The 288,358-nt window shown below is 43.1% G+C and overlaps 1 protein-coding gene and 1 long non-coding RNA gene across 3 annotated transcripts; both read right to left on the bottom strand.

Annotated features, from left to right (window-relative positions):
* Positions 1 to 23,554: 23,554 nt before the first annotated feature.
* LOC146822211 (uncharacterized) lies at positions 23,555 to 177,798 on the bottom strand. Of its 2 annotated transcripts, XM_085613362.1 has the most exons (6): positions 177,679 to 177,798; positions 159,546 to 159,707; positions 157,066 to 157,212; positions 150,707 to 150,856; positions 134,486 to 134,635; positions 23,555 to 23,879 (listed from the first exon to the last, which is right to left on the bottom strand). In XM_085613362.1, exons 1-6 carry the CDS (start codon positions 177,767 to 177,769, stop codon positions 23,785 to 23,787), a joined length of 795 nt encoding a protein of 264 aa, XP_085469488.1. In that variant the 5' UTR covers positions 177,770 to 177,798; the 3' UTR covers positions 23,555 to 23,784. The 2 variants fall into 2 exon arrangements, with proteins under 2 accessions (XP_085469488.1, XP_085469486.1); XM_085613360.1 differs by lacking the exons at positions 23,555 to 23,879; positions 134,486 to 134,635 and adding an exon at positions 139,245 to 140,087.
* LOC146822212 (uncharacterized) lies at positions 86,152 to 88,695 on the bottom strand. The gene is made up of 4 exons (XR_014962820.1): positions 87,234 to 88,695; positions 86,972 to 87,101; positions 86,776 to 86,881; positions 86,152 to 86,516 (listed from the first exon to the last, which is right to left on the bottom strand). It is a non-coding gene; the product is annotated as an uncharacterized LOC146822212 (long non-coding RNA).
* Positions 177,799 to 288,358: the final 110,560 nt, after the last annotated feature.

Consider the following 288,358-nt stretch of genomic DNA (forward strand, 5'->3'; position numbering starts at 1 on the left):
AAGTCCGTACATACCAAACTCGCACCTGCACTCTCCACGCATCAGGAACTACCAGGGACACATACATTCCCCCATACATTCCTATGGGAGGGCAGGTCAGTCTCACTCAATATAACCCAGAGCGCACGCGCTTTCCACTGGGACACAGTGTGAAAGCGCCTAGAGGCCTAAAACCACTAGTACCACACAGGAAAAAGGCTAGGATACTGCAAACAAAAAGTTCTAGGGGTGAACTTGCCAGAAGGGCCAAGTATTTCTCAGGAGCATTGGGTCTCCAACCACGTGTCTTAATTCTGGAGAAATGGTTAGCTAATGCTTATTAGAAGGGTAAGGTAGAGGGATGTGCTACTTTATCAACGGAAGTAACGATTCCGTAGTAGGGCAGAGGTAAGCGCTGCTCTCGGGAAAGACGGAATTCTCGTGAGAAAGGTCTATTGCTATTCCTTGGTTAGCGAAGCGGACAATGGTGGTGTTTTTGTGTTGTTACTAACAGATTTGTAAATTGGAAACAAAACTTACTGAATTTTGTAAAGGAGGGGTAGACTGGAGCAGGAGTTGTGGCAGCGGCTGCTGACGTCAGGACGACCGCGCTGGGATTGGCCAGTCAATTTGAAACATAGAACGCTCCTGATTGGTGCGTTAGTGTACGCCGCGCTAGGAGTGGAGAATCACAGGGTGACGTAGACGCTCCGAATTGGTGCGTTAGTGTGAGTCACGCTGAGTTTGGAGAGTTGCAGAGTGATGTAGACGCTCCGGATTAGTGCGTTAGTGTGAGTCGCGCTGAGATTGGAGAATTGCAGAGTGACGTAGACATTCCGGATTGGTGCGTTAGTGTGAGTTGCGCTACAATTGGTCAGAAAAGCGGTACGGTCGAGAGGAGAGACTAGTGATTCACGAAAAGACAGAAAAGATGTATTACGATCCACCAGAAAAGGAGAAGAAGTCCTGGTTCGGTAGAATTAAAAAGTGGTTTAAGAAGGACAAACCGATTGTAACTAGGGAAGGACAATTACTTCCTTCACCGAAAACCCCCGCATCCTTTATGGTTGCGAAATATGGATATCACACTTGTATTTGGTTAGACAATTGGGTTAAGTACACTAAGAATGATGGAGTTTTGGCTTTTCCAGAACATGGTTCATTTAATTTGGCAGTTTTTAGAAATTTAAGAGAGAAAATGATGAATCTCGAACCGAGACCTAGACCGACACAGTTTGAAGCATTGACTGAATGGGAAGATGAGATGCATGACCGAGAAAGACAGAGAAGTGGCGGAAGGTATAGGTACATGTTTGGTAGATCATACGGACATGAGAATCATGATGATCGAATGAGAAGGTGGCGGAATGCAAGTATGACCGAGGGTTTGTTTCCCGTGAGAACTGCAGGAGAGAATGAAGGAAGAAAATGCGCAGAAAAAAGACATAATGTGGAATCGAGAGGGTATGAAGTGAATGAATCAGAGGATGATGTTCTTGATGACATGTTCTATAAAAATCCACCCCCATTTTGCAAAAACAATTTTTATTGCTTTACACAGTCACAATTACCGTCATCAATTATCTTCATGCCAACAGTCATATCCAGCTGCTATGAACCAATGCATAACCTAAGCTAAACCACAACGAACTACCAATTCGTTGTCCGTCAGCACTCCCATATGCATATACACCCTCCCCCCTCACCCATGTCAGTGTGCCGAAATACCAGGTATAAGGATAATTCTCTCTTTTTAAGTTGCCGTGTTATTGGTTGCGGGCCACTCCCCACCCCCACAGTCAGGCTCAGAGCTGTAGGGAGAAGTGAGGTACTCTTGCCATCGCGCGCGTGCCACCAAGTACCTCTCTATGACTGCGCTTCTGCAGGTTGCTCCAGCGTTTCATCATCCTCAACCACATCCATCCCCCACCCTTGGAGCTCAACCACTAGTGCCTCCCATGCACGCGCCATGTCCAGCACCTTTTCGTCATTCCCCCTTAACGCTAACTGTAGCCTGTATGTGCCCTCACTACCCGCCCATTTGGTGAAGGTCGCCTTCCAACTCTTAAAGCTAGGACCAGCTCTCGCTTTCCAGTGCAGGGTGATTTCTCTTTTGGCCACGACTAGCCCTAAATCGCAAAACTTGCTCGTGATTTTATAAAAATCCACCCCCAAATCGGCCAGAACCAGAAATATTAACACCAAGTGCCCCAATGAAAGAAACTTTGCGAATCATAAAATCGGAACCAGAGTTCCAAGATGTAGGAAAAAACAATTCCATTAGAGAAGTAGAGAGGAAACCAGAAAGTAGAATAAATGGTGAAAATTCAGCAGAACTAGCAAAGACAACCCAAGAATTAATAGGGAAAAAAAAAGAGAATTGACTACAAATCTGGAAGCTGTAACAGTACCGGTAATGATAGGTCCAGTAATGCCTATTTTTGATAAACAGAAAGATAGCGAACATTGTTTAACGGTCCCTTATAAAAGCAATAAACCAGTTGAGCAGCCAAAACTGAGTCAAAATGAAAATCCATGGAGACAGACAATAAGTATGATTGAACCAAATGTTTCAAATAATCCGTTTGTAGGCCAGAATTTTGCAGAAAGACGTATAACAACAATGGAGTCAATTTCAGAAACAAAAAAGGATTCAGAACAAGGTAATGTAGAGAAGTCAGTAGGACCATCTACAGAGGAATTAAGTGAATGGTTGAGAAACTTGCAAAGAAAAGATAAAGAATCTCAGTCAATAGATGTGGCCAAATTACGAATGGTACTGGAAGAGTTAATAGTAGGAACTATCCCTATGGAGAAGTCAAAAACTTACCAGGATGAGGAGTTGCTTTTTCTGTGTAAAAGCGTAACTTGGAGAGCAAAAAGTCTCCATGAAAGATTAGAAGAAGTAGCAAATGAAATGGGTATAGACATTGAAAAGGTAAAAGCCTTACATAAACCATATCGAATAGATTTCACTGAAAAGGACATTGAAAATATGAATACCACAGGACGAATAAGTCAGATTAAGGAAATAATTATCTTGTTGAGAAAATGGGGAGATGTGGACACATGGAGAAGCAGATGGTATCGAAAACGAGATGATGCCTCAGATAAAAAAATTTCTGCTTTCCCTGTTAGAGAAAAGGAGAAGGTAGTAACAGAATGCCCTATGAGAGAAATTCCAGGAGGAGAATATGTACATGTCCCATGGACTAGGCAAGATATTTTGTCATTTACAAATGACTTCCCTCGACTACGAGAAAAACCCGTCGAGTGGTATAGACAGGTAGACAGGTTTGTGAAATTGTCCAAAGTATTATGGATTGATCTAAACAGCCTGTTTGACATAATAGTACCAGCAGATCTATGGACAGAGTGCAAAATAATGATAGATTGGCCAACACAAGAATACCCAAGAGATTCAAAAACAGGGGCTCAAGACCCCAAGGTAATGAAGAAATACGAACAGGTTATTGCCTTTCTGAAGAATAAGGTTCCACCTAAAGAGACAGACTGGGTAAAAATTGACAGAACGCATCAGGAAAGCAAAGAGTCAGTACATGCATATTTTGAGAGGCTGATCTGGGGAACAACCTTTACAACGCAACTTTTACAACGCACTACACTTACAACGCATTTTTTACAACGCACAATCCATTACAACGCATGACATTACAACGCATGACACTACAGCGCATTTTTAAAAACTACCTTTACAACGCATTCCATTACAACGCATACTACCATTACAACGCATACCATTACAACGCATAATATTACACTACACTATCCAACACTTACCCTACTGTTGCACCCCCTGGAGTTAGAATAGTAATTTTTACCCCTATACTATCCAACACTTACCCTACTGTTGTACCCCCTGGAGTTAGAATAGTAATTTTTACCCCTATACTATCCAACACTTACTCTACTGTTGCACCCCCTGGAGTTAGAATAGTAATTTTTACCCCTGTACTATCCAACACTTACCCTACTGTTGCACCCCCTGGAGTTAGAATAGTAATTTTTACCCCTATACTATCCAACACTTACCCTACTGTTGCACCCCCTGGAGTTAGAATAGTAATTTTTACCCCTATACTATCCAACACTTACCCTACTGTTGCACCCCCTGGAGTTAGAATAGTAATTTTTACCCCTATACTATACAACACTTACCCTACTGTTGCACCCCCTGGAATTAGAATAGTAATTTTTACCCCTATACTATCCAACACTTTCCCTACTGTTGCACCCCCTGGAGTTAGAATAGTAATTTTTACCCCTATACTATCCAACACTTACCCTACTGTTGCACCCCCTGGAGTTAGAATAGTAATTTTTACCCCTATACTATCCAACACTTACCCTACTGTTGCACCCCCTGGAGTTAGAATAGTAATTTTTACCCCTATACTATCCAACACTTACCCTACTGTTGCACCCCCTGGAGTTAGAATAGTAATTTTTACCCCTATACTATCCAACACTTACCCTACTGTTGCACCCCCTGGAGTTAGAATAGTAATTTTAACCCCTATACTATCCAACACTTACCCTACTGTTGCACCCCCTGGAGTTAGAATAGTAATTTTAACCCCTATACTATCCAACACTTTCCCTACTGTTGCACCCCCTGGAGTTAGAATAGTAATTTGTACCCCTATACTATCCAACACTTACCCTACTGTTGCACCCCCTGGAGTTAGAAAAGTAATTTTTACCCCTATACTATCTAATACTTACCTTAAATGCAATTTAATATTATGCGTTGTAATGGTATGCGTTGTAATGGTAGTATGCGTTGTAATGGAATGCGTTGTAAAGGTAGTTTTTAAAAATGCGTTGTAGTGTCATGCGTTGTAATGTCATGCGTTGTAATGGATTGTGCGTTGTAAAAAATGCGTTGTAAGTGCATGCGTTGTAAAAGTGTGCGTTGTAACGACATACTTCCGGCTGATCTTGGCCTTTAAACAGTTTAGTGGAGATGAAAATCTGAGTGAAAAGGATCTAAGTCATTTTGTATACAGGTTTGTATATGGTCTTCGTCCTGAAATTAGTGAGATGATAAAACAACATACTGTGGATTGGCAGAATAAGAAAATAGATGAAGTATTGAGACATGCTAAATATTTCAGTGATGAGATTGAAGCTAAACAGTGAAAATTGAAAGAAAAGGCTATGTGGGCACAAGTGAAGGTAGCAGAGAGACAGGAAGCTCAATTAGACGAACAAGCGAATAATACAGGATCAAGACAAAAATTCAGTCCTTGGAAAGGTAAAGGAAATATAGAGGAAGCTAAGAAGAAATTCCCATGTCATAATTGCGGTAGAATAGGGCATTGGAAATCTGAGTGTAAATTTCCCCCAAGTTCTAACGATGAAAATGCATCATTGAATCCACAGGTGCAGAATGAGGTGAGTGGTCAACTGCAGCGACAGCAGCAGGTTGTTACCCAACAGAATCAGGTGCCAAAACTGCCTTTTCCACAGAGCAAAAACTCCCAGAGGTATAATAGTGAAACGGGATTCTACAACGAAGAACAGGTAAATAAGCTGCCACGCCCTAGCTCTGTTTCGCAGTATTGTCTGCAACACGATGAGAGTGATTCAGAAGAAAGTTATTGACGGTGCCGAAGGAAGGAAGAAGAGTGCGTACTTGGCGCAACTCTAGAAGTAGACCAGTCAGACCCATTTGTAGAAGGAAAGATTAATGATGAAAGCATTACTTTCCTAGTTGATGCTACTCGATCAACTGTCAGATCAGCTGATGTTAAGAATCTTCCTCTCTCGGATGAAATGATCCAAGTAGTTGGTGTATCTAACAGGCAGATTAAAACTTACCTTACAGAGCCGGTGAAAGTTAGCATAGGGAAATTTTCTGAAATGCACCGCTTTGTCGTGTGCGACACCAGTCCTGTGAATCTGTTAGGTAGAGACGTATTGTGCAAAATGAACTGCACTATATTTTGTACCCCGGATGGGATAGCATTTGAAACCCCGGCTGAAGATGTGCTATATAAAATGACAATGACAAACAGGGAAAACAAGGGTATTGGAACCTATGCTGTATTTAACCCTGATGAATTACCTAAAGAATTAAAACAATCTGTAAAAGCAGAAGTATGGGATTTCAAAGGAGAAGACGTGGGGTTAATGAGAAATGTAGATCCAGTAAAAATAACAGTGAAAGAAGGAGCGAGTTATCCAAATGTCCCTCAATATAAATTGACACCTGAAATAATTGAAAGAGTGACTCCTGTGATTGTAAAAATGATAAAACAAGGTATTCTGAGGGAAACCATGAGTAGTCCATGTAATTCACCAATAATGGGACTGAAAAAGCCTAGTGGGAAGTTCAGGATAGTACAAGATCTGAGAAAGATAAACAAAATTGTTGTGTCATGCTGTCCCATTGTACCAAATCCATCTGTGATTTTATATCAGATTCCCCATGACGCAGAATGGTATACAGTAATTGATCTATGCCATGCTTTCTTTTCCATCCCATTGCACCATGACAGTCAGCAAATTTTTGCATTTCGTTTCAGCGAGCGTATTTTGGCTTGGTGCTAAATTCCACACGGTTATACAGAAAGCCCCTTGATATTTAATCAGCTATTGAAGAAGTCTTTGGAAAGTCTAGAAATGCCCAAAAATTCAGTATTAGTTCAGTACATCAACGACCTTCTTGTGGCGTCGAAAACCCGTGAGGCTTGTGAACTAGACACTATAGCCTTGCTGAACCATTTGGCAGATGGAGGGCTTAAAGTGTCACCATCAAAATTACAATTTTGCAAGAAAGAAGTACAATATTTAGGACATCACATTGAAAAAGAACTGAGAAAAATAACGAAAGATAGAATCAGGATCATAAAAAGAATGAGTGCACCCATGACCCAAAGAGAGGTGAGAATGTTTCTGGGAATGGTTGGATATTGTCGTCAATGGATTAGCAATTTTTCATTGATTGCAAAACCTTTGGTACGACTGATAAGAAGCGATGTGAAAGATCCCATTGATTTGAAGAAAGAAGTCCAATCAGGACTTTCTAAAACTGATTTTTGTTACATTTTGACATTACATTTATTATAAAAGATGGTAGAATAGAGAGGGACTGGCTATGCTAAGCTATGCTATGCGATGAAAGGCGCCTTAAGGCTGGGAATGCTGATGCTGACGAAGAGGACGGTGACACTGCTGGACAGCTGTTTATCCTGAACCTTTGACAGACTGAATTGCTGCCTGACTTTGATGAATTCTTTCCTACGATTTGATTGACTTAGAGGACAACTAATAGCCAGATTAGGTAAATATGATGATCGGTGATTTGGTTTATGACTTATTAAAATTGCAATTGATTAGATAAACAAAATTATTATTCTAACAAACAAATGTGTTGGGTGATTTATTTAGAAAAATTAGAATAAGATTAAATGTAGATTTAAGAATTGAGTCACCAAATATCCAATATCAACTAACTGATCCATCGACTAAATGAAGGGAAAATCTCGAGGATCTGAGTTTAATAAAGGTACTTAATGTATGTTCAAGTAAATTAAGTTCTTTAGTTGCAAGGGTATTCCTTTCATGACAGCGTCTGGACAATTTATCTCTCCCGTGAGAACGGATCAATGAAGTGTGAGTGTTGGTGTTATGGGCCCCTACCAATGAATGTATTAAGTGAATATGCTAGTGTAATATTTGATCTGTGACGAAGGGAGGATTTAAAATTCCACACTGCAACACACCCACCCACAAAACATAGACCTCTTGTCCCTTCAATCACTGCAATATACAGACAATACAATCATTTTAGACCATGCAGGCACTGCCCTGATAAAACCGTTGAATAAGCTGAATAGACCCGATGTTGCCAATAACCTACAAATTAACACAACTAAATCAGTAGTTTTGGCCTGCAGTAACAAGCACTGAAAGATGAAGAGATGGCAAGTGAGGGGAAGCATGGTTGAGAAGCAAAGTACATAAAGTCATCTCGGAGTGTTCTTCGAGGACTAAGACTCACCCAAAGAACAGCTGGCACAGTTAAAGAGCAGGGCTGTATCAGCAGCTGTGCTGTTTGCCATCTCCATAACAATCTGGAAACAGCAAGTATCATTACATCTTAAACTTCACCTCTCAGCCACCTTCAACACGAGGTAGAACACTAAACTTCACCTCTCAGCCACCTTCAACATGAGGAAGAACACTAAACATCACTCCTCCGCCACCTTCAACATATCATCGGACCCTGTAGTTGCTTACCAATCAATAGAATTTTTCCAGACCTGCTCATAACTCTGGGAGTTCCAGGCTATGTCCAACTGACTTATTAAGTTAATGTTTTTGAGAAGATCTTTTAAAAAGCGGTGAGTTTGATGCTTTCCAGAGCCTGTATATCTCTCTTCTCACCAACAATATCACGTAAAAGACAAGCCTCAACTCGGTAGAGTTAGACCCAAAATACAGGTCAGAACTGATCCCAAAGAATACAAGTTGGGGGCTTACCCCTTTATGATGTCCATCATATCATTGATGAACTTGCTTACAGCATCCCAATAATGCATTTTAATTAAAAAACATTCAGATGCTGGCCACAAGATCAATCTTCAGTTGGTGGATCATATGACACAATACTTAGTGGATTGGGGAGAGTAATTCCTGTATAAATATTTTTTTAAAGTTAGGCTGAAAGTTTTAAAGGTAGCGTTATGAAGGGTTTATTTCAGAAAGAGTTTTAGTATCCCATACCATACGTCTTCAGCCCCAATCTGGGATTCTCCGAGTACACCAGAATGTCTGGAGGAGCAGTTAAGCCGCCCCCCTAAAGCATGCTGGTCTGAATTATTGGGCAGATCTGGACGTAGGTTCTAGATTAGTGTAATGGCAAGATTTACTATCATGTACTAATGGCCAGTTTACAAGATTTAAAAATTGCAAGCTACAATTATGGTGGACAACCCAGGAGTGGTTAGAGGAAGAGGAGGAGGAATGGGTTAAACAGGTGATGAAGATCAGTCCATTAAAGAAGGTGGTGACAATATGGTATTGGTATTTCCTCAAGGCTGAAGACATGAAATACTCTAATCTATCTTCAATATGGGAAGATGGAACTATAGAGGAGGTTATGAGACAGTTATGGCAAGTATCTTTTACTACATTATATTTAGTGGTGAAAACAGCCCCACTTAAGAGAAATCATTTTTTTACAACCCACAGGGCCTACTGGACCCTGAGTAAGTTGTCAAGAATGGCTGGGCAAGATATGAGATGTCCAAAATACAAAGCTATAATGGTGGACGAGACTGTCAGTGCAGAGCTTGAAAGGAGCGAGCTTGTGGAGCGGAAGAGAGTTTAAGCACAGAGCGGTGGGGGGGAGTTGGTGCCAGGAGGCCATGTATTCATTTATTTTTTCATTTTGGACAGGAAGGAGTGGCCATGTTATATATGACTCCCCATTAGAGCAAGACCACTGACCTGGTCAGTGTGACTGCTCTCCCCCGAGCAGCTCTACCACTAAATGCTGCCCCCTAAGCTCTCTGTTTGAAGGGTTGTTTGAAGGGTGTTCGAGCCCCTCCTCCACCCACAGGCTCCTGCCTGCGCCTCATTTCTAGTGGTCCAGTGGAAGAGCACTCTTCTCTTCTGCTGTTCTGCCTCACTTTTCTTCATTTCTTTTGTGCCCTCTTTTTCTCTTTCCTTCGATTTGCCCTTCTGTCACTTTTCACTTTTTAAATTCTAACTCTTTGCAATCTTTCCTTCATTTTCCCTCTGCCGCTACTGCCCCCTCAGCCCCTCCAGTATGTCCTTCCTGCTCCTGCCTCCCAGCTATCCCGCCCTCCCCCGATCCCTATTTAAGGGAGTCTGTGCACAGCGAGCATGCCACTGGCACTCTGAAAGCAAAAGACACACAATTGATGGACAGAATGCAGAATAAATCACAAAATTCACCCTCAGTTAAGAGATCTGGGTTAAATACATCATTCTTTTGCTCACCATGCCACCTCAGTTTAGACCTGTCCATATGCAAATCAGTCTTGACTCTATGCCTCATGGGAACAGTCCAGCCAGAACTGCCAAGCCAGGTCCTCCCTGGATCAGAAACAAATATCCTAGGACTGGTTTCGGGGTTTCACCCCTCATCAGCCAGGATAACTTGAATCCAGTGGCACAGTGAGCCCGGGACCCACATCTGGGCATACCTGGCACACTTAGGGCGAGAAAGCAAAAGACACACAATCCAACAATTGTGTGCCGTTTGCTGGCACTCCAAAGGCATGCCAAAGGCAAGCACGGCTGCGCCTGTCCAAGACCCAAACAGGACCAGTGACAGGGACCCTGGTACTCTGACCAGCCACTGCTACAACTCCAGCACCCTCTGTGGTCTCAACCCCAGACGCAACAACTGCCCTCTCTCCTGTCTACACTGCCACCACACCTTTACCCACCTCCGTACCCCAGCAGCATCTCCCAATCTACCAGACATCACCGCTCACAAACCACTCAACTGCATGCTCCTCAACATACATTCCCTGCACAAGCATGCCATAGAAACCCAGGACCTTCCCAACACCGGGTCTGGTGGCTCAGTGGACTAATGCATCCACTTCAGGGGCCTGTGTTTGACCTCATGGTCACAGGTTCAAATCCCAGCTGTTCTACTCAGCCTTTCATCCATCTGAGGTTGATACAATGAGTACCATTGAGTTGGGTAACAATAAAAATCTGTTATTCAGCGCCAAGAGACCTATGGGAGAACAGGCGCTTTACAAATACACATATAATGTTATGTTATGTAACACCTACTCATCCGACGTCGCCTTCCTCTGGGAAACCTGGGCCGATGCCAACTCTACACCTGATATTGTCACCTCCATTTCCGATGTAAACAAGATCTTGCACAAGCACCACCCCATTCATCCAGTATGAGGCATCGCCATCGTTCACAAAAGCACGCTCCACATGACCACCCTCCCAGGTGACACAACAACCCTCATGGAGCACCTCCACATCCACATCCAGATCCAGACCAACCCCAAAACGACTCTCCAAGGAATCCTAATCTACAGGCCTCCCAGCCCCTGTGTGCCCTTTACCAACACCATCAGCAACCTCATTGCACCCCACGCCCTCTCATCCACCGACTACATCCTACTCAGAGCTCTAAACTTCCACCTGGATGATCACGATGACTCAAACACTGCCTTCCTGCTATAGAATCTCACCAACATGGGACTGACACAACTAGTCACCGACCCAAGCACACAGCGGGACACACACTCAATCCCGACTTTACCGGAGGAATCAGCGTCTCCTACAGCCACACCACAGAACTCCTCAGAACAGATCACCACTGCATCCAATTCTCGGTAAAAAAAGCACCATACACAATCACGCCCACCGCTTCCCCCTCAAAAGCTGGAACAAAGTCACCGAAGACCAGCTCATCTCCGCCCTCGTCATCACCCCACCATCAACACACTTGCCCCCTCAAGAAAGGCACCGGAAGACACATCAAGAAAGCAAGCTGGTTTACCCCTGCACTCCAAGAATCCAGACGCTCCTGCCTGCAGATTACTCGAAAAGACATGGAAGAACAACAATTTCTCTAAGACAGAATCCTCACCAACGCCCACAACACCAAAGAGCTCTTTTCCATCATCAAGAAATTCACCAAACCCTGCAGCAAAACAGACGTCTCACCCTCCCAAGACCTCTGCAACAGACTCAGCACCTTCTTCCACCACAATATGAATATGCTCTACGATAGCTTTGACAACATAGGCCACCTCATTGCTCCAGCTCCCCCCTCATGCAACACAACCCAACAGACCCTGCTGAAATCGATCCCGCTCATGACAGAAAACAACATGAATACCATGAAAAGCATCCACTCCAGAGCACCTCAGACCCCTGCCTACACCACATCTTCCACAGAGCCATCTCTGTCATCGCACCAGAACTACATCATACGATCAACTACTCCTTCGAGACCTCTGCCTTTCCTGATGACTGGAAACATGCTGAAGTCAATCCTTCATGGACCCAACGGACCTTAAGAAGTTCAGATCCATCTCCCTGCGTCTCTTCACAGCCAAGGTCATTGAAAAGGCCGTCAACACCCAGCAAACTTCATTGAAGCTAAGAAGGTCCTGGACATCTCTCAATCCAGATTCCAAATCAGCCACAGCACTGAGACTGCCCCACTCGCTGCCACTGACGAGATCCATTCACTCCTCAACCAGGGCAAAATGGCAGCCCTCATCCTCCTGGACCTCTCGGCTGCATTTGATACTTTCTACCACCGCACCCTAGCCACTAGACTCCATGATGCCTGCACCCGGGGCAAGTGCTATGCAAATCTGGGTCAAGGCCCTTGAGTGGATCTGGTCCTTCATCAAGGGCAGAACTCAGCAGGTCAGACTCCCTCCCTACCTCTCGGAACTGACAGAGACCAACTGTGGAGTACACTCTTCAGCATCTACATGACCCCTTGCAACTATCGTCAGGGACCACAGGCTCAACATCATCTCTTATGCTAATGACACCCAGCTAATTCTCTCCCTCACCAATGAACTGCTGTCTGAAACTCAGAAAAGACAAAAGTCCTCCTCCTTGGCTCCACCCCTCCACACAGAACAATTCCTGGTGGCCCTCTGCCCTCGGAAATCTCCCACCCTGACAGACCATGCACAAAATCTTGGCATTATACTAGGCAATGTACCGCTAGATCAATGCTGTCTCCTCAACCTGCTTAAACACCCTACACATGCTTCAAAAGATTTTAAAATGGATCCCATTCGAATACAGAAAAACTGTCACGCACGCACTCATCATCAGCAGACTGTACTACAGCCACCATGTCCATGCCGGAATCAACAAGAAACTCCTTCACAAACTCCAGACTGTCCAGAACACCGCAGCCAGACTGATTCTTGACATCCCCCATCGCCGTCACATCACCCAACACCTCGGCGACCTCCAATGGCTTCCAGTCAAAAGAAGAATATCCTTCAAACTCCTCAGCCACGCGTACAAGGCCCTTCACAACACCAGACCTGCATACCTGAACAGCCACCTCTCCTTCCACACACCCAAAAGACACCTCCAATCAGCCTAGCTCTCACTGGCCACTGTCCCACATATCAGCAAGTCTAGAACAGGAGAAAAGTCCTACTCCTACCTCGCAGCCAAAGCCTGGAACACCCTCTCCTTTCACCTCTGGAAATCTCCCACATTGCACCAGTTCAGGAAGGACCTTAAGACAGGTAAGGACTCAACTTCACCGGTGCCTAGACTACAGCAAGGGCTTTTCTTTCAATGGCCCTTCACCTCTATTCCTTGTGGAGGTAACCTCCTACTAATGAAAGCTACCATTTATTCTATGCCCTCCTCATTCAGCTGTGCTGAGACTACCCCTATGCCATGCTTTGAAGCGTCCATCTGCACGATGAACTCCTTGGAGAAGTTAGGGGCCCTGAGCACAGGTGCTGTGCACATGACAACCTCTGTCCAGGTCACCAATCTGGGATGCTTAGTAGAAGTCAACTCAGTAAAATGGGCAACAATGGTGCCATGGCCCTCAACAAATCTTCTGTAATAGCCAGTGAGGTCTAGCGAGGCTTTCACATCTGATTGGGTTTAAGTGACTGCCTGGCTATGATAGTTTCAGTCTTTTCCTGAAGGGGTTGCACCTTGCCTCCACCTATCAGGTATCCCAAACACACCAAAGAGCACTGCCCAATCTGCCCCTTACTGGCCTAGATGGTGAGGTCTGCCTGTTGCGGGGCCTGAAGTGCCTTGTGGAGGTGATGCAGGTGTTCCTCCCATCCGGAACTGTAAACAGAAATGTAGTCTAAGTAGGCAACACAGAAAGCCTCCTTACCAGCCAGCCAGGATCCTGTTAACAAACTGTTAGAAGTTAGCAAGGGCATTTGTCAATCCAAAGGGCATCACCCGAGACTAGAAGTGGCCCTCGGTGTTGAAAATGCTGATCTCTCTTTGGACCCCCTCAGTCAGAGCGATCTGCCAGTACTCTGATACTAAATAAAAGGTACTGAGGAATTGGCACCCAGTCTGTGGGTGAGTTCCTCAGTTCAGGATATGGGATGTGCACCAGTCCTGGTGACTGAGTTGAGTCTTCTGTAGTCTATGCAGAACTGGAGTCCTGCTGTAGTGCTCAGTGGGGCAGCCTTTGTTGCCAACACCACACCACAGGGCTCGAACAGGACTATTAGAAGTTCAATCATCCTTAATGCTAACATCTTGGAGACTTCCTCCTTGATGCTGGCTCTCACCCGGTCTGACAATCTGTAAATTGTGTTCTTTGTAGGGGGGCTGTCCCCAGTGTCTACATAATAGACACAAATATATATGAGTCCTGGGGTGAGTGAGAACAGTGAGGCACTCTGTACCAGCAACTGGTAATAGCCCCTCTGTTATTCTCAGGGTCGGGGTAGAAGAGAGTTTGACACCTTCCACTGACCCATCATGTTTCTGTGCAGAGAGGAGGTAGGATAGGGGTTCACTTTCCTCTGCCACTCTCTCATCTGTCAAAAGGAGCATGCTCACTCAGACCTCTCAACATGAGGCTTTAGTCTGTTTACATGGAGCACCCTTTGGGGGTTTCTAGGGGTCTGGAGGTCCACTAAGTAGGTGGTCTGCCCCTTACGCTCCTTGTCTTTATATGGGCCAGTCCAGCTGTCATGGCGAGCCCTGGGCTCTACTGACTCCATGACCCACACTTTATGGCCAGGTTGAAGCTCTACCAGTATGGCATTCTGGTTGTACCAGAGATTCATAAACTCTTGTGTGGCCTCTAAATTGCTTTTAGCCTTCTTCTAGAAGTGATGCATCTGGTTGCTGAGGGCCAGAATGTAGCTGACCAAATCCTGGGGAGTGTTCTTGAGGACTTTCTCCACACCTCCTTTACAAGTCTCTTAAAGCTCCCCTAATACGGTGTTCACAGAGGAGTTCGAAGGGGCTGACTCCTTTCTGTTACATCTCCTGTAGGGGAAGTGAAGGCGACCCACTTGCACCTCATGGGCTCAGGTAGGACCATAATAATGCCCTTCAAAGTCTTGTTTAATCTCTACAGAAGACCATTAGTTTGGGATTCAAAGGGTGTGGTGAACGTGTAATTTACACTACACTCACCCACATGGACTTCATTTACGCAGACATGAAGTTAGTGTCTCTGTGAGACACTACCTCCTTTGAGAACCCAATATGCCTAAAAATCTCCATCCAAGCTTCATCCACTACAGATGCATTTATTGACCTCAGAGGGATGGCCTCTGGGTAGCTGGTGGTATGAGCCACCAGGACCATGACAAGCATGTTACTTAGAGCTGTCTTGGGGTCCGAGGGTCCAATGACGTTGATGCCAACTGTTTCAAAGGAGGTGCCAATGATGGGTAATCGGATCAGGGGAGCTTCATACTTTTTCCCTGATTTCCCAATGGCCTGGAAGGTGGACAGGACCTGCAGAATGCACCTGGGGCTGTCCTCATTCAGCTGTCTGACCACTGTTCAAGGCTCCAGACATCCTTGACTCCCTTTCCGGGCAGCCTTGGCTCTTAGCAATCCAATCATCTCCAAGTGAAACCTGAGCTCTACCTCCCTGTGCTCCAGGTCATTGCCTAATAAACAACCAACAGACATGGCAGGGCTCACAGTAACTTTCAGGGAACCTGTGACCCCTCCCCCACTTCAAGGGAACTACAGTAATTGGTAGATGACTCTTGCGTTTGACAGTGACTATGACTTGGGGGAATGAGTTCGGTAGGACCTGCATTGCAGACACCAACTGACACTTGACAGTTGTCATGCATGCTCCAGTATCTCCCTGAGCTTCCATCTATTGCCCATTAATGATGAACTACTACCTGTACATTGAATCATTTGAAGCCACGTGGACTTTTGGCACCATTTCTCTATCCTCCATGGAAATTAGGGTCACCTCTATCTGTCCCCCAAAACTAACTGGGACTACCTCCTTCCTGAGCGCTACACTTGCCAACCCTGATGTCTACCCACCAGTGGGGGGCTGTGCACTCTTGGGACATTTTGAGTCACCCTTGTTGTGTTCATATTTGTAGCAATGTGTGCATTGGGGTATAAACCCCTCTGTCTTATGATCAAAGCACCCCTTTTTCTTAGGATCACACTGGGGCTGGTTATCACTACTGCTTTGGGAATTCACTACAGCCTTGGGAATTATTTTGGGGCCTTTTGATAACTCCTTGCTTTTAAGTTTTTCTCCCCCCCCTCTTTCTTCTGGAAAGTCTCGCGCTATTTCACGGTCGAAGCCCTCAAACTCATTGTCCTGGCAATGATCCTATCCCGCCTAGATTATGGCAACGCCCTGTATGTGGGCATCCCCGCCTACGAGTGCCGTCGCCTGCAGCTTATCCAAAATCAAGCGGCTCGCCTCATCTATAGGCTCCCTAAATCTAGTCACACCACCCCCCTGCTTAAGACTCTCCACTGGCTCCCCATTAGGGAGCACTCGCTCTTCAAGATGGGCTGTCTGACCTTTATGTCTCTAGCTGGTACTGCCCCTGCATTCATTAGATCTAAGATCAATGCATATGTTCCTGCCAGAAATCTTCGCTCCTCCTCCCAGTTTCTTCTCCTTGTCCCCCGTTTCCGCAAGCAGAAATCGGGTGGCTCCAGGTTTTCAACACTCGCCCCCCATTTCTGGAACACACTCCCTCTGGCAATTAGGTCTACTCCCTCCTATTTGGACTTTCGGGCCGCTCTGAAAACCCATCTTTTCTCTTCTGCCTATTCCTCTTAAACCCTCACCCCCCTCCTTTCCTCAGTTTCAGTTTCCTTCTGCAGAAACCGCTTGGTAATAGAGCGCTATACAAACCCTTTCAACTTCAACTTCAACTTCTGTTGGGAACCCTGATCATCTTTGTGGGTGTCCTCATGATACCTTTTGCTGGTGCTGGTGCAACTCTGGGAAACCGACCCTGAGCATGTGCTTTCTGATAATCAAATGGTATAACCCATTAAAATAACTAACGTTGCTTCCTCTCACCCAGCCATTCAGCTCCTTACTAGAGTAATCAATCAAATCTACCCAGGAATGGCTGGGGAGTGTCTTACTGCCCCTGAATCTTTGGCAGTACTTTTCTTGAGGCAGCCCAAATTTGGCAATTAATATTATCTTCATGGCAGTATACTTTGTTTGATCCCCAACCTCTAATGTTAGAAGTAAGTACCTTACAAGTGTTGTCATGTGTTTCCACAGATCAAACCCCCCAGGTCTCATCAGGAACTCAGTGTACCTTCAGTGCAACCTCATAAGAGGAAAACACTTATCAATGTCATCTTCAACTACATGACTGGGCACCAAATCATTGGATATACAAACCCTCTTGTCTCCACCAGGCATTGCATGTCTACTGCCACCATCACTTCTGGTCTCAGGCTGTATGGCCTTGATGCCCAGTTCGTTTAGACTCAGTTCATGAGTCAATAGCAGTTTCCTCTCTGCTAAGGCTCCATCAGCCTTTTTCTCCTCAGTCTCCATCTTTAACTCAGCCATCTGTAGATTGAATTGTAATTCCTCCCTCCTCTGCCTCAGCACCTCTAGGGATAGGCCATGGCAAGATGCACTGCTTCCTTCTCTCACATGGAGGTCAAATCCAGAGGTGTCCCACTAAACTGCTGCAGGTGGTTTCTCAGAAAAGCCGTTATCAGGCTTCCCTATTCCATCACTCTCCTCCGAGCTGGATTTTGTCAGGCCCTAAGTGCCTTTTGAAGTTCCACCTTATTGGTGGCACGCTTGGCAGGAACTCCAATCTTCTTGCAAAAAGTCTTTAAGCTGGGACTCTCTCTGTAGTTGTCCAAATTTGGCAGATCAAATACTATGGCTCCACACGAGAACCTGCAAGCCTCTGATGATGTAGAGGACATGAGGTAGAGGTAAAATAAAAAAACGCAAACCAGGGAGAAATGAAAAAAACTGAATTTGGCTTGGATGTGGATGGGTAATGTATACTAAGTTACTGCATGGCTCTACACAAACACAAGTGCTGATCAACAGAGTTAGGAATTGGGTTTCTGGTTGGCAGAGTTCTGCACCCTGTCCAAGCAGGGAGCAAAATCCTAGCCAGGGTAAGTCACAACACACCCTAAATTATCCTGTGCTCACCCTCTGGTAGCTTGGCACAGAGCAATCAGGTTTACGTTAAGAGGCAATGCGTAAAGTATTTGCACAGCACTTAAAACAGTAACACAGTGAAAACACAACTAAACCACATGCCAAATTAGAAACATAGAACTTAATTTTATGAATAAAAAAGTCCAAAATAACAAAATTCAAACATGTAGAATTCGAAATATGAATGTTTAAAGAATAAAAGTAAGATAGCGCTTCGAAGCAGTAAGCGCTTAAGGGGTTTTTCTGGTTGCCCTAGACTACGTCAGAGTCAAAAGTTCAGGCTTTCTGCAATGGATGAAGGACAGCAGACTGAAGCTGAATTCATACAAAACGGAGGTTCTCATCCTCGGACCCACCCCATCAGCCTGGGAGGACTCCTGGTGGCCCACAGCGTTAGGCACACCCCCGGAAACCACCGACTATGCATGCAACCTGGGGGTCATCCTCGACTCCTCCCTCTCCATGACGAAGCAAGTCAACGCCGTCTCCGCGTCCTGCTTCAACACCCTCCGAATGCTCCGCAGGATATTCAAGTGGATCCCCCGACACGAGAAAAACCGTCACCCAGGCCCTCATCACCAACAGACTCGACTACGGAAACGCCCTCTACTCGGGAACAACAGCCAAGCTCCAGAGACGACTACAACGAATCCAGAACGCCTCAGCACGACTGATCCTCGACGTCCCCCGACGCAGCCACATCGCACCCCACCTGAGAGGCCTGCACTGGCTCCCAGTCAACAAGAAGATCACCTTCAAACGCCTCGTTCACGCACACAAGGCGCTACACAACACCGGACCAACATACCTCAACAACCGACTCAGCTTCCACACCCCCACCCGCAACCTCCGCTCTGCCACCCTCGCCCTCGCCACAGTTCCTCACTTCTGGAAAACCACCGCTGGAGGCAGATCCTTCTCCTACCTCGCCGCCAAGACCTGGAACGATCTCCCTGCCAACCTACGACAGACCCAGGACCTGCTGGCCTTCAGAAGACTTCTCAAGACCTGGCTCTTCGATCAGTAGCAGCCCCCCCCAGCGCCTTGAGATCCTCTCGGGTATGTAGCGCGCTTGACAAATGCATGATTGATTGATTGATTGATTGATTGACGAAGCACGGACCGGATACAGGGACACACTTGGGGCCGCTGAACTAAAATACCTTGATCTGGGTGTGCGTCGACGTCGAAGATGCAAGGTGCAGCCAAAGCAATGCATGAATATTGATGCGTCAAGATTCTCCACTCTATGGTGGTGATGAGTCGGTTGCGAGTGCGAGGCACCCGTTTCAAAGGCGATGTGTGGCTACTTATCCTGCAGCAGGGGTTGTGTTGATTCCAAAGGCAATGCACTGCTTCTGAGTGGGATGCACTAGGTCTGTTCCATGCTGCGCAAAAGATGTGCAGGATCCGAACCATGCAAAGGTGAACAAGATGCACCGGCTCTGACCACGCAAATGTGAAGATGCACTGGTTCTGATGAGAATGCGTAGGTTCTGGTTGCAGAGGCACCTTGGGCGTCACTTCAAAGGGTCCAGGACTGGGTAGCCCCACTTGACAAGGCATATTCACAGGGCCCGATTCACAGAACTAACTTAAGACAAAATCCTAAACTTACTACCATTTTGGTATTCACAGAATGCACTTACTGCTTTTGGTATTCACAGAATGCACTTACTACTTTTGGTATTCACAGAATGGATTTACGACTACTAACTTTACGTCCGCACTCGGGCCGGAAATTCCGGCCCGGAGGCGAAGCTTCCGGCCCGGAGGTGAAGCTTCCGGCCCGGAGGAGGGGCTTCCGGGCCGGAGGCGGGGCTTCCGGGCCAGAGGCGGAGCTTCCGGCCCAGAGGTGGAGATTTTGGCCATGGCTAAATCTCCGCCACTGGCCGGAATCCCCACCTCCGGCCCAGAAGCCCCGCCTCTGGGCCGGAAGCTCTGCCTCCGGGCCGGAAGCTCCGCCTCCGGGCCAGAATTTCCAGCCCGAGTGCGGACGTAAAGTTAGTAGTCGTAAATCCATTCTGTGAATACCAAAAGTAGTAAGTGCATTCTGTGAATACCAAAATTAGTAAGTGCATTCTGTGAATACCAAAAGTAGTAAGTTTAGGATTTTGTCTTAAGTTAATTCTGTGAAGCGGGCCCACAGTTTCTAGAGCCCAGATGCGGATAAATGAAGTCTTTGATATCCCTAAGACTAGAACAGGAGGTAAGCCCAGCAATCCGTGGGTTCAAGTGAGGCAGGTCCAGTCATTTTCACCGTGCAGGAGAAGAGCTGAACACTCACTCTTGTGTGCCCCAATGTATAAACAAAAATGCCTTGCTAGTAATATAAAAATATCTCCTTATTGAAAGATGTTTTAACAAAAATATTTTGTTTTACACACCAAAAAAAATACAATACAATTACAATTTCATTTAAAACATGCTATTTCATGAGTGGAAGGAGCAAGCTTTGATATCTTTGTCTCATTCACCTATATATGACTTCAGTTTATGTGGGACAAGATACATCGCATTTCTTCGTATACCAAGCCATTACTAATGCTCAATCACAATTCAAGAACATGTATGGACTGAAATCTGTGATGCACAGAGTTCTTCCCTTCCTGTCCTGAATCCTGACTAATTACAGGGGGTGTACAGCCCTTTGTGTGTGGCCAGGACACAGCCTACTCAGATGTAAGTGTGAGGCTCTGCCAAGCTCCTCCCTTCTATCTACCAGGAAGGCCCATCAAGACACACTCAGTTCCCTTTTTGTGTGGCTGTCTACAGAGAAAGCACAAAGGCCATCTGTCATCTCACGCACGCTGAATAGAGACAGGCAACAGGCACTGAATGGCTAAAGTAAGTAAATGCCAAGTTGCCATTCGTTAAACTGTAACTTAAAATCCAAATTTCCAATAAGTTGTTATTTTAAATTGTGTGTCCAGTGACACCAAGCATAAAAAGTCTATTACTTCACAATTGTGAATTACACTTTAAAGAGGTAATTAGGTAATCCCAATGATGACCTAGGTGAGAGATAGGCCTAGCATTAGTCAAAAATTAAGTTGGGAGTTTTTCACTACCAAGACATGTAAAACTAAAAAGTACATGTCCTGCCTTTTAAATAGATTCCACCTTGCCCAGTGGGTCATAGAGGACCTACCTTAGGGGTGATATGGATGTATAAAAAGGGACGGTTTAGGCCTGACATGCGGTTTACTAGGTTTGCTAGGTTGAAGTGGCAGTGTAAACTGCACATACAGGCTCGGCAATGGCAGAACTGAGCCATGGTTAGACATCTACTTAGGTGGGTAGCACAATGAATGCTGCTGGCCCACCCGTGGCATTCAAATTACAGGCCCTGGGCATATGCAGTGCACATTAGTAGGGAGTTATAAGTACATTAAATATGCCAATGGGGGTTAAGCCAATGGTACCATGTTTAGGGGAGAGAGACTTTAGCACCGATTAGAAGTGGTAAAGTGCAATGAGTCCTAGAGCCAGCAACAACAAGGCCAGAAAAATGGAGGAGGGAAGGCAAAAAGTTGTGAAAGACCACCCCAAGGCTGACTGGTCTAACACGGAGTTTTGCTGCGGTGCAGATATAGTTATATGTGACTGTGTCCTCTAATTGGTTATGACATTGTGAGGACCATAACAGGAGTGTCACCCTGACCTTATATGCTTGTTACTTTATGTATTCTTCCTTTTCATTCATGTGGGGTGATGTTTTGTGTTACTTTGCTGTTAGAATTCAGTAAAGGAGATTCAAGTTGAAGCTGCAATGGAGCCTCTGATCAGTCAGTTGTTGCTCAGAGCATTTTTGTTCATTGGTCTTCAAACCTTTCTGTATCCAGCCCCTCTACAGTTCAAACTGATTTGGTCATGCCCCACCAATTTAGTGAGAATTGAACACTGATTGTTGCTAGAATGCTAGCCGTACGGCAGTGGAAGTAGGAAATTTACAATATGAATAAAATTAACAATGTTGTGTTGGTGAGTAGGTCTTCCCCTCTAAAAAAAAAATTTTTTAAAGGAGCAATGGGACCAAGGCCCAATATGGTCTTCACGTAAGTGGCGCAAGGGACAGTCCACTCTTTCTTTAGGGTGGTATTTCAGGTGTGGACTAGAGCCTGATCAGCGAGATATCTGCCTTTGACTTCTCTTGAGAATCCTGTGGGAAGATGTTGGGGCATATCTCTGCATGGGAGAGACTATACTTCTGCTGCTGCCCCGTGCTTTGCTCATGTGTAGGGGGCGCATTTACACTTTTGTTTCTTCTCTTGTATCGGTTCTGAGTATAAAGGAAGTTTACATTACTGTTTGTATGATATGGTGTGAATGTGTGTGTGCCTGTGCATGTGTGAGAGACAATGGAGAGTGAAGGAAGTTTACAGTGCAGGTGCTTCAATGCTGCACTTGTTTTTTGTGTGATGGATTTAACACTCCTGCTGCCTGGGTTATACTTGTGCTACATTTGAGGGAAGCTTTAACTGCAGCTGTTCAAGTTGTACTTGTTATATGTGTGAAGGAACCCTTCTCTCCTGCTGCCCCTGTTAAGTGATTGAAGCTTGCAGTGCTGCTGCCCAAATATGAGTGCATACTGACCACTATCTTTGTGTGCATCAAGCCTGTTTTGGTATGTGCACTGTCAGTTGGGCTGGCATGCCTGCCGCAGCTGAAAATAGCGTGTCAATTGTTGGACTCACCTTCCCTCCTTCCCTATCTGTCCCCCTCTGCACAGAGGCAGGTTCCACAATTTGAAATCCTCTGTTTTAAATGAAACTGAAATATGAAAGCTTTTCACATAAGCATCAATATAATAACCTGCATCATCTTTCATTGATCATGTAAATGTAAAAGCATCAGCTCTCTGGGACTATTCTTTCAACATGTCCCCAGGTGTTTGGGCTAAGGAACTCATGTTTTTTTTATCGTTTCTTTGGAATCCTAGTATTGTGTTAATTCATGTTAATTTAAAGCAAGATTTACAATTTGCATGGCCTTGGCTTTGTGTATCACTTGTTATAATGATTTGGATATGCTCTATGTATTTCAGGAGGTGTCATATTTGTAGAGCTGTAATTTTGATATGGAATGAGAGAGAGAAAGAGAGAGAGAGAGAGAGAGAAAGAGAGAGAGAGAGAGAGAGAAAATAATAATCTATTTGTTTTTTTAGTATATTCATTTATGCATGTGCTATTCAGGGATGAGCTGTTCTTGTGTAAACATTTGATTTCCAAAGTAATTAGAAAACATAATCAGTCCCATGTGGTTAAACTACATTTAAGGTGACCTTGTATTGGCATTCTTTCTTGCAACTGGTTTCTATGTAGCATTTTATTAAAAAGGTTACATATTCAAACAAGTTGAGTTTGTTTTTTCAAGAAATGGAATAAAACAGAGACAGGATGGAGCAGGGAGCAAGTTTAATTTGAAACATGTTTTCCATTGTGAGGCTGAAGTGAAAACAGTTGCTTACTTATGATTGGACAAGGGCTGTGTGGGGTTTTAGAGTAAAATGAAAAATAAACAAGGAATTATTTCTAACTGGCCCATTTCCACAGTCTTGACAAACCCGTCCAGGTGTACCCCTTGACTTCCAGTTACTTTGTGGTAATAGTCAATGTATGTTGATCTTATCATGGCATCTTTATGTCAGTGTCAGCACAAACTGTCTCTTGCTGATAGTTATCAGACATCCTTTCACTGAGGTCATCATCAGGGATTCGAAGTCCTACAAACAGAAACAGAAAGACTGAGTCAAAGAGAGCAGATGTGAAATAAGTACTGCGATCATCATTTCTGAGGTGCACAAGAATAGAAAAGTACAATATTTTATCCAAGACCTCCCAACTTCATCATACATCATAGAGCAACGGAGAGGAGCTTTACGGTGAAAGCAACATATTGTACTGTAAACAGGAAAGGTCTACTTCAGGGTGTAAAAAAAGAGTTGTGTCCTGCTGCACACAACATAGGTGTGCTTTTCAATGGCGACTCCATAGATCAGGTTAGAGTATAGAGAACATAAAACAGCTTTACGGTGTGAGATTTACAGTGTAAATGTTAGAGATCAGCTTTAGAGTGTAAAGAACATTGAGCAACTGTAAAGTGTATACATCAAATGCAAGCTTTACAGTGTAAATTCAAAAGATTATCATTGGAGTGTAAAGGGAGCAGCCTTATAATATATGCAGAGGCAAGCTTTGCAGTGTAAACTCAATAGATTATCTTTAGAGTGAAAAAGAGAGTAGATGTACAGTTTATGCAGCAAAGGCAAGCTTTACAGTGTAAACTCAATAGATGATCACTGTAAAGATGACCGCCGGATGGGAGAGTCTGTAAGAGGCTCCCGGACTAGGCATCACGATTTGAAAATATCACTGTTTAGCCGTACTCTGTTTGCCCCATGATGAAGGTGATGCTTTTGCCTACGTTACCTCTAGTATGGATCGCAGCCTGGTCCTCTAATAGCACCGGTTTCCTTGCTCCCAGAACGGGACTCTGCTGCCTCTCCCGACACTGCTCTGGAGCCAAGGTGGGATCCTGAGGACTACAGGCTACCTATCTGATTCATTTGCGCCCTCTGTGAGCCTCCGACTATTGGGTCGAGCAACTGGATAGGTGATGGTAGGAGTGTTGCATTCTCCTTGCTCACTCAAGATCTAGGGCTGTGAGGCTTGGGTGAAGGAGCCCGCCATTTTTTGCATTGTTGGGGGATGAAAAGGTCTGACCGCCCCTCCACATCCTTCAACCAATGCCCTACATCATACATCACCCCACTGCACCATGAGGATCCTGCTCAAAGGCATCCGGAGCAGAGGTGCCAAGGTGGGCCGACAACGCGGTTGATGCCAGCTGAAAATTGATCACGCCTAGCCCACGTTTACCATTAATTAACAACAGGCCAGTGGGCAGTGGCGGCTCCCCCACTGGGGCATGGGGGCGTCGCCCCACTGCTTTCTCGCGGTGCAAGAAGGCAGAAACATAAACGGTAAAAACTACCATTTATGTTTCTGCCTACTCGCATTGCGAGAAAGCAGAAGTGCCTCTGTGCCTAGTTGGGGGGGGGGCGGGTGGGCGGTCCTGCTCGAGGGCAGGGGGGAGTGGCTTGCCCACTGTTGTGGGTACTGACTGTTAGGTCGGCTCCAGGGCCGACCACACAGTCAGTACCCACAACAGTGGGTAAGCCACTCCCCCCGCCCTCACGCAACCCCGCCCACTCGCCCTTTTTCTCTATGCAGAGGAAATTTCCCTGCTGGGCCGCTCTCCCGCTGCGCCTACCAATCACAACGCTGCCATTGCATCAATGCGATTGGCTTGCGTAGGGGAGGGAAGCTGCCTGCTGGCTACTTCCTTCACCAGTACAGCGTGACCGGCCAGGAGCTGAGGCAATGCGGTACCCGGCACTCAGGTAAGTTTTATTTTAATTGTTTTATTCCCCACCCGCGACCTCTCTCCCTCCCTCCAGCATGCCGGCCGCCACTGATTGTTTTATTCCCCACCTGCGACCCCCCCCTCCCTCAAGCATTCCGACCACCGCTGGTTCTAAGCATGATAGATATACTGCTTTTCACAGTAGGATCAATTTGCTGCAACAACTCACAAAATGCTAAAAATGTTTCATGTCCTTCATTGACAGCCATTTACATTTGACTTGTCATCGCACCAGATGTCCCGGACACACACATAAGCTAAATGCCACACAACAAAGCACTGAACACCCAGGAAGTTTTTATTTGTTTAACACCCACAGAAGCATTTATTTGAGTCTGTTTACAGTCACACCCAAAACTCTTGGCTCTGTTTGTTGTATGTGACAAATAATTTAGGCACCGACTTAAAGCCAGTACGAGCCAGTAGGAGCCCTTACTGTAATAAGGATCTGACAGCACTATTTGCGCACATCATTCTTGATGAAGACGACCGATGATGTTACATCTGGTTCCTCAGTTGTCTTCGACTGATTCAGTTATTAAGAAAACAGATGCACAACAGTGCACGAATGTTTGCCACAATACTGCTGTATTAATCATTAGAATCCTCGTATTGGATATATATATATATATTCAGTGAAAAAACCATAGGTTTCACACATGCTATAGTTAGCTGGAGATTTTACTCATAAAAAACCAATGAAATTCCCCCGTTATAGTTAGTGCAGGCAACTATAACTCACGCGACCGCAATCCTCTGCTGATGCTAATACTGTATTTAGACACTTATTTGCCCATGTCTTCTTCCATTAAATTTTAGCTATACATATATTACAAATATTTTTTTTTCATAAAGACACATATGTCATCAGCAGAGGATTGCGGTCGCGTGAGTTATAGTTGCCTGCACTAACTATAACGGGGGAATTTCATTGGTTTTTTATGAGTAAAATCTCCAGCTAACTATAGCATGTGTGAAACCTATGGTTTTTTCACTGAATTTGCAAGGTTTTTTAAATGCTAATTCCTAACTATAACGTGTGTGAAACCTATGGTTTTTTCAGTGAATTTGTACGGTTTTTTAAATGCTAAGTTACTTTACGCCGTTCGCGGCGTGCGCGCCCACTTAACGCAGTTCGTTCCGTGCGCGCACCGCGTGCCCACTTTACGCTGGATGGGCAATGTACGCACGATGCGCTTCGCGCACCGTCCGCTCACGGAGGACATATTATGCGCTTCGTTATGAAAGGTAATCAATTAAAAGTTCTTTACACAATATATGCCAAGCACTAAAGGTGCCCTGCGGGCACCTTTTGCACATGGGGGTGGGAAAGTGTGGATACTGTTTTTTTTATTATTAATTTTTAAGCGTAAACGGCGTTTTTTCGAAAAAAAAATAAATTAAATTTTTTGCCTTGGGGGTTCTTTAGGGACACCATAATCAAGGCTAGGTGGTTGGGAGCTGTCAAACCTGCGTCTTTATATGTTTTCACCCTTTGTTTTTCCTCCCCCCTCACAGTGTGAGAGAGAAAATGGCGGTCGCCGCTTCCTGGTTTCGACCGATTTGAATGTTTACTAAGATCTAACAGCCAATCAGAATCGCACTCGCGCACGGCACCGTACGCGTACGGTAAGCTTACCGTAAGCGCACGGTAAGCGCACCATAAGCTGCCACAGATATATATATTGATTTAAATGATATTTTCTCAGGAACTACTGAACAGATTTACACCAGACTTACAAAAGCCACTTCCTTGACCTGTAGACTCTCTGCCAAATTTCAAGTAACTCTGTTCAGCCGTTCGGGCTGTAGCTGTGTCAAGCGGGGGGCCGAGAAAAAAGGGGGGTCCCAAAACGCGTTTTCCCCATGCATTTTTCCATAGGACCTTTAGTCGAAGGTACAGCCCGAACAGCTGAACAGAATTACGTGAAATTTGGCAGAGAGGTAGCCATACGGTCAAGGAAGTGCCTTTTGAAGGTCTCGTGTAAATCTGTTCAGTATTTCCTGAGAAAATAGCATTTAAAACCATATCAATATCTATATGCGCGCACCCTGCCGTGCGTGAGCGCAATTCTGATCGGTTGTTAGATGTCAGTAAACATTCGAATCGGTCGAAATCAGGAAGTGGCGGCCGCCATTTTGTCTCTCGCAGTCTGAGGCAGTGAAAAACAAAGGTGGAGAACGTGAAAAGGGGGCAGGGTGGACAGTTCCTGACCCCCTAGCCTTTGTCAGGGGGTCACTGAAGGACCCACAAGGGTGAAAAAAACATTTATTTTTTTGTCTAAAATGCGCGGGGTGCGCGCACGGAGCGCGCACGGTGCGCGCACGTCACGCACAACGGTTCGTGGGCGCTCGGTGCGTGAAGCGCACCGAGTGCCCACAGCACGCGCATGGTGCGGGAAGCGCACGGTGCACGCACGGTGCGCGCACGGTGAAAAACCTGAAAAAAATAAAATATTAATAAACACATAACTTAGCATTTAAAAAAACGTAGAAATTCACTTAAAAAACTATAGGTTTCACACACGTTATAGTTAGGAATTAGCATTTAAAAAACCTTGCAAATTCACTTAAAAAACCATAGGTTTTACACGTTATAGTTAGCTGGACATTTCCCTCGTAAAAAACCAATGAAATTCCCCCGTTATAGTTAGTGCAGGCAACTATAACTCACGCGACCGCAATCCTCTGCTGATGACGTCCGATATTATATCACTGATTACGTATGTGTCTTTCTGAAAAATAAATATTTGTAATATATGTATAGCTAAAGATTAATGGAAGAAGACATGGGTAAATAGGTGTCTAAATACAGTGATGTAATATGTGACGTCATCAGCAGAGGATTGCGGTCGCGTGAGTTATAGTTGCCTGCACTAACTATAACGGGGGAATTTCATTGGTTTTTTACGAGGGAAATGTCCAGCTAACTATAACATGTGTGAAACCTATGGTTTTTTAAGTGAATATATATATATATATATATATATATATATATTCCGACAACGCTGTAATTCCTCCTTTCCTGAATCCCCAGCAACCACGGACACCAATTGAGCTTCAATCCGGTCTTTTTAATGAGAGCAAATAGGCAAACAATACTCTACGCGTTTCGGGATCACACTCCCTTGATCACGAGTAAGGCAAAGTAAACCAGGAAGTGCAATAAATAGTCATGTGATTCTTTTGATAAACAAAGAAAACAGACTCTTAGGCTACTCGTTACTTCACGAGGCCATTTTTTTCTTGAAAGCAACTTTAACAAAGTTCCGACAAAATTGCATTTCGTGGGACTGAGTAACACGTTTGATGTGATCTGAACATTCATTGCATTATATACTAATAAGTGACTATTCCCATTCATTTAAATCATGAATATATGCATTTCATCAAATTCCGATTCACTCGTAATTATTTCAAACCATTGTCCACTCCAGCCCAAGTGGGCATTGTATACAATGTCCAAATTAATTATTTGAACGAAAATTATTTTAACTTGACATTTAAATCGCATATATGCATCTTCAGTCAACACTTCTTGCCCCAGTGGGCTTATCAGAGATACTCAATCTTCCATATGTCACCAGAATAGATCAAATTTTGCATCTACAAGAAAAAACAAATAAATCAATAAACAATTGATCAAAACAAATGAAGTAAGACTATACTTCCTGAAACTTTGCAATTTAAAATTCATAAAAACATTTTTTGCAATAGCATTTATACACGAGTTGCTGACTCTCGTTTCAAAAATGCTGGCCTGTGAAGATTCAACATAAACATGTTCAAATTCATCCTAAGTGTACCGCTAACTCTTCGTCACAGTTATGACCTATCGGGGCCAAAGTACCATACTGGATTATTAGTTTTGACTCCAATCGTCTGAGGTCCTGTACTCTATTTCCTCCTCTCTCATTCATCTTTATTGTGTCAAGGACACAAAAACTCAGTAAATCACTGTTTTGATTATGATGACTCAGGAAGTGTCGTGCAACAGGGTATTGTTTATCGCCATGCTTGATGGCGCGAAGGTGTTCTAAAATTCTAATTTTAGCCTTATGTATGGTGCTGCCGATATAGGCTTTTTTACAAGGACAAAACAGGGCATAGACGGCATAATCTGTGTTGCATGATGTATGTTTTAAAATCTTGTGGGGCTTGTTGTTTGGAGAAAGGATGCATTCCTTGCAGTTTTTGCTATGTTTGCACGCCTTACACTTTCTGCATGTGTAAAAGCCTTGTACTCCTAGGATGTTGATCTGTGTAGGTTCAATAGTTCTGCACAGTGTGTCCTTTAATGATTTCGCCTTTCTATATGTGACTTGTGGAAACAATTCCACACTTTTTGAAAGGTCACTGTCAGTGTGTAACACTGGCCAAAAAGTGTTGAGGCTCTTGCGCAAATCACTGGCTTGATTATTAAAGGAGGTAATGAACCTTATTTTCTCTGTCTCATCATCTTTTATTTCTTTTTCAGTTAGTAATGTTACCCTTGATCTTTTAGCTACTTCTATCTTTGCTCTGTTCACAACAGTCTTTGAATAACCTCTTTCCAGAAATCTCAGAGTCATCACTCCTTCTTCCTTTTCGTAATCCTCCGGGGAGCTGCAATTGCGCTTGGCTCGCAAGAGTTCTCCCAAAGGGATACTGTCTAGCAGAGGTTTTGGGTGACAGCTGCGTGCGTGCAAAAGGCTGTTTCCAGCAGTTTTCTTCCTAAAAAGGCAGCTTTTTAATTTGTCATTTTGGATAGTAAGGGAAAGATCAAGAAACTCAATGGTACTCTGTGACCATTGGCTTGTGAACTGAAGATTGTAGATGTTGTCATTAAGGCTTTCTACAAACAGATTTGCTTCGGTCTCACTGCCATTCCAGATACACAGGATGTCGTCGATGTACCTCACCCACTTAACTATCTTATTTTTAGAAACATCATGTTCTTTAACAACCTTTTCCTCCCAGTACCCCAAATAGAGACAAGCAAAGCAAGGAGCAAAGCAAGTCCCCATTGAAGTACCGAGAGATTGTTTGTAAATTTTGCCATCAAAAGTGAAGAAGTTTTGTGTTAGACAGGAAGTCATCATTTCAATAAGCATCTGAGTGTGCCTGAGGTATGAGATGGATCTCTCACTAAGATAATGTTTACATGCTGCAAGTCCCAACTCATGTGGTATACAAGTGTAGAGACTTGCAACATCTAAAGATAGGAGCGAAAATTCTCTCTTCCACTCCAAATTCTCTATTACTTTCAAAAAATGACCTGTGTCCTTTATGTACGATGGGAGCTTAGTGACAAAGGGTTGCAAAAAAAAGTCGACATATTTGGAAGTGTTTTCCATACAGCTACCTCTGGAAGAAACAATCGGTCTACCTGGGGGGTCTGTTGGGTTCTTATGGATCTTTGGTAAAAGGTTTAGAGCTGGTAATTTGGGATATCTGCATGTCAAAAAATCATACTCATTTTTCTCTAGTACCCCATCTTTCTTCCATTTGTCTAAGCTTGTTTGAAACAGTCTTATGGAATGTTCGTACTCCATCCTATTACTCCTTTGATATTTCTCACTGTCAGCTAGTTGTTGCAAGCCCTCATTAATATATTTCCTTCGTGATTGAACAACCACGTTGCCCCCTTTGTCTGATTTTTTGATAACTATAGAGTTATCATTTTTCAAATTATTGATAGCCTCTCTTTGTGCTGATGTAACATTCATCCATCCATGCCATTTTCTCTTTGAAAGTTTCATTAACTCCTGAGTTACTCCTTTCTCAAATACTTCAATTGCATCGTTCTTAATTTGTGGCAAAAAGATGGACTTAGGTTTAAATGGATTTTTTGCATTTAAATTAAGGATGACATTTTCATTCTCAAAATCAATAAAAGGATTATCATTGTTTGTTGCTAAGCCTGCCAATACATTGGCTGTATGAAGTAACTCGGCATCATTAATACTTACAGCGCTTGGTTCAACATTCATGCTTTCTACTTGAGTTTCCACCTTAGTTGCAAACCATTTTTTAATGCGTAATTTCCTAGTGAAATGGAAAAGATCTATTCGGCTTTGCGTGTAATTAAAGTCATTTGATGGACAAAAAGTAAGTCCAAGGGCAAGTAGTTCTATCTCAAAATCACTAAGCACTCTGTCAGATAAATTGATTACCGTTTTCTTATCCATTACTTCATCTTGCTTTGGCCCCTTGTACGACTTCCCACTGGGCTCATATTGTCTTTGCGTGTTGACTTGTTTCCTCTTCTTGCGCCTCTGCCTCCTCTTCCACGACCTCGTGTACTTCCTTGTTTGTTGTTGGTTTGTCTCCCCTTGGCCATCATGTTGAATTCTGTTAAAATGCTTGTTTTTACCCCATCGAAGTTAGAGATGTTCGAAACTTCACTGCTGCTGGCAATACTTCCGTCAGTCTGGGGTTCAGTGTCTGTAGGTTCTTCTTGTGGAATAGTATCTCTGGTAGTATTGTCCGTTGTTGGCATTTCAACAGGGGGATTTTTTCGAAGTTGGTCGTACTTTTTTGCAAAGGTTAGGATTTGCCCTTTTTGATAATCCACCAAATCTCTTTGAAACTTTCTCTGTTTTTTCACTTTGATGTCACTCTCAATTCTTTCTAGATTTCTTTCCATTTTGTCCATTTCTTTCTTGAATTCTTCTTGCTCACAGAGCGCTTTGATCTGTTCCGTTAAGTTATCAATGACGTCTCCCAGTCTCTCACAATCCTTCTTGGCATATTTCACCAATAATGTTAACATGTTTGTTGAGCAGTTGTGGTTATTAATTGCCCAGTCATTCACTAGTTCAGGGTCCGGATCACTGAAAGTAGGTGTGATAAAGATCCGTAACCCTCTGGGTACTCTACCTACATCAATATATTTTTGTAGGGTGGTGGCTTCCCACCATTTATTCTGCTCCGTTTTTAATGCCTTCCACAGTTGGTCCCATAATTGTCGTTTATTGGATATTGGTCTGTCTTTGTTAGTTGATGATCCATTTTCAGCTGTCTCCACAGTTACAGCATTCTCGAACATCCTGTCCGCAGCTTCTGCGCGTTTATTGTTCCTTATTGTTGCCATTGCTTGCTCTTCCAATTAGAACGCTACTTAGCGTGACCGTTTATCGCTCCAAAAGTCTGTTGGCTTTCACCTTGACTTTTTGACCCATCGGCGCATTAGTGACAACACCGCTCCGGTATGACAAAGGCTAGAAGGGAACCATCCTGAACTGTGATTAAACGTTCAATCCCGCTTCTGCTTAGATCATCCTCAGTGAAAGAAAATGCGCGGGTAGGGGGTTTAATAATATCAAAAACCGCAATGGTAGCAAACCGCTACCGTTAGCCCTCCCCCTACTCACTTGTGATGGTGGTCCGCAGCGAGGTGGCAAACCTCTACGTATTCCGACAACGCTGTAATTCCTCCTTTCCTGAATCCCCAGCAACCACGGACACCAATTGAGCTTCAATCCAGTCTTTTTAATGAGAGCAAATAGGCAAACAATACTCTACGCGTTTCGGGATCACACTCCCTTGATCACGAGTAAGGCAAAGTAAACCAGGAAGTGCAATAAATAGTCATGTGATTCTTTTGATAAACAAAGAAAACAGACTCTTAGGCTACTCGTTACTTCACGAGGCCATTTTTTTCTTGAAAGCAACTTTAACAAAGTTCCGACAAAATTGCATTTCGTGGGACTGAGTAACACGTTTGATGTGATCTGAACATTCATTGCATTATATACTAATAAGTGACTATTCCCATTCATTTAAATCATGAATATATGCATTTCATCAAATTCCGATTCACTCACTGGGGCAAGAAGTGTTGACTGAAGATGCATATATGCGATTTAAATGTCAAGTTAAAATAATTTTCGTTCAAATAATTAATTTGGACATTGTATACAATGCCCACTTGGGCTGGAGTGGACAATGGTTTGAAATAATTACGAGTGAATCGGAATTTGATGAAATGCATATATTCATGATTTAAATGAATGGGAATAGTCACTTATTAGTATATAATGCAATGAATGTTCAGATCACATCAAACGTGTTACTCAGTCCCACGAAATGCAATTTTGTCGGAACTTTGTTAAAGTTGCTTTCAAGAAAAAAATGGCCTCGTGAAGTAACGAGTAGCCTAAGAGTCTGTTTTCTTTGTTTATCAAAAGAATCACATGACTATTTATTGCACTTCCTGGTTTACTTTGCCTTACTCGTGATCAAGGGAGTGTGATCCCGAAACGCGTAGAGTATTGTTTGCCTATTTGCTCTCATTAAAAAGACCGGATTGAAGCTCAATTGGTGTCCGTGGTTGCTGGGGATTCAGGAAAGGAGGAATTACAGCGTTGTCGGAATACGTAGAGGTTTGCCACCTCGCTGCGGACCACCATCACAAGTGAGTAGGGGGAGGGCTAACGGTAGCGGTTTGCTACCATTGCGGTTTTTGATATATATATATATATATATATATATAATCGACTGAGTGTGTGACTGATGGATGAAGTAATACATTATTTACCACGTGAAGTAGTCTCGACAGAAACCTCTAAACACCGCGCGTCAGTGAAATCTTTTGCTTCTTGCAGTGCAGGAGCTAATCCAATTACAACCTGATCTGCACCATTGAATGGCCCACTATGAATTTTTCTGGGCATCTGATGGCAGGAAAGCTTTAGGAGCGCTGGCCGACATTTACCCGTGATAAGACTGTAACATGCGAAAATCATTGCATTTTATCGGGTGCTTCTCTGCAGGTATATGTTTTGATGTGTCTCTGCTATTAAGATCTCGCTGTCCCTGTCCATTTATCTATGTGGATGCCCTGAGCAGGTGACCAAGAGAACATGTACAAATAATTCACTGATGCACAATTTCTCTAATTGTGTAGGGTTTGATAGTGTGAGCGTGGGGGCTGCTAAATTAATGGGGTGAGGCTAAGGCTGACTAATCAAGGCCAAAGTATGTTTGTCCATAGATCTGAGCTGCAACCCATGCGACTCAGTGAACTGACACCCTCAAGAGGTCTTGTCTCGAGGAGGTTGTATTTGTTAACGCTGTGCTGTGATGATGCACTTCTCGTTTTAAATGGTGTGCATTTTAAAATGCGATTTGATGTGTATAGTGTGGTTCATAACCTGCTTTTATTTTCTGTGGTTTGCAGCACTAAGCACTCTCCTATTTATCTTTGGTGCGCCGATGTTACAGGCACATTCAAGGGTAGGAAGGCACTATAAAAGAAATGTAATGGTTTCATATGATACACGTTGGTTACGTATGCGTATGTAGCGTAGGGGTTGTAACCACTTTTCCTCAAAGAAGCTTGTTCACAAACAAAAACACAAAAATAAAAGTCTGACTTCGCAACAAATTAATCAAAAACATAGGGGTCCGACCTCATTTGTCACCCTGAGAGCCAGTCCAGTCTATGCTACTGTGAAAAGAGACCCCCCCACCCCACTCTATTCTCCCTCCCCCAGTGCCCTCCAGCTTCAGAGTGTGGTGAGCAGATTAGTCAGGGCAGGAACAGACCATCAGGTGTTGTTTAACCCTTTGCTGCTGTGTGTGCATGATGCTAAGCTCCAGCATGACACCTTGAAGTCCTCTGTAAACTAGTAAAGCGCCTTGCAGCATGTCCTCAGACCTGGTTTAACCCATTGTGGGTCCCTGGTGCCCGCTGCTGTCCACCAATCCAGGGACCTGAAGGCCATTTTACAGTCCTGGGAGCACATTATATCTGCTTTAAGCCACCGTTGCTCCTTGGTACACGCTGCTGTGCATGCTGATGTGTGCAGCCTAGCACCCTGAAACCCTCTTAAAGAGTCCTCACAGCACATTAGGTCTAATAATTTAACTCATCCCTGCCTGTTCTAGGAAGTGTGCTGTGCATGATGATGTCTAGAACCGGCCTTGCTGACTGAACCCATCACCTCCCCTCAAGTCTTGCTTGGCATGAGGTCTGGTTTAACCCATTATTGCTCCATGCTGTTGTAAATGATGCTGAAAGTCACTCTAGTGACCAGAAGTCTGTCTTATATATCCTCTCGGTGTATGAGGTTTGGTGTAACGTATTACTGATCACTGTTTTTTTCTGCTGCAAATGTGCATGATGTTAAGAGCCTGGTCATCGCCGCGCATGAGATCTGTCGTATTTAATGGCTTCTTGCTGGTGCCCACTGCAGTAGGTGTATATAATGCAAGAACCAGCCTAGTGGCTTGATGTCCATCCCAAGGCAGATCCACGGAGTCCATTAGTGCAGGTGAATCCATTGCATGAACACCCTGGCAGCCACTTCCGTTTATCAGGGTTGGTTAATCTGTTCATACCTGATAACTTGGGAGCCTCTGTTGATGACATGGGATGGCTTTTCTACCGAGAATTTTGGGAAACAATAACATGGGAAGCCTTTGCCGTTGCATGCAGGCATTTATGACACAGAGTAACACTTCAAATGCATTCATATTTTCTGCCCTTTTTTTTAAAATAACGTTTCTTGCATGAAAACAGAAAATTAATTTAAGGAAATAGTGTCATCATATTGATGTACAGCACTGCACAGTCAATTAATGTATTTATTGTATAGTTAAAACCAATACAAGTGCATCAGTGTGTTCAAAAGTTAATATGGGTAAGTGAAAACATCAATATACGCAAAGATTGTCCTCTATAGCTCATAAAAATTGGCAATTTCTTAAATGATAAATATTTAGATTCTATTGCTTTATTAACCTTCCTGCTTCCTCAAATTTGCTTAAAAATGCACCATTTGTCCACTCTTTTTTCAAAATATTCTCGGGGGGGAGAAGCCTCTCGAAACCCCCCCGAATCCTCCGTAGATTGATGCACATACAGATAGTGGAAGTGGATATGGGCACGTACACTCGACTCCTTTTTATTACCATGGTGAGATATCCAGTGACGTCTGTGCTGGATGTGTGGCCGGTAAGTATAAACCAGCCTTCAGGCAATGGTTGCTGCTAGCATCAACTACAACAGTAATCATTGGATCACACACACAGATTCAATGTTAAAAGAATCAATAATGTATGCTGCAGTAAGGTAGGGACAGTAGATGTGAAATAATATAGAAATAATTCCATCGTAAAAGAACAACAGCTTGTGGTATACTGACACACAATCAATAGATCTGAAATAATACACAAAAAGATTATATCATAAACGCTCCATCAGTTCCAGTGCTCTCACATAACCACATCAAAAGCATTCAGCATGTGCCCAGCCACCGACAATGCGTGCTGTAGACAGGCCGTACTAGGAGCAATATCTGTTGCCATCAACACTGCATCATCTGCAATACCGACTCAATCTGAATTATGAACACTGCTGTCTGCAGTGTAGGCCATAGAGAGCGGTCACAAAGGACCCACAGATATGTAAAGTGACTTCACCTACCCAGTTTGTCATCAGCTAAGCAACAAAAGAGAGTGTGCAAAGCCTGCAATGATACATATGCATGGGGCAGACAGTACACACTGGAGCAATGTCTTTTCCTACAGGACAACCTCCTCTACAATAGCGACTCAATCTCAATTGTGAACACTGCTGTCTGCAGTGTAGGCCACATTGAGCGGTCACACGGGGCCCACAGCCACATGGCATTCACTTAAGATCTACAGTTTGCAATACACAAACTAAAAATAAATGTGTGCAGAGCTTGCAATGATGCATATGAGTGGTGCAGACAGAGCGCACTGGAGCAATATCTTTTCCTACAGGACTGCATCATCTATAATACCGACTCAATGTCAAATGTGGACACAGAAGTCTGCAGTATAGGCCAGAGAGAGCGTTCAGCAAGGGCCCACACCCACGTGGCATTGACTTGACCTCTACAGTTTGCAATATACGAAGCAAAAAAAACATGTACAGAGCCTACAATGATGCGTATGAGTGCTGCAGACAGAGCACACTGGAGCAATGTCTTGTCCTACAGAATTACCTAATCTACAATAGCGACTCCATCTGAATTGTGAACACTGCTGTCTGCAGTGTAGGCCAGAGAGAGCAGTCAGCAAGAGCCCACAGCCACCTGGCATTCACTTGAGCTCTACAGTTTGCAATACACAAAGTAAAAAACGTGTGCAGATCCTGCAATGATGCATATCACTGGTGCAGACAGAGCGCACTGGAGCAATGTCTTTTCCTACAGGACTGCATCATCTACAATACCGACTCAATGTCAAATGTGGACACTGAAGTCTGCAGTATAGGCCAGAGAGAGCGTTCAGCAAGGGCCCACAGCCACGTGGCATTGACTTGACTTCTACAGTTTGCAATACACGAAGCAAAAAAAACGTGTACAGAGCCTACAATGATGTGTATGAGTGCTGCAGACAGAGCACACTGGAGCAATGTCTTTTCCTACAGAACTACCTAATCTACAATAGCGACTCCATCTGAATTGTGAACACTGCTGTCTGCAGTGTAGGCCAGAGAGAGCAGTCAGCAAGAGCCCACAGCCACGTGGCATTGACTTGAGCTCTACGGTTTGCAATACAAGAAGCAAAAAAAACTTGTGCAGAGCCCGCAATGATGCGTATGAGTAGTGCAGACAGAGCACACTGGAGCAATGTCTTTTCCTACAGGACTGCATCATCTACAGTACTGACTCAATGTCAAATGTGAACACTGAAGTCTGCAGCATAGGCCACAGAGAGCGTTCAGCAAGGGCCCACAGTTACATAGCATTGACTTGAGCTATACAGTTTGCAATACACGAAGCAAAGAAAACTTGTGCAGAGCCTGCAATGATGCGTATGAGTGGTGCAGAAAGAGCACACTACAGCAATCTCTTCTCTTACAGGACTGCATCATCTACAATAGCAACTCGATCTGAATTGTGAACACTGTCTGCATTGTTAATTAAAAGCAGTACTCTCACACACACAACCATCAATATTTATTCTCACTCCCTCTTTAGAAAATAAAACATAAATTACAGAGAACTCTACAATGAATAAATCAAAACAATTCGAATTGGGATTTCATCTCTCCACAGTCTACACTATTCACTGTTCCTTTGGACTTCCAAGATAAATTTGGTCATTTTACTGAACCTATAACTGATATAAAAAACGTCTTGAAGCAAGTATACTAAAACAATATTGTGTATGTTTCAATAGACGATCCAGTTACTTAACTACTGGATTCTGTAATTAAACAATCACCACGCAATCTAAATTGTGAACCCTGCGAACTGCAGTCTACACCAAATCCAGTGGTCATTCACAACTCACAGCCACATACCGTTGGATTCGGAAGCACGGAGTTGAATGCACCTGATCAGAGGGGGTAAACAAAAATCATCACAGACTTTAACTTATGACATCCTCAATCATAGAATCAAGACCCCATTTCACTGTTTGCACCTGCTGTACCACAGTATACTCCACCGACTACTGTCAACCAAGCCCAATATTCATGTGCAGCAGTTAGCTATGGAATCACAGACTGTGATGCACCTCAACACACAAACATCTGAAAAAAGCAAGCAGCAGGTAATATCGGACATCATCCATTGTGGAATCAAGACACCATTCCACAGTTGGGACCTAAAGTTGCATGAACCTGATCGAAGAGAGTACCTTCATCTCCACTCTCAAATGCAGTTCTAATATTGTCCATTGCGGAGTCAACACACCGTTCTACTTTTGGAACCTAGAGTTGGTTGCGGCTGGTAGAAGGGAATACCTCCATCTCCACTCTCAGATACAGTTCTAACATCATCCATTGTGGGATCAACACACCATTCCACTGTTGGGACCTAGTGTTGCTTGCACCTCATCGGAGGGGCTACACAGAAATCATCACAAACTGTAACATCTAACATCCTCAATCATATAATTAACACCCCATTTCACTGTTTGGACCTGCTCTACCGCGGTGTATTGCAGCAATACCAGTCAACTAAGCCCAATAACCATGTGCAGCACCTAACTACAGAAGCATAGAATCTGATGCACCTCAACATCGTCCATTGTGTGATCAAGACACCATTCCACTGTGGGTACCTAGAGTTGGTTGCGCCTCATCAGAAGCTATACACAAAAATCATCACACACTTTAACTTCTGACATCCTCAATCATAGAATTAGGACCTCGTTTCACCTTTCGAATATGCTGTTTCGCTGTGTACTCCAGCAACTGCAATACACCATGCCTAATAATCATGTGCAGCAGTTAACCACAGAAGCACAGAGTCTAATGCACCTCAACGGAAGGAGTTCTGTAAAAATTAGGCAGAATGTAATATCGGACATCTTACATTGTGGAATCAAGACAACGTTGCAATCTAGAGTTGGTTCCACCTGGTCAAAGGAAGTACCTTCATCTCCACTCTAAGATACAGTTCTAACATTATCCATTATGGCATCAAGACACCGTTCGACTGTTGGGAGTAAGAGTTGGATGCAGCTGGTCAAAGGGAGTACCTCCATCTCCACACGCAGATGCAGTTCTAACATCATCCATTGTGGGATCAAGACTAGGGGTGGGCGGAATTTGCGAAATCCACTTTCGCAAATTATCGCGAAAATGTTTAAAATTATCGCAAACAAGCGGAAATATCGCGAAGATGCAGAATTTTTTTTCCCGAATGTTTGCGAGATTTTCTGCATGGTTGCGGGTCGCCAACTTACCCATGTGCGGGCGCGGCCATCTTGTTTTGAGTTGTCTCGCGGTGCATGATCGCGAGAAGAAAGACGTGATCGCGCGACGCATGACGTCACTGCGGGCGCGAACTGTCGCAATGGCTAAAAACAATCCAACATCTCATGGAGAACGCAACCGGATCAAGAAAACTTGTCGGCGAACGCAGGGATTCAGGTAAGGCGATCGCGCGCGCGTGAGAATGTATTAATTTACAGCGCGAGCAAGAAACAAATTATCGCCAAGCTGCGGAAAGCGAAAATTTTGACATTTTCGCGCTCTCCGTGGAACGCGAAAATGTCAAATTATCGCAATTTCCGCGAACGGAACGAAATTTTCGCCCAGGCCTAATCAAGACACCGTTCCACTGTTCGGACCTAGAGTTGGTTGTACCGCGGTGGGCTCCACCGAGTGCAGTAAGCCAACCCAAATAATCATGTGCAGCAGTTAGCTACGGAAGCACAGAGTCTGATGCACCTCAACGGAGAGAGTTCCCTGAAAACTCAGTAGCAGGTAATATCGGACATCGTCCATTCTGGGATCAAGACACCGTTCCACTGTTGGGACCCAGAGTTGATTGCACCTGGTTGGAGGGGGTACACAGAAATCATCACAGACTTTTTCTTCTGACATCCTCAATCATAGAATCAAGACCCTGTTTCATTGTTCGGACCTGCTGTACCACGCTATAGTCCAGCAACTACAGTCAACAAAGCCCAATAATCCTGTACAGCAGTTAGCTACAGAAGCACAGAGTGTGATGCACATCAACGGAGGGAATTCTCTGAAAACTCAGCAGCAGGTAATATCGGACATCGTCCATTATGGGATCAAGACACCGTTCCACTGTTGGGACCCAGAGTTGATTGCAGCTGGTCGAAGGGAGTACCTTCATCTCCACTCTCAGATACAGTTCTAACATCGTCCACTATGGTATCAAATCATGGTTCCACTGTTGGTACCTGTCGGACTACTGTGTTACTATTATACAGAGCACTCCACGCTCCTGGGTCTCAGGCTGGGCTCTGTGTGCCTGGGTCGCAGTAGCCAGCGTTAATCTCAGGAGCCTTCTGTGCTCGCAGACCTCGGATCAGGACCTTCTGCCGGCACGTGGTCAGCCCTCTTTCACATACAGCTGTGTCGAAAGGTGAACTGTGGGGCATATATGCGTCACAGCGGCCATGACGGTTTCTGGGTACCAGCAGGCTGAGAGCATTATTCCCGCAGCCACCTTCACTCACGGCGTCAGCCTTGTGGCGGTGTAAGCTGCGCAGACCTGACAGACACATTTGCCAATCCGGAAGAGAACCACACCCAAAGAAACATGCCTTTTATTCATACCCCTATGCTAGCCTTGCGTACAACGAGCCAGCCCACTTCCCTAAACATTTGGGGGGGCGAGGCACGTACGCGCTACCATTCCGTAATCTTCCCTGCTGACTGTACTATCATGGTTGCGTCCACTGTCCACTTCGCTCAATAGACCATCAGTGTATGTTGACATGTATATGTCTGTGCTCTGCATACTCAAGTCTGTCTGGTACATCCCCTCAAGACTTTGCATTTGTATACTTTTATAATCGAGAATTACTTGCCATCTTCGCACATACTTCGCTCTCATCTCTCCCCGCATCCTGCATTATGCCATGTTTAGTTTGTATACATGGCTAGCCACGGTTCCCACAGTATGTAGTGTCATTGAGTCTGCTACGTGTACATGTTGTTTGTCATGTTGAATGTTATTATATGAGGTAGCGCGTTTATTCACGAGCAGTGGCTTACTCCATTTACATATTGCTTTCTTAAAGAGCATACAAAAGTTTTTCTCACAGGTGAATAGTGCGCCCACAAAGGCAGTCATTCATTACTATCCAAGAATGTCCAACTACACGGCGCTTCTAAGCTTACAGCCACCAATCTTGCGTCCTTTCTTAAAAGGACGCCAACTCCCACAATCACACCAACATTCACACAGCTTTCTAACAACAGTTATCTGCTTCTCAATAACATACACTCCTACGGAATATGAGCTGGCATACCGCATGTCCTTACTGTTTCAAACGCAGTAACTTCCTGTGGCAATATCTATTCCCACCCACACAAACTAACTCCCAAACTTCAACTTGGCCTTTAATTCCTAGTTTGAAAACACATGTCAAGAAACAAACCAAACTAAAAGCATCTTTGTTCAGAACAGAAGTCTCTCTCACTTCTGCAAAAGAAATTTATCGACTGCAGATACCACGAACTTCAAATAAAATACACTCCCTTTTAAATAAGAACCGCCAATTACACTTTGTGAATTGTTACACAATTTTCAACACATGTCACACTCAAGGTCTGGCACACTTTTTTAACACGGTCTCCTACAGCCTTCTAACATGCTTTCAAACTGTTCTTTTAATACCAGACTACTTTCAGACATTCTTTCGATCATCTCTGGAATAAAAGGAACAGTGCCCATAATTCTCACCCTCTTTGCGGCCATCCTACTACTAATTCTACTTCTAGAAATGGCTACGCTCTCTATGGTAACAACTATGTCCGACAGAATACGCCTCTACGCCAAGCTACATCAATACTGTAAAAAAACGGAAAAACTTTTCGGCTCCCTGCCTCTATCAATTATCGGAGCTAGCTACACCATAACATTTATCTACACTTATGCAATATGCGTATTGATTGCAAAACGTGCCCATTCGACTGGCGAATGGATGTATGCCTTGCCAACATCTCAACAATCAGTCCAAATATCCAGCAGGTAATGGAGTAGCTTGAAAACCATGAACGTGATTGTTTTGGCAGCGGAGCAATGGCGAATGCAATGCAAAAAGGAAATGCAGCACAATGGGATTTCTGCACAGCCGCGAAAGATCTCCTGCAACGTGCGACCTTTCACAACTTCGCAGATTGCCTGCCTATTCAATTTACCGCTCCAACATTCAAGGAACATTACTATCCCTTCAAGGATATGAATTGGACCGCTTTGCTTTACTCACACGATGGCAACAATAGCCTCTTGGAACATTATGCATCTCAAGCAGCTGAAGAACTTCTAGACTGGAAGCTCCAAGACTTGTAAGAAACTCATATTATTCTTGAATGGATTTTTTTCCATCTTTTTTTTACTTTTTCCTTTAAATTTTTTATAATACACTTCAATCCTACTACTTTGATATAATAACTTTCTAAGTATACTCAGACATTTGAACTCTATCGTCATTATTCCCCCTTACGTCTCCAGTCTCACCAGGAATCGGTGATGTATTGTCTATGCAAATACACTATTTACTTCCAAAATTAACCTAAACCCGACACCCATTTAGAAACCACGTCTATTCTTTGTGCACACACCTCTCTTCCTGCCTGTTATTCACAAAGCCCTTTCACACAATTTTACTCAAAGTCAGCCTCTGCTCAGAACCTCACGATAAAAATGTAAAAAGACGACTTTGTTTAGGAACTGGTTGGCACAGTGTGGTAATCGTAAACTACCTTTATTTTCATTTTACAATGTATTTATTCATGTCTGATAGCTATTCTGTAGGTCACATAGAACTGTAACATATAATGTGCAATTCACTGATGCAGGAGCTTCGATTTGACTACAGCAAAAGCAATTGAAGTTTGTCTAAGCTTGATGCCTTAGCTCTCTACACAAAAATGTTTTAATGAAACCGCTGAAGATAATAATGTACGGTTTGACTACAAAGGTACTGAATGTGCTTCTCAGAAGTGAAATGTTTGTATTCATCCTCAAAGTTCCAATGTGGGTAGAACTAGTACCAATTCTGACACACACCACACTGAATCTACTGTACAACAGATTGCTAACTATTCTACTGTTGTTAATTTTCTGTTACAAAAAAGCACTGCCAAGGGATATAAAAAGTTTGATGATTACATTTTACAATTTCTTTTTTATTTCTTTCTTGTCTTAAATGATACATGTGGTAATCGTATCCTACCTTTATTTTCTTTATAGAATGTAGAGTCATTCAAGTGTAATAGCTATTGTTTATTTCACATGCAACTGTAACATGCAATATACAATTCACCTATGCCGGAGCATACGTTTGAATACAGCAGAAGTGGTTCAACTTTGCATCAGCTGGATACCCTAGCTCTTGCACCAGTGGGTCCAATTATGGCACTTAAATAAAGACACTTTCTGTATAATTTTCAAACTCCATCCCTTTATTACACACAACCGCTTTCTTAGACACAACTCATTTTACCATTTTCCTTCTCTGGCATTGCAACATTCTGCATTATATTCTTCACGATTATTCCTTTATTCCTGCTTCCTAAAACACTACATTCAACTCTTCAGACCAATAGGGATGAGTAGTTCGTTTCACACTCCCTGTATAGAATAAACGCACACTAACACTACTTACATTGGTATGCTACAGCGGCCAGTAGCCTATAGCGCCCACAGCACATCACTTCACAGCAATAAACTCACAACTTACACTCACAGTTTCATCCCTGAGTCTTCATACCGATACCACTAAGTACTTTGCTTCCCACTCCCGCTATACTCTAAACGCATACTAATACCACCTGCACAGATATACTACAGCGCCCACTATGCTACAGCGCCCAGAGCACATCACTTTACAGCACTCAGCTCACAGTTTAGACGCACGGTTTCATCCCAGAGTTTACCGGCACCTCACCTCAGCACCATCTTATAATGGGCAAAACAGCACTTTCACACCAGTAGGGATAAATAATTTGCTTCACACTCCCTCTATAGCACACCCTACCCACCCTACATACCTCACAGCGCTCCTACCCTCCTCTTTCCCACTTTTTTCTACCTTTTTCCCCCTTACTCACTTCAACTGTATCACAAAATGGCGGCAAACACTTCCTAGTTGAAACCACTCGCACCGCTCGCAGTCAATCACCAGCAAGCTTGTGCTCGTAATGCCTCGGACAATCAGATGGCAGAATTCCCAAATATCGATATCTGTAAATTTGGATATTTCTCGAAAACTACTGCACGGATTTTCACCAAATAAACAAAAGCGTGCTTTCTAGACCCAGACCCTTCTCCCTTCCAAATTTGGGGTAATTCTGTTCACCCGTTCGACCTGTAGCCTTGTCTAAAGTTTCCTATGGAAATTAACATTGAAAAAACACGTTTTGGGACCAAATTTTTTCTCCACTCCCCCTTCATGAATCAACCCCAAACTTTCAACATAGGAGCTGATCCCAACAAAGAATTAGTTTTGAAAATTTCTCGAAGATTCGTCCATCGGCGCCAATGTTATTGGGAATAGAATGTTGCCATTTTCCTATGGTAACTAGGTCCTTACTATAACTACCTACTGGCGACTGCCAGTAGTTAATATATATATATATTACCTACTGGCGGTCGCCAGTAGGTAGTCATAGTTAGGACCTATTTTCCATAGGAAATCGGCAACATTCTATTCCCAATAAGTGTGGCGCCGGTTGACGAGTCATCGCGAAATTTTCCAAACTTTTGGCCAGCTCCGCTCCGCTCCTACCCTGAAAGTTTTGTGGTGATTCATCAAGCGGGGGCCGAGAAAAAAGGGGGGTCCCAAAATGCGTTTTCCCCATGCAATTTCCCGTAGGATCTGTTGTCGCAGCTACAGCCCGAACCGCTGAACGGAATGACACCAAATTTGGCAAAGAGGTAGTCCTCAGTTCGGACTCATGCCTTTTGCATATATGGTGTGAATCTGTTCAGTAGTTCCTGAGAAAATTAGGGTAAAAAAGTTAGTGATATCTATGGCCGGGGAGGATCCGCGGACCCTACCCGCACCGTAAGCGCACCCTCTCCAAACCGAGCGCGCACCCTCCCGATCGCGCGCTGAATGCTAAGCGAGTGTCTCTCTACATTCGAAACCAGGAACTGTTGGCGGCCATTTTCTGCCTCGGTAGAAGTGAGGCTGAAGAAGCATGGGGAATAAGTGTGTAAAACATATAAAGGGGGCAGAGTGGAAATACTCTGACCCTCTAGAGGTGGTTAGGGGGTCCCAGAAGGACCCCCTGGGGCCCCCTTTTAAAAAAAACAAACGGGGAAATGCGCGCACGGTGCGCGCATCCTAACGCGTTGGATGCATGGATTCTCTCGCGGTGGGTTCGCGGATTCACAGAATTTTTTTTTTGAAAAAAGACAAGAAATCATTGGTTGTATGACTACTTTCTACACTGAAAGGTAGGGTGTATATTACTGTTTTTTAAAGGTATGATTCTTATTGGTTGACAAATCAGATTGTAAGGAACATTATATATGAAAAGCTGATATGTTGCAAAGTCAAGCACACTTCCTGTCTTGTTTAGCAACATTGTGTGCTCAGTGCAGTGTTCCATGACCTGTTTCTATGGTAATAGGCAGAAGGCAGATGGGGGGAAGGGTTGAAATGTATTTCAGTTGGAAAGGGTTGAACTGCTTAACCAATAGAAATGTGTGTTTGCTTTTGAGTTTATGTGTGAAGGATTGTGATTTGATGTTTACATGTATATGTGTGGAAAATGAAAGGGAAACTTTTCCATTCTTTGTTTGTGCTGAGAGGTGCACAGTGCAGAGATTCTGTAAAAGAAAATATGGTGAGTGACTGATATACTTCTTAATCTACAAAATAACTTGAAAGATGAGTTATTTAATTGTGAGGGGATGTATGTAGACTATTTTGATTTTAATCAGAGTAATGTATTTCTCCTGCTAAAGTGTAGGGAGTACTTTTTTTCTCTACAATCTTATTGACAGTGTGTGTGCATGTAGAAACCATTCTGTGATAAGCATTTGTGTTTTTCATGTGTTTGCAGACAGATAACTGTGCTGATTTTATATTTTGGTAGAATTAGAAACCAGTCATTGTTTATGAATTTGTGAAATGAGTTATGTTATGTTTCTATACTAAAATGTAGTACTCCTTGTAGATGAAGAAATGTGTTTTGGTATAGTGCAAGGGATAGTGTTGTTTGTCTGGAATCACACACTGAGTCTGTGTGCATTTGGGAGTCACTGTGAGAGGAGCATTTGGTAACATTGTGTATTTGCTGACAGATAACTGTTTTAAAACCGGTCATTTTGTCAAGTTTTAGTAGCATTAGAAGCCAGTCTTTGCTTATGCTTTGATTAAATGAGTCAGGCTTTGACATAAAAGTGTAGTCATGAAATATGAAGATTGTGTGCAGTTGCTTTACCACTTGCACTGTAGTGAATGAGTTTTGGTAAACTCCTAGGGATAGTGGTGCTTGTCTAGAATCATACTGTGAGTCTGTGTGCATTTGGGAACCACTGTGAGAGAAGCATTTGGTAACATAGGGTATTTGCTGACAGATAACTATTTTAAAACCTGTCATGTTGTCAAGTTTTAGTAGCATTAGAAGCCAGTCATTGCTTATGCGTTGATTAAATGAGTCAGGCATTGAGACTAAAGTGCTGTCGTGAAATATGTAGATTGTGTGCAGTTCCCTTACCACTTCCACTGTAGTGAATAAGTTTTGGTAAGCTGCTAGGGATAGTGTTGTTTGTCTAGAATCACACTGTGAGTCTGTGTGCATTTGGGAAACACTGTGAGAGAAGTGTTTGGTAACATTATGTATTTGCTGACGGATAACTGTTTTAAAACATGTCATGTTGTCAAGTTTTAGTAGCATTAGAAGATAGTTATGGCTTATGCTTTCATTAAATGAGTCAGGCATTGACAGTAAATTGCAGTCGTGAAATATGTAGATTGTGTGCAGTTCCCTTACCACTTGCACTGTAGTAAATACGTTTTGGTAACCTCCTAGGGATAGTGGTGCTTGTCTAGAATCACACTGTGAGTTAGTGTGCATTTGGGTAAGGATTGTGAGAGAAGCATTTGGTAACATCGTGTATTTGCTGACAGATAACTGTTTTGAAACTGGTCATGTTGTCAAGTTTTAGTCGCATTAGAAGCCAGTCTTTGCTTATGGTTTGATTAAATGAGTCAGGCTTTGACCCAAAAGTGCAGTCCTGAAATATGAAGATTGTGTGCAGTTCCCTTACCACTTCCACAGTAGTGAATGATCTTTGGTAAACTCCTAGGTAAAGTGGTTGTTGTCTAGAATCACACTGTGAGTCTGTGTGCATTTGGGAAGCACTGTGAGAGAAGCATTTGGTAACATTGTGTATTTTTCAGCAGATAACTCTTTTAAAATCTGTCATGCTGTCAAGTTTTAGTAGCATTAGAAGCTAGTCTTTGCTTATGCATTGATAAAATGAGTCAGGGTTTGACACTAAGGTGTAGTACCATGTACTATTCTGTTCACTGTGGCAGAACTGAACATTTAAAAGTGTTACCTAAGCACTGTCCTAGAAGTAGTCTGATTCTTTAGTTAGTTTCTAAGTACCAAATAGATTGCTTCAAATGTCTATGGAGTATGCATGTAGTGTTCTAAAATACTATACACTTGTCTTTTACATCTTCAATTCCCTAGTCAGTATCCATACACTTCCAGGAAACACACTGTCACTTCCTTTGCAGTCCTCTAGAGACCCATTCAACAGCATGTACTAATCCATTCACTGTGCCAAAACCCAAACACTTATAAATTCACCAAGACACTCTCTTTCCAGTACTGTAATGATTCAGTTACTGCCTAAGTATTCATGCACTGAGCCAGGCCTTAGCACATGGAGTTCTTCAAACCCCTATCCACTATGCATGCAGTCCTCTAACCACCTACACACTTGTCTTTCACACCTTCAATTCCCCAGTCAGTATCCATTCACTTCCAGAAAACACCCTGTCACTCCCGTTGCACTCTTCAAGTGATCCATTCAGCATCATGTACTAATCCATTCACTGCGCCAAACCCTAATAAATTCACCTAGGCACTCTCCTTGCAGTGCTCTAATCATTCAGTCAGTACCCAAATACTCATCGAGTGACCCAGGCCTTATTATATGGACTGCTTCAAACCCCTATCCACTATGCATGCAGTCCTTTAACCACCTACACAATTGTCTTTCACACCTTCAATTGCCTAGTCAGTATCCATACACTTCCAGGAAACACCCTGTCACTCCCTTTGCAGTCTTCTAGTGACCTATTCAGCATCATGTACTAATCCATTCACTGTGCCAAAACCCAAACACTCATAAATTTACCAAGACACTCTCTTTGCAGTACTCTAATCATTCAGTCAGTGCTTAAGTATTTATGCACTGAGCCAGGCCTTAGCACATGGACTGCTTCAAACCCCAATCCACTATGTATGCAGTCTTCTAACCACCTAGACACTTGTCTTTCACACTTTCAATTTCCTAGTCAGTATGCATACAGTCCAGCAAACATCTTGTCACTGCCTTTGCACTCCTCTAGTGACCCATTTAGTACCAAGTCCTAATCCATTCCCTGTGCGAAAAGCCTAGCACTTATAAATTCATCTAGGCACTCTCTTTGCAGTACTCTATTCATTCAGTCAGTGCCTAAGTAGTCATGCAGTGAGCCAGGTCTTAGCACATGGACTGCTTTAAATGCCTATGCAGTATGGATGCAGTCCTCTAATCACCTACACAGTTGTGTTTCACACCTTCAATTTCCTAGTTAGTATTCATACTCTTGTAGCAAACACCCTGTCACTCACCCAGTGTGTCTCCTTATAGTACTGTAATCATTTAGTCAGTTAGCATGTTGAGTTTCAGTGAGGTAGGCTTTAGGGCATGAACTGCTTCAAAGTAGCATGCATTATGCATGTAGTGTTTTAACCATTGTCATACTTGTGGTTCAGGGACATAGTCTCTTAGTCAGTATTTATATAAAATGTGTTTGTACAGTAATGGAATAGTATAATTTTGAAAGTTATTAATATACATGTATTTGTGATTCTTTTTTATAGATACAGAATAGGAGTGTTTCTCATCTGATTGCACTCTTCTCGTGCATGATTGTTCGGATGAAGGGTCCTTGGGTGTTTCATCATACTTGCCGTGCCGTACAAGTATATTTTGTTAGGATCCCGTCTTGACAGAACTCTTTTGCAAATCTTGCACGTGATCAAGGTGGCATTGGTCTTTGTTTGCTCCATTGGGAACAAAAAAAAAATCCTCACCACTGATGAAAAACGTTGTGGGCGTGGTGCCTTCTGCAAAAAAATTTCCTCACATTCGGTAAATATTTTAAAGCGGCAACATTTACAGTTTTTGTAAGTTAAACTTATAAAATTTTGTTAGCTGTATGCATTTTATATATCTGTGATTTGTTTGTTGTGGTATTTTGTTGAGAATAGCATGTTGTTTTTTTTTTTAACAATCTTTCTAATTTTCCAGGTCTGTCGTCGACATCCATGGTATCCACAGGAGTGTTCTGCCTTGTTGTTCTGTATTATTGTTGTCACATTTTGTTTATTAGTTTATCGTTTATATATTTGTTATTATAAAAAATAAAGTTTGAATAAAAAATTAATAAAGTTTTTGGTTGTTCTCTTAACTGCTTTGTGACTCTTTCTTGTGCTTATTGCTGTTATTTGATGGAGTCCACCATGGTGTTAAATTTTGGGGCACTTATCGCTGGAATACTGCTGATATCTGCAGTTTGCACCAATTTCTGAATAGTGTGTTAGATTTATCTCAACTTTACTTCCGTTAAAGTGCTGATAATGAAATGGAGACTAGCCGTTCCCGTGCAAAAAGACACGAGGTGCACCTTTCCGATTTATTCTAAATACTAAAATCTTGTATTGAATTGCACTGAGGTATTGGCTGCACTTACAGTGTACTCACAAAATCTATTACGAAATCTCATTGTATTTATATTGATTGGTAATAGTGCATCAGGTGCTGGATCTTGACGAGATACACTGCTCAGTTCGTATATTGATCAGCACACGAAAAAAATCACATCACAACTTTCACACTAATTGCTATGTGAAACAAATTCCGGCAATAAGACACGTTAGCACCAGGGATTTTACACCTGGTTTCTGCTGGTGTTAAGCAGGACAACTACCTGCACCATGAAAGTGAACACAGCCAAGAGCCACACTAGAACACCCACAGGTAACATAGAGTCAATGAGCATGATACAGGGATACCCATGAGGGCCAGAAGACTCATCTCAACAACTCCAGGACCGCCAATGCCCCCCAAACCCACATCTTAGTAAGTGTGACTCTGTGGTCATTGTCTTAGCATGATAGGCACGAGCCCTGCAACATCACAGTGTGCTGTCACCTCAGCGTTGGCAGTGAGCCTGAATGTGTAGCTACGCACGCATCCTCCTGCATGCACAACTGGCGTGTGGTGGTCTGGGGTTCACAGGTCAGTGCAGGGGTATGCCTATCCGGTAAGGGGACCGGGGTGTCTTGGACATGTCCGTGTACAGGAAGTGCGGTAAGTGTGTCTCTGTGTTCTGGTGAGGCGTGCTACAAGAGCCGCAGCAGTTGATGTTGTAAAGTGGCATGCACCACCTCCAAACAGCACTGTGATGTTGTAGGTGGAATGTAGCAGGACATGCGCAAATAGGCATTACAATGGTGTGCCGTACGAGTGCACGAGATACAACAGCGCACCGTACAAAAGTGTGTGGTCTCGTGGGAGTGAGGAGCAGCCGTTTGGCAACATAACACACAGTGAACTTGACCATGTGCCACATGCTGGGCATCTCATCCATGATGACCATGGTTGCAGACATCTCACAACACCAATGACTGGCCTTTGTACACATCCTGTATGAATGCAGCATGGTTTTCACTTCTATGCTTGTTCAGTGGTATGATGTAAATACAACCTCATCATGCAGACCACTTTGCGTTGAAAGGGTGTTCTATAAGTGTTGTTGTGCATGATTGCACTTAATACTCATAGAACAAGACACATGTCTAGATTCATCAGAAATCATAAATCTCGATATGTGTGTGAATGGTGCACCATTCTAAAATTGGTGTAGGAAAGCACAAGAAGGAGAATTGTTTTCATTTCTACACATTTTTATATCTTCAATGCATGCTGAAATGTTCAGCATCCATTGAAGGTGAAAAATGTATTTTCTCTTTGTTTTTGTGCAGGAAAGTGTGTCTTCCTGCAGAAAAACAAAGAGTACATGATACATTCATTCATTCATTATCAACTTTATTTCGGCCACTAGGGCCATAAAGGAATAAAACAGTACAGAAATACAATAAGAAACACAATGCTCACAGCATGTTAAAATACAGCGGTTAAGAGTTACTATTTAGCAGTAGGGAACCTATTCAAGCTCGGTGTTTGATTTTATACAGCGATTACGACTAATCCACATAGCTGTTAGGAATTTCGCAACTGCAAACACTGTAGGTGCTGATAAGTTAGTTTTTAAAATTCTATTAGCTGGAATGTAGTGCTTAAAACCCAGATTTTTTAAAAGTGGAAGGAGCCAGTATTTTCTTGATCTAGCGTATGCTTGACAAAAGAATATTATGTGCAAGTCAGACTCAGAAGGATGGCCACATGCTGGACAATGTGTTACTAACTGTGAATGTGACCATCTGGCAGTGTAAGCTCCTAGAGGCAAAGTGCCATAGCGCCATTGCAAATAGAGTTTCCTAGTTAGCATTGGTTCAATGGCATCTAGGACTACTTCTCGATTGTACATGTCTTTAAATCCCAGGAATTGCTCCGTTAAAGACCCAGGCCTAGCCTTCATAGATAAAATGCGTAAATTGTGCTCATAGTAGGCCAATGAGATGGTTTTACGAGAGGACCTACAACATGCATTGGCAGGATCGGACCACAGATCGGGTCTACCTATTGACTCGCAAGAGTGTTTGACGTACAGTAGCCATGGTACTCGGTCTGTTCTTACAAGACGCAAGATCTCTTGCAACTCCGTTCTGTAATTCTCGAGCTCTGGGGTACACCATAATTTGCGCCAAAAAATTAATGGTTTAAGGCCAAGTTCGACCGCAATGGGTCTTAGACCCATATCTAATCTTAGAGGTAGTAGTGGTGTGCTAGTCGGAAGAGCTGTCAACTGCCTCAAGAAGTTGTTCTCAATGGTCTGTAATTTTCTGATTTGATGTATGTCCCCAGATTTCGCCCCCATATAACCCAGCCGCCCTAGCCTGAGTTTTATAAATATGGAGACGTGGGCCTAGTGGTTTGTAATTCAGCCCACTCATCATCATGGAGATGGCGCCTGTCATCTGTGTCAACTTCAGAAGTACTTTTGTCTGATGAGAGTCCCACTTCATAGATTGATTAAAAATGACCCACAGGTATTCAAATGAATATACCCTCTCAAGGCTGGAAGTCCCTATCCGCGGGTTCAATCGGGTTGAGGCGGGCGGGTTGAAGATCATATATTTAGTTTTTGTGGTATTGATCTCCAAACCATGAGACTTACAAAAGTCGACAAATCCATCGAGGACCCTTTGTATGCCCATACATGATACAGATATCCTTGCACTATGGTGCAAGGGTGCCTGTGTCACCACATGGCTGCAGTTTAAGCAGCCGTGCAGAGAGAAGCATGGATTTGCAACATATTTATGTACAAATGTTGCACCCCTGTGCTTCGGAAGTACTACAGCACACTGCACTTAAAGAGGTTACTGTGTGATGCTGCAGCACTTCCTCATAGTTCTGCACTTATACATTCACCATACGCTACTAATGCATTCATTCAGTTAATTACGTACTACACATACATTCATTTAAAGTTTCACACAGTAACAAAGAAATTTAGCACTTTTTTTAAACCAGGAAGGTTAGTTCTTACAAGAACTTTTTTTTTCTTCTTTCTTTCTTCTTTTATAATTTTTTTGTGGTTTTCGGAACAATTTTGTGATTTTTTTGGTTTTTCTGAAAAAACAAAAAAAAAAAACAAAACAGGAGAAACCAAACAATGAACTTCAGGGAACAGTAAAAAAAAAAAAAAAAATTTGCAAATATGGCTTTCTTGCCGGCGGCAGATCAGATCGATCGACTGCTCACCATAGCACAAAGTCACAAAGTCTTATTGCACTTAGTGCAGAGCACTTTTAAAATTTTGAATTGAGGACGGATGTCCAAGGTTTGGTCTGATGGATGCACTCTTGATGTGCTCGGCTGCGATGAGGTGGATGGCGCAGGAGCAGGATTGTCTCTCATCCGTCGGCACTCTTCTTTTGCAAGATTGTTTGGATGAAGGGTACTCATGTGCTTCATCATACTTGCTGTGCCGCAAGAGTATTTCTTGTTAGGATCCCCTCTCGATAAGACTCTTTTGCAAATCTTACATGTGACCAAGGTGGCATTGGTCTTATTCTGTCCTTCGGGAAAAGTAAAACATTTCCACACCACTGAAGAAAAACGTTTTTTTGTGTGGTTCCTCCGGCAAAAATTCATCCTCAGAGGTTTGAAGTGATGCAGGTGATGCAGGTGATGCCTGCTGCCCTGAAGTCATCAGTGATGTCATTTGAGATGTCATCAGTGATGTCATCAGTGATGTCACTGACCATGTCATGAGTGATGTAATATGTGACATCATCAGCAGTGCATTGCGGGGGCGCGAGTTATAGTTAGCTGAACTAAGTATAACAGGGGAATTTCTAGGGTTTTATACGAGGGAAATGTCCAGCTAACTATAACACCACTGAAACCTATGGTTTTTTCAGTGAACTTCTAAGGTTTTTTAAATGCCAATTCCTAACTATAACATGCATGAAACCTATGGTTTTTTCAGTGAATTTCAAAGGTTTTTTAAATGCCAATTCCTAACTATAACGCCCCTGAAACCTTTGTTTTTTTCAGTGACTATATATATATATATATATATATATATATATATATATATATATATATAAATTCACTGAAAAAACCATAGGTTTCACACATGTTATAGTTAGCGGAAATTTTACTGATAAAAAACCAGTGAAATTCCCCCGTTATAGTTAGTGCAGGCAACTATAACTCACGCGACCGCAATCCTCTGCTGATGCTAATACTGTATTTAGACACTTATTTGCCCATGTCTTCTTCCATACATTTTTAGCTATACATATATTACAAATATTTTTTTTTCATAAAGACACATATGTCATCAGCAGAAGATTGCGGTCGCGTGAGTTATAGTTGCCTGCACTAACTATAACGGGGGAATTTCACTGGTTTTTTATCAGTAAAATTTCCGCTAACTATAACATGTGTGAAACCTATGGTTTTTTCAGTGAATTTGCAAGGTTTTTTAAATGCTAATTCCTAACTATAACGTGTGTGAAACCTATGGTTTTTTCAGTGAATTTGTACGCCATTCGTGGCGTGCGCGCCCACTTAACGCAGTTCGTTCCGTGCGCGCACGGTGCGCTTCGCGCACCGTGCGCGCACAGTAAGCACGCGGTGCTTACTGTGCTTACGGTGCTTATAAGCCATGCTTATCAGAGAGTGTGGCTAATTTTTTCTTTGATTATTTTTGTTAAAAATATTGTGGTTTTTCACACTACTGATAAGCCTTGCACATTTGGTGGCCTGCGGTCACCAAAAGCACAGGGGGTGGGGAGAGTGTGGATAGTGTTTTTTTTTTAACAGTTTTTACCGTACGCGTACGGTAAGCGTAATCGGCGAAATTAGCGAAAAAATAAAAATGGCTTTTTTGGCCTTGGGGGGTCTTGGGGGACTCCCTCATCATGGCTATGTGTGTGTGAGCTGTCAAAACAGCTCCTTTACATGTGTATTGGTTTTATTTAACAACCTAACTCTCAGTGCGAGAGAGAAAATGGCGGCCGCCGCTTCCTGGTTTCGGCCGATTCGAATGTTTACTAAGATCTAAGAGCCAATCAGAATCGCGCTCGTGCACGCCACCGTACGCGTACGGTAAGCTTACGGTAAGCGTACCGTAAGCTGGCTCAGATATATATATTGATTTAAAGGCTATTTTCTCAGAATCTACTGAACAGATTTACACCAAACCTACAAAAGGCACTTCCTTGACCTGAGGACTACCTCTCTGCCAAATTTCAAGTAATTCTGTTCAGCCGTTCGGGCTGTAGCCCTGTCTAAAGGTCCTATGGAAAAATGCATGGGAAAAACGCGTTTTGGGACCCCCCTTTTATCTCAGCCCCCGCTTGACGAATCCTCCCGAGACTTTCAGGGTAGGAGCGGAGCGTAGCGCCCCACCTATTTTGAGAAATTTGCGAGGATTCGTCGACCGGCGCCAAAGTTATTCAAAATAGAATGTTGCGGATTTCCTATGGAAAAGGGGTCCTAACTATAACTACCTACTGGCGACCGCCAGTAGGTAATATATATATATATATATATATATATATATATATATTACCTACTGGCGGTCGCTGCTATTAGTACCTGTTTATTTTAAACAATGGTAATTTAAAAGGAACACAAAAAAACAAAAAAAGTTTCTTTTTTGCAACCCTGTAGGTAAAATAGCGTGAACGTATGGGTAATGTGGAGGACAGAAGAAATCGCCAAGTAAATGCATCCCCCTCAGCCTCGGATTTGAGTTCAGCCGTGGAAAACGGCTCTGAGTCAGATAATTTAGGAACAAGATCAGAGGCAAGTAATATTAAATTAACGTTGGGGAAGAGCTGGAGATTTTAAAACGCAGTCGGAGAGAGACATTAAGGCCACGCATCCAGGTGCCCGGCAAAACAGGGCAACCCAAAGGAGAAGGGGGCGTAGGCAAGCAAGGAGAAGGCACCAGGAAGTGCGGGAGAGGCAGAGCTTGACGGTAGGAGTAACAACAGGGGAAACAGCAATGGGAGATGAAATTGTTGACCCCGTTGCCTCAGACAATAGCAACACCATTGTTAACCTTGCGAGAATTGATCTCTCTGCTGCGGAAAAGCATCTTTTATCGTTGGGACTTTCTTATTGTCCGGAATCGAATTTTAACTATACCGAGACCCGGGCAGACATTTATAGGTTCATACGAAAACTAAAATTGAAAAAGTCTCATTACCAGCGCAGTGCCAGGGGTGGATTGGAGGAAGCTGAAAGGGCAACTCAAACCTCGGGGATGCAAGGATTGCTGGGATGAGATTATGAACTATTAAATGACCTGCGGATCTTGGAAAGAGGGGATACAATGGTAACTGGTATCCCTAATCAGTTCCAAGGGACAATAGAGTCAATGGACACTCAGGTATCCCAAATCCAAGGGACAAATGTCAAGCCATGGACTCCATTTAAACAAAAATCTAAATGTGTTCCTATCATGGCAAGAGACTCCATAGATGTTTTAATGAGCAGATTGTGGCACAAATAAAGAGACTCAACATTGCTATTAATAGTGCCAACAACAAGAAATTTACTAATCATGAGAGGAGATATTGGCAACTCATCAAGAAGTTGAAAGAAAATCATCAGATTATTATACGCAATTCGGACAAAGAAGGAAATCTGGTATTATGGCCCCTAAAGGAATATCTGGAAGAGGCATATAGTCAACTTAATAACATGGAGTGCTATAGAAGGGTCTCACCTACTAAATTCAAGGACATCCAGGAGGCATTGTTTTCTCAACTTGTAGCTTGGAGGAGTATGGGGTTGTGTGGTGATGTGATGTTGATACTAGCAGAGACATGTGAGAACATCATGATGTCATATGGAATGCTTAAATTGGTTCTGCTCTGAGGTTCTCTAGAGAGCAGTTGGGACTCTGTGCTGTAGCTATGCCGGTTGGGATGGCTCTCTGTACCTCTTAATAAATACTTTACATGAAAAGCATCTTGGTGCCATCGCCTCATCTTTACAGTGGCGACAGAGGATGGGTTACTGAGTTGCCACTTCTTGACTTCCGGAATCCTAGCCATTCAACTGTGAGTAATGTTTTTTTTATCTCACGTTAATCGTTCATTCGTGCAGAGAGCCGTGCCCATTTCATATCTCCTTCATATGCCTGGAGCTACGCCTACTTAAAAGGTTTGAGGGAGATTTCGAAATTAAGACTTCACGCGAGTAGGAATCATTGCGCTTCAATTTTGTTTGAAACCTACTAATTTTTTTTAAAAAAAGAGAAAAAATACCTCGTTGGAAGGTTTTACCTCGTTCCGCTCTCCCCTGTCGTCTCTCTCGATCGTTATTGCAGGGAGCCGGAGGTGTTCACCCTTCTGCTGTCTCTCCTGTTTGATGACGTCGTAGAACCCTCATCGGAGGTTAGCGAAGGAGGCCAACGCGGATTCTATAGTCTACATTGTGCAGGAAGCATCTTCAACGGAGACGCTTCGAGTTTATCGTCAGCGCGCAACGTCGCGTTCACAGCGGCCATTTTGGATTGGTCATTTCTTTATTATCTGTACCCTTCAACACAACGTAGTGTTCAGCTGGGAGTACCAAGATTTAACGTTTAAACCAATCATCTTGTGCGCACAGCTAATTATCACACTTTCTGATGTGCACTGTTTTTTTTATCAATTTCTACACTATTGCTCGCATGTGTGTTTTTTTTAAGAACAATAATAACTCATAAACTTCTGCAATTATAAAGTTAATGTGTTTTGGAATATGCATTTTGTCACCAAGTTCATCACTCCAACACGGCGCAACGTTACCATCTAGTGGCTAAAATTGGATAATTTTTATTTCTCACTGCTAATTGTGAGAAGTGTTAGCTTTGTGTTTCTTCTCAGTATAGCAAAGCTTAACTTTCTCATTTTCTGCTTTCTTGCAGAAGTAGTGAATTTTCCGAATTTTTTTTTTTAACTTTTCTTCCTCTTCTTTTCTCATATCTATTTCTTCTTATTAATCAATTTCGTCCTACAGTTTATTTTGCTTTCATTGACAACATGCAGAGTGTTATTGCACCAGCGCCTTTTCTACAAGAACCTGGAGATCCTCCTTTGGAATGGAAGTTATGGTTTAGATCGTTTAAGGCATATCTAGGTGCGATTGATGGTCAGAGATACAGGCCTGAAAGGAAAAAGAACCTAATGTATTACCATCTAGGGGTTGAAGGACAAAATGTATTTGATCATCTACCTCCCTACGATCCACCTGAAGGTGAAGACCCTGACGAATTTCAAACAGCAGTAGCACAATTGGACAAATATTTTACTAAAACAAAGAATAGTGTAGTGCATAGATATACGTTTTTTACGAGAACACAGAAATCTGATGAAAGCATAGATACTTTTATTACAGCTCTAAAAGTTTTGGCTTCTAAATGTGAATTTGAGAACTTTGCTTCCCAATTAGTGAGAGACCAACTGGTCGCACGTTGTTATTGTAAAAAGATACAAGAAAGACTACTAACATGTAAAGATCCTACCCTAGACAAAGCAGTAGACATTGTTATAAGTATTGAAAGTTCGATGGATGACGCAAAACAGCTTGAAACTGCTCTAGCTAACTCCTCCATTTCAGGTGCTGTTTCAACCAAGCATCCCGGTGCTAGTTCTATCAAACCTCCTATTCCCATGCATGACAATGCTTTTAGGGGTAATGTTTTTCGTGGCAATATTAGAAAACCGGGCATTCTTAGGGGTGGAAGATCTTTCATGCAAGATAGGCAATATAGTTCTAGAATATATTGCTATAGATGTGGTTCTTCTTTACATGTTTCTTCTTTTAAAAATTGTCCAGCCATCAATCAACAGTGTGGGCAGTGTGGAAAAATGGGTCATTTTGCAAAAGTCTGCATGAGTAGCAGGAGAAGAAATGTTAGATGTGTAATTAACGAAGAAGACAATGTTTATGATGAAGATGTTATCAATCAAGAATATGTTGTAGTGGTTAAGAATCGTAATGAAGCGAGGCAACTAGACATTCCTGATCCTGAAGTTTTGGTTACGATTGAAAGGAGTCAAATTCGGCTTCTAGATGACACAGGGGCTCGTATCACTATTGAGGCGCAATAAAAGTATCAAAAGTTCTGGTATCAGAAAAGTTTATTGCCACCGGATGTTTTCACAGTAGCCTTTGAGGGTAGTAAAATTGAGTTGTTGGGATACTTCTGGGCCACTATCGGGGGTTTAGGTGAAACCATCAATGGGAAGGTATATGTTGCTAAGAGAGGGATCAATGTTCTTGGTCTCGTCCATCAAGCAGAGTTCGGATTAACCATCAAGCCTGGTTTGGAGAACCCTGTTTTTCTTGACAAGCAGCTTGATCAGAGTCATATTCATCCCACTAAACATACCTACTCACAGTCACTCATTACTAATTTTCAACAGTTTATAAAGCTTAAAGAGAATATCACCCCTGTCAAACACAGGTTACGCAATGTTCCATTGAGTATCAGAGAGGATCTTTATAAACACCTGCAAAATTTGTGTGAGCAAGGCATAATTGAAAAAGTTGGAGACATCCTTTGGCTTTCTCCTATTGTTTTAGCAAAGAAAAGGTCTGGGGACTTGTGTCGACTTGAGAAGTCTTAATGAGGCCATCTGGGTTGACGGTTTTCCCCTTCCACGCATTGAGGATCTGATTGCGAAAGTTCGGTCGTCTTCATGGTTTACCAAATTGGACCTGAAAGCTGCATATCATCAAGTCGAACTTCATCCTCAGCCTCGACACCTCACTGCTTTTGTCACTCCTGATGGTGTTTTCCAGTTCTGCCGACTTCCTTTTGGGCTAGCCTCTGCGGCTGCGGTCTTTCAGAGACTAATGACTGAGATGTTTAGACATAATCCCAATGTTGTAGTATTCCAAGATGACATTCTTATCTTCTCTAAAAGTGTAGCCGAACATGATGTGGTTCTCAATCAAGTTTTTAGTGTATTAGAAAGGCGAGGGGTGACCTTACAGAAAAGTAAGTGTTCCTTTACAGTGAAAGAGATTGAATACCTAGGTCATATAATATCAGAACGAGGTATAAAACCCAGACCTGGTTTAATCAAAAGCATTGTAGAGGCTCCAGCCCCTCAAAACAAGGAACAACTTATGTCTTTTTTTGGACTCTGTGAGTTTTATGCAAAATTCATGAAAGATTTTGCTAAAACTACAGAGTATTTTAGAACTCTACTTAAAAAAGGAGCGACATTTGTATGGTCAGTAGAATGCGAAAAAGGTTTTCAATTCATTAAGAGTCACATCATTAGTGCACCTGCCTTGCAAGCTTTTGTGAAAGGTAGGCAAACTATCATTACAGTTGATGCATGCGAGTATGGTCTGGGTGCTGTGCTGTTGCAATTAGCTGAAGGGAAAGAGTACACAGTGGGATTTGCATCCAGGACTCTTCGTCCTGTTGAACGAAAGTATTCGGTCATCGAAAAAGAACTGTTAGCTTGTGCTTGGAGTGTTGAGAAGTTCAAGTCGTATTTGTGGGGCAGATCTTTTGTCCTTAGAACTGATCATCGACCATTAGATGACATCTTCTCTGGAAAGAATATCAAACGCACCAACGCTAGATTGGCCAGGTTGTCGACCAAATTACTAGAATATACATTTATGGTAGAGTATATTCCTGGAGGGAGAAATAACAGAGCGGATTGTTTATCTAGGCTTCCTATTCATGATACAGATGAGCAAGATTGGGAAACTGATGTAGAGGAATGTTTCGTAGCATGGGTCAATCAGGACATCCTAATGGAATTACTGCACTTTACGTTATATCAAAGCTACTTCACTTGGAAAGACCAATGGTTCTTACAAACAACAGGCACATCCATGGGAAATTGCGCCGCCCCGGCGTACGCGAACCTCTTCATGGATAAATTCGAACAAGACCACATTCTTAACAAGGACCCATGGCAAAAAAACTGCAGACTGTATTTGAGGTTTATCGATGATATCTTTGTATTATGGAGTGGCACTGAAATCACCTTAATGCAAGCACTAAACAACTTAAACTCCATAGACAACAGAATACAATTTACACACGAAGTGCAAAAACAACAAATCACATTTTTGGATGTTTCAATAAACTTGACCAACAACGTCTTCACCACAGACATTTACAGGAAACCAACTGACCGAAACAATACCTTACACTATGCAAGCTTCCACCAGGAATCTTTAAAAAGGCATTTACCCTACTCACAAATGTTGCGAGCAAAAAGAATCGTATCTGACCCACAAACATCAATCACCAGAATAGATGAAGTAAAACAACGCTTTCAACAACGAGGTTACCCCAAACAAGTACTTGACGAAGCAGAAAAAAGATGTTCACAGAGAACCAGACAACAACTACTATCAAAAACTACAACGATCAAAGAAAATCGCATCACGATGGTGTCCAAATTTTCTACGGCCAGCTCCAGAGTTAAACGAATCATTCAACGTCACTGGTCAATGCTAATGATCGAACCAGATTTTAAAGATCTCTTCAAAAATCCACCAATCTTTGCATACACCAGGAGTAAGAACTTGGGCGAAATGCTAAAACAAAAGACCATTGAAGACATACAAACATACAAAGGAACAATTGAATGCAAAAACTGTAATAATTGCCACAACATCATTCCCGGAACAAACATCACACACCCAAGAAAGGGTTATAACATCAAACTCAAGGTCACAGCTACATGTGACACTACGAACGTTGTTTACCTACTAAAATGCCCATGTGGCACAGTCTACGTGGGAAAAACTGAAAGAAAAATTAAGACTAGAATCAATGAACACAAATCAAACATCCGTACCAAAAACATCAGATCAACCGTGGCTAACCATTTCACCGCAAATAACCACCATATCAGTCAACTTAAATTCTTAATCCTCGAAGTGGTTACACCAAAAGAAGGCCTTGATCACAAGAAACATTTACTTCAACGTGAGAATTACTGGAGATTGGACAGTACTGACCCCCACGGGATGAATGAACGTATCGAATTATCTTGTTATTTATAAACCTAGTTTATAATTTTCTTTACAGGTTTACTAACACGGTTTATCTATACATCCTTACACACACGCTCCATTACAAAATGGCCACCCTAGTCTACACCTCCTTCCTAATCCCCACAGAGTCCTATGTTTATCTTCACCAACACTGGGTGAAACACTTACAAAGTTATTAATCATTGGTTAAGTGATACAACAAATGACTGCAACAAAGAAGCACAAGTGTTCAACTTCGTGCGCACTGCTAATATGTGAAATCGTGATCTAGCGGCATATCGGATAATCGAAAAGGTATGAGCATTTAATAATACCGGTCGATGTTTATCTACTAACATGAGCAAATTAATTTTAACCGTCGCCTGTTTTTTACCGTGTTTGTTTTATACGCAACGTTCACTTGAGCACAAATTGACTTTTTATCGCACCGTTGAACATTCAGTCCAGCCGCGCTCACAACCACTCCTCACGCCCGTTGATTTAAAACTCTTTTAACCGATTCACGTGCACAACCTAAACACTTTAAGTGTACCGTTTATCCCGCACGCATGTATATTAGTTTCTCACACTTCAAACCCGAAAACTCTCCTTTCTAACACCGGCCATTTGAAAGCCTCACTTTAATATTCACACCGAGCATTGTGAAAAATGTCTACATGCGTCTGTGATTTGTATCAACGAAGTTTTCCTGGGTTATCTCTCAACATGCAAGTATGATGTTAAATACCTCGCGTTTGTTAATGATTAGTACTCATGATGTTATATTAATCCTAGGACTAATCCCTGATGAAGGGTATTTATGAACACACCCGAAATGCATTGGATAATTATAGTCCTTTTTTCATGAATTGAAAACTAATGAAAAAATGTATGAAGAATAAATACATACAACTGCATTTAAAAGCTTGTTTATTTAAAGAAGGTAAAAACGACAAACTGCTCCACCGTAGTGCCCAAGGGGGACACAACCCATATGGGAAGTGCTACTCATCACTTGTATTCTGACGCCTGAATGAAGACGCCACCCCTGGAGCACACACAAAAATTAACCAACTAAAAGCAACCCTCGTTCAAAAAGGTTGTAGCGCGTATCTCAACCTCAATCAGGACATCCTCTCATTTGCAGAAGAAGACTGGTTCACTGAAGTCGATAAAGATGTTGTACTCAGTGAGGTTGTTTCATTGATCAAAAGAGGTTGGCCAAGAGAGAAACTTCTTTCTCCAGATCTTCAAATGTTCGGGAAAGTCAACAGTGAACTTTCTCTCGAAGGTGGAAAAGTTGTTAGAAGTGACAAACTTGTACCTCCCTCGTGCTACCGAGATAAAATCATTTTGGCTGCTCATGCGGGTCATCTGGGTACAACTATTACTAAAAGAAAGGTGAGGTCTGATTTTTGGTGGCCAAGGATGGACTCTCAAATTGATGAGTTGGTTAAACAGTGTGTACGGTGCAATACTAGTGACAAAGTTCTAATATTAGAGGGCACTGTTGATTCTCCTGTATCTCCTCCCGGGAGAGCCTGGAAGAAAATAGGCATGGATTTTCTTGGGCCTTTCCATGTTCTCCCTGCCAACTCTAAATATTTTTTGGTGCTTGTTGATCATTTATCCAGATGGGTTGAGGTTGAACCCATTAGTGTTCCCAATTCCAAAAGTGTTATCACTTGTCTCAATAAGATTTTCCTTAGGGAAGGTTTTCCGGAGGAAATTCTTACAGACAACGGTGTACAATTTATCTCACAAGAGATGGTTTGTTTTTTATGCTCTTGTGGTATTAAACACACTAGAACTCCTCTTTATCATCCACAAAGCAATGGAAAAACCGAGAGATTCAATAGAGTTATTGTAGAGTGTGTCCAAGCAGCCTTTAGGTCATAGACTTGCATTTTCCAAGCAGTGAATGATCTTGTCTGGTCATATCGCACGTCGCCCCATGTGGCCACCAATTTTAGTCCATTCGAACTCATGAGAGGGAGGAAAGCTCCTTCGCAAGTTTATCCTTTTTGGATGGTGAAATCTTTCCACCGTGTTAGTGACATGGGGAGCATTTGGGATTCTGCTAATAAAAAATCATCCGAAGTTTGTAAAAGAATTGAACCTGTTATTGAGAAAGATGTCCACAGTATTTGCATTGGAGATTGGGTTAGAGTAAAAAATCCAGTGTCAGTCAGAAAAGGTCTTACAAAGTTTCTAGATTCTCAGCAGGTTGTGGACATTAGGAAAAATGCTGTTATGTTGGCCAACGGAAATTGGGGGAATACCTCTCGAGTAGCTAAGGATCCGTGTTATTTTAACAAGAATGGAGAAAAAGAAAAAGATACTTTAAGAAACGATAGTTGTATTAGAAGGAGCACCAGAATTCATACAAAATCAAGCAGGCTACGAGATTACGTATAAATTATATTGTGCTATGTTTATCTTTCTCTCTTTCCTTCTTTATACATTTTATTGTATTATTATATCGTTATAAGTTTTTTTTATGAAAAAGGGGGGAGGTGTGGTGATGTGATGTTGATACTGGCAGAGACTTGTGAGAACATCATGATGTCATATGGAATGCTTAAGTTGGTTCTGCTCTGAGGTTCTCTAGAGAGCAGTTGGGACTCTGTGCTGTAGCTATTCCGGTTGGGACGGCTCTCTGTACCTCTTAATAAATACTTTACATGAAAAGCATCTTGGTGCCATCGCCTCGTCTTTACAGGTTGCTAAGTTGGGATGAATTTAAATACCTTAAGAAGGAGCATGCCATTATTCCGGTGATTTATTTCATACCCAAATTGCATAAAAATATGAACAAGCCACCGGGACGCCCTATTATTGCTGCTTGTGATGGCCTGCTTGAGAACCTTTCTAGATATATTGACTTTTTCCTGCAGGAATTTGTAAGGAATTTGAAGTCATATGTGCAGGATACAAGTGATTTCCTGAGAAAGGTGCAGAACATAACATGGAAGTCCACTATACACTTGTATTAGGAATAATGATGGCATGAGGGCGGTCGAATACTTCTTGATGAATAGACCGATTGATCTCTTTCAGTATAACAACATGCTCCTTAAAATGTTATCATTCTGCCTGGAAAATAATCTGTTTCTGTTCAATGGGAAGATGTATCAACAGATACAGGGAGTTGCTATGGGGGCCAGCTTCTCTCCCAGCTACGCCTGTTTATTTATGGGGTGGTGGGAGGAGCTGGTCCTCATGCAGCAACATGAGCAGATTTTTCATAGGAGAGTTGTAACTTGGCACCGCTATATTGATGATTTGTTTATAGTGTGGGATGGCGATGCTGAAAGTGCCACAACTTTTATTGAGGTATTAAATGATAATTCGCTCAATCTTCATTTCACATTTGATATAAGCAGGGAAATGGTCACATTTCTGGACGTACGAATCCAGATATTGAATAACAGGTTATCTACTACCCTCTACAGAAAACCTATGGCAGGCAATACATTGCTTCATGCCTCTAGTGCACATGCTCCTCACCTCATTAAGAGCATCCCTTATGGGGAGATGCTCCGAATTAGACGGATATGTAGTGAGGAAGAGGAATGCAATAGAAAACAGAAGGAAAGCCAAATTAGGTTTCTGGATAGGGGATATAGCTCAGATGTGATTGAATCTGCAATCACCAAGTCTAAGTCTTTGGCCAGGCAAGATCTGTTAAATTACAAGAATACACAAGCTGGCCATGATGGAGGAGAAGAACCCATAAGGTTGATCCTAGGATTCTCACGCCAAGAAAAACAAATAAGGGCAATAGTGATAAAAAATTGGCCCATTGTGAAGGATGACCCAGTAATTGGTGGATTATTACCTAATAATCCTTCAGTCACCTTCAGGAAAACGAACAGCATGGGCATGGCATTAGTAAGAAGCAACCTTGGGATGAAGGGAAAGGGTTCATGGCTTATGACAAGGAAGGGGTTCTTTAAATGCTCTTCGTGCAAGGCATGCCAATATGGAATTAATACTAAGACCTATATAACAGCATTTGGGTCTAAAACATGTTAAATCGGACATTTTCTTACATGTAAGTCTGATTTTGAAGTATATGTGCTAACCTACAGCTGTAATTTGAAGTATGTAGGAAGCACGAAGCTGCCTGTGCACAAAAGAATCCTTCAACACATCCGGGCTATCTGCAACAATTATGACAATTGTCCTGTTGCAAGACATTTTAAGACTAACCACAATAGTGACCCGAAATATCTGAAGTATTGTGTTATAGACACTGCTACCCCTCAAAGAAGAGGAGGAGATAGGGAATCAAAATTAAGAAGGCTGGAAACAACTTATATTCTGCAATTTGATTCCAAACATCCGAGGGGTTTGAATAACAGTGAAGATTTATACACATTCCTATCACATTTGTGAATTCTATAAGTAACATTGATGGGGCCTCTTGCATAACATGTAGGACAAATGATCTTTTCCTCTATTTAGTCCTTTTTTTGAGATGTGCGTTAAACAATTTCCACTAGATAAGAATTTTTTAAGGCAAATGGTATTTATATATTTATGCTGTTTTAGGATTGATTTTAGGAATCAGTAATGGAAAGCGTATTGTATGCTTCCATATATATGGAATGATTTATAGCTGGATCTACCTATTATATTTATAATATTTATTGTTGTCCTGAAAACTGTTTGCACTTTAGAAAATTCTTGATATTTGCACAACCTCTCGACTCCCAGTGCAGATGGATGATTTTTTTTTTTTTTTGTTTGAAACCGTTTATTGCAATCTCAAATATATACAAGTATGGGCCTACAACCTTCCTGCCGGCTGCTAGAGTGACAGGAGCATATGACATACATACAAAAAAGGCTCTTGGCGTTGCAGAGAGGTAAATCAGGAGGTATCAACGACGTGGGCCACATGACTCCGAGCCCGCAATACGGTTTCATTTTATAAGAACACAGCAACACAAAAAAACCACACCCGCAAGGCAACCCGCAATCCGAAGTGACAGCACGTGCTCCTTAAGTGGGGGACCCCAACCATCCACAAGAGTCTAAAGAGGGGAACGGGAAGAGAGCAGGGACTGGGGGACCCTGTGCCCGGGGCCGGGGGAGGGGGTCAACTAGGGGGACGGTGCTGGCGAGGCAGCCGGCAGCAGTGGTGGCTCACAAATACCCCCGCGGTAGGCGTTCCAGGGGCCCCAAACTTTCACCCACGCCCCAGGCTTACCTCTCGCCACGTACACCACCTTTTCTCGGAACATGCACCAATCCATGTGTTCTTTCCAGGCCGACACCGCCGGGGGCCTCTGGGATCCCCACAGCTGCGCGATGTCACGCTTAGCTATCATATATCCCAGAGTCACCCATCGTGTCTGCGGAACCGAGTAGTCAGTTGGTTCCCACACATTCAGCAAGCATCTCCTCGCTTCAGGCAACAGCGCGACACGCGTAACCACTCGCAGGACCTCATGCACACCACGCCAGAATCGCTCCACCTTCGGGCATTCCCACAGAATATGCAAAAAAGTCGCCAAAGCACCACACCCACGCTTACACAGCCCATCCTCGGCATAGCCCATACGCAGAAGCCTTGGCCCCGTCACGTAAACCCGGTGGAGGATCTTTAGCTGGACGAAGCGAAGGCGAGCCGGTATGGCCACCTCCTTCGGAGAGGCCACCGCGGAAATCCAGTCCTCGTCGTCCAACTCCAGCCCATCGGCAACCCAGGCCTCGCGGAGGCCAGTCAGCAAGCCCGAGCGATCATTAATCAGTTTTTTGTATATGAGGGAGATCGTGCTGTCCGGAACATGGCCATCCAGCACTCTATCCTCCAGGGGGGATGACTCCGGAATGGAGGCGACGTCTGGGAAGACGGAGCCCAGTGCGTGGCGGACCTGCAAGTACCGAAAGTATTCACTGCCCTGCAGCTGAAACTCCGTCTGCAGCATCTCGAATGTTTTAAATCCCCCCCTCGTCCAGAGGTCCCCCACTGTACTGATGCCGATCGTGTCCCACTTCTCGAAGCCCTTCGAGGTCCACAGGGAGCCCAACCTCTCAGACGCATATAGCGGTGACGCCCGGGTCAAACGGTCCTTCCACCCCATAGCTGCATTAGCCGCGTGCCATACTCGCACCATGACACGCGTAGGTCCCGTCAGGCGGGGGTCGGGCGCGCCAGAGTAGAGCGCTCGATTGTAGTCGCCACCAGGCAGGAGCATCTTGTCCATCAGATGGATGATTTAATATGTGAGTCTGAGTAGGAATGGAGACCACGATTGGTCACCTTGCTGTAACCCGAAACTGTTTAGTGTTTATACATTTCTTTTTTCTTTAAGTTTTATTATAAACAGCACTTTATTAAATTTTGGTAAGCACTCTTATGGTTTCATGGTAAGGGCATAGTGAAATATAGAATTAATGTATGCATTTATGCTGCTATTACTACCTGTTTATTTTAAACAATGGTAATTTAAAAGGAATACAAAAAAACAAAAAACAAAAAAAAAAGTTTCTTTTTTGCAACCCTGTAGGAAATGCTCCGTTTAAAGCGGGTATGTAGTAATATCACTGGCCTTTCGATAGCCCAAGAATCCAGTAAAATCAGATTTCTTGAAAGAGGATACCAACTGAAAATCATTGAATTAGCTATATCCAAAACGACAGTCATGGGTAGAAATACTCTTCTCCAAGACAAACGTATAGCTACAAACCCTGAGGTCATAGACACCACCAACAGCACGAAGCTCAAGGAAGAATTCCGCCTTATTATGGGCTTTAGTAAACAACACAGGGCCATTCACAAGATCATCCAAACATGCTGGCGTTTAGTTTTGTGTGATCCGGTAATTGGACCCCTGCTACCGCAGAGGGTGTCCATTACTTATAGCAAGGCTCCATCCATGAGGGATTGTTTGGTGTCAACTGACCCAGAAATCATGGAAAAAACCTCGTGGCTTCAAACACACAAAGGTTTTTTCAAATGTAGAACATGCAAAGCATGTATACATGGGATCAACACGTTAACTTACACCACTCCCTTTTGTCAAACTAAATTCAAAATTACCAAACTTCTGACATGCAAAACTGAATTTGCCATTTATGTCTTGATATGCCCTTGCGGACTCCAATACATTGGGAGTACCAAACTCCAGGTCCATAAGCGCATTCTTCAACATCTACGTGCAATTTCGAATGAAGATAATACATATCCCGTGGCAAGACATTTTAAAAAATTCCATCAATCTAACAACAAAGGTCTCAACTATTTTGTAATCAATGCTGTACCTCCTAGCAGAAGAGGTGGAGACCGCGAATACAAACTTAGAAAACTTGAGACAAGATATATATTACAACTTGACACTAAGCACCCTAACGTCTTGAATGTGACAGAAGATCTGTACACTTGCTTATAGAGCATTTGGTTAACGTCGTTCCTTTATTAGTCAGTAACTATATAACTTTGTACTTTAGCCACAGAAAGACTTACACATATTAATTTTGGATATTTTATCCTGATTTATCATAGGTTACAGACACTGAAATTTTACCGATTTTAACGGTAGAAAATTAAACCTGTATAATTATTAGAAGTTAACTTTTACAATTGAGATTTTAATATATATATTTACATATTTATATATTTATGTGGCTATATTTATATATTTATTTGTGCACTTTTGCACATTTCTCATATCTTCCACTCTATATAAGAGAGGTTATGTAATAAGGTACTTTACAGGTTTTATTTTTGCTATGACATTTACATAACAAATATTTCCAGTTTCTCTATTTCTACGGGCTTTTAATGTATTTTTTTTGACAGGACATTAGTTACTTATGTGTATATCTGATTTTATGTGTATGTGTCTAACAATAGCTCAAGATCTGTGACAGAAACACATTGACGGGACGCTATGTCATTCACTATTCTTGTCTTAGTCTGTGGTACTTACCTTCACATGATTAAGGTGTGATTTATACCAACATTTAGAAGTAGCATCTGATCTTAATTTATGTCGGTTTTATCTTGTCCTCGTCTTAAGATGTATGATGTCTGATGGGATTCAATTCCAACACGGGCCTGCCAATCTGTATTTTACAATGATTCTGTGGCAGAGATTTAGTGCACTGACCCATGCGGATATATTTGATATCTTTCATTTATCATGAACTCTGTCTAACTAGTGCTCGCTAATCTTCAAGTTGATTTATAGCTTGTGTTTCTTTTACCAAGATGAACGAGTTGAATTTAATCACATGGTTTATGTTTTAATTCAGCACTGTTATTTGCACATGTCATATATATTTACCCCAAGCTTATTTTTAATGATTTTTTTGACATTTGGCGTAATATTTCTAGCGGGAGTATAATAATATGTAAATTATCAGTACATCACAGTAGGATGTTTGTATAATATATTTTGCAAATTGCTGACTGCTCTGCAAAATTGTACTTTTTACATGTGAGCATACGCTAGTATTTTGTCCATGTCTATTTAATTCTAGACCACGTGGGGTAATACGTTTTTCTGCACGGTCACTTTAAATTTATGCACTTTACGAATCCATGTTGAGTGAACAAGGCTCGTCCGAGCCGAAACGCGTATCGACGACATATGGATTAATAAATACTGCAAGCACTTACTTCTGGTCTGTGTCCATCCTTTGGTTCTCTTGCAATTGGAGCCTTGCTGGAAAAAAGTGATATATATATATATTCACTGAAAAAACCATAGGTTTCAGGGGTGTTATAGTTAGCTGGACTTTTCACTTGTACAAAACCATTCAAATTCCCCCGTTATAGTTAGTTCAGCTAACTATAACTCGCGCGCCCGCAATGCACTGCTGATGACGTCACATATTACATCACTCATGACATGGTCAGTGACATCACTCATGACATCACTGATGACATCTCAAATGACATCACTGATGACATCATCCAGTGAATGTGTGTTTTTCTGAAAATTAAATATGTTTTATATATGTATATCTCAAGGTCGATGGAAGAATAAATGGGTATATAAGTGTCTAAATGGATGATTTGTTTTTGAAAAATTGATTGTGTAACTGACTGATTAAGTGTATCATAGTGAATACATGGCTTAGTGAGTAATGTTTAAATATGTAAATATCGGTATCAGTCTCTCACTTTGTGTATAAGTGGCTGCATGGGTTGGTGAGTAGCTACATAGGTGTCTATATAGGTTATTAGTTGGTTTTTTGAGTATCAGTCTGAATGTCTGCATGGTTCGGTGGGGGGTATTACATAGTGCATAGGTGCATGAATGAGTGACTCACTCTTTGTATGTGTTGAAGACAGCATGTGTGCAGGACTGTATGGGTGGATGAGTGTGTGTATGGGTGTGTTAGTGAGTGAATGACTGTCTCAATAGTGTCTTTATGAGTAACTACATATGTTTTAAACTAGTATATGAGACTATTGGTGTATATAAGTGAGTATATGTGAGAGTGAGAGATTGAAAGAGTTCCTGTATGAATAAGTATGTGTTTCTATAAGTGATTGTTTAAAAGACTAAGTATGTGTAAGTTTCCGTAGAAGTAAGTGTGGTGGTGTGTGTATAACTGTATATGCAAATAAATGTATGTTTGATTCTTTATTAGCATGAGTGACTATGTGTGTGAGTAACTCTATGGATGAGTGGCATTGTGTAACAGGATGTATAGGTGTATGAGTACATATGATGAGTGAATACATGTATGAGTGACTGTATAGGACTGTTGGTGAATGAGTGGATGTGTATGTGGATCTTAGAATTACTGAAGAGGTTGTTGTAACTGGTATTGGTATGTCCATTGTTTTGAAAAGTTTAGTCTCTATTTTTGAATGTGTGTATCAAAGGTTATATTAGGGTAAGAGGAGGTCTGCCACTCTATCACAAGGATGATGTCATGAGTGATGTCATTTGAGATGTCATCAGTGATGTCATGAGTGATGTCACTGACCATGTCATGAGTGATGTAATATGTGACGTCATCAGCAGTGCATTGCGGGCGCGCGAGTTATAGTTAGCTGAACTAACTATAACGGGGGAATTTGAATGGTTTTGTACAAGTGAAAAGTCCAGCTAACTATAACACCCCTGGAACCTATGGTTTTTTCAGTGAATTTCTGAGGTTTTTTAAATGCTAATTCCTAACTATAACGTGCCTGAAACCTATGGTTTTTTCTGTGAAATTCAAAGGTTTTTTAAATGCTAATTTCTAACTATGCCTACAGAGATAGGACATGTGAAGAAAGAAGAAAAAATGCACAGAAAGAAAAAAAAGAAGTGCAGAAAGAAGCAACAGAAGTCCTCAAAGACGAAGAAAAGTGCAGGAAGAAGGATAACGTGCAGAAAGAACAAAAAGAAGAGCAGAAAGAAGCCTTGTTGCAAAATCATCCTGTACCCTCAACTTTTTCAGACGGATACTGGTGGTAACTGAGTCTGACTAACCAGTCCTAGAGCCAGTGCTATGTTAAAAGACACTTAGAATACAGTGAAAACACCTACATACACTAGGGAACATTATGCGTTGGGGTCCCCCTGTGATTAGCATGACCTCCTCTGTAAGCCCCTAGTATATAATAGGGCAGGGGGATTAAAACTACCTCTTAAAACAGGCCACAGGGCGTTTTTGCACACGTTAACTCAGGCCCCGTCCCCTCCCTTCACCACTGTGTAAACACGCCCTGTGTCCGTTTTTAGTTGGGAGATTAAGTTCATTTGAATCCTGAGGGTCCCTAGGGTCCAACTAGCCCACTAGGTACCTCCAGTAAGTGCCACAGAGCTGCGTTGCAGAGAGGTGTAAAAAGTGGCACGGCCTGGACCACCTCTCTGCAATGCAGCTCAGTGGGGCGCTTACTGGAAGCACTTGGTGGGCTAGTTAGCCCCCAGGGGCCCTCAGTATTGAAGGAAAATTATATCCCCAATTTAAAACGTGCCATAGTGCGTGTTTGCACACGTCACCTCAGGCCCCGTCCCCTCCCTTCACCACTGTGTAAACACGCCCTGTGGCTGTTCTAAGTTGAGAGATTAAGTCCCCTTGAATCTTAAGGGTCCCTAGGGTCAAACTAGACCACTAGGTACCTCCAGTAAGCGCCACAGACCTGCGTTGCAGAGAGGTGTAAAAAGGGGCTTGGCCTCAGAACACCTGTCTGCAGCGCAGCTCCCTGGTGCATACTGGAGATGCCTGTTGGGCTAGTTGGCCCTCAGGGACCCTCAGTATTGAAGAGGAATTAATTCCCCAACTTACAACTCGCCAGGGGGCACGTTTGCAGAGTGCTGCAAGGAGGGGGCGTGGTCTCCGGCACGATGCCAGTCTTTTATTTATTTTAATTTGTTAAGAAGGGGGGCTATGTGGTTCCCCTTCTTATTCTAATTTATTGGCCCTGATGACCCCATCCCCCAGGGCCTGTCTCCTAATTATATTTTTTTGACCCCAATCCCCAGGGCCAGCCACTGTTTTTTATTATTTTTAAAAAGTATATATTTATAGACACACCTAGGACATGCTGGACAAATCGTACGTACCTATCACCATGACGATTTGCGTGATATTCATTAAAAGGCGACTATGCATACAATGAATCCACATGGAATGTATTTACACCACTAGTGAAGCTCTGACATGTCTGATGCCCTACCGTGCCTAATCCCGGTAGACACCCTTGTCGTTTATTTACACAAACATGGGTAGCTATTGACGTGCACATTTAATACACATGCACACCAAGCCATTCAAAGGGGATTCGACAAAAATTCGACCAAAACTATGCAAGAAACCCCCCTCACGGTTAATAAAACACACATCCACTGCCGGATGTGTAATACTTTTTATTTTACTCTCTGGAAAGGGGACGAACATCACTTGAGAGTCACAGCGCGCTCCTGGCAGAGCCCAATGCTGTGTTACACCCACCATTGCCTGCTGAGTGCCACACACCTCTGTGTTGTATTCCACTAGCTAGTGCATATGCTATGACACTCTCTAGCCCATGTGCACTGTAACACCACCCCGTGAATATGTCATGCCACACTTGTCTTCGCACGGGTTATATTGCCCCATCTAACGTGCCTTCCTCGATGCCTATGTTATAACGCACAGTGCTATGCCATACATGTTACAATCTGGGATCCATATCTTTGTCACAGTGCATATGCAACATTACACTCCCCAGCACATATTTTATATTACAACTTTAGAGACTAGTTAGGTTACACAACACTGCCCTGTGAATATTACACTCCAAGGCGCATATCGCATAGCACGCGCTAGTGCCTGTGCTATCTCGCGCTCTCCAATGAATCTGTCATTGCGCACAATGTATTGCATATTATATTTCACGCCCGGTTCATCTTATATCACACTTTTTGGTGCATAGTTTATACCATGGCATACACTATATCTAGTTTTCATTTTCAATCGTGCTCTCAGGACTGTGTTCTATATAACACTGTGTTCACCTACCCTTATCACGGGCATTACATTTTGCGATAGGGGGTGGAGTGTCAGGGGGTGTTTCTGCCAAGTGAGCCCGGAGTCACAGTCACAAACGTCCTCTTCTTCCTGAATAAAAGTGAGATTATGCTGCATACTTGTTCATATTTTAAGTAGTTCGCACAGACACACGTTTTAAAAACAATAAAGTTCCTAATACCCGCCTTCTCTGAACAGTTAGCTTGCTGCCCCATCCCCCTCCTCCCTATCCTCTGTTGTGTGAATCCATGGACTAGCCTCCTCCCTCCTGCCATGCATGGTCTGATGTGCTGCCACTGCTGTCAATTTAGTATGATGTACCAGTCCACTCCTCCTGCCCTCCATTGCCCAATTCTATGCCCCATCATTGACCTCCTGCTTAAACTCTGTGCTTAGCTTGCTGCCCCTATTCTCCTTCCCCTTGCCCTCCGATGTCTTTGTGCATGCCCCTGCTCCATCCTTTTTGCCCACCATGTTCCATGGACCTGCCACTCCTATCTACTCTGAGTGTTCTGTTGAGCTGCCACTCCCCTCCCACCTGCCTAGCATTGTCAGATGACTGTAACCTGTCCCTGCCACCTCCACCCTGCCTGTCCACATGCCAAGCCCCTATCCTCTTCCTCCTGTCCTACATGGTCCATTGTACTGCCACACCCTTCTGCCCTCCCTGGTCTGTTGTGCAGCAACTGCTCCTCCTGCCTGCCCCGTGCGGTCTGTTGTGAGGCCCCTTCCCCTGAACTTTCTTGTCTGTGCACAGGTCCTGACCCTCCCTTCTATCCTCCATCGTCCTTTGTGCATGCCCCTGCATCCTCCTTCTTGCCCATCATAGCCATTGTGCTACCACTAACCCTCCCACTTGCCATGCATGGTCTTCTGTGCTGCCATGGCCCCTCCCACCTTCCCTGTGTGGTCACTTAGCTGCCCCTGAACCCCTCCCACCTTCCCTCCATGGTCTGTGTGTATGCCATCACAGTCTCACTGTTGCTCTTCATGGTGTGTCTTGCTTCTAGTGCCCATCCTGCCTGACTTCCATGGCTATCTTGCTGCTCCTGCCCTGCCCCCTTGCCCCCAGCCCTCTGTTTACATGTGCACACCCCTACTCCCTCCCTCCTGGCTTGTCTGTTCCATTGTAATGCCCCTGATCCATCCCTCCTGCCCTTTATGGTCTGTTATGCTGCAGCTTTCTCTCCATTTTGGTCCTGCCTCTTGCCCCTCTGTTCTCTGTTGTCCATGTGCATGGTCCTGTCCCCTCCCTCTTGCTTTCTATGGATTGTTGTGCTGCACTCCCATCCCGCATGCCCTGTGTGGTGTATTGTGCTGCTGCAAACCCTGATGCCTGCCCTGCAGGGTCAGTTTGGTGCACCTCTCCATGTCCCTCCTGTCCTCTGTTATCCAAGTCCATGTCCCTACCCCATTTCCTTCCATGATCCAATGTACCATACTTGCGAACATTTTGAACTTGGTAAGAGGGAGATTTTGAAAAAAAACTGGGGTATTGATTTTCCCCTTTGAGTTACATTGAAAAAGAGGAGATTGTAGACAGGAGACAGATAAAATAAAGCCCATTTGAGCTTAAAAACATTGGACGTTTCCTGGCTGAATCGGGTCTGTTGGCATGTATGGTTGTACTACCATTGCCTCTTCCTTCTGCCCACAATGGTCTATTACATTGCCACAGCCTCTCTTGCAAGTCCTGTATTGTTGGTTTGTTGCCCCTGTCCCCCTTTCCACTGCCCTCCATAGTCTGTTGTGCTGCCTCGGCCCTTCCTGCCTGCTCAGTGTGGTTAAATTGTTGCCTTTGCACCCTCCTACCTGCCTTCAATTTTCAGAGTCCGTGCCCCTGGCCTCTGCCTCTCAACAGTATCCTAATGAACAACTAGATTGCTAACATTCTATATTTATTACAAAAGTGTGGAACGCCTGACGTCATCTTGATGTAATCAAAACTGTAATACCTAGAGCATTTCCTTTAGAAATTACATATATGAGAGGGTCTTATTGGCATCAAAATTATGGTTAGTGCTTTAAAAGACTAAAATAAGGACATATTTTCTGAGTTTTCAAATAGCGAGAAAGCACTTTTAAATTATTTGTTACCTTTATGTTTTTTTATCCAGTTGATACTTGATTAAATGTTGCACTTAGGGGAGAGGATGTGGTGTTACTTCCAGAACTGCAGACTTTGCAACTGGGGAACCAGGTTGGAGTTTCTGCTTCAGCTCGACATTCTGTGATTCTGGTCAAATCACTTAGTCTCTCCATGTCTACAACCAAAATGAATTTGTTCTTGTGTGATGTAACCAATGCTCATGTAAAGCACTCCAATACCTGACAAGTCTGCACTATATAACACTGCAAAAACACAAAATAATAAGTGTTTTGCACACTTCTGTCATTGGGCTATATTTGGGCTACATCTGGGTGATTTTGGGCTACATTTGGGCTCTTTTGTCTACGGTGGCCATCTTGGGAGATTTATTTGTTATGAAGTTTCCTAATTTCCTCATGTACTGCAGTCTCCTCAGTAGGAAATGCTTTCAGTTTTTTACTTTGATTCCATCATGAATGTATTCAGATATGTCACACATTTGCCATAAATTCTGAATGTTAGCACTCTAGTTGCTCATTAGATCACTGTAGTAAAACTGCTGTTCACCATGGAAGTCTGCTCCTGGTATTAAAAGTGCATGTTTCAGTCTGCATGTCAGAATTTTTTATCGAAATAGAAGAGGATTTGAGAAGTCACTCAAAATGTGCCCTCATTTTCTTTCTTCAGCATTAATCATAATTTCTATGGCAAAATGAGCCCCCTCCTTGTGTTCCTTTTTAAATTAAATGTTTTAAGTGTTACCAGTTTATTCCAATCAAGATGGCTTCAGGTGTGCCATACTTTTGTCATAATGAAGACAGTAAGCGCTCTAGTTGTTTTTAAGAACACTCTGGGACATTCTGTCATTGGGCTATACTTGGGCTACATCTGGGTGATATTTGGGCTACATTTGGGCTCTTTTGTCTCTGGTGGCCATCTTGGCAGACTTATTTGTTATGAAGTTTCCTAATTTCCTCATTTACTGCAGTCTCCTCAGTAGGAAATACTTTCAGTTTTTTACTTTGATTCCAAAGGCATTCAGATATGTCACACATTTGCCATAAATTCAGAATGTTAGCACTCTTTTTGCTCATTAGATCACTGTAGTAAAGCTACTGCTCACCAGGGAAAACTGCTGCTGGTATTGAAAGTGCATGTTTCAGTCTGCATGTCAGAATTTTTTAATGAAATAGAAGAGGATTTGAGAAGTCACTCAAAATGTGCCCTAATTTTTCTTTCTGCAGCACTAATCAAACTTTTTATGGAAAAATGAACCCCCTCATTTTGTTCCTTTTTAAATTAAATGTTTTAAGAGTTACCACTTTAATCCAAGCAAGATGGCTTCAGGTGTGCCATACGTTTATCATAAGTAGGACTGTTAGCGCTCTAGTTGTTCTTTGGAACACTCTGGGAAGCTGCAGTAGAACACAAAGGAATCAACTGACAGTCTCTGCCCTTGTTGGATGTACATGTTTTACTGAGAATGTCAGACTTCATTCTCACATGACTGAGAAAGATAATGTGAATTTACAGAAAATAAGCTCTCAGTTTAGCTTATAGATCACCTTCCAAACCTCTGTGGGAAAAGCATGAGAAAATATTTTTCTCTCAATCATGATATCCCAGTAGAAGGCTTTTTCACATGGTGAAATCACCTTAGAACATACCACAATTCCTAAAATCAGTATGGTACCATCAACAAATGATTTAAAATGTAACTAATGTCTTAAAACCTTCTATTAACTGCAATGCTTTTTAATGAGGTGCTATCATGTATATTGGTCCCAAGATGGCTGCCAACACTTCTTGGATGAAGTGCTGACAGCCAATCAGATCTCAGGATTAGATGTGTGGTTAGGCTCCGCCCACATATATATATGATTTTACTTTTGATTTTCTCAGGAACTACTGAACAGATTGACACCAGACCTGCAAAAGGCACATCCCTGACCTGAGGACTACCTCTCTGCCAAATTTCAAGTAATTCTGTTCAGCCGTTCGGGCTGTACCTTGGACTAAAGGTCCCTATGGAAAATTGCATGGGGAAAACGCGTTTTTGGACCCCCCTTTTTTCTCAGCCCCCGCTTGACGAATACCCCCGAGACTTTGAGGGTAGGAGCGGAGCGGAACGCCCCACCTATTTTGAAAATTTCGCGAGGATTCGTCAACCGGCGCCAAAGTTATTCCAAATAGAATGTTGCGGATTTCCAATGGAAACACGGTCCTCACTATAACTATCTACTGGCGACCGCCAGTAGATAATATATATATATATATATATATAAAGTCCAAATCTCACTCCACACGAAGAATGAGGCTGACATATGCTGGGGTGCACAAAGAGGATTTATTCCAAGATTTGAAGAAAAGCACAAAAAACTGCAAATGTTCAGAAACGCTTGGCAGACGCGTTTCAGCCGGTAAGCTTTCATCAGTGCCGGTTTCCAAACAGAGCGTCTCACCTGGTGGTCATTTAATGTCCTGTGACGCCTCTCATTGGCTAGATGTTCAGCCCCGCCTCTGTTGAAAAAAGGGGTATTGCATCTCGTGCTTCCCTGAATCCAGGTGCATGCTGGTATACGTAGTCTAATGCGGGAGTCCGTAAGAGTGAGGGACTTCCAAACACCCAGTGGTGTCCCAACATTGTTGGCTTTCAGGTCACGTTTACCCTCAGCATCCCGGAACCAAATTGAAGATGTTAAAAAGGAACCTGATTTTGTGTCCCCTGCAGCCAATGCTGCATCCTCTCTCCCAATGCGGAACACAGTGCTGATGTATCCGCATAGGGGGGCGACGCGCTGTACTTGAATACACAGTCCACTTTTTTTTTTGCTGGCGTGCGCGTAGCTCCAGACCGAGAGGGCATGCCGGTAACCAGTGCCTGCTCCTGGTTTAAACATAAAGTCCAAATCTCACTCCACACGAAGAATGAGGCCGACATATGCTGGGGTGCACAAAGAGGATTTATTCCAAGATTTGAAGAAAAGCACAAAAAACTGCAAATGTTCAGAAACGCTTGGCAGACGCGTTTCAGCCGGTAACCTTTCATCAGTGCCGGTTTCCAAACAGAGAGTCTCACCTGGTGGTCATTTAATGTCCTGTGACGCCTCTCATTGGCTAGATGTTCAGCCCCGCCTCTGTTGAAAAAAGGGGTATTGCATCTCGTGCTTCCCTGAACCCAGGTGCATGCTGGTCCACGTAGTCTAATGCGGGAGTCCGTAAGAGTGAGGGACTTCCAAACACCCAGTGGTGTCCCAACATTGTTGGCCTTCAGGTCACGTTTACCCTCAGCATCCCGGAACCAAATTGAAGATGTTAAAAAGGAACCTGATTTTGTGTCCCCTGCAGCCAATGCTGCATCCTCCCTCCCAATGCGGAACACAGTGCTGATGTATCCGCATAGGGGGGCGACGCGCTGCACTTGAATACACAGTCCACTTTTTTTGCTGGCGTGCATATATATATGGTATATATAGATAGATAGATAGATAGATAGATAGATAGATAGATAGATAGATAGATAGATAGATAGATAGATAGATAGATAGATAGATAGATAGATAGATAGATAGATAGATAGATAGATAGATAGATAGATAGATAGATAGATAGATAGATATAGAGATCTATAGATAGATATATATATGCACATGAAATTAGGACAGAGCAGCCATAGCCACACTGTACTTATAGTTAGGTTTACCAAAAGATAGGAATTCCTCAGATTTTTCTCCATTTATAACTGTGTGCCCATTTGACAAATATCCACAAAAGTTTCCAGACATTGGCAGAGTATGGAAAATTTTACAATGATTAGTCTAGGGGGGCAAAGATATAAGGGGTGTTCAAAAAGGTGTTTGTACGCCAACGCATTTTTCCATTGACGGGCTAAACACCCAATTGGATTTCAGTGAAAAATTACCTTAGTGATATTGGTTGTTGTGCTTCTATCATGACATTTCAAGGGATTTCACGGTATTCCACAAAAGTATTGCAGTACATGGCAAAGACTAGTAAATGTGTAGTTAGCTAATGACTGCCTTTGAAAAAGTTAAAGGAAGATTTTTTGTTTTAGGTACACTTAGGCTGTGTATGTTTCGGCATTAGCTATATGTATGTATTTGGTTTGATGTTTTCCCTTGCCTATTACCACTTCATTAAAGTAGTAATAGGTAAAGAAAAATATTCATAGGTTTGTATATCTTCCAAAAACAATGTGTGGAGTACTGCAGTACTGCCTTGGGAGTACCACAGTCCTGAAAAAATGCACAATATACTTTATTACACTACATTTTACAAATATAGTCTTCTACAGTATTTTTTAAAATTTTTAATGTATTTTATATTTAACGTATTTAAATCTTCACAAAAATGTCTATGATGTACAGCGGTGATACCTAAAAATTACTGTGCTACTAATTCTTTTTTCTTTAAAAGCGCAGTGCTACCTAAATTACTGGATAGGATATATAAACAATTGTAAATACATATCTCTAACTATTACCACCTTTATAAAGTGGTAATAGGTTGGGAACAAATATAAAACCTAATACTTATCTATATAAAAGGCCCTAAACCAGAACAAAGCGAAGGTGTGCTGAAAAGGACAAGACTGCCTCTTATATTTTGTAAAGACAGCTATTAGCCAATTAGGTACTACCTTCTTATCGGTATGTACCACAGTATACGGCTAAGTTACCATAGTATGCAATGGCACAATGGAATACTCCGCCCGCCACCCTAGCGGTGCAGGGACCGCTCGCCAGTGGTGCGGCGGTCCCACACCTGCAATTAGGATGCCACCATAGGGGTGGCATCCTTCATTCCCAGCATTGTGGCGAGCGGTGCTTACAGCACCGCCCGCCACAATGCTGGGAATGCACTGTGTGCATTTCCATGCACAAGGTGACAGGCACCATGACAATGTGTGCACCCCCACCCCCCTAACACCCTGGGGGCCCGCAACGGGACCCCAAAGTCACAATCCGCATGCCTTTCCATGGCGGCAACGAAGGCCACTTTTCTGCCCAGTCACCTGTGTGACCGGCGGAAAACCGGCGGACAGTCTTTCCGTCCGCTGGGGTACTCCCCCACCATATTAGTAAATGGGTCGCAGGCAGAGGGAAATGTAGGGCAGATCGCCACCGCCATGCGGGCAGTGGTGATCCACCCTACATCGTAACAGGGGTTATCGCTACTTTTCTTGCCGCTATGCTTCATAGCATGGGGCTTGATGATAGGAGAAATGTCGCTTAGCGACATTTCTCCAGTCATGTCAGGGCAGGAATGCCCACTTTGCATCTCATTAGAGATGCAAAGCTGGGCGTTAAGAATTCGGGCACTAATGCGAGGTTTCACACAATAGAGTGACCTTGCTGATTAGGCGATAAAATTATCGCCGCTTTTCGCCCGAATACGGACGCAAAAGCGGCGATAAGTTTTTTATCGCCTCATTGCTGATATGCCCCTGAGTTATTTATCCCTGTTGATGAGTGCGGAGTTAAATGGAACTCACATACTTTTTTTCCTAAGTTCACTCTCCCAGTTCCCAATATTCACAACTGCCTACTGCAGGCATTCTTTTAGCACTCCCATGAAGCTCTCCAGAACGCTGTTACTTTTGGGATGATAGAGTTTAGCTTTTCCCATGTAGTACACCCCTTGCCTTAAAAAACTCTTAATTCACACTTGTGCGAACTGCACTCAATTGTCCAAAAGAAGAGTTGCAAGGAAACCTTTTTTCTCAAACATTCCTCTAAAAAGTGGATAATTACACTAGACCCAACCAAATTCACTATTTTGATCTCTGACCAATGAGACAACAACATTTCTGTCACATGTCTTGATCTTTACAGGGCCCAAAGTGTCAAATGCTATGTCTACCCGAGGGCCGTTAGCTTGCTCTCTCACAACCATGGGTTGTGTTATGCATTTCAACACCCTATCGCTGCATGCACAATTTACACAATTTCTTACTTCCCCTTCAATCATCACATTTATTGCTGGCCACCTGTTACCTGTTCTAACTCTTTCCTTGGATTTAGCTATCCTCATATGACTGGCATGAGCATTCTGAACCAACTTTCTTCTTAATTCATTAGGGGGGCGCCAGTTTGCTTCCCCTCATTAACAAGCCACTAACCATGGACATTTCTTCTTTAACCTGACAATACCCTTTAATATTCACATTGCACTTGCTCTTATCACACTAACCATCTCTAATCATCGTCATAACTGTCTGAAGAACAGAATCATCCTCCAATTCCTTTCTCCTCTAATCTTCCTATATGATACTGTCTGCAATGAGACACAAATGTATTTCCTCATCAACTTCTTCACCACCAAAGATATCATTACATTCCAAGATGTCTTCTGGGTCATTGGAAGTTAGATCTGCATTGTCACCTAACCTAGAAAGACAATCTGCTTCAAAAGGTTGCTGGCTCCTGGGATGCATGTCATGTCAAATTCAAACTCCTGGAGAGATACAACCCATTTATGTATTCTATGAGAAATTAAATCCACACCTTTTTTAAAAATGCTTCCTTGAGGGGTTTGTGATCAGTTTTGATTATAAACTTTTTCCCCCTTAGAAACTTCCTCAACTTCCTTACAACTCAGAAAATGGCCAACGCCTCTTTCTCAATAACTGAGTAATTGAGTTTAGTTCCTCTCAAACCTCTAGAGATGAACAATATTGTCCCAAGTTCCCCTTTTGATATCTGCATTGAAACAGCACCAAGATTTTAGAACTCACATCAGTCATCACATGTTTCATCACTAGGTTGAAAACTGCTCAAACACATAGCGTTATCCAGATTTGCTTTAAAACATTCAAACTCTTTTTTCACAGATGTCACACCATCTAAACTTCTTTTCTTTTTTTAGGAGGCTGCACATTCCTGCTGTCTGTTTAGCAAATTGCGGGACAAATTTGTTTTAAAACCCAGCCATGCTGAGAAACTTCACCAGCTCTTCCTTGTTCTTTGGTGAGTGCAGATTCTTGATTGTCTCCCCTAAACATTTCTTTGGTTTAATGCCATTACCAGTTGCAATGTAGCCCAAGTATTCAATTTCACAAACAGTGTATTTACACTTTTCTAATTTCAGCATGAGGCCACTCTTTTGTAGTCTAATCAATACCTCACGCAACCTGATGTCATGTTCATCCAGATTAGACCCATGAATGAAAACATGTTCCTTGTATATTTTTATTTCATCAATACCCTCCAAAACCTTCTCCATTGCATTTTGGAAAACCACATCAGCAGAGATTTATCCAAAAGGCATCCTTAAAAATGTAAAGATGCCAAAGGGCGTAATGAAAGTTATAAGCTCTTGGTATGAGGGATGGGGTTTTACTTGATGATAGGCTGACATAAGGTCAAGAGAAGAAAAATGTTTCGCTCCATTGAGAGAATACAACATCTCACTAATGTTGGATAGGGGATAGTGATCAACAGCCACCACTTTGTTGATCACTCAAGTCAATGCAAAACCTGGCTTAACCATTGGCCATCCGGGCCATAACAACCAGAGCAACCCACTCTGTGGCTTCCACCACCTCTATTATGCCTAATGTATCCAATTCAGCTTTCATATTATCTCGTTCCTTACTTTGACCACTTTTGGTTGTGCATCTGATTTCAAATTATTAAATGTAAATTAGTTTTAAGAAACCCCAATTTGTCTGAAAATTCTTCTGGAAATTCCTTCACCCACTCACATCCACCCCAGATACACTCCGATGGAAGGCATATCCTTAACACACACAAAGGGATTCTCATTGGGATCCACATAGAGGTACAAGTCACGCTGGTGAACCCAACATGGAGACCCACATTTTCCCTGGTATGATTCTGTCCTTGAACCCAACAGTGCCCCAAAAATAACCAAGTAATTCCATGGGTTCACCACCATAGCCCTTGGGTTTAATGTCAGGCCTTCACAATTTTACCTTTCCTTTCAAATGCTGATCATAAAAGATCTTGGGAATAAGTGTTACCTCGGTACCTGAGTCAAATGTGATTTTTACTGGCTCGCCATGAACCAAAACCACCTCTAAGGGGCCATCTGAGGAACGTTCTTTTACTTGAAGAATACTTACTTCTTCAATATCCTCATCCTCATACTCTCAGTCTAGTTCCCTTATATTTTTTCCATCTTTGTTCAACTTGCAAACACTTGGAAAAGTGACCCTTATGACCACACTTTAATTTGGTTTGTTAGCCATGTCACCCATATAACATACAGTAGCAACTACAGAGAAACGTTTTCAATTTACTAGACTTTTTTTTTACTTCACTGGAACCTTCTCACTGAAGGATTTCTCTTGGACTAGTTTAACCACTGAAGATTCACCTTTGTCTTATTTAAAGGTCTCTTTATGAATGACCTCCACACAAGCCCTCGAATGTTCATGTGTTTTGTTATTTGTCAACACCTCTTGCAAATAAGGGTTGTCTTATTGCCACATACTTTCTCTGGCATTGTCTACTGTACACTCTAAAAATATTAATATTAAAGAAAGGCTCTTTCAGGACCTATGTTATTTTATTTGAGACTACAAAGAGTTCTCACCTGCCAACAACAGAAAAATTTTAAACAAAGAAATCCATATATTTATTAACCATTTTTATTTATGTTTTTTTAAATTTTATAAACACTCATTGAGAAATTTTCTCCATTATTTTCTTAACTTATCACATATATGTTCAATTGATAGTATCCAAAACCCTAACACATGATCCCGTGGCTAATCATATAAAAAAAACAATTCATACTCTCACACATACATCAGTCATACTCATATTAAAATATAGCATTAAACATTTGGTTGTTTGGCATAGTCTCCAGGACAAAGAAGTAACAGCAAATACAGTTGTTTCAGATAGTATTGAGTCTCTGGGGACCTCTCCTCTGGATGGAAAGGGGCCTACGCGCGTTTCGGTGACAAAACACCTTCTTCAGGGCCACCAACAGGAGGGGCAACAAGCCATAAATGATGTGAAGGAATCTGTAAAGGGTTAATTATAATAATTATAAATAAGGCAGGTAATGTATTTTAACAAAATTTATAGACTTCATACTATAATTGTGGATCTGGGATCACTCAGATATTTTACAAAGAACCAGCATGATATAATTCTGTATGTATATAGCTTACATCTTTAGAGTGACTAAAAGGATAGCCCCTACACCAGAAAGGTAAGTGAGATTCAATAGTAAGAATTAAAAAAGGAAAAAATGAAAAAGGTTTATAAACAACAAAGTACCTTGATAACTAGATGCCTCAGTAGTGTATTAATCGAAAAAAGTATATATATTTTTGACAAATAACACCAATCTTGTTCGGTCACTGCTTTTCAGGAACTTCTGCGTCTGTGCAGAGAAAGTATTTATAGTTGGTATTCTGACTGACTCTGGGCGAGTATCATGTTACACATGCTCTACGCAAAGGGAAATACCTACCTTTGCATAAATACGATACTCTTAGTTTCGCTATTACAAAGGACATGTAGAGGTGCGGATAATTTGCTACCACTTCTGCCATGGGGTAATGTCCCAATGAGTCCGAGATATGGGTGTAGCTTGTTTGATTCTATGAAAAATGTCAGAAAATAAGAGAAAAAGAGAGAGAAAAAGTCGGTTGCACTATATAGATTGTCAGCCTGGTATTTTACTTAACTACGCAACAGCTAGGCAGATAGTTCAGCTGTGCCTGGTGGCTTACCTTTATATGGGCTTCATACGTCCCAGATACAAGTTTCTAGTGGGTCCTTAGGACGTTTGTCACTGCGGGACACTGTTTCCGTTCAATCGGTTAGCTCTTGCTAATATTCTTGATGTCTCTAGGGAAGAAACGCGTATGTTTGTTACTGCCTATTAATCCTTACGTTTCTAATTGTTGGTAATCTATTCTATAGATGATAGGTCATCATGGGAAAAATAGCTCTTTTATTTGATTTACACTACTAAAGGCTAATCTTTAACGTATATTCCGAAAGACATAGCCGTTATAGACGCAGAACTTTATATACAAAAAATACGTTCAATAGTACATGAGATAGACTTCTTTATAGCGCTGATAATTATGGCAAAAATGTGATGCTAAGTGTTTGATATATCTTATTTACGAAATAAGAACTTATACTTGGCATCAAGTGTCCGACACTGGAAGCATTATTCAACGCTTGCCCGATAGTTACGGAATAGCGACCTCGCTAATGTATCTACATAATATCGCATCTTATTAACAAAATGCGTCTTTAAAGTGTATGAGATAAGGAAATACACTTAACTCTAAATGTGGAGCAGTAAGGACATTTCACAAAGCTTACCCGATAACCGCAGAGTACGGACCTCGCTGGTGCATCCACTTCCGAGAAACAATCAAGGTGTATGATGTTTGCGCGAGTTTTGAATGGGATGGCGATAGGTCAAAGGGTGAGTCACGTGATCCTAAAGACTAAAGCTGTTAGTGATTGGTCTAACGAGAGATCACATGGTATGTTACGCGATCGCAACACAGGTACTGTACACTCTAACATGAACTGATCTCTCTGTTGTTCCTTATTAGCTGTATCAAACTTACACGTAGCAGCTAACCTGCAGAATTCAGTGATGTATTGCTCTGCAAATTCCAATTGACATTGCATTCTCCTCTCAAAATGATAATGTTCTAAAACAGGCTCAGCTTGGGAAGATGGTGCAAATCAAGTTTTTTTAAGCGGGTCTTGTATTCATTTAAGTTAGCAGTGTCACTGTCAAATAAACTGTGGAGATACTCAAATACCTTTTTGATCTTGAGGTCCAAGGCGGTGCATCAGCAGAGGCACCTTTTGTTCTGCACAGATGTGTCACATACCCTTGCATAGTGACTAAAAGATTACACCATTTTTGCCATTGTATAGGAGGTTCACCAGGTGACATAAGGAAAAAAGGAGGTGCTGTCATATTTTGCACATTGAAGGTAAATGTTATTATTCAAACAAGCGCAAAATGATAGTAGAAAGTGGGATGCCCCTAATAACTTAGTATCAAAGAACCTTGGAACAAGCACTGGTGTCTGGCTTGATACAGAAAAAAGGAAAACCTGCAAGAAAATATAGTTGAAAAAAGTTCCAAACTTATGCAGTTAAGCAATCCTCAAGGAACAAGAACTACACATACAAGAATCAATAGAACATCTTTACACAAAGAAGCTGCACCTGATGAATGAGTCCAGCAGATGAAATATTAAGTAGACTGCAATGTTGAACCAGCCTCTTTTCTTATTATATATATAACCTACTGGCGGTCGCCAGTAGGTAGTTATAGTTAGGACCTAGTTTCCATTTGTAAAGCCCCAGGGAGGTGGTGGTCCCTGGGGCAGTGTGGGGGGGCTCGAGCCCTCCCACACTAATTATTAGTAACAGCCCCATGGAGGTGATGGTCCCAGGGTCTTGGGGGGGCCCACAAGGCCCCCTCACCCAATTTTAACAAATCCTTGAAGGGGGGCCCGTGAGGCCCCCCACCCTTATTTAATTAAAGCCCTGGGAAGGTGGCGGTCCGCCAGGCTGCAGGGTGCCCGTGTGCCCTCCCATACATAAATTATGAAGCTCCGGAGAGGTGGCTGTCTCCGGGGCTGTGGGGGCCCCCACACCTTAATTTCAGAATTGACCCCGGTACATTGCCCACCCGGGGGATTTTTAACAAATGACGTGCGGGGGACCGCGCTTCGTTTTTAAAAACACTTTTGGGCGCATTCACGCACGCAGCGCGAATTTGGCCAAAATTATTTTTAAAAAAGCTTTTTTTGGGCCTGGGGATCCTTGTTGGCAGCCAATCAGAGTAAAGCTCGTGCTCGGGAGGGATAGCCAACCCTCCACGGTGCTCAGATATCGATATTTTTATTTCTTGAATTTCTCAGCAACTACTGAATTTATTTACATGATTTAACAACAAGAGTGCTTCCTGACCCAAGAACTACCTTTTTGCCAAATTTGGTGTAATTCCGTTTCACAGTTCCGGCTGTAGACGTGTCTAAAGTTTCTATGGAAATTAACATGGGGAAAACGCGTTTTGGGACACCCCTTTTTTCTTGGCCCCCGCTTGACAAATCATCCCAAAACTTTCATGACAGGAGCTGACCTGAGTGAACCATTAGTTTTGAAAAATTCGCGAAGATTCGTCAAACGGCGCCAAAGATATTTGCAAAAGAAAAACACTTTTTAAATAGAAACAAGGTCCTAACTATCACTACCTACTGGCGACTGCCAGTAGGCAATACATGTATATATATAATTTTTTTTGCACGTTGTTTCACCTATTTCATTTGACATCTGGGAGTCTTACTGTTAGAGACTGTTGTACTGATAAAATCATATTCTTTATTTGGAGACTGCATTTTGGTTTGCCTTTTGATTTGCCTCATTTTCTGAGTGCTGAGCCTCCTTTCCAGGTGTATGTCCCTGCTTTACTGAGTGCCTCATCTCGGGAGTGCTGAATTTATTTTTATTTGGGAGTGTAAATCAAGATACTTACCAAGACCTTATCAATTGATTTAAAGTAGTATGCAAAATGTGAGACTGGGTCCGCTCAGCGATGAGGGAGCGATCTGGATAGTCCTAGCCTGAAACACACACTCAATCAATCACTCAATCAATCAGAGTATAACACAGTTAGTCACCCTTGAGGGTCTCAAGGTGCTGAGGGGGCTGCTGATCCGTCTGGGTGCAAGGGTTCAGTCGAAGAGCCAGGTCTTGAGATCCTTCTTAAATTGAGTCAGGTGTTGGCAGGGAGGTAGGAGAAGGATCTTCTGCCGGGTCTAGTCTTATGGATCTGTGGATTGGGGATCAGGGCCAGTTGAATAGAGCAATCATGTCTGGTGGGTACGTAGAACACCCATATGTTGACCGTCTGACCGCAGACCAGATAGGGGGATTATATAATAATCTAGTAAAAAAACAATTTGTGATGTGAACATTAACACTCGCTCCTGCATGGACTGTTCATGCGGTAGCACCACAATTAGCTACATCAGGCATCAGCCTTAAAACATTAAATGCAGTGATGGGAAAGATTCCCACCAAAAGGGAAGGCGTTTTGTATTTGGATTGCACAAAAAAACAGCTTGAAGCAGTATTTCCCCATTTGAGCCCAGAGGAAAAGCTTAGGATACTGACAATTTGCCGTGCCAATGGGGATGGCTCCACCAGTAGAAGATTGTGCCACTTGAGGTACAGTTGTTATTGCGGTATATACCAGAACACATGATACCCCTTCAATGATGGCATTACCTAAATTATTAAAACAGGTAGAGAATGAGCACGAAGCAGCACCTGCCCTGGACTTAGGGATGAAACTGATAGGCAATTTTGCCACAGTATCCGTCATAATGTTGAACAACATACAATGGGAAGCATTAGCTATACGTCAACGCCTAAGGGATTTGCCTCCTGCACAACAGGAGCGTGGATTGCCAAAATGATCAAAGACACCTGTGCTACACTGGGTAGGGATATTTTGGGAGACAAACCTGGGAAATCACATGTAAAGAGTAATTCTGCAAAGGATAACTCTAAGCAAGCGCCCGACTCTTACATGAAGTAGAAGTGAGATAGCAACAAAAATAAAGATAAAACAAAATCACATGGTGGGTCTCCTACATAGGAATCTACCAAAAAAAGTTACAATTTACACAACTGTGATAATGGTAAACCACCTGACAGGTATCAGGACACTGATACACATTCCTCCCGTTCCTTTTGGGATACATCCAACAGACATTCAGGGAGAGGAGACACCACTTTTTATTTCAAACAAGTCTCTGGCTTGTGTGTATTTGGACCACTGCGGTCCCTTATCATGTGAAATGGCTTACAAGTACATCTTCATGGCAGTAGATTCCTGCTCTCAATTCCCCCCAAGTATGGCCGAAGTGATCAGATGATACCCAAACTGTTAAAGAGGTTCTGGAAAGTATGGGTGTGACCCTGCGGTTCTCATCTCCATACCATCTGAAATGCAGTCACTGAGAGGAATAACTGGGACTTAAAGCAGACTTTAACAGCAAGTGTATTAGGCTCAGGTCGCAGTTGGGTCCATCACCTATATGAAGTCCAGAAGGCCCTGAATAATATACCAAGAAGGTCCATGGGTGGTCGTAGTCCTTATGAGATCATGTTTGGGCTTAGGATGTGGGCCCCTGACCTCAATTCTGCCAGCACAGTGGCAGCAGAAACACCATTTGACATAATTGAACTTTTGGCTGTTTTACAGGAACAGAACAGTTTTCGGGACAAAGAAAGCAGCATCCAAGTAAAACGCACTGCCAGTGGAGAAGTGAAGGTTGTTTCGGTAAGAACCAGTTGGATCCCAAAGATTGAGGATTTGGTCGGGGAAAATATTGTAGACAAAAAAGAGTTTGGTCCATCTTACAGAGATCCTGTTCTTGTCCCGGCTGGTGAAGGTACATGAACTATACTTCTTCTGCCCCTTGCCGGATACAGAGAAAGAAGGTTTGTCTCCATCAATCTGCTCAAACTGCACCATGTTGCCAATTCTCAACGGTAAGCCGCAGGTAGTCCCGGGTGGCTACTAATCTCCTCTCTCTGCCATGCACGATGTTCAGATGGAATGTTTGGTTAGAAATGAAGCCCTTTCTCTTCAACATGAGACACCCACAAACAACAATGAAGTATGTCTTCCATCTGTTTAAAAAACAACAACAACTGTGCAGTCTACAAGTACAAAAACACAATTCAGTATCTAGAGAAGAAAAAGACCAACGTCAACAGACCACAGATCGAGTCTTCTTCTAATTCAAACCTGCCTGCAGAGCTGCCCAAGATAGACTAGATGGTGTCTGGATACTTCATCGACTTTGATTACTTCTCTTCTGACACTTTGGCGGCTCCACCGCCCCCCCATCACCAATGCCTTTTGATCTATAGTTGTGTGTATTCTATCACTGGCTGAAAAGAACAAACCATGTTTTTCCATGGCTGCACTTTTGGATTACAGTTGCATTACTTTTTCTAATACTTTGGATTGGTTTTGTGACTGTGTTCTTCCTGCTTTTGAATGGACACTTTGTCACAGAACACTCTGCAGTACACAACGTAAATTTAGTTCTGAAGTGTCTCTAGTTGGCAGGTTGTTACCCTGTCCAAGTAGGGACCCTTCTCCCTAGTCAGGATAATGGGGGATACACTACTGATACACTACTGAAATAACCCCTGTTCATCCCCTTGGTAGCTTAGAATGAGCAGTCAGGCTTATCTCAGAGGCAGTGTGTATAGTATTTGCACATAACCAACAGTAATGCAGTGAAAACATTACAAAAGGACACCAAACCATTATTAGAGATTTAACCAGTATTTTATCTGTGCAAACAAGACCAAAAATTATACAAATCCACCATTTAGATCTCAGAAATCTCAATAATCAAAAATAGGCTTAAAAGTACTGTTCATTGAAGTCAATAGCTCTCATGGCGTCCTGAACAACAAATCCAAACAGTTCTGGCTGACCGCGGCGTCGCGGGCCAGCTCTGGTGTCAGGAAAACCCACAAAACAGTACTTTTAGAAATGCAGGGCATCGGCGACCTCTCGTTGAGCTATGATGAGCCGGCGTCAGTTTTGGAGGTCGGTGCAGGAGTCGTCGGGCCCTTGAAGTCACATACGATGCAGGTAGAATCCACGAGGTTGAAATCAGGAGCGCCAGCATCGAAAGGCATGGAGGCTGCTGTGTGAAGTGCAGCAGTGCGGCATGCGGTACCCTCAGGTCGCAGTGCAGGCAGCGGCTTGGTGACAGTCATCAAGCAGCATCGGTAAGACCAGGGCTCTGGTGCAAAGTGATGCTGTGCTCGTCTCGGTGCTGGCAGCTCACGATGCAAACAGTAGCATCCTCATTGCTGAAGCGCTGCATTGGTAGGCCAAGGCTATGGTACGGGATGAGGGCGGTGTTTTGTGTGACTCATGAGCCGTGCCTTCGAACCACGGTGCAAGCAGCGGTATCGATTTTGGTGTGGATTGGCATCGTTGGGGATACCAGGGGAGCGGCATGAAGTGAGGCGGTGTGGAGTGTGGTGCCCACAGGTTAAGGTATAAGCAGCGGCTTGGTGGCAGAGCCGAACATTGTCAGTAAGACCAGGGTTGCTGTGCAAAGTGCGGCAGTGACCTCTGTGGTGCCTTCAGGACACAGAGCAGGTAGAGGCGTCGTTGACATCATCCGGTTGATTTTTACTCTGTTTCAGCACAAAATAAACAGGTCCAAGTGCTTGTAACAGATGAACTTGAAGTGTTTCCTATTACTGAGACTTCTTGAACAGGGGGCAAGCTCTACCTCAAGCCCTTGGAGAAACTCACACAAAGAAGCTGCAGAAAGTTCAGTCCAGTACTTCTACTGCCTGAGACAGAAGCAGCCACTGCAGGCCAACAAAGCAAAGCACCTAGCAAAGTGGTAGTTCCTTCTCACAACTTCTCCAGCTCTTCTTCTTGGCAGTGTTCTTGGTCCAAAAGAGTTCTAAAGTACTTGTTCTCTTGTGGCAGAAGGTGTCTGTGCTCAGTCCAAACCAGTTCTGTCCTCTCTGGCCCAGCTTCCTGGCAGGAAGTGGAGTCAGCATTGTCCAAGGCAGACCAGTCCTATTCAGGTGCAAGAAATATCCTCCACTACTGTTAATTCAGCCCAGGTATATTCAGCCCAGCCTTGACTTATCCAGGAAAGGCAGGACACACCTCAACCCCCTCAGTGGCTGTCTGAGGGGAATGCACATCCCCAGCCCCTGCCACTCCAAAGCCATGCAGCCAATCCACAAACCAGCAGAGGCACACAGGATGGCTAAGCAAGAAAACACCCACTTCCTAAAAGTGGTATTTGCAAACACACAAGATAAAAAACATCTTTACTAAAAGATGCATTTTTAAATTTTGAGTTCAGGCATACTAAACTCCATTTTTTTATCTAGTCCCAATGGGATGTTATACCTGTAAGATCTTTCAAAGTATCTCCAATTTTATCCTATGGGACAGATGGCCTTTCAATCGTGAACAATGATTACACTGTAATTTCACTATCAGGACATGTCAAACACACCAGTGCATGTCCTACCTTTCATATGCACTGCACCCTGCCCATATTGGTGAGAAAGCAAAAGACACAAAATTGATGGACGGAATGCAGAACACATCAAAACATTCACCCCCAGTCAAAAGATCTGGGTTAAATTCATCATTATTTTGCTCACCATGCCACCCCAGGTTAGACCTGGCCATATGCAAATCAGTCTTGACCCTGTGCCTCATGGGAACAGTCCAGCCCGAACTGCCAAGCCAGGTCCTCCCTGGACCAGAAACAAGCATCCTAGGACCTGTTTCGGGGTTTTACCCCTCTTAAGCCAGGATAGCTTGATTCCAGTGGCACAGTGAGCCCAGGATCCACGTCTGGGCATACCTGGCGCACTTAGGGCGAGAAAGCAAAAGACACACAATTGAGGGACCAAATGCAGAACAAATCAAAACATTCACACCGGTCAAAAGATCTGGGTTAAATCTATCATTCTTTTGCTCACCATGTCACCCCAGTTTAGACCTGGCCATATGCAAATCAGTCGTGACTCTGTGCCTCATGGGAACAGTGCAGCCGAACTTCCAATCCAGGTCATACCATATGGATAGCGTGGGCCTACCTTAGGGGTGATTCACAAGTAAAAAAGGGAAGGTTAGAGCTTGGCAAGTAGGTGCCCTTGCCAAGTCGACATGGCAGCAAAAACTGCACGCAGACACAATGGCAGGTCTGAGATACCTTTACAGGGATACTTCTGATGGTGGCACAGTCATTGCTGCAGGCCCACTGGCAGCAATTGAATTACAGGCCCTGGCACTCTTAATGCACTATACTAGGAACTTACCAGTAAACCAAACATGCCAATCATGGAAACACCAATCCATAACATCATTTACAGTAGGAGCACTTGCCCTTTCAAAACCAGAAGGACAGAAACAAAAAGGCAGGGGAAACACGCCGAAAGGTGCCAGGTCTAAAATAAAGCCACATGCATTCTCACACCATAAACAGAGAGACTTGTCTATAGTGAACATTTCAGCTGTTCCAGTTCCGGATGGGATTGTAATCAATGGGTACATTACACTGGCGGCGTCCACTTTTCACTTTCAGTACTGTATATAACACCATCAAGTGGGCAAGTATGAAGCATTCGGTGAAGGGTTCATACATGAACAATGGGAACTACCATTCAGGCTTCGTTGCAGGAACAAGGACAATGACATTTCTCTCAGCGGTTTTGACTGAGAAAGTACTTTAAGTGGGCCCCTTGTCTGCAACGATGTTTTGTTATACTGGGCCTGCAATGCGTCCATGGAGAATCTTTCTTGCTACTGGAAAGGGTCTCCAGCAGGAGTGATAAATCAGGCTTTCAGACTACTAATGAATGGGATTTACCTGATTCGGAATGATCAGGGTACCTATGTGGTGACAGTATCTTCCATTGTAACAAGTTACACACAAGTCCTGTTTACTCCTACCAGGGTAGTTAGGGAGGACATGTTGTGGCCTTCAATTAATCTTACTAAAGTGTGCTTTGATGCCCTGAGCAAACTGAAAGCCTTATTGTTTCAGAAAGATATGGCCTTAACTTCGGCCAAGGAGGCATTCGATTTTAAGGTGGCACGTTCTCTTTAAAGATAGAGGCGCTTCTCCGTACCAACTTCCCACAACATTTTGGGAAGCTCGTCCATAGTATTTTTAACATATCTAATACAAATGAAATCATAGGGTTTTTCAAAAGCATGGGCTCCGGGTTGATCAGCACCTTCCAGATGGTGTTCAGAATTATTCTATCCTTCTTCCACTCTGTCCTCAGAACCATCCTGGAGGTCTTCCGCTGGTCCTGATTCTGGTTGCAGGGCTTATGATTATTATTTTTTTCTCTGCAATGGTCGTCCCAGTTCACAACTGGAGCTGGCACTGCCTCACACCCTGCTGTGCCGTGAACTCTTGGTGCATATCTTTGGCATACCTCTGCTTCAAGAACTGGATCAGAACTAGATGAGCTTTGGTTTCTGTCTTTACGGCCTGTATGGCTTTTTTGCGAACAGCCTGTGTTCTGCTGCCTCTGGCTCACCTACGAGTGTGCCCTGGACCTGTGCTTGGGATCGTGATTGGTTGAACCTTGGAACATACACATATGGTGGACCCCCTGAAATCCCATCTATATAGCTGTCCCCTGCCAATTCTTCTTCTCCTGGTCGCATTCTATGAGCTCCATTGGGTTGCCTCCGCACCTAGTTATGTGGATCCAAGCTCCATTTCCATGGACCAACAGATAGCTGTGTTCCCTCCCTCAGCGGCTGCTGTGGGTACTAGGTGATAACATAACTGCTTTATCAACTTGCTCTGAGGTTTGCTCCTGGGAATGTCTTCTGAGGAAGCGGGAAACAGCAATGTTTTATCTCCCACTCGGAACATGTAATTATCTGCCTTTCGGTATGGTGGGAACTTTCGTTAAACCTGTTTTTAACTTCCCAATATGTCTTTAAACTGCCCTAATTTTAAGTGTTTTTATATCTATGTATATGTATATATATAAATTCACTTAAAAAACACATAGGTTTCACACATGTTATAGTTAGGTGGACATTTCACCAATGAAATTCCACCGTTATAGTTAGTTCAGATAACTATAACTCGCGCGCCCGCAATCCACTGCTCATGACATCACATATTACATCACTCATGACATGGTCAGTGGCATCACTCATGACATCACTGATGACATCATCCTTGTGATAGAGTTGCGGTCGCGCGAGTTATAGTTATCTGAACTAACTATAACGGTGGAATTTCATTGTTTTTTTATGAGTGAAATGTCCACCTAACTATAACATGTGTGAAACCTATGGTTTTTTAAGTGAATTTGCAAGGTTTTTTAAATGCTAATTCCTAACTATAACGTGCGTGAAACCTATGGTTTTTTAAGTGAATTTGTACCGTTTTTTCTATGCTTATTTTTTTATGCTTTTTTTTTTTTATGGTTTTTCACCGTGCGCCCACGGAGCGCGCACCCCGCGATTTAAAAAAAATATATATATATATGTTTTTTCACCCTTCGGGGTCCTTTAGGGACCCCCTAACAAAGGCTAGGGGATCAGGAACTCTCTACCCTGCCCCCTTTTCACGTTCGCCACCTCTCTTCTTTACTCTCGCACCCACAACAAACAAAATGGCGGCCGACACTTCCTGATTTCGACCGATTCGAACGTTGACTGACATGTAACAACCAATCAGAATTACGCTCGCGCACATTAGGGTGTGCGCACGGTACGGGCATGGTGCGCGCTTATAGATATGTATGTGCTTTTAAATGCAATTTTCTCAGGAACTACTGAACAGATTGACTCCATATATGCAAAAGGCACTTCCCTGACCTGAGGACTACCTCTCTGCCAAATTTCAAGTAATTCTGTTCAGCCGTTCGGGCTGTACCTTCGACTAAAGGTCCTATGGGAAAATGCATGGGGAAAACGCGTTTTGGGACCCCCTTTTTTCTCGGCCCCTGCTTGACGAATCCCCACGAGACTTTCAGGGTAGGAGCTGAGCGGAGCGCCCCATTAGTTTTGAAAATTTCGCGAGGATTCGTCAACCCGTGCCAAAGTTTTTCAAAATATAATTTTTAGATTTCCTATGGATTCACGGTCTTAACTATAACTATCTACTGGCGACCGCCAGTAGATAATATACATATATATATATATATATATATATATATATATATATATATATATATATATATATATATATATATATATATATATATATATATATATATTCACTGAAAAAAACATATGTTTCAGGGACGTTATAGTTGGTTGGACATTTCACTCATACAAAACCCTAGAAATTTCCCCGATATATAGTTAGTTCAGCGAACTATAACTCGTGCCCCCGCAATGCACTACTGATGACGTCACATATTACATCACTCATGACATGGTCAGTGACATCACTAGTGACATCTCAAATGACATCACTGATGACATCACTGATGACGTCATCCAGTGAGTCTGTGTTTCTGTAAAGTTTTAATATGTTTAATATATATAGGGAAAAGGCCTGTTGAAGAATGAGTGGGTGTACAAGTGTGTGAATAGATGATTTTCTAGGTGTGTAACTGACTCTATAAGTGAGTAATTAAATGTATCTTACTGCAGACTAGTGACTAAACTGTGTGAATGTCTGTATGTGTCTGTGTGTTGGTGTATAAGTGGCTGCATGGTTTTGTGAATAGCTATATGAGTGTCTATATGGGTTATTGATTGGCTGTCTGAGTATCTGTATGGGTACCTGAGTGTTTGTGTGGGTAGGGTGTGTGTGACTCTGTGCATAGATGTGTGAGTGGGTGTTTCTATGGGTGCATGGTTTTAAGAGTGCAACTGTGATGGACTGTATGGTTGGGTGAGTGTATGTATGGGTGTGTTAGTGATTGAATATATATCTAATTTGTACATGTGACAGTAACTACATATGTGAAACGCATTGTATATGTGTGTAAGAGTATATAACTATCTATATGTGAGAGTGTGTGATTGCAGGAGTGGATGTATGGACGAGTGTGTGCTTGTATCAGTAATTGTATAAGAGCGTCAGAATATGTTAGTATTTTTATGAGTAAGTGAACTTGAGTGTGTTTAACTGTATAGGTGAGTAAATTGTACTGTGTTTAATTATTTGCATGACTGACTAGGTGTGTCAGTACCTCAATGGATGATTGGCGGTGTGTGAGTATCTATATAGGTGTATAAATGCATATGATAGTCCTGTACAGAGTGACTGTAGGTATGAGTGACTGCACAGGTGAGTGAGTGGAGATGTATGTAGACCTAAGAGTCAATGAGTGGGTATGTAGTTATTGGTATTGGAGTATCTATGGTTTTCAAAATGGCCGTCTGAAATTTTGAGTCGGTGTATCAAAGGTTAAATTAGGGTGTGAGTAGATGCACTAATTTATCACATGGATGACGTCATCAGTGATGTCATCAGTAATGTCATTTGAGATGTCATCAGTGATGTTTTCAGTGATGTCACTGACCATGTCATGAGTGATGTAATATGTGACGTCATCAGCAGTGCATTGTGGGGGCGCGAGTTATAGTTAGCTGAACTAACTATAACGGGGGAATTTATATGGTTTTGTACGAGGGAAATGTCCAGCTAACTATAACGCCCCTGAAACCTATAGTTTTTTCAGTGAATTTCTAAGGTTTTTTAAATGCCAATACCTAACTGTAATGTCCCTGAAACCTTTGTTTTTTTCAGTGAATATATATATATATACACACACACATACACTTGGCTTTTTTTATGCTTTGTGCTTCCAAGTGACATTAGTATGTATTTTAAGACCTTTTAAGCACTTTTATTGATTGACAAAGGCTTCAGCAAGCCGAAACGCATCTCTCGTGTATCTTTGGGATTGAGGATGACTTGATCAAATAAAATAGATGCCGTATCCTGACTACCTCGAGTCCGTGCCTTCTTCCATGGTTAACCCTGTGGGAGCTGGTTGCTTGTGTTCATATATATATATATATATATATATATTCACTGAAAAAAAACATATGTTTCAGAGACGTTATAGTTAGAAATTAGCATTTAAAAAACCTTAGAAATTCACAGAAAAAACCATAGGTTTCAGGGGTGTTATAGTTAGCTGCCTATTTCACTCGTACAAAACCATAGAAATTCCTCCGTTATAGTTAGTTCTGCTAACTATAACTCACGCGCCCGCAATGCACTGCTGATGATGTCACATATTGCATCATTCATGACAGGGTCAGTGACATAACTGATGACATCACTGATGACATCTCAAATGACATCACTGATGACATCACTGATGACATCATCCACTGAATGTGGTATAGTTTGAAATTTAAATATGTATTATATATATAGCAATCTGTATTGAAGATTGAGTGGATATATAACTGTCTGGATGGAGGATTTGGTAGCTGTCTGACTGTCTTTTTAAGTGAGTAATTAAAAGTGTCTCACTTAATACATGGATTAGTAACAAAACTATGTGAATGTGTGCAGCACTGTCTCTGTTGTTGTATAACATGCTGCCTCAGTTGGTCACTAACTACATGAGTGTGTATATTAGTTATTGATTAGTTGGGTGAGTATTTGTATGGGACACTGAGTTTGTGTGTGGTTGGATGGGGTGTGTGTAACTCTATGCATAGATGTGTGAATGGTTGATTGACTAGGTGTATGGGTTTAAGAGTTCATGTGGAAACAGTTGTTTGGGTGACTGAGTGTATTTTTTGTGTGTTGGTGAGCGAATATATGTTTAGTTGTACATCTTCAACAAAGTAAAAAAATAAAAGGCATTGTATGTGAGAGTTGGTGTATATAAATAAGTTTGTGTAAGAGTCAGTGATTGTGAGAGTAAATATCTGAATGAGTGTATAATTGTAATGGTGCTTTTTTAACATATTAACGATGAGTTACTATGTGTTTGAATAAATGAGGTATCGTTGGATAATTGTGTAAGTGAGTAAATTTAAGTGCAATAAATGTTTTTCATGAGTGAGTAGGATGACAGCATAACCGACTAAGATGACTGCTGATGTGTCAATGTCTATATATGTGTATAAGTGCATTTGATAGTGTTCTATTAATTAATGACTGTATGTATAGATGATTCTGTTGTTGAATGGGTAGTTGTGTGTGTAGACTTAGGAATCAGTGAGTGGGTATGTAGTAACTGGTATTGGTGTGTCAATGGTTTCAAATATGGTACTCTGTATTTTACAGTGAGTGATGAAAGGTTATAATAGTGTATGATGTGGTGTATTGGATTGTCAAGTGGATGATGTCATCAGTGATGTCATTTGAGATGTCATCAGTGATGTCATCAGTGATGTCACTGACCATGTCATGAATGATGCAATATGTGACATCATCAGCAGTGCATTGCGGGCGCGTGAGTTATAGTTAGCAGAACTAACTATAACGGAGGAATTTCTATGGTTTTGTACGAGTGAAATGGGCAGCTAACTATAACACCCCTGAAACCTATGGTTTTTTCTGTGAATTTCTAAGGTTTTTTAAATGCTAATTTCTAACTATAACGTCTCTGAAACCTATGTTTTTTTCAGTGAATTTCAAAGGTTTTTTAAATGCTAACTTTTAAGTGTGATAGTAGTTATATCTATTTTGTGTACTGATTTTCTACAGTTTTTTAACTGTTTATTTATAAATATTGTATTCATTAAATAACATATAATTTTCTGAAAATTGCAAAAAAAACATTTTTTAATTAAAACTGAAATATTGATTAATTTTCTTGTTTTCATTTTTTATTTTAATATATTTATATCCTTTTCTTTAAAAAAAAATTCAATTTTTTTTCGCAGTCGCGCACTCAAAGTGTACACATCACGGTGGGTGCGTGCATTCTAGCCGCCATTTTAGAAAAGTCATGAAGGATCCGCGTATGGTGTGCGACGGCTGCGTGTTTTTCAGTTACATCATATACATATAATATCACGTGATATGCGCGATCGGTATGCGACCAGTCTGCGACTCCTGCTCCCGCGCATTCACGACACATGCGCATTATGGTACAAGATGTTTGCGCGCTTGTGGGTCCCGCGTGACATCATATACGTGCTGGGGCGCGCTGGGTGCGCGACTCCCGCAAAAAAAAAATATGTTCCAAAATGATATGTATGTGTCTTTAATATACATATTAAGGCAAGAGATTATGTAAGATATTCATCAAAATAATATATTTGTACTTAAAAGAAACTTATATTATTTTTAAATATATTTTCGCGAAGTCGGGTGCGTGCGTCGTGAGTGCAGAAAACCAGGTCAGCAGAGCTGCTGTAGAGCCAGAGGACCAGGTCAGCAGAACTGCTCTAGAGCCTAAGAACTAGGTCAGCAGAGCTGCTCTAGAGTCAGAGAACCAGGTCAGCAGTGCTGCTGTAGAGCCAGAGAAACCAGGTCAGCAGAGCTGCTTTACAGGGAGAGAACCAGGTCAGCAGAGCTGCTTTAGAGCCAGAGAACCAGGCCAGCAGAGCTGCTTTAGAGCCAGAGAACCAGGTTAGCAGAGCTGCTTTAGAGCCAGAGAACCAGGTCAGCAGAGCTACTCTAGAGCCAGAGAACCAAATCAGCAGAGCTGCTTTAGAGCCATAGAACCAGGTCAGCAGAGCTGCTTTAGAGCCAGAGAACCAGGTCAGTAGAGCTGCTCTAGAGCCTAAGAACCAGGTCAACAGAGCTGCTCTAGAGCCAGAGAACCAGGTCAGCAGAGCTGCTGCAGAGCCAGAGAAACCAGGTCAGTAGAGCTGCTTTAGAGGGAGAGAACCAGGTCAGCAGAGCTTCTATAGAGCCAGAGAACCATGTCAGCAGAACTGCTTCAGAGCCATAGAACTGGGTCAATGGAGCTGCTTTAGAGCCAGAGAACCAGGTCTGCAGAGCTGTTGTAGAGCCAGAGAACTAGATCAGCAGAGCGGCTCTGTAGCATAAGAACTAGGTCAGCAGAGCTGCTCTAGAGCCAGAGAACCAGGTCAGCAGACCTGCTGTAGAGCCAGAGAAACCAGGTCAGCAGAGCTGCTTTTGAGCCAGAGAGCCAGGTCAGCACAGCTGCTCTAGCTGACACTGACTGACTGACACTGACTGACTGACTCTGACTGACACTGATTGACACTGACTGACACTGATTGACTGACACTGACAGACTGACTGACACTGACTGACTGACATTGACTGACATTGACTGACACTGACTGACTACTCTCTACTACTCTACTACTGACTCTCTACTACTCTCTACTACTCTCTCTCTACTACTCACTCTCTACTACTCACTCTCTACTACTCTCTACTACTCACTCTCTACTACTCTACTACTCTCTACTACTCACTCTCTACTACTCACTCTCAACTACTCACTCTCTACTACTCTACTACTCACTCTCTACTACTCACTCGCTACTACTCTCTACTACTCACTCTCTACTACTCACTCTCTACTACTCACGCTCCACTACTCTCTACTACTCACTCTCTACTACTCTCTACTATTCACTCTCTACTACTCACTCTCTACTACTCACTCTACTACTTTCTACAACTCTCTACCACTCACTCTCTACTACTCTACTACTCATTCTCTACCACTCTCTACTACTCACTCTCTACCACACTCTCTACTAGTCTCTCTCTCTACTACTCTCTACTACTACTCTCTACTATTCACTCTCTACTACTCACTCTCTACTACTCTCTACTACTCACTCAACTACTCCCTGCTGCTCTCTAGCACTCACTCTCTACTACTCTACTACTCTCTCTCTATTACTCACTCTCTACTACTCTCTCTCTACTACTCTCTACTACTCACTCTCTACTACTCACTCTACTACTCTCTACTACTCACTCTCTACTACTCTCTCTCTACTACTCACTCTCTACTATTCACTCTCTACTACTCACTCTCTACTACTCGTCTCTCTACTACCCACTCTCCACTACTCACTCTCTACTACTCGCTCTCTACTACTCTCTACTACTCACTCTCTACTGCTCACTCTCTACTACTCTCTACTACTCTCTCTGCTACTCACTCTCTACTACTCTACTACTCTCTACTACTCGCTCTACTACTCACTCTCTACTATTCTCTACTATTCACTCTACTACTCTCTTCTACTCTCTACCACTCACTCTCTACTACTCTACTACTCACTCTCTGCTACTCTCTCTCTACTACTCACTCTCTACTACTCTATACTACTCACTCTGTACTACTCACTCTCTACTACTCTCTACTGCTCACTCTCCACTACTGATTCTCTACTACTCACTCTCAACTACTCTCTACTACTCACTCTACTACTCACTCTCTACTACTCTACTACTCTCTCTACTTCTCACTCTCTACTACTCTCTCTACTACTCACTCTCTACTACTCACTCTCTACTACACACTCTCTACTACTTGCTCTCTGCTACTCGCTCTCTACTACTCTCTAGTACTCACTCTAATACTCATTCTCTACTACTCTCTACTACTCACTCTCTACTACTCACTCTCTACTACTCTCCACTACTCACTCTCTACTACTCTCTACTACTCACTCTCTACTACTCTCTCTACCACTCTCTACTACTCACTCTCTACTACTCTCTACTACTCACTCTCTACTTCTATCTCTCTACTACTCTCTATTACTCACTCTGCTACTCACTCTCTACTACTCTCTACTACTCACTCTCTACTACTCACTCTCTACTACTCTCTACTACTCACTCTCAACTACTCTCTACTACTCTCTACTACTCACTCTACTACTCACTCTCTACTACTCTCTACTACTCACTCTCTAATACTCACTCTCTACTACTCACTCTCTACTACTCACTCTACTACTCTCTACTACTCACTCTCTGATACTTTCTCTACTACTCTCTACTACTCTCTACTACTCACTCTCTAATACTCACTCTCTACTACTCACTCTCTACTACTCACTCTACTACTCTCTACTACTCACTCTCTGATACTTTCTCTACTACTCTCTACTACTCTCTACTACTCACTCTCTACTCTCTATTACTCACTCTCTACTCTCTACCTCTCTACCTCTCTCTCTAATACTCTCTACCTCTCTACCTCTACCTCTCTACCTCTACACCTCTACCTATACACCTCTACCTCTCTACCTCTCTGTACATGCACACATATGCACATATATATATGCATATATATGCATATGCATTTATATATGTATGTGTATATATACATACATATATAAACATATAATATGCATATCTATATAAATATAAATTCATGCAAACATATACATATATGCATACATATGCATGGTATGTATATGAAATTTTGAAAAACACTAATAAAAGCAAAGCTAAAAAGCCACCTAATTATAAACAGAATTGCTTTAACTACTCACTCTCAACTACTCTCTACTACTCACTCTCTACTACTCTACTACTCTCTCTACTTCTCACTCTCTACTACTCTCTCTACTACTCACTCTCTACTACTCACTCTCTACTACACACTCTCTACTACTTGCTCTCTGCTACTCGCTCTCTACTACTCTCTAGTACTCACTCTAATACTCACTCTCTACTACTCTCTACTACTCACTCTCTACTTCTCCACTACTCTCTACTACTCACTCTCTACTACTCACGCTCTACTACTCTACTACTCTCTACTACTCTCTCTCTACTACTCACTCTCTACTACTCTCTACTACTCACTCTCTACTACTCTCTACTACTCACTCTCTACTACTCTCTCTACCACTCTCTACTACTCACTCTCTACTACTCTCTACTACTCATTCTCTACTACTCTCTCTCTACTACGTTCTACTACTCACTCTGCTACTCACTCTCTACTACTCTCTACTACTCACTCTCTACTACTCACTCTCTACCACTCACTCTCTACTACTCTCTACTACTTTCTCCTACTCACTCTACTACTCACTCTCCACTACTCTCTACTACTCACTCTCTAATAATCACTCTCTACTACTCACTCTACTACTCTCTACTACTCACTCTCTGATACTTTCTCTACTACTCTCTACTACTCTCTACTACTCACTCTCTACTCTCTATTACTCGCTCTCTACTACACACTCTCTACTACTTGCTCTCTGCTACTCGCTCTCTACTACTCTCTAGTACTCACTCTAATACTCACTCTCTACTACTCTCTACTACTCACTCTCTACTTCTCCACTACTCTCTACTACTCACTCTCTACTACTCACGCTCTACTACTCTACTACTCTCTACTACTCATTCTCTACTACTCTCTCTCTACTACTTTCTACTACTCACTCTGCTACTCACTCTCTACTACTCTCTACTACTCACTCTCTAATAATCACTCTCTACTACTCACTCTACTACTCTCTACTACTCACTCTCTGATACTTTCTCTACTACTCTCTACTACTCACTCTCTACTCTCTATTACTCGCTCTCTACTCTCTACCTCTCTCTCTACTACTCTCTACCTCTCTACCTCTACCTCTCTACCTCTACACCTCTACCTATACACCTCTACCTCTCTACCTCTCTGTACATGCACACATATGCACATATATATATATGCATATATATGCATATGCATTTATATATGTATGTGTATATATATATACATATATAAACATATAATCTGCATATCTATATAAATATAAATTCATGCAAACATATACATATACATATATGCATACATATGCATAGTATGTATATGAAATTTTGAAAAACACTAATAAAAGCAAAGCTAAAAAGCCACCTAATTATAAACAGAATTGCTTTAACTTAAACGAGGGCGAGACCTATTGCATTTTCAATGCTTGTTTACTTTGGTTCCATCAAGAAGGCATTCAGATGTGACACATTTGCCATAAATTCTGAATGGTAGCACTCTAGTTCCTCATTAGATCACTGTAGCAAAGCTACTGCTCACCATGGAAGTCTGCTGCTGGAATTCAAAGTGCATGTTTCAGTCTGCATGTCAGAACTTTTTACTCTCTACTACTCACTCTCTACTACTCTCTACTACTCTCTACTACTCACTCTACTACTCACTCTCTACTACTCTCTACTACTCACTCTCTAATACTCACTCTCTACTACTCACTCTCTACTACTCACTCTACTACTCTCTACTACTCACTCTCTGATACTTTCTCTACTACTCTCTACTACTTCACTCTCTACTCTCTATTACTCACTCTCTACTCTCTACCTCTCTACCTCTCTCTCTAATATTCTCTACCTCTCTACCTCTACCTCTCTACCTCTACACCTCTACCTATACACCTCTACCTCTCTACCTCTCTGTACATGCACACATATGCACATATATATGCATATATATGCATATGCATTTATATATGTATGTGTATATATATACATACATATATAAACATACAATCTGCATATCTATATAAATATAAATTCATGCAAACATATACATATATGCATACATATGCATGATATTTATATGAAATTTTGAAAAACACTAATAAAAGCAAAGCTAAAAAGCCACCTAATTATAAACAGAATTGCTTTAACTACTCACTCTCAACTACTCTCTACTACTCACTCTCTACTACTCTACTACTCTCTCTACTTCTCACTCTCTACTACTCTCTCTACTACTCCCTCTCTACTACTCACTCTCTACTACACACTCTCTACTACTTGCTCTCTGCTACTCGCTCTCTACTACTCTCTAGTACTCACTCTAATACTCACTCTCTACTACTCTCTACTACTCACTCTCTACTTCTCCACTACTCTCTACTACTCACTCTCTACTACTCATGCTCTACTACTCTACTACTCTCTACTACTCTCTCTCTACTACTCACTCTCTACTACTCTCTACTACTCACTCTCTACTACTCTCTCTACCACTCTCTACTACTCACTCTCTACTACTCTCTACTACTCACTCTCTACTACTCTCTCTCTACTACTTTCTACTACTCACTCTGCTACTCACTCTCTACTACTCTCTACTACTCACTCTCTACTACTCACTCTCTACCACTCACTCTCTACTACTCTCTACTACTTTCTACTACTCGCTCTACTACTCACTCTCTACTACTCTCTACTACTCACTCTCTAATACTCACTCTCTACTACTCACTCTACTACTCTCTACTACTCACTCTCTGATACTTTCTCTACTACTCTCTACTACTCTCTACTACTCACTCTCTACTCTCTATTACTCACTCTCTACTCTCTACCTCTCTACCTCTCTCTCTACCACTTTCTACCTCTCTACCTCTACCTCTCTACCTCTACACCTCTACCTATACACCTCTACCTCTCTACCTCTCTGTACATGCACACATATGCACATATATATATATGCATATATATGCATGTGCATTTATATATGTATGTGTATATATATATACATATATAAACATATAATCTGCATATCTATATAAATATAAATTCATGCAAACATATACATATACATATATGCATACATATGCATAGTATGTATATGAAATTTTGAAAAACACTAATAAAAGCAAAGCTAAAAAGCCACCTAATTATAAACAGAATTGCTTTAACTTAAACGAGGGCGAGACCTATTGCATTTTCAATGCTTGTTTACTTTGGTTCCATCAAGAAGGCATTCAGATGTGACACATTTGCCATAAATTCTGAATGGTAGCACTCTAGTTCCTCATTAGATCACTGTAGCAAAGCTACTGCTCACCATGGAAGTCTGCTGCTGGTATTCAAAGTGCATGTTTCAGTCTGCATGTCAGAACTTTTTAATGAAATAGAAGAGGATTTGAGAAGTCAAAATGTGCCCTAAGTTTTCTTTCTGCAGCACTAATCATAATTTCTATGGCAAAACGAACCCCCTCATTTTGTTCCTTTGCAAATTAAATGTTTTAAATGTTACCACTTTATTCCAATCAAGATGGCTTCAGGTGTGCCATACCTTTGTCATAAGTAAGACTGTTAGCGCTCTAGTTGTTCTTTAAAACAATCTGGGATTTCTGTCATTGGGCTATACTTGGGCTACATCTCGGTGATATTTGTGCTACATTTGGGCTCTTTTGTCTCTGGTGGCCATCTTGGGAACCTTGTTATGAAGATTCCTAATTTCCTCATTTACTGCAGTCTCCTCAGTAGGCATACTGTCAGTTTTTTACTTTGATTCAATGAAGAAGGCATTCAGATGTGTCACACATTTGCCATAAATTCAGAATGTTAGAACTCTAGTCGCTCATTAGATCACTGTAGTAAAGCTACTGCTCACCAGGGAAGTCTGCTGCTGGTATTGAAAGTCCATGTTTCAGTCTGCATGTCAGAATTCTTTAATGAAATAGAAGAGGATTTGAGAAGTCACTCAAAATGTGCCCTAATTTTTCTTTCTGCAGCACTAATCATACATTCTATGGCAAAATGAACCCTCTCATTTTGTTCCTTTTTAAATTAAATGTTTTAAATGTTACCACTTTATTCCAATCAAGATGGCTTCAGGTGTGCCATACTTTTGTCATAAGTAAGACTGTTAGCGCTCTAGTTGTTCTTTGGAACACTCTGGGAAGCTGCAGTAGAACACAAAGGAATCAACTGACAGTCTCTGCCCTTGTCGGATGTACATGTTTTACTGAGAATGTCAGACTTCATTCTCACATGACTGAGAAAGATAATGTGAATTTACAGAAAATATGCTCTCAGTTTAGCTTATAGATCACCTTCCAAACCTCTGTGGGAAAAGCATGTGAAAATAGTTTTCTCTCAAACATGATTCATGGTATCCCAGCAGAAGGCTTTTTCACATGGTAAAATCACCTTAGAACATACCACAATTCCTAAAATGAGTATGGTACCATCAACAAATGATTTATAATGTAACTAAAGTCTTAAAACCTTCTATTAACTGCAATGCTTTTTAATGAGGTGTTATCATGTATATTGGTCCCAAGATGGCTGCCAACACTTCTTGGATGAAGTGCTGACAGCCAATCAGATCTCGCAATGAGATGTGTGGTTAGGCTCCGCCCAGATATGTATATGATTTTACTTTTGATTTTCACAGGAACTACTGAACGGATTTACACCATATATGCAAAAGGCACATGCCTGACCTGAGGACTACCTCTTTGCCAAATTTCACGTAATTCTGTTCAGCCGTTCGGGCTGTACCTTCGACTAAAGGTCCTATGGAAAAATGCATGGGGAAAACGCGTTTTGGGACCCCCCATTTTTCTCGGCCCCCGCTTGACGAATCACCCCGAGACTTTCAGGGTAAGAGCTGAGCGGAGCGCCCCATTTGTTTTGAAAATTTTGCGAGGATTCATCAACCGGCGCCAAAGTTATTCAAAATAGAATTTTGAGATTTCCTATGGAAACTAGGTTGTAACTATAACTGATAATATATACATATATATATATTATCTACTGGCGGTCGCCAGTAGATAGTTATAGTTAGGACCCTGTTTCCATAGGAAATCCGCAACATTCTATTTGGAATAACTTTGGCGCCGGTCGATGAATCCTCGCGAAATTTTCAAAATAGGTGGGGCGCTACGCTCCGCTCCTACCCCGAAAGTCTCGGGGGGATTCGTCAAGCGGGGGCTGAGAAAAAAGGGGGGTCCCAAAACACGTTTTTCCCATGCATTTTTCCATAGGACCTTTAGACACAGCTACAGCCCGAACGGCTGAACAGAGTTACTTGAAATTTGGCAGAGAGGTAGTCCTCAGGTCAAGGAAGTGCCTTTTGTAGGTCTGGTGTAAATCTGTTCAGTAGTTCCTGAGAAAATAGCATTTAAATCAATATATATATGTGGGCGGAGCCTAACCACACATCTCATCCTGAGATCTGATTGGCTATCAGCACTTCATCCAAGAAGTGTTGGCAGCCATCTTGGGACCAATATACATGATAGCACCTCATTAAAAAGCATTGCAGTTAATAGAAGGTTTTAAGACTTTAGTTACATTATAAATCATTTGTTGATGGTACCATACTCATTTTAGGAATTGTGGTATGTTCTAAGGTGATTTCACCATGTGAAAAAGCCTTCTGCTGGGATATCATGATTGAGAGAAAAATATTTTCTCATGCTTTTACCACAGAGGTTTGGAAGGTGATCTATAAGCTAAACTGAGAGCTTATTTTCTGTAAATTCACATTATCTTTCTCAGTCATGTGAGAATGAAGTCTGACATTCTCAGTAAAACATGTACATCCAACAAGGGCAGAGACTGTCAGTTGATTCCTTTGTGTTCTACTGCAGCTTTCCAGAGTGTTCCAAAGAACTACTAGAGCGCTAACCGTCCTACTTTTGATAAATGTATGGCACACCTGAAGCCATCTTGCTTGGATTAAAGTGGTAACTCTTAAAATATTTAATTTAAAAAGGAACAAAATGAGGGGGTTCATTTTTCCATAAAAAGTATGATTAGTGCTGCAGAAAGAAAAATTAGGGCACATTTTGAGTGACTTCTCAAATCCTCTTCTATTTCATTAAAAAATTCTGACATGCAGACTGAAACATGCACTTTCAATACCAGCAGCAGTTTTCCCTGGTGAGCAGTAGCTTTACTACAGTGATCTAATGAGCAAAAAGAGTGCTAACATTCTGATTTTATGGCAAATGTGTGACACATTTGAATGCCTTCTTGATGGAATCAAAGTAAAAAACTGAAAGTATTTCCTAATGAGGAGACTGCAGTAAATGAGGAAATTAGGAAACTTCATAACAAATAAGTCTCCCAAGATGGCCACCAGAGACAAAAGAGCCCAAATGTAGCCCAAATATCACCCAGATGTAGCCCAAGTATAGCCCAATGACAGAATGTCCAAGAATGTTCTTAAAAACAACTAGAGCACTTACTGTCTTCATTATGACAAAAGTATGGCACACCTGAAGCCATCTTGATTGGAATAAACTGGTAACACTTAAAACATTTAATTTAAAAAGGAACACAATGAGGGGGTTCATTTTGCCATAGAAATTATGATTAATGCTGAAGAAAGAAAATGAGGGCACATTTTGAGTGACTTCTCAAATCCTCTTCTATTTCATTAAAAAATTCTGACATGCAGACTGAAACATGCACTTTTAATACCAGGAGCAGACTTCCATGGTGAACAGTAGTTTTACTACAGTGATCTAATGAGCAACTAGAGTGCTAACATTCAGAATTTATGGCAAATGTGTGACATATCTGAATACCTTCATGATGGAATCAAAGTAAAAAACTGAAAGCATTTCCGACTGAGGAGACTGCAGTACATGAGGAAATTAGGAAACTTCATAACAAATAAATCTCCCAAGATGGCCACCGGAGACAAAAGAGCCCAAATGTAGCCCAAAATCACCCAGATATAGCCCAAAAATAGCCCAATGACAGAAGTGTGCAAAACACTTATTATTTTGTGTTTTTGCAGTGTTATATAGTGCAGACTTGTCAGGTATTGGAGGTGTCAACTAGATAAAAAAACATAAAGATAACAAATAATTTAAAAGTGCTTTGTCGCTATTTGAAAACTCAGAAAATATGTCCTTATTTTAGTCTTTTAGAGCACTAACCATAATTTTGAAGCCAATAAGACCCTCTCATATATGTAATTTCTAAAGGAGTGCTCTAGGTATTACAGTTTTGATTACATTAAGATGATGTCAGGCGTTCCACACTTTTGTAATAAATATAGAATGTTAGCAATCTAGTTGTTCATTAGGATACTGTTGAGAGGCAGAGGCCAGGGGCACGGACTCTGAAAATTGAAGGCAGGTAGGAGGGTGCAAAGGCAACAATTTAACCACACTGAGCAGGCAGGAAGGGCCGTGGAAGCACAACAGACTATGGAGGGCAGTGGAAAGGGGGCAGGGGCAACAAACCAACAATACAAACCAACAATACAGGACTTGCAAGAGAGGCTGTTGGAGGGAAGATCTATTACGGGTCAAGGAAGCTAGGGGCGGTCCCCAGAGCCCCGGGAGCCACCACAGAACTGAGCAGGAGAGTGAGTCAGGGACAAAAGGGGCACCTTAATTTGAGCCGGGGTGCCTAGGAACGCTTGCTCCAAAAATGAAGAAAACAGACATATGAGACATGGAATTGGAGGCAGAATACAATGGCAGTTTAATGAGAAGATGCAACTTCAAAGAAACCGCAGAATAGAGACATAAAGTACAAAATACAGAATCCAGATAATCATACAGCTGTCATGATATTCTCTGTATCTCAATTAATGGACTGACAGAGAGAGAGAGAAAACACATCTATAAATGCATCATGAGAAACAAGTTACACCAAGGAAAATGTTACCTAGGGACACTCACATTTACTCTTAGAGCAAGCATTCCTGCAATTACAATACAACATCTTTTAAATGCAAAAGTAAAGAGAACAATGGTTAAAAAATAACATGACATTTCATATAGGTAAAATAGAATAAGATACTTCAAGCAAAGCAGAGCAAGACATTTTAAGCAAAGGAAGACAAGAGCTCCCAGTTCTTGGGGAAAACCTGCACAGCCTGTTAACCTACATACAGACGGCGAGGTTGTCCGTCGATATCTGTGGGTGCTCCCTTTTTATATCATTTTGTGGGCTCCTTTGCACGCTACATCTACCTACGTATGCTACCCAAAAGCTTCGTCTGCAGATTTTACCAGACATTTCGTCATTTACCCACTTAATGCTGACAATGGACTGGGTGAAAAGGTCAGTCTCTCAGGCCAATCGCTTATCGTAAGTTCCATAGAGCAAGCAGAAAATAATGGGTATTCTACAGGAATTCAATATATTCATGTATAAAATCTCCTCAGTTCTCCTAACTTGACGCTCTGTGGTTGCCTCTCCCTTAAAAGCGGGAAACCTGCCCAGGAAGCAAGTACCAGTCCAGGATGCAGCCTACTGTATGTCGACAGCTTCAGGGGGATGTTGAACTTTGATACCGAGCACGGAGCACTCGGGTAGGGTGGGGGCTACTAGTTTGGAGCAGAAGGCCTCGCAGACCTGCCTTCAGACTGCTATACACTAAAATTGCAGAGCTATGGTCAATTTAACAAAGAGGCCTACATATTGAACAGAAGGGCCTACACAGGGGTTTTATGCTGGCTGAGTGGTAAGGATGTCTCAGGATAATTATATAGCAACACAGGACCCGCTGGTCAATTTAATACGGCCTACAAATGCGGCTGGCAGGGCAAGGACAAGGGTCTCATACTTCAGGTGTGGACAGAACGGGCCAGGGGCCCCCTGTGATACAAAATCTACCCTCCTTCAAGGCTGTGGCAATGTAATAGACCATTGTGGGCAGAAGGAAGAGGCAATGGTAGTACAACCATACATGCCAACAGACCCGATACAGCCAGGAAACATCCAATGTTTTTAAGCTCAAATGGGCTTTATTTGATCTGTCTCCTGTCTACAATATCCTCTTTTTCAATGTAACTCAAAGGGGAAAATCAATACCCCAGTTTTTTTTCAAAATCTCCCTCTTACCAAGTTCAAAATGTTCGCAAGTGTGGTACATTGGATCATGAAAGGAAATTGGATAGGGACATGTACTTGGATAACAGAGGACAGGAGAGACATGGAGAGGTGCACCAAACTGACCCTGCAGGGAAGGCATCAGGGTTTGCAGCAGCACAATACACCACACAGGGCATGCAGGACGGGAGTGCAGCACAACAATCCATAGAAAGCAAGAGGGAGGGGACAGGACCATGCACATGGACAACAGAGAACAGAGGGGCAAGAGGCAATGGTAGCTAGCTGACCATAATGGACAGACAGGAGAGAAGGCTGCAGCATAACAGACCATAAAGGGCAGGAGGGACGGATCAGGGGCATTACAATGGAACAGACAAGCCAGGAGGGAGGGAGTAGGGGTCTGCACATGTAAACAGAGGGCTGGGGGCAAGGGGGCAGGGCAGGAGCAGCAAGATAGCCATGGAGGTCAGGCAGGATGGGCACTAGAAGCAAGACACAACATGAAGAGCAACAGTGAGACTGTGATGGCATACACACAGACCATGGAGGGAAGGTGGGAGGGGGTCAGGGGCAGCTAACTGACCACACAGGGAAGGTGGGAGGGGCCATGGCAGCACAGAAGACCATGCATGGCAAGTGGGAGGGTTAGTGGCAGCACAATGGCTATGATGGGCAAGAAGGAGGGTGCAGGGGCATGCACAAAGGACGATGGAGGATAGAAGGGAGGGTCAGGACCTGTGCACAGACAAGAAAGTTCAGGGGAAGGGGCCTCACAACAGACCACACGGGGCAGGCAGGAGGAGCAGTTGCAGCACAACAGACCAGGGAGGGCAGAAGGGTGTGGCAGTACAATGGACCATGTAGGACAGGAGGAAGAGGATAGAGGCATGGCATGTGGACAGGCAGGGTGGAGGTGGCAGGGACAGGTTACAGTCATCTGACAATGCTAGGCAGGTGGGAGGGGAGTGGCAGCTCAACAGAACACTCAGAGTAGATAGGAGTGGCAGGTCCATGGGACATGGTGGGCAAAAAGGATGGAGCAGGGGCATGCACAAAGACATCGGAGGGCAGGGGGAAGGAGAATAGGGGCAGCAAGCTAAGCACAGAGTTTAAGCAGGAGGTCAATGATGGGGCATAGAATTGGGCAATGGAGGGCAGGAGGAGTGGACTGGTACATCATACTAAATTGAGGGCAGTGGCAGCACATCAGACCATGCATGGCAGGAGGGAGGAGGCTAGTCCATGGATTCACACAACAGAGGATAGGGAGGAGGGGGAAGGGGCAGCAAGCTAACTGTTCAGAGAAGGCGGGTATTAGAAACTTTATTGTTTTTAAAACATTTTGTCTGTGCAAACTACTTAAAATATGAACAAGTATGCAGCATAATCTCACTTTTATTCAGGAAGAAGAAGACGTTAGTGACTGTGACTCCGGGCTCACTTGGCAAAAACACCCCCTGACCCTCCACCCCCTATCGCAAAATGTAATGCCCGTGAAAAGGGTAGGTGAACACAGTGTTATATAGAACATAGTCCTGAGAGCACGATTGAAAATGAAAACTAGATATAGTGTATGGTATAAACTATGCACCAAAAAGTGTGATATAAGATGAACCAGGCGTGAAATATAATATGCAATACATTGTGCGCAATGACAGATTCATTGGAGAGCGCGAGATAGCACAGGCACTAGCGCGTGCTATGCGATATGCGCCTTGGAGTGTAATATGCACAGGGCAGTGTTGTGTAACCTAACTAGTCTCTAAAGTTGTGTGCTGGGGAGTGTAACGTTGCATATGCACTGTGACAAAGATATGGATCCCAAATTGTAATATGTATGGCATAGCACTGTGCGTTATAACATAGGCATCGAGGAAGGCACGTTAGATGGGGCAATATAACCCGTGCGAAGACAAGTGTGGCATGACATTTTCACGGGGTGGTGTTACAGTGCACATGGGCTAGAGAGTGTCATAGCATATGCACTAGCTAGTGGAATACAATACAGAGGTGTGTGGCACTCGGCAGGCAATGGTGGGTGTAACACAGCATTGGGCTCTGTCAGGAGCGCGCTGTGACTCGCAAGTGATGTTCGTCCCCTTTCCAGAGAGTAAAATAAAAAAGTATTACACATCCGGCAGTGGATGTGTGTTTTATTAACTGTGAGGGGGGTTTCTTGCATAGTTTTGGTCGAATTTTTGTCGAATCCCCTTTGAATGGCTTGGTGTGCATGTGTATTAAATGTGCCCGTCAATAGCTACCCATGTTTGTATAAATAAACGACAAGGGTGTCTACCGGGATTAGGCACGGTAGAGCATCAGACATGTCAGAGCTTCACTAGTGGTGTAAATACATTCCACGTGGATTAATTGCATGCATAGTCGCCTTTTAATGAATATCACGCAAATCGTCATGGTGATAGGTACGTACGGTTTGTCCAGCATGTCCTAGGTGTGTCTATAAATATATATTTTTTAAAAATAATAAAAAACAGTGGCCGGCCCTGGGGATTGGGGTCAAAAAAATATAATTAGGAGACAGGCCCTGGGGGATGGGGTCATCAGGGCCAATAAATTAGAATAAGAAGGGGAACCACACAGCCCCCCTTCTTAAAAAAATAAAATAAATAAAAGACTGGCATCGTCCCGGAGGCCATTCCCCCTCCATGCAGCACTCTGCAAACGCGCCCCCAACAGGCATCTCCAGTAAGCGCCAGGGAGCTGCGCTGCAGACAGGTGTTCTGAGGCCAAGCCCCTTTTTACACCTCTCTGCAACGCAGCTCTGTGGCGCTTACTGGAGGTACCTAGTGGTCTAGTGTGACCCTAGGGACCCTTAGGATTCAAGGGGACTTAATCTCTCAACTTAGAACAGCCACAGGGCCCGTTTACACAGTGGTGAAGGGAGGGGACGGGGCCTGAGGTGACGTGTGCAAACACGCACCATGGCACGTTTTAAATTGGGGATATAATTTCCCTTCAATACTGAGGGCCCCTGGGGGCTAACTAGCCCACCAAGTGCTTCCAGTAAGCGCCACTGAGCTGCATTGCAGAGAGGTGGTCCAGGCCATGCCACTTTTTACACCTCTCTGCAACGCAGCTCTGTGGCACTTACTGGAGGTACCTAGTGGGCTAGTTGGACCCTAGGGACCCTCAGGACTCAAATGAACTTAATCTCCCAACTAAAAACGGACACAGGGCGTGTTTACACAATGGTGAAAGGAGGGGACGGGGCCTGAGTTAACGTGTGCAAAAACGCCCTGTGGCCTGTTTTAAGAGGTAGTTTTAATCCCCATGCCCTATTATATACTAGGGGCTTATAGAGGAGGTAAGGCTAATCACAGGGGGACCCCAACGCATAATGTTCCCTAGTGTATGTAGGTGTTTTCACAGTATTCTAAGTGTCTTTTAACATAGCACTGGCTCTAGGACTGGTTAGTCAGACTCAGTTACCACCAGTATCCGTCTGAAAAAGTTGAGGGTACAGGATGATTTTGCAACAAGGCTTCTTTCTGCTCTTCTTTTTGTTCTTTCTGCACGTTATCCTTCTTTCTGCACTTTTCTTCGTCTTTGAGGACTTCTGTTGCTTCTTTCTGCACTTCTTTTGTTTCTTTCTGTGCATTTTTTCTTCTTTCTTCACATGTCCTATCTCTGTAGGCATAGTTAGAAATTAGCATTTAAAAAACCTTTGAAATTAACAGAAAAAACCATAGGTTTCAGGCACGTTATAGTTAGGAATTAGCATTTAAAAAACCTCAGAAATTCACTGAAAATACCATAGGTTTCAGGGGTGTTATAGTTAGCTGGACTTTTCACTTGTACAAAACCATTGAAATTCCCCCGTTATAGTTAGTTCAGCTAACTATAACTCGCGCGCCCGCAATGCACTGCTGATGACGTCACATATTACATCACTCATGACATGGTCAGTGACATCACTCATGACATCACTGATGACATCTCAAATGACATCACTGATGACATCACTGATGACATCATCCTTGTGATAGAGTGGCAGACCTCCTCTCACCCTAATATAACCTTTGATACACACATTCAAAAATAGAGACTAAAATTTTCAAAACAATGGACATACCAATACCAGTTACAACAACCTCTTCAGTAATTCTAAGATCCACATACACATCCACTCATTCACCAACAGTCCAATACAGTCACTCATACATGTACTCACTCATCATATGTACTCATACACCTATACATCCTGTTACACAATGCCACTCATCCATAGAGTTACTCACACACATAGTCACTCATGCTAATAAAGAATCAAACATACATTTACTTGCATATACAGTTATACACACACCACCACACTTACTTCTACGGAAACTTACACATACTTAGTCTTTTAAACAATCACTTATAGAAACACATACTTATTCATACAGGAACTCTTTCAATCTCTCACTCTCACATATACTCACATATATACACCAATAGTCACATATACTAGTTTACAACATATGTAGTTACTCATAAAGACACTATTGAGACAGTCATTCACTCACTAACACACCCATACACACACTCATCCACCCATACAGTCCTGCACACATACTGTGTTCAACACATACAAACAGTGAGTCACTCATTCATGCACCTATGCACTACGTAATACCCCCCACCGAACCATGCAGACCCTCAGACTGATACTCAAAAAACCAACTAATAACCTATATAGACACCCATGTAGCTACTCACCAACCCATGCAGCTACTTATACACAAAGTGAGAGACTGATACAGATATTTACATATTTAAACATTACTCACTAAGCCATGTATTCACTATGATACACTTAATCAGTCAGTTACACAATCAATTTTTCAAAAACAAATCATCCATTTAGACACTTATATACCCATTTATTCTTCCATCGACCTTGAGATATACATATATAAAACATATTTAATTTTCAGAATAACACACATTCACTGGATGATGTCATCAGTGATGTCATCAGTGATGTCATTTGAGATGTCATCAGTGATGTCATGAGTGATGTCACTGACCATGTCATGAGTGATGTAATATGTGACGTCATCAGCAGTGCATTGCGGGCGCGCGAGTTATAGTTAGCTGAACTAACTATAACGGGGGAATTTCAATGGTTTTGTACAAGTGAAAAGTCCAGCTAACTATAACACCCCTGAAACCTATGGTTTTTTCAGTGAATATATATATATACATATATATTATCTACTGGCGGTCGCCAGTAGATAGTTATAGTTAGGACCGTGTTTCCATAGGAAATCTCAAAATTCTATCTTGAATAACTTTGGCGCCGGTTGACGAATCCTCGCGAAATTTTCAAAACTAATGGGGCGTTCCGCTCAGCTCCTACCCTGAAAGTCTCGGGGTGATTCGTCAAGCGGGGGCCGAGAAAAAAAGGGGGTCCCAAAACGCGTTTTCCCCATGCATTTTCCCGTAGGACCTTTAGACACAGCTACAGCCCGAACGGCTGAACAGAATTATTTGAAATTTTGCAGAGAGGTAGCTATAAGGTCAAGGAAGTGCCTTCTGCAGGTCTGGTGTAAATCTGTTTAGTATTTCCTGAGAAAATAGCATTTAAAAGCATATCAATATCTATACGCGTGAAGCGTGCGCGCACTGTGCAAGCCCTGTGCGCGCACCCTTACGTGCGTGAGCGTAATTCTGATTGGTTGTTACATGTCTGTAAACATTCGAATCGGTCGAAATCAGGAAGTGTCGGCCGCCATTTTGTCTGTCGCACTGAAAAACAAAGGTGGGGAACGTGAATAGGGGGCAGGGTAGGGAGTTCTTGACCCCCTAGCCATTATCAGGGGGTCACAGTAGGACCACGAAGGGCAAAAAAAAAGATTTTAATTTTTTAAAAAAAACATCGCGAGGTGCGCGCACTCTACGCGCACCCGAAAAAAAACATAAAAAAAAATAGAAATAAAAATCAAGTTTAAGTGTTTAGATATTAGGTGGCTCTAAAAAGAGCCCTTGTGTTCATTGAGTGTTTTTTGGTAGCTACAAGTAGGTACCTACAAGCAAGTACCGATGCAGAGTCTAAAGTTCAAGAGGAAGACTCTGTTCCCTTCATCATTGAAATGTACACCGTCTCCTCTATAAATGTCTTGCATGTTGCAACGCAAGTTGTTGTGGTATATAGAACCCATACCATAGTCTCTGAGGAAGCAGAAACAGACTTATTGACGTGCTTTGTCAATTTGCGGACAAAATTGGTTGGACCAATTCCACTTTTTGCCTTTGGCATATATAGAATATACAAAGGCAGTTTGTGGAAAAAGTGACATCAATTGCACAAAGGTGTCCTTAATAAGCATTTCCAGACCTACTCCAGTTAAAGTGCCTAGGCCTTGTCCACCACAGTGCACAATAATAAGGTTAGGCTGTGGGAGATGTAGAAAGGTTTTCACCAAAGGCATTAATTGGTGCCACTTTAACCCTCTCTGACCAATCCATTTAATGTCTACATTTGGCAAAGCAAGGTCTTTTACAATACCTCTTTTTTCTGCAAATTTTTCACTCCAGAAGACATAGCTATGACCTACAATCCACACTGTGAACATCTTTCAAGGAGATCAGGAAGCACTCAGGAGGTGTCTTTCAGTAGAATGGCAATATGAAAAGAAAGACAGTTGAAAAATGGAGGCATACATACTTTTTTTTAATAAAAAGAACTCATTGGCTGATTCAAACCATTTTACAGTTAAAACTAGGCTGTATGTTTACATTTTTAAAAGCATGTTTTGGATTGGTACAGAAAAATGTGTTCTCACTGAACATTACTTTGGATTTGCTGTTAGGTTTGAAAAGTCAAGCACTCTTGCTCTTTGGATTAGAAACATTGTGTGGTGAACTACTGACCTCTCTGCTCACACCAGTGTTCCATGACCTGTTGCTATGGTAGCAGGCAGAAGTCATGTTGGGGGAAGGGATGATTTGGAAAGGGGTTGCAAGTTGCAACCAATAGAAATGTGTGATTCCATTTGAAAAAATGTGGGAAGCACTGAGATTTGTAGTTAACATGTATATGTGTGAAAAAAGAGAGGGAAACATTGCCATTAACTGGTTCTGCTGAGAGGAGAGAGGTGTACAGCTCTGAGATTCTGACTCTGATAATCTGCTGTTTGAGTGCCACATTTCTTTCTCAACTAACTAATTTTAAAGGTGAGATATGAGTTTGAGAGGGGATGTATGTGGTGAATTTTGATATAAAAAATAGAATTGTGTTTCTTCTTTTAAAGTTGTGTTTTACATTTTATGTTTTGGAAGATATTTAAGTGCCTTGAACATGTTAGATATTATGGAGTATGTCTTCACCATAAGTTAAGGGGTACTGGTATCACCCAGGAATACTGTTTTCTGCGTAGAATCACACCATGAGACAGTGTGCACAAAGGAATTGTTGTCAGAGATTTAATTCATGCTGGTCTGGTTCTATTACCCTTGCACTCACATGAAAGGGGCAGCTTGTTTTTTGTAATACATGGTCATGGTGGAAAGGAGCTGTTAGGACATGTGCTCTTTTCTGCTTGTCTAAAATATAAGACAAAAGTGTCAGGCTGTCACAGTAATTATCACTTACTCCACAACAGTACTAAATTTGCTTTCAAATTGCCAAAAAAAATATCGCTTTGTGGTTAGAAACACACCATGAGTCTGTGTGCACACAGGAATTGTTGTTAGAGATTTAATTTGTGTTGCTGTTGTTTTGTAAAACTTGCACTTTTAAGAAAGGACAGTTTCTTTTCTTCAACTGTGTTGGTTAGCACTCAGCAGAAATCACTAACTCAAAAATGAGAGGCAAATGCAAACACATTTGAAAATAGCATGGTACATTTTCCTACCAATTTAAAAGTTGTGTTTTACATTTTATGTTAAGGGAGATATTTAAGTGCCTTGAACTTGAAAGATATTATGGAGTATGTCTTCACCATAAGTTAAGGTGTACTGGTATGACCTGCGAATACTGTTTTCTGTCTAGAATCACTCCATGAGACAAGATGCACACAGGAATTGTTGTCAGAGATTTAATTTGTGTTCCTGTTGTTCTGTAAAACTTGTACTTTCAGGAAAGGGCCTGGTATCACCCAGGAATACTGTTTTGTGCCTAGAATCACACCATGAGACAAGATGCACACAGGAATTGTTGTCAGAGATTTAATTTGTGTTCCTGTTGTTCTGTAAAACTTGTACTTTCAGGAAAGGGCCTGGTATCACCCAGGAATACTGTTTTGTGCCTAGAATCACACCAGGAGACAGTGTGCACACAGGAATTGTTGACAGAGATTTAATTTGTGTTGCTGTTGTTCTGTAAAACTTGCACTCGCAGGAAAAGGGCAGCTTGTTTTCTTCAACTGTGATGGATAGCACTCAGCAGAAATCACTATCTCACAAAAGAGAGGCAAATGCTGACACATTTTAAAACCACAGGGTATATTTTCCTTCAACACCTGTCATGGGTGAGGTAGATCGTACATGTTCAAAACTGCAATTAACCTTTACCAAACATGTACTCTTACACACATATCTGCAGTCTTCATGCAAATGAAAAAGTCTCCGTGGAGATCTCTCTTGCAAGTGACAATACACAGTCTCCAGAAACACACTCTTTGCACACATGCAGCAGCTTCTCCTACACACTCCCATGCATACTACACAGCTGTATGTGGTGTTTTAGATAGCAGTGTGTAATGCAAACATATTCACCGTCACCAAGGCTCATTTCCTTTGCTCTCCTCTAATCACTCACCCAGGTAACACATGCTGATGGTCTCAAGTAGCTGTTAGGACATGTGCTCTTTTTTGCCTCTCTAAAAAATAAGGGAAATGTGTGAGGCTGTCTCAGTAATTATCACTTGCTCCATCCACAGTACTAAATGTGCTTTCAATTTGCCAAAGGAAATATCGCTTTCTGCGTAGAATCACACCATGAGTCTGTGTGCACACAGGAATTGTTGTCAGAGATTTAATTTGTGTTGCTGTTGTTCTGTAAAACTTGCACTTTCAGGAAAGGGCCAGCTTGTTTTGTTCAAATGTGTTGGTTAGTACTCAGCAGAAATCACTATCAAAAAAATGAGAGGGAAATGCGAACACATTTTAAAACCACAGGGAATATTTTCCTTCCACACCTGCCATGGGTGAGGTAGATCCTACATGTTCAAAACTGCAATTAACCTTTACCAAACATGTACTTTTACACACATATCTGCAGTGTTCATGCAGTTGAAAAAGTCTCCGTGGAGATCTCTCTTGCAAGTGACAATACACAGTCTCAAGAAACACACTCTTTGCACACATGAAGCAGCTTCTCCTACACTCCCATGCATAATACCCAGCTCTGTGTTGTGTTTCAGATAGCAGTGTGTAATGCAAACACATTCAACGTCACCAAGGCTCATTTCCTTTGCTCTCCTCTAATTACTCACCCAGGTAACACATACTGATGGTCTCAAGTAGCTGTTAGGACATGTGCTCTTTTTTGCCTCTCTAAAAAATAAGGGAAATGTGTGATGCAGTCTCAGTAATTATCACTTGCTCCATCCACAGTACTAAATGTGCTTTCAATTTGCCAAAGGAAATATTGTTTTCTGCCTAGAATCACACCATGAGTCTGTGTGGACAGAGGAATTGTTGTCAGAGATTTAATTTGTGTTCCTGTTGTTCGGTAAAACTTGCACTTTCAGGAGAGGGCCTGGTATCACCCAGGAATACTGTTTTGTGCCTAGAATCACACCAGGAGACAGTGTGCACACAGGAATTGTTGTCTGAGATTTAATTTGTGTTGCTGTTGTTCTGTTAAACTTGCACTCGCAGGAAAAGGGCAGCTTATTTTCCTGAACTGTGATGGTTTGCATTCAGCAGAAATCACTATGTCACAAAAGAGAGGCAAATGCTGACACATTTTAAAACCACAGGGTAGATTTTCCTTCCACACCTGCCATGGGTGAGGTAGATCGTACATGTTCAAAACTGCAATTAACCTTTACCAAACATGTACTCTTACACACATATCTGCAGTCTTCATGCAAATGAAAAAGTCTCCGTGGAGATCTCTCTTGCAAGTGACAATACACAGTCTCTAGAAACACACTCTTTGCACACATGCAGCAGCTTCTCCTACACACTCCCATGCATACTACACAGCTGTATGTGGTGTTTTAGATAGCAGTGTGTAATGCAAACATATTCAACGTCACCAAGGCTCTTTTCCTTTGCTCTACTCTAATCACTCACCCAGGTAACACATGCTGATGGTCTCAAGTAGCTGTTAGGACATGTGCTCTTTTTTGCCTCTCTAAAAAATAAGGGAAATGTGTGAGGCTGTCTCAGTAATTATCACTTGCTCCATCCACAGTACTAAATGTGCTTTCAATTTGCCAAAGGAAATATCGCTTTCTGCGTAGAATCACACCATGAGTCTGTATGCACACAGGAATTGTTGTCAGAGATTTAATTTGTGTTGCTGTTGTTCTGTAAAACTTGCACTTTCAGAAAAGGGACAGCTTGTTTTGTTCAAATGTGTTGGTTAGCACTTAGCAGAAATCACTATCTCAAAAATGAGAGGCAAATGCTAACACATTTCAAATCAACAAGGTAGATTTACCATCAAATCTTGCAATGGCAGAGGTAGTTCCTACATGTTCAAAACTCAAATTAACCCTTACCACACAACTACTCTTATACGCATGTCTGCAGTCTTCATGCAGTTGTGCAAGTTTCCATGCAGATCTCTCTTGCAACTGACAATACACAGTCTCCAGAAACACACTCTTTGCACACATGCAGCAGCTTCTCCTACACTCCCATGCATACTACACAGCTGTATGTGGTGTTTTAGATAGCAGTGTGTAATGCAAACACATTCAACGTCACCAAGGCTCATTTCATTTGCTGTAGTCTAATCACTCATCCTGTAACACATGGTCATGGTCTCAAATAGGTGTAAGGACATGTGCTCTTTTCTGCTTCTCTAAAATATAAGAAAAATGTATCAGGCTGTCACAGTACTTATCATTTGCTGCTTAACAGTAGTTAATGTGCTTTCAAATTGCCAAGCAAATATCGATTTCTGCCTAGAATCACACCATGAGTCTGTGTGCACACAGGAATTGTTGTCAGAGATTTAATTTATGTTTCTCTTGTTTTGTAAGACTTGGACTCGTAGGAAAGGATCAGCTCATGTGATGTAATGAATTAAAATTATATAAAGGTATTTTTTTTAGTTTTTTGCAGGCTGAGCAACAGTGAAAAAATATAAAGATGCCTATAAAGTCAAGAAAGACAAAAGAAAAGAAACAACAACTATATTTGAAGACAACTGGTCCAAAAAAAATAGGAGGAGAAGCTTGTGTTGGAAAACAAAAAAGTCTGGTAAGCAAACTAAAGAATTTTTAAAAAATATCTTCCAAAAAAAAAAATGATCAAAAGATAAATTCAAACAATGTTTCAAGTACAAAACAACAACAGACTCGACAGCAAAAACAAAATGCTAATGTAGACTCAGAAGTAAGAAAGAGTGACTTAACACGGAAAATAGATTTTAAAAACATTCGTCGAAAAATGTTTCAGAGAAGAGTGATGTTAAATTTGCTAAAGGATGTGAAAAAATATAAGAAGAAAACCAAAAAAAAAAGAAATTAATTGAAAGTATTGTTACAAAGGCATTAGAAATAAAAAGAAAACTATTCATTTTAATTTTGAACAGGATGCGTAGATTAGATAAATTAGTCAATGCAATGAAGTCACAAAGCAAAAGGAAAAGAGAAGACAAAAAAATAACTTTTGTAAAGTGTTCTTAGGAGAATGGAAGCATAGTTCAAGTACTGAACCATTTTTTAATGAAGAGAGTTATCTTCAAAGTAATAGTTTGTTGCATGCAGTTGACACCAATGGTCGAGCATATGAAGTTAAGGATGGTTGTGTAATGGAAAAGGAGAAAATGGTTCCAAGAAATGAGGAACAAGTGATGGCTGATGAGCTTATGGGGAGACGTCCTAAAGCCCCAGTGTACACTTGGAATTGTAGTAGTATTTGTACTGTGCGTCAGGAATCTATTGATAAATTACGTGACTTTCTAAGAGAATATAGTAAAAAGAGTGTTAAACAGAAAATTAATGTGCTTCAAACACTTGATCCATGCAGAGTGAGAGAGAATACTGGTTTGCAAGGACATTCTCTGGCTTGTCTATCTAGGAAAGTTTGCCAAAGTGTTTTTCACCATTTTAGGATGCTGGCAGTTCATCATACTGAAATGAGAAAGTTTGTGAGAACATTGTATTTTGCTAAAAGTCCAGCAATAAAGTTAAATGAGTTGAATAATGCTCTGTTCCGTGGATCTGTATCAGATGTAGTGAAGGTTACTGATGAGATTCAGTTTTGTTACTTTGGTCCAGAACAAGAAAGTGCAGAAAATGACACAGTTATTGATGAAAATGTGGAAGAGAATGTAGAACCCACTGTTAGTAAAAATTTTGAAGATGAAATGACAAAATTTACTATCATCTCTAACGAAAGGCCAAATATTACTTGTATTTGTTGCCGGAGAAGCCATTATAAAAATCAAACAAGGAATGTTGATCTCTATAAAAAAAGTGAAAATGAAGATAATTATAAGTGGAAGGATTTTACAACATATATATTTCTGAAAAATTGTTTTGAATTGGGTGAAGATCAGCGTATTTGTAAATACTGTTATAACAAGTTAGAAGAAAATAGAATGCCAGCTAGAGCTGTACATAATAAGTTAGAATTGGTTGATATTCCACCAGAACTTTCTGATTTAAATACGTATGAGTCTATACTCATTCAATGTGTCCATCCATTTCAGACCATAGTGCGTATGGAACCAAAAACAGGTAAATTACCTCCTTCGGAATTACAAAGAGGTTTAAAAGGAAGAGTTGTCTATTTGCCATTGGATTTGAAAAAAAATATGGAAACAATTGATGCAGATACTTTGGAAACTGAACCATTAGTTATTCTGGTTAATGATGTACCTACAAAGAATAAGAAAATATGGCAGGAGCTGGTGGATGTACGAAAAGTACAAAGAGCAAATTTGTATTTGAAAAAAAATAATAAATGGTATGAAGCCATTTATATGGATGAAGATGACGAAGAAATACTAGAAGACACAGGAATACCAACTGGGCAAATTGAAAAAGTGGATAAGTCAAAAGAAGAAGAAATTTATGAACATTTCAGCATACATCCTCTTCATTCTAAAGAAGTTATGGGGAACGCTATTGATCTGTTTCAGATGAAAAAAGCAAAAGGAACTCCTGTGAGTGTATGGGAGGAGAGCTTGGAAGCTCGTTGTTTTCCCCAGCTGTTTCCTACAGGAGAAGGTGGACGATATGATGAACGTCCAGTACAGATTCCTGCTTCGGAGTATCGGACTACAAGATTATATGCAGAAGATCCCAGATTTCGTCAAAGTATTCCTTACTTGTTCCATCTTTTATTTGAAAGTGACTTATCAGCACTATCTTATGCAGTAAATCACATTTTGAAAACTGGAGTACATCTACGTAATGTGACTGCAAAGGATTTTATCAACAAAGTGCAACAGCGAGATGATCATTTGGAATCTCAATTGATCAATTTGATGGCTTGTCAGCGTGGGACAAATGAATATTGGTACCGACGTCATGGTGAATTTAAGTGTATGTTACGGAATTTAGGAACTCCTACATGGTTCCTTACTCTGAGCTGTGCTGCGTATGCTTGGGATGATTTACTGGATTTTCTACGAGAGGCAAATTCAAACATTAAAAACATACATTACAAGACAGCAGGAGAATTGTGCTCATTGGATCGCGTTAATGTTTGCAGATATTTTAATCATAGATTTGAGGCTATGATGTCCTTCATCTGCAATAAAAAAAATCCACCTCTTGGAGAAGTTGTGCATTTCTTTTGGAGAAAAGAGTACCAAGCAAGAGGTGCTCCTCATATTCATATGCTGTTGTGGATCAAGGATGCCCCAAAATTTGGAACAGATTCTGATGAAGCAGTTTTATCTTTCATTGAAGAATATGCAACATGTGCTATACCTAAAAGCACAGAAGAGAAACAATTAAAAGAGCAAGTTTTACGTTTCCAAAGTCATCGGTGTGGAAAATACTGTCGACGAAAGTACAAGAGTAAAGATAAATTCTACACAAAATGTCGATTTCCACGACCTGTTCTTTCAAAAGGAAGAGTCAACAGTTTTATGTCAGCTGTGCGACATACTATTACAAGAAAATCGCCTAAGAATACCTACAACCTAAGAAGAAAAGAAGTCAAAATATATAAATGACTACAATCCAGTTATTTTATCCATGTGGAATGCTAACATGGATATACAGTATGTGGCTGACAATTCTATTGCTGTTGCTCGGTATGTCACATGTTACATCACTAAATCTGAGAAAACAGAATTGAAGGAAATGTGGGAAGAGATTTCTCATGAGAAGACTGTCAGTAAGAAGCTATACAGTTTCAGTTTAAAGATGTTATTGCATCGAGAAATTGGTTCCTACGAATGCTCAGATAGGTTATCATCTGCAAGTCTGTACTCGAAATCCAGAAGAATAATTTGGGCAAGTTTAGGCCTTGCAGGAATGCGAAAACGCGTACTGAAATCTATTCGAGAAATTGAATATTTAGCAGAGTTCGAACCAGAACAAACATGTTGGACACATATTACCCACAAAGAAGTCATCACCTTGAGAACATGTGTCTCTATGAAGTACTGCAGAACTTCATTTTTAAACGGAATGCCACAGAAGATATCAACAATGGAAAATATAAAGTCAGTGGTGAGGAGGGATGTTTGGTGAAGCAAACAAAAGGAAGTTTGATAAATCACCGGAAGCTGAGTTGCGACACTCCTGACAGAAAGGAATTTTACTACTTGGCACTTTTGCAGCTGTTTAAACCATGGCGTTCAGAGGATGAACTACTTGGAGAATTCCAGAGTTATGAAGATTCCTTCAATGCTAGCAAAGACAGCATAGAATGCAGTACTTTCACAACTTATGTTCAAATGTTAAATGAAGAAATTGAACAAGAAGCAACAATTGCAGCTGAAGTAGCTAGAGACAGTTCTCAAGACAGTCAAAGTTCTGGGACGCTCAGTCAAGATCCTCTAGGACAACCAATCGTAGAAAATGAAGCAGCAATAGCCATGAATGAAGTGGAAACAGCTATGAATCAAGCTCAGGAAGATTTAGTAGACTTAACATATTTGGAGCAGCAACTGAATGAAGAACAAAAACAAATTTATGAAGAAGTCAGAAAAAAAATTGATCACGGATTACTACATGAAAATAAAGAGTGCTCATGCACATCATTTGAACCAATGAGAATGTATGGAAGTGGACAAGCAGGAACTGGAAAAAGTTTCTTAATTAATGTAATTAGAAGCTACCTACAGAAGAAAATGGATTCCATTTTGTCTTGTATTGTTACTGCTCCAACTGGGTTAGCAGCGTATAACATAAAAGGAGTTACCTTACATCGTTTGCTAATGTTACCAGTAGAGCATGAGAACAAAATACAGTACCACAAACTAGCAGGAGAAGCATGCTTGGAAGTTTCAAGAGTATTGAAGAAAATGAAAGTACTCATTATTGATGAGGTAAGCATGGTATCAAACTTAATGCTTGCCTTTCTGCATTTAAGAATGCAGCAAATTCTGAAGACAGACTATGACATGTTATTTGGAGGAAAACACGTCATAGTTTTTGGGGATCTTTTGCAACTTACTCCAGTTAAAGGACAACCGGTATTCCATACACTTACACATGAAGACACGAAAAAGTCGTTAGTAAGTATAGGCAATGTAAATATTTGGACATATTTTGAGTATAAGGAACTCATTACCAATATGAGGCAAGCCAATGATGAGGAATATGCAAGTATTCTGAAAGATATAAGAATTGGACTACTCACAGAACATGGCAGAAAACTATTACAGAGTCGATTGCTGACTAATTTGTTTACAACAGAAGAAATAGTTCCAGAGAAAATATACAAGAAAATTGCTGAAAAAAATACTGTAATCTGCTTAATGCCAACACTACATGAATGCTCTGTATTCAATCAAGAACTTTTAAAATTGTAAAATGAAGAGATCATAAAACTGGAAGCTGTGGTTAAAATTCAACATGAACGAATAACTATTATATTGACAGGCAAATTGGCTACTAAATTGGAATCTCTGGAGTAAAATATTTCAAAAACAACTGGTTTGGAAAAGAATCTTTATGTGTGTCTGAACTGTAGAGTAATTTTAAGACGTAATTTGGATGTAGAAAAAGGTTTAGTGAATGGAGCTATAGGTAAAGTTGTGGGTTTTGTAAAGTACCAGAAAAAAGATGGAATTGAATTCTTAAAAATAAAATGTTTTTTTCAGTGAATTTGCAAGGTTTTTTAAATGCTAATTCCTAACTATAACGTGTGTGAAACCTATGGTTTTTTCAGTGAATATATATATATACACACACACACACAAGTACACACACACATACACTTGGCTTTCTTTATGCTTTGGGCTTCCAAGTGACATTAGTATGTATTTTAAAACCTTTCAAGCACTTTTAATATAGATAGTTCTTATCATCTTCTTTTACGCTAACATATAACTGATTTGCTTTCAGTAGCTTTAACAACATACGTATGGGGAGTGAGTTTCATGTGCCCGAGTTAGACCCCGTAGGAAATAGTACCATTCTTGCATACACACAAACCTTTCCCTAAAGTTGCCTTCACTTTGACACAGTAACGCTTGACACACATTTTGCCTTCGTCATGATTGGACTGGTTTCGCAACACTACCCTTGATGACACAGAACACTTCGTGTGAATCCTATCACACTGCCTTGGCATTTGGTGCAGGGCCTCTCACATGCGTAATACAAATGTGTTTTATTATTACATCCATATGGCGACACAGCTATCAGTAGAACACAAACAATGGTTGCCCAATTACAATGTCAACTTGAGGCAAGGATGCCATTTTCTATATATAGCCTTTTGCTTCCTAACAGGAGATGGTCGAATTCTTTGTTTTATTTTCTATGTTGAAACTCATTATAACTTATATCTGATTCTGTGTATTAATCATCACAGCCCATCTATTCTATACAAAAATCACTCAGTTCAATAAATATTGAAAACACCCCTTTGTGCATTCTTTGTATATTTCGCAGAGTAAAGAAAGTACAAGCGACTGAGCGAAACTTGAAATCGATAACCATGTCTCCTGGGGGACCAGAGTTGTCATGTTCAGTAATTGCAAAAACTGTTCACTCCCTGTTCAGGTTTAGGGGGCTGGCAATGGCACTTCAAGCTGGCTGGTACAAGAGCCAATATATCCCATGGGGATGCATGGAATCAGTCCCGCATCATCCAAACTTTAAATAGTCCGCAAAGGCGCAGTTACTACTGATTGGTGGAAAAGTGGCATTTTCAGAGTAGTAACTTAAAATGCATCTTTACTATAAAAGAGCATTATAATTCAAATAAGTTGAAGTTTTTCGCTAGCTGCTCCCAAACTGAAGTTATCAATTATTAAGTTTAATCAGGTAACCCAGTAATAGTCAATGAGAGAAGTAGCCGTGCTAAAATGTAAGAAGCCTTTAGGATATTTTCACTATCTCAATATGTAAACCTAAGGTTGACATGTCCTACTGTGAGAAATTGGGTTTTTGGTTGACTGGGGTGTGAGCCCTGGTCAAGCTAAGCCTCAATCCCTTTCATATTGAACCACAAAAAGTCACTAAATTATCCTATGTAACTGGGCACAAAAAGCAGTCAGGCTTAACTTAAAGGCATTGTGTAAAGTATTTATGCAGCACACAAACAGTAATAAAGTAAAAACACAACACACAAACAGGTTTACAGGTGAATGCAAAACCAATTTAGAAAATAGAGTAAATTGTAATAAATTATTTGACACCAAAACAACAAAAAGATTTTATTGAAAATTAGCGCTTAAAAGATCAAAGCGCTAACCACAGACCTCTAGTAGTCAAAGTTGAAAGTTATGGCCCCTTGATAGAGCGTGGTTTGGGTACAAGAAGAGCATTGAGTACAGTCAGTGTCTATCTTCTGACTTAGAAGAAATTCTGAGAAAAAGTGTCTGAAAAGGTAAAGTTCTGGGAACAATCTTGCACGAGGTGTCCGAGCAGGAAGAATCTTTGTTGGAAGGCCTTGGGTCAAAAACGTAGTGAAGTTTTCTATATTTGGACTTAGTCGCCAAAATGGAAGTCGAAAAACTCCAGCGGGACGAGGCGGAAGGCTACAGCCGAAGACAGTTCCACAGGCCGAATCCCCCTTTAGCAAAGGTCCATTGAAAAGTATTTGCTGCTGTGGAGAAGAACATAATGGGAGAAGATGCAAATTCAATACAACCAGCGAAGCCCTGGGGCGAATAGGCGAGTAGGTTGGTCCCAGTCTCCTCCCGGTTCTCAGAGCACTTTTGGGTCAAAATTAGTTCAATTCGTCAGTTTAGGTGTTTTGCCATCTGAGCACCTTTAGCACCACAACCAAGGGCCCTGGACTGGGGGATACCTATTGGGGGTTCAGGACTCACTAAGGCTGGGTCCAGGTGTGGTTTCAAGAAGGTGGGAGCCTTTTATGTCCATGTGGTTCTGAAAAGGAGGCCTGCACTCTAGCCCTCGGAGTTACTTCTGGTAGTCCTTGATACAGGTGAAGATGCAGGGTGCAACAGCAGGGTTAGATTTTGAGGGTTCAAGATAGGCTCAAGGCACTAAAGCAGTCCTCCCTGGTACAGCAGCAGTCTGACGGAGTAAACAGTAGTTCACAGCAGCAGGCAGTCCTCTGAGAATCCTTCCGCAGGTCCAGTAGTGAACTGAAGAATGGGTCTGAAAATCCTATTTTTAAACACTGGTGCCCTTCTCATGCAAAGTGGGAAAAGCTTCTAGAAGCTTTCTTTGAAGTGAATGGAATTTCTTAACTTCCCTGCCCTGGCTCCAAAGTTGACAGCACTGACAATACAGGATCATTAGGCCCTTTGTGTGAATGCAAAGTACAGGCTATTCAGTTGTTTGTGGGGCTGTGCTGAGCTCCAACTAGATCCAGCCAGCACATGGCCCATTGAAGCACACCTAATGTGAGACTGTCTGGGAGAAAGTCAAAAAGTCTAACTGTCAACCGCTACCAGTCATGTGACCCAAGACAGGCTGCAGGCACAAAGGGCTAAGGGCAGGAAAATGCCAACTTTCTAAAAGTGCCATTTTCAAAACTCTATTGAAAAATCCAACTTTAGTGTTAAATAATGTTTATCATTCTTATTTCATAGGTAGTAAACATGAAACATCCACCTGCCCCCAATTCAAAATTACAGCCTATTAAAGGTAATGAGGAAACCCCTATGTTATCCTATGGGAGGATTAGGCCTCACTGTAGTAGCAAATGTATTTCGATTTTCACTACTAGTGAAGAAATTATTGAAGGGAACGGAATCTCCTGGGACAACAAACTTTGTTTAAGTAGCGTTTCATGCAATCAGACTGAACAAACTGGACAAAAGATTTACTGACGTCATTCCATACAGAACAAAAGAGACAGCAGGTTTTGGCAGAACATTTTCTCAATAATGAACCCCTATATTTGTGTGGGATGGAAACTACATAAAACACCCTATTTTGTAGGATATTTGAATGTTAAAAACAGAATTAACATTGTAGAATAACTTTATAGTAAACTAACAGATTGAAAGGGACAGCAATGCAATGACATTTGAACTGTGATTTGATCCTAATGACGAAGATATGACATTCTAATGTGGAAATAGTGCATTCTATTGGAGAGTAGATCAGTGAAGAATATTGCTCCACCTTTAACAGGCCCTCTGTTTTCCCCTCCATCAGGCCCGTGCCTTCGATGTGTCTCATTACCTGGCAAAGCTTTCACACACTGCAACCTGCAGTCGAAAAAACAGCACTTCTCGCCAACTCTGCACTGTGCATCGCTTTTGCACTGTGGTGGGAGGATTTTGCCACACTGTTTCTCCTTTTCTGGATCGACTGGGCAAAATCCTGGGTTCTCTGAAACATACATAGGACCACAATGTAATTTAGAATATTTCAGTCAAGTATTAAATATCTTCTTCACAATTTAGCTAAGTCCACACTCTTGATGTCAAACATAGGCATTCTTCCTACATCTGCCAGACATGATAAGGACAACTAACCCAGTTATGTGTCATATGCAGACCTTTACATAAGAGAGCCAATAGGCAGTTCTTCCCCAGAGGTACAGGTAAAAAAGCCTGTGCCTCTCACTGCATAATTTTTTTAAAAACAGTTGATGAACATAATGCAGAACATTGTCATACATTCACCCCAGTGCATAGATCTGGGCCTAAATCTATCCTTTTTTTGCTCCCCATGCCATTCCAGTTTGAAACAAGCCATATGCAAATCAGTCTTGACCCTGTGCCCCACAGTAACCATCCAGCCCGAACTGCCAGGCCAGGTCCTCCCTGGTCTGAAAATAAGCATCCTAGGACCGGTTTTGGGGTTTCACCCCTCATTCGCCAGGATAGTTTAACTCCAGCAGCATTGAGAGCACAGGACTCACTGGATAATAGCAGTTTTGCAACATCTTGGTACAGGAAGTAGTTGACATTCTCAGGCAAAAAGAAGCACTCCGGTGACCCATGACATCAGAGCACCATGGTAATGTTACACAGTCAACAAAGGTGACAAGGGGCATGTAGTGGAATACAGAGTCCTCAGTGACAGAATACAAAAAAGATTAAGTCAGTAAATATTTGTAATGATTATATCAGTAGGCTGCACTGCTATCCTGTACTTTCAATTTTGCCTTGTCTCAACAGTAATAATTAGATTTACTTTATTTTAGTATTTTAAGCTGTACCCCTTACTGTTTCATGTAGCGAGCACGAATGCATTTTGGCGCCATATTGTTACAGAAAAATATACAAAATAAATAAATGAAATTTCAATAGGGTCAATGCACTTTATTCCACACTGAGAGCAGCATTTCTGTTTGCCTCTACAGACACTGTCATCCCTACACTGTCGGACAGGCAGTGGTACCTTGCAATCGCAGGGTTCTGGTGGACATGTTCCTAGTTTTACTGAAACTGAGAAAAAAGTGTGTTAGTTGCTGCATTATGGTTTAGTAATATTTTCTGCATTATTGTTTAAACCAAAGACTATGACTGGTGTAGGAAATCCACCTTTTCTGCGTGATCACCCAAGATTTTTCGCATTTTGCCACAACCTATATATTTCTGGTGTTAGACTTCTGTGCACTTTAACCCTGCTAAACCTTATATTTTGCTGATATTACATCTCCTAGCACTTTAACCCAGGTAAACATTGCTGAAGTGCCTGTGCTCTCCCTTTAAACATGGTTAAGCAGACACTTTCTTAATTAGTATTTTCAACTTACCTTTAATCTCCCAGTATGTGGTACAAAATGTACTCAGGGCATGTACGTTAAATGTGAAGAGTGGACTGCAGCCCCTATTGTGCCAACCACTGCAGTGATAGTACAAATATGACTTCAGGCCTACCAGTGTAGCCTGATAACAGCAGTGTAAAACAATGTTATTTGACCTGACAAAATAAACCCTTACAGCAAGTCAAACAATCAAAAAACTTTATTCGATCATTTTAGAAAACAATCATAAAAGCACAATAAAATTCATGACAATGGGAAGACGGAAACCAATGGGTTTGACTAGAAACAGATTAAAACACATTAAGATAAAAAGGACATACTTTTTCTTGCAGATACAGATTTTAAAATATATACAGCAGTAAAATAACACACATCAGGTTCATCAAGTGCAAATAGAAGGCTCATAGCGGATTTCGCAGTGAGCACAAAATATTTTTTAAAAAGTGGTTTCAGGTAAGTGATACGAAAACACAAATATAATGGGCAAATCAACAAAAAATGCTCAGGACTTTGTTTCGAAATCCCATCACACGGGCATGGGGTAGAGGTATGTTTCTTAATTTGAGGGTAAGCTACCAGTTTATGAACTATCCACAGTCGCAGTCTAGTAAGGACATGCTGATGAGAGTGTTTAGTGACCAATTTTAGATACTTTGAAAAGCCAAATTCAGCCAAATTATAAGAATGGTAATATATATGGGTAGAGAACTGGCATGTGGCATCACTACGTAGTTTAGCGTTACCCCCCAAATAAACATGTTTTAACTCCTTCTTCGGTATATCAATAGCGCAGGCAGGGTCTTCAAAGACGTTCAAATTAAACACATCTCTAAACGTAGTGATAGTATAATTAAGCCATGGGATCAGTCTAAATTTATCTAAACGGAGGCAATCATTGATAATTTTCCTCGTAAAGCCAGTTTGTTCCTTAGACCAGATAGATCTCCATACCAGTTGGGGTCTTAATCCTATGAGGTCTGCCAGGTGTTCCAATCCGACCTCCTGGTGGGTCAGTCTGGTAGAGGCTGAGGATGGTAAACAGAGGAGCCTTTTTAAAAATGTATTTTCCTCCACTTGTAAAGCCTCATGGCGACAATGTCCCCACACGCCAGAACCATAAAGGGCCAAAGATACACATCTGTGGCGGTAAATATACAGCATGTCATATATGCGCCTACTTCCCAATTTGGAAGCAAATTTAAAGATACCAAAGGCACATTTCCTCATTTTTGCCCTAACATTAGACATCTCCTGAGCCCATATACCACCACTATTAAAAGTGATACCCAAGTAACAAAATTTCTCAACCACTTGGATCATTTGATCATCAAACACAAAGGTTCTTAATTTTTTTACTTTCTTCCCACAGGCCATAATAAAGGTTTTTGAATTGTTAATCTTAAGCTTTCTCCCTTTAATAAAATCCAAAAATGTATCCATGAGTCTCTGCAGTCCGACAGGGGTTCTAGATAGAAGCACTGTGTCGTCTGCGTAAAGCAATACTGGAATTGCTAGTGCTTCAGCGGTTGGGGCATCAGCATTAACCAGTCTCAACTCGGACTCAATGGCATTAATAAAAAGGGAGAAAAGAAGGGAGGATTTTGCCACACTGTTTCTCCTTTTCTGGATCGACTGGGCAAAATCCTGGGTTCTCTGAAACATACATAGGACCACAATGTAATTTAGAATATTTCAGTCAAGTATTAAATATCTTCTTCACAATTTAGCTAAGTCCACACTCTTGATGTCAAACATAGGCATTCTTCCTACATCTGCCAGACATGATAAGGACAACTAACCCAGTTATGTGTCATATGCAGACCTTTACATAAGAGAGCCAATAGGCAGTTCTTCCCCAGAGGTACAGGTAAAAAAGCCTGTGCCTCTCACTGCATAATTTTTTTAAAAACAGTTGATGAACATAATGCAGAACATTGTCATACATTCACCCCAGTGCATAGATCTGGGCCTAAATCTATCCTTTTTTTGCTCCCCATGCCATTCCAGTTTGAAACAAGCCATATGCAAATCAGTCTTGACCCTGTGCCCCACAGTAACCATCCAGCCCGAACTGCCAGGCCAGGTCCTCCCTGGTCTGAAAATAAGCATCCTAGGACCGGTTTTGGGGTTTCACCCCTCATTCGCCAGGATAGTTTAACTCCAGCAGCATTGAGAGCACAGGACTCACTGGATAATAGCAGTTTTGCAACATCTTGGTACAGGAAGTAGTTGACATTCTCAGGCAAAAAGAAGCACTCCGGTGACCCATGACATCAGAGCACCATGGTAATGTTACACAGTCAACAAAGGTGACAAGGGGCATGTAGTGGAATACAGAGTCCTCAGTGACAGAATACAAAAAAGATTAAGTCAGTAAATATTTGTAATGATTATATCAGTAGGCTGCACTGCTATCCTGTACTTTCAATTTTGCCTTGTCTCAACAGTAATAATTAGATTTACTTTATTTTAGTATTTTAAGCTGTACCCCTTACTGTTTCATGTAGCGAGCACGAATGCATTTTGGCGCCATATTGTTACAGAAAAATATACAAAATAAATAAATGAAATTTCAATAGGGTCAATGCACTTTATTCCACACTGAGAGCAGCATTTCTGTTTGCCTCTACAGACACTGTCATCCCTACACTGTCGGACAGGCAGTGGTACCTTGCAATCGCAGGGTTCTGGTGGACATGTTCCTAGTTTTACTGAAACTGAGAAAAAAGTGTGTTAGTTGCTGCATTATGGTTTAGTAATATTTTCTGCATTATTGTTTAAACCAAAGACTATGACTGGTGTAGGAAATCCACCTTTTCTGCGTGATCACCCAAGATTTTTCGCATTTTGCCACAACCTATATATTTCTGGTGTTAGACTTCTGTGCACTTTAACCCTGCTAAACCTTATATTTTGCTGATATTACATCTCCTAGCACTTTAACCCAGGTAAACATTGCTGAAGTGCCTGTGCTCTCCCTTTAAACATGGTTAAGCAGACACTTTCTTAATTAGTATTTTCAACTTACCTTTAATCTCCCAGTATGTGGTACAAAATGTACTCAGGGCATGTACGTTAAATGTGAAGAGTGGACTGCAGCCCCTATTGTGCCAACCACTGCAGTGATAGTACAAATATGACTTCAGGCCTACCAGTGTAGCCTGATAACAGCAGTGTAAAACAATGTTATTTGACCTGACAAAATAAACCCTTACAGCAAGTCAAACAATCAAAAAACTTTATTCGATCATTTTAGAAAACAATCATAAAAGCACAATAAAATTCATGACAATGGGAAGACGGAAACCAATGGGTTTGACTAGAAACAGATTAAAACACATTAAGATAAAAAGGACATACTTTTTCTTGCAGATACAGATTTTAAAATATATACAGCAGTAAAATAACACACATCAGGTTCATCAAGTGCAAATAGAAGGCTCATAGCGGATTTCGCAGTGAGCACAAAATATTTTTTAAAAAGTGGTTTCAGGTAAGTGATACGAAAACACAAATATAATGGGCAAATCAACAAAAAATGCTCAGGACTTTGTTTCGAAATCCCATCACACGGGCATGGGGTAGAGGTATGTTTCTTAATTTGAGGGTAAGCTACCAGTTTATGAACTATCCACAGTCGCAGTCTAGTAAGGACATGCTGATGAGAGTGTTTAGTGACCAATTTTAGATACTTTGAAAAGCCAAATTCAGCCAAATTATAAGAATGGTAATATATATGGGTAGAGAACTGGCATGTGGCATCACTACGTAGTTTAGCGTTACCCCCCAAATAAACATGTTTTAACTCCTTCTTCGGTATATCAATAGCGCAGGCAGGGTCTTCAAAGACGTTCAAATTAAACACATCTCTAAACGTAGTGATAGTATAATTAAGCCATGGGATCAGTCTAAATTTATCTAAACGGAGGCAATCATTGATAATTTTCCTCGTAAAGCCAGTTTGTTCCTTAGACCAGATAGATCTCCATACCAGTTGGGGTCTTAATCCTATGAGGTCTGCCAGGTGTTCCAATCCGACCTCCTGGTGGGTCAGTCTGGTAGAGGCTGAGGATGGTAAACAGAGGAGCCTTTTTAAAAATGTATTTTCCTCCACTTGTAAAGCCTCATGGCGACAATGTCCCCACACGCCAGAACCATAAAGGGCCAAAGATACACATCTGTGGCGGTAAATATACAGCATGTCATATATGCGCCTACTTCCCAATTTGGAAGCAAATTTAAAGATACCAAAGGCACATTTCCTCATTTTTGCCCTAACATTAGACATCTCCTGAGCCCATATACCACCACTATTAAAAGTGATACCCAAGTAACAAAATTTCTCAACCACTTGGATCATTTGATCATCAAACACAAAGGTTCTTAATTTTTTTACTTTCTTCCCACAGGCCATAATAAAGGTTTTTGAATTGTTAATCTTAAGCTTTCTCCCTTTAATAAAATCCAAAAATGTATCCATGAGTCTCTGCAGTCCGACAGGGGTTCTAGATAGAAGCACTGTGTCGTCTGCGTAAAGCAATACTGGAATTGCTAGTGCTTCAGCGGTTGGGGCATCAGCATTAACCAGTCTCAACTCGGACTCAATGGCATTAATAAAAAGGGAGAAAAGAAGGGGGCGAGGACACAGCCTTGCCTAATACCGCAATCCACTCTAATATTGGGGGTACATTCTCCTGCTTGACCAAAGCGAATCCTGGCCGACAATTTACTATACAGTCGTGCCAGGAAATAAATAATTTCAGATGGTGCACCTAGATCCAGTAGGGTTGTCCACAGTAATGCATGGTCCACCAGATCGAATGCACTTGAAATGTCCGCAAAGCAGAGGAATAAAGAGCCCTGTTTTGCACGCGTATATTTACCTATAATCAAATCTAGGTTAATGCACTGTTCAATCGTGCCCAGCCCCTTGCGAAACCCAAACTGGGAATCAGCAAGGATTCCACTGACCTCTGCCCATTCCTCCAGTCGCAACAATAACACCCTACTCATTATTTTCAGGGAGGAGTCAAGAAGTGAGATTGGACGATAGTTATTAGCCTCGCCCCTATCTCCTTTCTTGTATATTGGAATGATTATAGACTCGCCCCAGGACCGGGGGAAGGTGGCCACGGCAACTGCATTAAAGACCTTGGTCAAAAAAGGACTCCATAGCTGTACATCAGCTTTGTAAAGGTCAATCGGAACCCAGTCAGGGCCGGGTGCCTTACCTCCCTTACTACACCGGATGGCATTATCCACCTCAGCGATGGTAATATTAAGGAAAGTGTTAGGACTAGAGTCAGTAGGCACGGCACTCCCCAGAGCTGACCCCCCTGGATTAAAAATACTAGAAAAATAAGAGACCCAGTTTTCCTCGCTAACCTGGGCAGATAATACTGGGTAAACCTCATTCTGGAGAAAGGGACTATTTACAGTATTCCAAAATAACTTAGTATCCTTGAGCATAGCTGCCTTAGACAAGTTTTCCCATGCTTCTTCCCTTAACTCCTGCTTTCTTCGGATCAAGTGCTCCTTATAAATACACCTTAGCGAACTGACAACATCCCTATCCCTGGGGTTGCAAGTGAGGGCTTTTTTAAATTCTTGTAAGGATTTTGTACATGCCCCATCAAACCAGGCTATAGCAGCCCTTGGTCCCTTAGCCTTGTTGTTTGTCAAGATCTTTTTGGTTATCTCATTTATTTTGTCAAACCCAACAAGGATTCTAGTGGTACCCACATCAGTATCGAGGCAGCGTTCCAACTCCTGGAGACAGGCAACCACAATTTTAGTCAACAACCGCTCTGCGTTATGCCTGGCCCATTTAATCCTTGTGCCATTTGGTCTATGGGGGATAATATCCCCAACAGTCCCACACACTACTCTATCCTTTCTCCACCAGAAGAACAATTGCATCGTGATGAAATTATGATCACTAAGGGCCAAATCTAGGATTTCCGGGGTGCTACACAGAGTATTAATACTTTCTGAAACTAATAGATAGTCTATAATTGTGGTTGCATTCCTTCCTACGAAAGTTGGGACCTGATTGCCCTCATTATCTTTACCTGGCAAAAGTATTAACACATCTAGTTTTTGCATAAGAGTGTTAAGAGATTCCCCATAAGCCGTATGTACAAAATGGGCCCGGTCCACCCCTCCGTCCCCTTCAAAGCCACACACGCTCATTAATGAATCAGGGCACATATGAATGTTAAAATCCCCTCCCCACAGAATATCAAAGGAGTCGCGATTTAGCCCACATGATCTGTCGACTGCTGAGTCGAGTTCATCAACTACTAGGGTACTGGCCTGATCAAATACATTATTATAGTGGTTAATGATTAGGACATTACGCCCTCCACTGTGCTGCAACCATAATACCTGAGAGTGTGAGCCGACTGTGGTATAGAATTTGACTCGCACCGGGAGACTTACTGACAGCAAAATCACCAACCCTCCTTTGGCTCTACCCATGTTTGAGCTCTGTGCCAGGCAATTAAAAGTGACATAACCATCAAGATAGATCTCTTCTGTAAGCCACGTCTCCTGCAGACAGAGTATATCATGCATAGTAATGAACTCCTGCCAACCTAGGGATTCTATCTTTTTCTGCCATCCTGCGATGTTCCAACTCACTAAATTATAACCTTTACCTAGGGTACTAACCTTAGGAGCAATATGCTCTCCCACGGAAAGAGGGGGCGATAGCCTGGTGACTGGCTCATCTCTGGGTTGGGATTTATTAAGTACCAAAGAATTAATGGGTACCGTCTGGGGTAAACTCTCAACTTGTGCGGTCTCTAAAGGCATCTGCTCCCCCAGAACCTCATCTACTTTATCCAGGCTACTCGCTAGGGGCCCTTTATCCTGATCAAAGCAGTCACCCATGATTTGACTGTCAGAGGGCAGTCAATCTACTGCGTCAAGGCAGCTAAAGCGGTTATAGTCGCAGAAATGATCATGGGCAAACATAAGACCAGGCCTGCTAATATATCTCCTACGGTGTCCCCTTGAATTAACCCTCGTCCACTCCTCATGGCCTCTCCCGTGTTCCATGCTAGTTGGTGGATAGAAGAAAGACAGTGGTAGGGTTTGAATGGTAGAGTCCAGGGACCTATTAAATCCAGCACAAACATGGGCAACAGTTCTAGGGTCCCTGAAATTGACTGTTATACAGTCCCCATTTATAGGTATAGGCGATTTCCCCAGCCAAGGTATCCGTCTTACCATCAGGATCTCACTAGATAAGTGGGATGGCAAAGGTCTATTCCAATTTAGCCAGCGGATCACTTTACTTTTTAGGGAGCTGAAAGATTCACCTTCCTCCTCTTCTAGTGCCGGTGCTCCTGCCAGTACCACCGTGAAACGGTTAGAATCGGGTGGGAGGTCCGGATATCGGGGTCTATTTCTACTACACTCTCTGACTAGGGCTGGAGGAACCACCTTACCATCCGCTTTATTCCCAGAAATAACGCACCCATCCACCGAAGAAGCAACAGTCAGCTTAGGGACTTCCTGTGGCACCGGTTTATTTGGCCCAGGGAGTCCAGTTTTATTTTTATTAGGCATACTCAAATCTATAGATGGTATAGTCCCCCTATTTACACAGACTGGGGTGGTAGCAACGTCTTGCTTGGTGGCCACACTTGGATTTGCCACCAGCGCAGCTGTATTTTTCTCGATGTTACTTAATCTAAGTCGATTTGTTCTAGTTTAACCTCAAGAGGTCGTAAAAGGGTTTTAAATAGTGCTCCCAGGCTTTCTATAGACCGTCCAGGGTCCAGAGGTGCTGGCCTAGAATTATTAGAGGTAGGTTCGGTTAAGTCGACCATTCCAATCCCTGCATCCTTTGGTTCTATGATCGGCCTAGATGGTTGGGAGCTACCACCTTGCAGCTTAGCTAGTTTAGGCTTATTCCCATCTTTTTTGTTATATACCCGTTTTCTTTTTGGAATGGCCCCTTCTTTGGTCCCTTGAATGGTCCCTTGTTTTACAATGCTAACAATAGGGGCCCCTGTAGTATCATTTTCAGGGGCGACGCCATGATTAGACAGGAGTGAATCAATTTCGGGCGAAATTTCATTCACTAGAATGTCTAACTCCTGCGAATCATTTCCCCCCATTCCTGTGGTAGTGTTGGGCTCTATTGGCTGTGTTACTGTGATAACTGGGATTGGGTTCCTGTCTGGGCTTTTAGCTAAGGCGATCGCTCCTAGGGATGATCTTTTAGAAATTAGTTCATGTGATAAACGCTTTTCTAATACAGAAATTTCCTTTTCAATCAAATTGTTGGCCCTAATTAAAAATGTATCCATACCTCCTGCAATAGAACCCCCCACAAGAGAAGCTTTACTTCTCAGCTCGCGTCCCGACATAGTAAACAAAGTCACAGATTGGCACCTTAGTGTCCTGAGACCAAGAGGGAGGGCCCGGTCCGGTCTTGAATGGTCAGGAACGGGAAAGAACGGTCTCGCCCTTGTCCCGGGCTTCTCCCGGGCTGCTCCCGCGCGCTCCCGCGCTGCGGTAGGGAGGGTCTGTGAAATAGAGGTAATAGCTGGGGGGCGGAGCAAGCAGGGAGAGCGGGCCAGGTGTTTCTGGTCAGGCTTACAGGGACTCCTGGGAAATGGAGTCCCTGATTGCACCACTCGCAGCCCTGCAGTAGCTCCCAGCCACCCACAGCAGTCTCTGGTAAACCAGCCCCTCCTTCGACCAAGTCCCAAGCAAGGAGCAACGAAGTGGGACCCGCGAAGCGGGTCCGGCGAGGTGTAGCGCCTCAAAAGCGTCACAGGGTACAGCAGCGAAGATCAGATCCACAGCGTCCCGGCAGTTAGGTAAGATTGATGTCCCAAAGAGGCTTCCTGGGCCAAGGGGTTTTAGCTCCGTAGGTGGGGGCGGAGCAAGCAGGGAGAGCGGGCCAGGTGTTTCTGGTCAGGCTTACAGGGACTCCTGGGAAATGGAGTCCCTGATTGTACCACTCGCAGCCCAGCAGTAGCTCCCAGCCACCCACAGCAGTCTCTGGTAAACCAGCCCCTCCTCCGACCAAGTCCCAAGCAAGGAGCACCGAAGCGGGACCCGCGAAGCGGGTCCGGAGAGGTGTAGCGCCTCAAAAGCGTCACAGGGTACAGCAGCGAAGATCAGATCCACAGCGTCCCGGCAGTTAGGTAAGATTGATGTCCCAAAGAGGCTTCCTGGGCCAAGGGGTTTTAGCTCCGTAGGTGGGGGCGGAGCAAGCAGGGAGAGTGGGCCAGGTGTTTCTGGTCAGGCTTACAGGGACTCCTGGGAAATGGAGTCCCTGATTGCACCACTCGCAGCCCTGCAGTAGCTCCCAGCCACCCACAGCAGTCTCTGGTAAACCAGCCCCTCCTCCGACCAAGTCCCAAGCAAGGAGCAACGAAGTGGGACCCGCGAAGCGGGTCCGGCAAGGTGTAGCGCCTCAAAAGCGTCACAGGGTACAGCAGCGAAGATCAGATCCACAGCGTCCCGGCAGTTAGGTAAGATTGATGTCCCAAAGAGGCTTCCTGGGCCAAGGGGTTTTAGCTCCGTAGGTGGGGGCGGAGCAAGCAGGGAGAGCGGGCCAGGTGTTTCTGGTCAGGCTTACAGGGACTCCTGGGAAATGGAGTCCCTGATTGCACCACTCGCAGCCCAGCAGTAGCTCCCAGCCACCCACAGCAGTCTCTGGTAAACCAGCCCCTCCTCCGACCAAGTCCCAAGCAAGGAGCAACGAAGCGGGACCCGCGAAGCGGGTCCGGAGAGGTGTAGCGCCTCAAAAGCGTCACAGGGTACAGCAGCGAAGATCCGATCCACAGCGTCCCGGCAGTTAGGTAAGATTGATGTCACAGCAAGTCAAAAGCTCCCTTTCAAATATGAGTAAGTCTACCTTGTGTAGGCCTTCTCACCCACAAGGCAGGGTGCATGGTATTAACAAGTAGGACAGGCAGAACATTAATGTTAACATGTCTTTAAAGTCACTCTCACCCAAAAGCTATTTTTCACTGAGGCAGGCCTAGCTATCCTATTTACAAAACCAGAGTACAGATTAATATTCTAATACTGTATCTCAGGAATAAAAATAGCGAGAAAACTAACTAAATAACTATTTTCAATAGTCATTAATGATCCAATTCAAATATGAAAGCAGAGTTTAAATGCATTTTAAGGAAAAGTACATTTTAGAAAGTTACCTTTTCTATGCCTGACATTCCTAGAGGCTAAATTTGAAATCCCACTTAAGGCAACCAGTAATTAGTGTTTGAATAGATGTGGAAAAGGCATGAAATGCTTCCCAGGAGCAAACCAAACACTGACATGATGGGGTAGAGCTGACTCCTCTGAACTTCCCAAAATACGCAGGGCAGGGGATCCTTTTCGATGTTAGTGTCAAATCCTGCTTGAGTATCAAAGCCTGTTTGGAGGTCAGCTTTGTTTACCTATAACACTTTGGAGCACAGAGAACAGGAAGCTAAGATAACTCTTATGAATTTACTGTAGAAGGACCTCCTTTGTCCCACTAGACCTTCTCTCTCTGGGTTTTACAGATAACACTAGAGGCACACTTGAAAGGAATGGAAATATGATATGAAAATAAGTTTAGTGTGGCCAAACAGTTTCACCATCATGAAAATAATCAAAGTGGGTGGGGCTTGCCCCAGGAACCTTTACCCCATTGTTAAGTGCATGCCCAGGAGTCATTCTCACCCAATAGCTAGTGCCAAACATAAGTGTGGCACCTACAGACACTGACTTCAAAAATCTTTCTGGATCAGAGGATGAACAGAAGACGAGTGGACTCGCTGTGACTGTGACAGGAGTCCTGAAGGACTGGGCCTGCTCCCTCTTGTGCTCGGAAAAAAGAGTAGAATCCAAGGCTCATGAGGCTGACCTCCTGTTCAAGCTACATGGAAACAACAAGCTACAGGAGGACTTTCATGAATTTGCGCAGCTGACCGGCATGCGTACCTGAACTTTATTCTGCATTTGCTCTCTGCTTGACACCCTGCAAATATCTGAGTGCCTCCTCTGAGATCCAGAGGGGTTTTAGATGGGTACTCGTGTTGTGGATTGGGATTTAAAGGATAAAGTGAGAATGTACAATCTTTGACCAGGATGAACCTAGATGGTGTAACTAACCCACTCTCCATTACGGTCATCATCGAATTGCACTCACTGCAGCCACTGATTATCACTGGTACATTATTCATCTTGGTGCTATTCCTATTTTAAACTTTAAAAAATCATATCTTCAGTTTCCCTTATTGGAGTTTTGACTTTATGGATGTTTTGGTACTGCACAAATACTTCACACATTGCCTTTAAGTTAAGCCTTTCTGTTCAGTGCCATTGCTACTAGGGGGTTTAGCTTAGGTGTATTTAGTGACTTCAGTGGTTCACATGTGTTTGTTCCTCAAGATGGGTAGTCACTCACCACACTCAATAATCTACTTTCTTACAACTTTGAAGTGGAGAATGTTCTTAACTTATGCAGTTACCTCAATGCTTCAAGAATTCCCATATCTTGAAGACAATTGAGTGTAGCGATCATAAAATCATGACTTTTTGCTGAGTAAGAAGAATAAATAGGAGTCTAGGTTCGAAGTGCAAAGCAAACTCATGGCAGGGAAGAGCAAGGAATGAGGTATAAGCAGCAACATCAACATGTTTGCCCTTTTTACGAGGCAATTCCTCTTACATGGAATAGGAAAGAAGATTATTTGAATGCCATACACTGACTTTTATATCAACATTATGATTTATATCCAGTGACCTCTCATGGAATTACAGTCAGGATGAACTAGAGGATATAAAGCCACGAGTGCATAAAAACAATGTGCTTCACTTCCTGGTTAATGTATTTGCTGTATCTGTATTATAGGAATGAACTAACATTATTTTCATCCCATTCATTTATCTCCTGTTCAGCACACAAGAGCTCTGTGGCTAAAAATGTCAACATTTAATTCTCTTTAAGATCATTCTTCACACTAAGGTCTCTACCTGACTAAATCAATTTTCTTAAATGTTCAACTTTAAATTGTGTTGCTTAATTGTGGACAGACAGCCTGTACAAGGTATGTACACTCAACATACATAGAAGCAACATGCAAATTTCCTGTCTCTTTCTATGCTTTCTCATGCTACATCCAGGGTCTTATCGAAACATATAGTAAGATACCATTATTCATTGGTAGTGTGCCATTAAACATCTAGTCAATGTAAATGATATATTTTCCAGATCTGACTTATGTAATTGTATATGAAACTGACAATTCTGAAAACAGTTTTTAAAGGTCTTTGTTCTACAATGTATATTATATTCTTGAAAATAATATTTTTTATAATCAAGTCATTAACATGTCTGAGTTTGCCTTTAATGACCACATTTAAGAAAGGACGTTCACAAAGCCGCAGCGAAGCAGAATTGCTGCATTTGCACAATTTTTTAACTGCAATTCACACATATCGTTGAGAATCAGTGCACACAGCTAGACACTTGAGGAGAAACAGGCATTACAATGTGGCTGTTACCACACATAGCCTTTACCACGCGGCTGTTGCAACGCATGTACCATTACCATTCATAGCCTTTACCATGCATTTTTTACAACACATATGCCTTTACCAAGCATGCCTTTACAACCAATTACATTGTAAAGGTACGAATAGTAAGGGCATGTATGTGGTACTGGTGGTAAATCACCTGTGTGGCAATCAGTGTTGTTAGAGGAGAGAAAGAGATCCTTCTACTCCCTCTTTATGACCTGTGCCTCAGCCTTGAAGAGCTACAGAGTCGTCGTTGTTTTCCTGAGATAAGGGGAATTAGGTATGGCCCGGGGGTTTTGAGGGCATGGAGTACAGTCAGTGCCTATCTTCTGACTTAGAAGAAATTCTGAGAAAAAAGTGTCTGAAAAGGTAAAGTTCTGGGAGCAAGCTTGCACGAGGTGTCCGAGCAGGAAGAATCTTTGTTGTAAGGCCTTGGGTCAAAAACGTAATGAAGTTTTCTATGTTTGGACTTAGTCGCCAAAATGGAAGTCGAAAAACTCCAGTGGGACGAGGCGGAAGGCTACAGCCGAAGACAGTTCCACAGGCCGAATCCCCCTTTAGCAAAGGTCCACTGAAAAGTATTTGCTGCTGTGGAGAAGAACATAATGGGAGAAGATGCAAATTCAATACAACCAGCGAAGCCCTGGGGCGAATAGGAGAGAAGGTTGGTCCAAGTCTCCTCCTGCTTCTCAGAGCACTTTTGGGTCAAAATTAGTTCAATTCGTCAGTTTAGGTGTTTTGCCATCTGAGCACCTTTAGCACCACAACCAAGGGCCCTGGACTGGGGGATACCTATTGGGGCTTCAGGACTCACTAAGGCTGGGTCCAGGTGTGGTTTCAAGAAGGTGGGAGCCTTTTATGTCGATGTGGTTCTGAAAAGGAGGCCTGCAATCTAGCCCAGGAGTTACTTCTGGTAGTCCTGGATACAGGTGAAGATGCAGGGTGCAACAGCAGGGTTAGATTTTGAGGGTTCAAGATAGGCTCAAGGCACTAAAGCAGTCCTCCCTGGTACAGCAGCAGTCTGACGGAGTACACAGTAGTTCACAGCAGCAGGCAGTCCTCTGAGAGTCCTTCCGCAGGTCCAGTAGTGAACTGAAGAGTGGGTCTGAAGGTCCTATTTTTATACACTGGTGCCCTACTCATGCAACGTGGGAGAAGCTTCTAGAAGGTTTCTTTGAAGTGAATGGAATTTCTTAACTTCCCTGCCCTGGCTCCAAAGTTGACAGCAGTGACAATACAGGATCATTAGGCCCTTTGTGTGAATGCAAAGTACAGGCTATTCAGTTGTTTGTGGGGCTGTGCTGAGCTCCAACTCCATCCAACCAGCACATGGCCCATTGAAGCACACCTAATGTGAGACTGTCTGGGAGAAATTCAAAAAGTCTAACTGTCAACCGCTACCAGTCATGTGACCCAAGACAGGCTGCAGGCACAAAGGGCTAAGGGCAGGAAAATGCCAACTTTCTAAAAGTGCCATTTTCAAAACTCTATTGAAAAAATCCAACTTTAGTGTTAAATAATGTTTATCATTCTAATTTCATAGGTAGTAAACATGAAACATCCACCTGCCCCCAATTCGAAATTACAGCCTATTGAAGGTAATGAGGAAACCCCAATGTTATCCTATGGGAGGATTAGGCCTCACCGTAGTAAAAAATGTATTTCGATTTTCACTACTAGTGAAGAAATTATTGAAGGGAACGGAATCTCCTGGGACAACAAACTTTGTTTAAGTAGGGTTTCATGCAATCAGACTGAACAAACTGGACAAAAGATTTACTGACGTAATTCCATACAGAACAAAAGAGACAGCAGGTTTTGGCAGAACATTTTCTCAATAATGAACCCCTATATTTATGTGGGATGGAAACTACATAAAACACCCTATTTTGTAGGATATTTGAATGTTAAAAACAGAATTAACATTGTTGAATCACTTTATAGTAAACTAACAGAGTGAAAGGGACAGAAATGCAATGACATTGGAACTGTGATTTGATCCTAATGACGAAGATATGACATTCTAATGTGGAAATAGTGCATTCTATTGGAGAGTAGATCAGTGAAGAATATTGCTCCACCTTTAACAGGCCCTCTGTTTTCCCCTCCATCAGGCCCGTGCCTTCGATGTGTCTCATTACCTGGCAAAGCTTTCACACACTGCAACCTGCAGTCGAACAAACAGCACTTCTCGCCAACTCTGCACTGTGCATCGCTTTTGCACTGTGGTGGGAGGATTTTGCCACACTGTTTCTCCTTTTCTGGATCGACTGGGCAAAATCCTGGGTTCTCTGAAACATACATAGGACCACAATGTAATTTAGAATATTTCAGTCAAGTATTAAATATCTTCTTCACAATTTAGCTAAATCCACACTCTTGATGTCAAACATAGGCATTCTTCCTACATCTGCCGGACATGATAAGGACAACTAACCCAGTTATGTGTCCTATGCAGACTTTTACATAGGAGAGCCAATAGGCAGTTCTTCCCCAGAGGTACAGGTAAAAAAGCCTGTGCCTCTCACTGCATAATTTTTCAAAAATACAGTTGATGGACATAATGCAGAACATTGTCATACATTCACCCCAGTGCATAGATCTGGGCCTAAATCTATCCTTTTTTTGCTCCCCATGCCATTCCAGTTTGAAACGAGCCATATGCAAATCAGTCTTGACCCTGTGCCCCATAGCAACCATCCAGCCCGAACTGCCAGGCCAGGTCCTCCCTGGTCTGAAAATAAGCATCCTAGGACCGGTTTTGGGGTTTCACCCCTCATTCGCCAGGATAGTTTAACTCCAGCAGCATTGAGAGCACAGGACTCACTGGATAATAGCAGTTTTGCAACATCTTGGTACAGGAAGTAGTTGACATTCTCAGGCAAAAAGAAGCACTCCGGTGACCCATGACATCAGAGCACCATGGTAATGTTACACAGTCAACAAAGGTGACAAGGGGCATGTAGTGGAATACAGAGTCCTCAGTGACGGAATACAAAAAAAATTAAGTCAGTAAATATTTGTAATGATTATATCAGTAGGCTGCACTGCTATCCTGTACTTTCAATTTTGCCTCGTCTCAACAGTAATAATTATATTTACTTTATTTTAGTATTTTAAGCTGTACCCCTTATTGTTTCATGTAGCGAGCACTAATGCATTTTGGCGCCATATTGTTACAGAAAAATATACAAAATAAATAAATGAAATTCCAATAGGGTCAATGCACTTTATTCCACACCGAGAGCAGCATTTCTGTTGGCCTCTACAGCCACTGTCATCCCTACACTTTCGAACAGGCAGTGGTACCTTGCAATCGCAGGGTTCTGGTGGACATATTCCTAGTTTTACTGAAACTGAGAAGAAAAGTGTGTTAGTTGCTGCATTATGGTTTAGTAATATTTTCTGCATTTTTGTTTAAACCATAGTCTATGACTGGTGTAGGAAATCCACCTTTTCTGCGTGGTCACCCAAGATTTTTCGCTTTTTGCCACAACCTATATATTTCTGGTGTTAGACTTCTGTGCACTTTAACCCTGCTAAACCTATATTTTGCTGATGTTACACCTCCTAGCACTTTAACCCAGGTAAACATTGCTGAAGTGCCTGTGCTCTCCCTTTAAACATGGTTAAGCAGACAATTTCTTAATTAGTATTTTCAACTTACCTTTAATCCCCCAGTATGTGGTACAAAATGTTTTCAGGGCATGTACGTTAAATGTGAAGAGTGGACTGCAGCCCCTATTGTGCCAACCACTGCAATGATAGTACAAATATGACTTCAGGCCTACCAGTGTAGCCTGATAACAGCAGTGTAGTGTAAAACAATGTTATTTGACCTGACAAAATAAACCCTTACAGCAAGTAAAAAGCTCCCTTTCAAATATTAATAAGTCTACCTTGTGTAGGCCTTCTCACCCACAAGGCAGGGTGCATGGTTTTAACAAGTAGGACAGGCAGAACATTAATGTTAACATGTCTTTAAAGTCACTCTCACCCAAAAGCTATTTTTCATTGAGGCAGACCTAGCTATCCTATTTACAAAACCAGAGTACAGATTAATATTCTAATATTGTATCTCAGGAATAAAAATAGCGAGAAAACTAACTAAATAACTATTTTCAATAGTCATTAATGATCCAATTCAAATATGAAAGCAGAGTTTGAATGCATTTTAAGGAAAAGTACATTTTAGAAAGTTACCTTTTCTATGCCTGACATTCCTAGAGGCTAAACTTGAAATCCCACTTAAGGCAACCAGTAATTAGTGTTTGAATAGATGTGGAAAAGGCATGAAAAGCTTCCCAGGAGCAAACAAAACACTGACCTGATGGGGTAGAGCTGACTCCTCTGAACTTCCCAAAATACGCAGGGCAGGGGATCCTTTTTGATGTTAGTGTCAAATCCTGCTTGAGTATCAAAGCCTGTTTGGAGGTCAGCTTTGTTTACCTATAACACTTTGGAGCACAGAGAACAGGAAGCTAAGATAACTCTTATGAATTTACTGTAGAAGGACCTCCTTTGTCCCACTAGACCTTCTCTCTCTGGGTTTTACAAATAACACTAGAGGCACACTTGAAAGGAATGGAAATATGATATGAAAACAACTTTTGTGTGTTTACTGCTTGGTTTCTGGAAAACCCTACGTTTTATTCAACCAGACATCGGTCTCTGGGTTTAATGGGTGCACAGTGGCTGCTCCATACTGGTTTTTAGAGTTAGAACTTGAGTGTGGGAACAATACGATTATTATAGTAGACCCCCAAGATACATCCCCAATCCTCAGACCCAAAGTTTAGTGTGGCCAAACAGTTTCACCATCATGAAAATAATCAAAGTGGGTGGGGCTTGCCCCAGGCACCTTTACCCCATTGTTTAGCGCATGCCCAGGAGTCATTCTCACCCAATAGCTAGTGCCAAACATAAGTGTGGCACCTACAGACACTGACTTCAAAAATCTTTCTGGATCAGAGGATGAACAGAAGACGAGTGGACTCGCTGTGACTGTGACAGGAGTCCTGAAGGACTGGGCCTGCTCCCTCTTGCGCTCGGAAAAAAGAGTAGACTCCAAGGCTCATAAGGCTGACCTCTTGTTCAAGCTACATGGAAACAACAAGCTACAGCAGGACTTTCATAAATTTGCCCAGCTGACCGGCATGCGTACCTGATCTTTATTCTGCATTTGCTCTCTGCTTGACACCCTGCAAATATCTGAGTGCCCCCTCTCAGATCCAGAGGGGTTTTAGATATGTACTCGTGTTGTGGATTGGGATTTAAAGGCTAAAGTGAGAATGTACAATCTTTGACCAGGATGAACCTAGATGGTGTAACTAACCCACTCTCCATTACGGTCATCATCGAATTGCACTTACTGCAGCCACTGATTATCACTGGTACATTATTCATCTTGGTGCTATTCCTATTTTAAACTTTAAAAAATCATATCTTCAGTTTCCCTTATTGGAGTTTTGACTTTATGGATGTTTTGGTACTGCACAAATACTTCACACATTGCCTTTAAGTTAAGCCTTTCTGTTCAGTGCCATTGCTACTAGGGGGTTTAGCTAAGGTGTATTTAGTGACTTCAGTGGTTCACATGTTTGTTCCTCAAGATGGGTAGTCACTCACCACACTCAATAATCTACTTTCTTACAACTTTGAAGTGGAGAATGTTCTTAACTTATGCAGTTACCTCAATGCTTCAAGAATTCCCATATCTTGAAGACAATTGAGTGTAGCGATCATAAAATCATGACTTTTTGCTGAGTAAGAAGAATAAATAGGAGTCTAGGTTCGAAGTGCAAAGCAAACTCATGGCAGGGAAGAGCAAGGAATGAGGTATAAGCAGAAACATCAAAATTTTTGCCCTTTTTACGAGGCAATTTCTCTTACATGGAATAGGAAAGAAGATTATTTTAATGCCATACACTGACTTTTATATCCACATTATGATTTATAGCCAGTGACCTCTCATGGAATTACAGTCATGATGAACTAGAGGATATAAAGCCACGAGTGCATAATAACAATGTGCTTCTCTTCCTGGTTAATGATTTGCTGTATCTGTATTATAGGAATGAACTAACCTATTGCTGACATTATTTTCATCCCATTTATTTATCTCCTGTTCAGCACACAAGAGCTCTGTGGCTAAAAATGTCAACATTTAATACTCTTTAAGATCATTCTTGCACTAAGGTCTCTACCTGACTAAATCAATTTTCTTAAATGTTCAACTTTAAATTGTGTTGCTTAATTGTGGACAGACAACCTGTACAAGGTATGTACACTCAACATAGATAGAAGCAACATGCAAATTTCCTGTCTCTTTCTATGCTTTTTCATGCTACAGCCTGGGTCTTATCGAAACATATAGTAAGATACAATTATTCATTGGTAGTGTGCCATTAAAGTCAATGTAAATGATATATTTTCCAGATCTGACTTATGTAATTGTATGTGAAACTGACAATTCTGAAAACAGTTTTTAAAGGTCTTTGTATATTTTATATTCTTGAAAAGAATATTTTTTCTAATCAAGTCATTGACATGCCTGAGTTTGCCTTTAATGAAATACATTGTTGAGTGTTCCAGGTAAGGTCTCAGAGGAATTTGTAGCTTTGACCCTGCCCAGAATGCACCATTGTCATTGATACCCTTGCGTTGAATAGTGTGTCTCACCTTAACCATAATATCCATGCCGGATCCTAGCAGGTATAGAGGTCTTTCCTCGGCTCCGACATGGTCCCCCCTTGAAATAAGTAGCCGCTGCGCCACCTGTGCTCACTCCAAAGTCTTAAGACATTTGCTTCCACTGAGGTCCAAGTGGGTTCTGCACATCCTGTTGTGTTTGCACTTCAAGGCCTCACTTTCAGCTCTTGCACCTCATTCTTATTACCAATGTTGCCATTGTCCTTTGCGAAAAGTTGGTCTGACCTCTTTGAAGCCAAACTGGTTGTAGTCCAGGTATTGAGTTCTTTAGCAGTATGACAACAATTTGACCACATTTAAGAAAGGACGTTCACAAAGCCTCAGCGAAGCAGAATTGCTGCATTTGCACAATTTTTGAACTGCAATTCACACATATCGTTGAGAATCAGTGCACACAGCTAGACACTTGAGGGGAAACAGGCATTACAATGTGGCTGTTACCACACATAGCCTTTACCACGCGGGTGTTGCAACGCATGTACCATTACCATTCATAGCCTTTGCCATGCATTTTTTACAACACATATGCCTTTACCAAGCATGCCTTTACAACTAATTACATTGTAACGCTAACCGTACGAATAGTAAGAGCATATATGTGGTACTGGTGGTAAATCACCTGTGTGGCAATCAGTGTTGTTAGAGGAGAGAAAGAGATCCTTCTACTCCCTCTTTATGACCTGTGCCTCAGCCTTGAAGAGCTACAGAGTCGTTGTTGTTTTCCTGAGATAAGGGGAATTAGATATAGCCTGGGGGTTTTGAGGGCTGAGTACGGCTTCAGGGCCTTGGGCAAGGGTGATTTTTTTTTAAGGACTGCGGGCCTCTGCATCAGGAGCCTGTTTTACGGCTTTGTGCTGGGGCCGGATTTTCATATAAGGCCCAGGGAGGTTGCCCCAGGGGTCTGGTTTTAGGGCTGAGGGCTGGGGGCGGGTGTGTTTTTGAAAGGACACAAACTACTACAAGTGAGGAGAGATTGCGCCGGGTCTAGTTTAAGAGATCAGGGTAGGGGCAGGTATTTTTTAAAAGGGCTGGGGACCAGGAGGCGTCACACCGGTGTCCGGTTTTAGGGCTCAGGACTGGAGCCAGGGAAAACCTTTACCACGCACATGCTTTTAACATTCATGCTTTTAAAATTAAATTAGCTGTAAAGGCATGCATGTTAAAGGGATAATCATTGTAAAATAAATGTGCAGTAAAGGTTGTGCATAGTATAGCATTCATGTTGTAAAGAACACTTTGTAAAGGCATGCCTTACAACGGAATGTGGGTTTTTGCGTCATACATCCCCCTTGAGCATCCCAAAGGAACGTTGGTGAAAAATGGCAACTCCATTCCTTGTGGTTCACAATACAAAGCTGTAATTTTTTCTGGCTGTGGTTTTTAAAAAAAAGAAATGTTATTAGTTATTTCATCAAGAAGGTATAGAAATTAAAACAGGAAAATGCAACTGTGCACAATGTACATCTCTGTGACTGTGCTTGCTGACACAAAGCTTTGAACGGTTATCAGCTGTTGATGGCAAGCGGTAGCCATTGGCACAGAATAAGCTGTGCTCTTCATCTCCACCAGCACTGGGGAGAGACATCATCAGTCCTGTGGAGAAGTGCATGCTCTTCCCTTCAACTCCCCTTTCACAGTGTGCCACTACTTGTGGCACTGTAAAATGGTAGAGGCTTCACTGGTGGTGCCCTGTAAATGCATATCTTGGGAATGAGATATGATGCTCCTAGCATGATCCCTTAGAAAGGGTCTCACTGCAGTCACCTAGTAGCCCTTTAAGTCTACTCACCCGTCTCAGCACATTCTATCCTGCAGGCTCCATGGAAACAGCATCTCTGAGTCCCTGGGCACTGGCTGTCGCTGGTGCATTCGGCAGGAGCAGGGCGGGCAAACAGGCAGATGGACCGGTTGAAGGCCGGGCAGGATCCAAGTTTATCTGAAACAGAAGTCAGAATGATGTCGGGAGTGCATGGGCTTTTATGATAAATAACAAAGCATTATTTAAGAAAAAGTATACTTTTAAAAAGCAATGTAGGTTACCAGGTGTATTTATAATTAAAAGCAAAACAGAGTTTCTACATCAACAAGGTTAAATCTTCAAGTGTGCTATTGAGACCAGGTGGTGTGCGTTCCCACTCTGATAAGTCTGCTAAAGCTGTGTTGCAAATGTATCAATATTTCATGCAATTCAGTAAGACAACATGCTGCGCTGACTGAAAGGGAGAGAGCAGAATTGTGCCATATCATCTAAGACATGGCGCATTCATGCTGCCTCCTTGCGTTGTCACACTGTGAGCTGCTTAGCACCAATGCAGGCACCCTATGTGCCATGGTGCAGGGGTGCCTCTGTTACAGACAGGACTCATTTTGTGCAGGAAGGGACACCTTACTGCAAAAAAAATCTTTAAAGGTATTTTCCTGACGTAACGAGGAGAAATAAAGATATTTTTCTGCATTGCGCTTGGGTCTACAATCTTCATCCATTCTTAGGTTTACAACTCTTTTTTAGTCTGGGAATGTGCCAAAATCCATGGGTGGATGGATGTCTGAGCACGCCCACACTCCACCCATGGAACTCCTTGCGGCCGCAAGGTATAGCAAGCAGCCAAACGGGCTGCCTTGTGTTACTTTGGATTTACTAAGCCATGCAGAGCCGCAAAAGTTGGTAAATCCCAATCAAGGGCTGGTGTGATACAAGAACATCACAAACCTTAGTAAATCTGCCCTTGTGCCTTTCAGCCATGGGCTTTAATCTGTATTTACCATTCAGTTCTTGTTATTCATGTATGCACAAAAACCTTTTCCCACATATACATATAAATAGTCTCTGTCACACTTATTATCCTCAAAAAGTATTTTCATTTATTTTCATAAAAACATCCATATGTATTTGCATATACAAGATCACATCCTTTGGTTCAAAGGGCTTCACACAGTCCATCATTGTCTAATACATCCACATTTGCTATAATTCATGATCACACAATAACACAAGAATAATAAAAAAAATCACAATGAAGTAATCTGACTGAATGTATTTATTAAACTTCTGTATTAATTATCGTTTAATGCATTTTCATTTGTTCTATATAAGCAAACGTTGGACCCCAGTGTATCGAGAGTGCACAAAACGAAAGTTTGTTTATTGTCTTAATTGTACACTCCCTGTCCCTTTTGGAAACACGGGGTGACTCTCCTTTTTCTGCAGTAGAATAGCTAGAGTACAGAAAGCAGAGGGAACCTTCCCCCACTGCTCCGCCAAAGCACCACAGTGGTGTGTCGGTTAGACCACCGCTACAGAACGGGGGCGTTCTTCAAGTTCTGTAGTCCAGTGGGAATCCCAAATAAGTGGCAACAGGAATTTCTGTCTGAATCAGGATTATGAGGTATCTGAGAAACCCCACTCTTGTTATATTTTCCCCATACGTTTTTCCCTAGTGAAACCATGGCAGAATGTATCTGGGGAGAGTGTGTGGAATGAAGGTAGACCAATAAGGACATGGACATTCGTGAATGCACTGATTTTTGTGGTAATTGCTGATTCCAATATTTGCAACTTGGAATACCATGAGAAGTTTGAACTAGCATTTTTGTTATTTGCTATAGAGGGGAAACATGATGGGATGGAAACATTTTTATACTTGTAACAAGGGCCTTGAATAGTTCATCTGGACTAACAAGCAGAGCACCATATAACACCACCTACAGCAGAGGTTTTTGGGCAAACACTCCTATGACCACCAGCAAAGCAGGGGATGCAGGAACCGCCTCATGTCTGCCAGTCCTGTCTGCTCATGAATAGCACAGAGAGGAGGGCATCTCCACGACCTGCCATCTAAGCCACCAACCCAAATGCTGGGTTTTTTTCGTAGGACAAATTCCCCTAAAAGTCATCTCTTCCTTTTCTGTATCAATCTCGTTCCATAAGAAAACTCAAAACTCCCCACTTTGTTTCATGAATCTAAGGAATAGTATGGTTAAAAACTTACCACGCCAAGAAGAAACAGCAACATGTTCACCCAAAAATGCTTCTTTCTCTGCAATGACTCTTACTTTGATGGAGAAGCTTCCAGTGCCATGGGGGTGAACTCTATAAGTATCAGGACCTGAATCGGCCACAATGGTAAATTGGAGCTCCACGAGACAAAGTCTAAAGCGGCTTTATGTTTTCTTCTGCCTGCCTTTCATTTGCTTTAAGAGATCAGTATAGAGTGCCTGTCTGTGGAGTCCTAGGTGTCTCATTGTGGAAAAGTTGGCTAAGTCAAGTACCTTGTAAGTGCTTCGTGCACTGCAGCCTGCAGCCATATTCACAGCACTTCTCATCTCGTGGGCATTGCTGGTCTGTGGCACACACATTCATTGGCTGGCTGGGGAAATTGGCACATGTCGGGTAGCTGGGAGGCGTAGGACACAATCCAGACTTTTTTGGAACTGGAAAAGTCAAGACATTTATTTGTCAAATTTGGTTGTCACATGCATGAGAACATTTTGTCCCTTAATAACTTAGCACCTGTTTCACAAATGTCTGGCAAATTTCGCAGACCTGTTAAAACCGAGTAAACATTTTGTGTGGTTCGGTGAATTGGGTGCAAAGAAAAAAGGGGTATTTCTAAAACGTGCCTAAATCCAATGTATTCTGCATACGCTTTTCTAGTTTGCATAGCGCAAAAAATGGCATGCGGTTTTTGCTAAAATATGGCAGCATTACATATTAAGGTGTGCAGATAATTCTTATGGGTACTGCAGGTAAGCAATGGAACTATTTTAGAATTGTTTAGTTATTTAAAGTTAGCAATATCTGTTTTTGCAGTATCGTACCAGAATGTCAGGGTATTTTACGGTACTACCACAGTACATAGTGATCACAAGTCATGAGATGATTGACTAATCATTGTGTTTACAAAAGTAAAAACACCTTTGTTGTTTTTATTTTAGGTACAATTTGATCATTTTCTGCTTATTCCTTCCAATGCAAGTAATTATTAGGTTTGGTACTTTTCCCCAACTATAACAGGTAGAGCAAAATATTTATACGTATAAACAAAAATATGATGTCGAGCTGTACTATCATGATATCCCAAAAACATTTTTTAAGGTTAACATTTTTGTTTATAAATTTCAATAAATTGTTATACAAGCGTATAGTGATGTGCTTTTTTTAAGTTGTGCAGTAATTTTAAGTAATTATCGCTCTACTCTTTACACATTTTTGTGAATAATTAAATGTGTAAAAATTTGAAAATACACTTTAGCACAATATATTTATAAAATATACTGTCCTAAAGTGTATTTTGAATTTTTGTATTTGGATTTTTTTAATACTTTTTTTTGTACTTCGTATTTAAAACAAATATTTATAAACGTATAATACTTTTTGCCTACCTATTACCATTTTACTAAAGTGGTGATAGGTATGGGAAAAATATCAATAATAATGCTTACAGTGCTTGAAAGGTGTAAAGCAGAACACAGGCAAATAGGAGCTGAAAACAAAATAGCTGCCTTTAACTTTTGTAAAGGCAGTCATTAGCCTAAGCTAATGGCTTGTTATCAATATATACCTTGGTAATATCACAGATATCACTAAGTTTTAAACAGTTAAAACTTAAAAAATACTTACCCTACTTACCTCCCATACCCTACAGAATCATCTATGCACCATATCTTGCCACATTTTGTAAAAGTCTGAATGACGGTTTGCACACTGCACAAAAAACAAAAGACTATGTAAAATGCATTGGATTTCACACTCCCTCTGGCCCACCTTTTTCTTTGCACCCCGTTGTTATTGAGGGACTAAATCCCCCAAATCCCTATCTCTGGTCACCCTAATTATAACTACAGTGTGGCTACATCTGGGGATAGCCAGTTGGTAGTTATAGTTACGATCAACTTTTCCCATAGACAAAGCAGTTTTTCTTTTGCTAATAACTTTGGTACTCTTTGACGAACCTTCACGAAAGTTTAGAAAAAGTGCCCGCTTTGCCTAGTTTTGCATGGAAAGTTTTGGGTGATTTGTTAAGCGGGAGTTCAGAAAAAGGGGGAGTCCCAAAACAGTTTTTCCTCATTCAATGTCTATGGGTATTTTGTAATTTTTAGACATGGCTACAAGCCGAACCGTTGAATGGATTTACCCTAAATTTGGCAGAAAGCTACCTTTTGGCCCATAAAGCACACTTCTTGTAATTTGGTGTAAATCTGTTACGTAGTTTGAAGTTATTAAATAAATAAATCTTTACATATCTAGAGACACGGATCCTCTGTGGATCCGCTGTACCCACAGATCAATTTATATTTTACTTTATGTAAACACAAATACAAAATCAATGAAAAAAACAAAGGTGACAAGGACGTTATAGTTAGATTCATGTTTTACACTCACAAAACCTTATAAATTAAGGTGTTATAGGTATACTACTGTTAAGAAACTAGAACCCATGACCTAAAGTTACTTAACAACACAAGTTACAGTTTCTTCAGATAAGTATAACTATAACTGCTGAATTTCTATGGTGCTGTGTGATTAAAATTCTAACCTAATTATAATATCCCTGAAAACTCTATCTATAGACATATATCAGAGATATCTAAATACAACTATATAGACAATACACATGCATAGAGCCATGTACCAGCAGGGGTGGTGGTAACAAAAACATCAATGAAGTGGATTTAAAAATCTTTCCCATTTACAGTCAGTTACAGCAGCATAAGAAAGTAAGAAAAATTGCTCCTGTTCTGGTAGATATATGACACAGATTGAGAGTGCTGGTTTCTGTCAACATTTCCTAAAATCAGAAAACACTGGAGATGGAGAAGCCAAAAATAATAAATAGATCTCTCCCTCAAAGTTGCTCTTGGTCATCTTCTGATGACCTTCAAAATACCTGATTGCATACCCATGGCTTAGAAAGGGTAGAGCAAATCACGCGATGGGAACCCAGCAACACTTTTCTAGGATTTAGCATACTTGAACCGCAGGGGCCCGACATGGCAAGCACTTTGAGATCCAATTCCTATATATTGTATATGTCTATTACCTGTTGTAATGTTTGTGCATTGCTGAGTGCAGACCGTCGTGCAGCACTTTTGTGATCCTGGACAGTCACTGTCTTGTTTGCATTTTCACATGAGGTGCTACTTAAAGGCTGATAGGTAGCATGATAAATTAAATGTGTTTTGACCCCCTTTGAAATATGGGAACCTTGTTTCAGTCACGGTTTCACAAGTAGCGTCAAGACTTTTTCTATAGTAACAACATAAGTAGCAGAATAATTAAGCTTATTTTTATCCTCCCATTAGAAGAACCTTTTATGGGGGTCATCTACATTAACTGTCTACTACTTTTACTTCTGAGAATGGTCTTGCCCATTGTACAATAGGAGACTAAAACTTTAATATACATTCCACTATTTTCCCATAGATTTGTCATCATTGGTAAATTCCTACACCACAGGAATATACTTCAGGAATGTTCATTGATTAAGAGTAGAACGCACCCTTCTATCTTAGATATGCTACATGAAAATAGGTACAACTAATGCGTTGTATGGATGTGTATATTTTGTTGTTAAAAGAACCCCTTGAAACCTCTTGAACAAATTTATACCAACTGATTTTCATTATATATATGTAATATTGTATACTTATATCTGTATAAATCCATCAAAGGGCCTTGTCCATGAGGAATGCTTGGAAAGCCCCTGAAAACCCTATTGATCGCATCCAGTTGTGCTTTCTAAACACTACACTGTTGCTAATAGCACAACTATTCAGTCGGTGGTGTCCAAGGGCACATGTCACAAGTACTTTGCTGCATCATACCCGTCATGCTGTCCATATCTCTTAAAGCATAGGTTTGCCTGCTCAGAAGACACACTGAATTCAAAGATTGTAACACTAGGTTAGCCGAGGAAAACCTTTACTTGACAACGGCTTTGATACACATCAACTCCCTTTCCAAGTGATGGAGTTTCGATTGATGTTATTTGTTGATAGTTGTATCCACGGCTTTCAGAGGTTGACTGCTTCAGCAGAAGGTCATAGCCACCAGGGACTGGTCTGTGCTGTCTTGCCATTGCTCGACTGACCAAAGGAGCCAAGCACGACTTAAACCACGTGACTATGAGAATGTTCATGACAGCCTCATTAAAAAGTAACAGAGATTTAGCTAAATGGACCTGGATGAAGAATTTGAGTCATTAAATTGCTTTTGGTTCATGTATGAGCAATTGCAAATCTGGCACTTCTGATGCTCTTGAAACTGCTAGAGCAAAGAGGACTCTATCTTCTGTCAGAGAGCAGGGTTGTACGTCCAACTTTGACACTGGGGATGTATCTAATTCTAGCCCTCAGAGTAGTGAGGGGGGAACAAATTGTCAGCCTTCTTGTCATCATCAATGTTGTGAAGAACATTTGATATGCCCACAACCACAGCAGAATCTGAGCCGAATATGGCCATCAGCATCTGGCAATACTGCCATTGAGGAAGGACATTTGATTTGCTGTGGACCACATCAGAGTCTGAGCTAAATAGGGCCTCCCACCCCTTGCAAAACTGGAGTAAAGAAAGAGGGTGAGGATCGTATTGCTTGATCACTGGCTGTGCCTTAGGGTTTTCATAATGAGACACAGGCCTGTTGCAGGCTAATGTCAGTTTCAGGCCAAAACTAGGCAATGGGACAGGTACCAGTGGAATCCTTATTGGCTAAAAATTAATTGATATGGACTTGGGCAGGGGGAGGATATCTGCACCAGCAGCAATATGGGCCGAGTATGGGTCCCGAGCGGTCAGACAATGTCAGGGGAGAGCCTGGCAGTGGGAGTCCAACTGGAGGACCTTGTGGCTTTGAGGAAGCCAAAGGTGTGCCTGCTAAATCTGGCAGTGTCTGCAAATTTTTATCTGGCTCAATGACAGCCTGAGAAGTTCAGTTGCTATACCATGTTGCAGTCAGGATACTCTGGAACTGAAGGACCCTTCCATTTTTGCCAGACTTTGAGTGGCGGTGTTAGAATAGAAACTGTTTATGCTTATGCAGTGCTCCATGTAAGTTAGCATTTGCTGCACCATTTTCTTGTCAGGCGCCATTTTAGGCTGTTCGAAACTGATCCTGTCCAGTTCCGATAAATGCCCCCCTCTGAGTTTCGTTTCTTTATTTAGGTTTTGTTTCAGTAATGAGTGCACAGTTCATATTAACGCATACCTTTCCCACTAGATAGAGGCCCTCTCCCACTAGTCCATGCCAGGCATAGTATGGAACGACCTTGGATTATGTTAGTTTGTGTCAGATACGAAAAGTTGAAACATTTTTTTTGTATTTCACTATTTAGCTGCATCTTTCTGGAAATTTCCACTGTGGGAGTGTTTCTGCTTGACTACGAAACGTACACTTTATGCTTGTCAATTTCAGTTCCCTCTGTAGGACTCCTAGCGACTGGGCAGATTGGGCTCCGCTTTGAGTGTAGATGAATAAACGGTTATTAGTTTGACCTAGGTGGCACTAAACGGGTCACTTCCTTCAGTTGGCACCCGAGCAGGGACTCTTTTGGGTGATTGAAGGACAATAGCCAATCAGGCAATGCAGTGGGCTCGTAATGCAGTTTATGGGGTAGAGGATATTTGGCTAGCTATACGCGATTTTGAGCCCTTTACACAACAGCTTGCTCTTCAACATATGTCTGCCACATTGATTGATCTGTGGCATAACCACATTGGGTCAGAAGCTCCCCAGATATACTTTAAAATACTATTTGATATTAGAGATCACGTTTATGTTACTGACTCAGAACCGGGACAAGTTTTCGGTGATGTTACTACTATAGTATCTTATAGAGGTTGGTTGTATGATAGGAGTCCTACTCAAATAACTCAGTTTCCTATGCATGAAGTGCACCCAATATATCATCCAGAAATTCCTGAGTTGACGGTTCGGAACTGAACGGTCACCAGACCAGCCGTAGCTGCCCGCTTTCAGGAACAATGGGTTTATACTCCATGGAAAGAAGTGAGGTTTTAGCTCTTAAGACTACTTTGCCCGTACCTAGGAAAAATCCCACTGCCTATTATAAGGAATTACCGTAGTGATGGTTAATGGTAGTTTAACCGAAGAATTGATAATATCGCAGGGAACACGGCAGGGTTGTCCTTGCTCGCTGTTGCTCTTCGCAATTTATATAGATCCCTTTATTCAGCGATTGGAAGAGGACGAAGATATTAAACCTATAATGTCACAGGGGTATCCCACCAAATCACTGGCCTATGCTGATGACATCGCTATCGTGACATCCGATCCAAGCATGACTATGATTTCTATCGAGAGAGAGGCCAAGCAATTCGGAGATGTGTCTGGCTATGCACTTAATCAGGGGAAAACTCAGATTGTTTTAAATAAGAAAAGTGGGTTTAGGGATGCTCGAGTTGTGGAACAGGCTACTTATTTAGGAGTCTGTATTACAGCCGATCTTGATAATTTGGTTAATATAAATCTGAGACCAATAATTGTTGCAATGCAGAAAGATCTCCAACGTCTTGACAATTTACACCTCTCTATCATTGGAAGAGTGAATGCAATTAAAATGGTCTTTTTTCCCCAAATTCTGTATATGTTTAGAGCTATTTGCCTAGAATTTTCCTCATCCTGGCTCAAGTTTATACAATGGATGTTTTCTATTTTTCTCTGGGCATACTCACAACCTCGCCGGGCCTATAAGTTTCTTACTCTTCAGAAGGATCGAAGTGGACTAGCTCTTCCAAACTTGAAGGCATATTATTGGGCAACTGTGCTATTGTACAGTGTTGAGCTACTCCGGAATAACTGGGAAGGGATGCTGGGAGAGACCTATACACCTTCTATTTTTCAATTATTGTTAGGTAGAGAGAGCAGAGGATACTGGTGGAGACATTTGCACGACAGCTATCACAAAAAAGTTACATTTAAAACACTATTTAGTGGATTCAAGGTTTGGAAGACCATCAGGAAAATGCTTGGTATAGGGAGACTGTCTTGTTATACCCCCTTAAAGAATAACCCAGAACTGCCAGAAATTTTTAATGATAGTTATATACATAAGTGGCACGCGGCAGGAATTGTTCAGATAGGTTGCCTCTTTTCCTCTGTCGGGATTTGTTCCTTTGAAGAATTAAAAAACAAATTTGGATTAGATTGGCGGGACTTCTTCAAGTACCTTCAAATTAGAAATTTTTTGTCACGGAAGATAGGCAGGAGGGGGGGATTGAAAAAGTGAATCTAGTAGAAATACTTTTATCTGGCACAAAAAACACAATTGGGGGTATTTATTCACGCATTAATGTTATGTTTCCAGATGACATGGAGAAAATTTCGCAGAAATGGCTAGAGAAAGCAGAAATTTCAAATGAGGAGTTTCATTATGCTTATGAAGTGTTGCAAACAATCTTAATGTCAACCAAACTCCAAGCACAATTTTTCAAAACTTGTTTTTTTCTGTATTATCCACCGGACAAAATAGCCAAATGGTGAAGTGGTAAGAGTACATGTTGTCCTAGATGTATGCTTTACAATGCTGATTGTACACACATTTTCCCCACCTGTGAAGGTTTAACATCTGTCAAACAAGAGATAGGGAAATTCCTATCTACAGTGGTGCATAACACAATAGTTTTATCCAGCGGTGTTATTCTATTAGGGGCAACAGACCCTGGACACGCTAGAATAGGACATGAACTTATTTTCATAGCGATGGATGTTTTCAGGTTGTGTATTGCGTCATCGTGGCTGGATGCTACTGCCCGACTTTCCAACAATGGTTAGCCAGATTTCTCGCCATCTCAAATATTGAAATCGCCATCTATAAACGAAAGGGCAGTAGGCGACGGAAAAGAGGTTTAAAAATGTGGACCCCTCTAACAGAATGGTGTCAATCCCAAGATAATACGGAATGAATTTTAGGGTTAATGTGCAACCAGATCTGGGTGTACGAATGTATCAATTTTTTTTTTCCATTTTTTTTTTGTTAATGTAGTTTTGTGTAAATAACGGTATGTATACTTGTTTGACCTGGAGGGAGGGGGATGGGGTGGAGGGCGTAAAATCTGTTGTTAAAAAACTGAATAAAGATATTTAAAAAAAAAAAAAAAAAGGAATTACCAGAGGCTGCTTCTTCTACTGTAATGACTCTTGCTGATATTGACATGTTTTTGGGCCTTCTTGTCATGTTATGTTATGTTACATACATTTGTAATGCGCACTGCTGCCCCAGCAAAGGGGCGTCCAGGCGCACGGCAGGTAAAAATGCAACACCACAGAAAACACAACAGAACAGAGGAAAAATTTTATATTAAAACAGAAAGGTTTTTAGGGCTTTACGGAAAACTAAAAGATCATCTAGTAGGCGCAACTCTGGGGGAAGGGAGTTCCAGAGCTCAGCTGCTCTGACCCGGAAAGAGCGGCCGCCAACCCGACACAGCCTGTATCTGGGGATCACAGTAAGTGCCTGACCCAAGGATCTCAGGGGCCGAGTGGGCACATACCAGGACAGAAGATCCGCAAGAATAGAAGGGCCTACCCCCCTCAAAATCTTGAACGCCATACACAGCACTTTAAACTGGATTCTGGCGCGAATAGGCAGCCAGTGCAGTGATCTCAATGTGCTGGAGGCAGAACAAGAACGGGGTAGGCCAACAATAGCTCTCGCCGCAGAGTTCTGGACACGTTGGAGGCGGGTGACCTCGGCCACATTGGACCCTACCAGAAGAGAGCTGGCATAGTCCAGGCGCGATAACACTGTCGCCTGGACGATAAGCTGCCTGGTGCGATGGTCAAAGAACTTCAAAACGGGGCGAAGCGACCGTAAGATACCAAAGCAACAGGCCGCAATTTTCTTCGTATGGCCAACATAGCTGAGGGAGGGATCCATCCATACTCCTAAGTTCTTTAATTCCGTGACCGGACGGGGGGCCGGCCCCAGCTCCATAGGCCACCACCTGTCCCCCCATAGCTCCGATCTCTTACCCACGATCATGATCTCTGTTTTCTTGGCGTTGAGCTGGAGACAGTTGTTCCTCATCCAGCTCGCCACCGCCCTAAGTCCACTCTGAAACCTGGGGGCATCCCGGTCGGCATCCCCGCTGATCGTAACCGCTAGCTGGGTGTCGTCAGCATATGAGACCATGGTCATGCCCCAATGCTTGACGACCTCAGCCAGCGGTCTCACGTATAGATTAAACAACGTGGGACTCAGCGAGGATCCTTGCGGCACCCCCTGTTTCAAAGGATGGAATTGGGACTGGAACGGTGGAACGGCAACACTAAAGAACCGATCGTCAAGAAAAGACCGGAACCACTGGAGGGCAGGTCCACCCAGCCCGATCTCCTCCAGGCGATGCAACAGGATAGGATGCGAAACAGTATCAAACGCGGCGCTCAAGTCCAATAAGACGAGCGCTGCTGTCTGTCCCGCATCCATCACCGTGCGAAGATGTTCAGCCATGGAGAGGAGGGCGGTCTCCGTGCTGTGACCAGCACGGAACCCATTCTGGGTGGGATCCAAGATGTTAGCATGGATAAGGTGGGCAGAAAGAACTTTGTTGACGTGGGCCTCCAACACTTTAGTCGGCCACGGAAGTAAGGAGATGGGCCTATAATTTTCAGGTTTATCTGGATCCAGGGACGGCTTCTTCAGGATGGGAGAAACCACTGCCCGCTTCCAACTAGCGGGTACCGTGCTCGATTCCAACGAGATGTTAATGAGGGAATGAACCACGGCCCGTCCCACAAACGACTGCTCTCTAAAGAGCGTCGCTGTAAGGGGATCAGCGGGGGACCCTGATTTAACCTGCAGGGCCAAGAGGTCAAACTCCTCTAATGTCAGCGAGGGCCAAACGTGCAAGGTGGTACCACCATAGATGTTGGTCGGAGGCTCTGCCGGAGGCCCTGTACAGGGGAACGTCCTATAAATGTTTTCGACCTTTTCCAGGAAGAATCGAGCAAGAGCCTCACAGTGAAAGGTGGAACCAGTAGTCATTGTGCAGACACGCTTAGCCAAAAGGTCCTTCCGATTGATATTTGGAGACAGGTGCATACTCAAGATCATGTTGCAGGATTAGGTGGTACGTGGGATGTGATCAAAGGATAGGATCAGGAAAGGAAGCCAGGAGATAAACCCTGAGCTGAGATACTTGCTTTGCCTGGTTGTATCATTACATATATGTACACACTTATTCCACCTAAGCAGGTAAGTTGGGACAGATTGACGGGGTGACGGCTCGTCGACAAAAGAAGGATGAGAGTGTGTCTGAGTTCTTTACTCGGTTTAAAGACACGTTGTTGGATTATAGTTTACAGGATATGTCCACGGAGGGAGGAGTTTGTTTGTTTGTTACTAATCTTCTTCCTGAAAATAATGACTCATTTTCAGGCGTCTGAAAGTACATGGTCTCTGTCTTTTCCCTTTATTATTTTGAATATGGCCCAATATTATGAACATCGGGATCTGGAGGCAAAGAATAAAACTGACAAGAAACATAAGGATCTTAAGAAGAAGGTGTTGTTGCAGCAAGCATTTAGGGGAAATAATAGGGGATGAGGAGGTCCTCCTCGACAACTGCCACATACTAGGCAGCCTTCAACAACATCTTTGGGGCAGAATCAGTGTGTGTATTGAAAGGAGGAAGGACATTGGCATAGCCAGTGCCCTGTACTTTTCCAGAAGGTTCATCCCCCAGAGGAAGAGGTTTTGGTGTTAGGGGCCATGGGACACATAGGAATCAGAATGTTGCTGCTCTGGTGGGCAGTTCTGATAATATTTATTTCGATGACCGTGAGAGATGGACAGTATTATCATGAAAATTATTATATAGATGATGTGACAGGTATGTCTTACAGCCAGGGAGAGGGTGAGGGACCAGTTCAGATACCAGTGGATAAGCGTGGTCCTTATGTCCTAGTGGATTTGTAAGGCTCCACTAATGAATTTTTGGTAGACACAGGTGCGACAAAGAGTTCTGCTTCTCGACATATGGTCCCCGGGGCGTCTATTTCTGGCCACAATAATGTCTCAGTAGGTTTTTCATATGTACCTGTTGTAAGCCCCATTTCACGACCCCTTGCATTGACTGTTGGTCCTTTCACTGCGGAATCTCCATTCTTGTTAACATCTAATTGTGGTAAAAATCTGATTGGTTTGGATCAGTTGAAGAAATTGCATGCTACTATTTATTGCTCCCCTGCAGGTGTTTATATTTATTATGGGTCTGGATGTGAGAACTAGGCAGTGTTTGTCTCAGGATGCGTCCCTTCCAGTTGAATTTGCTCAGGTACCACCCACGCTATGGGCTACAGGTGGTACATATGTGGGTCTGTTGCATGTACCACCAGTTTCTATAGAAGTTAAAGATAATGCTGTTCTAACCCACATTCCTCAGTATAAGATACCACAAGCAGGAGAACGGGCTCTTCTTCAGATTATTCTGGATTTGATACGAACAGGAGGAGTTGAAGAAATGTGTGACAACATTTGTAATAGTACTATTCTCCTGGTCCTTAAGAGGACTCCTTCGGGATCCCTGATTGCTGCTGATGATGTTTACCTCTTTGTGATTGATTTGCGAGCGGTTAATAAAATTGTAGTTCTGCAGTTTCCAGTTGTTCCTGATATCACAACCCTTTTAACGATGATTCCATCTACTGCTAAGTTCTTTTCTGTTATTGATCTGAAAAATGCATTTGTTTGTATTCCTATCCACCCAGACAGTAGGTATTTGTTTGGATGCATACTAACCGGCGAAAGCTTTAGATTTTGTCGTGCTCCTCAAGGCTATACGGAGAGTCCTAGTATATATAGTCTGGCATTAAAAAGTCAGTTGGATTCACTTTCGCTTTCTCCAGGTAATGTATTAGTGCAGTATGTTGATGACTTGTTAATTGCTTCTGATACTCATGGGAGAGGTGTAGCACAACAGCCAGGGACATAAGGTTTCTATTTCGATATTTCAATATTCAACAGGAGGTCACCTACCTCGGTCCCCTACTGTCGAAGGAGGGTAGGAGGTTGACCCCTGAGCATATAAGTATTATTGTTAAAATGCACATTCCACAACTCAGAAAGATGTACTGCTTTGATAGGTATTACTTTCTACTGTCTCCAGTGGATCCCAAACTACTCTTTACTAATCAAACCTTAGCTTGTATTAACAACGAAAGCAGTGCATGAGCCTTTTCCTTGGATGCCCGAATGCCAGCAGTCTTTTCAGCAATTAAAAACTGCGCTTTGTTCGGCTCCGGTGCTTGGCACACCGAATTATCACAAACCGTTTGTGCTTTATGTTCATGAAATGGCTGGTTGCGCGCTTTCTGTCTTGACACAAATGTTTGGGGACAAACAGAGACCTTGCACTTACTTTTCCGCTGTGCTTGACCCTGTCGCAAGAGCCCTCCTGAGTTGTTTGAGAGCCAGTGCAGCTGTGGCCCCTTCAATTACACAGTCACTCGGACTCGTACTTGATACTTACTTCACAGTTTTGGTACCCCATGCTGAGGATACACTTTTGAACAAGACTAAGACGCAGCACATCTTACTGGCTATGAATTAACATTGTTTGCTAAGCATATTACAATCACAAGATGTGCCACTCTGAACCCAGCCAAGTTGCTACCCCTCCCTTCTGAGAATGATGCAGTCGACAAACATGACTGTATTTAACGGACGGAAGAAGAAACGAAAGGACGGTTAGACCTGACTGATGTTCCCTTATCTGACCCTCTAGGGGATCTATATGTCAATGGCTCTTGTTTGAAATTTCCACATAGCACCACTACTGCAGCTTGCAGACGGTGATAGAAACATCACGGGTCCCCTATCATTCAGCTCAAGCTGCTGTGCTTGCTGCCTTTAGCCGAGCTTGTAAATTAAGTGAGGGACTGATTGTCAATATTTTTTCTGACAGCCAGTACGCATTCTGGGTCGCGCGTAATTTTGGGTGACTCTGGGCATCTGCTTTAACGCTCCCCAAGAAATTGGCAATAATCAAGTGCAGCACCCATAGAAAGGTTATTGATGATGTGGGTAGAGGAAATGCTTTTGCAGATCAGGTAGCTAAGGAAACGGCCCGAAGTAAAATGAAACGTATGTTTGTCGCAGGTCCAGCTAGATGGGTTCCCAAGGTTGTTTTGTTGTTGAAATACCCTTGAGAGTGTGAAGGAGTTACCTAGTGAAGCCACAATAGAAGAATTACTGAAACGGCAGGAGAGTACAGAACAGTTAAATGAGGAAATGTATTGGATTGATGAATCTGGAGAACAGAAATGGATGTTGCCGGATGCATACGTTCTTCCCGTGGTTACAATGGTACATGGTCCAGATCATATTAGTGCAAAATGCATTTGTAAATTGTTAGCCCCTGTATGGCATAATGATAACATCTCCAAGACAGCTGAGCATTTGGTGAAATACTGCATGGTATGTATGATGCATAATATAAGGAAGGGTACCCCTACACCACCTGGTAATTGTGCACCACCTACTTTTCCTTTTGAAGTCTTCCAAAGGGAGTATATTGAATTAGAGAGATATAATAATCTTATATACGTTTTGGTGGTTGTATATGCGTTCAGTAAATGGGTTGAGGCCTAGCCCACTAAAGATAATATGGCTATTACGACTGTGATGGTACTCCTTAAAGAGTACTTTCCTCATTTCGGCTTCCCCCGAATTATCTGGAGTGACAACGGAAGTCATTTTAATGGGAATGTGATCAAATTGATTTGTTAAGGTGTGCATGTTAAACAGAAATTTAATGCTGCTAATCATCCACAGTCAGCAGGTTTAGTTGAGAAGTACAATGGTACTTTCAAACTGAAATTTGAAAAATTTCAGAAGACCACAGGGTTGAAATGGCCAGATGCTCTACCATTATCTCTTCTGTTAACAAGAACACAGCTCATTCTAGACCAGGATAGTCACCTTATGAGGTCATGATCGGACGCCCGGCGAATGTCTGGGACATCCCACGTCCTCGTAAACACTCAGATATTGAATATCCTGTGATGCTTGATCATCTTGGCCAGTTAACAGGAAGTTTAAATTCTATTCACCAGCAGGTGCGGGAGTCCCTACCTTCGGTACCAGAGGGGCCCGGCCAGGACATTCAGCCTGGAGATTTTATTATAGTAAGGAACTTTCAGCGGAAGAAAAGTTTAAAGCTGCGCTGGAAAGGTCCTAAACAGGTTCTGTTGGTGACACGGACAGCTGAAAAGGTTACTGGTCGAAAGAACTGGGTGCCTGCCAACCACTGCCAAAAGATTGCTTTGCTGTTATTATACGACCAGTGGGTCAAAGAGGGCATTGGCGACACCGAGTGTGAGCGGTGCCCCGGTTTATTCCTGTTACTGATGACCAGTTGACCTGGACACAGGCAGATAAGGAGAACGATGATGTTTTGAATGAGGATGTCCCCCCAGAAATACGAGCTATTCAGGAGTTTTGTTTATTGATCACACGGTGCCTGGGGCTTGAGTCCAAAAAGAAGAAAGATTAGGGATGAACTGTGCAAGATAGGTAGTACTGAGTCACACTACCAACGGAATTAACTGAATTTAGTGGAAATTTTGTGTTCAATTTGACTTTATTGTTTGAACATTAGCTAGGGAGAGCAGAAGTATACCTTGAAGGTATACCATCTTTATCGACGTGGGATAGATTAAAAGAGCTTAGGACAGGACAAGTTCCACCGCTGTTTCTCAAGAGCACCAACCTATTGATGGACAATAGGAGCCTGTACCAGTGAGGCTCTGACGGACACTGGGAATTTGTATATTTTTTTTAATTGTCTTTTTTATGTTTTGATTCATTACATTATGCATCCCTTTGGTAGGAAGTTTGCTGAAGAGGAACAGCGGATGGTTCTTGTTGCACAGCATAATGTGGGGTGGACACGGAAATGCAGAATAATACGTGTTGTTCTTTTGGCCTTGCTGATAATAATACTGTGTGGGGTTACATGGATTTGGAAAAATGATCATAGTGTGCCTTTGCACAATAAGGGTAAGGTTACCTCCCCGAAAATAAATAAAAGAACAGCCCTGAGTAATATATTTTTAGAAACACATAAGAGGTTCTTCGGGAGGGGACAGCTTATTACCCCACCCAATCTTTCACTAGTTTGTGGACTGCATATCCATTGTCACTTGTAAATTATACTTATACTCGGCCACCTCAGTTCACAGCAGTGAAAGGAGTGTTTGGTTTTGATTATCCGGGGCCATGTCTATATCATAGAAAGACACTGGGAATGGGTTATTCAGGTTGTGATAACAATACATATTGTGACAATTTTTATATGGAAAAACAGAATGTCACATTGGTGGTTTGGCATTACAAGGAATTGATAGTTGCCTGAGAGGCCGGTTATTATCCTGCTTGTTGCCCCATCGTGAAAAGGATTGATACTTCACTATATATAAATTTATCAGGAATAATGTTGTATAAAAAAACGAACCCCTTGGTAAATGACGAGGATCCAAGTACTTTTGGAATGAACTCCAGGTCTGCAGCAGTGGATTATGGGGAACGATTTATGCACACCCGGGGTTTTTCTTTTTGTCTAATAGGACGTATTCTAATGTTCATACTGGTATAGATGATGTAGCTCTTGGAATGGTATTGCCCTAATGTGTACTTGGTAAATATGCCAAGCCTAACATTCGATGGGTTAAAAGGACTCTGACAAAAGAATTCTGTGAGGGAGTGACTGATATAGAGGTCAATAATTATAGTAATGGGATCACTTTTGGATATATCCTTTCTTCTATTTTCACCTTGGGTGGTACCTCCTTGGCCAGGGGTGAGCAAGCTAGAAAATAATTTGGATGCAAGCTGCAAATTGTATCAAATACCACAGTAGCAGCTTTGCGTGACATCACCACTCAGTTGGAGAGTATGCGAATATATTCTGAACAGACCAAATATGCAGTTGATTTTATTCTAGCTAAGAGTGGTGGTGTATGCACGGTAGTGGGCAATCAGTGTGTGGTCGGGATTAGAAATATGAAAAAGAATATTACTAAACACATTTTAGATATCCTTGAATACGTCAAAGGAATGGAAAGTGGGAATTGGATTTGGTCTCTTTTTGGTAACTGGGGCTGGATTCTTGAAAAAGTGATTTATCCTATTATGATATCGGTACTTTGCTGTGCTCTTATTTAGTGTCTTCCCTTCTGCTGCTCATACTGTGCCACTATTCTCACATCTAAACAGAAGATATCAATTCATGACACAAACGCCGCTATAATGATTCAGAAGGATATTGAGGATCTTATGAATATCTATGAGGAAATATTAGAGAATTCCTCCCTTGTTGTTTCACTTTCTGATGGTATGGAGTGCTCATATCTGTTTATTAATGTGATTTATTATTATTGTTTATAGTTTTGTTTCCTTTTGTTGCCGTTGGAAAATGTTTTAGCTCATGCTAAAAGGAGGGTCTATTAGAATAGAAACTGTTTATGCTTACGCAGTGCCGCATGTAAGTTAGCATTCGCTGTACCGTTTTCTTTTCAGGCGCCATTTTAGGCTGATCGAAACTGATCTCGTCCAATTCCGATAAATGCCCTCATCTGACTTTTGTTTCTTCATTTAGGTTTTTTTCTGTACTGAGTGCACTGTTAATATTAGAGCATTCCTTTCCCACTAGATAGAGGCCCTCTCCCACTAGGCCGTTGTGGGCCCAGGATGGCCTTGGATTATGTTAGTTTGTGTCAAATACGAGAAGTTGAAACCTTTCTTTTTGTATTTCACTGTTTAGCTGCATCTCTCTGAAAAATTCCACAGTCCGCATTGCAACAAAAACTGCAGGGTCAACCTCACAGTCTAAACATGTGCTTATTAGAAGTTTTTTACATGTCTAATAGAACTGAGGTGGCTGAATAGAGTGTGATATTTGAGTGCCTCATATTTTGATGGTGAAATTTGCATGCATGCAGCACAGCACAAGTATGCTACACTTGGCGATCAACGTGTTCACAACGTCATGTCCCACCATCATAGTCTATGCACTTGCATCTGATAGAGCTTACTGTATTTATTCAAGTACTGCAGTATCCAGAAACACCATGTGCCCCCAAGAAGCATCACACACTTCTAGTCTAGGCTAGAAGATGCATGACCCTCAAATCCCAAAAATATTCACACATTGTAACGCAACATCCAATTTTGAATTAGACTCTGGTGCCCTTTGGCATCCACAGGACCAGTTGGAAAGTCCCTAGGCAGCTGAAGCGCTCCCAGAACATACCAGGAACAGACCGAGGGCTGTAGGAATGCTGCTAACCTAAGAATCCACCAGCCTCAGCCAGTCATTAATGGGGTCACATTTTATCAGGTTGTTCCTACCTTGCACTTTAAGGCATTGCTTTGCATTAGGTACAATGGAAATTAAATTTTCAACCCTGTAAAAGGCTCTGTACATCCAGTGTGTCCATGGGACTTTCCAACACATGATGTGCTGCTGTGCAGAAATAATACTCCTGGGTACTGTGTCAAATCCTGAAGTATTAGAATAATTTGGGACATTCGTTTCAGAACAGCCCTCAAATGTGTGGCTTTTAGACCAAATGCATTTGAGAATACAGTGCTGTAAAATGCAATATTTAGCCCCATTTGTTAATACACTATTCAAACAGACATTTCTCCAAGAAGCTCAGATCTCCTCTAAGGAGCATTGCTCCCTTGACGTGCTTGCTAGAATGCCCCACTTCCCTTAGATCTGATAAGGGTCACAACAAGTAGCTGGGTCCTTTTATTTTGTCCTGTTTAGTGACAAGTGGTCAATGTACCTGAAAAAGAAGGTTCAGTCTTACACTTCCCCAATACTCCATATACAGAATTTTCAAGGTTTGCAGGTCCATTGTAAATAGCTCATCCTTTTGAATTTGGCTTTGGCTTTGCATTCTGGGATTTGTAGTGTATCCCTTATTTTCTAAAGGAACAAACAGGAAATAAAGTCTCAGAATGCAAAGCAAAAATCCAGACTAGATGAGCTGCTTGGGCAAGAGGCTGCAAAACTTTCCAAGTGAGAATGAACTTTTGAAAGCCAATTTTTCACCCTTGACTTCCTGAAACCTGTATCCAGTGCCTTTTGAGAGTCATGGATAAACTGCTCATTTCAAGTGCATGAGGCAGATCCTGAACATTGACACTGTGCCTTACACATGACATCCTCAAGAGCTCTGTATCCCGTACTGGGCTTTCCCACTCTCACAACTCAAATGCCTCCAACTCTATGCAGACTCACCTGCCTTTATCACAACACAACACTATTCACTACATTATGCAGTGATTCTCCAGAAAAAGATACAACTTTGATCCCTCGGGTGAAGTTTTCATCTAGAAACTGAAAGGCCTGAAAATCTGATTCCTGAGCACTCACAATCAGGAGAGTCCTCTCCCTCCACCGCAGGCATCATGCAGAGCCCAAGGAGGGCGGCCAGGAGCAAGATGGCGGCTGCAACCTTCATCATGGCATGGACAGTGATATCTGAGCCCCTGCTGCTCCTGTGACTGGAATGTATAGGATAGCACAGGAGGAGGAGGGGGGAGGGAGGGATGATGCTGGCAAGGACTGACTGGACACCTGCCAAGGATGGTTTAAAACCATCCAAGTCACAAGCTGCAGCATTACAGACACTTCCAGCAAAACCGGTTTCCTTCACTGTTTTCTCATTTTGTTAGAGACAGAAGAGATGTTTGAGAACAGTGACAAACTTTGGAAATGCCTGAAGGGATTTGCATGTGAATTAAATGTCAGTGATTACATAAACAACATTTAAGGGTATTTATGAATATAATCCTGATGAAAATAAGACCTTTATACAGTTGCTAAAAGGAGTCCTCCATCAGAGCCTAGTACTCCTGTGAGGGGGGACATATTGAGGGGGTCAGGACTGTTGAAATGATGATTAAGACCGCAGAGGGTTACTGCACCAGGACTTTCAGCTACACAGCATGGAGCTAACCCTTCTGGCCCCTGGCACTGCTTTTGGGACCTCTGCCAAATGAGTCAAGAAAAGAAGGCCAGCAGTATTTTATTGAGCCCTGTTTACTTTGTACAACTTCCACTGGAACCAGGACTGGACGCTGTTTAATAATTAATAAAATCAGCAGGGCCATGGCACTCCTGTGATTAAAGTATCCAAGTTTAGAAGAACTTGTTGGAAAGGAAGATATTTTGTGTATGGTACAACCAAACGGTGGAATGCTCTACCCCTCCACTTAAAGACCAGTCCATCCCTCTCAGTTCTTAGAAAGAATCTTAAAACCTGGCTCATCAATTCTTACCTCCATAACCAGGTGTCCTAATCTCCCTTCAGTTCTGTTGTGCTATCAGTGCAAAGATGCCCCTAAGCAATTGAGCGCTTTACAAAACTTATTTTCACTTAATTTTCCTTTTCATTTTATTTCCTTTCAACTATATGAAATATGAATAGCATTTAGCAAGTTATACCTAGCGCAGGCAGTCTGCTTATACACAGATCCAATGGGTGGATGCTTAAAAGGGGAGCCACAATATTTTTGATTTGCTAATAACTTTGGTGCTGCTTAACGAATCTCAACAAAATTTGGTAGAGATTGCCAATTTTAGATTACTCATAGTATTCATTGGAATACTCATGTAGGTCCATCAAGAGTAAGGGGGCACATCTGCATGAATGGGTGGGTCAAAGAAGGGTTCATGCTTTAATAATTTGGTACTAAAGTTCTGTTAGAAAGTGTTGAGCAGATCAGACAAAGGGTGGGGTAAAAGATAATTGGGTACCAATACAAATTTCATTCAATAACACCTTTGGTGCAGGTTGATTAATCAGCATGAAATTTGGCAGAAAGGTACCAAATTAAGGCCAGTGCAAAAAACCTAATTTTATACAGATCAGACAAATTGGGTTAAATTTAAGGATATTGTCAAAAAGGGTCCTGGCCCTTTATTTATAGAGGGTTAGGCATAGGATGTGGCAGAAGGCCAGGTTCTGTTACCAATTCCTTTAGCACATGGCAAAACACTGTGTACAAGGGGTGTTGTTTGCTAAACGGCGGTGAGTCAGAGCCTGCAACCATCCCCTTCTGGGCATTGCTGAAGGAATGAAACACAGCTAGTGAACACAGGCCAAAAAAATCAAACGTTCACTGAAAAAACATAGATAAAAGTTAGTTATGCTTCAGTAAATACAACATTTAAAAATCCCTCAAATCGGTCGATTATGGTATACAATACATACATAATAACACATGCCGCCCGCCATGCTCAGTATACCACTTTGCCGATGAGGTATGAAAACATGCTTTCTTTGATAGAAAACAATGGCAGGTGGTGTCACTTAAGCTGGTGATGGCAGATATTTTCTGAATGGAGCCATGCAAGGTCATAGGATTTACGGCACAGTGAGTTTATGAGCTGGGCTCCTACGAAAAGGAGAGATTTTGCTCTGCAGGATTTTAAGTAAAATTTGGCCTGAACAATTAGGATTATATTGTTTTATTGTACCATATGTGTTGGAGTGCAACACACTAAGAACATTGACTGAAGATATTTTGGACCAGTTCACCCCACTAAACTTTGCAGCAACGTTTGCAACTGGAACCAAATACAGGACTTGGAGGACAGGGTGTTCAAGGAGTATTTCTTATGGTTGAAACAGAGTTTGATTGCTTCATTTCGCAGTCTCTGGAATTTCAATATCTCTTTATCTACGCTCAAGTATAGAATACATTGCAGAAATCCATTCTTGTAAGCATCAGCCCTCTGGTAGCATCAATGCGATGGGGCAACTGAAGGAGCAGGATGATATGACAATTCATTCATTCAAAAAATCTTTATTCGATTCAAAAAATCATCAAAGCATTTCTTAAATATTTTATAACACATAACTTCCACAGATATGTACATTAAGAACTATCCTCGTCAATGTATATAAAGGAGTATATTTATACAGATTGAGATTTTTAATATATCTTAGCTCTAAAAATATTTATCCGTATGTACTATTTATAAGGAAGTACATCTAAAGTGCAGGTTACTGTATGGGTGCCTGAGTGTCTATGTGGAAGGGTGGGGGTGTGACTCTGTGCATAGATGTGTGAGTGGATGATTCACTGGGTGTATGGTTCAAGAGTGCATCTGTGAAGGGCTGTATGGGTGGGTGAGTGTGTGTATGGGTGTGTTGGTGAGTGAATGGATGCCTCAGTGGTACATGTGTGAGTAACTGCATATGTGAAAGGCAGTATATGTGAGTGTTGGAGTGTATAAATGACTATATGTGAGAGCGAGTGATTGTGAGAGTGGCTGTATGGATCAGTGTGTGCTTGTATTAGTTGTTGTATAAGAGTGTAAGTATGTGTTAGTATATGTTTGAATAAGTGAGATGGTATGTGTATAACTGCATAGGTGAGTAAATGGGAATGTGATTGATTGTTTGCATGACTGACTGGGTGTGTGAGTAACTCTATTGATGAGTGGCAGTGTGTGAGTGTCTGTATAGATATGTGAGTGCATATGATATTGCAGTATTGATGATTGACTGCATGTATGAGTGCTGTATGGGTGAATGAGTAGATGTGTTTGTAGACCAAGGAATTGGTGAGTGGTTATGTACTAACTGGTATTGGTGTGTCTATGGTTTCTAAAATGTTAGTCTGTATGAAGGTGCATCAGATTATCACATGGATGATGTCATCAGTGATGTCATGTGAGATGTAATTATTGATGTCATCAGTGATGTCACTGACCATGTCACGAATGATGTAATATGTGACATCATCAGCAGTGCATTGCGGGGGCACGAGTTATAGTTAGCTGAACTAACTATAACGGCCGCATTTCTCTGGTTTTGTACGAGTGAAATGTCCAACTAACTATAAAGTCCCTGAAACCTGTGTTATTTTCAGTGAATTTCGAAGGTTTTTTTAAATGCTAATTTCTAACTATAACATCTCTGAAACCTATGTTTTTTTCAGTGAATTTCAATGGTTTTTTAAATGCTAATTTCTAACTATAACGTGCCTGAAACCTATGTTTTTTTTAGTGAATTTCAATGGTTTTTTAAATACTAATTTCCAACTTTGCCTACAAAGGTGTGACATGTGAAGAAAGAGGAAGAAAAGCGCAGAAAGAAGCAAGACAAATGCAGAAAGAGGCTACAGAAGTCCAGAAAGACGACGAAAAGTGCAGGAAGAAGCCAGAGATGTGCAGAAAGAACCAACAGAGGAGCAATAAGTCCTCCTATGCCCCCAACCTTTTGCTGATGGGTACTGGTGGTAACTGACTCCGACTAACCAGGCCTAGAGCCAGTGCTATGCTAAAAGACACTTAGATTACAGTGAAAACACCTACATACACTAGGGAACACTATGTGTTGGGGTTCCCCTGTGATTAGCATGACCTCCTCTGTATTTGCCATGAGTTAATGCCTGGGTCATTGCATGAGTACATGAGTAGTGAGTGGATGATTAGAGTGCTGCAAGGAGAGTGCATGGTGATTTTATAAGTGCTTGGATTTTAGGATAGTGATTGGATAAGTACGTGGTGCTGGCTGGGTGATTGGAGGAGTACATGGGTAGTGACAGGGCGATGGTTGGACTGCATGGGTCCTACCTGGGTAATTGCAGTAGTGAATCAGTGCTGTGTAGCTGGTTAGAGGTCTGCATGGGTAGTGCACAGAGGATTGTACCAGTGCATGACTGGATGATTAGAGCACTGCAAGGAGAGAGCACGGTGAATTTATAAATGCTTGTGTTTTGGCAGAGTGATTGGATAAGGACATGGTGCTGGCAGGGTGATTGGAAGACTGCTCAGGGAGTGACAGGGGGATTGCTGGACTCCATGGGTAGTGCTCTAGAGATTTTAGCACTGTATGAGTTAGTGCCTTGGCCATTGCATGAGTACATGCGTACTGACTGGATGATTAGAGTGCTGCAAGGAGACTGCATGGTTAATTTATTAGTGCTGGGGTTTTGGCAGAGCGATTAGATAAGAATATGGTGCTGGCAGAGTGATTGGAAGAGTGCACAAGGAGTGACAGAGGGATTGCTGGACTGCAAGGGTAGTGCTCTTGGGATTAAAGCACTGCATGAGTTAGTGCCTGGGCCATTGCATGAGTACACGGGTAGTAACTGGAGGGTTAGAGTGTCGCAAGGAGAGTGCATGGCGAATTTGTAAGAACACATGTACTCATGCAATGTCCCAGGCACTAATACATAAAGGATTAGTGGTGAATTAGTATAGTGGAATATGGAAATTGAGAAGTGAACATGTTAGTCAGTTATTTTGATTGATAAGGATAGTGGAGGGACAGAAGAGTGCGATTTTATTTGGGGTCATAGCAGTAGGAGGAGGCTTTTGGATGAGTAAAAAGGGGTTTTTGAGGGGAAGAGTCAGAGGGGAGAGTTTATAAAGGTTTGTTTTGGGGGATCGGTATATTAAAAAAGAGGTGTCAGATAATGCAAGTAGGGGTAGAGTAGGAGAGAGTCTAGAAAGGGTTATTTTGGGATCATAGCAGTGGTATGGGGTTTGGGATAAAGGAGAGAGTGGATGTAGAGGATATATTGATAGATGTATAGGGTGAGAGATAGGGTAGTGCATTGGAAAGAGTAGTAGAAAGAAGTTTGAGATGAGTCAGAAGGTTGGGCCAGAGGATATATTGAGAGAAGTATAGGCTAAGAGATAGGGTAGTGCCTTTGAAATGCTAAATTAGAAGAAAGTGATAAATATAAAGATCCATAAGTACATTGAAAGTATATAGATGCTGGTGTGTATGAAATGTTTTGTTTTTGAGGAGTAGTGAAAAGGAGTGCTGGTTTATTTGTTTCATGCAATGGATTTGGTTGTATAGTAAAGTTTGTGAGAGGAGGTTGTATGGTAGAGGGGGTGGTGATGTGTTTATGAGTAGAGTGTATGTTGTGTGTAGGAGGGAATGAAGTAGAGGTGAGAGTGTTTGTCTTAGACTGGTTTGTTGCATGAGTTAAAAAGTGTGGTCGTGTGCAGTGTGTGTGTTGTGCGTTAGTGTTATTATGGTAGTGGGGAGAGGAGGGTGTTTGTTGGACAAATGATGGAAGGATGAATATATGTTTGTTAGTAATAAAAGGTGGTCTGTTAGGTGTAATTAGAGCAGGGAGCATGTGTCTGGATCGGATGTAGTTATGTATGGTGTTGAATGGGGTTGTGTTAGTGATGAGTGGATTGGTTAGTGGTATAGGATAGAGTTGTGTACTATTTGTAGGTGATGGTGGGTATGTGTGGTAGTTGGGATAGAAGGGTGTATAGATGTGGTTTGGTTGGGTTTGTAGTGCATGCTGGTACATTGGTCCACACATAGGGTTGTGTGTGGTGTACATTTGGTGTGAATGTGTTACTATGTTTGTGGATGGTGTAGGGTAGCTATTACCGAATGTGAACATGAGCAGCATTTCTGGCCCTAGTCCCGACCAGTCTCGAACAGGCTCAAACGGGTAATTGCCCTTGTCCTCTCTGCCCTTAGCCTCGACGCCCAGGCTGAGACGCCCTAAGCCCCGGCCTTTATAGCCCTAGTAATCAGGTGACCCCTTCAGCCAATGGGAACCCTAGCCCTAACCGTATCCAATCACAGCACTAGCCCTAAAATCTAGAACCAATAGGAGAAGAGGACCTTACAGCCAATCTCAGCCCTAGTGCAAGCACCCAATAACTTTAAAAAAAACAGATCTCTACGTCCAATAGAGGCCCTAGCCCTACCAGTAGTCCCAATAAAAGTAACCAATGGCACAGGAAGCCCTAGTCCCTACTTCAAATGGAAAGCCTAACCCTACTCTTATTACCACACCTAGTCCAGCAACCAACTTTATAGTCCGTCTCACCAACAAGAGGCAGTCGGACCTTCTTAATTCCAGAGGAGACGATGGCTGCCCGAAGCCTGCCCAAGGTCACTCCCTCAGACACCATCGTTGAACTCGGATGTGCGAGAAGGGGTCGCCTCTCAGCCACCACCTTGGATTTGGCTCAGATGTGCCCATGGGCACGTTGAAAGAGACTGGCTTTACGCACACAAGAGGGTGGCAAACATCAGGCCTGGAGCATGCAATGAGGGCAGGGAGGAGACACTGCAGGCTCTGTGCCCAAATACATGTGGGGCTCAGAAGAAGGGGGCAGAGGACATTTCTGTGCCCTTCAAGAGTATCCCATGGGCATGAGAAGCATCAACACTGGAACCAGGTGAAGGTCGCAGCGTCTCTGTCTAGAGCTGCCACAACGCACCCTCCATCGCTGGAATAAGGCCTAAAGCTTGCGCCTTTTATTTATCCACTGAAAATCGTCAGGTCAATCAATGTGGCACAGGTGAAGAGGCGCACCACGAGCTTAGATAGAAATAAAATTAAAAAACACAAGTGCCACGCCACACTAAAAGTAGTGCTTTAGCGCTTCTTATCAACAGGCTGCAAAGCACTGTGAAGACGTCCATGTGGCTGCCTCACAGGACTCTCTTATACTCAGGGCCACTGGAATTATTCAATTTGCAGCTGTGGTGTTTTCCACATAATGAAGGATTTGTGATTGTGCCACATAATACATCATTTGCTGCATAATATGCAGATTTCAACACACAAAAATTATCTTGTCTGGCTCAAGTGGTACAAAAATTGTTTAAACAAAAAAAAAAAGTAAGGAGTGGAAGAAAGACCCTTCCAAAAAGTGAACTGGTCACCTTTCAGTTGCTTTTTGCTATGCGTGGGTGTTAAACCGGTACTAATGCGGTGGAGCCCAAGTCCGACAGTGTTAACAAGTAAAACAAAGATAAATACTATCACCAAATGTGCCACATACCCCTGTCTAATTGTTTTTTTCTAGCTACATAATTGAGGCAACCCTGCCACGTCATTTGCTCCTCACCCGCTGGCCACTTCCAGTGGCCCTGCCCATGCAGAAGGAGAGGATGCTGGATGGCGCCGCAGGAAAGAAAAGGCAAGGACCCGAACCCATCTCCTGCATCAAGTCCTGAATTTGTGCAGGGTCGCTTCCCCAGCGCAGAGGAGCACAAGGCGCAGCATTCATGCTGCAAGGCAGAAATAAACAAGCATTGGCATAGCCAATAGGTCTCACCTTTGGGACCTGCTGCATAACTAAATACTTAACAGGTCCCAAAGGCGAGACCTATTGGCTATGCCAATGCTTGTTTTTCTCAGCTTGGCCTGAGCATTACCCGATCCTGATTGTCTGCCATTTTAGCCCGCCCCTATTGATTAACATTAGCCACGCCCCTTCATTTGCCAGGTTAGCCGCCCCCTGGAAATATTTATGCGGACGCCCATGCTCCTGCTCTCTCTCCATCCTTCCCCTTCAGACGCCGTCGAGTTGTTTAATCGCAGCTCTCTTCGCTCCCCTCCCCTTGGGCTCTCGCCCAAAAAAATTGCACTGCAATAGGTCTTGCATTACTAAAAGTTTGAGCTATTGCTGTTGCATTATTATTTGCAACGCCAATAGCTCTAACTTGAAGTAATGCGAGACCTATTGCATTGCAAATGCTTGTTTACTTTATTCCATGGGAGCTTTCTCTCCCCACTTATTGATTTCCTCTGCCTACCCCTTGTGCTCTCGTTCCACTCCATCCCCACACTTGCTACCGATGTCCCAGCCATGCTCTCTATTACACTCCCGGTGTTCATGTTCTTACATTTTATTTTATTTATTGATTCATTTTTTATGTGGGACCAGAAACTGCTAATTGCTGCCGTACTACTTGCTTCTTTTCTCCACTTCGCATGTATTTGTTTTTCAGTTTCTTAAATATTTTAATTTACCGGTTAACACACCCATCCTCCATGTTTAAACTGTGAAATAATAATGGCACTCTATGTCATGATGCAAATGCAAACAGACATCACGACCTACACATTGTAGTGTATTGTGAAGGATGCATGCACATCAGTGCCCTTCTTCTAAGAGGCTTTAATAGAAAACCTAATGCAAGATTGCCATCCATGTATGTGCCTGCGTCTTGATGCATGCATTTGCAAGAGATTGGCTAAAAGAATCAGCAAAGCCAACAACTCAGCCTTTTAGAGGCAAAACCTATTGGCTGTGGCAATGCTTGTTCTTCATGCCACTGGATGAATGATGGGCTAAGAGAGTGCCGATGAGTAAGTGGGAGCGTGAGTGAGTGGATGACACTGTAGATGAAAAGCATGTATTTGAGGTATAAAATGCATGAGTGAATGGATACTTAAGCAAGTAAATGAATACATTAATTAATGAGTGAAAAGAACGGGCGGATGAGTGAGTTGATGAGAAGAGGATGAGTGCCAGTGTTTGTTAAACGAAGCGGTTGAATACACTGGCTGATAAATAGCTTAGAAGATATTATGTTTCAATGGCTACATAAGTGACTATGCGCATGCGCGAGCGGGAGGATGAGTGAATGCACAGATGACAACGTTAAATAGCCAGACACATCGTCGATAATACCCATTTCATTCTCACATGCTCATGCGGTCTCAATATAGTCAATGACTGGACATTGCATGGCCCTTTGGGGCTCCACACGAGGGTAGCACCGTCCCAAGTTCTCCCTACACATCCTTTTGCTAGAGGCCTCATGGGTAAAAGTAAATAATTGATATCCTCTCACAGACTCGGATCAAAACACTTCTTATGACCGGCAGCCATGCCATTAGATTGCGTGAAAGATGTAGCCACGGGTGGGACACAACGAGAAAGTACAAAGGTGGAAGAGATGCCTGTGCTCACCAATGTAAAGGTTGTGCTAATGCTGGAGCAGGTATAATGTCTTCTTTTGAATACCCACTCCATTTCCGTATGTTTATATTAAAACGAATAATATTCAATCATAATAATTAATGGTTTGATGTATGGGAACTAATCAACCTTATTAACAGAAAGAATACACGTGGGAATGCATTTTGCATGGCTAAATAATATGTGAACTAAGCCGTATGCATATTAATATGATAAACGTTGCTTGTGTGATGTTTTTGTGATTTGTGCTTAAATAAACAAGTATTAACGGCTTTAGATGTTGCGTATTGCTAGATAAATGCACGCACATAAGGGTATTAGCAAGGGGATAACATTGTTTTAATCATTTTAATGTATTAATTACGTTTTTGTGTTTTCTTTGCTTAAGTTGGCCATTTGGGCCTAAGAAAAGATGGCTACCGACTCAAGCCTGACTAAATTGCATCACATCACCATTGGAACAATGGAGAAAGGCGCCTGCACTGACTTCAGCAACCGTGTCCCCTGTGTGACCGGACAGACTATGCCCGTGAAGGCCACCCTGGGCAAGGCGTCAATGCCCCTGAATGTGCAAAAAGTAACTTTCGAACCCTTGAACCTGACCTGTTCCCAACGAACTATACATTTTCTATATGGGAAAAACATTGAATGTTGCCTGATGCACCAAGATGTATTTTAATTAACCAATCGGATCCCTGTGAAACATGATTTGTAACATTTGGAATGTCAATTTTAGTATAAATAATGGTAGACTAGAGAGGTATGAAAGCAGAAGAGATCCAGTTCGTTGTGACGTCGTCTTTCCCAGTATCCTGAGGTTATGGAGAGGACGGTGACTCTGCATGATAGAACAGAACTTTGACGATTTGACTGAGGACCAGTTTCTGACTTAGAAAACGACAATTTGCCAGAATAGGTAAATATGACAAAAGATGATATTGAATTATTAAGATTTAACCTGCATTTGAATTAGATAAAAATCATTATTTGAATTAATGTGTCGGGTTGTTATTTCATTGAAATGTATTATTTAATCATTTTAGAGTGTTAAGGTCTCATTAAACTAAACTCAACTAAATGATTCGATCGACCTTTGATGGAAGAGACGCTAGGGTGATTTAGTGAAAGCGATACTTCCATCAAGAAAGCAGTTTGGTTCGGAACCAATGTCCCTTTGTTAGGTACGGATAGATTGATAGAATGAAAGTTGGTGTTATGGACCCCACCAGCGTATGATGTGTGAGTGTATGTGTGACTGAGAAATCATTCTGTCCGTGGAAATAGAGGGGAATTGAGGAACCCGAACTGCACCAGTTTTCTGGTAGCTAGAGATGGTTTTTATTGTTTTGGTTTAATGATTTGCTTGTATATAGCTTATTGATTATTGATTGGTATTGATATATGTACTAACACTATATGTTGAAGTCGTATTGAGTTCTGTGTAGTCTGTACGGCTTCTGGGACGTAGGAAGTCGGTGACAGTTCCGTAGTAGGGCAGAGGAAAGCACTGCTCTCAGGAAAGGCGGAATTGTTGGCCCTGTAGGTACACAGGGAAAAGCGTGTAGCAATTGAAGTTGCACGGCGCATTGTTTGGGTTCGATTTGGTGACATCGACGTGTGTTGCCGTTAGAAGACATTTTCTGTGTGAGAGAAGTGTGTATGATAGCGAAGGTTACCTGTGAAGTTCTGGTCTTAGGTACCAGGGATCCTATTGGCATTCCGATAACGCTTATCACTAGAAAGGTAATAGGTACTCTCTGAGCTTGTTAGAAGGACAGGGCAGAGGTAAGCGCTGCTTTGTTAACGTATGTCATAATTCTGTAGTAGGACAGACTGTTTGATGTTCTCGGGAAAGACAAGATTCTGTGTGAATGTGCTACATTTTCTGGTGTGAAAGTGCGTGAATGAAAAGGCATTCCGGTTAATTGCGAAACTCTGGTTTTATTTCTCAGGAGCATTACGTTTCCAACTATGTGTCTTAATTCTGGAGAAACAGTTAATTGATGCTTGATAGAAGGGTGAAGTAGAGGGATGTGCTACTTTATCAACATAAGTAACAATTCCGTAGTAGGGCAGAGGTAAGTGCTGCTCTCGAGAAAGACGGAATTCTCGTGAGAAAGGTCTATTGCTATTCTTTGGTTAGCGAAGCGGACAATGGAGATGTTTATATGTTGTAACTAACAGAATTGTGGAAATTGAAACAAAGTCTACCGAGTAGTTTTGTGAAAGAGGGGTAGACAGGAGACAGGAGTCAGGAGCAGGAACTGCTGCAGCGACTGCTGACGTCAGAAAAGACCGCGCTGGGATTAGACAGTGGGTCAGAACAGCAGAAACGCCCTGATTGGTGCGTTAGTGTGTGCCGCGCAAGGATTGGAAGAAGTACAGGGTGACGTAGACGCTCCAGGATTGGTGCGTTAGTGTGAGTCGCGCTGGGATTTGAGGATTGTGACTGTGACGTAGACGCTCTGGATTGGTGCGTTAGTGTGAGTCGTGTTGCTATTGGACTAAAGATCGTACAGTTGTAGAGAAGACTAGAGATTCACAGAAAACAGGAAATTGTATTACCATGCAGTCGAAAAGAAGAAAAATACATTGTTTAGTAAAATAAAGGGATGGTTTGTGAAGGACAAAGAGATTGTGATAAGGGAAGGACAGTTACTTCCTCCGACGAAAACCCCAGCATCCTTCATGGTTGCGAAATATGGATACCATACTTGCATTTGGTTAGACAATTGGGTGAAGTACACGAGGGAGGACGGAGTTCTAGCATTCCCGGAACATGGTTCATTTAATTTGGTGATTTTAAGGAACCTGCGTGAGAGGATGATGAGTCTGGAACCACGACCTAGACCGACACAGTTTGAGGCGCTGACTGAGTGGGAAGATGAGATGCATGAGCGAGAAAAACAGAGAAGTGGTGGTAGATATAGATATATGTTTAGACGACAGTATGATCGTGAAACTCATAGTGATCGAATGAGAAGGTGGCGAGACGCAAGCATAACTGAAGGGCTGTTTCCCGTAAGAACTGCAGGGGAGACTGAAGGGAGAAAATGCGTAGAGAAAAGACATCATGTAGAATCTCGAAGGTATAGAGCAAATGAATCAGAGGATGATGTTCTAGATGACATGTTTTACAAAAGTCCACCACCGTACAGACAGGAACCAGAGACATTAACTCAAGGTACCCCAAGGAGAGAAACCCTGCGAATTATCAAGACAGAAGTTATGACCCCAGAGGTGAAAAGAAGTAATTCCCTTAGGGAAAGAGAGAAAGAAATGGAAAATAGGGCTGATAGTGAAAATTCGATGGAATTAGCAAAAACCACACTAGAACTAACAGAGAAGATAAGAGAATTGACCAAAAATCTAGAAGCAGTCGCAGTTCCTGTAACAATAGGTCCCTTTATGCCAATTTTTGAGAAGCAGAAAGAAAGCGAACATGGCCTAACAGTTCCGTATGTGAGCAATAGACAGGCTGAACAACCCCTAATGAGAGCAAGGGAGAACTCTTGGAGACATACAATGAGTGAAGGTGAACTGAATGTGTCAAATAATCCGTTCTTAAGTCCCGATTCCATAGAAAGAAACAGAATGACAGGAGAATCAATACTAGAACCACAAAGAGTGACAGAACACGGGAGTGTAGAAAAATCCACAGGAATAACTACAGATGAATTGAGTGAATGGTTAAAGGGCTTGCAGTGCAAAGAAAGAGAATCCCAAACAATTGATGTGGCCAAATTACGCATGGTACTAGAAGAATTATTAGTAGGAACAATTCCCACAGAAAAACTGAAAAATTACCAGGATGAGGAGCTGTTGTTCTTGTGCAAGAGTGTCACTTGGAGAGCAAAGAACCTACATGACAGGTTAGAAGAAATAGCAAGCGAAATGGGAATTGACATGGACAGGGTAAAAGCTTTACAAAAGCCTTACCGAGTGGATTTCACGGAAAAAGATATTGAAAACATGAATACTACAGGACGAATAGGACAGATTAAGGACATAATCACTTTGCTGAGAAAATGGGGAGATGTGGATAAATGGAAAAGTAGGTGGTATAGAAAAAGAGATGATGCCTCAGACAGAACTTTTCCAGCATTTCCTGTGAGAGAAAAAGAGAAGGTAGTGACAGAACTTCCTATGAGAGAGATTCCAGGAGGGGGATATGTACATGTCCCATGGACCAGACAGGACATTTTGTCATTTACAAATGACTTCCCTTGATTGCGAGAAAAGCCCGTCGAGTGGTACAGACAAGTGGACAGATTTGTTAAATTGTCAAAAGTGCTTTGGATCGATTTGAATAGCCTATTTGATATAATAGTACCAGCAGACGTATGGGCAGAACGCAAGATAGTTATAGATTAGCCAACAAAAGAATACCCGAGAGATCCCAAAACAGGAGCACCAGACCCCGAGGTAATGAAGAAATATGAACAAGTTATGGTATTTCTGAAAAACAAGGTACCTCCCAAAGAAACAGACTGGGTAAAAATAGATCGAACACATCAGGAAATAAAAGAATCAGTCCATGCCTACTACGAAAGACTAATACTAGCTTTCAAGCAGTTTAGTGGAGATGAGAATCTGGGTGAAAAGGATGTGAGTCATTTTGTATACAGATTTGTATATGGTTTACGTCCTGAAATTAGCGAGATGATAAAACAGCACACAGTCGATTGGCAAAGCAAGAACATTGACGAAATCCTGAGACATGCTAAATATTTTAGTGATGAGATTGAGGCAAAGCAACGAAAACTGAAGGAAAAGGCAATGTGGGCACAAGTGAAAGTCCCAGAAAGACAGGAAGCTCAGTTAGTCGAACAAGCAAATAACCCAGAAACTAAACCGAGATTTGGCCCAGGAAAGGGGAAGGGTAACATAAAAGAAGCTAAAAAGAAGTTTCCATGCCACAATTGCGGTAGGTTAGGGCATTGGAAATCCGAGTATAAGTTTCCTCCAAGTACTAGTAATGAAAATCCATCATTGAATCCACAGGTGCAGAGTGAGGTGGGTGGCCAACAGCAGCAACAGCAGAAGGCTGTTAATCCACAGAATCAGGTGCCAAAACCGCCTTTACCACAGAGCAGAAACACACAGAAGTATAGTAACAAATTAGGATTCTACAATGAAGAACAGGTAAATAAACCGCAACGCGCAAGCGCTGTTTCACAATATTGGCTGCGAAATGATGAGAGTGATTCAGAGGAGAATTTTTGATGGTGCCGAAGGGAGGAAGAAGAGTGCGTGCTTGGCACAACTCTAGAAATAGATCAGACAGGACCATTTGTGGATGAGAAGGTTAATGATGAAAAGATTACTTTTCTAGTCGACACTGGAGCTACACGATCAACTGTCAGGTCAGCTGATGTAAAGAATCTTCCTCTTTCGGATGAAACCATCCAAGTAGTTGGTGTGTCTAACACACAAATTAGAACGTACCTTACAGAACCAGTAAAGGTCAAGATAGGGAAATTTTCAGACATGCATCGTTTTGTGGTGTGTGACACCAGTCCTGTGAATTTGCTGGGAAGGGATTTATTGTGCAAGATGAATTGCACCATATTCTGTACTCCAGATGGAATAGCTTTTGAGACACCAGATGAAGATGTCCTGTATAAAATGACCATAGCTAACAGAGAGAATGATGTTACTGAAACATATGCCATATTCAATCCTGATGAATTGCCACCAGAGTTAAAGCAGACAGTGAAGGCAGGAGTCTGGGATTTCACTGGAGAGGTTGTAGGCCTTATGAGAAATGTAGACCCAGTGAAAATTACGGTAAAAGAAGGAGTAGTTTATCCAAACATTCCACAATACAGACTGACACCCGAAATAATAGAAGGAGTAACACCCTTAATTGAGAAAATGATCCAGCAGGGAGTTTTGAGGGAGATATTGAGCAGTCCATGTATTTCACCTATAATGGGACTGAAGAAGCCTAATGGAAAGTTCAGAATAGTGCAGAATTTGAGAAGGATAAACAAAATTGTTGTGTCATGCTGTCCCATTGTACCAAATCCATCAGTGATTTTGTATCAGATTCCTCATGATGCAGAATGGTGCACAGTAATTGATTTGTGCCATGCTTTCTTTTCAATCCCGTTGCATCACGACAGTCAGCAGATTTTTGCATTTCGGTTTGGAGAGCGCATTTTGGCATGGTGCAGAATCCCACAGGGGTATACAGAGAGCCCCTCAATATTTAATCAGTTGCTGAAGAAATCTCTGGAGAGTCTAGCAATGCCTGAAAATTCAGTCTTGGTCCAGTACATCGATGACCTACTTGTGGCATCGAAAACACGTGAAGCTTGTGAAACAGACACAATAGCTTTGCTGAATCACTTGGCAGATGGAGGACTAAAAGTATCTCCAGCAAAATTGCAATTCTGCAAGAAAGAAGTACAATACCTAGGACACAATATTGAGAAAGGGCTGATAAAAGTGACAATAGACAGAATCAGAATCATCAAAGGAATGAGAGCCCCGATGACACAAAGAGAAGTGAGAATGTTCCTAGGAATGGTTGGCTATTGTCGTCAGTGGATAAGTAATTTTTCCCTGATAGCCAAACCATTGATAACATTGACAAAAAGTGAGGTAAAAGATCCCCTTGAATTAAACAAAGAAGAATTGGCAGCATTTAGACAACTGAAGGACAGCCTTTGTGAAGCACCTCCTCTGGGTATGTCAGACTATGAGAAGGAGTTTGAGCTGTACTGCAGTGAGAGAAACGGATGTGCGCTCTCAGTGTTAATACAGAAACATGGAAGATTGAGGAGACCAGTTGCGTATTTCTCATCAATGCTTGACCCAGTTGCTATAGGTTTGCCAGGATGTCTGAAAGCAGTAGCTGCTACATGCCGAAGCCTAGAGCAAAGTGAAGGAATTGTGATGGGATATCCATTAAGAGTGTTTGTACCTCATGATGTGGTGATCCTTTTAACAAGGAGCCGAACACAGTTCATGTCACATAGTCGGCTGACTAAGTATGAGAAGGTCATTCTAGGTGCAACCAATGTGAGTCTTGAGAGATGTGTGAATGTGAATCCAGCCACTCTATTGCCAGATGCGGAAAGCGTGGAGGTAAGAGATGATGTTGATCATGATTGCCTGGATGTGCTTGACTTTTGTACAAAACCCAGACCAGATATAAAAGATTTACCATTGCCAGAAAGTGATTATGTGATGTTTGTGGATGGATCTTGTTTGAGAACGGATGAAGGATTGTTGAGTGCGGCATATGCAATATGTACCGTTGCAGCACTCTTGGAAGCATCACACTTGAAAGGAGTTAAATCCGCTCAAGTAGCAGAACTAGTGGCATTGACAAAAGCATGCAAGATTGGGAAGAATGTGAGAGTGACTGTGATAACTGATAGCCAGTATGGCTTTGGAGTTGTCCACAACTTTGGCCAACTATGGCTACAGAGAGGTTTCCTGGCCTCAAGTGGAACTCCTATAAAGAATGCAGAAGTGGTTGGAAAATTGCTTGAAGCGATACAGTTGCCTAAAGAACTGGCTGTTGTAAAATGTGCTGCTCATGGTCAAGGTAGTGATTACATCACTACAGGGAATCGCTATGCTAATGACATGGCTCAGTATTGTGCACAAAATCAGTATTCAATCAATCGGGCAAAGGAAAAGGAAATGTCTTCTTGTTCCTTAATGTTTACTAACATTGTGGGAACATGGGAAGAAGTGAGGCAGTTGAAGGATGAAGCAGGAGATGAAGAAATGAAGCAGTGGGTAAAAGCAGGTTGTGCACCAAGAGAAAAGGATCATGTGTGGGTCTATCGGGATGGAAGACCAGTAATGCCTGATAACATGATGTCAACCATGGCACGGATGTATCATGGCCAGGGACACATAGGGAGAGATGTCATGATAAGGGCCTTTAAGCAAACCTGGTACAATGCAAAATTCAGGTTGATAGCAGAGAGTCTCTGTCAAAGATGCCTGATATGTCAGCAATACAATCCTGGAAGGAAAACAGTAGTGAGCCTAGGCACAATAGGCCGAGAGGGAGGACCATTCACCCGAATGCAAATAGATTTCATTGAGATGCCCCCTTGTAACAGGTTGAGGTATGTTTTGGTGATAGTCTGTCTGTTCTCCAGGTGGGTAGAGGCATTCCCGACAAGAAGAGATGATGGAATAACAGTGGCTAAGCTATTGTTAAGAGAATTCATCCCAAGATTCGGGTTCCCAGTGACCATTGAATCAGACAGAGGAGGACACTTTTATAATGAAATCATGAAATTTATCTGTGAAGCATTGAGTGTACAACAGAAACAACATTGTGCCTACCGACCAGAGGCTTCTGGTATGTTTTTTTTTTTTGTTAAAATTTTTATTAGAAACCGTTGGTACACAATAAAATACGGACAAGGGCCTACAACCACCAGGGCCGGCCGCTATGGAGCCCGAGGGCCCGCAGTGCGACACCACACATTCGACTGAACCAGAGGCAAAGCCCCCGGCAGTTCGAAAGCACATGTAACAGGCCGCGGCCATAGGCCAATAGCAATCGGAATAAACAGTTTCATTTTTTATTAAATATAAAACACACTCAAGGCAATGAGAGTCCGAAATAGCAGCGTGCTCTTCCCAGGACGGGGAACAACGTACAGTGTCCAAAGCAGTGCTTGTCTGGAAGCGGTAGAGGGGGGCAACGGGAGAGCAAAGCATGGAACACACCTCACACCATCCCGCAGAATGCGTGGCTAGGGGGACAAAGCAATATCGATCTCTAATGGCAGAGGCGGGGTGCAGATACGTCCTCGATATAAGTTCCATGGACCCCATACCTTAGTCCACTTCCCTGGTTTGCCTCTCGCCACATACACCGTCTTTTCCCTGAACATACACCAGTCCATATTCGCCAGACCTCGATCGTGGGCGGCCTCGGGGAGCCCCACAGCTGTGCAATGTTACGCTTAGCCACCATGTACCCCAAGGTCACCCACTGCGTCTGTGCCGCATTGCAATCATTCGGTTCCCAGACATTCAACAAACACCTCCTAGCCTCTGGCAACAGAGCAACGTGCGTGACCTCCTCCATTACGGTGTGAATACCGTTCCAAAATCGCACAACCTCCGAACATTCCCATAAGATATGGAGAAAGGTACCCGACAGGCCACATCCCCGCTTACACAGTCCATCCATCGAGTAACCCATGCGCAGCAAACCGGGCCCAGTGACATACACTCTATGAAGGATCTTTAGCTGTACGAATCGTAAGCGGGCCGGGATCGCCACCTCTTTCGGAGAGGCCACCGCCGAAACCCAGTCCTCATCGTCCAGTTCCAAGCCATCGCCCGTCCATGCGTCCCGCAGATGGAGCAGCAAGTCCGCGCGATCGTTAATGAGTTTCTTATAAATCAGAGAGATGGTGCTGTCGGGCACGTAGCCATCCAACACTCTATCCTCCAGTGGGGAGTACTCAGGGATAGCAGCAACGTCTGGAAAAGCCGAACATAGAGCATGGTAGACTTGAGCATACCGGAAGTACTCTCTATCGTTTAGTTTATATTCAGTTTTAAGCATTTCAAACGTTTTGAAAGACCCCTTCGCCCAAAGATCACCCACCTTACATATACCAATCATATCCCATTTCTCAAAGCCTTTCGATCTCCACAAACAGCCTAACCGCGCAGAGGCATACAACGGCGTCGCCCGAGTCAAGCGATCCCTCCACCCCATCGCAGCATTCGCCGCGTGCCACACACGTACCGCAACCTGCGTGGGTCCTGTCAACCGCGTGTCCGGGGTCTCCGAGTACAGCGCTCTATTATAGTCTCCGCCCGGGAGCAGAAATGTATCCATCTCGAAGGCCGGATTCAAGGCAGGACCGTATATCCCGTGATTCACCGATGCCAACTGAGACGCCCAATAGTATTGTTTAATATCGGGGAGGGCGACCCCCCCATCGTACCAGGGGAGCGTCAACTTGGCGAGAGCAATCCGCGGCCGCCCGTCCCAAAACAGTTGGCGCTGAAGACCCTCCACCTCCCGGAAATAACGGGCTGGCACGACATCTAGAGTATTTTGCAAAGCGTATAAAAAACGAGGTAGCGACATCATTTTAAACAATGCCGCCCGTCCGAGTGGCGAGAGCGGAAGTCGGCGCCACCTCGCGACGTCGGCCTTCAATCGCTGGAGGGGAGGGAGAAGGTTTCGCTCATAGCGGACCGCGGGATCAAGGGAGATAAAGATTCCCAAATATTTGAACCCCAGGGTAGCAATCTGGATAGGGCAATCCCGTGGCAGGAGGGGGGCCCCACCCGAGAGGGCGTAAACACACGACTTGGCCCAGTTGATGACCAGGCCGGAGTTACGACCAAAAGAATTCAGTACGTCCACCAATACAATTAGCGACTGTCGAGGAGAGGTGAGATACAGAAGGATGTCGTCCGCGTAGAGGGAGACACGGTCTTCAAACTCCGGCGTCCATCTAATGCCTCGCAACGACGGCTCCCAACGCAACCAGGCGGCGAGCGGCTCCAAGGAAAGTGCAAAGAGAAGGGGTGATAACGGACATCCCTGCCGCGTACCTCTCCCCAGTGCGAAGGGAGCCGATACCCTACCATTCACCACCACCTGAGCCAGAGGATCAGCATATAGTAATTTTACCCAACCAATGAACTCAGGGCCGAACCCAAATTTCGCCAACACGGCCCAAATATATGGCCACTCCAAAGTGTCGAACGCCATAGTAGCATCTAAAGATGCCAAGATGGCCGGCTCACGTATAAATTCCGCTCTAGCAAGCACGTCGTGCAACCGCCTCAAATTTAGAGCGGTATTCCGATGAGGTATGAAACCGGACTGATCCTGATGAATCAAGTCGCCCACGACCCGAACCAGCCGATTAGCCAATACCTTGGCCAGAATTTTGGGTTCCGCATTCAACAGCGAAATGGGCCTATAGGAGGCGCAGCGATCTCGCGGCTTCCCCTCTTTGTGTATCACAACTATGTTGGCGAGGCGTTGGTCGGGGGGGAGGAAGCCCGCCGCACGAGCCGCGAGAAACATGTCCCGAAGATGCGGCGCTATTTTATCGGGACGCAACTTATATAGTTCGATGGGAAGACCATTAGGACCCACAGCTTTACCCGATGCGATCGAGCGGGTGGCCAGAGCGATCTCATCTGACGACAAATTCGCCTCCATCAACACTGCATCAGCCTCCGATAGGGTTGGCAATGTAATGTCTCTTAGCAAAAGATGAGAATCCTCCTCCGAATGCACAGAGACCGGAGAGTATACCCCACGGAGATGGGCCGCAAAGCAGTCAACGATCTCCACCGGGTCAGTCACACGCACTCCATCCATTCTCTCCACAACGGGCACCACCCTGCTCACTCTCTCCTTCTTATCCAACCAAGCAATCACCTTTCCGGCCTTATCCCCCACATCATACAGTCGTCCTTGCTGCTCTCTACTCATCCCTTTAGCGGCTTCCGTAACCAGCGCCCTATAATCTGATTGTTTGAGGCTGAGAACATGCACTTTCTCATTAGTAACTCCCCGCTCCAAGTCCTCCTCCATTTCAGCTATTTCAGTTTCCAGGCGAACCACCTCCGCTCTCTCGCACCTCTTAGCATGGGAGATAAGGGACAAGGCCTGCCCCCTGACCACCACCTTATAAGCCTCCCATAGGGAGACGGCCGATGGCACCGACCCCACATTATCATTAAAGTAGTGATCAGTGGACTTGACCAGTTCCGCGCGGATCTTAGGGTTACGTAGATACAAGGGGCTAATAGGCGCAACTCTCCCCTCCGCCCCAGGGACAACGCTCAGTTGCAACCATATAGGGGAATGATCAGAAATACCGCGGGCTAAATGACGCACCTCCCCAATCATCCCAGCCTGGATCGCCGGCATAAGCATGTAATCAAGTCTCGAGAGACTCCCATGGGCCCCGGAGTGAAAGGTGTATTGCGTCTGACCCGGGTGCATCAATCTCCAGCAATCTACAAGTCCCAACGTGTCCAAAAAGCCACTCAACCAGGCCTGAGCCCTAGGGAGATCCCTGGGGGGGTGACGGTCCTCCAACCCGGAGACAACGGCATTAAAGTCACCCCCCAACACCAGAACCCCCCCAGGGAGACCCAGGACCAAACGCCCCAAATCAGCAAATGAAGCCGTCTGTAACCCCGGGGGTACATACACAGCAACAAGCGAGATAATCCTGCCCTCCCATCTCCCCACCAATGCCACATAGCGCCCCCTATCATCGTGAAGCACCTCATCAACTTCCAATGGGAGAGAGGCCCTAACCAAAATGCCCACTCCCCTAGAGCCAGAAGTGAAACCAGAGTGAGCGGCAAGGCGATAACCCCTCCTATTTAGGGCATGGAAGGAGTTCCCGATCACGTGTGTCTCCTGCAGGAAAACAATGTCGGGCGAAACCCGCTTCAAAAACTGCAACACCACCCCGCGCTTGATCCTGTCCCCAAGTCCATTCACATTCCACGAAAGGATTCTCAATCCACTACCCTCCATCTCACCTCCACGCATGATACCCACATCCCGGAAAGCACAACCCGACAGAGAACTGCACATTGCCTTGCGAAACAAACAAACAATCCCCAACAACCCCCCTCCCCCACAATCCCAAAACCATAACTCCCCCCTCCCTGCACCCCTGCTTGAGCCCGAACAGCCCCCCCAACTCGCAGTGTGCCTGTCGCCCTAACATATACCACAAAAAGAACCCCAGAAGGAGGAAAAGGCCCCAATAAGCTCCCTACAACCCCCAAACATTTGAAGGGCAGAAAGTGTCAATCTAGGGTCCAGTTGAGCCAAGGTACAAAACACCACCAGTTCAGTCCATCACCAGGAACCAAGCTCTAGTCCTGTGTGGTAAATAAAATTCCTTTACCGGGACTGAATTTGATACAGAATCATAATAAAATAGCTCAGTAAAATGAGAGGCAGAATCCGTGATATTAGAGTTTCGGAATGGGCTTTATTCCAATAATCGATTAAAATCGGATGCTCCAAGTTCCATCACCACGGGGGTTCAGGAAGTGAAGTACATACTTTATTGACAAGAAGTAACTTTTATAGTACATACATTATAATGAAGCAAATACAGTAGGCGTAACAATTGATAAGGAACTTGACGTGGTACCTGCGTAACCGAAAATGGGTGTAATAAGGAGTAAAAAGGAAACATGATTGGTTATGATGTCATACATAGGTGGATCTATAAGATAATACTTGACATAGATGCGCGCGCAGCAGTATGACGTGTAATTGACGTGTAACTAGGGGGTGAAGGGGACTTGACATTAGCTCTACATGTGGAGACGAAAAGTCTGGGGGGTCAGGTCAACCTAATCCCAAATCATATCTAACATCCTATGTTTAAAGAACTATGTTATCCACAAAAGAAGGACTCTCGGACAGAATCTATTCTATACTGACTGTGCGTGCGTGTACAAGCGTCTAAGTGTCTACACTAAATGCGAGGGGGTAGGAATATTCCATGGTGACAGGGCTATGAATTACTTGCATGAGGACAGAGAAGCCGGGCCTTTTGCTTGGTAACTGGAAGAATGTTTACTTAAACTACTAGGCAGGAATGCATCGGCTGAGGGGGAAGCAGATAATTCGAAGGTGAAATACAGTTCTTGGCAGAGAATAGGCTGATGTCAGGCTTCGTGAGCCGCGCAGAGAATGAGACAAAGTTCATGGTCACAGATGCAGGCTCAGACTGGAGCTTTCAGAGGCAGAAGGCAAAAGGAGTTTGATGACAGAATCAGGGCCTACTTGCCTGGACTGTAAAATGGCAAAAGTGAACCATATAAAGCCGGTGGCCTTTCATATTTAGGAATGGAATATCCGGCCTATTCATGGCGGATCTGACAGAGGACATGTTGACGGTGGACGCACATGTATTTGCGTCTTCATAACTGGAACTGGAGGGAACATACATGTACTTGTGACATGCACATAGAACCGTTGGGGTCCAAGATAGGGGACATAACTGACCAGGAAAATCCACATTTCCACATTCCCTCCTTGTCCCCTACTTGCCCTTCAAGAGATATCGATCTTCATCAATCCATTGATCTGTTCATATAGCATCATTTGTTCTTCTTTCTTCTTCCGTGATCTTGAATGAAATCTTGGTGGTGGAATACACGATGTGGCACACAGACCACAAATCGCTGGTCCACATTGTAGACATAGACAGCAACTGAATAGTATGAGAAGGCCAATACCTAGGAAGGATAAAACTCTCCATCCCCAGGCTGATATCACACTCCAAAACCAACTGGACCAAGTCCAAGTGCCTGGGTTCTGGTGTATCTGGTTTACAATCTTATGAAGGCGAGTGATGGCTTTATATACAGATGGCGAATTTTCTGGTATGAATACGCAGCAGCTTGATCCGATGACCCTACAAGCTCCGCCCCTGTCAGCCAGGATGACGTCAAGGACAAGACGATTTTGAAGCACAACAATCCGCATAGCAGACTGCTCTTCTGTTAAATTGCCTAAGGCGGAAATAGTCTCATTCACTACTGCTTCAAGGGTTCTGGTTAATCTACGTATCAGCTTACTATTAGTAACAGTACCTATATAGGGAAAGATGCCTTTATTAAAATCTACATACTTGTCCCATGCCGTCTCAGTGTAATCGACAATGGGGAGATCTCTCCGCTTTCTGTTGTGTACTAAATGAATATTTCTGTAATAATCAGGAGGAGCTAGAAAAACGGGTGGCAGAAGGAATGCAATGTAGCAGGTACCATCCCAATCTGGAGGTAGACGCATATATGCAGTCTGACCACATATAAAGTAGGAGTGGCGAGAAGCTTTAAATGAAGATTTGCCTTGATCACGGAATTCTACTATAGTAGTGCATTTACTATGGCCCATATGTATGGAACCAACCTTTCTTACACACAATTCACCCTTCGCTGGGAATACTGACATGGTGGGTAAGACTAGTTCAACTTCGGATACGACATTTAGAATCATGAGATTAGGTGTAAAATTACCTAATCCATATACTTCATTTTCTAGATCAGTTCCTGTTCTTTTGGGGCGACCCTCCTTGTCAGGGTAGCAGACCTTGAGTAAAACCAGGTTCAGGTTTCCCCATATCCAATGATCTTGGTAAACTGCTGTGTCTGAGTCTATGGAATTGATTAAACTAAACCATGCTCCACAGGAGCCATTATGTGTGAATGGATGTGGAAAGAAAGGCAGGACTCCTTCATAATTCTGATAGGGAGGGAGTCGGCCACACACCCAACAATTGGTGGCATTACTAGTCTGATGGGAATGATGTAACATACTAATGAAAGTGTTATTGCGCAGCGCAAGTCTATAAGATAATTCATGCGGAGGTAAGTCACTAAAAGAATGTTCAGCAGTAACATTATAAACATGTCTAGAAATAGGGTAATATATGTGCAACAACATACTTGTAATAATTGTTAAAAGACTCAATAAAAACAGAATTAATAATGTCCCCATACAGTGGCTACGCAGTGATTTATAATACGCCTGTCGTTTCAACATTTTTCGCGACTGTTCATGATTCAGGTCTAGAGGATACATGTCAGGGACAAATTCAACCGCTTCACCTTGGAGAGGACTTAAACAATCAAATTGTCTGACGTTCTAGGCCTCAATTTTTCTTTATAAAGTTCTGTTTCAGTTTTTTCAACCAAAGGAAGTTTTGAATCAGTCTGTGAGGGAGTGCAGGGCACAGTGTCTATATCCGAGGATAGTCCATGAAATTTCTTGATATGACTTGAATGAATCCAGCCCTTGCGGCCCTCGATCTTCACGGCTGTCCTCGTGGTCAACAGGACCAACTTGGGTGCTTTCCACCTGGGCTCCAGCTGAGTCTTTCGGTCGAAATTCCTCACAAAGACAAGATCACCCGGAACAACGTCATGGGGTTTCACCTCAGTGTTGTCGGGAAAGGCTGCAGCTACCTGTGAACGACAAGATTGTAGTGCAGACATCAAGGAAGCCAAGTAATCTGTCAGCATATTACAGTCAATATCAGTTATTTTGCGTGGTATGGGCGTCCCCCACATATTCGGTGGTCTGCCGAAGATCACCTCATACGGGGATAGCCCTGTTCGTGAGTGTGCTACCATTCTCATGTAAAAGAGTGCAACGGGTAACGCTACTACCCAGTCGACACCTTTTTCTCTGCATATTTTGGACATTCTGATTTTCAGGATCTGGTTATGTCTTTCTACGAGACCTGCTGCCTCGGGGTGTCGGACACAGTGGAATTTCCACTGATATCCTAACAGAAGTGAAACGTGTTTCATTAATTCGGATGAGAACGGCTGGCCGTTATCTGAGTGAACAGCACGTGGTAAACCGTATCGTGGGAAGAATTCTCGAACCAACTGTTTGGCAGTAGTCGGGGCAGTGTAATCTGAAACCGGGTATGCCTCTGTCCAACGGGACAGAGCGCAGACAACTACAAGAACATATTTGAATCCTCGACATCGTTCCATCTGGATATAATCCATCTGGAGTACTTCAAAAGGATGATTAGGAGTATGAAATCCACCCTGTTCTACGGGAACGCTTTTTCCTGGGTTAAACTGACAACAGATCATACAGGTACGGACCTTTTGTTTTGCTGCTGCTCGTAAATGTTTATTGAACCAAATGTGTTGAATGCTGTCTAGCATAGCTTTTTCTCCTAGATGTGCTGGACTATGTATAGTGTTAATTATAACTTGGACCATTGAGTCAGGAAGGAACCATACAGATTTTTCCTTCATCATCCATCCTTGGTCCGTTTGGATCCCTCCTAATTCAGTCCATTTCTTTATTTCATCTGGTGTAGCATGTGTCTGTATGTCAATTACGTCAAGAGTAGGATCTTTAACTGTCATGCAATATGTCGGTGTCGGGACTATTGTCTTTGTCATGTCGGGGGTTTGAGTTTGAGCAGTCTGTTTAGCTGTTTTGTCGGCTAGATCATTGCCTTGGGAAATGATATCAGTAACCTTCGTATGAGCCTTACATTTCATAATTGATATTGCAGTGGGTAGATGTATTGCATCTAATAAGGCATGAATGAGTGGTCCGTGCTGAATGTGGGCACCGTGGGAAGTTAAATAACCTCTCTCTCGCCACAGCACGCCGAAGTCGTGTACAACTCCGAATGCATAACGTGAGTCAGTGTATATGTTGACTTTTTTATTCGTGGCTTGAATACAGGCTTGTGTCAGAGCGATGAGCTCTGCGGCTTGAGCTGACAAAGTATTTATACGATTAGTTTCAATGACTTCAGTATCTGTTGTGACTGCGTAAGCGGCCACTAACTCTCCTGTACTTGTTCTCATGCATGAACCATCTACATACAATGTCAGGTCTGGATCTGACAATGGGACATCGGTTAAGTCTTGTCTGGGTTTCGTCGTTATCGTAACAACTTCAAGACAGTCATGGGCTAGTGGGTCTGTTCCGATTACAGGTAGAAGTGTGGCAGGATTCAATGTGTTACAGCGTCTGATTTCTATATGTGGCTGAAACAATGTAAGTTCATACCCCGTAAGTCGTGCTATAGTCAAGTGTTGTGTTTGCGTTCTATTCACAAGAACCTCTACTGCGTGTGGTACTTGAACTGTCAATGGATGTCCTAACACTATAGCATCGCTTTGTCTGATTGCTAAACTGTCGCTGCTACTGATTTCAGGCATGCAGGCAAAGCCTGAGCTACGGGATCTAATGTACTAGAAAAATAAGCACATGGTTTGTGTGCTCCTGCTTGTTCCTGTGTGAGTACTGACAAGGCAGTACCTTCGCGTTCTGTAACAAAGAGTGTAAACTGTTTTCTGTAACATGGCGTTGCTAAAACGGGTGCTTGACATAAAGCTTTCTTTAGGCTTTCAAAAGCTTGTGTGTGTTCCTGAGTCCAAGGGAGAACAGTCGGTGTGGCTGCCTCCTGTGTGGTTAACTGAATGAGTGGTTTTGCTAGAAATGCGTACTGAGGGATCCACTGCCTGCAATATGACGTGAGGCCTATGAAAGCTCGTACTTCCTTTTGTGTCTTGGGTATTGGCATGTTAGCTATTAACTGAATGCGGTCGGGTGTAAGCTGCCTTCCCTCCTTGGACAGCGAGTGTCCAAGATAAACAACTCGCTGGACACAGAATTGCAGCTTAGAAGGGGACACCTTGTGCCCCTTTTCGGCTAGAAATTGTAAAACTGTCAGTGATGCTTTCTCACATTCGGGTTCGCTTCTCGCGGTGATCAGCAGATCATCGACATATTGAAGCAGAGCAGTGTTAACTGGCATGTGGATACTGTCAAGTTCTCGTTTCAGTGCTTGGCTATAGATGCTGGGGCTTTCTGTAAATCCTTGAGGTGCGCGTGAGAATTTAAAGCTGCGCCCATTTAAACTAAATCCGAACAAATATTGACTTTCCGGATCTATTGGGACGCTGAAAAAGGCATTCTTGAGGTCAATTACAGTAAAGAATGTTGCTTCAGAATCAATAGCTGTCAATAATGACGAGATATCTGGAACCACAGGAAATTGTGGCACAATGCATTTGTTTAACTCGCGCAGATCAATAACCAATCGATATACTGGCGGGGCTGTAGGATCTGTTCGTTTAAGAATCGGAATTATCGGTGAATTACATACATTGGAGTCTGTTTCTACAACTACTCCTTGGGCAATTAGCTCGTCAATGATTTGTAGTAAAGCCACTACAGCATCTGGTGGTAACTTGTATTGTCGCATTCGTGGTAGCACCACTCCTGCCTTGAGTGTGACTCGATATGGTGTAATATTCATGCAACCAATATCAGTAGGGCCTTGTGCCCATAGATGTGTAGGTAAAGTCTGTAGTCGGGGATCCATGTCTCTAGATACATAGTGACCTTTAAAATCACGTAAAAACAACCTTACTCCTTCCGGAGAACAACATATTATGGCTCCTAGGGCTTTCAGAGTTTTTATTCCTAGCAAGTTTTCTGGACATGATTTAGTAAGCAATAAATCTGTAGTTCGGGTCAAAGGTCCTATCGTAAGTGGAAGAGGCTGTGATACTTCATTAACAATAGGTTTTCCTGAAAAACCAAGGGAAATATTCTGAGAGCCTGAGAGGGGTGCCCCTGGAACTTCACTACGTTTTATAGTTGTTCGACTTGCCCCTGTATCGAGTAAAAATTTTCTATCTTGACCTAATAATTCACTATGTACATAAGGTCCTTCTTGATCTACAGGAATCTCAATAAGGGGTAAGTCAACTTCCCTCTCTAGGCTAGTTCATGCGTAACGCTGATACTCAGGATATTCATACTGTGCAGTCTGATACATTTGTCGTGTTGTGGTCTGTGTGGCAGCAGCAGGCAACGGTGGTGCAGCTGGCACAAACTGTATTGGCTGTTGTGCGGCTGGCATGGCCTGGGCATGCTGCATAGCTCCTTGTTCATTCTGATCTTGTCTTAGTGGCCGTGATCTTTCTTGTGTTTTACCTATAGAGATATTATGTTTTAGCACTGGACAATCGTGTACATAATGACCTGGCTTTTTACAATAATTGCATGTCCCTTTTACAGGTCCTGCTGAATCGGAATGTGTCATACCCTTTTTATGTCCTTCAGCTGGTACTGTCTGGGAAACTAGCATTTTCATTTTTGTGTCTTTCATGCGTCTGTGTTCATGTTCTTGTTCCTCTCTAATTCTATTGTGATGGTACTGTAACATTTGTAACATTTGTGTTGGAGTGTTACCTTGCCAGGTACTCTCGAATTTTAATACTCTATTCTTCACTGGGGGCAGAGCATTTTCTACTAATTTTGTTACAAACAGATGCGGGTATGATTCGCTACTTGCTTTTATGCCACTATTTATACCAAAACATTTCTCGAATCGGGCATAGTAATCACTAGTGTCTTCATCTTGCTTCTGTTTACAGGCTGAAATTGTACCCCAATCTTCCTTTTTCGTAGTTAATAAACGTGGCAGTACCTGTACTAGTAAACCTGGTAGTGCTTTAGTTTTGTCCCCAAGCCCCGAACCTGGACCTCGGGCCCTTTCTTCTGCTTCTAATGCTGACCATTCTATCTTTTGGTCTCCTACCTCCCACTCTTTTTCCTTGAGTTTCTCATAAATGCCAGCAGGCATCAACACCTTTAATATTGTCATAATGTCGGGATAGGTATACTCTCCCATGAGTAACATGTCTTTAATTTCTCGGTGAAAACCCGCTGGATCTTTGTCATGACTGGGTACCACTTTCTTCATTTGTAACAGTTCTATTTTTGATATGGGCGTATATACAAATACGCGCCTAAACTGGTTGTCCTCGCCTTTTATTGGGTGCACTTCTCGTAAGGGATTCTGTCTATCCATGTGATACGTTGTTCTTTCCTTGCCGGACAATGAGGCATGCTCTGAGCATACAAAAAGAATATACTGCTTTCTTGATATTAGAATTTCTTTAATTAATTCAGTACCTGGACCTCTCCATTTATTCATAAGCAATTCAGTCAATATGTCAGGTAAGGGACCAGGGTCCGAATGCTGACTCCGATATAGTATAATGAGTTGTTGAATCATATAAATCCCAGCTAACCTCTGTTCATCTGGGGTGAGGTTCAAAAATGTGCGTACTACTGTAGCATCACTATATTTTCCGGGACTGTCCACCCAGTGGACAGCTGCCCTGGCTAAATCTTGTTCATCCATAGAATCGAGAAAATGATAACCCCTTCGTTCTCGGAGTAGTTTGTCGGCAGTTTGGAACGAATGCTCGTTAGACCTTATATTAATTATAGGTATTTGGAAATTCTTGTTATTATCTGGACATATCGGACGTATTGAGTCAGTATGACATCTAGTCTGATCCCTATTACAAGATCTTCCTCTACCTACATAGGCTATGGTGTCCAACTGTCCCGCGGGCGGTCCTGACCCTTCTTCCTCGCTTGGTTCGAACTCGTCTGTCTCTAATCGCTCTTCGTGTAGGCGTTCTATTTCTTTACGGATCTTTCGGCACATGGCTATTATACAATTTTGCTTATCGTGTCTCCCTTCTGATATATTCTGGCTCCATCTTGTAAGAATTTTCATTGCATCCGGGTCTACCCCCGGTCGGTCTTGATTTCTGATCACACAGTTTATGAGGAAACGTAACAGTTCCCCCTGTATCTCTACTTTCTGGTATTCCATAGCTCTGTTAATACATTCTGGATCTCGCCCTGTTTGAACAAAATGATATATTTTATCTAGATGCGCAGTCATTCCTGGTAACTTCGCTAAATACCCTGCGGCTCGTCTGATACGTAATGATGCCAGGATCATTTCGTCCTCCTTACCGATCACCGGGTCATATCTACAATCTATAAGAAGTTCCTTAAGCGCACGTTCACTTACGAATTTGGGTGTACGTGAATGCGCTGACTCTTGAAAAATAAGTTTATTTATTCTAGGTGGCGTGGAAAAAGTATTGGTAGCACCTCCCGTGGCCCCATCTGGGGCGTCGGGTGTGAAAGGATTCGTCGAACGTGACACGGCAACTATAGGTGTGGACACAGCTATGGAAGTACCTGTAGGGACAGATGCGGAAACAGATGTGCTTGCCGGAACTTGTGACTCGATTTGTTGCTGTAGGCATACGGGTGCTGGATCTTGGCGTTGGACCTCCCTGGTATGCGGTCTATGTGGGGCGGAATTTGCATACTCGGGAGCTACGTCATCTAAATATGAGGAAAGAAAAACATCTTCTGCGGTTATAGGATGCCCCTTAGGATGTACCTTAATTGGGAATAATGGGGGTGACAAGTCTTTCGGTATCTCTAGAGTAGCCTTAGGTAATCCTTCGGCTAGAAGGGGATACATACCATTCATGAGGGCATTTCTTTGCCTATCTACTTGTTCTGATTTCACTCGGATACCTTCCTCAATTAATAGATCTTCTTGAACTTTATTTGAACTTTCTTTACTCTTCTCTTCCTGTCTACGTGCTTTTTCTGTACGTCTATGAGATTCTTTACGCCATAACTCAACGGCGTCTTTCTGTGACTGTCTGACTTTCCTTTTCCATAACTCTTCCTCGACTTTCATGATGCACTCTGCATCCCAGGTCCCAGCTGCGGGCCACCTCTGACTTTCTGGTAATCCCTTGGTGTAGTCTACCCATAAATCAAGAAATAATATAGCGTCTAAGCCATGTTTGTGATACATGAAGTGCCCTGGAGTATCCCTAGGAGGAATAGGGACGGCTTCTTCAAGTACCCCTTTCCTAGTAGTGATCTGTCTTAATTTCGAAAAGAGCGGCATATTGACAACTGATCCGATACTTAATTTTGAACACACTTAATACAAAAGCACACTAATGAACAACCATTCATACCACAATATGCAGGACGTTTAACACATTAGACATTAAACATTAAACATTTTTTTAACCTTTAGAATAAGCAACAATGATGATCGTCTGCATAACTAATCACCAAGCATAATTCTTGACAATAACTAGATACTTCGGAATACTTGATATACTGCTAAACAGTACAGATACACTGCTAAAACAGTGCAGACCGGATTTGTGTACCCAAACCCGTCTTGACCGGCACAACCTATGTGCACGTCAGAAATGCCTCCCCAGTAATGGTACTCACCGGGTAGCTTCGGAAACGGAAGGCCTCGGTAACCTGAACTTGAACCGGACTGGACTCGACTCGACTCGTCGGGAACTGGACTTGACTTCGAACTGGTGGGTCTCGGTATACCTCGGATCTTGCTCTCTCAGCTAGGCTCTGGTCGGGATACTTCGCACTTCTCACCGCCTCGTCTGGGTGTTGATCGTAGTCTCAGTCGCCCCTGCTTGACCGGAGGGAGATACAGGAAATCCTGCTGGTACGCGTAATTGTCCGTCCAGCTGTGGCAGGAGACCGGGCCTACAACTCACCGCCGGCGCGTGAGATGAGAAAGTGTCCCTATTCGGGCGCCATCATGTGGTAAATAAAATTCCTTTACCGGGACTGAATTTGATACAGAATCATAATAAAATAGCTCAGTAAAATGAGAGGCAGAATCCGTGATATTAGAGTTTCGGAATGGGCTTTATTCCAATAATCGATTATAATCGGATGCTCCAAGTTCCATCACCACGGGGGTTCAGGAAGTGAAGTACATACTTTATTGACAAGAAGTAACTTTTATAGTACATACATTATAATGAAGCAAATACAGTAGGCGTAACAATTGATAAGGAACTTGACGTGGTACCTGCGTAACCGAAAATGGGTGTAATAAGGAGTAAAAAGGAAACATGATTGGTTATGATGTCATACATAGGTGGATCTATAAGATAATACTTGACATAGATGTGCGCGCAGCAGTATGACGTGTAATTGACGTGTAACTAGGGGGTGAAGGGGACTTGACATTAGCTCTACATGTGGAGACGAAAAGTCTGGGGGGTCAGGTCAACCTAATCCCAAATCATATCTAACATCCTATGTTTAAAGAACTATGTTATCCACAAAAGAAGGACTCTCGGACAGAATCTATTCTATACTGACTGTGCGAGCGTGTACAAGCGTCTAAGTGTCTACACTAAATGCGAGGGGGTAGGAATATTCCATGGTGACAGGGCTATGAATTACTTGCATGAGGACAGAGAAGCCGGGCCTTTTGCTTGGTAACTGGAAGAATGTTTACTTAAACTACTAGGCAGGAATGCATCGGCTGAGGGGGAAGCAGATAATTCGAAGGTGAAATACAGTTCTTGGCAGAGAATAGGCTGATGTCAGGCTTCGTGAGCCGCGCAGAGAATGAGACAAAGTTCATGGTCACAGATGCAGGCTCAGACTGGAGCTTTCAGAGGCAGAAGGCAAAAGGAGTTTGATGACAGAATCAGGGCCTACTTGCCTGGACTGTAAAATGGCAAAAGTGAACCATATAAAGCCGGTGGCCTTTCATATTTAGGAATGGAATATCCGGCCTATTCATGGCGGATCTGACAGAGGACATGTTGACGGTGGACGCACATGTATTTGCGTCTTCATAACTGGAACTGGAGGGAACATACATGTACTTGTGACATGCACATAGAACCGTTGGGGTCCAAGATAGGGGACATAACTGACCAGGAAAATCCACATTTCCACACCTGCGTCACCAAATCCCGTCCGCTCTCCGCTGTCCGACTGTCTCGATCCTGTCCCCGTGGCAGGGCATCCAACCAGTCTCCAGCCGCCTCCGGCCGGTCGAAAAAGTGGGAACGACCCTGGAACTCCACCAGCAGCCTCGCCGGGAATAGCATCGCATATTTCAGCGCCATGTCCCTCAAGCGCCGTTTGACACCCGAAAATCCCAGCCGTTGTTTCTGGACCGCTTGCGTGAAGTCCGGGTAAAAGCTGACGTTAGAGTTCTCAAACTTCAGCGGCCCGGCAACCCTCGACGCCTGAAGGATAGCATCCCGATCCCGAAAGTTAAAGAGCCGGGCGATTATAGGCCGCGGGGGAGCACCCACCTTGGGCGCACCACCCGGAATCCTGTGGGCCCGCTCCACTGCAAAGAACTTACTCAGTCCCTTGGGCGCGAGATGATTGGTCACCAGATCCTCGACAAAAAGATCCGCAGCAGATTCCTCCGATCTTTCCGGCACTCCAATAATACGGACATTATTCCGTCTAGCCCTGCTTTCGGAGTCCTCGAGTCGACGGTCCGTCAGATCACTGGCTAGCCGCAACCTACGGACCTCCGTCTGCAGGGCGGCCACGTCCACAGTTAGACTCGACGCTGCTTGACTCACGGAGTCGACCCACTCGTTAGTTTTGGACAGGTCTGCCCTGACCAAATTCACATCGATCAGGACCGTGTCCAGTTTATGAGCCAGGGTATCAAACTGTTGACCCACAGCGGTCTTCATCTCCTCAATGGCGCATATGACGTCCAGCAGGGTCAATTCCGATGATGGGCCGGAGACCTCCTTAGACCTCTCAGGCGATTTATGCGAGCCACCAGGGGATCCCTTTGCCAGCGCATAACGATCCATGTTATTGACCTGGGTATAGGCACCCCTTCGGGTTGACTTGGGTTTCGACTTGTCTCCGTCTAGTCTCGCCGCCATCATCCGGAGGCAACCAAGGCCGGCACCCGCCCGCACCAGGAAAAAAAGGACCAGGTAGCTAAGTCAGTTGAGCACAGCCGTCGCCGACAGTCAACCCATGCATAATCCGAGAGTCAGGCCAGACACTTCGCCATCCGCGCCCCTCGGAAACACCAGAGTCGCGCGGCCGATATCAAAGAGCAAGCTTGAAAACGAAAGTGAAAGTGCGGGGTCCGTAACAGGTGAAGCCCAGCCAGCCGCTGTTGTTCACTTCGTGCCCGGGCACATCACCAGCTCGAGATCGGGACCAAGGCAAGAGCAGGCCGCAAACTTCAGAGTCCAACCATTCCGGGTCCCGGCGTCCGATCTGAATTTAGAAAACGGGTGGCACCTCAGCGCAAGTTCATCTGCAAAAGCCTGTCAAGTAAACCAGGATTAAGTCAGGATAGACGTGGGAGGTTGCGGAGGCCCTCGAGAGCCGTAAGCCTACGCGGCCATCTTGGTTGCGCTCTAGGCTCCTCCCCGCTTCTGGTATGGTTGAACAAATGAATGGTACCATCAAAAACAGAGTAGGGAAAATGTGTTTAGCCACAGGAATGAAATGGCCTGATGTCTTGCCTCTAGTCTTGAAGACGATTAGATCTACTCCAGACAGAACCACAGGTTTGAGTCCCGATTAAATTATTATGGGATGCGCCATGAGACACGTGTTTGTACCAGTCAACAAATTGATGACTATAACTGATGACATGGTTTTGGATTACTGTAAAGGCCTGGCTGACGCAGTCCATTCTGTGTTTCACCAGAAACCAGCCCATGATCTGAGCCAAGGGGACTGGGTGAGAATAAAGGTCCACAGAAGAAGAAATTGCTTGGTTCCAAGGTGGGGAAGGCCAAGGCAAGTTGTCCTGACCACAACAACTGCTGTGAAGTGTGCTGGACTTAAAAATTGGATACATGCAAGTCACACCTTGAGAGTTCCAAACCCAGGTGACAGCATTAGCAAAGAATATTTTGATGATTCAGAATCGAGTGCTGATTCAGATAACAAGAATACAAAGACAAAAGAAAACCCCGAAAGGGGGGAGAAAGGGCCAAGACCAGCTCTAATTCCACAAGGAGAAATCCTGAGGAAAACACTGCAGATTTCAGAGACAAGTTCAGATTCTGGAAACGAGCAAGAAAAACCAACTACTAGTAACGAACACAAAAAGAAGAAAAGAAAAGAACACTCCAACAGAAGTGACATTTACACCAGATGAGAGAGTGGGAGAAGTTCCACCTGAAATAATCCTTGAAGGGGAAGAAGGGACAGAAATAGAGAGAGAGGGACAGATTTCTGCGGAAAACCCCCGAGGAGGTGTAGGGACAACCAACACAGAGTTAGGTGAAGGGACAAGTAGACAGCAGGATGATTGCGTGTCCGAGACCTGAGGAGGGACAGAAGTAGGGCAAACACAAGAGGTGGAAAAGGAAACTGTTGGAGAGGAAGAGGCAATTGAGATAGAATCTGAAGAAAGTGAAAATGAAGGTCGAGTTCTGAGAAAGAGAACTTGGATCGAGGAGAAAAACATCAAAGAAGGTAAATTAAGAAGAAATGCTAAAGGAGACCTTTGGCCCAATAAGATAAAAAGACTGAGATATCGACTGACACGAGTTAATCCATCAAAAGCTGAACAAGTGAACGAAGTGTCAAGTCAAAACCATGCAAAAGATGGAGAGACAGAGATATCTGAAGAAAACAAAAGAACAAGAAAACCAAACCAGAAGTATAAGTCGCCAGAATGAACGTATGTGGCACTGCCTGAACCAGGAGAAGAGGCAGGAAGTCAAGGAAATCCAGAGGAGGCTTTGCTGAAATTGGTTGAAGAAGAAGAAACAGCGGGAATCCTGAGAGTTATCTTGTCCGATATTGGAGAAGAAGCGGAAATTCAGGAATTTCTATATTTGGATGACGAGAAGGAAGTGAAAAATTATGAGATGCCAAACTGAGTACTGCCAAAGAAGGCATTTGTGGAAGAAAAATAAAGAGACTAAAACTAGAAATTGAAGGACTGGAATAACCTGTTAGGTGCTTAGTGCCTTAAGGAGGAAAAACCAGTAGTGGAGTAGAAGAGGCTAAGTCAAAAGACACGGTCTGTTTAACAAGATGGCTAACATAGATGATAACAAGAGTAGATGTACCTTTATGAAAAGATGGTACAAAATGTGTTGTTGTTGTACAGGATTATTAATGCTTTTTTGGAGCATACTTGCTCTACTGATCTCTTTCAAAGTAACTTTAGATACACTAGAAGGACATACTGAAAATATGACTAACACAGGGAAGAGTTCCCAAAAGGTAGTTCCGACTAAAACAAGTACTGAACATATACATAAGGGTAGGTCTATAACTGATTTTTCTAGCAATGTGTTTTCAAAATTATTGTATGAATACGTAAAAACAATGGATGTAAGGGATTGCTACGTATGTATGCAGTTACCTGCCTCTGTTTCAGAAGGAGTGACTTATCATCACCTTCCAGCTACTTATGGACTATCATGTAGTGTGTTAACAAGTATATTTTATCAAGTAGGGAAATTAGAATATAATTTTTCAGACATAGATAACATTCGTGGGCAATTTCCTATGAACAATGAATTGAATCCTGCTAAAACTGCTAATGTATTAGGTGAAATTTTTATAGAAACTAAGGAATTAACATTAGAAAATATTTTTAGAAACAATTTAACTTGCAGTTTGAGGAAAGAAGAAAAAACATTCTTAGACATGGTTGAGGAAAGGAGATTAAAAATGCACTGAAAAGCAGAAGGAAATAAAATGAGTAAAACTGTTTGGGACATAGACAAAGAAAAGGAGCTGAAAAATGAAGCCAGTCCAACTATGGCTATAGATACACCACAGAAAGGCAAATTATGTATTATGAGGAAAAGATCTCAATATGATTATTATTTTATAGGGACTAGTGAGTGCCATGATACATATTTTATTGCAACCGGATGGGGATTTAGAGGTGGAAATGATCCAGTCTTTCCTGGATTGTACTACATTTGTGGGAACAAGGCTTATTATCGGTTGCCAGACCATTGGTATGGCACATGTTATGTTGGCCTGCTCTTTCCAAAAATCTTTCATATGGATAGAGTAGAAAACAATGGACAAAATAATCTACTAATGCGTAGTAGAAGAGAAACTTGGGCAGAAATTGTAGGTGACATTTTTGGAGCCTTGATACCAGCAGTGGGAATATCTTTGAATGCAAATAATATTCGGAAGCTGTCAACAGTAGTGGATCGCTTGTCAACAAGCACCGCTGGAGGATTCTTATTGGTAAATACTGAAATGGTTGCCATGCGTGCTATGGTAATGCAAAATCGACTTGCCCTTGATATCTTATTGGCAAAAGAGGTGGAGTCTGTGGAATGCTGAAAGTTCAACATTGTTGCACTTACATTCCTGACAAAAGCAAAGATCTACAAGTCTACATCAAAAACATTACAGAATTGCATGATGAAATAGTACCACTGGCGATTGAAAGTATCTGGACTAAAGTTAGTAATAAAATGGCTGCTATTAAGAATTTCTTAGCTAAAGTAGGTAGTACAATTATTGGTAAAATATTATTTCCACTAACGTGTGTAATTTTCATATTATTAATTTTTAGACTAGGATGTATGTGTTGTAGACATAGAAGAAATAAAAAGAAAATTAGACGAGAAAATATCAAAAAGTAAGAAAAGAAACAAGAAAGAGATTTGGAAGAAATAGAATTGGAGGAGTGGAAGGAGAGTATGTATGCCAAAGCAAAAAGAGAAGATGAAGGGGAAACTGAATTATAAATTGAGCAAGAAAACATTTACATTTCCGTAAAAGGGGAAGATAAAATTTGTGGGTTTTTGCTTTTGTGGTGACAAAATCACCAAAGGGGGGATTGCTGGAGCAGGTATAATGTGTTCTTTTTGAATACCCACTCCATTTCCGTATGTTTATATTAAAACGAATAATATTCAATCATAATAATTAATGGTTTGATGTATGGGAACTAATCAACCTTATTAACAGAAAGAATATACGTGGGAATGCATTTTGCATGGCTAAATATTATGTGAACTAAGCCGTATACATATTAATATGATAAACGTTGCTTGTGTGATGTTTTTGTGATTTGTGCTTAAATAAACAAGTATTAACGGCTTTAGATGTTGCGTATTGCTAGATAAATGCACGCACATAAGGGTATTAGCAAGGGGATAACATTGTTTTAATCATTTTAATGTATTAATTACGTTTTTGTGTTTTCTTTGCTTAAGTTGGCCATTTGGGCCTAAGAAAAGATGGCTACCGACTCAAGCCTGACTAAATTGCATCACATCACCATTGGAACAATGGAGAAAGGCGCCTGCACTGACTTCAGCAACCGTGTCCCCTGTGTGACCGGACAGACTATGCCCATGAAGGCCACCCTGGGCAAGGCGCCAATGCCCCTGAATGTGCAAAAAGTAACTTTCGAGCTCTTGAACCTGACCTGTTCCCAACAAGCGATACATTTTCTATATGGGAAAAACATCGAATGTGGCCTGATGCACCAAGATGTATTTTAATTAACCAATCGGATCCCTGTGAAACATGATTTGTAACATTTGGAATGTAAATTTTAGTATAAATAATGGTAGACTAGAGAGGTATGAAAGCAGAAGAGATCCAGTTCGTCGTGACGTCGTCTTTTCCAGTATCCTGATGTTATGCTGACGGAGAGGACGGTGACTCTGCATGATAGAACAGAACTTTGACGATTTGACTGAGGACCAGTTTCTGACTTAGAAAACGACAATTATTCAGAATAGGTAAATATGACAAAAGATGATATTGAAATATTAAGATTTAACCTGCATTTGAATTAGATAAAAATCATTATTTGAATTAATGTGTTGGGTTGTTATTTCATTGAAATGTATTATTGAATAATTTTAGAGTGTTAAGGTCTCATTAAACTAAACTCAACTAAATGATTCGATCGACCTTTGATGGAAGAGACGCTAGGGTGATTTAGGGAAAGCGATACTTCCATGAAGAAAGCAGTTTGGTTCGGAACCAATGTCCCTTTGTTAGGTACGGATAGATTGATAGAATGAAAGTTGGTGTTATGGGCCTCACCAGCGTATGATGTGTGAGTGTGTGTGTGACTCCCCACCGAAACCAGGAAGACGGTCACCCAGGCCCTCGTCACCAGCCGACTGGACTACGGCAACTCCCTCTACGCCGGAACCACAGCCAAACTCCAGAAACGACTCCAGCGCATCCAGAACGCCTCAGCACGCCTCATCCTGGACATTCCCCGACACAGCCACATCTCCGTACACCTGAGAAACCTGCACTGGCTCCCCGGCAGCAAGAGAATCACGTTCCGACTCCTCACCCACGCACACAAAGCTCTCCACAACCAAGGCCCAAGATACCTCAACGACCGCTTGACCTTCTACACTCCCACCCGCCAGCTTCGATCAACCAGCCACACCCTCGCCGCCATCCCCCGCATCCGAAGAGCTGCAACAGGAGGAAGATCCTTCTGCTACCTGGCTGCCAAGACGTGGAACTCCCACCCCATCCACCTGTGCCTGACCCAAGACCACCTCTCCTTCAGGAAGCAACTCAAGACCTGGCTGTTCGAGCAGTAGCGGACCCCCCTCCCCCAAGCGCCTTGAGACCCTCCGGGTGAGTAGCGCACTATACAAATGCTTGATTGATTGATTCTGTCCGTGGAAATAGAGGGGAATTGAGGAACCCGAACTGCACCACTAACACTGTGAAACGTGCGAGCAGGGCCGGACTGGGAACCAAAGCCGGCCCTGGCAAATTGCTTGGCCGCCCTGCTTATCCCCCCCCAGGGGGTTGGGGGTGCCGCCAAGCTCTTTGCCAGCGCCGGTTTTCGGCCGATTTTGTTACAGGGCCGATTTTGCAGCTATGCTGCAAAAACGGCCATGTAACAAAACCGTCCCCCAGGGGCCCAAAACCAGTCCCCACCCGTGCGGCGCATCGGGGGATTGCCCGGTGCCCGCTACGGCCAGTCCGGCCCTGCGTGCGAGGCAGAAGTAGAAGTGAGCTGCTCTTTGATTAAGAAAGATCTAACTCTCGTTACTGTAGCCTCTCAAGCAAGCGCGCCCACCCTGATGAAAAACAGATTGCCTCTGCGCACGGCTGCTGGCTCCCGAGAGCAAAACGCTCTGGGAGGGAACCTTTTAAAAGAAGCTGGGACATCCACATGCCTCTGGCCAATTGCGTAATAAAGCCATAGGCAAAGGCCAATGGCGTGTGAGCCCCACATGCACGAGCTTTCAGGAAAGCTGAAGCGATTGCAAGAGGTCATTCTCCTAAGCAGCGCATCGCTGCACTAGACCTAAAACACTTGTAATGAGGGTGGCACGGAGGCTGCGGTCTGTAGGAGGCTGTCGCGCTGCAGTACCTGCAGGAAACACGTCCACTTAGCCACAGTTAAGATTCATCCTTCGGAGGATACCAAATTGGGCAATATTAATATATTATTTACAGTGCCTAGAAGTGGCAGTAAATGTAAAGATGTGCAAACATCAAGGGAATGCTTATCGCAGTAGCTTATCCAGCAGGGCATAAAGTCATTGACGACAACTACCCAGTAGTTCCCAAACGTGAGCCTAATGGCCTCACAAGTGGGGCAAATAAACTGCTCAGACTTCCACCACATATTTGACACGTCACAGATTTGTGAGCTGCTGCTGCGGGGGGAGTGAATCTCTCAAAGCCACATCTGACTAGCACTCAGAGTAGCACAAACCTGATCGACTTTGAACTCCGTAAGCTTTGTACCAGCGCAAAGTATTAATCAACCTTGCCCTAGAGTCATAAACTGTAAATCAGACATACTAGAAACAGCCAGGGTGAGTTTCTGGATGATTGACCATTTCAAGGCCAGCTCTGTCACATTACGAGGCCTTAATGCAACATGTTAAGTTATTGTAAGGGTATATTTAAAGCGCACATCACATTTAATCCAGGAGGGTATCCTGGCACTGGTACGAAGGGGGGGTTGCTCTGGCTGGGGTCTATGAGAAGAGCCACCAATTTCTTCCTGAATTCATGGACCGAGTTGGTAGCCCTCATGTGAAGGGGAGTTCTTAGAGCCACGTACAACAACGCAGGGCCACCGACGCATGAGGGGATAGCGGTGATCAGGAGGTTAGCTGAGTGGCGGTGTCTGGGAGAAGATGTAGTTGTTCACGTAAGCGAGGCCTAGATTGGGTAGTACTTGGTGGTGAGAAGTGCCTGGGTGATTGAACGGCAGGGGTTGAAAGGAAGCCACCTGAGTATTTCAGAGTCTTCAGGGTGAGGAAGCAGGAAGAGGCAATCAAGTCGACTTGGGTGGACATCAATAGGTTGTCGTCGGCCATGATTCCCAGGGTACTAGCCTAACTGGACAGGGTGGGTGTGGGCTAAACTTTGGATGGCCACCAGGCAGAGAAGCAGAGTGATGAGTCATTCCTAAAAGAGTACTACCTCCATCTCACAGTTGACTTTAAGGCAGTTAAATTTCTGACATACTTTCAGTAAACTTGGCTTGGGTGCCGACTGTGTTCTTCCAGAGGGAGAGGATAAGTTGATGCTATGGGTTCACACAATGTTGGCGAGTGGGGCCATGTTGATATTTAGGAGTGTGAGGCTGAGTGATGATCCCTGGAAGAGCTGCAAGTTTCAGCTTGGTGGGGTCGGAGGTATAGAAGGTTAGGCTGCTGGTCTGCGTGCACCATGCGAGGAAGGAGATGGTCCACTGAAGAGATGTTCCTCTAATTCTTGAGTTTGAGGTGTTGGATGGCGATCGAGCAGGAGACATGATGAAAGCCCCACGGAGGGATGAGCAGGACGAGGGCTGCCTAGATCCGTGATGGTCCTGATGTTGTTGGAAGCAGCTACGAACATGATTTTGGTGCCTGCTTCGGAACAGTGTAGGAGTTGGCTGCCGTTCAGGTGGTTTTGTAGTCTCTTGTTGATGAGTTCCTCCAAGACTTTTACTGGGTAGGGTAGCAGATAGATTGTCCTGTGGCTGTGGGTAGCTGGTGGTGGCAGGTCTGTTGTGGGTTTCTTCGGGAGTAGTAGGATGTTGGTGGTGGACGGGAAGTTTGCCATTGGAAGGAAGCCATTGAGCATCAGGGTGAGGACGGTGCAGATGGGCTTGAGTTCTCTTGCGAGCATGAAGTTTAGGCAAGGGTCACATGGGCTTCCATGTGGATGATGATGGGGATAGGATAGTTTCTGGAGTACTGTCATCATCTTGAAGGAGGGCTGACAAAGCAGAGGGGTTTGGTTAGTGTGCATAGTTGTCATAGATTGCAGAGCTCTTGAGGGGAGGGGCGATGGTAACAGAGCTGGAAGCGAGCATGATGAATTCATTCACTATGGAGAAGATTCCCTTTAAGTTCTTGGTGCTGTTGTCTATTCTACTCATTCAGTGATTTGCGCGTGGTGGATTACAGGTGCTGGTGGTATTGCTGGAGGGCTGATTTGTAAATTTGTCTGTGATGTGATGGGCAAGTCTCCATTGGCATGGGAGCTGCTTGTAGTGGTGCATCGAAGATAGTCAATCAAGGCTGCTTGCGGCCTGGTCACAACTTCCAGAGGTGCCAGGAGTCTGCGCTGGAGGTGATGCAGTGGTCGAAGAAGTTGATAGGAAGGGCAAGGTCGTCTGGGTGCGCCAGACTGTGTTTGTGTAGTTCTGAGTACCAGGTTTCTTCAGAGATGGCATTCCAGTTGTGGCTGAGACATTTACAAGAGAATAAGCGGCACTTGGGCACTGGTAATGGGGACGATTAGAAGGTAACAACGGACACAGTAAACCATATTTATTGCTTCCATCTCTAGCAAACTCTTTTTATTCACCTAAGAAAGGTAAATAGCTGAGCACACACAGGCAACACGAACCTGCGAATGCGAGTTCAAATATATTCATGCACTACATGCGCAGTCTACTGACTTCCCGAACCTTGTCAAGCACAATTGTCAGAGGTCTCGACAGAATGGCTACTTTATACAGAATGTGAAGTTCATTGTGTTTAACAGGTAAGACCCAACATCGAGCCCAGTTGCACCGCTGGTTGTGAAAGCACTGCTGTAACAGGTTAGTTCTTCAAATGAAAGGAAAGCTATAAAAACATGAACCATTTGCTTTTTACGTCGCTTACAGGACCGTGCAAGTAGTCAATTTGCAATGGGATTATAGCCTGCTTATTGCTTAGCTTTATTGGCACTAATTTACCTTGCCTTACTTTTCTTCTGTTTGTCCTCCCTAGGAACATATCTTTTGATAGGATGACTTGTATCTTTCTACAGTTCACACGGAGGGAACAACTTTCTTCTTTTTCATTCAGCACTCCATGAGGACATGTGTTTTCTACCTCTCTCTCATGTATCCTATCCATCTATGGGATTTGGCGTTTTTAATCCAAGATTTTCAAGACAATGCATAAAGTTTTCAATCAAAACAATGCATAGAATTTTAAATTTAGTACATGGTAGAGTAACTAACAATACAATAGAATGTTCTTCACTTATAATATTCTTTCTTGAGCACTTTAAACAAGTACATTAGCCAGAGCGAAGGTCCTAGTCCTAGAGCCTTCCAAGTAATGGCAGTTGGGGAGCAGCCAGAACAGCCAACATGTGTTTTGTTACTTTACGTAACTTTCTCAAGGCTTATTTTTTGTGTTGATTTCTTAACATTTTCAAATGATTAGTTTCAGATGCTGTATGAAGCGACAAATATATCCTAACCAGTACCAGTACCTAACGGCCGTACAGAATGCAAGACTGATGCCACATGAATTAATAAAACAGAAGGTAAAACTCATATGCCTTTTACAATCAATCTTTTATGTACCAATCGGATCTCGTACGAATCAGTACCTAACGGCCGTACAGAATGCAAGACTGATGCAACAGGAACTAATAAAACAGAAGGTTAAACTCATATGCCTTTTACAATCAATCTTTTATGAACCAATCGGATCTTGAACGAATAAGTTCTGAATATCAGAGGGGCGAATAGAATTACCTTACGTTTTGCAGGATCATCGGGATCAGGGTGCCATCTGACCTTCCCCCTGCTCTTTCCTCCGAAAATCTCTCCGCCACCACTAGTGACAACCATCTTAGCCGCCGGTCCTCCCCTTCCAATGAGCCCATCATCAGCCCCCATGTCTGACGACGGTTCTCCCACAGTATTAGACGGAAGGACAGCTGGCGGGCTCTCGGCGGCCGGCCGCAGAGGCATCCGTGGCGAAGAGGGCACATTACACTAATGAAGTTAGGTCTGAAAAAGTAAGCTGGTCTCGGACCGAAGAGGCAGGGTCAGGACGGAAGAGCCCACGCGCCATCTGATAAGGAATACTAGAGTCCAGCATGTGTACTTGCATCTGGAGTGCGAGGGCATTTCAAGAGTTGGCCACAGGCTGGCACCACACACTTGTCTGTTCCACCTGCACACCTCATGCCCACGGCACTCTGATGTGTCATGCTGGCTCTGATTCACATGACAATCCTACGGATACATTTGTTCTGAGTGGGAAACTGTTCCACAATCTGCCCTCCTGCACGCCCACAGCCATGTCTTCTGAGATCCCATGTCTCTCCCCCTCAAGCACACAGCGTGTCACTGCTCCCCCACAGCCTGAGCTGCTGTAAAAGCCACACTGGCTCTGCCCCGCACAGGTCCCACACACGCACCCCCTCCCAGGCACCTGGGGCCCAGGACTGGCCGGGCCCCCACTCACTCACACATGGAGCCAGGCGGGCATTGGCAAAGTTCACACTATGAGTCAGATGTTCCTTCTTTCGTTGACTGATTACATCAATGGGAGGAAGCACGTTACGAGCGTCGGCTGAGAGTGGATGCCACAGGTGGCGTTGGCGATCGACTCGTGCACCGTGCGAGATGCGGGGAGCACCCTCCAAGCCAGCGGCCATCTTAAAGTGTGTACAACACTCTGGAGGGAAGATGGTGCTGCCCCTGCAGCCTGTGACTCGGCTAACACAGGGCACTTGTGCCACCGAGAAGCCCACACAGCCTATGGCACTGCCTGGGCACATGTACCACCGTGAGATGCCCCTCTGGCACTGCCAGGGCACTTGTACCACCAAGAGCTGCCCCTGTGGCACTGCCAGGGCACTTGTACCACCATGAGATGCCCCCATGGCACTGCCAGGGCAACTGTACCACCAAAAGGTGCCCCTGTGGCACTGCCTGGCTCTTGTTTTCCAGAGCCCTTGCTTTGTTCAATGGCCTGCCTCTTTAAAGCCCTCACCTCCCCAGAAGCCCCCACACCGCCCCATCTGACTAATCCCCAGAGCCAAAAGCTAAAAGGCTGGAATTCGATCCGAGCTTCAAAAACTAACAATACATCACTGTGGAGGGCAGCACTTAAAGACACAGTGGCAGCCGTCCGGGAAGGGGCACTGGCTGGCGCTGGGACAGTGGGAACTGTGCTGGGACAGAGCCATGCACACTCGGGGCACTGTGAAAACTCTGCTCGGGCAGCCGGCACCAGTGTGAAGGAGCGGCACAGATTTTTCCAAGTAGGTGGAAACTCAGCGACCTGCTGGACAGGGTGGGGGGAACGGCAGACTGCAGAGTCAGGAGGGCAATCCCTGCCGGGGGAAGGGGGCAGCCGAGGAGGGCTCTGCCAGGCAGGAAAACGCCAGGCAGCGTTTAGGCCAGCAGGAAATTCCGGATGGGGGCAGTTCATGGATAGACAGGGCAATGAGACGAGAGATAGGACTGTCCAGAGTACCGGGGCAGTGGCGAGGCTTTGTCCGCTCCGGGCAGTGTGCTATTTTAGTAGGAAGACTATGCCTTGGTAGTAGGAGACACCAGAGAGTGCTGGGAGAGTGAGTGGGGTCTGTTCACTCGCAGCCCTGGGTTGAGGCTGTAGGAAGGATCAGACAGTCTTATTATGGCAGTGGGACAGATCAGAGAGGGTTGGGGCAGTGAGTAGGGTCTGCCCACCCACTCGCAGCCCTGTGTTGAGGCTGTAGGGAGGATCAGACAGTGTCATTATGGCAGTGGGACAGATCAGAGAGGGTTGGGACAGTGAGTAGGGTCTGTACACTAGATGCCCTATCTCTAGGGCACAGTCTTGTGACAGCGGGGCAGATCACAGAGCCTGGGTAGCATACACACTGTGCCCGGGTAGTAGGGCAGTCACTGCCCCGCAGGGACATTCCTGCCTCCTGCTCGGGTTTCAGACTGCGGCTTTAATTAGAGGAGAAAACAAGTTTTAACAGAAGCAGACACAGAGCCTCGTATTCCGGGCGGAGGCTGAGGTGTCGCTAAATTGGACATCCCCCTCTGGCTGATTAAAGTAGGGCGGCAGAGAACAACCCCACAATACATACACAGGTATTGACTGGGAGAGGCTGAAAAAGTCCCCAGCGGAATTATGTAAAGCGGAGGATCATTTTCCGTCCCCCTGCCTTCAATATAAACATACTGGCACACACACATGGAGGGGCTGTAAAGGTGTTTAACCCTCTTGCCTAAGAGTAGAGGCGGGGGCACTGAGGCCCAACAGTGTCTCCCAAGGACACCTCCTGCATGGGATCTGTTGCGAGAAGAAACAACGTTTTTGTTCGCTCCCGGGCCTGCAGGGGGCCGGAGGTGCACCTACCTCGCCGGGATGTGGAAGTTTGGGAGTTTCTTTGTGGCCTGTCTGTGAGTCCCGGGCCCCACCCGATCGTGACCCCGGCCTCCGTACCTGACTCCCCGGGGGTCTTTATGGCTCGGCTCCTGGCTCCTGTGCATTCTCCGCTGGCCCCGCTCAGATCCTCATGCCGCTGCAGCGCCTCAGTCCTCGCTTCTCCAGGATATCTGCGAGGGCCAGGGGAAACTCGACGCCCCAAGTCCAGAGGGGCGACCATGCGACTCCACATTCTGCATGACACCCCCAGCGCCATGCACTGCCACAAGGCAGTACCTTCCTCCAGCTCACACACACTACCCTGTCCTCCACTCTCAACTCTCAGCCCGTGCTTCCTTATCATGATGGGCACGCTCTGCCGTTCAAAGGGGGTGTCCTGGGACAGTCGGATGGCAGTTGGTGTGGGAGAAATTCTCTGATAATTACGTATAATAATTACTGCCACCTCAGATAATTACTGTCACCAGCTGCTGCTGTTGGTGGCAGTTACATTCATTTTCACTCGATGCGAGGCACAAGATGGCTGCCAACACTTCCCGGCGCCAAAGTTATTGGGAAAAGAAAAAACGCTTTTCCTATGGAAACTAGGTCCTAACTATAACTATCTACTGGCGACCGCCAGTAGATAATATATATATATATATATATACATTCACTGAAAAAACCATAGGTTTCACACACGTTATAATTAGGAATTAGCATTTAAAAAACCTTGCAAATTCACTGAAAAAACCATAGGTTTCACACACGTTATAGTTAGGAATTAGCATTTAAAAAACCTTGCAAATTCACTGAAAAAACCATAGGTTTCACACATGTTATAGTTAGCTGGACATTTCACTCGTACAAAACCATTGAAATTCCCCGTTATAGTTAGTTCAGCTAACTATAACTCGCGCGCCCGCAATCCACTGCTGATGACTTCACATATTACATCACTCATGACATGGTCAGTGACATCACTGATGACATCACTGATGACATCTCAATTTTGAATTTGGATAAAGTTGAACAGCATAGTTAATATCTTCTTTAAACTTATAAACAGTTTTTTTTAGGGTTTTTGATGGTGCGCGCACGGTGCGCGCACCGTCAAAATAAAAAGCATTTTTTTTGGCCAACCGTGCGCGCACGGTGTGCGCATGCGCGCGTGCTCCATGCGCGCATGCGTGCGTGCGTCGTGCGTGCTCCGTGCGCACGTGCTCCGTACGCGCATGCACGCGTGCTCCGTGCGCGCATGCGCGCGTGCTCCGTGCGCGCACGGCAGGTCATGTGATTACGAAACAACACTTTTCATTGGTTCATAGTAGTTTCAGTTCAAGAATCTTCCAACACCACACCCACTCCCCTCCTTATTTCTTCTGATTTTCTGGGAGAAGGAGCTGAGCAGCTTTTCCAGTACTCCAGTACTTGAGAATGGCAGAGCAGCATTCATCTTCTGGGAGTGAGGAGGAGACCTTTGTGCCACCTAGGCAGAGGAAACAGAAGGACTCTTTTATCTGGAAATATTTTACTTTTCCAGAGGGCCAGAAAAAGGTGAATGCTCCTAAAGTCACTTGCACTGTTTGTGGAGTAGTCTTATCAAGAGGAAACCCTTTGAAAAAATACTCCTTCAGTATTTATTCCATGATAAGGCACTTTAAAACAGTGCATGCTATTGCATATGCACAAGAGTGCACTTTAGCTGCAAGAGACAACCCTCCAGCAGCACAGACCAGCACTTCATCTGCGGCCGCAGCTTCACCTTCTTTTCAACCTCTGGATATGCACCCTCTGTTGCGGAGGGTTCATATATGGTGCAATATGTGCAATGCTCTTCTCTGTTATGGTGAGAGCAGTATTAACCTAATAGAGGAGAAGATACAGCAGCACACATGCACCCCCCCATGATTTTTTTCATTTTTTTTCTTTTTGTCCCTCTGTTCCTCAATTAACACAACGGCTCTTTTTAGAGCCACCTAAAATCTAAACACTTAAATTAGATTTTTAATTCTATTTTTTTTACAATTGTTTTCCGCCATGCGCGCACCCCACAATTTTTCGAAAAAAAATAACATGTTTTTTTCACCCTTCGGGATCCTTCAGGGACCCCCTGACAATGGCTAGGGGGTCAGGAACTCTCTACCCTGCCCCTTTTCATGTTCTCCACCTTTCTTTTAAATGGAGACACACATTTCTATTGGTTGCAAATTTCAACCCTTTCCAAATGATTCCTACCCCCAACATGACTTCTGCCTGCTAGCATAGCAACAGATCATGGAACACTGGTGTGAGCAGAGAAGTCAGAAGTTCAGCACACAATGTTTCTAATCCAAAGAGCAAGATTGCTTGGCTTTTCAAACCTAACAGCAAATCCAAAGTAATGTTCTGTGGGAACACATTTTTCAGAACCAATACAAAACATGCTTTTTAAAATGTAAACATACAGCCTAGTTTTTAGTGTTGAGTGGTCTGAAACAGCCAATGAGTTCTTTTTTTTTAAAAAAAAGTATGTAAGCCTCCATTTTACAACTATCTTTCATTTCATATTGACATTCTACTGAAAGACACCTTCTGAGTGCATCCAGGTCTCCTCCTCACTCCCTAAAGTAGACTGCTGTTCTGCCATTTTCAAGTAAAATTGATAGCTGTTCAGCTCCTTGTCCCAGGAAATAAGAAGAAATAGTGAGGGGAGGGAACTATCTTTCATTTCATATTGACATTCTACTGAAAGACACCTTCTGAGTGCATCCAGGTCTCCTCCTCACTCCCTAAAGTAGACTGCTGTTCTGCCATTTTCAAGTAAAATTGATAGCTGTTCAGCTCCTTGTCCCAGGAAATAAGAAGAAATAGTGAGGGGAGTGGCTGTGGTGTTTGAAGATTCTGGAAGATAAACTACTATGAACCAATGCTTCTGAGTGCATCCAGATCTCATCCTCACTCCCTGAAGTAGACTGCTGTTCTGCCATTTTCAAGTAAAATTGATATCTGTTCAGCTCCTTGTCCCAGGAAATAAGAAGGAATAGTGAGGGGAGTGGCAAGGCATTTATAGAGGAGACGGTGTACATTTCACAGATGAAGGGAACAGAGTCTTCCTCTTGAACTTTAGACGCTGCATTGGTACTTACTTATAGGTACCAAAAAACACTCAATTAACACAACATCTCTTTTTAGAGCCAACCAACATCTAAACACTTGATTTTTAATTCTATTTTTTTAACGAATTTTTTGTCGCATCTCTATGCTTCCCCTACGCTGGCACACAAACTGCAGCCATGCGCCGGCGCAGGCTCCCTTGCACCATGGTGCAGGGATGCCTGCATGGTGGGGAGATTGTTCTTGTGCAGGAAGGGACACCTTCCTGCACAAAAACAATCACAAGAGGCTTTTTCCTCTTTCAATGCGTGCTATAGAATGCAGCATGCACTGAAAGAGGAAAAAACGAGGAGAAAAAAAAACATTTCTACTCGTTGTGCCTTGCTACGCCACCTCTAGGGTGGAGTCGCAGTCCCATGCATCTCCAGATATAAGATTTCTTGTAAATCTGGAGATGTGTCTAGTTCTATGGGTGTTGCGTGGGAACACCCACAACATCAACCATGGAACGCCCCTTCACAGTGCTGCGTGTGAAGTGGCTGTATTTACGAGAGGAAAAATCACGCAGGGTGGCTTTACCTCTCCTTGTAAATATGGAAGAGCCCCCTGCGTCACCAGTACGTCATGAAAAGTGACGTAGTGGTGGCGCAGGGGGCTTGTAAATCTGCCCCAGAGATGTTAAGGAAATTAAGGGTAAGACAGACAAAGGGAGAGAGACAGAAACAGAGACAGAGAGCAAGGAACTGAGAAGGAGTAAGGCAGTTAGAATGACTGATGAGACCCAACCTCTGTGCACTGTTGCTGTTACCTATTGGTATATCAACATGATCAATTTTACCAACATAAATTGGTGTGTTTACACCATAAATCAAATCCACAATAAACTCGTGAGATTGTTCAAATGTATTTACAAAATGGTCTTCAAATATCAGTTCAAAAATAATAAAAGAATGTCCATGAATCCTTCACTACAGGAGTTTTTCCAAATTAAATCCATTCACATTGAATCAAGAAATTTTGGATGCCCAATGCATTTCGAGTCGGACTGACTCTTCTTCAGGGTCTTCAATTCTAAGAAAGAATGAATAAATGAACATAGACAATATATACAACAGGTATGCTATAAGCATCTGACAGATCATGACAACACTAAATCATTGCAGTGTTATAAATCTTCGTTACATTGCTATGGTTTGCAAACGTTAGCTCATAGTAAAAGAAAAAAAGAGAGGAAGAAGAAAGCCTTCCGTTCACCAGAAATGTGCCACTTAAAATAAACACGACCGGTTAAAACGAGTGAAAGTAAGAAACACTATCGTGCATCCATACATGTATTCAAACTACTACTGTGCCTAGCTCAATGAGCCACCCGTGAAACACCCACTGCACTTGAAAATGCCACAAAAATACCTTGATTCTCACAACAAAACCGCTGAAAAGCGAACCGCTGGAAGTGTGCCTGCAATTAAAGAAACAAACTCGTACTAAAAACCTCTGGGGAGCGATAATACAAACATGACCTAATGGACTGAAATGTCGAAAGTAATGGACTGTTACCAGGACAGAGAAGGCTGGAACACTTCAAAGATCTGGACCCTCTTGGTCGACGACGAGACAGACTCGGGAATTCTTAACCGCATCCTCGTACTGTTAAATACACAACCGCCGATACCCGGAAGTACACGTTCATGACAGAAACACTAAAAACGGACTCCAATACAGTCAGAAAAACACTAAGAAAGAAGGACCACGGGATATACCTACTGCGAAGGACTTAATGGCCACCATGTTATCACAAGTCTGTCCATATATTCACTCTTATAAACAGCAGTGAAAAACGTGAACTACACCGACTCCTAATGTGAAAGATAAATAAAATAAAATACGAAGTGAGGTGAGGGAAATAAATTAAACTGGAAGTGGAAATAGGAGGTGAAAATTAAATTGAGACTAAAAGAATATTCATCACTTAACAGCGGGCAAAAAAATAAACAATCTGAAAGATTGTTTAAAAAGCCCTGAATGTATCCTAACTAAAACATACCTTGAAAGAAATGTAACATATACATTAAAAATATCTTCTAAGAACAATAACAATTTGCAATAAATAACGTCTGTAAATCTTGTTGCTTAAGCACATTCACCAAAATAATATCTGTCAAAGAAGTCCACAATAGAAACATTTACCTTTCCATGAGGCCAAATGGTAATTTTAAAATCCTTTTTAAGGGAAATATCCAATGTTAATCCTATAAAATTGAAATAATGGTTTCTTCAGATGCTGCAATTTGTATCTAAAATTTTGGTTTTAGAAAAATTAAGTAACAATTTGGTAATTCTGCAGGCAAATGTTGCTTACAAATCAATTGAGAATCATTACACAGTGTCCAGCCTTTTTCACATTTTAGATAAACTGTGTAATGACCAGAAGTTATAGAAGGTCCATCATGGAAAATTATTGCAACTGCAACAAAAGTTTTTCCTGATATTGATAATTGATTTCCTACAAACTTCTTTATTAAAGTGTCCAATTTTGTTCCATCAGCTCTACAACGTTGTATCATTAAAATTACATACTGTCCATATTTCTTTAAAAATAACGTTGATAAAATTTCTGATTTACATTGAAAACATTCCATGTTGTGATTTGCATCATTAACTAATTTACTAAAAGTCACTGATTTACTCTCTAGTTATGTTAAATGTATGAACCTTTCAGAATCAACATTAGTGCTGCATGTGTTCAAACAATTTTCACAACAATGTTCCCATTTATAAGAGAGACCAAATATATTTTCTATTTCTACCCCTTCATCTTCCAGTACCATAAGCAGATACATTAAGAATTCCTGTGCATCTTGCTGGACATTTTGTGTAAACTGTGTACATCCAGAACATACATCTAAAAGATTTCTAACATTAGAAGCACTTTCTATTTTAGTTTTATCATTACTCAGCTTCTCATAAAGGAAACTCAGCAGAGAACAGAATCTTTTTTCATGATTTAGAATTATCTGCTCTTGCAAACTTTCAAGATAAAATACAACATTCAGCACTACATTAGCGTAGCAGTTGACACCAGAGCTATTATCAAAATGACAACCAACAACCTCTCCAACATTGTCCTTTTTCTTTTTGCTTGCAATCACATCACTCTCTTTTTGTTTTCACTTCTGTACATCCTCATTACAGATATTCTCAATTCTCCTTTTCCGACAAACAACACGTTTTTCAAACACAGGATACTGACCTAAATGAGGAGCATAGCTTCTTCTTAATCTATTATACTCCTTTACACAATTTGCATCAACACTAACTTTTGAGTCATCAAAGTCTATCATGAATAAACCAGATCATTTTTTCACTCGTGACAAAGCAACATATGCCATACCTTCTTTAAACACACTAGATCCAATGTTTACAAAAGCACTATCTACAGTTAATCCTTGAGATTTGTGAATAGTTACAGCATATGCTAGAGAAAACAGAAACTGCTTCCTACGTACATATAAGTCTTCCACAAGCAAAAAACGAACTGAACAACAACTAATGTCTTTAACCTCTTCAATCTGATCAAATTTTATTTTTCAAAATTCAATTCCATCTTTTTTCTGGTAATTAACAAAACCCACAACTTTACCCATAGCTCCATTCACTAAACCTTTTTCTACATTCAAATTACGACTTAAAATTACTCGACAGTTCATACATACATAAAGATTCTTTTCTAAACCAGCTGTTTTCGATATGTTTTTCTCTAGAGAATCCAATTTAGTTGTCAATTTGCTTGTCAATATAATAGTTATTCCTTCATGCTGTATATTATCCACGGCTTCCAGTTTTATAATCTCTTCATTTTCCAATTTCAAAAGTTCTTGATTGAATATAGAGCATTCATGTAGTGTTGGCATTAAGCATATTACAGTATTTTTTCTGCAATTTTCTTTTATATTTTCTCTGGAACTATTTGTTCTGTTGGAAACAAATTACATAGCAATCGACTCTGTAAAGCTTTTCTGCCATGTTCTGTGAGTAGTCCAATTCTGATATCTTTGAGAATACTTGCATAATCATCATCATTTACTTGCCGCATATTGGTAATGAGTTCTTTATACTCAAAGTATGACCAAATATTCACATTACCTATACTTCCTAACGACCTTTTCGTGTCTTCATGTGCAAGAGTATGAAATACTGGTTGTCCTTTAACTGGAGTGAGCTGCAGTAGATCCCCATAAACTATAACATGTTTTCCTCCAAATAACACGTCATAGTTTGTCTTTAGAATTTGCTGCATTCTTAAATGCACAAAGGCAAGCATTAAGTTTGATACCATGCTTACCTCTTCAATAATGAGAACTTTCATTTTCTTCAATACTCTTGAAACTTCAAAACATGCTTCTCCTGTTAGCTTGTGGTATTGTATTTTGTTCTCATGCTCTACTGGTAACATTAGCAAACGATGTAAGGTAATTCCTTTTATGTTATATGCTGCTAACCCAGTTGGAGCAGTAACAACACAAGACAAAGTTGAATCAGTTTTTTTCTGTAGGTAGCTTCTAATTACTTTAATTAAGAAACTTTTTCCAGTTCCAGCTCGTCCACTCACATACATTCTGATTGGTTCAAATGATGTGCATGAGCACTCTTTATTTTCATGTAGTAATCAATGATCAATTTGTTTTATGACTTCCTCATAAATGTGTTGTTGTTCATCATTCAGTTGTTGTTCCAAATTTGATAAGATTATTAAATCTTCCTGAGCTTGATTCATAGCTGTTTCCATTTCAGTCATGGCTATTGCAGCTTCATTTTCTACGATTGGTTGTCCTAGAGGATCCTGACTGAGCGTCCCAGAACTTTGACTGTCTTGAGAACTGTCTCTAGCTACTTCAGCTGCAATTGTTGCTTCTTGTTCAATTTCTTCATTTAACATTTGTACATAAGTTGTGAAAGTACTGCATTCTATGCTATCTTTGCATGCAGTAAAGGAATCTTCATAGCTCTGAAAATCTCCAACTAATTCATCCTCTGAACGCCATGGTTTAAACAACTGTAAAAGTGCTAAGTAGTAACATTCCTTTTTGTCAGTAGTGTCGCAACTCAGCTTTCTGTTATTAATCAAACTTCCTTTTGTTTGTTTCACCAAACATCTTTCCTCACCTATGACTTTATATTTTCCATTGTTGATGTCTTCTGTGGCATTCCGTTTAAAAATTTAGTTCTGCAGCACTTCATAGAGACACATGTTCTCAAGATGATGACTTCTGTTTGGGTAATATGTGTCCAACATGTTTGTTCTTAAAATGTCTGTACTTTCAGGTTCATTCTCTGCTAAGTATTCAATTTCTCGAATAGATTTCAGTACCCGATTTCGCATTCCTGCAAGGCCTAAACTTACCCAATTTATTCTTCTGGATTTGGAGTACAGACTTGCAGATGATAACCTATCTGAGCATTCGTATGACCCAATTTCTCGATGTGATAACATCTTTAAACTGAAACTGTATAGCTTTTTACTGACAGTCTTCTCGTGAGAAATCTCTTCACATTTTTTCAATTCCGTTTTCTCAGATTTAGTGATGTAAGATGTGACATACCGAGCAACAGCAATAGAATTGTCAGCTACATACTGAATATCCATGTTAGCATTCCACATGGATAAAATGACTGGGTTAGTCATTTATATATTTTGACTCCTCTTTTCTCCTTAGGTTGTAGGTATTTTTCGGAGATTTTCTTGTAATAGTATGTCACACAGCTGACATAAAACTGTTTACTCTTCCTTTCGAAAGAACAGGTCGTGGAAATCAAAATCGACATTTGGTGTAGAATTTATCTTTACTCCTGTACTTTCGGCGACAGTATTTTCCACACCGATGACTTTGGAAACGTAAAACTTGCTTTTTTAAGTTTTTTTCTTCTGTGCTTTTAGGTATAGCACATGTTGCATATTCTTCAATGAAAGATTTTGGGGCATCCTTGATCCACTACAGCATATGAATATGAAGAGCACCTCTTGCTTGGTACTCTTTTCTCCAAAAGAAATCCACAACTTCTCCAAGAGGTGGATTTTTTTATTGCAGATGAAGGACATCATAGCCTCAAATCTATGATTGAAATATCTGCAAACATTAACCGGATCCAATGAGCACAATTCTCCTGCTGTCTTGCATTGGATATTTTCAATATTTGAATTTGCCTCTCAAAGAAAATCCAGTAAATCATCCCAAGCGTACTCAGCACAGCTTAGGGTAAGGAACCATGTAGGAGGTCCTAAATTCCGTAACATACATTTCAATTCTCCATGGCGTCGGTACCAATATTCATTAGTTCCACGCTGACAAGCCATTAGATTAATCAATTGAGATTCCAAATGATCATCTCGCTGTTGCACTTTGTTCATAAAATCCTTTGCAGACACATTATGTAGATGTACTCCAGTTTTTAAAATGTGATTTACTGCATAAGATAGTGCAGACAAGTCACTTTCAAATAAAAGATGGAACAAATAAGGAATACTTTGACGAAATCTTGGATCTTCTGTATATAATCTTGTAGTCTGATACTCAGAAGCAGGAATCTGTACTGGACGTTCATCATATCGTCCACCTTTTCCTGTAGGAAATAGCTGGGGAAAACAACGAGCTTCCAAGCTCTCCTCCCATACACTCACGGGAGTTCCTTTTGCTTTTTTCATCTGAAACAGATCAATAGTGTTTCCCATAACTTCTTTAGAATGAAGAGGGTGTATGCTGAAATGTTCATAAATTTCTTCTTCTTTTGACTTATCCACTTTTTCAATTTGCCCAGTTGGTATTCCTGTGTCTGCTAGTAAAACTTCTTCATCTTCATCCATATAAATTGATTCATACCATTTATTATTTCTTTTCAAATATAAATTTGCTCTTTGTACTTTTCGTACATCTACCAGCTCCCGCCAAATTTTCTTATTCTTTGTAGGTACACCATTAACCAGAATAACTAATGGTTCAGTTTCCAAACTATCTGCATCAATTGTTTCAATATTTTTTTCAAATCTAATGGCGAATAGACAACTCTTCCTTTTAAACCTCTTTGTAAATCTGAAGGAGGTAATTTACCAGTTTTGGGCTCCATACGAACTATAGTCTGAAACGGATGGACACATTGAATGAGTATAGACTCATACGTATTTAAATCAGAAAGTTCTGCAGGAATATCAACCAATTCTAAATTATTATGTACAGCTCTAGCTGGCATTTTATTTTCTTCTAACTTGTGATAACAGTATTTACAAATATGCTGATCTTCACCCAAATCAAAACAATTTTCCAGAAATAAATATGTAGCAAAATCCTTCCACTCATAATAATTTTCTTTTTCACTTTTTTTAAAGAGATCAACATTCCTTGTTTGAGTTTTATAATAGCTTCTCCGGCAACAAATACAAGTAATATTTGGTCTTTCATTAGAGATGATAGTACATTTTGTCATTTGATCTTCAAAATTTTTACTAACATTGAGTTCTACATTCTCTTCCACATTTCCTCAATAACTGTGTCAATTCCAGCACTTTCTTGTTCTGGACCAAAGTAACAAAACTAAATTTCATCAGTAACCTTCTCTACATCTGATACAAATCCACGGAACAGCGCATTCTTCAACTCATTTAACTTTAGTGCTGGACTTTTAGTAAAATACAATCTTCTCACAAACTTTCTCATTTCAGTATGATGTACTGCCAGCATCCTAAAATGGTGAAAAACACTTTGTCAAACTTTCCTAGAAAGACAAGCCAGAGAATGGCCTTGCAAACCAGTATTCTTTCTCACTCTGCATGGATCTAGTCTTTGAAGCATCTTTATCTTCTGTTTAACTCTTTTTTTACTATATTCTCTTAGAAAGTCACGTAATTTATCAAGAGATTCCTGTCGTACAGTACAAATGCTACTACAATTCCAAGTGTACACTGGGGCTTTAGGACGTTTCCCCATAACCTCATCAGCTAACACTTCTTCCTCATTTTTTGGAACCATTTTCTCCTTTTCCATTACACAACCATCTTTAACTTCATAAGCTCGACCATTGGTGTCAACTGCATGCAGCAAACTATTACTTTGAAGATAACTTTCTTCATTAAAAAATGGTTCAGTACTTGAACTATGCTTCCATTCTCCTAAGAACACTTTACAAAAGTTATTTTTTTTCACTACTCTTTTCCTTTTGCTTTTTGACTTCATTACATTGACTAATTTATCTAATGTACGGATCCTGTTCAAAATTAAAATGAATAGTTTTCTTTTTAATTCAAAGCCTTTGCAACAATTGATTTAATATGTTTCTTTTTCTTATAAAATTTGGCTTTCTTCCTATATTTTTTCAGATCCTTTAGCAAATTGAACATCACTCTTCTCTGAAACATTTTTCTACGAATGTTTTTTAAATCTATTTTCCTTTTTAAATCATTCTTTCTTACTTCTGATTGTATATTAGCGTTTAGTATTTTCTGTCGATTGTCTTGTTGTTTTCTACTTGAAACACTATTTGCAGTGGATATATCTTTTACATTTTTCTTTGTTTGAGGATATTTTAAAAAAAATCCTTAGTCTGCTTACCAGAAGACTTTTTCTTTTTTCCAACATGAGGTTCTTCAACTAATTTTTGTTGTCCAGTTGTCTTCAAATATAGATGTTGTTGCTGTTCTTTTATCTTTCTTGATTTTATAGGCATCTTTAATTTATTTCAGTGTTGTTCAGCAATACCTGAAAGAAACTAAAAAAAATACCTTTATGTAATTTAAATATATTACTATATTTTTTTTGAGCTTTTCAAATCCTGTCATATGAGCTGTCCCTTTCCTACGACTGCATGTCTTACAGAACAACAGCAACACAAATTAAATCTCAGACATTAATTCCTGTGTGCACACAGACTCATGGTGTGATTCTAGGCAGAAAACGATATTTGATTGCCATTTTCAAAACACATTTACTACTGTGGTATAGTAAGTGATAATTACTGTAACAGCCTGACACATTTTCCTTATAGTTTAGAGAGGTAGAAAAGAGCACATGTCCTAACAGCTACTTGAGACCATGAGCATGTGTTACCTGGGTGAGTGATTAGACTAAAGCAAAGGAAATGAGCCTTGATGACGTTGAATGTGTTAGCGTTACACACTGCTACCTGAAATACCACACAGTGCTGAATAGTAAGCATGGGAGTGTAGGAGAAGCAGCTGCCTGTGTGCTAAGAGTGTGTTTCTGGAGACTGTGTATTGTCAGGTGCAAGAGAGATCTGCATGGACGCTTTCACAACTGCATGAAGACTGCAGAGATGTATGTAAGAGTACATGTGTGATAAGGGTTAATTGGAGTTTTGAACATGTAGGAATTACCTCACCCATTGCAGGAGTAAAAGGAAAATCTACCCTGTTGATTTCAAATGTGTTACCATTTGCCTCTCATTTGTGAGATAGTGATTTGTGCTGAATGCTAACCATCACAGTTCAAGAACACAAGCTGCCCCTTTCCTGCGAGTGCAAGTCTTACAGAAGAAGAGCAACACAAATGAAATCTCTGACAACAATTCCTGTGTGCAGACAGACTCATGGTGTGATTCTAGGCAGAAAACGATATTTGATTGGCAATTTCAAAGCACATTTACTACTGTGGTACAGTAAGTGGTAATTACTGTAACAGCCTGACACATTTTCCTTATAGTTTAGAGAGGCAGAAAAGAGCACATGTCCTAGCAGCTACTTGAGACTATGAGCATGTGTTACCTGGGTGAGTGATTAGACTAGAGCAAAGGTAATGAGCCTTGGTGACGTTGAATGTGTTAGCGTTACACACTGCTATCTGAAATACCACAAAGTGCTGAATAGTAAGCATGGGAGTGTAGGAGAAGCAGCTGCCTGTGCGCTAAGAGTGTGTTTCTGGAGACTGTGTATTGTCAGGTGCAAGAGAGATCTGCATGGACGCTTGCACAACTGAATGAAGACTGCAGAGATGTACATAAGAGTACATGTTTGGTAAGGGATAATTGCAGATTTGAACATGTAAAAACTACCTCACCCATTGCAGGAGTGGAAGGAAAATCTACCATGTTGATTTCAAATGTGTTAGCATTTGCCTCTCATTTGTGAGATAGTGATTTCTGCTGAATGCTAACCATCACAGTTCAAGAAAACAATCTGCCCCTTTCCTGCGAGTGCATGTCTTAAAGAACAACAGCAACACAAATTAAATCTCTGACAACAATTCCTGTGTGCAGACAGACTCATGGTGTGATTCTAGGCAGAAAACGATATTTGATTGGCAATTTCAAAACACATTTACTACTGTGGTACAGTAAGTGATAATTACTGTAACAGCCTGACACATTTTCCTTATAGTTTAGAGAGGCAGAAAAGAGCACATGTCCTAACAGCTACTTGAGACCATGAGCATGTGTTACCTGGGTGAGTGATTAGACTAGAGCAAAGGAAATGAACCTTGGTGACGTTGAATGTGTCAGCGTTACACACTGCTATCTGAAATACCACACAGTGCTGAATAGTAAGCATGGGAGTGTAGGAGAAGCAGCTGCCTGTGTGCTAAGAGTGTTTTTCTGGAGACTGTGTATTGTCAGGTGCAAGAGAGATCTGCATGGACGCTTGCACAACTGCATGAAGACTGCAGAGATGTATATAAGAGTACATGTGTGGTAAGGGTTAATTGGAGATTTGAGCATGTAAAAACTACCTCACCCATTGCAGGAGTGGAAGGAAAATCTACCCTGTTGATTTCAAATGTGTTAGCATTTGCCTCTCATTTGAGAGATAGTGATTTCTGCTGAATGCTAACCATCATAGTTAAAGAAAACAAGCTGCCCCTTTCCTGCGAGTCCAAGTCTTACAGAACAAGAGCAACACAAATTAAATCTCTGACAACAATTCCAGTGTGCAGACAGACTCATGGTGTGATTCTAGGCAGAAAACAATATTTGATTGGCAATTTCAAAACACATTTACTACTGTGGTACAGTAAGTGATAATTACTGTAACAGCCTGACACATTTTCCTTATAGTTTAGAGAGGTAGAAAGAAAGCACACGTCCTAACAGCTACTTGAGACCATCACCATGTGGAACCTGGGGAGTGATTAGAATAGAGCAAAGGAAATGAGCCTTGGTGACGTTAAATGTGTTAGCGTTACACACTGCTATCTGAAATACCACACAGTGCTGAATAGTAAGCATGGGAGTGCAGGAGAAGCAGATGCCTGTGTGCTAAGAGTGTGTTTCTGGAGACTGTGTATTGACAGGTGCAAGAGAGATCTGCATGGACGCTTGCACAACTGCATGAAGACTGCAGAGATGTATGTATGAGTACATGTGTGGTAAGGGTTAATTGGAGTTTTGAACATGTAAAAACTACCTCACCCATTGCAGGAGTGGAAGGAAAATATACCCTGTTGATTTCAAATGTGTTAGCATTTGCCTCTCATTTGTGACATAGTGATTTGTGCTGAATGCTAACCATCACAGTTCAAGAAAACAAGCTGCCCCTTTCCTGCGAGTGCAAGTCTTACAGAACAAGAGCAACACAAATTAAATCTCTGACAACAATTCCTGTGTGCAGACAGACTCATGGTGTGATTCTAGGCAGAAAACGATATTTGATTGGCAATTTCAAAACACATTTACTACTGTGGTACAGTAAGTGATCATTACTGTAACATCCTGACACATTTTCCTTATAGTTTAGAGAGGCAGAAAAAAGCCCATGTCCTAACAGCTACTTGAGACCATCACCATGTGGAACCTGGGTGAGTGATTAGACTAGAGCAAAGGAAATGAGCCTTGGTGACGATGAATGTGTTAGCGTTACACACTGATATCTGAAATACCACACAGTGCTGAATAGTAAGCATGGGAGTGCAGGAGAAGCAGCTGCCTGTTTGCTAAGAGTGTGTTTCTGGGGACTGTGTATTGTCAGGTGCAAGAGAGATCTGCATGGACGCTTGCACAACTGCATGAAGACTGCAGAGATATATATAAGAGTACATGTGTGGTAAGGGTTAATTGGAGATTTGAACATGTAAAAACTACCTCACCCATTGAAGGAGTGGAAGGAAAATCTACCATGTTGATTTCAAATGTGTTAGCATTTGCCTCTCATTTGTGAGATAGTGATTTGTGCTGAATGCTAACCATCACAGTTCAAGAAAACAAGCTGCCCCTTTCCTGCGAGTGCAAGTCTTACAGAACAAAAGCAACACAAATTAAATCTCTGACAACAATTCCTGTGTGCAGACAGACTCATGGTGTGATTCTAGGCACAAAACAGTATTCCTGGGTGATACCAGTACACCTTAACTTATGGTGAACACATACTCCATAATATCTTACAAGTTCAAGGCAGTTAAATATCTTCCAAAACATAAAATGTAAAACACAACTTTAAAAGAAGAAACACATTTCTATTATTTATATCAAAATGCACCACATACATCCCCTCTCAAATTCATAACTCACCTTTAAAAGTAGTAGAGGCGATGAAGTACCTGATAAAGAGAGAAGGGAAAAAACAGACTGTCTCACTGTGATGAAACGCCATTGAAGAAGGGAGACTTTTACCCGAAACGCGTCTGGCGTCACTGATGGTGCTCCAGTTTTCATTGTAAAGTCTGCTGCTGCAAGTAAATTCATGAAAGAGAAAACTTACCTGTGTTGGCTCTCTGTTTGGGACAAACTTTCGTATGGATGTATTACGGCTCGTCCAAGCCGTGGAGAAGCCCCGCCGCAAAACAGTGGACCCAGGCGGCATAGAGAGAATTTAACATTGCCGCCACAGTGGGAGGTATTTCGTACTTGCCAGCAAGAGAAAAGCAGTCTGAGAGATGTTAACTCGAACATCGACCCACTGAGGTATTTTATTTTATGTATGCAGAAACAAGAGACATGCTCAGAGAGCAATACTAACCGCTAAAAACTACATGAACCATAAGGCTAAGCGAGCCACGCCCACTGAGGCGATGAAGTACCTGATAAAGAGAGAAGGGAAAAAACAGACTGTCTCACTGTGATGAAACGCCATTGAAGAAGGGAGACTTTTACCCGAAACGCGTCTGGCGTCACTGATGGTGCTCCAGTTTTCATTGTAAAGTCTGCTGCTGCAAGTAAATTCATGAAAGAGAAAACTTACCTGTGTTGGCTCTCTGTTTGGGACAAACTTTCGTATGGATGTATTACGGCTCGTCCAAGCCGTGGAGAAGCCCCGCCGCAAAATAGAGAGAATTTGACATTGCCGCCACAGTGGGAGGTATTTCGTACTTGCCAGCAAAAGAAAAGCAGTCTGAGTGATGTTAACTCGAACATCGACCCACTGAGGTATTTTATTTTATGTATGCAGAAACAAGAGACATGCTCAGAGAGCAATACTAACCGCTAAAAACTACATGAACCATAAGGCTAAGCGAGCCACGCCCACTGAGGCGATGAAGTACCTGATAAAGAGAGAAGGGAAAAAACAGACTGTCTCACTGTGATGAAACGCCATTGAAGAAGGGAGACTTTTACCCGAAACGCGTCTGGCGTCACTGATGGTGCTCCAGTTTTCATTGTAAAGTCTGCTGCTGCAAGTAAATTCATGAAAGAGAAAACTTACCTGTGTTGGCTCTCTGTTTGGGACAAACTTTCGTATGGATATATATATGTATTTATATATCTATCTTCAAGGTACATAGATGTGGATTTAAATCCATACTTACCTATTTGCCCTTACCTACTCGATATTTTGGCCCTCAATATTTTTGACATGATCATCTATATATTTGTGAAATTCTGTCAGTGATCCATTGATTACTTAACTCACACAGAAATAGAGGGGTAGGAGCATTTTGTCCCGCTTTAACCTTCTTCAACAACTATGAAACCACAACATAGAAGAGGGAGTGTGTACACGAATTGCTGTAAACCAAATGAATGGGGGAATCACACAAGGGTGTCAAAACTGCCCTCACACACAGCGAACTGTGTCATGCTTCATCATAGGGCTGCTAACACAGCTCCGCGCAGACCAACTCTTGAGGTGGAGCAATAGGGAGGAGGACAATACAACAAACAAATGACAATAGTGTGGGATCACAAGTGAAAATAGGTGCAGAGACAGTGATACAAACTGGCCACAGGGAGCCCCTCTAACAATTTTAATGCTGGGTACCCTGTCCAGAGTAGAAATGGCCACGCCACGACCAGTGGATGGTGGTATGGAAAACTTATAATGAGTTACCAACCCATCCACTCTGCAAAAACCGTTAACATGTTTCAGACGGCAAAATCTAATACCCAGGCTGGAGTCGGAGGACGCCGGTCGACGGGAGAAATCAATCAGGTAGGCGGGCTCAGAATCTCTCTCCATTTTTTGACTTTTGATGCCGTAGACAGTACAATCAGGCGAGTAGAACCTGATTCAATGCTAAGGAAGTCGTGTGGGAAGTGCACACCATTCAAAAGAGAACCGCCAAGTGTGAGTCTCAACGGGTTACATTACCGTCAGTAGGCATGGAAGCCAGAGCAGCTAAACGCATACAGCGAGCAGAAACAATGTTTGTAAAAGCAGGAGCACAAAGAGACATGACTAGTGATCAGGACACAAGCCAGGTTAGAAGTTTAAAACAACTCTTTACACAACTTGAAAGATTATTAAAAAAAGAAATAACCAATAGTTGGGAAGTGATTACATTAGAAAAATATATTGAATGCGACCGCATACCAAGAGGATTAAGAATTTTCACGCTTCCTAATCATCCAGATACAAAGCCAGAAATGCTTGAAGAATGGGGCAAAAACAGTATGCAGTGCTCTAAGAACATGGTACTAATTATCATCAAATACGCAAAGAAGGATATAGAGGAACTGCATGTAACCATTGGTGAAGTTGAATCACAAATCACAAATCTGAATAAAGAAGAAGAAAGCAAACAACTCAGGAAAGAAATGGAAAAGAACTTAGATAGACATGAAAATGAAGTGGAACAACGCAAACAGAGGAAGTTTAGAAGAGACGAACTGGATTATGAAACAGGGGCAATATTAACATTTGCAAGAAGATTTGTGGTATTGAAGGAACAAATGGGGAAAATTGTGAAATTGACATTGAATGCCCCAGCAACAAGTGAATCCGAGTCAGATTTAAGTGAAGAGGAACGAACCTCTAGAACAGGACATCTGTCTTTTTTAGACGAAATGAAGTTGATGTACATCGATCAGAAGAACCCAAGAGGTCAAGAAAGAGGACGAGGTCGAGGGAGAGGAAGAGGCTATCATTCAGCTTCAAGAGAAGGAGAAAAACGAGAAGAGGGGGCAGAACAAACAAAAAGTTATCCTCTACGCAATCGACTGAAAAAATAAATACACTGAAAATATTTAAAAAAGAGAAGTTGAATTTGATAACCAACTTATCGGATTACAAATTAAACCCCCATGAACGAAATGTCCTAAACAAAGGATTGAACTTCTGTCCTGAACAACACTACAATCATGTAGACACTAGGATTGACATCTACAAATTTGTTAGAAAGTTGAAATTTGCTAAATTCTTTAGCAAATTTGCAAATCCAAAAACAACAACTATAAAAGAGAAAACATCAACATCGTAAATAATTAACCTCACAGTAAATGATATACCTGTCCTAATTACAACACATGGACTAATGACAAATGATGAGGATGTAATGGAATCTCAAGTTATGGATAATTTGAATATATGTACAAATGTAAGAGTATCCAGTGGCTTCAAACCCAAATCAAAATTCTGCCCCTTCTTAAGTCCAGGGAATAGAATAGACACATTCCATGACCTAGTAGTCAGTGATTTGGAAACATTGGTTAAAGTGGACATCAACAATAGAAAGGAGAATATAAGTAAAATGGAAAGGCAAGCAATCGATACCCTCATGAAAAATGAGAAGATCATAATCAAACCCGCTGACAAGGGGGGTAATGTGGTCATTCAAAACAAAACTGACTACATTAAAGAGGCAAAAGGACAATTGGATGATACAAAGAACTATGTCAAACTATCTGGTAATCCGTTAAATGATTTAACGCTAAACCTGGAGTTAAGAATTAAAAAGCGGCAAGAAGAAGGACTACTTACACAGGAAGAATCACTGTTTTTAAAGAACGAAAGTCCTGTGATGCCTCCGATCAATCCACCAGCAAGGCCAATAATGTCAAGCTGCAATTCACTGTATGAAAATGTATCAGATTATGTGGATTCCTTTTTGGCACCGATAGTGATGGATCTAACATCATATATAAAAGACACGGGGGACTTTTTCAGAATCTTATCAAACATGGGATGGCACGAAGGCTATTATCTAGCCACAATCGACGTAGTATCATTGTATACCTCCATTGACCACGATGTAGGATTACAAGCAGTTGGATATTTTTTGAAACAACGTAACATACAACCAAAACATACAAGAATGCTCTTAGAGATGATAGAGCTATGTCTTTGAAATAACATCTTCATATTTGATGGTCAGATATACTCCCAACTGTGCGGAACTGCGATGGGAGTTTCGTTCTCTCCAAGCTACGCCAATCTTACTATGGGTTGGTGGGAAAAACTAGTAGCTTGGAGAGACGAAAATGAATCGTACACTACCAAAACGGAATTGTGGCTTCATTACATAGACGACCTATTCCTTATCTGGAGTGGCAGCCAGAAGGAATTTGAGAAGTACATGAACGTCTTAAACAATAATAAAGTAGGTCTACAATTCACATATAACATCAGTAACCAAGAAATTCAATTCCTGGATGTAACTGTGTACATAGAGAACCACTAAATAAAGACAAAAATATACAGAAAACCAACTGCGACGAACAGCATACTGCATAGTAAAAGTTTCCATCCCCCACAATTGAAAAGAAGTATCCCATATGGGGAATTTTTACGGATGAGACGCAACTGCTCTCATGACATAGAAATGGAGAAAATCTTTAAGGAAACAGAAATAAGATTCCAACAAAGAGGATACCAGAACAAAGATATCAAACAGGGTCAGGAAAGAGCAAGAGCCACTCCAAGAGCACAGACTTTGAAACGTAAACAGGAACAAAAAGAGGAAAATGCCACAATTTGAGTAGTATTAACATACAGCAAAGAACATTATCAAATTATAGATATCCTAAAAAAACACTGGGATGTCTTGAAGAAAGACCCGGACATTGGACGTGTAATTGGTAACCAACCAAACATTTCTTATCGAAAGGCACCCTCCCTAAAGGATAAATTAGTGAAAAGCCACATGACAACGAGTAAGAAAGAAAAGAATTGGTTGGAGACTCAACAAACAGGCTTTATACACTGCAACACGTGTAAGGCATGTAAACATGGCTTAACATGAAAGACGTAACAGACTTCATGGGCAACACCTTTAACATCACGGAAAGAATCATGTGTGAATCTACATACGTAGTATATGTTATTGTCTGCAGATGTGGACTTTGGTATATAGGCAGCACCATCTGCCCGCTGAAAAAGAGAATCTTGGAACATCTACGAGCTGTTCAGAATGGAGATACCAACTATGCGATTGTGAAACATCTAAAAACCCATAAAGAAATCAAGAGACCAAACATCAGATACTTTGGCCTGACAACTGTGGCTAAAAGTGAACGAGGAGGAAATAGAACAATGAAACTGCGAAGACTGGAGTCAAAAATGATTATAAGGTTCAAGACGAAGGCCCCGTTTGGCCTTAATGGTGATGAGGAGCTACATAGTCACTTGTGATCCTGCTGTATTACAGTAACTATAGATAGAGGATATGATAATAAGGGTGAACATGAATAGGAGATTTATCATGAATGATTGTACTACTAACTGATTCAACAAAAGAGAAAAATGAAACACAATGCACAGGTGTACTTTTATATGCACTAAGCAAATATTAAAATATATGGGAATACCGCACTGAGCGAATTTCATTATCGAGCATGAGATATGCAACAATCAAGTAGAAGCAATACACACTGAGTGTAAACAAAGGAGAACATGTATCCCAAAATTAGTTAAAAGTACGAGTACATCTGAAAAATAAATAACGGATCAGCATAACTCATAGTATACATATACAATAACCTTTTTTAAAAAAAGAACTGAATCGTATCTACAGACAATTGAATGAATGTAAATGCCGAAGAATGGTATAAAAGAATAGAAGACTACAACTCCCATAATTCCTCCTAATTGGTCAATATGGGTAGAACTATAAATAATGATATATATATATATATATATATATATATATATATAAATTAGGACTATCTTTCTGCCCAGAAGCAGATTTGGATTATGTGCAAACACGCATTGACTTATTCAAATTCATCAGAACGCTAAAGCTAAAAAAACATTTTCTATCAAACCCATCATTAAGATATAAGCCAGTGGAACAAATAACAGAACATGCTGGCAGTCTAGCAGTGGGAGATATGAACTTACTAATGGAAATGAGAGCCATGGAGGCAGAAAATGACAACGAGGCTATGCGCAGTGCTGTAGAAATAGCACAGGAAGAGAACATTGATATTTACAAGGATGCACCAACGGGATTTAAAAGGAGTTCAAAATTTACTCCGATGACTCCAAGAGATGTGACTGATGTGTATAGTGATTTGGTTTTGAATGAATTGAAGAAACTAGGCAAGCATTCATATCAGAGCGCTAATAAATCAAACAACAAAAAACAGAAAGCTTATCATGCATTAATTAAGAAATTGTCTTCATGTGATAATTGTATAGTACGTAATGCAGACAAAGGAGGCAATATTGTCGTATGGGGAAAAAAGCAATACCTCACAGAGGCATACAAACAGCTAAATAACAAAAATTGTTATGTGAGGGTCGAAGAGCAAGTTATGTTGTTAAGTAACAACCAATTTAATGACGAGCTAAAAAATTGGTATGGTCAAACCCTCCTAAACCATGATGAGTTCATGTTTCTGAAAATAGATCACCCAGTCACTCCGGTACCTTATTTAATCCCGAAAGTGCACAAAGATCTGAAAAACCCTCCGGGCCGCCCAATAATTTCAGCTATGGACAGTGCATTAGAGAATACATCTAAGTTTGTAGACTCATTTCTTAACCCCTTGGCCAGAACACTCCCTTCGTACATACAGGATACAGGAGATTTCCTGAGGAGGATCTATGACCTTCCTTGGGAAGATGATTACTTACTAGTAACTATAGACGTGTCAACACTATATACAAGCATCAGGCATGCAGATGGCCTAAGAGCAGTGGGGCACTTTATTGATACTAGATCAATCAAACACTGGGCGCATACCCAGATGTTAATTAGGATGGTTGAAAAATGTCTGAACAGTAACTTTTTTCTCTTTGAAGGGCAACTCTTCCACCAAACATGTAGTACTGCGATGGGCACCTGCTTCGCCCCCAGCTATGCGAATTTGCATATGGGCTGGTGGGAGGAGCAGGTGATCCGAGTACAGTATCACAACGAATGGGACAACCATATAATGCATTGGAGTCGATTCATTGACAACCTTTTTTTAGTGTGGATGGGCTCTGAGGAAGAAATTAAACTGTTTCTAGCCCAAATTCAAAGCAACAAACTCAATTTGAAATTCACAAGTGAAATTAGCAAAGAAAGTGTAAATTTCCTTGATCTAACAGTTTATATTTCAGATGGAAAAGTTGAAACAAAACTGTACAGAAAACCTACCTCCGGCAACACTCTGTTGCACGCCCATAGCTTCCATCCAGTAAACTTAAAGAGAAGCATCCCTTATGGAGAGAGCCTAAGAGTGAGGCGTAATTGCAGTGCACCAGAAGAGTGCAGGAGAGAGTTGGATACTTTGACCAAGAGATTTAAAAGTAGGGGTTATCCAGATATTTGGATAGACAATGGGGTAAATAAATCATTGAAAAAGAAAAGAGAGGAAATTCTGTTTGATGCGAAAGAGAGGACAAGTAAGAGTGATGAAAACCAATGTAGGTTCATCACTACTTTTAGCAGGCAACATGATGATGTAAGACAAATCTTGAATAAACATTGGCACATAATAAAAAACGATCCACTGCTTGGGAAACAAGTTGCTAGGAGACCGCAGATCACTTTTCGAAAGGCAAAATCTTTTAAACAAGCACTAGTAAGTAATGTAATGAAAAAGCAACCAGCCAAGACAACCTGGTTAAGTAATAAACAAGGTTTTATTAAGTGCACTAAATGCAAGGCGTGTATGCATGGAACAAACACGTCACAATACAGAGTAGGCCTTACAAAAGAGATGAGGAAGATCAAAGGCCGATATCCATGCAAAACAGATCATGCAATCTACGTACTGCAGTGCCCTTGTGGCCTGCGCTATATGGGCAGCACAATTCCGGAAGTGCATAAACGGGTATTGCAGCATTTAAGGGCGATTAAAAATGGGGACAGGTTATACCCGGTAGCCCGGCACTTTGAACAAGTTCATAATCAAGACACCAAGGGACTAACTTACTTTGTGATTGACTCGGTAAGAGCAGATGTAAGGAGAGGCAATAGAGTCAAGAAACTACGTAGACTTGAGTCTCGATACATTATAGAGTTGAATTCTAAACAGCCAGAAGGCCTAAATATGGAAGAAGATTTACATACTCATTTATAGTTGGTAATAGTTAAGCGTTGTCTCAGAGAAATGTTTTTAATCAGGAGTAAGGTATAAAAATACAACAGACTCAGATGAAATAGTTGTCACAAGTTAGATTTAAGCCCACTGGGGCATGATTGTTGGATATGATGTTAGCCCACTTGGGCGTGACTATCGGGCAAATAAGAGTATTACGTGTATCTAACATATGGAGCCGAGATTCATCAAATCACATAGAAGGTATAATCTCACTTGAGCATGTGATGTAATAATGTGCTGGTGTCAGTTAGGCTCACTTGAGCTATATAGATGAAGCACTAATATGTGATTTATATATTCGAGATGGCATAAAGAAATTGACGTATGCTTTCCCCAGTCGAATGATGATATTTGTTGTTCCACACGCGACATTGATAAAGTTCATTGGAGCTTGAATCAAAAAAACGCATTAAAAAAACGCTACAGCAATAAGATTGTAAATATATGGAATATATTGCCCATGAAAAACAAATGATATATCATTGTACAACTAAGGACGATGTCTTAGAAAATATTATGTAAGAGTATGTTATCAAAAACTACGAGTCTGTTTTTTATGTCATTTAGAGTTGTAGTAAAGATTTGCACGTGTTGCACTTTAAAAAATGGCCGCGTTTTTTAAACTTGTACCAGTGAGCAAGACTGCTTGGCAGTCGAATCGCGTTTGGTGGCGGCAGAAGAATAAATGCTTAAAATCCACACACGGCGTCGTCATCATTCTTTGAAATATATATATATATATATATATATATATACCATATGAAGCTTGCTCGCTTATTGAGGAGACCACACGCAGCGTTTTGTTTCGCTTCTTTATTCGGATGACAGCAACAAGATCGGTAACGGACTTTCCAGCATACTTTTCACCACTGGTGCCACACGCGTTCCGGGACAACTTCCCTTGCTCACTGGCTGGGCTCAGGTGGAAAGGGGACAGCGTGTTCCTGTCTTAGCGATGCTTTTAAAGTTTTTAAGACTGCCCCTTCAGGGACGTGTCCTCGCTATGCTTGCTGGTCAATGCAGTTCAGGTAAGTTGGGATCTTTAGTAGACGCTGTTCGTTTTTCCTACCAAAATACTGAATCCATTAGGTTGCTGTATGGTGCGCTGCCTTCTTGCTGCTTTGCTTGTGTCAGCCAAATTCGCACACGGACCTGTACCGTCAACAGGGGGGTTTCCTCGTGGCCAGAGTGGGCCACAAAACATATATATATATATATATATATATATATATATATATATATATTCAAGGTACATTTAAATCCATACTTACCTATTTGCACTTACCTTCTCGATATTTTGGCCCTCAATATTTTTGACATGATCATCTATATATTTGTGAAATTCTGTCAGTGATCCATTGATTACTTAAGTCACACAGAAATAGAGGGGTAGGAGCATTTTGTCCTGCTTTAACCTTCTTCAACAACTATGAAACCACAACATAGAAGAGGGAGTGTGTACACGAATTGCTGTAAACCAAATGAATGGGGGAATCAAACAAGGGTGTTAAAACTGCCCTCACACACAGCGAACTGTGTCATGCTTCATCATAGGGCTGCTAACACAGCGCAGACCAACTCTTGAGGTGGAGCAATAGGGAGGAGGAAGACAATACAACAAACAAATGACAATAGTGTGGGATCACAAGTGAAAATAGGTGCAGAGACAGTGATAAAAACTGGCCACAGTAAGCCCCTCTAACAATTTTAATGCTGGGTACCCTGTCCAGAGTAGAAATGGCCACGCCACGACCAGTGGATGGTGGTATGGAAAACTTATAATGAGTTACCAACCCATCCACTCTACAAAAACCGTTAACATGTTTCAGCCGGCAAAATCTAATACCCAGGCTTTCATCAGGACTCACTATGAAATGATCCCAAAGTTACTAACCCAATCTCCTTTAATCCAGGGGTGAATGGAAGAAACCCTTTCTGAGTAACTACTCAGAGAATGTATGGTAGACAGCCTTGCTCTCCAAGAGAAACCTAGTTAATTTAAAATTTAAACTTGAACTGGCGGGGGAGCGAGGACAGTTCCTTATAGTCAAACTTTCATCAAGGTGAGCTGTGGCCCTACAGTGTGTCTCTCCTAGCGCCATGCATGTTCCAGTTAAGATTTTAAATAAACTCGGTTCCTCTTGGAGAGCAAGGCGCTCTACCATACGTTCTCTGAGTAGTTATTCAAAAAGGGTTTATCATCAGGAAAATTAAGTCTGTATTTCACTGGGAAATGTAAAATATTTCATAGGTCACTATGAAACAAGGATTTTTCCTACAGCTGCATGTGTGTGCATCTAAAGTACCCAAATATGTAATAATGCATTTTAATTCCCATAGGAAGAATTGCTAATTGATACTGAAAAACAGCTAAATGGAATTTCACCAAAAGATCTTTACTCAGGATTGTTGTTTTTGTTTGCTGTAAATTAGTTCAAAAGTTCCAGAGTACCAGGTAGATTTAAAATAATATTCAGTACCCTGTTTCACAGAGTAGTAGTCAGAAAAACTGCACATCTTCATACAAGTTAATTCAATGGTGGTACTGTTAATAATTTAAAATACATTTAATTAAGCAGTATATGATTTGATAAAATGATAACTGGTTAAAAATACGGCAGTGTGATAATAAAATACAAGTGATAAGAATCTTCAACACTGAGCCATGTGAAAGCTTGCTATTTCTTTCCTCTCTGCATTAAGTACAAATTAGTGTTTTAAGTGAGAATAGGATATATCTCTCACCTGTGTAAAAGTTATCATCAATACTAAGGATGTTCGAGGGTAAGCCGCTACTTCTCTTTGCAATTTTGGATTATTTCTAAGTTGTTTGTCTGCAATATCCAGAAATTGAATAAGTTTGGAAATCACTTGTGGCTGCACATTGTTCAATAAATGGCTGATGGCTGCTGGTAATGTCCATACCTCCTCGTTAGTCCAAGGTGGCGAAGACATCTTTGCGATCTTCAAGGAGAATGGGGTATATGCAGAGCTGGTGGTTTATTGATTCCTGAAATAGTCCACATAATTGGCATGTTTCAGACTCGATTTTCGCTGTCCATAGAGGAAATGAATCTAGATATAAGGGAACCCATCTGGAGCTGCAGGAATTTAGGGCTCATTATGATGGCGGGTGGACATCAGTCCGCCCGCCATCATAACAGTGGCGGGACTGCCCACCAGACGTGCGGCGGTCCTACCAGTGCAATTAGGATGCACCCACCATACTGGAGGGTGCATGGAACAGCAGGGTACCCCCCAATGGGCCCCCAAAGCCAATCCCCGCAAGCCTTTCCAGGCATCTATAACACCCACATCCTAATATATCTATCTTTTCTATCATAACTAATGAGGACCAGGTGAGCGTGTTCCATTTTGCTAAAATGTTGGAAACTAATTCTGCTAGAAAACATTGCCGCAGAATTTGTTCCTCCATGCTGCATAATTCCAGTAACCGAGATCATCATAAAACTCTGCAGAGTGGTTTAACCGATTATCATCAGGAAAATGAAATCTGTATTTCACTGGGAAATGCTAAATATTTGATAGTATAGGTCACTGTGAAACATGGATTCTTTATACCGCTGCATTTGTGCAATTAAAACACCCGAACATGTAATAATGCATTGTAATTCCCATAGAAACAATTGTTCATTAATACAGAAAAACAGCTAAATGAAATTTCACTAAACCTGGCACAAACTAAGATATTTACTTAAGATTGTTGATTTTCTTTGCTGTAAATCAGTTCAGTAGTTGTTGAGAAATAAGCAATTGAGGAGAGTCTTGGGCTGAACATGAAGGGGTTAACCTTCATAAAATGTTAAATATATATTGACAGTCCAAGATCTACAGATCCCCTGCAAATCAAAAATTTAACAAATACCCAAATCCTTTTGGCTGAGGAATTATTTTCCTCCTGTTGGCCACAGATCAGAAAGGATCTACTTGGCTGGGTGCAACATAAGGGAAGATGTTGCAGCTGCCTTACAAGACTCAGGGACTCGGTTCCCAAGTCCTGAAAAAAATCCAAAAGGGCACAGTGGAGCAGTTTGAGGCCCCGTTTGCCCATTTGGGATTTTCCCAAGACACTTGTGCTGTGTGCTGTGTGCGAATGTAAAAAGAAAGAAATTACATTTTGCATTGAGATCTATGGATCCCGCATTGAGATTAGTGGCTCCTAGAAAGACCTTCCACTGTGGATTTGAGGATCCTATATTAAAACAAATAAAGACAAGTCTAATTATAGAACAGCTACTATGGCCGACTACCACTGTGCAGCAGGCTGTTGATGCACCACCTAGAATCTCTGCCACTGTGTACGCGCTTCCCAGACTCAAAGGACCTGGCTGTGTAGGGGTTGAAGGTGCCTAGATTCAGAATATCTAACATATGGAACAAGATTTTCTTGGCTCTAGGTGCCTGGTGGCAGAGAGGCTGATGTCACCTGCACCGGGAAACTTCGCAGATAGGGTGCATGCTTCCATGAATTAAGGTACCCCGTGACAGGACAGTTGCTGGTGCTTGCCCCGGAATCTGCCACTGGGTGCAATCTTCCTGGACTCAAGGCACCCTGCTGTGAAGGGGTTGGAGTATCAGGTCCCCAAAACTGCAATGCCGGGAGAATCATTCCTAGGCTGAAAGAGCCCAGCTGTGGAGGGGCTGGTGGCACCATCCCTGGAGTCTTTGCTGCTGAGATTCAAAGGGCCTGACAGCAGAGGGGCTCGGTACTCCTTCCTGGAAACCCCACTACCAGATGCAAGCTTCTTAAACTCAAGAGTCCCTGCTGCAGAGGGCTTGGGGCCAGGTTTCCCAGACTCAAAGGGACCAGCTGTAGTGGGGCTGGTAGAGCCAGCCCTCAGAATCTCTATCACTAGGTACACTAGATCTATCACTAGGTGCAAGCTACCCGATCACAAAGGAATTTCAATTAACAGCTGAGATAACGCCAATATCCAATGTCATGTAGCAAGAATTCCATAAGAGGGACCTTTTAAAAAAATATATGTTTATTATCATTTTCCCCACGAGAGGAGCATGTTGGGATACATCATATATTAGTTATGGACAGAGTGCAGAATCCAGCAGAAAAATAAATCATTTTGCAATAAATTGCCACAAAGCATACAATTAATCATACAAAACTCATATAAAGAATGCATGTGAATATGGTGAATCATGGGAGAAACAGGATTCATCAGATACATTCCAGTGAAAATATAATATAAATCCCAAAGTATATTTCATCTATTATACACCTATCCAATTAGACATGATTCTCATGGTCATGGTATCTTCCTTCTGACCAACCCTGCAGGGGGGCCCAAATCTACTTCCCCGTTTCATTAAAGGGAAAATCCTAATGCGAGAAGGATGGAAACAACATGATCAGCACAAATGCCATCAGCATTTTTTCAATGTTGGCAGTTAACATGCATTCCAGGTTTATTTTTTACTGAGCGGATCGTTTGGGTAATTTTTTGAGTGTGAAGCAGCAATTCTAAACCTGAACTGCAGTTATTATAATTAAGACACATGAAAATCAATTCAACCATGCATGCAAGCAGACCAATCGGGTCATTTGTTAGTGCAAACCCCTTTTTTAACAGGAAAAATGTTTTGTAAAGACTGGGAAGGCTATTATGCCGACAGTAGCAACTTATCCTTCCTGTCCTGAAGACTCCTCCCTCTTCTTTGTTCAGGACTTGGTCGTTTAGTATTTTGATTTTGGATGAAAACATTACTTTCTTTTTTGTTTGCAAACTCTGTCACATCCACACTCTTGGAATATTTAATTTGTGGGAAAAAGTAAGTTTGATGTACTATCACTATGTTCCTGTTGGATAGTGTTCTGTCCATCAAGGGAAATAAAGTTTACTTTTCTCTCACCATATCCCACTTGGATGTCTTCTCTGAAAACCACTTCATGAACGCTCATGGGACACCTCATTTTCCTATTCTCTACATTAAACTTGGTTCCTCTCTTTGTCCCTGTTGTCCTTATGTTTATAGTTATTTATTTGCTATTGTGTTACTTTACAGCCTTTAAGAAGTCAATTGTGTGACGAAACGCGTCGGCTGCGGCTCTGTATTATATCAACATGCTCTTTGTGCTGACCACCTCATGCTGAACCAAGAAAACGACATGGAATCAAAACTACTGTCATCCTCTCTTTTTTGGACTGAATAATTGTTTCTTTGAATTTCTCTTGAGTACTTTGGTATCAATTTGCAAATATTTGATGCGCCAATTTGGAAAACGTTTGTTGTTTGATGGAGGGTGTGCGTTTGACTGTCAGAGGTCTGTCTGTAACTCTATTTTGGTGGACGGCTATAACAGTGCTCGAGCCATGGATTTTTGTGCAGCACTAATGGAGGTCAGCTGCAGGTCCTGCATCCCATTATTATGTTGTGTGTCAGTGGATGATTGCCTTGTTGCATGTGGAATTCTGAACAGCTTCAGGGTAAGTCCCAACATTTCTTTCATTTTTGACTCCACATTCTGAAAGAAATTTGCAGAAAGATCTCCCAGATCTTGGTTCTGTTCAACTGTGGCAGTCATGATCATGCTTGATCTGGGTGGGTCAAGAGAAGTGACCTGAGTTGAGGCCTGGATGGTGGATGAGCTGTGATGATGAATTTGTGCAGTGATTACTTGATTATGTTTTGAAGACACTTCAGGGTTCAACACGTTTTCAGAGGTTATATGTTCCTGCTCCTGAGACTCCAGGGTCAAGGAGTTGGAGAAAGTGTTGGGGACTCCTAAAAGTTTGGTTGATCATTCGCTGTAGCACCGCCCAGCCTTGGGCAGGAATGAGACTTGCATTTCCCAGTTGGAGCACACTGATCTCGTGGATCTCGTGGAGCAGTGGCTTGCTTAAGCAGACCTTGGGTAGTGGTGCTCCTTTCCCTTCATAGTTGATGGTAGGGTTTGCTATCAATGAATTCCCATGAGAGAGTGGGGCTTGAAAGTATTGTGTGAAATGGCCTGTTGTTGAACCCATGGGGGATTACTTGGGAACTAGGTGCACCTGGGCTGAGCTCCAAGTACACCGGGTGATGGCTGAGGCAGGGGATGCTTTCCCTTTTGTGGGTGAATTGGATTGTGGGTTGGGTTTCCCTCTGTGCATGCTTTTGTTATAGAGTTTTGCCCTGGGCACTCCCCCTGTTGCATGCTCTGTGGGGATTGATGCCCAGATACTGCTGTTACCCACTATCCATGGTGCAAAGCTGCTAAAGCCTGCCTGTGCATTTGCCAACAGTAGGTATGAAAGACCTAAGAAGGAATCCGGAGGTGTTAAACATACAGCCGCATAAATTAGCACTTACAAGAATGGATCCTGAGCCACCGCTTACTTTTACCCTGCTGTGTGCAGAGCTGAGGCGGTCAAGGTTATATCCAGGTGATGTGTGCATGTTAAATGCTTGAGCAGAGTTAGCTTTTTTGTGTTTCTGCAATGATGTGGAGGAGTTTACTGGGAGAAACACTCTGCATCAGAGCCTAGACCGATTATTTCCATCCCACTCTAGCTCAACCCTGTGACGGCAGCCCCAATTCTGCTGTCATGCCTCCCATGGACCTCACTAAGGTCTTGCCTCAGCCCCCCTCCTGTTGCTGCTTTTACGTGGTGGGCTGGGTATGGACCAGGTGGTAGGGTAACATAAAACAATGCAGGCGGAATGCTGAAATAGTGTCTTGCTGGCTTGCGCAGACTAATGGGCTGGTAGGGAGGAGCTGAAGCACCGTTACCTTTGCGGGGTAGCCAGATGCAGCATCACCTTTTCCTGAGGCCTTTCTGTCATTTCCTCTGCCTTTTATCAAATTGGTCAATTTTGGTCAATTTTGCCTGCCAGGTCGTGCCACATGTGTTGCAGTTCACATGACACCGATCATTTTCACCAGTCAGCTGTTGCTACAGTCTCACCTTTCAGCTTCAGGCTTTGAGGGCTTTCAGGTATTAAGCTATTTAGCTGCAGAGATTCAAGTTATCAGCCTTTGCTTGCTCACGGCTCGTGGCTCACGGCATCACATCAGCCCGCAGCCTCCCATGGCAGCCCCGCTGTAGCTTTGTCGCCACCCACTGCCACCTTGCGTTCCCTGCCCCCATGTTCCTCATTCTCCTCCTTGTCCTCCTCACCGTAGCTCACTGACATGCCCCTTCTAGTTGGTTGTCTCATACCAACAATTTGCAACAGTGAAATCACTTTCTACAATGGCCGTTTTCTAAGGAAAGGAATAATGGGACCCACTTGTGTATCACTAACCATGAGCAGGTTCTTACTCTAACCAATTGCTGCATGTATTGTCAGAGCCCCGCCACTATTTAAATGTATAGTGGCACTTTCCTGGCATTGTTTGCTTACTCTGTTACAGCATATCATAACAGAGAGGTATTTAAGTTCTCTCTCAAGTCCAGGAACACAGCCGTTTTGGTGGATATAAAACGAATTCTTAAAATATAGAGTCATATACAGCGGGAATTATTGGCTTTCCTGAAGAAGACGCTCCTGTGCCAAAACGCGGGTAGAAGATACTAGAAGAATTATTCTAATTAGCCACAACAGGATTTCATTGCTGCTAATAGGACTGTACCAACATTCAATGTATGTACTTTTTAGACATTATTTATATTGTACATATTTTTGTTTTGTAATTTTGGATCAAACCTGCTGTTTTTGTGTGTATTTGTGGTTTGAATGTTGATGCAAATGCAAGATGAACGAAAGATTATGGGCGATTTGTCCAATACACATTGTATGTATAACATGTCACTGTTTTTTATCTTTATAGTACATGAAAAAATAATCAAATATCCAGAAAAATCTATATAGGAATAAAATAAAATAAAACATCATCTTTGAATCAATTCCCCTCATCCTTCTTTTTATCCACACACAATTTGTGCCTAGCTTTATCATTGTGTAGTTCTCATACACTGTTAGTAAATTTTCAAGAGTAGACCTATGTTCCTGTACAATTAATCTACTCCTCACATAGGCCAGCATTGGGAATTCCTTAATAGTGCTTAGTAAAGTTTATGCTGTAATTCCCGATCAGAAAGGAGTAGCTTTTTTTTATTTCACATCTTTGGAATGCTAATGATAAATCATCTTTAGTGGTAAAGTTGGATTTAACATTACTATTTTAGAAATACCACTTTTAGAAAGTGCACTCTTCTCTGCTTTCAGTGCTCTGGGTGCCTTTGCAGCCTGTCCCCAAATCATGTCTGAGGTACATTGGAGCTACACATGCATTCCCTCTAGACAGCCACAAACACAGGAAGGCAAGGTGTCCCTGTTCACTCATCTGCATTTTGATGAGCCTTCCTAGGCAGGAAGAGTGGTGGGGTGCTGACACTTACACTTAAATTGGGAAGTGCCTGTCTCTACACAAAGGTCTGATTACCCTCTACTGGTAGTCTGTAGCCAGGGCTGGGATGAGAGGCAGATATGGTTGTTTTAAGGATCTTCTTTGAAGTCACCCCCACTTCAAAGGCACATTTGGGTAGAAGTACTGGGGCTCTAACCCTACCAAGACAATACACTCCTAGACATAAACAGAACTCTGATGAAGTAAAGACTGTTGTGCCTGGACTCACTGTAATGAGGAACTGCTTCCCTGCTTTGCTGAGCTGCCCTGCTGCTTGCAGATTTCTGCCCTGCTAAGTACAAGGGCTGAACCCATCTCACTAGAACCCAGAGCGACTCCAAGGGATTGATAGCCTGCCTTCTGTTTTCTGAAGTCTCAGGGACACAAAATACTTCCTGCAACTCTTCTGGTGCTGTTGTACTCCGCCATCTGTGAGTCCTAGCTTTGCCAGAGGCCCCACTCCAGGCCTGGTTCTCAGAAGTAGGTTCTGTAGCTGGTTTCTGCAAAGACCAACGCATTGTCACCACTGCGCCAGTCTGAACCAACGCATCGGTCTTCCATGTCAAGCGACATGGTCTTACCTCAAAAATCCATGGAGTGGCCCCACAGTGGTAATATGAACCTACCTTAAGTAGCTCTAAACTGTAGGGTGTTTATGCTGCAAAACTTAACTTGATCCATGTCGATGCTGTAGATCAACTCTACCTCTCTCATGCAAGGAAGTTGCAAATAAGTCAGATGGGACTGAGAGAGGAGCGCATGTTTCGGGAATAAGGCGTAACGCAATTCTTTGGTGTATGTTGTTTTTGTACCTTAGAAAACACAACAAGAATAATAATAAACATCCTTGTCTGTGGTATATGGTTTATGCCATGCTGCCATGCTGCCCCGTGGATGTGGTGGATGTAATGTCAGGGTTTGTACCTACAATCAACAGAAGGGTTCTTCGTAATAGTTGTTTGCTGCCTTTTGCGTGCTGGTGAGGCTTCTCACCCAGGTTTTTTATTTACACCGTAAGAGTGATGGTGGTGTAGTATTTCTGATCAATGGCAAACAAAGGTATGTTGATTCAGTCAACACACTTTCGGATAAAACACATCTTTCGGATAAAAGTTTGTCCCACATCACAACATTTGTTATAATCATTCACCTAATATTGTTCACAATGTCTTATTGGGATTCTTGCTTTCTTTAGCAAAGTTTGTTTCTTAACAAGAAGCAAACTGTAGCGATGAACAATGTTGGTTAGTTGTAACAGGCTTTGTAGTGTAGCATTAATTGCAGACATTTACGTTAGTCTGGTTCGTTGGAACCTCACAACAATACAAACTTTCAAGGCTGTTTCTCTGACTCTAAACAAGAGTTTGAGCTCTTGATTCATATTGGATTGTTGTTGCCTGAAACATTTGTGAGCTTGCGCGATACCTGCTTACACTGCTCATCATGTTCTTTTTTCTTTCTAGGGGAAAGTTCAGTGGCTCTGTGAAGGAGCAATGCCTCGTAGTCTGGTAAGTTTTCCCTCTGCGCCTTTGTTGTGAGGTGTGCTGCAGCAATGGTTCTGCGGATTTGCTGATGTGTTCCATGCATGTCGGAAGTCTTGAGGCGAAGCAAGTACTGGAACACAGAGTGCACTTTCTATATCTGTCCATGTGACTGCACTCAATATGGCAAACCAATAAAGAGAAATACATGCCAAGATAATTCAAAAAGGCCCTGTAAAGGGTCCAACAATTAGTAACCACAAACCGTAGGGAAACCAGGACACAATTCAACTTGGTAACGGTGTCATTGAATCACACTCAAGTTTATTGATTTTTTAGGATGATCAGCGTCATAGCATTAGACTAATGACATAACATTTCACACATCTCCTTCACAGAACACAATCATACTAACACACATTCCACAATGACATCATATTGTTAACAACAACACATAAACTCAATTCACAGAAAATAAAAGCACATAGAAATCGTAGAGTTGCCATCAAATGGTTAGATAACAATTTTGCTATTCATATTCACAAAATGAAGTTTCAGAAACCCAATGGTCTAAAAAACGCCAACGCGCGTTTCGGTGTCAGGCCCCAGCCAGGGCTACACCTTCATCAGGGAGAAGAAGGACAGGTAGTGTGGGACAGACACACCTAGCGATCGAGTTATTTTCAAAGGATCGAATAGCAGTTTTTTCCACAGCTTATGGAATAGGTTCCAAGGAGGGTCGGGGACCTTGGATATCAACAACAGGCCAAAATAGGATCCTTGCCCAACGGGAAGAAAGATCCGTCTCCAGAGAACAGATAGGGTACAGGGCCTATCTCATCAGAGGGTGCGGTAGGCGATGAAAGACTTCTGACCAATTAAACGCAATGAACAGAATTGATATCTGAATGTTCAAGCAGAATAACATGCAACGGAACGTTCGTCTCAGTAGTTAACAAGCGATAAAGTTTCTTCCGGAAATATGGCTACAGAGCATGCCAGTCTCGTATCAGAGCGGCCATGGCACAGAGAAAGTCCTGTCTATGATCCACATGATTAGGACAAAATACCAAACCATAACCATCAGTACATGCATACTAAATAAGGGGCATATCAACAAGGGCTTTATCTCTGCTTTTTTGGCTTTAAAAGCCAAAAAAGGAGAGATAAAACTTGCGCCCTATCAACAACAGGGTTCTAACATGCAAATTTGCATGTTAGCACCCTTTTACTCTACGCTTCCCCTTCCTTGTATCTCTAATGAGATGCAAAGGGGGCGTTCCAGAGTAAAATAATAGGAGAAATGTTCCTAAGCGACATTTCTCCTATTATCAAGAATGTCGCTAACCCTGTTAGAGACAAAAAAGCAGCGCTAACCGCGGTTAACGCTGCTTTTTTACGTCTGGTATTTTTCAGACTTAGCCATGATATCCTATGGAAGAAGGATATCATGGCTAAGTTTGCCTGTCCCTATCAACAAGGTAACGTGAGATTATCGCTGGGTTTCCAGCGATAATCTCACGTTAGCCTGTTAGCGTGAGGATTTTTATCGCTATTGAGATAAGCGTGGCTAATAGCACGTTATCTCAGCGATAAAAATTCACGCTAGCCGGCCATAATTATCTCTAAGCGCACTTAGCTAGGTTGTTGTTGATATGCCCCTAAGTTAGCATGAGCAAACAGAATGGAATGAATTAAAAGAGTTTGGGGAAACTGGGGAAAGGTATATGGGAACTACTTGGCACATAAATTACATGGTACATGCCATTTGACGCTGACACAGAGGCTGTTCAACGACATTGGATCCACAACCTGCAGAGCCTGATGACCATCATTGCCTGTATTCCAATGGATACCGATGACAATGCAGTGACCAGACTACGTGGAAAAGATTGACGCATTGTGCCCTCAGCGTCAACACTTTGCTCCATCTAAGGTACTTTTTCAGCGGACCCTGCATGGGTTCTGTAGCCGACCTACCTTCCATCGCAGTCGGCCTGAACTTTGGATTTGCACTGGTCCCTCGCAATCTCAAGTAACATTTTGAGAGCTAGTGACTTCTAAGCGCTATTTTTAGTTTATTCTTTAAAAACTTGTATCTCGATTTTTACTGATTGTATTTTTATCATTTTGGTCCTGGTTTAACCAGATCAATTTCCTCTATTTTTCTCAACTTACGTGGAGTCTTTTTGTTATGTTTCCATTGCATTATTCTTTGTGTGTGTGCAAACATCTGAGTTTTGTTTTATTTACATTCAAAATTAAGCAAGTTTTTTTCTGAAAATCTGCCAAATATGAACCCAGTTGGTTTAATGATGTCTGCTGCAAAGTCAACAGAAACCAACATGGTGTGCCAACATGAAAAGGTCATAATTAATAACAGCTGCGTGGGAAGGCAAGGTCCGCACTGAGGAGATCCTTGTAGACATTGTGCAACACTGGAGGGGAGAAAGTCCCTGGCACTGATGCCATGTGCCACTGTGCCAGTGAGCAGGTGATCCTTTCAACACAGGTAAGCGTTGCCACATATCCTCTGGCAGGCACCCTACACATGTTAGTAGTTGCTCCACAGCTGGACTGTGGGCGTCCTCACAAGGGGGTCCGTATCTTAAGATGGGGGATGCTCCTCATGTGCATGTGATAACACCACTAATGACGGGTCAATCAATCAATCATTATGAACTTTATTGGCTTCAGAGATAAAAACCATAAAAGAGCTGCCAATCATTATATATACATCAGTTAAAAATCCGACTGAAAGTATTACAGTTAATGTTGTTTAGGAAATGGATAAAAACAAATATAAGAAACAATTTTGAAAACCACCAATAGAATTATGAAGACAATACCTAAGGAAAACATTACAGAAACCTATACACCCAAGGATATTAATCACAGCTATTTCTAAGCCTGACAGTAGTTTCAAAAAATCCTGAGAACATTAAGTACAATATCTATCGAAAGCATTTGTAAGTAAATAAGGGCCAGGTGGACCTGACTAAAATTTGCCCTTTTTAAGATGGGAAGGCTATATAACTTCCTGGGTACCACATACAAATTTAAAAACATTATAAAATGAAGCATTTCCTGTGGAGTCTTTCCATCGCAGCCACAGGGCAAAAGATTATGGCCCCTGTTTGCCCTCTTTGCCCCTTGAGGGTAAGCTAAAAGGTCCAGCCGAAACATAGTTACATTGTACCCTTTGCCCCCCTCCCCAGCCTATCCACAGGCTTGCGGGTTGAAGGGAGTGACAAAGAAACACACCTCCATGGAAGCAAACAGCTGCCCTGCTCCTCTCCACTCATTTTTACAGGTGGTAGCAGGACATCTTTCACCAATGCTAGCCCTTCTACAAACTCCTACCATGGAGGAGGCTGGGTGTGACATTTCACTGATTACAAACATGAGCTGGTCAGCTGCAACAACACCAGGTAGAATGTCTTCTGGGCATTGGTAAAGATAGCCACCAAGATAATGATGGCCTCTTCCGCAGTGTCAAAGAGGCACTGAACACTGTTGTGTGGTCCATTGTATTCCCACTCCACAAAGAGAGAATTACCCAAAAAGCCAAAAGGGACTGGGTAGTAAGAAACTATAAAACACAAGGATCCCCCTTTTGCTATATATTTATTCATAAATCTATCCTCAAACAGAGCACATTGAACCAAAATAATCGCAGGAGATATATTACCTTAAGAACTTCCAAAAGTTTGATTCTTCTATTTATACTTTTTAGAAAGGTTATTATTATTTTAATATTAGTCAATTATCTTCCAATACAGTCGCAAAATACTTATTTCATGTTTAGACATGTTAAAAAGAGAAAAGGAAAAAAAAAGGTTCCAAACATTGTATATATACAAGACAGTATATCTACAATATCAATTTACATATAGAAATGTGTTTCTGCATATAGGTTTCTTTCACATAAATCTTCTAAAACATTTATTAAAAAATTAATTTACTTCTTTCCATAAAACTAGTGTTGACGTGGCATTTTGGCGGATTATCTGGTCATTCCCTGCCTTCTTCAGGACAATTATTCTTACTTTAGAACTTGAAGGTAAATCATAATAATTACCTTATCTTATATCCACAGATTGAGATTCCTCAATAAGTGCTGGTACCCAAATCAAGAGATATATTCTCGAGCACAACAGCAGCATAATATCCATCGCTCTATGAGGCAATTCATAAGTGTAAGATAAAGAAATCTATGGATTAATAAAATGCTAGAGTAAATAATAGATGTACAAGTTGCATATATAATATGAGAATTTCCCATTGATGAAACTCTGGATATATATATATAAAAACAGAATAACAAAGTCCTATATCCTGGTTTCTATGTGTTCATGCTCTGCCAGTGAGATCCTCCTAGAATGATGTAATATGGAATGTTGGGGGTCAGAGACTACAGTTGGAGAAGTGCTCAGCAACATGCTGGCTGTTCCTGGTGGGGCTAGTCCTGGACTGAACATCTGGACTTGTAACCTGTACAATAAATACTACAATCTGTCTGGACCAAGTTACCACAATTTTATGGTGACGAGTTGACTCAAGAACTTGTGTCTGCTACCTCTCATGTTCAAAGAAGCAACCTCTGCATCTACAGCTGCATCTCATCAACTAACTGGCACACCTCAGCCCCACCAGTGACCTCCACATCGGTCGCCCTCTACGCAACAGTGCCAGCTCCTGTCTCAACTGCAGCTCAAGTCTCTGCATGCTGTCAAAACCGCGTCTGTTTCAACTACAGCCCAAGCCAGCTTCTGCTGTGTCTACAGAGCCTCGACACGGAAGGTAATCAGCTGCTGCCTGTGTTTGTGTCTCCAGCGAGGTACTTCTATTTCTGCGCAAAACTTATTTTTTTGCATGCGACTCACTAAATCAAGTTGGATTGGTACACGTATTCCTTTGCACACTACCTATGACTACAGCGCCTCTGCCTCTTCTGTTATCTTCTACCCCAATCCCTTGGAGGATTGTTTACCTCCCTGCTGCGTTGGAGGACTTCTACCTAACCCCAGTGTGCATACTCTGTTCATGGTAATTGTTTCACTACCAGAGACAGCACGCTCACCGCAACAATGGGAGTTTGTTCATTGGACAGGACAACCTGTGGCATTCTCAACATTTTCCTGATATGTAGGTGGCGCTGGCATCAAGACTATACAGTGATCAACATCTGTCTTAATAGTCCCACATCCAGCTAAAAGTCGGTTTTGAACTGTCATCAAGGTTTTTCTGCTTTCACATCTTGACAGTCTCTACATGTACCGCTCCTGGATATGTTGTGTAATGATTGCCTATACTCAATGGGACTTTTATAAAGTGAGGCAATGGTCTGTCTCTGATTGTTGGGCAACCTTCATACATTTGGTCTGCCTCACTTTGCCAAGTGCTGTGCTTTCTTTCAAAAATGTGGCACGAGTCAGAACCAGAGCGCGCTCACCTTCTTTTTCCTCCAGTGCCTGTGACGTCCTTCGTTCTCCCTGCCGGATGCTGTTTCAGGTTCCCTGCATGCACACACGCGCTGTGAGCCACACGGCTTAGCGCCACCTTACGTGCCGCCATCTCGGGCTTGGCTGCACCACTGTTTCCATAGACCCGCGTTGTTCCTGCTTTAAAGTGATCTCTCACTAGAACGTACTGCCTCTTCGCATTTCTTTAAACAATGCTGTCGCTTTCCGGGACTATGTCATACGGAGCATAAATTAACACAGGTCCCCAGCACACGTGAATATAACATTTCAACATTCAAGTCTGTTTAGTGAAAAACACAATATGCCAAACAATTCGAAGAGTCATGAGTCAAATCTTCTTCTTGTCTTTTATTCAAGAAGCCTTCATAAGAAACTTCACAGCCAACACGTGTTTCGTCGTATAAGGATATAAGGTCCTACGACTTCCTCAAGGCTCATTCCTCGGTTAATCTTTTATTTGCAATGTGGTACAAATTCCAGACCACACAGGATTCTATTCTTGGACGGTAATAACTCTCATTTCAAATTCACGCAAAGTGTCGACTTCAAATCAAGCTTTCGGTACGAAACTTCAATATCGATACACTGTCCTTCCAAATGCTTAAAACCGTGAATATGCCGAGTGCAGCTGTTCTTGTTCCGGGTGTCTCTTTTGTTCTTAATTCTATTTTCTCCCACTGCTCTCCTTGTCTCTCCCTGGCTCTCTCTACTGTCTTCCGCTTATCTAGCTTCTGTTTTCTCCTTTTATCCGCTATGGTGTTCTTTTATGTTTTCCTTTTTGGAAGAAAGGAGGATATGTTATATCCTGGTTTCTATGTGTTCATGCTCTGCCAGTGAGTTCCTCCTAGAATTATGTAATATGGAATGTTGGGGGTCAGAGACTACAGTTGTAGAAGGGCTGAGCAGCATGCTGGCCTGCTTCCTGTGGTTCTAGTCTTGGACTGAACATCTGGACTTGTAACCTGTACAATAAATACTCTTGAAATACTACAATCTGTCTGGACCAAGTTACCATACAAAGACAAATATTTTATATATTTTAAGCAAGGGGTAGCAACTCATCTAATCAATAGTGTACACTGAACAGATTATTATATCAAATTATGTTCTGTATTTAAACAGGTTTTTTATTTGTTTTTGTTTCCCAGATTGATTATTGTTTTGAAATATGTGTTCTAAGAATATTTGTCCTGAAGAAGGCAGGGAATGACCAGATAATCCGCCAAACGCCACATCAACACTAGTTTTATGGAGAGATACAAGACCAGACCAGATCTGTATTTATGAAAGCTTTGGGTCTTCCATCAAGTCTTCCTCCATAAACATGTATCTCTTGTCTGAATTGATTATCTTTGTGAGAGGTTTCTAGGGGACACCCTGCCTCACTCAAATCAGTACCACTCTCACAGAGAAAAACACCAGTCCCGCCATCTCGTCTGTAGTATGTCTCCATCATTCTCTGTAAGATTTGTCTCTTGCAAAAATGCAATCTCTGGTCCTGCGTCTTGATGTAAGACTGTACATTATAATGCTTTCTGGGGTACTAAAACCCTATGCATTACATGTTAATATCTTGATATTGATTTCAGTGTGACATGTGACAGACATATAGTTGCGTAGTGTTCTTTAAGTGTCCCTGACTTGCATTCACGACCAATGCCATGACCCCACTGATATGGCTCAGCTGCATCCCTAGAAAAACATAAGTAAGGAATCTCACATTAGTCATCCACCATCTGTTCCCCCAGAACTATCATGATGCAGCGCTGTCGAAGTAACATGTCATAAATGCACTCACAAGGTGGCCCATTACAGTGGCCAGTCAATAGGTGCAATGAGGGTAGGTCGCTCCCCTGCCCTCGCGGCGCCACCAGATCCTCTGTGCCTGCCTTCTGCTCTGTTGTTGTGCCGACTGTCCCCCAGAGTGTCTGCCTTTTTCCCCTGTGTATGATCGCGTCCTCTTTTGCTTTTTTGTATCCCAGAGTGCCTGCTTTCCCCGTGTGATCGCGCTCCCCTTGCCTTCTGTATCCCTGAGTGCCTGCTTTCCCCGTTGTGATCGCGCTCCCCTTGCTTTTTGTATCCCTGAGTGCCTGCTACCCCTCGTGCCTCCGCCGTCCCCCTCCGTCCTTCCGCCGCTTTTTGTCATTTTTTTCTCGCTTTTCTGGCTTTTGTACCCCTTCTAGGTACTTTTCTGCTTTTTCGGGCCTCCTCGCCTCCCCGAGGCCCTTCGCTGCTTTTCCCGCTCTTTTTCCCCCCTACCCGCCCTCCTCCCGCCTCCCAGCTGTCCCCGCCTCCCCGGCTACCCCTTATATGGCGGCCGCTGCGAGGCAGTGGTAGCGACCTTTGACCCCAGGGTAGGTCGCTCCCCTGCCCTCGTGGCGCCACCAGATCCTCTGTGCCTGCCTTCTGCTCTGTTGTTGTGCCGACTGTCCCCCAGAGTGTCTGTCTTCTTCCCCTGTGTATGATCGTGTCCCCTTTTGCTTTTTTGTATCCCAGAGTGCCTGCTTTCCCCGTGTGATCGCGCTCCCCTTGCCTTCTGTATCCCTGAGTGCCTGCTTTCCCCGTTGTAATCGCGCTCCCCTTGCTTTTTGTATCCCTGAGTGCCTGCTGCCCCTCGTGCCCCCGCCATCCCCCTCCGTCCTTCCGCCGCTTTTTGTCATTTTTTTCTCGCTTTTCCAGCTTTTGTACCCCTTCTAGGTACTTTTCTGCTTTTTCGGGCCTCCTCGCCTCCCCGAGGCCCTTCGACGCTTTTCCCGCTCTTTTTCCCCCTTACCCGCCCTCCTCCCGCCTCCCAGCTGTCCCCGCCTCCCCGGCTACCCCTTATATGGCGGCCGCTGCGAGGCAGTGGTAGCGACCTTTGACCCCAGGGTAGGTCGCATCCCTGCCCTCGCGGCGCCACCAGATCCTCTGTGCCTGCCTTCTGCTCTGTTGTTGTGCCGACTGTCCCCCAGAGTGTCTGCCTTTTTCCCCTGTGTATGATCGCGTCCCGTTTTGCTTTTTTGTATCCCAGAGTGCCTGCTTTCCCTGTGTGATCGCGCTCCCCTTGCCTTCTGTATCCCTGAGTGCCTGCTTTCCCCGTTGTGATCGCACTCCCCTTGCTTTTTGTATCCCTGAGTGCCTGCTGCCCCTCGTGCCCCTGCCGTCCCCCTCCGTCCTTCCGCCGCTTTTTGTCGTTTTTTTCTCGCTTTTCCGGCTTTTGTACCCCTTCTAGGTACTTTTCCACTTTTTCGGGCCTCCTCGCCTCCCCGAGGCCCTTCGCCGCTTTTCCCGCTCTTTTTCCCCCCTACCCGCCCTCCTCCCGCCTCCCAGCTGTCCCCGCCTCCCCGGCTACCCCTTATATGGCGGCCGCTGCGAGGCCGCGCAGCGGACGCACGCAGCGGGAGAGCCGCTGACGCGCCGAAGGCGCGCCTAAGGCAAGCCCGTCTGCGCCCGTCCGCGCCTGGACCGCGCCCAGCACCCGAACCTCTGGCCCCCGCGCCCCCTGCCTGACCTACGACTCCGCCTTCCTCGTCAACCTCAACCCCGGCCGCACGCCGGGCTGCTACTGCGCCACCCCGAAACGTACCCACGGACCCTTCACCTGCAGCAACTGCCGCTTCACCTGCCTCTGAACCCACTCCGCTCCCGCCAAGAACTACTCCCCCGGAAACAACCTCCACTGCATCCTGGTCAACACCCGATCCATCCACAGGCACGCCATCGAACTGTGGAACCTCATCAACTCTACGAACCCGGACATCGCCTTCCTCACCGAGACCTGGATGAACCCCTCCTCGGCACCCGACATCGCCATAGCCATCCCCGACGGCTACAAAATCATCCGGAAAGACCGCACCAACCGCATCGGAGGAGGCATCGCCATCGCACACAAAAACTCCATCCGCATCTCGACCGACACCGACAACTCACTCCCCGACGCCGAACACCTCCACTTCATGATCCACAGCGACCCCAAAACCACCCTCAGAGGCACCCTCATGTACAGACCACCAGGACCTCGCACCAAGTTCAGCGAAGACATCGCAGACTTCGTCAACCCTCACGCACTCTCATCCACCGACTACATCCTCCTAGGAGACCTCAACTTTCACCTGGAGAACCTCACCGACAACAACACCACCGCCTTACTGGACAACCTCGCCAACCTGGGACTGAATCAGCTAGTCAACACCCCCACCCACGACGCCGGACACACGCTCGACCCCATCTTCTCCTCCAGCAAACACATCACCTTCAGCCACACCACCGAACTCACCTGGTCGGACCACAGCTGCGTCCACTTCATCTTCAAGAAGGCCACTGTGCCCCACCACACCCAGCAACCACCAAGAAGACACTGGAATCGTATCACCACGGAACAGCTCGCATCAACCCTCTCCCAGATCCAACCCACCAGCACCACCGACCCCAACGTAGCCGCCAACAACCTCACAAACTGGATCTCCGACTGCGCCAACCTCCTGGCCCCCCTGAAGACTCAAGCCAGCACCAACAACCACAAGAAAAACTCCTGGTTCACCCCCGACCTCAAGAACTCCAAGAAAGAATGCCGCGCCCGCGAGAACATGTCAGCTCTCAAGGACGCCACCCGCCAACAACACCAACACCTCCGCGCCGCACGAAAAACAGCCTACCGGAACAGACTTGACAACAACGCCCACAACAGCAAGGAACTATTTGGCATCGTCAAAGAGCTCTCCAACCCGGAAGCAGAAAACAACTCCATCCCTCCCTCACAGGACCTCTGCGACTCCCTCGCAACCTTCTTCCACCACAAGATCACCGACATATACAACAGCTTCCCGACCGCCGACACGAGCCCCCCTCCGGAACCTGCCACCGACACCACCACCATCCTCACCTGGAACCCTACCACCACCGAGGAGACCACCCGCATAATGAACTCGATCCACTCCGGATCCCCATCGGACCCCTGCCCACACCACATCTACAACAAGGCCAACGACATCATCGCACCGCACCTCCGAGACGTCATCAACGCCTCCCTCACCGCCGCCACCTTCCCGGAGAGCTGGAAACACGCAGAGCTCAACGCCCTCTTAAAGAAACCTACAGCAGACCCCACCGAACTCAAAAACTTCCGGCCCATCTCTCTCCTGCCGTTCCCCGCCAAAGTGATTGAGAAAATCGTCAACGCTCAACTCACCAACGCCCTGGAAACCAACGACTCCCTCGACCCCACACAGTTCGGTTTCAGGGCCAACCACAGCACCGAAACCGCCCTGATCGCAGCAACGGACGACATCAGAGCCCTGACCGACAAGGGAGAGACCGTGGCCCTCATACTCCTGGACCTCTCTGCAGCCTTCGACACGGTCTGCCACCGCACCCTGATACACCGCCTCAGCAACGCCGGCATCAGAAGCAAGGCCCTGGAATGGATCGTCTCCTTCCTCTCCGGAAGGACTCAGAGAGTCCGCCTTCCCCCCTTCAGATCCACAGCCACGGAGATCATCTGCGGCGTACCTCAAGGATCCTCCCTCCGCCCCACTCTCTTCAACGTCTACATGACCCCCCTGGCGAACATCGCACGCAAACACGGACTCGACCTTATATCATACGCCGACTACACCCAGCTCATCTTATCCCTCACTAACAACCCCACATCAGCTAGGACCAGACTACATGAAGGAATGAAGGAAGTGGCGAACTGGATGACAGACAGCCGTCTGAAACTGAACACAGACAAAACGGAGGTCCTCATCCTCGGCCCCACTCCCACCGCATGGGATGACTCCTGGTGGCCCCCCGCCCTAGGCAGCACTCCCCAACCCACCGACCACGCGCGCAACCTCGCCTTCATCCTGGACTCTTCCCTCACCATGACCAGACAGGTGAACTCGGTGACCTCGGCATGTTTCAACACCCTCCGCATGCTCCACAAGATCTTCCGCTGGATCCCCACCGACACCAGGAAGACCGTCACCCACGCCCTCGTCACCAGCCGCTTGGACTACGGGAACACCCTGTACGCCGGCATCACCACCAACCTGCAGAGGAAACTCCAACGGATCCAGAACGCTGCCGCAAGACTCATCCTGGACATCCCTCGCCACCACCACATCTCCGGACACCTGAAAAACTCCATTGGCTACCCGTCAACAAGCGGATCACCTTCTGACTACTCACCCACGCACATAAAGCCCTTCACAACCTCGGACCCAAACTCTTCAACAACCGCGTCTCCTTCTACACTCCCCCGCGCACTCTGCGCTCCACCGGACAGGCCCTGGCAGCCGTACCCCGCATCCGCAAAGCCACCGCCGGAGGAAGATCCTTCTCTTTTCTAGCAGCGAAGACCTGGAACTCTCTGCCCAGCCACCTTCGCGCCATACCTGACCACCTCTCCTTCAGAAGGCAGCTCAAGACCTGGCTCTTCGAGCACTGACCCCCCCCCCCTCCCAGCGCCTTGAGACTCTTGATGGGTGAGTAGCGCGCTTTATAAATGCGATTGATTGATTGATTGATTGAAAAGAGAGGAAAGCGCGCATCAAAGAGCCATGTTCATCACCTGGCCACCTCGATTCCAAAAACCAAAGCACAGAAGGATATAGTTCCTCTACGGCAATTAGGAATAGTAAATGCAGTGACCGGGCTAATCTCCTGTTTTCCAGTTATAGTAGTTCATCTGCCATGCCAGGCGTGGTCTTAGGGTGAACTATGATCTGAATTTGTGTTGTGGCCTACGTCTGTATTTGATTCACTATACTTATTCATTCAGTTCCTGCACTAGGTCCTGGTCCATCAGCCAGGCAGGCCTCCCAATTGCCTTTGCTCTCTCTACTCCTGCCTTTAGTTGGATAGATGCCTCCTTCTCAAGCGTTGCTGTTTGCCAGTTAGCAGCCTGATACATTCCGCAATCGCGGGCATCACCACCACCCAACATCATAGGTATCCTTCAAGCCCTTTGTCTGTACTGGATCAGTGAAGCAGCAAAGTCTTCCCTGTTGCTTGAATTATCTGCCTTGCCAGCAGCAATAGCATGTATTTGATTCCCATTTCTTTTAATTTTTTCTACACCTTGAGAAATTATGCACATTTCTTTGTTCTTGTGCTGAATAGACCTTGGCACTGGTGTGTGCCAGGCGTAGGATGTAGTCATGGTCTCTGAAGACTAGCAGTCAGAACACCAATAGTCATGAATCATATTCAAATAGAGAGGCAACCACAATCAATTAGTGAATGTTGTAAATTCAAGAAACAATAAGTAGAGGTTACAGGTCCTGGTTGATGAATTAATTTCCTTACTTTGTTGTATCATTTTTCTTTTTCTCTCCCAAAATGACAAAATGACAAAGCCAACGTGTTTCACCTTAAAAAATGCTTCTTCAGAGCTGCAAACATGAAAAGAACACACCCATACAAAACCAAGCAAAAAGACATGTAACACTAATAACAAACCTAATCACAAACGTGACATGTACAAAAAAAGGCCACACAAAACAATTACAAAAAAAGGTTCCATTCACAAATCTCATAAAAAGCCCACGTGTGTAGATCTCTGTAACCCAAGACAATGTCCTGAGAGGAGTTGGCAGGTTAACAAAATACTAGATTTAGAGAAACAGGTACATTTCATAACATCCATTATTAATCAGTATGACACAAACACAAATGAAGGCGTGTGATCTATATCCACATAAGATGATCACCATGCTATGTAAAGAAACAAAGCAAATACAGAGATTATAGAATGCATTAAAAATACTAGAAATAAGAAACACCATAAGGCAAGAATAAGACAACTATAAAAGTAAGAACGAAAAACAATATTCTAAAAAGTGTGTAAAACTTAAACAAACAGAAGGGAAGTGATGGTTATGCATGTCCGGCCTCTTTTTGATAAAATCAAATCATTAAGAGTGAAGCCTTGATACACAATGGTGCAGATGCACTTTAAGAACTGGCACAAAAACCGAATATCTCATGCTGTGGCGAGTGTCTCATCCAAGCATACCTATTTCCTACTTCACACTTTAAATGGTCCAAGTGAATAAAAGGCAGCCCAAAGATTAGAGAATTTAAATCTTGGTGGTTCCCCTACCGTGAACCATTAGCCACTCTAGAAGAACAACATTTCTCTTCTGTGTATAGTCGGACGTACTAAACTCTAAGAAAGTTCAAGATCGATTATTGATATTGGTCTGTATTAACTATGCACATTGGAGTTACGTTGCTACCAAACATTAAATACTAGTCATTCTCAAAAATGTTAAAATCCTTTTACTAGTACTAAAGGTATTGACTCAACCGGTCTTCCAAAAATCCAATATCTCGAAGATGTAGGCAGTGTTACGCCCATGCATGTGTTGTCACATCCTCATAGAAATCAACAAATGTGAGTCACTTGTACACAGGAGAAAAGGGGAGCAGGTCATTAACCAGTCATTCCCAGGCTAATCATTCATGATTCAGACTCTGGCCAAACATAGAATGTTGGTTTTACTGATCCAGATTTCCCAAATGTTGTATGTTACTATAAATGTAATCCACAAAGAAACTATTGAGACAAATAGATAAAAGACCAGAAACATATGCCAGCATAAATAAAAGTATCACATTGTTCCGACATGTATGGTTGGCTTTATAACCTTTTTGTACGACATGTTAAATAACCTCCAAATGTGTACCCCAACATATGTGACTTCACATGCTGTAAACTCCGCAAGTGTAGGTAAGACAAATTTGTAATAATGGCTCAAAAGTGTCATTATAACCCGTGTCAATACAGTAGTATTTAAAGAAATCTAAAGTCTCTAGTCCCCCTCTGTGTGGGACCATACTGGCCATTCGCAACATGCCCCGGAATACATAAGTGATTGGTCTTACGAAGTGCAACCAATTTTTTCTACTTACTCGTGTTCAACAGCCCTGCAGTGAGGATATTCTTCCACACGTTGCCGTTAGGGACAGGATTAGCCAGTTTCCACACCTAAATATATTCCAGAAAGAGAACGCCTCCCAAAGTCATGTGATCGGCGCTACCTGGAAGTGTTGCGTTTCCACGTAAAGAAGTGTCTGTGTACATTTTAAGTTTGCCCCAAAATATTAGACCATTTCTATCCAAGACCCAGTCCCATGGGCCACAGATTTCCCATAGGCATCACCCAAGACAAAAAGAGGGAAGAAGGATTAACGGAGGAGAGCATAATCAAAACTATGAGGTCCAAACGTAAGAAACCAAAATAGCCACAAACAAGCAATACACAGCAACTCCCAATCATGATTCACAAGTGTCTCCAGCAAGAGCATACTAATGTAGCTCACAACAATACAGCACATTGATTGGTATGCCAAAATCAAATATTCGGTCACCTATGTCGATTCTACATAGGACATGAAACCTCAAGAATTAGTATGAAAAGTCACCAAAAATAAAAATGAAAGCAAAAGAAAAGGCCAGAAGGTTGCAGAGAGGATGCGATTAACAATCATACTTTCATTTGGCATAAGAGGAGAAAGATGTTACAATGACAACAATCAGAAATTTCCATTAAATCCACAAATCATCTAGGTCCTACGCTTCACAGCCGTTGATCCTTAATGGAGAAACATTTTAAGGTGGGTAGCCATTGATAATCCAGAAATTATACATATAAAAACACTACAGAAAGTAATGTAACTCTGTCAGAATTAAGACCTCTTTGTACAGCACTAAGTTTACAAATCCAATTGGTCTCGCATTGACTTAGATTCAATTTCCTGTATCCCCCTCTTGGATCTTTACTAACCAGTTCTTGCCATGGAAGTGAACATTTGCTTTGTTCCCATTTTGCATTTATGTGAGGACAATGAGTAAGATGTATGTTGTGCAATGCATGCTCTGCGATGTTCCTGGATGATTAGTCTCAGTTGGCGCGTTGTACTCCCTATATATATTTTTGAGCAGACACAAATGATCACTTATATCACAAATGTAGATTGGCAATTAATACATTGGCCAATGGTATATTGCTGGTTGGAGTTATATGTGAAATGTTTTTATTTGTTCAAGCCCACATGACAAGTGTTACACTCCCTGCATCTATAGAAACCCAACAGGCAATTAAACCAAGTACCTGTGTCCTGCATTTTTCTTACTGTGTACCTAGGACAGAGGAGTTCCCTGATAGTTTTACTTCTTTTATATATGATGGAAGGTTTGTCATTTATCATAGATCCAACTCCGGGCACTCCTTTCAGGAATCTTTTAGAGTTCATGATTGTTTCAAGAATAGCTAGTGATAAGAGGCAATCGATCTTTGACTTCTCTTCTGAATCTACTCCTGAGTGTTCTAGCTCTTTTCACGTTATTTGTCATTTTTGCTGCCCTCAAACATCTTGCTTCTTTTAACCCCTTGTTACAAGTCTTTAAACTGTCAGGTTTACATGCACTTTGAAATAATGGTCCTCGCTGCAATTTCTGTGCATTCTGATCATTTTACCAAACGGGACTGCGCGTCTGGTGCAAGGAGGATGTGCACTGTCATGATGTAGGATACTGTTCACAGCTGCATTTGTTGCATACAATTTTACATCGAGAAACTGAATACAAGACTGCGACAGGTTAAGTGTGAATTTGACATTGAAGGGATTTTGATTTAGGTAATCAAAGTACGTCCTTGTTTGTCTCTCAGTGCCAGTCTAGATGAAGATCATCTCATCAATATATTCGGCCCTAGTAATAGATGTTTTTCGTCCATTCTGCTGCTGCCTGGGCCAATGCATGCGCCTGCTCTCTCCACCCCATAAACAGATTCACATATGATGGCGCAAATTTATAACCCATGGCAGTGCCTTGCAGTTGTTGGTACCACTGTTTGTTATATAGGAAAAAGTTATTAGTTAAGATCAATTCAACCATTTCCAATAGCATTTTGTTATTCTCTAGATAGTTGGCCATTTGGGTACTCAAAAACTGATCAGCCGCCATCTGTCCAAAATCTCTCACTATGCACACATCTAAAGTTACCAGCCACATTGAGTCTTCCCAAACCAGATCTTCAAATTTGTTAAGTATGACTGTTGTGTCACAGATAAATAAAGGCAAGATAGGTACAAGGGTTTGAGAAAGGGGTCCAAAAACAGAGAAAAAATCTCCGTTAGTAAACCAATTTCTGAGATGATAAGACGTTCAGGGGGGAATTTGTCTTTTTTATGGACTTTAGGTAGTGAAACAAGGGAATCTCGGAGGGTCTATTTTCAAAAACTCAAACTCCATATCTAATAGTAACCCAATATTTCTCCAATGTGCTAGTTTACCAGTGAATCTAGGTGTTGCATTTGTGTATATGTTCTCTTATAGATTCCTAATAGCATGTGATGTTGTCAAGTTGCCTATGTACCTACTTTTCATAGTCCAGTCTGGTCATCAGAGCCACATTTCCTCCCTTATCTACCCCACGAATAATAACAGAAATGTCATTCTTCAGACCAGTCAGGCCAATCCTTTCAGCTTTTGTGAGGTTGTCCAGATGGAATTTGTAAGTGTTCTTGTGAATTTAGTCCTCTAGGTTATCATCAAGCACCTGTTTCCAGAAAACGTCTAAGGTGTTTAGATGCGTAGCCGACGGTGTGAACTGACTACTTCTGTGGAGCCCACTGTCAAAAGTGTTATCTTGCTGTATTTCAAGATCATTCACTAGTTTATCTATTGCTATTGTTACATTATCTTCTAGTGACAGTAGTGTGGAGAAATCTTTCAACTGTGCCCCTGATAGCTCCGACAAAGTATGCCTAGACTCATGTGCCGATCACGATCCTGTAAAAACCGGGTACGAACCGTCGGACGGAGCATACTCTCCGTCCGACGCGTACCCGGTCGTAACAATATACAAACATGGAAGTACGATTCGCACGGAAATACCATTTCCGTACGAATCGTACAAAACCCCGACCGACGAAAATAAACATACAAATGTGATCCGGGAAAGCGCCGACGTGACGTCGGGACGCACGCAGCCTGCCATTCACGAACCAGGAAGTACGATTCGCACCAACGTCATCCCGCACGTAGAATATTTTCCGGCAGCCAAAAACTGCCGGGAAATCAGGACGACGCGAACAAGGAGTACCTGCACGCGAAGGACAGACATGGACCCGAACCTACGTGTCATCCCGGCCCTCATAGCAGTCGACCTCCTCTACAGGTAACGACGCAGACGCTGCAGAAGGTCAGAACAACAAATGGAGGGGGGAAAGGGGGGGGCAGGAGCTGGGGCAGGCCACAAAACCCCCACCAAAGTCACACAGCACACATGCCCTGGACATACCTGACCCCCAGGCCCTGGTCACTACGAGGGGGTGGGGGCGTGTCCAGCAAAGCCAGCGTCCACCACAACGGAAGTGCTTGACGACGCGAACCGGCAGCACAACAATACAGGTACGTCCCGTACCCACGCCTGAAGAGCGTGGGTACGAGTCGTACCACGCCCACACCTACGTCACCCCAACAATGGCGGGACGGCTGTACCCACGTGGCAAAGGCCTGGGTACGGCCCGCACAAGCATTCCATAGCGTGGGTACGGATATGTACGGACCGTACCCTCACCCGCGTATGCATGGAGTGTACCCCCACCCCAACAGTGTATGTACGACCCGTACCCTCACCCGTGTACGTATGGAGCGTACCCCCCACCCCAACAGTGTAAGTACGACCCGTACCCTCACCCGCGTATGCATGGAGCGTACCCCCCACCCCAACAGTGTAAGTACGACCCGTACCCTCACCCGCGTACGTATGGAGCGTACCCCCACCCCAACAGTGTATGTATGACCCGTACCCTCACCCACGTATGTATGGAGCGTACCCCCCACCCCAACAGTGTAAGTACGACCCGTACCCTCACCCGCGTACGTATGGAGCGTACCCCCATCCCAACAGTGTAAGTACGACCCGTACCCTCACCCGCGTATGCATGGAGCGTACCGCCACCCAAACCGTGTATGGACGACCCGTATCTTCACCCGCGTACGTATGGAGCGTACCCCCCACCCCAACAGTGTAAGTACGACCCGTACCCTCACCTGCATACGTATGGAGCGTACCCCCCACCCCAACAGTGTAAGTACGACCCGTACCCTCACCCGCGTATGCATGGAGCGTACCTCTACCCCAACCATGTATGTACGACCCATACCCTCACCCGCGTACGTATGGAGCGTACCCCCCACCCCAACAGTGTAAGTACGACCCGTACCCTCACCCGCGTATGCATGGAGCGTACCCCCACCCCAACAGTGTAAGTACGACCCGAACCCTCACCCGCGTACGTATGGAGCGTACCCCCACCCCAACAGTGTAAGTACGACCCGTACCCTCACCCGCGTACGTATGGAGCGTACCCCCCACCCCAACAGTGTAAGTACGACCCGTACCCTCACCCGCGTACGTATGGAGCGTACCCCCCACCCCAACAGTGTAAGTACGACCCGTACCCTCACCCGCGTATGCATGGAGCGTACCTCCACCCCAACCGTGTATGTACGACCCGTACCCTCACCCGCGTATGCATGGAGCGTACCCCCCATGCCAACAGTGTACGTACGACCCATACCCCCACCTCATATGCATGGAGCGAACCCACACCCGTGTATGTTCTAAGCGTACATATCCTGAAATAGGAGGGTTGGGTGCAGAGTCCTCCCAGCGGTGCCCAGACACAGGAGGGGTGGGTGCAGAGTCCTCCCAGCAGTGCCCAGACACAGGAGGGGTGGGTGCCTAACACTCCCAGCAGTGCCCAGACACAGGAGGGGTGGGTGCAGAGTCCTCCCAGCAGTGCCCAGTCATAAGAGGGGTGTGTGCAGAGTCCTCCCAGCAGTGCCCAGTCACAAGAGGGGTGTGTGCAGAGTCCTCCCAGCAGTGCCCAGTCACAAGAGGGGTGTGTGCAGAGGCCTCCCAGCAGGGCCCAGACACAGGAGGGGTGTGTGCAGAGTCCTCCCAGCAGTGCCCAGACACAGGAGGGGTGTGTGCAGAGTCCTCCCAGCAGTGCCCAGTCACAAGAGGGGTGTGTGCAGAGTCCTCCCAGCAGTGCCCAGACACAGGAGGGGTGGGTGCCTAACACTCCCAGCAGTGCCCAGACACAGGAGGGGTGGGTGCAGAGTCCTCCCAGCAGTGCCCAGTCATAAGAGGGGTGTGTGCAGAGTCCTCCCAGCAGAGCCCAGTCACAAGAGGGGTGTGTGCAGAGTCCTCCCAGCAGTGCCCAGTCACAAGAGGGGTGTGTGCAGAGGCCTCCCAGCAGTGCCCAGACACAGGAGGGGTGTGTGCAGAGTCCTCCCAGCAATGCCCAGACACAGGAAGGGTGTGTGCAGAGTCCTCCCAGCAGTGCCCAGTCACAAGAGGGGTGTGTGCAGAGTCCTCCCAGCAGTGCCCAGACACAGGAGGGGTGGGTGCCTAACACTCCCAGCAGTGCCCAGACACAGGAGGGGTGGGGGCAGAGTCCTCCCAGCAGTGCCCAGTCATAAGAGGGGTGTGTGCAGAGTCCTCCCAGCAGTGCCCAGTCACAAGAGGGGTGTGTGCAGAGGAAGGAACACTCCTTGGGACGATGTCACCATGCAGTAACTGCTTACATGAACAAAGTTATGTAGCCAACAGCTTGTGATGGCACACAGATACCAGGATCCACCCTATGACCAGCACAAGACTACAATTCCCACACACCCAACACATAATCACCACCCAAAATAATGGGGCAGGTCGACCAACAGCAATACCAGACAGACAGTAGTATACTAAGGAAAAATAAATTGCTTTATTCAGCATCCAAAAATCAGTTTGTCCCTTGAAAGTTCAAAATGTGCAATGCCCATAGGGCAATCCAAAGTTCAAATCCAGGTGGGAGACACAGTGGGACGCGTGTCCCCTAGCTTGCCTGCACAGTCAGACTCCTTCGTCTTCCAGAGCGGGGAGGGCATCATGTGGGGGGGAAGGACCAGGCACCGCAGGGACATGAGGGCGAAGGGTAGGCGTCGTGGGTGCAGGGATGGAGGACTCCACCACAGGGGGTGGGGCAGGGCCAAAGGCGGAGGCCAGGATGGCGCTGCACACCTTAGCAAGGTCCTCCAGCGACTCCCCTGCACCCGAAGGAACCACAGGCCCCAAGGAGGGGGGGGTGGAGGGATGGGTCGCAGCGCCACTGGGGGAGGGTGTGGACAGGGGGGGGACTCAACCACCCTGACCGGGGACTCCCTTGACCGCTTGCGGGGTGGTGTCACTGTGGGGCTCAGGGACAGAGCGGCCATGAAGGAGTCTTTGCCGGATATGTGGCCAGGAGAGCTGAGGGGAGGGGATTTGGAGGGAGTGGATTTGGTGGAATGCGGACTCCCACTCTGGCTGCATGGCTTACGTTTGCCCCCCGACCCAGTGGGTGTGCCTACTTCACCCTGTGTGTGCGTGCCAGGAGGTGTGCGTTTGACCTTCCCTGCTGGTGTGGTGCCTGTGTCTGTTGTGGTGGGTGCATGCTGACGTCTGGGTGTACGTGGGACAGGCATGAGAGTGGGAAGTGTGGATGGGTCAGGGGTAGGGGGTTGGACGTAGTGCTGCAGGAGACCCACTGCTGCAGTCAGTGTCGAGTCAATGGACCTCAGCAAGTTGCATTGGTCAGCCTGCGATGAGAAAATGCCCTCCAAGTATGCCTCCATGTTGTTCAGCACTTGGCTGTGGCCATGGAGGACATTAAGCATCGCAGCCTGACCAACCTGCAACTGCCGCTGGATGTCCACAGACTCGGCATTGTCGGCAGCAGTGGAGACAGGGGCAGGGGGTGCGGTGCCTGGCAGAAAGGAGACATGTGGTGACTGGGCACGCTGGGAAGGGACACGAGCAAGTGGGAGGCGGCTGATGGCAATGGAGGGGGCGGGGAGAGATGTTGTGCCGCTGTCAGCTGCTGGTGCAGCCTCCGCCCACTCGGAGAGATCATCCTCGGACCCGTCAGCTTCATATTCTGTCGTGCCAGTGGATAGGTCCTCGGCCTCACTCTCCTCCGCCTCAGTTCCACTCGATGTGCCAGGCACGATGTCACCGCTGGCACTGGTGCTCGGTCCCTCCGCTCCGTCTGTGCTCATGTCTCCCTCCGTGTCCCCCGACGATGCTGTGGGCAAGGTGAAGAGACAGCAATTAATCATACACCTGTATACATATGTCACATGAGTCCAATCTACATAGGTTACAGTGCATATCCTGAAAAGAAAGATCAGTAACATCTACAAAACAAGGTACAGATGTAGGGCATGCAACACTCAGTTGGTTGACCCACCATGCCACTGAAAAACTAAGGAGAGCATGACACAATAGCAAATTACATGAAATGGAGTTTGACAGAGGAGCCAGGCCCTGGGGACAATCCAGCACTACATCTGCACCACACAGCGTTGCCGAAAATGGGGATGAGCAGGGACCTTATCCATGAACTTGAGGCACATGCTGCATAGGTAATACTGAAAACATGCCCACCATGACTGGCTCACTGCACCTTGAGTGTATGTGCAGACAAACATCACACACTGGCCAGACCTAGCAAGGAGATATCAGGTTTTGACATGTAGGCTTTGCCCGCACCAACCACCCCCTACATGAGACAATTTGTTGAGACACAGGAAGCACTTACATCTCTTAGTCTGGGTGAAATACACATGGGCTGGATAAATGCAAGATTGGACACAAAATACCCAAGGTGCGCCTGTCCAAATAATCATGTACAAATGGTCATCATCAGATGATTGTAACAAGACACACAGGCACTGGCCACCATGAGTATGAACAAGGAAAATCAGGTCAGGCTGTACAGTGGACACTTGTACTACATTTTACGTCAATATACATGGTGCCAGGGGACAATGGCACAGAGCACAACCTATGCTGTAGACACTGAGAGTGTCCACATTTTGTGATGACACACATGACACCTAGGAAAATATGCCCCAGGGGACAGTAGTGGCCACACAACTCCATGGTCCTGAATGGGAATGACTGCAACACACGCCACCATCCCTGCACTATGCGTATCGCACACTCATGCACATCATGTCACAGGCCACAACATAGGACATGCGTGCTGTAAGGCATGACACTTGAGAGACTAACTCCCATGTCTGGACTCAGCATCAGTGCCAACTGACATGGAACCCACAAGTACTGAACTGGACAGGGCACAGGCAAGGTCCCAAAACCTGTTACACACCACCCCCACACATGATGCTACAGGCATAGTTCACGTGGAGAAAGTGCCAGCCTACATAACCTTGTGAAGGAGTGACTACACACAGACCAGGGAACACATTGCAAGGAGGGGAAGGGAGGCAGGAGAGCAACGCTATACTGTGGGTAACAGGATCTGCACAGCACCTTTAAACCCTGGCAGTGTATCCATGCAACTGTGCACTTACAAATGCTGGTGACACACAACAAACACACATGTACCTACCCCCTTCCTGCTGCTGCTTCTCCTGTAAGCGCCTGTCCAAGTCTGGAAATACCACCGCCAGCACACGCTTGTGGATGTGGGTCAGATGGCGGCGCCCGCGGTTCTTATGGGTCTCAGGTGAGTCCCCCAGCAGGACCCGTGCGATCCTCCGCATCCAGCACCGGATATCCTGCCAGCGTTTCCTCACCTGGGCCAGGCGCCGCTTGCGACCGTCCGTCCTCCTCACGGCACTGACGGCGTTCATCCATATCTGCTTCTTGGCAGAGGCGCCTACCTGTGAGGATGAACAAGTGACACTACATCAATACACCTGGCACATGTCACAGAGACACATATTAGAACAAATTTGCTGGGTACAACAAGGCATAGTATGCATCCAACGCATTGCACCTTTGTCATAGGGACATGATCCTCTGGGGAAGGGCAAAAGCAGTACGTGCCATTGAAAGTACACAGGTGGAATGAGGGCAACGACACAATCAATGATCCAGGCTCACACTGTGCATCACAAGCTACACCAGGATAATGTGCAGCACCTCTAAGCAGTCACATGCCGCAGGCCACTGACGCTACCTCAGCAGAGTACACAGACACACACAGGCACAGGACATTCACCTGCCATTGCCAAAAGCAGCGACAAACCTCACTCTGCACATGTGCCACTAGACGGGGGGGCTCACAGGTGTGGGGCTGGCTCTGCACATCAGACACACAGCACTGCTCCCTGCTCACATCACATGGGCAGGGTATATCCATCCCTCATGCAGCCCGGGTGCCACACTCCACATATGCTCCCACCCACATGACAGGGGACTTACACACACACCGATGTCCAGGGTACGAACACATCATGTGGACACTCTCAGCACAGGTACACAGAACTAACACACATCTGTGGGTACAGTCACCTGTCACACTGGGCTGACCACATAATCAAATGAGGACTGTAGAGGCTACATTCCCAGGAAGACAAGACAGGCAGAATGTGGCATGCACCATGCAGTGATTGTCACAGTAAACACAATGCAAGTGAGGACGGCAGACATGCACCACAGCATGCTCTGGCTGGGAGACATCAGGCATTCCCCCCTGGGACCCCACCTACAGTACATAGCACATCTGGACACAATGCCAGAAGTCACAGTCACAAACAAGGGACACAGTCTGTGCTAGAAGACTCTGCACTCACCTGATACCCTGGTCGCCCATACAGCAGGGGGTACTGTGGGAGGATCACATCCAGCAATGCCAGGTTCTCCTCCAGGGTGAAAGGCTGTGCCCTCTCCACAGACCTTGACATGGTTCCAGGGAATCAGTAGCAGCAGCTGGGTCGTAGAATCCAAAGATGTGCAGGCAAGTGCTCCCTCATGGGACCTGGCTGCCGTATATCTGCCTTGCTGGCCTGTTTCATGCACAGGAGTACAGAGTGATTGGTCACTCACATTTGCATCCTATGTTTCCTCCAAACCCTTCAAACCTAGCACAGTCAGTGGGTTCTTATTGTGTTTTTTTCTTGACCATGATGTCAACTCCAGAACCACATTGCAACAAAGTAGATTCATTCAAACTGACTACTGCTGTGCACCTGCTGAAAAAAATTCAAACTTTAAACTTGGTCTCCATGACAACCAGCATGCATGTAGGCCTTTATACTTGTCCCTCATGTGTCCCCTATGTAATTTGGAGTTTCACACACAGGTACGGTGCGTACCGGGGCCCTAGGGCACCCCAAATGCATAGCAACGGCCCGTACAGGCGTGTGTACGGTCCGTATCACTATGAGTGTGCTCGCGTATGCGTACCCATAGTGATAGTGAGCGTACAGGCGTGTGTACGGTCCGTATCACTATGGGTGTGCTCGCGTATGCGTACCCATAGTGATAGTGAGCGTACAGGCGTGTGTACGGTCCGTATCACTATGGGTGTGCTCGCGTATGCGTACCCATAGTGATAGTGAGCGTACAGGCGGGTGTACGGTCCGTACCACTATGGGTACGCATACGTGAGAACACCCATAGTGATAGTGAGCGTACAGGCGTGTGTACGGTCCGTACCACTATGGGTACGCATACGCGAGAACACCCATAGTGGTACGGACCGTACACACGCCTGTACGCTCACTATCACTATGGGTGTGCTCGTGTATGCGTACCCATAGTGGTACGGACCGTACACACGCCTGTATGCTCACTATCACTATGGGTACGCATACGCGAGCACACCCATAGTGATAGTGAGCGTACAGGCGTGTGTACGGTCCGTACCACTATGGGTGTTCTCGCGTATGCGTACCCATAGTGGTACGGACCGTACACACGCCTGTACGCTCACTATCACTATGGGTGTTCTCGCGTATGCGTACCCATAGTGATACGGACCGTACACGCGTGCGTACACTCACTATCACTATGGGTGTTCTCGCGTATGCGTACCCATAGTGATACGGACCGTACACACGCCTGTACGCTCACTATCACTATGGGTACACATACGGCAGCACTCCCATAGTGATAGGGAACGTACACAGGCCCTCTGAGCGAATGTACGGTGCCTTTCACACATCACAGTGGTGACAGGCAGCACACAGGAAGGAATAGGGCTGACATACTTGTCCATGGATGGACATCAAGGCAGTGTCTGGGCAGTACTACATGTGTGGGGCACAGGTGTGAAAGGCTGTGATGTGGCACATTACTCCTGAGTCGAGAAGGCACCAGATGTATGATGAGATGTGTACATATGTTATGTGTGACGGTGCAATGTGTGCCAGGCATGCCCTTAACTCCTTTGACATGTGTGCATGTCGTACTGCACACTTGGGATGAGCGTCACTGGCATGGCACAGTCAACAACACACGCAAGTGTCCCCTGATGCCCGCTACAGGGGTTACCACACCAGACATGTGACTACCCACGGTGCACGATGTGTCTATGTCATGTATGTGTGGGGTGTTCCCATTAGCTTGATGTTGGTGCTCCCTCAAAAGCATCAGCTGTTGCAGCAACCAACATGTGTCTGTCTGTAGATGGACATGGCACACTGTTACGCACACCAGGCCACATGTGGTATCGGATGTGAGGTGCGTATGTATGCATGGGACACGGAGTAGCGTAACAAGGACATGTCTGCATCCTCTCAATGAATGTGTGGTGAGTCATTACATGTACACCTTATTGGCAAGGTGTGTGGGCTGTCCTAGTGTAATGTCATGTGACCTGTGGCTCTAGTGTTCCGCTACCAGTCTCTGAAATCGACATCCTACTTCTGCTGATGTGTTGATGTATGTCACTCCTGTGTTGCGTCTGGCTGTTCACTTACACTGGGACACAGCTAATCCCATGCCATGGCATGTGGAGGTTCACAATCTCCGTGTGTAGCTGGGTCTTGGTAGGAGTGTCACCTGGCAGCCATACGTGTCCAGGGCATGTGGCACAAAGATGACTCCGTGTGTCGCATATGTGTATTGACAGATTAACATGTGCTCAGTACAAATAAATTGTTGTTGTAGTGCACTCACTCTTCCTTGTCACTTCCAAATTACTGCAGAGCGCCGCCTCTTCCCCGACCAATTCCAGACTTGGCTAACATGCGGGAGAATGACTGTATCCGGTGCTACCGCTTCCCCCAACCGTTGATTGAGGAGTTGACGGCGAGGCTGGCACCACACCTGCAACCGCTGCACAGGTATCCTACGGCACTGACACCCAAGCTGAAGGTAATGGCAGCCCTACATTTTCTTGCCACGGGTACCTTTCAATATACCATAGCTCATGTTGGTGGCATGTCCCAGAGCATGTTCAGCCGTGTGCTGCATGATTTCTTAGAGGCCATGTTGCTTCACCTGGATGAGTTCATCCATTTCCCAACTCCTGAAATGTTGACTGGGGTCAAGCGTGGATTCTATGACCGGGTAGGGATGCCCCATGTCATTGGGTCCATAGATGGGACACATGTGGCTTTGGTACCACCACAGGCACAGGAGGTAGCGTACAGGAATCGCAAGCACTACCACTCCATCAATGCCCTTGTGGTGTGTCTGTCCAACATGGTGATTTCACATGTCTGTGCTCGTTTTCCAGGATCAGCACACGATGCCTACATCATGAGGCGTAGCAGGGTGCCTGAAATGATGACGCAGCTGCACAACGAACGAGCATGTGTTGTTGGTGGGTACACTCTGTCTGTCCTGTATTTTGCGTAGACTTCCAGCACGACCGCTTCTCCTGTCCTACTTATGTCCATGTGGTTTCCATGTAGGGGACGCTGGCTATCCCAACATGCCATGGCTGATCACACCTCTCCTCAACCCCATCACGCCGGCCCAGCTCCGCTACAACACTGCCCATGGCCGGACAAGGCGAGTGATAGAGAGGACATTTGGCCTCCTGAAGAGCCGATTCAGATGCCTCCACAAGACCGGCGGCGCCCTCCCATATGCCCCGGCGAAGGTCTGCAAAATCTTCATGGTCTGCTGCATGCTGCACAACATGGCAGTTGAGAAAGCTGTGCCACTCATCCTGGATCAAGATGATCAGGACCATCCACCCGTGGAGGACGAAGGTCTTGGCAATGTGGCTAGTGATGTGGAGGATGTGGTTCCGCAAGAGGACATCCGGAGTCGGCTCATACGCGACTTCTTTGCTTAGTGGTGAGTACCAGTGTCTGTGTGTGCACGCATTGGTCCCCGTGTGGCATGTGTTGCGATGTGTGTGTCCATCTGCATGTATGCCACGTGAGTCAGAGGTGTGTGTGGATGTGTCACTGGAGTGATGATGCCAGTGATGAGTGTATTTCCCCAGTCATAATTGTGACCTAGCATGTTGTCATCCTTACATGTGTCGAGTACATGCACATGCAAGTGGCTGTGCTTTTTGTGGCTGACTTCTTGTGTGTCTCTCATCCCCAGGTACTTGCGCCTGCCGTCTGCTGGTTGCATTGTTGTGGCACTGCTATTCCTCATGGACACGTCATCGTGTGCTGACTCAGCGTTACACGCACGGACAAGTTTGGAAGTCTCCTTAGGGTAAGGGATGCATCAGGGGTGTATTGGGTGTGGCAGTTGTTTACGATGTGTGCACACTGCCCCTGTCGATGTTTGGTTCCTCTGCAGACATGTCGCATCACCATGGGACACATGACATGCAGCTGGTTACACCTGAATAGATGGTCAGACTTGTTGACAGTCATCTGTGATGGGATTGTGGATTGTGATGATGGCATCAATGTGTGTTACACTGCCCTCGGACACATACGGTTTGCATTGGCTTGACATGGTGTGGGACTTCCACATCAGAGGATCAATGGTGTATGGCAGCCTCTCCGTGAGCAGCAGGGGGTGTTTAGCTGTTAGCCGACACTTGTGTGCCAGTTCCATGGCTATCACGCATTTGTGCTGCAGAAGGGGGGTTCCAGTGTTGGACCCACATGTTACTCCACATGACCTGTTCATGTGTACTCCGAGTTGCCTCTGCATTCCCGAATACATGAATAATAAAGGTGTCCCTATGCCTCCAAGGTGCCTATTCTCAGTCAATGCTGGTGTGTTGCCACGGTGCATCCGGCATGTCTGGCATGGTTTTCCGTGATAGTGGCTATGTGTCTATGTGGAGAGTTGCAAGATGCAAGCTGTTTGTGTGGGATTAGACTGTGTATTGTGCATGATGTCCATGACTGTGTGGGTATTGTGACATGTGCCATCCCCATGCATCCAACGTTGGCCAGGCCACCATTCTCTGCATCCACCTGACTCAAGCTTGCAGGACATGGTTCTGCAACCTGTCCACACGTACCTGGGTGCCCCACAGGACACTCCACATGATCCCTGACCTCTGCGCATGGCTGTCGCTGTACTCAATATGTCTGTCGGCACGGTTGTGCGGCCCCCCCCTCAGCTGGTTGGGCCCATCACGGGTGTGTATGGTGCTCCATGTCTGTCTTGCCTAATACAATGTGTCCCTTGTGTGTCCTGTGCCAGACTCAGGCCCCAGGGTGTGGATGGTTGAAGTCAAATGAG

This window comes from Triturus cristatus, chromosome 6 (genome assembly GCF_964204655.1).
Source record: "Triturus cristatus chromosome 6, aTriCri1.1, whole genome shotgun sequence".
NCBI lineage: Eukaryota > Metazoa > Chordata > Amphibia > Caudata > Salamandridae > Triturus > Triturus cristatus.

Excerpts from the sequence above, each read along its gene's own strand:
- LOC146822211 (XM_085613360.1), bottom strand. The coding sequence starts at position 177,769 with ATGATGAAGGTTGCAGCCGCCATCTTGCTCCTGGCCGCCCTCCTTGGG. Across the intron at positions 159,708-177,678 it reads GGGAGAGGACTCTCCTGATT|TTCCAAAAAAGTCTGGATTG; the intron begins GTGAGTGCTCAG and ends TGACTTTTCCAG. Across the intron at positions 157,213-159,545 it reads GTGCACGAAGCACTTACAAG|ATAAACTTGGATCCTGCCCG; the intron begins GTACTTGACTTA and ends CTTCTGTTTCAG.